This window comes from Gallinula chloropus (assembly GCF_964237585.1).
Source record: "Gallinula chloropus genome assembly, chromosome: 3".
Taxonomy (NCBI): domain Eukaryota; kingdom Metazoa; phylum Chordata; class Aves; order Gruiformes; family Rallidae; genus Gallinula; species Gallinula chloropus.
The window spans coordinates 18593887-18882244 of record NC_140087.1 but is presented as its reverse complement, the minus strand read 5'-3'; the positions used below and the strand labels follow the sequence as shown (position 1 = coordinate 18882244).

Here is a 288358-nt window from a genome sequence, read left to right as displayed (position 1 = left end):
AAATATAACCCATTATGCTTGATTTCCTGTACAAGGTTCCCTTTAACTTTTCACTGCATGACTGGTTGGAATGTACAAATTATAACCTGCAGCAGAGTATTCTGAGGGAATAATATTTGCCTTAGGAGCAGTGTGGTCACATTGCGTTTCCAAGCAGAATGCAACACTGAGCTACCTGCCCCGACAGAGTTCATTCATCACCAGGAGCTATGCTGTGGTGGAGGTCAGAGCAGTAGAAGTTCCCCATTCTGTAAGGCAGTGGTACAGTTCTTTAACTACACTTAAACAAAGTCCTGAAATTCTATTCTCAGGGTTTGTGTACTTTATCTTCAGGGGGAATTATGATGTTTAACATCTAAAGGTGGGAATTTATATTAATCCAGTTACTTGAAGGCATAAACCAAGGTCTGATTAATCAATTTGAAAAGTTCCACACAGAAAAATTGTTCCTCGTCTGTCCACTGCTTGATTTTTGTGTCTTCCTGTCAAGTTTTTCTTGTAAGCTGCTGTCAGAGATCAGTTATTAAGTCAAGTAGATGGATCAGTGGCCCTTCACACTGTAATGTTTGTAATAATTTAAGGGTATGATTCCCTTCATAAGATGTTTATGATTGGAGTTGGGTGTCAAACTTAAGCTAATTGTCTAGGCTCCTTCTGTGGTCCCTGAAGCAAAGACCCTCTGAAGGCAAATTACAACCTCCCAAAAGGCAATTCATCACCACTTGCCTTTGATATCTGTTCTGGGATAGACAGGAACACCCTCTGGAAGAACGTGTCTCTTCATTGTCTACACAGAAAGTTAAGACACAACATTTCATCTCTGATGGCCAAATTTACATAAAAGCAATCTCAGACTTAATCAATTACTAAGTATAAATCTATCACTTGAAGAAGGAAGTTCTTCACTGTAATGAATACAGAGAGTTTTTATAAGGACACTGGGTACAAGCAAGACCCAGCAGGTCTGAGAACCTTGTCAGTACTAACATATATGAAATCTGTGTTGCATATAAGTCAGTAATACCTCTTGTCTTGTAATTGATTTTTAAATTACATTGGGTATCTGCAATGCAGACAGGTACATTGTGAGATTTTTAAAAAGTACCTTTAGTCATATTAAAACCCAATGAGAAAATACTTATGTCTTCAGACTCATATATATCCTTACATAGTGATCCTTAGTTGAACAATACTATTACGAAAAAAGCAGCATCTACACTATTGATGAAGTAGTTTGCTTTAAACTGGTCTGAAAGAGTACTAATCTGTCCTCATATGTGTCCATGGGACTTCGGATTCCCTTCAATAATTGGAACACTGAACATCTGGAACCTGTTATTAGGAGAATTTGAGTACTTTATCATTATCAATTCATTCAGCATTCTCTGTAAAGTCACTAATAAATCTCCTTACAGTTCTTAGGGATCTCACTTCCATTCAAATATTCTTATGGATCTAGCTTGCCGTTCAATTGCAGTACATTTGGTTAAATGGCACCAGCTTCTGCTCAGATTTGTTTCTAGACAACAAAACCATTTTAATCTTTTTTATTTCATCTTTTTTATTTCTTTTTTATTTTGTTTAAGAATTTTGTTGGATTTTAGAGGTGTTCTTGTGTTGCTACTTTTTTAAAACTCAGCAGTTCCTAGAGTCTCTAGCCTTAACTCCAAAAACATTGTTAATAAACATTTAACATAATCTTTTTAAGGATGCCGTATGGATTCCTCTCATCTTAGCCACTTTTTTCATAAAAGTGGAAAAGAATTTGAAGGTAGGAAGCTAATTTTCAACTAAAGAGAAGTAGCATGCTTTTTTTTTATTTTAATGCCACTGACAGAATTAATTATGAGTATGTTTCATTCTTAGGAGTTTAGCATTTTCAACTGTTAGTCACTCTCAAGGTTTAAGCTTGAAGAAGGAAAAAATTTCAATGAATAACATTTTACAGGCCTCCTAAAATCTGGCATATACTACATATTTTATGCTGTCAGGAAGGTCTTCTAAAAATTTAAATTCAGAATTTTCCTTCACAGGAGATGGAACTCTCTTGAAGAAAAGAAAGAAATAACTTCCCCTCCCTCCCCACTTTCTGTGTGCTGAAAATGTAAAGGATTCAGGGACCTGTTTCAAAGCTGTTACAGTTCATTTTTTATTATTTGTGTACCGTGTTTTATATACGTAGTTCTCATTCTGGAAATTCTTTTCTTTATGAACAATCTACTTCTCTGATCTACCACTCATGCTGGAAGTTATTTAATGTGACCACAGTTGTGTAATACTGTCATATGGAAAAGAATTGGGGAAAAGACAGTGTAGGCAGAGAGGACAGGTGAGGTTCTTTTGTCTCCTTCAGCCTCTGAACCCAGCCTCTAGTCTGCTCTCACTGAAAAAAAAAACGTTTTCAGACTAAGCTAGGGTTTTTTTTTCTCATTTTGTTACATGAATTAGGCTCTACCTGGCACACTAACCACTAAGCAACTAAACTTCTAAGTCATTTTTGTGTCTACAAAACTAATTCCTTTCACCCTTACACCCACCACATGCCCACTCCTCCTGCATTAGCATACAGCCTCTTTCCTAGGCATTCCAGTGGAAATTTCAGATAACCTCACAGTTCCATCAAAAACTTTTAATAGACTGTAATTTTAAAACATAATATAGCATCCAATTTATTTTTATTTCCAAGTTGCTTAAAAGTAAAACTTTATCCACTATGGTGAAGTAACCTGGGTGTCATAAATTGAAAAGCTTGACATTCTGCAGAATATTAAGTACCTCATTATTCAGCAATGCATCCACTACCTTTGCAAAACACATCTAGTATCATAAAGTCCTATATGTTTCTATGCAGAATCTGCAGCAGACTGTCACCAAAAAGATAAGACAGTTTAGTAGCAGCAACAAAGCCTTTAAAAGTAATCAGGATATGCTTCAGGAAAAAAATATTTATTTAACTTTTACTCCACTTTAGAATGAGCCAGTGTACTTAAATATTTGTGATGTGACTGCTTATTCCTGTACATACACCAACAGTATGTTTGCGTTGTATGAGAATATACACTAGCACATACTGAAAGTGAAAATAGTGTACCGTTTGTCTTTGCAACCATCAGACCAAACACTGGCATAACCATTGTCTCAGGCAAGAACAACAACAACAAAACAGCTTAAAAAATTGATACAAAGTGTGTAAACCACATCAATGGTTGTGACTTATTGCCACAAGAGGGAGTGAATCCCAAAGACAATGATTCTACTACCCTCCTACAGCAACCCAACTTCCAGGAAATCAGCTGGACGGACAGAAAACCAGAGTATTCAAGCCACTCATAGCAACATATGTTAGATAAATGACACCTGAGATAGTCTGGTCAATGCCACTGAAGAGTTGTATATGGTCATCAACACCTACAATTGTGTTAGAAATGAAATTGGATGATAACTTCTTTGTTACCAGCTTCCTCTGCTTAAAGCACTCCGAGAAGTTATTATAATAAGGTCTGAAAATTATTCTCTACAGTGAATTATTCAACCACTAAATCCAAAAAATAAGTGGACTGTCAGATTTGTAAAAGACCCTCTACGGTGAAGAGCAGACTGCAACTATGCAATTATCTGCTCCCTTGGTTGCCTAACTGATCTATGAAATCAAATTAAACACCAATCTGCAGACTTAATATTAATAATTCAGTACTAAAGGACCTGGACCAAATCTACTGAAACAATGAGGAATACCGAAGTCCTGCTGTGGTTTGCAAATGGAAGTTAGGAAATCTTGAGTGGTTAAAATCTAGAATTTTAGCTATTGTTTTCTACAACTGAATGTTATTAACTTGTATTCTCACTGTCTCAACAAAAATCAGCCTTATTCACTCTATTCCATCTGCAGCAATAAGCAAGCAGTGGAGCATACCAAAGAGGATAGTTAATAGTTCTTTTTTTTTGTTCAACCTGGTTTGGGTTTCCTTTTCTTGTTGTTGGTGGTGGTTTTTCTTTTGGTTTTACTTTTTCTTACACTTTTTCAGCCATTTGCAGTGACAGATAGTACTGATAACTGTATCTGTCTTCTCATCACTGTATGTCTTCTCGCTCTCTCTTCCCTGCTTCTACCCATTTTCTCTTATGTATGTGTTCTACTGAGGACACTACTAACCATTTGCAACAGCAAGGTCAAGGTGAAATACTTAGGACTTCCGTGCTATTCCAGCTTTCCAAGAGTATGACAGAATGATATGCCTCCCTTGAAGACTTTTTTAGTTGAAAGGGAAAGGAGGAAAAAAGGAGTTGATTTAAGAGAATATATGATTAAGCATCTCTCCATTTATGTGTATAGTAATTCATCTACTTCCACTGTCTTTTATCAGTGTTTCCCTACTAGTGAGTTAGTAAAATGTCCCTTACTTTTCTCTCATACTCTCTTTCCTTGTCAGTACATGGCACTTACACGTTGAGAGCATTTAAGAGAAAATTTGCTCTTCCAATCATCTGGGATTTCAGCAACCCTCTTCATTAAAGAGAGGTGCCTGGAGACAGTCTTCAGTTATGATCTCTCTATGCATTCTCCAGCTGATGCTACATCACTGCTTATGCCAAGACTAGACCTAAGTCACCACCATTTCAGCTAAGTACAATCTTTTAAGCTGTGTGAGTGACAGTGAACACATGCCATGGAAAGGATGATGTGTTCTGGATTTAGCTAGACAGAAGGGGTTGTTCTACCACATTTGTAGCTTTTTAGGTGTCTCTGTGGTAAGTCTGGCAGTAATCAAGATGATAATAGAAGCTCTCTATTTCAGCTAGATGTACCTGAAGAACTGGTGTCATATTCGGGGTAGAAAGCAGCTTCAACTCTAGATACCTAATTTTGTGTGGTTACATATATACTCTGGACACAGATGCCCATGTATAAGTATATTCTGCTATTAAAATAGCAGAGTATTTGAGACATATAAAAAAAGCTGTCAGGTACAACATACAATCAGTGCAGTAGCATAGATACCAAACATATTCTATGCTTTGCTGTTTGTATGTGATGAGATTCTAGCATATAGAAACAGTTCACTGTTGACACCTATCTGAAGGCATTCAAATCTAGGTTATGTTAATTTCAAACTGAACTTCAGGCTTGACATCTGGCATGAAATGTGGATACTGTTAGACATGAACTATGGTGTACCTACTAAGAGAGAAGCATACTTGGCTTCTCATGGGATGTATTCTATGCTGAACCTCTGAAAAATGCCCTGAAACACAAATTGTATAGGTTAAATTGTAATATCTAGAAAATCCTTTATATGCTTATATTCATGACTTTTCTTAACATATCCATTTCTCTACCATCTGTAATGACAAAACTTGGTTGAGGTCTTAAAAGCTTTTGAACTAGAAACAGAAAATTTAGCTATTTTTGAGTGCTGGCAGCACAGTTCTGAGTCTTTGGACTCTTTTATCTTAAAATGAAAAGTAATATTTACCAGACATGTTAAGTATTTAGTCTGCTTCTGATTTAATTCAGTTCCATCATTAAATTGCACAAGGTGATTCCTTAAGGTTTTATTTATGGTGTTAAAATGGCCATTGGCATTTGGTCCTACCAGTAAATAAGAACTCAAGAATTTTTATACTCCATTTCACCTTGCTTCTATATGAGATCTGATACAAATACACATAACTGAAGCTTAACCATCTGAAATTTTCATTTAGAAATTATTAAATTCAGTTCCAGAGCTTGTTAGTCACCCAGATTAATGACAGCACTTGCTGAGATTATTTGTCACTAAAATATAAATTTTAATAAAAATAATCAAAACCTTTGCACAAGACCTAGTGTTTGCTGACAGAAAATGCCTATCTGCTGAAAACAAAATTGTGTACAAGATTAGTTTTGACAAATCTATTGCTTTGGATTTTTAATTGCAAAAATATCTTTTTGGTTTCAAACAAGAAATAGTATTTGTTTTGTAACTGAATATGGTTTTTTTCCAAGATGTAGACTAATTAAACTGGGGTTTTTTTTAAAGCAAGGGCTTCATTAAAAAAAAAAGGGTTTCCAACATACTGAAAATCACATGGCAGTGTTTTGTGTAGACAGGTGTTGAACTCTTTTTTTTTTTCTTTTAGAGATTTTGATGTTTGGCCCCATTTAGGTTTGTTTGTTTGTTTGTAGGGTTTTTTGGTTGGGTTAGGTTGGATTGGATTGGTTTGGGTTCGGTTTTTTTTTGTTGGGGTTTTTTTAATACATTTCCAAAGTGGTAAAGACAATTTGCCCATACAAAATAATGGAATTTATGAAAAAGTTTTCCTAGGCAATAATAATGACTGTCATTGTTGAGAAGGGGGTAGAGGGGAGGTAGAAATGGATGACTCCTCATAGATTGCACTGCACTGTTATCCCAGCATCTGTGGTATCTTAAATATATCACTCAATTTACTGAGATGCTGATCTCCATCAAAACACTGTCTGAGAAGTAAAACAAGCACATAAACATGACCTGGACTATTTACAGGAGTACCCTTTCACAAGCTCTTTTTTGAAGGCAGATTTGTACTCTGTTGTGAACAGGTCTTGCTAGGAAGAAGGTGCTTTCAACTGTGATATTAAAATATGGTTCCTTTGGTTTTAAACTTGTAGTTTCTAATGTAGGAAATAATCATACCTACAAGTGAACCAGCTACATTTGGTGTTGTTTTTCATTTGGTTTTTTTTAATATCCATTTTTCTGTGGTGTTTCTTTAGAAATTTATGTATTAAGCACTGTATGAATGAAATAACCAATGCCACAGACAGTCATTATTCGGTTCAGTTATCACTTTAACTGTGCATATTCATATAATATGAAGAGTATACATATTTCATCACAATTCTATTCCTGTTTCTTACCTGTTCTGATCTATTGTCCCTAGTAGTCACATTTATCGACAATAAGGCCATGGATTGCATGTGTCTAGGAAAGGAAAATTTTTCATAACTTATAGAAGAAATGTAACAGAACTGTTGAAATAATTTTACAGCGGACAAATCTCCCTTTCCTCTGCCCCAAATAGCATTCTTTCAAATTATACAGGTTTTCCCTATGATTTTGAGAAAATGATTTCTGCTCCTATTAAGATTATATTCTTCTGAATTTTTAACTTGATGTCAACATAGTTGGCTGTCGAACCCATTAAGACAGAACTTCCACAGTAATATGCTGCATCATTTCTTCCTTTTCCAATCTATTTGGTTACTGTAAATTACTGCTAGTCCACATCACCTCTTCTATTTGAGGTTATTTTCAGTTTTGATTGACAGATTATTCTGGAATGGTCTCCTCTGCTTTTTATTATGTGGCTTCTTAGACCTCGTGACAAATTAACAGAATCATATACCTTCAAAAGTGTGCTGTTACGTTATGTAATGTCAGTGGGAAGCTGTCTATGGCACACCTCCACATGTAGCTCTTGCACACAGAGCTTCAAAGAAAAGTGTAGTGCCTACTGCACCACACTACTAAAGCATGCCCTAGAGTTCTCTGACTTTATTTTTTTTTCCCCCTGTATTACTTATAGAAACATACAGAGTTAAAAAATAGTGTGGTATATTTACTTTTGCAACATTATATAAGTTGAAAAATACACCATTTCTTCTTAACTATCTTATTATGGTAATATTTTTTTTCTTTTCTTCTTTTTTTTTTCCAAATGAAAGCTGTTATATATGATCCATGATTACATTCAGCCACAAATCTCTGAAAATTATTTCATATATTTTAAAACTTCATAATTGCTTTGTATCTAGTGATAAAAAGAAAATAATGCTACAAACCATGATTTAAAACAAAAAACAGGACACTTCCATAAAATTGCTTTAACTATACATAAATGTAATAACTTTCACCACAATTACTCTGGGTTTAGCCTAATGCCGTAGAAAAAATGACCTTGCTAAGTGGAGCATCAAGGATCCTGGTTCCTTTCTTAATCAGAGATTGAATAATCACCAAAAGTGGCATAAACAAAGATTGTAGTAGAGAGTTAAGAGTTCTTAATAGTGTTGCTATTTTAATTGTACAGCAGAAACTAGGATAATATTTTCTGACAATATTTTTCATTTGAAAAGCAACAATCACCCCTGGAAAATTTATAGTTTATGTGAATTTCTAGAATCTTCGGTTTTATGATAAAAAAAATTACATCTTTGTATATTTCAAGGTAGACTGAAACTGCAAAAGATTTAGGACAGAAGAACACTTTCACATTCTACCAGATGACTTGGATAAGGTTATGTCAAATTTAAAGTTATAAGGGTCTGGAGGTAAAGACTTACAAGGAGAGGCTGAAGTCCCTTTTGTTTTTTTAACCTCAAGAAAAAGAGACTAAGGGGAGACCTCAGCACTGCTTATGGCTTCCTGACAAGAGCACGTGAAGGGGCAGGCACTGATCTCCGCTCTTTGGTGACCAGTGATAGAACCCAAGGGAACGGTATGAAGCTGCAATGGGAAGGTTTATGTTGGACATTAGGAAGCAGTTCTTTACTGAGAGGGTGGTTGGGCACTGGAACAGGCTCCCCATGGAAGTGGTCATATCACTGAGCTTGACTGCTTTCAAGAAGTGTCTGGTTGATACACTCAGTCACATGCTCTGAGTTTGCTGGTCCTGTGTGGAGCCAGGGGTTAGACTTGATGGGTGCCTTCCAGCTCAGGAGATTCTATGATTCTATAAGTATCTGTTGAACTTAAAGGAAAATCTTCATATTGATTTCAGATGGGCTTAGACTGCATTCTTGATGACCATTTGGACATAATACAGTCAAATTAAGATCCAGGAGACAGATTTCTCAGAAATGAGCTTTGACATAATAACAACATATTGGTTTTTTTTTTTCTATTTACAGAAGTTGGCTGCTAATATACTGCATGCATATTATATTTATATGTACACAGAGTAAAATTGTTATGTGAAATTTGGTGATGCAGTAAAAATACGTTATTAACATAAATTTGGGATAGCCAGATTACTGATGAATCTGCATCACTCATGGTTTCATAAATATAAACATGTTCAGAACAGGAAGGATTTATGGTCACTTAATATGACCTTCCACTTAACTCAAGCAATAGATTTCACATGTGTCAAACAAGAGTTATCAACTCTAGGCTTAAGGTGGAAATAGAGAATTCCACACATACCTGGATAAGTTTATTTAATTACACGATAAGAAAATCTACATATTATACATTAAAAAACCCCAAACAAACCAACAAACACCAACAAAAAACTCAGCACCCAATGACGCAAAACCAAGGAAAATCCAGTCAAAACCAAAGCCAAATCCTTTCATCAGTTTCCCACTGCATTATTTTATTTTCCTTTACGGTAAAACTGGTAATCATGAAGAATAAGTGTGAAAGGGAACCTGCTCCCTCCCTATACACATGTTGAAAATGCTGCATTATCTTATGGATTTATCTGTGATAAGTAAAGTAGGTAGTTTTTCTCACTGTAGTTTGTTTTTTTCACATTTTGAATTGTATATGATTCTGGAGAGCTCTTTACAACTTGTCAGGAACATATTTAAAATACAGCTTATCTCAAGTGGTTATCAATAAAACTTTCCTGACATTTACAGAGGCCTTTTTTTTATTTTGATGCTTTATTTTTATTTGCCACATCTGAAAAAGCCATCTACTTCTGTATAATGAGTACCATTTTCCAGCTTTTGAAAGGATAAGGAAAATTCTAAACGAAATAGAAATATTTCTTCCTTTTAATAAGAATGATGAACATCAAAGGCAGAAACCAGTTAGAATACACATACCATAAGAAATACCTTACTTCACTGTGGAAGACACTTTCAAGTTGTAATCAAACTTCTTTCATTTTAGCCAGTGAAAACTTTCTGTACCTTTTACCTGAAATCCAACATTCAACCCTAATTTTCAGGCAACTCCACATTTCTTTGTTGAGGCTTCTAACATTCCACTCAACCAAGCAGCTGCAATCATCCATCACAAAAAATAATAAAACAAAGACAGGGTAGGGCGCTAAAACACATGAAGTGATCAAAGGTGCATGATATATGAAATTTGCCACAAGGGACTTAAGTGAGCACCATGCATGTCAACACCATACATATGTTCAGCATCATAATAGTTGTATTCAGATGCATATGTCATCTCTGAAATTTAGACTCTTTTCCAAACACAAAGTTGTATGTTTATCTCCTAATTGTCCTATTCATATATAACCCAGAGTTTAAAACAAAAGTATGACTAATTTTCTCCAGATTTGTACAAACAAAGAAGCAAATTGTAAAGGCTGTGGAAGAAGGAAGGTGGTTTTTTGGTACAGAAAGAAGCTGGCATGCCTGACATGAAGGATCTGAATCTGCCATTCAGGCTGCTGTTGGGAAACCTGGTCAGAGTGAATTTGAGAACTGATAAGAAATGGAAAATACTGAATTATTTTGATTTATTTGTCATTTTTCAGAATGCAAATTACAGCACTACTTTCTAGAAACACATATAGGACTTCATGTCACAAAGCACTCCCTGAATAAGCTTTCTAACTCAGCACTAATGAATCCAGCGAATTGCATGTCCTAAGTAAATTAATGCCTACAATTCATACTTGTTGGATTCTGATGTCCCATTATACATCATTCCTCAAAAAAAAGTGCTAATGTGCAACTCAGAAATGGGAGTGCTAACTTTTTAATCAGTTCCATTTCCTTCTCTCTTATAAGGTCTCCATTTATTTTTTAATTTAAAATAAAATACCATTTATGGACAGAGATACATGACATTTTTCAGGAATCCCATTTCATTCTGAGTCTTCTAATTTGGGTGTAGAGGTCTATGGAAAAGAAGAGATAATATGAGAATATTAAGGTTTAATCCAGACAAAACACAAAAACCAAGAATATTATATGCCAGACTGATGAAATCAACATCGTTTGTGGATATCTTATTTCTCTGTATTTTTCAACATTTTGTGTTTAAAATACAAATTGCAGGGAATTAGTAGCTCTGATGGTAACTAGCTGATTGGTGTCTAAGGAGTATTGTTAGTGATGGGATATCAGCAGGAGCTGCTAAAGTTTAGTGGGAGAATAATCATGCCTGCTGATTATAGACCTATCGAGAACACTGATAAAGACATAAAAATATCAGATTACTAAAACCAGAAATTAGACAAAATTGGAAAGTAAAATTGAAAAATTTAACTAAGATACTAAACACAGAAACAGTTTTCTAGCAAAACAATGGATCAACCATGACCGTAGGCCAGTAACTTCTGACTTTGTTTAAAACAAACAAGCAGACAAGCAATATGATGTAATCCACATATCAGTTTGGCCACCACAGTAGTCTTCTTAGGCTTTGGAAGCAATGTGAATATATGTAAATACCAGGTTAATGATCTGTGAAGATAAAAGTATGTTCTGCAGGGCTCTCCATACATAAATAGAATTCTACATTTAAAATAAACAAAAAAAGTTATGATCATTCTGTGTTCTTCAAGAATTATTTGCCTTTGAGAATCAGAAAATTTGGGAATAAAGATAAATTTTTGTCCACATCCAGATGACAGGAACACAGAAACATTGTGGTCTTTTTTTCTTTTTTTAAGCATAATACAAAAATCACCTTGTACATTCATCAATTATTTTTCATCAACCACTTTGTTGGCCATTGCCAGTCTGTGATGTTTACTACTTCAGGCACCTGAGGTTTAGCTCAGGTCGGCTTAGTTTATGCTTGGCTTAGCTCAGATCGCATGGCTCCAAAGAAAAGTATATGGGTGAAAGTTACCAACTTGTGACATATCATAGATTAATATAGAAGATTTAGTGGATTTCTACAGCCTTAAATACTTCGAAGTATAAAACATAAGCTTGAACCAGCTGGCTTGTGCAGTTGCCCATATAAGTAAACTGACTTACTAGTTAAGTAGTAGCATAGCTGTGACTCCAGAGACTAGACTCATTAGATAAAATCCTTATCCCGCCTGAAACCAGTGTCCCTGTGGAAGTCAGTAAGCTTAGTTTATTATTTAAGTGAGAATCTCTCTGAGACCTATGTGGCCAGGCACTGACTATCAACAGTCCCAGCTACAATCTGTTAGAGGAGCACTCAGAGTACTTCAAGACCGAGCCTTTCACATAGCACTCAATGAACACCATCCTCAGAATTTATGGTGAAGAGTTCTTATTACTGTTGTTCTTTGCACTACACTACGTCATTATAATCTTGTATCACTTTCAGCATGCAGTACCTACCATTTCCAAATTCAGCCACCTGCCTCAAAATAAAGCACAAAGTAAATAAAAGAGGATCTCATTTCTGAATCAGAAAGTATAAGAAAGCAAAGGTTGGAAGTATCAGTGAAGAAGGGCATCATATTTAACATCTGGAGATTTTTCACTAGGAATGTTGTAATGTCAGCTTCCTCCACTGATCCCAGGGAGCTGTATCCCTTGACAAAAAGCAAATGGTATTGAAGTAACGTATTTTCAATTAATAGGGCTACAGAAGGTCATTACCTTGAACTTCATGAAGAAGCAAAACAGAGTAAGGCTTGAAAAAATCTCTGCTTCTGACCTTTACAATTGGTCTGTAAGGTGGAGAGGTAAATCATCTAGGTAACTAAGTTTTAAATAGTGCATAGAGTGGATGCACATATTCTCTCCTAGTTTTACAGGCAACAGGAGTTGATGTAGCACAAAATATAAGAAGAGATGTGAAAGAACTATGGAGAATAAGCATGAAAGTGAACAGGTCAGAGTTCTTTTGAGACAGAAATGTTTAAAGAATAGAACCTCAGTTTTCACCTCAGTGCAAACTTAAAGTCAGCACACTCACCTTGGGCTGATCCACATTTGCACTGGAGACCACAGAGGAGATCAAAACCTGGAACCAGGGATCACTGCAGTAACCCTTCACAGATGCAGTCACAGGCTGACTTCCCTTGTTACTGGGGGCACAACCTTGTCATCATGTGAAATCCATCATTTGCTCTGTAAAGAACCTCAGTTGAGTTCTTTGGCCTCTCTCCTTACCTTCACCAAGGAGTGGTTTCTACATAGGAAAAGACAAAAAAGATGAAAGGAAGAAAATCCTACAAGTTAAATAATACAAGCCCACAACTGTGCAATGCCTCTTTCACATAACTCCATTGCTTAATTTTAAAGAGGACATACTTTAAGGTTCTTTAAAAGTTGAAGTTTCTCTTTATTTTTAAAAGTCAAGATTGCACAAACATCCACTATCAAAACGCATAGCACATTTGTCATGTACATGCTTTTAATAGCGTGATAGCTATTTAATGGGCTTATGTGTATGTTTAGCTAACAAAAATCTAATTCTAAATGGTAACAAATGTGAAAAGGGGAAAAAGAAAAGAAATAAAACAAAAAACCAATTGATGTTAGCTCCTGAGAAACGTTGTAGAATTTGACCCATCAGTTATCCATTTTTGTCTAGGTAAAGGCTTCTGGTCTATTTATTTAACACAACATTCTTTTTTAATCTTTGCTTTTAAGATTGGTATGGAGTGGAACAACATATTTCAATGGTACTTTGTCTTAATGAAGGTGTGTTTCAGTTCTCTTCAGACTGCCCCCTCCTTAAAAACACCTACACACATATTCACACACTCCTTCTGAAAGAGGAAATCCTGCTTGAATACTCAAGTTGTATTTCATCCCAACAAAGGAGTAAGTGGGACTAAGAGCATTATTTCACAAGAGGAAGAAAAACCTGATTAACATTTTAGAGAAATTATTATCCTTGTTGCAAGGTTGGACAAAAAAATTGAGAGCACCAATTGTTATATTCAGGGCATTGAGAGTCTAGAGCAGCATTTTCATGGAAATATCAGAAAAAAGCAGCGAAGGCTTGGCTAAGTTGTCTACACGGAGCTATTTATTGTAATTTGAGGTACCTGCACATGGACACCTATGTTTAGATGGCTTTACAGTGAATTATATTTTATCCTTGCAAATGTCTACAGACTTGTCAGATGCTTATTGTAGACACTTAGGCCATGATTCATTTGTCTGCAATGACCACACAGGCACCTACTGTCGTTTGAGATTTCTGAGTATCTGAGACTTCTGCATAGAAGGGGCAGATGTGACACAAAACCTTTGGGAGACTAGACACCTTCTGGAAAAGTAGCTGCAGGCATCCCAAATGGTTCTGGATGCCTGTGTGTGGGCAACTGGACAACCTCCAGCGTGCAAAGTTTTTAATATCTGAGGCAGTTACTTATTCTTATTTAGCCAATTCAATACTCCTCACAAGGCTTAAAATTATATTAGGTTTGTGAACTCAATGAATGGTGTCACCAGTCATAACAATTATTAGGTTCTAGGTTCAGATGACAATGGTTTTGACATCTGCATGTGTCCAGTCCAAGGTTTACCTTTGATCACAGAGAGAGCAAGCTGAGTCAAACACAAACTCCTGATCTGAACCGAGACATTCTGAAGGTTTGGTGAACTTCTGGTTTTGATTCATGTTTACTGGTATTTTGATATCTTTTGTTCTGAAAATCAGTGTAGGTGGGTGGAGGTGTTTACACAGAGTGACACGAACCAAAGGAGAATAGCAGAGCAAACAGAGGGCAGGTCTGCACTAGGCAATGTACTGATGACACAGCACTCGCTGGCAAGCTCCGAGCTGTTTGCTTCTGGGTGGGTGCACCAGCTTGCTCAAAGACAGCACAGAAATCCTTGCACAACACTCCTCCGTGTGAGGTAGACATGCCTCTTGGGGGAAGATTTTGAGCAGATATAAATAGCTTCTGTGTACGGCTGATGAAGCCTGTATGCAAGGAATTTGGTGCTTTAAAGTGTAAAGTATTTTTTAAAAAAAACAAAATGTAGGACGCACATTACTTCTCTGCTTTTTGCTCTTTATTTTCTGCATTGTGAGGTGAAGATGAAGGAATGTATACTCAAGAAGAGGTTATGAGTAGAAATGCACATATTAATCTAGAAATCTTTCCCTGCAAATAAACTTTAGATTTGGAGATCTGGGGGGTTCATGGGTCATTAGCTTACCATATATCCTTTAAATTCTCTGCTATTGTTCTGAATTTTATATGCTTTATTTAAGGAAAAGTCTTCCACTGCAGTTTATTAAATGCACTGAAATATTTATCCCTTTATAAACATATGCACATTCTTTAAATCACAGACTCCAAATTTTCACACTTGAAAACTGGATATTAGGCATCTAAATAAAAAGAAATGGCCTGTTTCAAAGGCATTAACTACCATAAACATATTATATAGAAGGTTGAAATTTAATTTATATTTGACATAGTTAGCCTGGAAAGTTATTTACTTTTAACAGCTTCAATTATTACACAAGCTTATATTGAAAAATCATGGCTATAAATTTATGTAACTTCGGTATTTACCATCAGAATGTATCAATGTGTTAAAACTAAGACAGACCATATAAATTTTTAGGCTATTGATGAAAATTTTTACACAAAGATTAATGTTGACAATGTAAATTATTTATTCATTAGACAAATCATTTTCTTACCCACAGTACTTTATTATGGTATTGGTTCTGCCAGTAGTGGTAGGCATGCAATACTTAAGACTGAGACACTACCCACAAATATAAGTCTGTAGAGTTATTTCAGCTGACTTTCTGCTACTCTATTAATTTGGATGATAATACTCAGGGAAAACAGATAGCTTGATGACAGAAATTCACTTTCTTTTTGTGTTATTTTCCACGTGTATGGCAATGACTGATTAAGACAATGAAAGTCAGCAAGGCAACTCTTGCTGCGAAACAACTGCTAGCCGCTTCTTGTGGTTCAAAGTGAGCAGGTGTTCCTTAGGAAAGAAGCTTTAAGAAAAAATGCTATTGAAAAGTTTGGTAAGAAAGAGTGTTCAGGAGTATACAATTTATAACGTTGCTTCATTGGCCTTTGTTTTTGTTTCCTTCTCTACTAATAGATCTAGTTCCTTGAATGTTTTAAGTCTTGAAAAAGAAAAATATTAAGTCTGTATTTCTTTTTGTCAATCTTTGGGTTTGCCCTCAACTTTTGAAACTGTTTCTCAATGTATTGTTCTGACTGTCAGTCTTAGAGTCTAAAACAAATTACTGAAGAACATGGTTGGTCAATAATGTAATGAAGCTCCTTTGACTTCAGTTATTAAGTTCAAAAAATGACCCAATGTGTTGAATCTGAGCCATGGCTTTAAGTTTTCCTAAATCCAGGTTTAACGAGGAGTTTGCATTTTTTCTATTCTCTTGGCCAGAAAATATGTTACAGGTACAACTGACGGTTCAGTAAGATTCACCCTTCATTTAATTTTGCCGGAGGTCTCTTAATTAATAATTTTAACTTTACATAGTATCTTCCAGTGGTAAATCAATGCTTTTATACATCAGAGTAAAATCCAGTAATTTAACTTGAAAAAAAATATGACTTTAACTTTTTGGTCTGTAACCCTGAAATTAATTTTGATGTTTAGTGCTTTTCAATCCTATTCCACCTATACAAGACTGTGATTTATAAGTGGCTTTGTGATGTGCATAAAATAATGTTTTAGTGTTAATTAAGCATGTAAATTAAGACAAAAAATACCCACAGGCCAGTCTTAGTTGTTGTTACAGCGTGTTTTCCAAGGTGATGTGACCTTACTCTTCCCTTGAATGTTATGTATCTATTGGATTAATAGCATTAAATCCTTGCCATTTTGCATTATGGAGACTTGAAGCATTAACCTTTTTTCAATTCAGGTTTTCCTGTTTATACCAAAAAGCTAATATATTAAAGTATGTAAATTATCTATCTTAGACATTCTGTTTATCAAAATTACTGCAATATCATATCTTTAATACTTATAAGCATTCCAAAAATCCAAAGAAAAATACGTGCTAATGTAGTGACTTCTGTTTACTTTTTTATAACTTCACTGTTCTGCCCTATTTTTCCCATTTGTAAATAAAAGAATAATAAAATTCAGTTCCACTTTAAAGCATTATCTATATGGCCCAGGAATTACATTTAACAGTATATACTAACTATAATAATTTTAGAAAATCTTTTTAGCTTCCACACTTTCCTTAAATACTATTGTCAATTTTTCTTTTCCTTCTCATTTATATCAGTATTTTTATAACTATTTCAAGGTGCTGTAAATTCCAGTCCTCATATAATAAAGAGAACAAGGTATTTAAAAACTCTAAAGGCAGCATGGGCCTTTAGTAGCTTGAAAAATCGTGAGAAAGTGAGATAAACAAATCCTGAAAAGGTTTGTTCACAGCATCCTTTAAAGAAACAAGTATCTCAATTATACTACTGATGTGCAAAAGATTTTCTCCAGAAAGAGCAAAAAGTTTTCATTTCATCAATTCTCTCTGAAAACCTAGGGAGAAAATTCCTTTTTTGTTAAAAATCACCAAAATAATCTATGATAAAATACATATCAGGTATCTTACATGAACCAGATGACATTTTTTAATTGTTTTTATTATTTTCAATCACACACTGAATAAAAATAAAAGCATAAAGAAAGAAACTGAGGGTACAGCCTGCTGAATAGACAGTGCATTAATCCTGTGTAATCTCCCATTCAGGAAAGGATTTAAATTGATTACACTGATAGAGATGCTGAAAGGATATCATATAGGGTAGAGGAGGAAAAGAGGATACCAAAACATAGTAGAGGAGACTTCATATGCCGTGATGGTGAGTTAATCACTCCCTCACTGCTTTTACCCTGGCTAAATCTTATTAGCAACTTAAATTGTACATGGAATTATTCCCTGGCTTTGGAATCACACTAATATCTGATTATTTACCCTGTTACTTTTCTGAAGTTATCTCTATTGTGCTTTTGTCATGGGGCAACCAAATCTCTCAAACTCTTTCCAGGCACCTTTCAAAAGTTAGCATGGAGTGGGAACAATTGCCAAGAGACACGGGGACACTGTCTTGTCAAGCTTCATTAATCTTGTGTTAATATGGTCAGACTGTGTCCCTGGCTTTCAGGGCTACAGAAAGAGACTTGGTCATTATTTTGTTTCACAGAATCACAGAACATTAGGAGTTGGAAGGGACCTCAAAAGATCATCAAGTCCAACCCCTCTGCCAGAGCAGGATCACCTAAACTAAATCGCACAGGAAAGCATCCAGGTGAGTTTTGAATGTTCCAGAGAAGGAGACTCCACAACCTCTCTGGGCAGTCTGTTCCAGTGTTCTGTCACCCTCTCAGTGAAAAAGTACGTCCTTAAAGTTTGTCCTTTAAGAAGAAACTTTTTTTACTAATAAAACGATCATCACTGTTATGTGAAGCCCCAAATTTATTTCTCTTTTTTTACTGTATTCTAATCTGAGGAGTTATCACATTCTCCGAAAACAGCTTTGGTGGTTCTTGATTTTTCCCCCCCAAACATCACCATTTTTCTTGTATGGAGCAACAGTTTAAGGAAATCAGGAGGTTTTTTAGTAATTTTCCTTTCCTGTAATGTTTATCTTGCTGACATCTGTGTCTAGCTTTCTTAATACTAAATTGTGCTTTGGACATGGTATTCTTTCATGTATGTATCTGTCACTCTGTTATCCCTGTCACCATAGCAACTGAAAGGTGTTACAAATATTTTGTTTATGTCAAAATATACCATTTCAGGAAAATGTAGTAAGAGTTTTGATAGAGGAGTTAAAGTAATCCAATGGTGGAACGGCAGTGTGAAAACCCAATATTTGATAATTTCTCTCCACTTAAGGAAATAGTCCTTATATCATTGTGACTTTCAAGGTTCTACATGCTAATAGATTTGAAATGTTCAGACACAGTGGAAATTCACACATGTATTCACAGTATTTCAGAATAATTTATTTTTAAAATTTTTTTTTACTAACAATAGGCTATGAAAGTTTGCCTCAGGTTAAAAATTATATGTTTTGGGGGAAAAAAAAAAACAAACCAGATTGGTTATTTTTCTACATTTTTTTATTATTATTTTGTTAGACTTCCCACACACACACACACTGATTACAAATTTCTAGTAGCATAGTATTTAAAATACTGTTCTTAGGTTTGCTGCTTCTTGTTTGAAAGGAAATATCAGTTTAACCACAAGGTGTTAGAATGAGTAATCAACCTGAGCTCATGGTCAATCATTTTCAATTTTCAATTGGCTCAATATTCAAATCAAGACCAGTGATGAGTGGTGTTCCACAGCGGTTGGTACTGGGCCCAGCACTTTTTAACATCTTTGTCGAAGACATAGACAATGGGATCAAGTGCACATTAAGCAAGTTTGCTCTGCAAAGGGACCTTGATGGACTTGAGAAGCAAGCTGGTCTGGACCTTAAGATGTTCAACAAGGCCAAATGCAAGGTCCTTCACACAGGATCAAAACAATCCCAAGAACTACAAGCTTGGCAGCAAATGGGTTGAGACAAGACCTGAGAAGAAGAACTTGGGTGTGTAGGTGGATGAGAAGCTCAACATGACACAACAATGTGCACTTGCAGCCCTGAAAGCCAACTGTACTATAAGCTGCAACAGAAAGAGTGTGACCAGCAGGTCAAGGGCCTGCTCTCTACTGTGCTCTCATGATTTTATACCTGGAGTATTGTGCCTAGCACTGGGATTCCCACAACAAGGACATGGAGCTGCTGGATCAAGTCCAGAGGAGCACCACATGGAAGATCAGAGGGCTGGAGCACCTCTCCTATAAAGACAGGCTGAAAGACTTGGGCTTATTCACCCTGGGGGCCTACAGGAAAGATGAAGAGAGACCATTTACACATGTATGGAGTGATAGGACAAAGGGGAATGGCCTTAAACTAAGAGGGTAGATTTACTTTAGGTATTAGGAAGAAATTCTTTACTGAGGGTGGTGAGGCACTGGAACAGGTCTGCCCACAGAAATTGTGGACACCCCTTCTCTGGCAATGTCCAAGCTCAGGATGAATGGGGCTTTGAGCAACCTGGTCTAGTGGAGGGTGTCCATGCCCATGACATGGAGGTTGGAACTTGATGATCTTTAAGGTCCTTTCCAACACAAACCATTTCAGTATTACATGATTCTATTAAATACCTGTGAACGCTACATATGGTATATTTAATATGGTGTCTGTATGTATTTAGTTTTTGAGTATTTTGGAGTACAGAAAGAGAGGGAAAGGAAAAACATCTGACCTTCTGAAAACCTTAGGAGATCAAGCAGCTTTTTTTGGGTCCTAAAACCAATCAGCTCTCTTGGCTTCGCTCCTTCTGTCCTTGGACTGTAATTTTAACTTGCTCTCTGAGTTAAAACAAAGACTACGTTCCTATTGCATGAGGATTCTTTAGTCTAGTCATTTTTTGGCCTCTAATAATGGCAATGAATAAATTGAATTAGCAGTTCCATGGAATCTCATGAGTTCAAGTCACTATACCTGTGGAAGAGGAAAAAAATATATGGCATTAGTATATGAATGGCCCAAGACATTAGTTTAAAGATTATTACGACTCTGGGACACCTTATGCTTACATAAAATAATACAAGTCTGCAACAGTTACCAAATTCTCTGTATGCTAAAGTTTCATCATTGCTCCTTCTGAAAAGAGAATAACTTCTTGTTACCTTTACATTCATAAGGCTTTAATTTTGGCTGAAACCAGAAACTTAATCCAGTTTAGTAATGACAAGGATTCTAAAGATTTAAAAGAAAGTTTATGGAGAAGGGGAGGAAGGGAAGTAAACAGAAGGGAAGGGTAATCATAGAAGCATTTTTGCACTATACATTGTTCTAGGAGAATTTGTACATGCAAGGTCTCCACATACAATAAGCATAAAAGTTTTACACATTCTGAAAGCATTAGCTAGCACCAGGGGAAAAAAAAACAACTACTTTGATTTAAAGTGAAAATATTAGTTGGCCTATAGCAGAGTGAGTGACCTAAATCAAATCTAGTTGTATGCACTTAGAGTAGCTCGAGTCTAAATTATCTATGGTGTACTGCACCAAAAAGCTTTTAAAAAAAGAAAGGCTCAGAAGCATTTAGTTTTTTTCTCTAACATTTTAAGTCTTCAATTTGCATGTGCACCATTGCTGTGAATAATATAAGACAAATGAAGAATTGAGAAAGATCAGGATGGAAATAATACTTGGTTTCTTGTGATCTCATATGGGTATTTTTAAATTTCTCTGAAACATTACCACAGATGGCCCTCTGAAATGGCTAAAATCTGTTTTCTTATAATCCTTTTATTCGCTGTTGTAGTTGTTGTTTTATTGAGTAATAGCTCACAACCGTGGTAGGCAATTGACTGAATTTATTATCAACACAGAACAGAGGTTTTTAAGTCTAAAATGTTGTCACTAATGAGATAATCTGTTTTGTTTACTTTTGAAGATAGTGGGTTCATGTACATGAGCAATACTACCATACATTATTATTTGAACAACCAAGGCACGAAGATAATTATTAAGAAACTTTGTTGAGAAAGTACAATGTGAAATAGGCTGTGTGGCTGATTTCTAGGGGCTTCCAAAAGTCATAAGCCCTGGAACTAGGAAAGAATGTCTGTGCATTCTGTCTTTGTCATACCTAAGATTCCATTGCCTTCTTTAGTTTTTGTTTTAACTCTTTTACACACACATACTTATTTCTATAAAAATTCATAGATGCACGATTAGATGAGGTTTTTTTTTTAATCAGGAATCTGGAAACAAAACATTCACATGCATCCATGCATGTATATATAAGTGTGCATGCATCTTTATTCATCTGTGCTAAGACTTTCATATGGGGAAATGTAAAGAATCTATTCATCTCAGTATTGACTTAAGACCTTGTAGTCATCCCAAGTCAGAAATGTTCCCTTTAATTTGAATAAAATAAGAAAAGTTGCTACAATTAAATTTAAAAAGAGAGTCAGATAATAAAACTAAGTAAAAAGCATGATAAATAATATTTTTAAATTACAGTACTGTTGCAATAATACAATAAGTTGCATTTATTGCATTGCTGAATTGAATAAAAATATCCTCTTCGGTGATTAAAATAGAGGTATAACTTCTGCAGAAAAACAAAAACCATGCCTTTAATTCGGAATTTGAAGGAAGTTATTAGTTATGCTTATTGTTTTTAATAAAAGTGCTTCTGCCTAGAGAGGTTAGTAGAATGTACCCATCAGCTTTCATAATACCAATTGCATAACACATGCTATTTAATTGAGAATATTTTATATCTTGTATTAAACCCACAAAGCATCATTTAAAAAAAAAAAAAAACAACAAAGTATTTTGGAACATAATTATAGCTTTACCGACATTTGGATTTTTTAAAATGTGAATACCAAGCTGATGCAGAACTCCCACACACATCTTTTAATACATATTTTAAGTGTAAAAAAGGGGACTGTGTAGTGCTTTGTTCTCATGTTAGTTTCATCTTAATATATTTACAAAGTTCTTGTTCTAGTTTCTTTTCCATTCCTATATTCACTTTATAAGTGGAAAATATTTTTATTATGGTCTGGTAACATTATCAGGCATATTTTATGGCTTATTTCATGCTCCCATATAAAGCAGAGTCAGATTTTGGTGCTGTTGCCCTGGGCAAAACTCAAAGAGTGAAGGAGGATAGATTCATGGGCCAACAAAAATGGCCATACGAGGTGAAAGACCATGGTATGGAAGCCTATGTCTATGTGTCTCGGTAAGGTCAAATAGGAGGAAGGCCAGCAGAGATGGGAGGGAGTGTAGTTCCCATACGTCTGCCTGCTCAGAGCACTCACTCTCTGCATATGAGGAAATCTATTCCCTCCTTTTCCATCTCTCACTTGCATAAAAGCATTATAGGTATAAAATGCATTTATGTCCGGTGATACATATGCTGAGGCATATCTTCTCACATTAGTCTAATTCTTATCAGAATTAACTCTTATTCACATTTTGAGGAACCCGTGGAGCTTACGGAAGTCTTACACTACACCAGCGCAAACATCTACCCTTGCTGGAAAAGGTTATGTGTAGATATCATCTTGTTTCTTATTGAAGGTGGTTAAGATAAATTACAGGATCCAAAAATGGTAATCAATTGTCTGCTCATGATTACTTTCTCATAGAAGCAATAGATCACAAGTGTCTAACTGTTTGCATGAGGCATTCAAATTATGTAGTGAGACTGAGGCAGTAGTGAATACGGTGACTACGTTGATATCATTAATAATAATTCACACTGTGGTTGGGAATGACAGGAGTGCCAAGAAAAGTAGTTAAGTAAATAGCATTATTTGTTGGCCTGTGAAGTAATCGGATAACTTCTCAGGATTTTTAAGTAATCCACTAATGTAAGCCATTACTTAACAGGTATTTGACTCCATGTAACCACTGCATTAATTTCAGCACAACACTTAAAAGGGCAGGGAGTGCTATGCTGCCTCTGTGCCAAGTGTCAGTCTTTGTATATTTTAATCAGTACCTTTTACACCCTGGCACCAGTAATAATAAACAGTTTCAATCACCTATCTGCACAGCTGCCTTTTAGAAATCAGAAATCAGAATGCCATCTTTGCAGAGCCTTCATATATTAATGTACCCATATATGCATGTGTCCATACATAAAGAAAGATATGTGTTTATATAGGTGCATTTTTGAAGGTTTTGTTTACATATCTCTGCACAATGGAGAAATAAAAAAGGTATCTAAACCGTATTAAGGAAGCTTCCCAGTTGGGGAGGGGACAAAGAGTAGAAAAAGGAAAAAAGAAGTTAAAGTATACAGTGAAAAGATAAATATGAATTGATGAGAATAGGAAACGGTAAAGAGATAAGTCACAGTGCGTATGACTAACTAGGTTCTCACCAGTCCTGAAGCCAGACTCGCACTTCAATCAGCCTGTGTAACTGAAGGAATCGCTTCATACTGATAGCTTTTATTCAGACCAAGCCTGTTCAGAATCTTAGACTCAGTAAAATATCTGCCTTGCATCCACATTATTGTTCATAAGCAGCATTTTGTTGGGAATCAGCAATGGTTTACAAAAGGCTTTACTTTTTTTCTTAGAATTTTCTTAAGATCTTTTGCATTCTTTCTTTCAACAGGCTTCAATATGGAGAGCTAGTAGAGAAGGATTATCATAGTTTAACAAAGTGAAAAACTAATTGAATCATTAACTGACCATTCAGATTCAAATATCTTCCTCTCATTTGCACCCTTGTTTATACTTCTGCTTTACTCCTGCATATCTCTCTTTAGATTGCCTTGTTTGTAATACTCCTTAGATTGTAGATCTACCCTAAAGAGGTCATGTGAAAATGCACATCAAAATGCAAGCGAAAGTCAAGGCTTTCTCTGCTATTAGTTGTAAATTTTTTTCCAATGTGAGTCTTAGTGATTGAAAACAGAGGAAAAAAAGTGCTTGAGGTTTTACAACTCTATTAATTTATACAACTTTTCTTTTCATGCAGTTCTCAACTTCCCATTAATAACCAATGTCGCTGAACACAATGTATGATTAAGCACAATAGTGTAAGTATCAAACAAATAATGATCAGGATTCTGAAAATTTAAAATGTTCCCTTTCAGTGTAAATTAAATTCTTGTTTATCAGCTACCTTGGCTGTTGTAATGATAAAATGCAGAAAAGTTTTCTCTTTTCATTCCAAATCATCTACTAATATCAAGAATAAAAATAAAAAGAAATTACATAGAGAGTTAAGGGATATTACTGGTATAGTTCTAACATGTTTCTGCAAGGAATTGCATACATTTAAGTTTGTGACATTTTTATTTCAATTTTCAGTTCTCCTGCCTTAATACCCTGTTAACACTGTATGTACTTGTGTTGTAGTGCCTAATACCCAGTCAATTTAGTAGCATTAGTCAACACAAAGATTAAAGAGTAGGTTCTATCATTCTCAAATTTGAGATGCAAATTTGTGTAGGCTTTTCTTACTCTGGTCAAGTGATATTTTGGATTTGAAAGTGAAAATAAGCTTTAGTTCTTTAATATGACCATGGCAGAATGAATTAACGGGTGGTCAAATTTCAAGGCTGCTATTAATTCCACTTTTATAACATATAATCATGTACTTATGAGCCATAGAACATGCACCATTTTACAGTCAGCAGGGAACATCAGTATGAGGTGAATAGGTATTTGAACATACACACAAAGGCAGAAACCACAGTGCATTTCCTCTCAGAAATGCAGTGTGATATTCTTCCAGGAGTCATCACCATTACTAGGAGATCCAAATATTGAACATATCTTTGTATTTGCCTATGGACAGAATGCTTTTATATATATTTTTAATTTTGTTTTCTTAACTTGCTATGTGTAAGAGACAGAATCTATAGACATAAGAAAACTAATGCTAGAACAACACACACATTCAAACACAGGTGTGCATATTTTAATCCAGTTGGCTCATAGTTAATCATATCTGTAGCCTTTCTAGTAGATCAAAAGAAGTATAAGGTTTAAAATGCACTATGCACTCGAACAAAACTCAAAGATATTCAAGTAAACTTTCAGTCTTTCTTAGTGTAAGAAAAACTTTCTGAAAAATGGACAATATTTTTTGTTGAAATACAAGACAAATTACTTAGGTTAGAGAGATGAGAAGAGGGAAAAGCAAATCCATAATATCCACCTAGGGCTACTGTAGCCCCCTACAAATTTACTCACCTTCTGTCCAAGCCACCATGCTCTCTTCAACTCTCCTTGCAAACGTACGAAAAGTTGACTAGCTTCATGCAGTTTACACCCTTTCTGACAGCTGCCTGCTGTTCTCACTTTCCCATAGCCTCCACCACCACTGACCTTCCTCTAGAGTTCCTGCTATTTTGTTATTTTGTGTTACAAGCACCAACATGTAAGGAAAAATTTAGACAAAAAGGACTTTCATCACAGATGACGAGCAGTTTGGTCACTCCTTCCTGAGTGATAGTATCCCTTTAACATAGAACAGACCAGTATCTCACATAACATGTCATTTATGCAGATGAGGGCAGCTTGGTTCACCTCTCCCCACACTTGCCCAGAACTATGGAGTAGGGAGATCCCTCACTTGAGATCTGAGGCTGTGCTGGAACAGGATTTTTTAGTCAGTAAAATCATTAATTATTCCCAATGGGGCAGCTAAGAGTGGCTCTCTTGCCCCCATCACCTCCTGTCTTCCTCCCTCTCAGAAACACATAAACAAACTCACATTCCATCTTGCTCTTTCACACCCCCCAGGTAGATTCCAGAGGTTCCCCAACCACAGGTTGAATTTCTTCTTGTGATATAGCAACGGTGGGTCAATGTAACAGTTATGTGAAAAGGTGATGTCGATGCCCATTCTCTTGTAGTCCTTTGGTACTTAGTATAGACACTATATCCATGGAGAATTTAGCAAATTGCACACATTTTCCAGTTGCTCCTTGCTTCTGTAGTAAGATAATAACATATTACATAGTGGGGATTTTCAGAGATCAATATATTACAGATAGGTTGTTGTTTAATCCCAGGCTGCAACTAAGCGCACACAGATACTGGCTCACTACATCTGGTGTGGTGGGGGAGAGAATTGGAAGAGTAAAAGTGAGAAAACTCATGGGATGACACAAGAACAGTGTAATAATTGAAACAAATATATTAAATTAAATAATTATAATAATGATAATAGTCACACATCGAAAGGGAAATTGCAGGAGAGAGAGAAAGAAAACCCAAGAAAGTCAAGTGATGGCAACGAAAGACAACTGCTCACCAGCTAAGGCTCAGCCTGTCTTGGAATAGCAACTCCTGGCCAGCTTTCCCCCTAGTTTGTATGCTGAGCACTACATCATAGCATATGGAATTTACTTTTGGTCAGCTGGGGTCAGCTGTCCTGGCTGTGTTCCCTCCCTACTCTTTGTGCACCCCCAGCCATCCTGCAGGTGGGGTGAGGAGCAGAAAAGGCCTTGGCTCTGTGTAACCACTGCTCAGCAGTAACTACACCATCCATGTTCACCAACACAGTTTCCAGCACAAATCCAAAACACAGCCCCATACCAGCTACTATAAGAAGAAAATTAACTCTACCCCACCCAGAACCAGCACACAGGATCAGATCTATATAACAGCAATGTCTGGAAAATCCATAACTAGCCATATATACCTGTCTGTCTGTCTATCTATCTATCTATCTATCTATCTATCTATCTATCTATCTATCTATCTATTCATCCATCTGCAAGACAGATTTCAGTTTCTAAAGACAAAATTTCAGGTATAATATCCATAATTATGACTTAAAGGGGTGTTTTTTGCTATTTTTCATTTAACATTTTTTTAAGATGAACTTGTGATCCCTTAAATAAATCATAATAGATAAGAAGTAAAAAGTCAGTTTTTAATTCATGGGCTAATGAATATGATATGAATGGCAGTTAAGAGGTTCTTGTCAGCTACAGGATTTTTGAAATTCCTTATAAAATTCATCAGTATCAGCAGTAGGCAGCTACTTTAACATGACAAAAAAATGTCTTTTCCAAGTGAACAATTAATCTTAAATTAAAATTAAAAGATTGTGAAGTCTGTAACAGATTATTCATAATGTTGGTTAGTTTAAAAGTCCTTGTCACTTGATAACCTACAAGGTTTGAATTTTCAGTTACATGTTACTAAGTTGCAGTCTTGCTGACATTTACATATTGTTGTGGTTTAATACTAATGTAGCTCTTAGACTGGGAAAAGAAATTTTACAGGGAACATAATTTGCAAGTTAGTTTGAGACTGACAGCAGAACAGGTGGGAATTCTGTCTGGGCCAATGGAATTGTAAGTTACCTGTCCTCTACATGCTTCAGAGGCATTTTCATGGTAATGTAAGATTTTGTATAGCTTGATTCTCACTCACTAAATTTTGTGCTTGAGGTAGGATAAGAGCAGAGAATTTGTGAAGAGGCAGAGAGTAACAGTCAAGTTCATCTGTGTTTAACTTTGCAGCAACTTCCACATTTCCATTTAAAAGCATTGGAGCTGAAAGCAAATAAATGAAAAAATAAAAATTTCCCAGGAAATCAGTTCTTTGTGGTGTTTTGTTTTTTTTTTTTTTTACTCCAAGATGTCCTTAAGTCCAAATCTACTTTTTCATTATAGACCATCTTAAAGGGATAAGATAATGATAAAAAATATCATCCCAACTAGGAAAATTGTGTTTCAGCAATATAATAAATGTTTTTACTTTTGGCACAGCTATCACACACACACAAAAATAAATCTCTTTGCATTGCCTGAATAAACATCTGTTGCACAGACTCTGAAATCAAAGAATTTTGAAGTTTTTATTTGCATGCTAAAATTTCCTTTTTTTTCTAGTAAGTCAATGAACTTGAAAAGATGGGAAATTTATTTTAAAAGAGCCATTTTAAAAAAAATCCTGCCTAAAACCAATTCACCATTAGCCCCTCTACCACACTAACAAGTTAAAATGACAGTCTATGAATATTTCCTACTAACTAAGAGAAGAAAAAAGAATTATTTGGATCATTCTTATCGCCATCGTCTAGACCACAATAACACCTTGAGTAGCATCAAACCATTCTTCCTAACTGCATGCAAACGAGTAAAAAGGAAATTCTCCCCGCTGCAAAGAACTTGCAATCTCATTATAAGACGATAGACAGCAGATGGATGCAACAAACAGATGGAGGAAGAATAAGGTAGCAATGAGATGATTATAATCAGCATGATAAGCAGTGATGCATACCAGCAAACCGGCTGCCTAGCTATTATCTATGTGTGTGTGCATGCATGTAAAATTAACATAAATACCATTTGTGTGATATTAACTAATTCAGAATGTCTGATACTGTCAGTTTAGAACAACAAGGAATGCAGACTCAGGCAGTGAGACCCTGATGACCCTCAGGTAACATTAAGAAAAGGTATTAGAGACGCCTAATGATACTGGCTGATGAAAGGGTGGAAAGGACTTTCTGTGAGTAACTGTTTTGCTGAGATCATGCAAAGTGATCATTTCCATGTTACTGGGCATTGTATGGTGAGGAAGGGAGATCGGGTCAGGAAGATTGATCCAGCTAGGTTTTGTGTTTGTTTTCTTTCTAAATCAAAGTAAAGGAAATGAGCATTAGAGGTAGATAAATGTGCCTTGGGTAGGCGATATGCTACATGAGGAGGCAGAGTCTGAAAGGCTTTATTGCTAAACATCTGAGGCCATTTTTTTTGCAGTTAAAACAGAATTTCAGATTATTCTACTCCTAACAGCAGAATTGTTTTGGAAGAAACTGGAATAGCCTTGGGAAGTATTCAATACATGTTGGCACAAAAACAAATAAACAATCAAAAACAAATCCAAAAGATTTTTTTAAAAATTATTCTAATATTTAAGACTTGAGCTTCCACAAATATTCAGAGGGCAAATGCTCGTGGAGAAACACGGTTGAATCTCATTCTCTTTGTTGTTGCAAAGAGACATATCTAAAGGTGCAAATATAAATTAAATGCAAATTTATGTTTATGTTTATATGAAGCAGATAATTCTGCATACTCATGTGACTTCTGTGTGTTACACAAGGAATTGTCAGGAACAGTGAGCCACAGCCACTTCTGGCCTCATGACAGCTTTACTATCGCAGGGTGGCTGAGTTTCAAGAAATGTTATAAAAATGGCAAAGTTCTGGAAACTGTAGCACATACTTCTGTAATTAATTAAACAGTGAAAAACTACATCTAAAGTGCACTCCAGAAATTATTTGCAAAAGACATTCCATGCTAAAGGAGACTGTATTCATCCCAGTGTGACATTCAAGGAATGACTCAAAGGGTGTTACTTATAACTTTTTTTTTAATTCCTATACTAACATAAACAATATGCAATAATATGGATATGAACCAGATCTTCTGGTGATGAAAATATAGCATTTGCATTTCCAAGAGGGATGGTAATGAATAGAAGGGCTACTTTTAATTTTTCACGCAATTTTAATTCTGACTGCTTAAACAAGTATATATTTCTCATGGGTACTTTAGGACTCTAAGTGTTAATGTTGTTAAAATTAATTTCTTTTCTTAAATTAAGCCAGGTTTTTCATTAAAACAAAAGACTATGTGGAAATGGATTTCTAATTCATTACAAACAAATTAAAAGTAAACTTTTCAAATTGATTGTTATTAATATTCAGTTATTAATGCAATTTCTAGCCGGAAAAAGTTTAATTTTTTTCAAGAGTCTTTATTAAAAAATCATAATTTTTTTCTCTAGTACATTTCATTTTACCTGTAGATATAGGTATAACTATGATTTTAATAGCCATAAGTACAAAGAAATAATTGCTTTCAAACAAGCAGATTCTTTAAAGATGTGTCACTTTAATGAAGCCTTCACAGATGAATGTGACGGGGACATGTGAACACCTACTAAAAGCAGAAAGGTATTAAGAAAGCTTTCTTTAAAAAAAAAAAGTACATTTTTACTTCCTTTACACATGCAAATTAAAGGAACTCACTCATCCTTCCACTGTTATTTGGCTTCACTGAATTAAATAGATAATTATGCATACCCTAGCAGCTACTGATCTGAAAGAGGGCAAGCTGGAAATTACATAAGGTGGCCCAGACCTACCTGAATGTGATGAATGGCTCTTTGCCTATGACAGAATTGTGTCCATTGGTGTCTTCTGAAAATGTCCATAGTGCTTCTGTAGACATGTAGGTTAATTAAGCAGGTTCTTTAATGAAGCTTTTCTTGATTGATACATTTGCTAGATTATTATGCTTGATGTCTTTGAAATCCAGATGTCAGTCATTATTCAGGTGAAGTAGAAAGATCATCAAAAGTATTAAAAATCAAGAAGATGTTAACGTCAAAATTTTGTAATGTTCATGCAGTTTCACTAAAATGAAAATTAACTTATTTCTAATGTAGTGCTATAAAAGAATAGGCTATATTAGAAAACAGCAGATTGTCTTTTATTTCAAAAATTAAAACACTTCTACTATTCCATTGTTTTGAAATTTTGCTTTATATGTTTTCAATACTTATGTCCTCTTAAAAGAGTAAATATTAATATGACTTTTGCAAATGCCTCTTATGTTTTAAACCCAGAGAAAATGAACTAATACAACTTAATTAAAAAAAAAAAGGAAAGAAGAAAGGAAGAACTATAAACTAGAAAAGAATGTAGATAAATGACTAACAGTAAGGATGATAAAAAAAAGCCACTAGAAAGACAGGGACATGAACATTTCTGAATATTCAATTTTGTAGAAATATTGTACAAGAGACCACTGTAACGTACAGGTCTTTAATTCTAGCTGCTGCTAGGGTTTGAATATGCATTGCTGAAACAGATGATTGCCTTCTCTATGAAGAGGATACAATGCTATAAAGCATTCCACCATTTTCATATTGAAGGAGGAAGAGTATTTTTAGTTGAAGCAATATACCTTTCTACAGTTCAGGGATGTTGTAAGAAGTAGCAGGTTTTTCACCCTCCTTTACCTATGTAGTTCATGCCACCAGATGAAATAAATCCCAAGTCATTCCAGATCAAGAAACTGAAGTAGAAAGGAGCAGTGCCTTATCTCACAAGGTCTCTGGCATATCTTTATGGATGAAGATCATAGTTTAATTTCTTTGTCACTCTGAGAGACAAAGTAGAATTGTGAATGCCCTTTAGCAACCAGCACACATCCTTTCTGAAGTTATTCAGTCACAGATCCTTCATCGTTTTTCTTGTCAGGTCTTTCTTATGCCAGATTTCATAAATTAAACAAAATCACTGATTATTTCACTTATTCCCAAAAGTCTAATATCAGTGGCAGTTAATTCAAACTTGACTTTCTGTTTCAAATATCTCGAAGAATTCTTATCTTTTGTATATCTGAAGAAAGAGAAGAGATAGGTCATGAGAAAGTTATCAAGATTTTCTCATGTGCTTTCCACTTTTTAAAACTTATTTTACAGATTAATGACATTTTAGTTTTTCATCAGCTTTAACCAGCACAATTTAACTCAATTTGAAATACTTAGTAGCTTATGGTTTTGCTGACTACATTTCTTATATGTCATGATTCTGACTGTTTTACAGATATCAGATCAAATCAGACCATGAAAAGTCCTTTATTAGATGCAGAGGGAAACATAGTGACAAAGGATGAGAAAAATGCTGAAGTACTTAATGATGCCTTTGGCTCAATCTTTAATAATAAAACCAGTCCGAGTACCCAGCCCCCTGAGCTGGAAGACAAAGAAGGGGAGCAGAATGAAGTCCCCATAATCCAAGGGGAAATGATTAGTGACCTGCTATTCCACTTAGACAAATACAAGTCTCTGGGGCCAGATAGGATCCACTCCACAGTACTAAGTGAGCTGGTGGAAGCTCTCATCAAGCTAATTTCTGTCATTTGTCAGCAGTCATGGCTAACTAGGGAGGTCCTAGTTAGCTGAAGGTTAGGCAATGTGATGCTTATCTACAAGAAGGGCTGGAAGGACGATCAAGAAGACTACAGGCCTGGCAGTCTGACCTCAGTGCCAGGGACGTTTATGGAGCAGATCCTCTGGATGCATACATGGCATGTGCAGTACAACCAGGAGACCAGGCACAGTCTGGGCCAGGTTTATGAAAGTCAAGTCCTGCTTGACTAACCTGATATCCTTCTATAAGAAGGTGACCCACTTAGTGGATGAGGGAGAGGCTGTGGAAGTTGTCTACTGTGACTTCAGTAAAGCTTTTAACACTGTTTCTCCCAGCATTCTCCTGGAGAAACTGACTGCTTGTGGCTTGGATGGATGCACTCTTTGCTGGGTAAAACACTGGTTAGGTGTCCAGGCCCAAAGAGCTGTGGTGAATGGAATTAAACCCAGTTAGCAACTGGTCATGATGGGTGTTCCCTGGGGTTCAGTATTGAGACTAATTCTCTTTTAATATTTTTACCAATGATCTGGATGAGGGGATTTAGTGCACCCTCAGTAAATTTGCAGATGACACCAAGGTGTGCGGGAGTGTTGATCTCCTTGGGGGTTCAAGGCATTACAGAGTCATCTAGACAGGCTGCATCAATGGGATGAGGCCAATTGTATGAGGTTCAACAAAACCAAGTGCCAGGTCCAGCTCTGGGATCCCATCAACCCCACGCAGTGCTACATACAGGCTTGGGCATGAGTGGCTGAAAGACGAGTGGTGGAAAAGGACCTGGTGTTTCAATAGCTTGCTGCATATGAGCCAGCAGTGTGCTGTATATTCAGTTATGTTTTATATATATATTTTTTTGTTCCAAATGATATATTCACAGTCTATTAGTATTTCACACTGATATCAGAGAAATTATTTTCCTTTTTCTTCTTGAATTTGAGAGGGTATTACTTATTCCAGACTAATTTGGAGTATAAATCTAATTTGCCTATTCTAAGCAATTAGTATCACGTGTTTTCATTTTGTCTGTCAACAGTAAACATATGATTATAACAAAAAGTGGAAGAACAAGTGCACAAACAGCAAAACATAGCACATCTGTTATTATGTCTGAATATTGACAGCTTAAAAAGACCTTTGAACAGTGCTGAGAGTCATGACATTTAACAGTTAAATGTTTCAAATTTAGTTAAATCTCTCAAGTGAGGCTGTCAAGTAGCCTATATATTGGTAGGATTGTTGCTAGGTACTTAAGAATGAAACATACAGCTGATGATATGTCATACAGAGAAATGAGCAAGTAAGACAATGAGGCCACATCTATAATTCTGTTGTTGCTGGAATCTTCTGTAGCTGTAGCCTTCAGTAAGATGCCCATGGGAAACTGAAAATCCATTCTGAAAATGCAGATGTCTTCTCAGCTTAGACACTTAAATCATGTCACTGAGCAGAGCTGACTAGTGATTTTTATGGAAAAATAGTATGAGGAAAGAAGGGAGTGGTTGAATGACAACTACTGCCTGATAGTTGAGTATAGAGAAAGCCTGCTGTGAGAACAGGGAGTTGAAATATTACACGCTACTTGGCCCGAGGATGTGTGACCAGCTGCAGAAGGATGAGTTAGCATACACTGCCTAGCTCACCATACACAGTGCACTGCCTGCTAAAGCTTTTTAGTGAAGAAAGAAGGGATTATGGGAGACAGAAAGGGCATACCTCTACATCTCCTTAATCAAGACTTTTATGTCAGAGATGGGAGACCTCTCAGATTTGTCAGAAGTTTTTCACCAAAGAAACCTGAGTGTTAAAAAATGTGTCTTACCTGTACATGCTTTGCACTGCAGATATTGCTGTCCCTTCCCAGCCCCTCTCAAGGGCTCCTCCCACCCTGCCCGTGGCTCAAGATCCCATTTGAGCCATTCTGAGCCATCAGTCCCTGCCCCAGCAATGCCATAACAGGGTCCTTCTCCAGATCCCCACACCGCTGCCCTGCCCTGCCTGGCCATGTCATGCTTACGTCCCAGCTCAGCCTTGACCCATCCCTTCCTTCCAGGAGGTGCCCAGTGACTATGGCTGTGACTGCTCTGGTGCCCTCAGCTGCCCTGCTCCTGGCTGGGGTGGTAGCACAGGTCCTGGCTGGTAACCCCTGAGGAGACCTCAGCCCCCACAGGCCCCTGACAGGGAGCACATCTGGACTAGGTTATACTTTAAGTGAAACAGCTGTCAAACAGCAGCTGGGCTTGGAATGACTATAAAACTGGATATTGGTAACTTTTTCTTAAATGTCATTTTTGCACTGTGAAAGTTGAGAATTTGTAACCCTGTGTGCCAAGGAGGGGACTAACCTATTCCTCCCTCCCAGAGTAGCATGACAGCTGCTAGAAAGATACACAGAGCTGCTACACTGACATGGGTCTTCCTTCTCTTCTTTTGGTGAATTTGACCATGGCTGCTGAACTTTATACTGCTGGAGTGAATTACTCCAGGTAGCCCAGAGAGAGCTATGGGCACAAGGCTGAAGAGTTTGCAGATGTTGGCAACTTAAGTAGTTGGTGATCACCCTAGATACTTACATCAGATAAGAGACAAATACTTCAGGGCCCTGTATTGTAGCAGAATCCTAAGTGCCTAAGCAATTTTTGAGGTGAAACTATGTTCCCTGAACACGATAAGTGATGGTTTTACAGACTTAGAGATCGAAATCTTGTTTTGGATCTTGCCCTTAATTCATACCTTTAAAATGCTAAATGGTCTGTAACCAGGATAACTGTTCTTCAAGAGGCACATCACTGCTGACAACTCTAATCCTCATGTCCAGACAAAAATCTCCAAAGAGAAAACTCTCCCCTCCTAGAAAGACACAACTTTAACAGAGCTGATCAAGTTAATTACTGTAATTATTCTTCAAAAGGAGTTTACTAGAACTGCTTCCCATGGGAAAGAAAACCCATTCCTTCAACCTTCTCTATCTTATCATAAATATGCATAGTGATAATATACTTAATAAATGGTAAAAATGTTCCCACATAGTTTTATTTTTGAGAGACAGATGGTGAAACAAAGGTGATTTCTGACTTAATGCACTTATAGAAGGTTCCCAGATATTGTACTAAGTCTGTGTAATTGACAAGTAGTGTGAAACAGCTTTAATGATTTATCTGCACTGAGCAGTGATTTGAACTAAGCATATCTGGTAAACGCAGTTATATATAGCCAGATGTAAGGATGTGACCGGCAAATTGGTGGAGTTGGAATCACAGACAATGATGGGTAACCTTTCAGAAAGTTATTTGTTTCAACAACTCCCAAATCCAGTGGATGCCTTTGGAAAATTGGTAGGTCCTAGGATCATTTCAGGTGTGAATAAGGTTTGCTTTAGTCAAATTTGCCTAGGTGACAGGTGCCTAGCCTGTCAAGGCAGTGGTATAAAGCATAGAAACACAGAGAATGGAGTAGAGGGAGGAAATAAACCTCTGCAACATTTATTCCATTGAATATGATCCAAACTGTTATAGGAAATGAAACTTCAGCCCTTTCAGTACTTGTTTATTGCTGTTATTTGTGGCAGGATAGAGTCTGGAAGGAGCAGAAGAATCAGTAGAAGAAAACATTACTAGCTGAAATACTTGTTTAATTCAAAGACGCGAACATATATCTAAAATAGAATTCTCTTTTTATGTACACGCCACATAGTTTATATCTTTGCTAAAGAAGAAAGCTGAACAATATTTCCTTAAACATAACCATGCCTACTCTATCACCCTTTCAGAGAGCGCCTCAGCAACAGAAAAGTTTTCTTCTGAACCTCTTAATATATTCTTCACCCTTATTAAAAACAAAACAAAAGAAAACAAAACAAAACAAAACCAAACCACCAGGAGCTGAAATTCTTAAACAGTACACAAGGATTTTTTAATAATAATAATGTCATGTGTAAATGCAGGCTAGTGTGCAAAAAGCCCATTAAGAAGCTGAGTGCTAAGCAGATTTGTGATCGACTCCATTTACCCTTGAAGGATAGATGATTCTCCACAGAATACATTGACCCCTTCCAGGCTCCAGAAACTCATTCAACAGTCTTAAACATGTCTGTTTGGAAGTTCCTTCCCACCAATATAGCCGAGGAGCTGAGGGGAAAAGGCAAGGCATCTTTGTCTAAGGCTTCGGTGCACTTAGACTCACCACAATTATTTTCCTATTTAGTTTGTTCAGTTGTTGGATAGCTCAGTAGGTAAAGCCAAGGATTAAAAAGCAAGAAAGAAAATAAGAGGTGGTCTGAGATAGGCTGAGCTGTAGTCTAAACAAGACAAGAGTGACTGTGCATTATCTTCATGTGAATGGAGATTCCTGGGATAATGCTTATGGCTCTTAACTGCAAAAAAAAGACTTTACCAATAGCCACCCATTGTCCTGCTTTTGTCAAGACTGAAATAAGAGAAGATGGGCTTTTCAGGTCTGGTCTGTGAGGATGGCAGAGTGGAATGCAGTTGGATTCCAGCTGAGTGTTTGATGTCTTCATTTTTGAGTCCTCTTCTGAAAAAGAGCTGGCAGGAAAGTGTGGCCTTACATAGAAAAAGGGCAAGTCCTGGAGCAAGTTGCTTCCCTAGTAATGAGTAGACATCCAATTCTATTATAATAATGTGCTTTCATTGCCACAGTGGAGCTAATAGAGTTGTGGTGACTTCACACCTGCTGCAGCCTGGAAGGGAAAAAAAAAAAGAAAGCCACCATGAAATCTCCCAGAAGGCTACTGCTGTCTGCGGGCAATAGTGCAAGTGACAGATAAAGTGTCTGACAATGACATATTGCTTTAGGACTGCAGTGAAATGACTAGAATGCTGCAGTATAATCCCCAACTTCCCTGCCTCTGAAAAATAAGAAAAAAAAGCAAAGAAATGATACATGCAATTAACTGCTTCCATTTATTTTCCTGATTATCTGTGGAAGTGCTAGCACTCCATCTGAGAAGCTTAATTGAGATTTAAACTCCTCAAGATCATATATGCCTATTCAATTCTATACTTGCTTTTATTACTATTAGAAAAAAACAGTTACCGTCTTACAGTTTACATTTACTTTCAAATGAGAATTTGTTTTTAAAAATGTCAAAATCAATGGAAATGTTTCCAATGGCACAGGACTGCGTTATTGCTTTTCTCCAGATTCCACTGATAAACACGAGCTTGGTTTTCTTAAACAGCAAGATGCCATCTTTTTGACAGATACAGTATGTAGTTATGTCACAGCATTATGATAAACCTTATAGGGAAGACATAGCAGGGTCAGAGAGTTTTTACATTCCCAGCGCAGTTTCCATGAAAGGAATGTTTACATGACCCACAGCACAGAGTTTAAATATATGCAGCAGTTTTGCTGTTAACTCCATGAACTTGCTCGCTGAGCAGTCTGTGACCAGCAAAATTCTGCTCAACTTGTTACGGTGTTAACGTTAACATTTTCCTGTCTCGTCAGCTGTTTTTGGACATCTGCTGTGCTCTATGAAATGTCTGCACAGGGGTAGGCTGGGGTTTTTTGTTTGGTCTGTTTGAGTGACTGAGGAACATAAATATTAGTCTGTCTTTCTGTTTATGTTGGTTGAGGGTAGATGAGAGAAGAGAAGGAAATCTTGGATATCAAGCCAATGAAAATGAGTAAGATTCTTGCTTGACAAGTGCTGTATTTGTCTTCTGTGACTCCTTTTCAAATCTGCAACATATATGTACACAAAGCACAGGGTATGTATGACCTAATGTTTAGTTAAAGTGTGGTTTTACAGTACTGATTCAGAACTCATTTCAGTCATACAGGTTTTCATAACTACAGTTAGTATCTTTTGGCTTGGGCAGGATTGCTTTATGTATGCATCAGAAGCCTGCTGTACACTGGAGAAATTAAACTGGCTAAAATGTCTTGAATGCTTACAGAGCACTTTACATTATTCTCAACAAGACCTAATTAAAGCAATAAGGCAGAGTAGATAGGATACTAACCAGTGACCGGTTGAAATTCATGCACAGAATGTAGGCCAGACCCAACTCTATTTGTTTCTTGTGCTACAAAATCTTATTTTCCCCCTAGTTGTTCTGCTAATGTTCTATCATAGTTTATATCCGTAGCTTTTAAAGCAATTTTACAAGGGATGTTATTGTTCCTAGTCTACAAATGGCAATTATTTCTCAAGTCCGTATGGTAGAACTAAAAGAGCATTTCGAGACACTGTCTGGAGTGTTAATCACAGTAGGATCAAGTCCATATTCACTGACTGGTCTAAAACTGGTTAAGGCATTAGAAGCCACATCAACACAATGATAAGTGTGGGTTTAAAAATTGTCAATAAATCATAGCTCTGAGCTCACAATAGCTTCTTTATTGCTGTGGTTAAACTATTAGAGGTGCATGCACTACCCTGTTTAAATCTAACTTGATTATGCTTATAATATATTACCTTTGCTTTTGTGACTGATATTCCAATTACTATCCACAGAAGAATGCTGCTTCCTTAGGAACTCTAATTAGATCACAAGTTTTGAAGGTCTTTCTGAACAAATCTCAAAACTCTGCCTATCGCAGCCCTAATTTCGTGTCGTTGTTCAAAACTTTCAAAAGTATTTTTAAAAGAAAGACTGATTAAGATTGCAAATAACTGAGCCTACTTGAAGATTAAAACATTATGGCTCTGATTTATTAGAAGCATTTGACCTTGCTGAGAAGCTTTTTTTTCTTGCTTTTTATTTTTTTTAAACTTGTTAGCCTGCAGTTAAATTCAAGCTTGTTTCATGTATTTGCAAAGACTGATATGATTAGGGTTCTATTCATGGTGTGATGCCTAGTATCTTGGATATGCCTATTAAAGGAGGGTTACTTTTCAAAACATGATCTCTGTTACTTCTTTAAAATAAATTGTTTCCAAATACAAAACAAATTCTTCCCATTACACTTTCCTTTGCAAGAGTGTATTTGGCAATTATCTCAAACAACATGGGCTGTGTGTAATTTTTTTCCCCTTTTTGCACTGACTGTGGTTGAAATGTCTTTAGTAGTTGCAGAGAAACTGCAACTCTGCTATACAAACACACTCTGTTGATCTTTCTCTCCAAACATGAATTTAACTAGAATTGTCTCTTTAGTTACTGGGGGCTCCTCTCTCTATATGCATATTGTTACTTCATTGCAGACTTGAAGCCTTCAACAATTTAAAATTGATTTTAAAAATACTCTCTGTGACTCATCTTTTTAAACATTCTGTACTAAATCAGCCATATCTTAAGTGAAGAAAATTAAATAAATTTTTTTAAAAAAATTATCCATCTGCATGCAAATTCTGAATGAATGCCAATGTATACTTTCTTCCCCAGAGTAAAAATTGTAAGGTAGCAGCTCAGTCATGCAGTCAAGTTGAGATATTGACAAGACAGGCTGAAAGCTCAACGGTCAGATAGGAGGGAAATGAGGCAGAGGATAAATCTCAGCCTTACCCATGCTGCATGAATTAGCTTAGCAACAGAAGGGAGGGACTGGGTATTCTTTATGACAAAAATGTCAGAGATGGTCAAAGGAATGCTGCCAAGGAGCATTCCTATGGACAGGCGCAGCACAACAGCAGCAACACTGAGACAACTGTCTGGCCAGTTGCTAAAGGTGAACAGAAAGCACAATGGGAAAATGAATGTTTTCGCAATCACTTAAAAAAAAAAAAATCTTAAATGTTTTTCTTGCTCTGCAATATTTCCCGCCCTACACCTGTCTCAGACCTGCCAAATTACGTGGATTCACCCTGTGCTCACTTCAACTTTTTCATTTAGATCTCTGGTACTTCAGGAACTGTTAATCCTGGAAACGCAGAGGGAATCTCAGGTTTTGATCTCTCCACCCTTTCAGCATGTCCCACAGATGGATATGACAGCTGTTTGCATCTGACAGATTAAATCTGGTAACTGAACTTGCTGTGTGTGCACTCAGCCAGTCCTTGAACCAGAACCCTGGGGGTGTATAGAAAGCAGGTTTACCAAGTGAGTCAAAAGGGGGCCTTACACTAATAGCTATGCTAAGCTTCTCCCAGCTTGAAGTCAGTTATTTGCAAGTCTTACAGCAGTTCTTTGACAAGGGAGATTTTTTTTCCTGTGATGAAACAAGAATCAGAGATGATGTTAGTAAGAAGAGAGAGGCTATGCTTTACCACGCTGAAATTATATGTCTGTGCTACTGCATCAGTCTCACAGCCGTGAATGATGTCATTAGTGCCTCACCATAGAAATGTGACTTGTACCAGGACTTGAGAGGGGGAGAGTACTTGAGGGGTTCATTTTTTTCCTCCATTTAATTAAATGGACTCAGTCATTATAGAATTTTAAAACAAGACAAAAAGCTTCTGTTTCTGATAAAATCTGGTCAAGCGTGGTAGAAACCCAAACTATTCATTACAGAGGTGCAGCTCTTTGCCTTAACTGCAGCTATACCAGACCTGAGAAGAAATTACTGTTCTTAAAAAAAATAGATCCTACTGATAATTTCCCAAAAATGTCCTTTCAGGCAAGTTTCAGCATCTCTGTCAGAGCTTTAAAGGAAAATGTTTCCTCTAACCTAGGAATAAATGCCAATGTTTTGACCTAACACCTTCAGTGATGAAAGCTGTTGGGTTACCCTCCCTATCCTCATATATTACATGCTCTGAAAAGCATCTAAATTATGACTGTGTTGCTTACATTATTCCAAGAAAAGTACATACTCAACTCCAGTCAAAGCTAAATTCCTTTTTTTTTGTTTATCTTTGGTCTCACCTGACAGAGAAGCTACATCTTATTGAAAAGTAGAAAACTTTATGATTTCTCTCTGTGAGTCCTTCTGAGAGCTAATGCAAACTTAGAGTAGGCGTATGTGAACACTGTGCCTGTGGCAGCTATGAGCCTAACATCACCTTAAAAGACTTGTTCTGCCTCACCAAATCTCCAGGAACTAATTTATCCTTCTAAACAGATTGCTAGCAACTCATAAGACAGACTTCCGTGACTATTTTCATGTTTGCTACCTATAAGTTTCTTCGGGGTACAAGTTTTACGTTGCATAATGCCTAAACACTAAACTGGGGAATGGACTAAGATTTTTAATTCTTTTGGGTTTTGGTTGTGGTTAGGTTTGGTTTTAGTTTTTTGTTTAGAACTGATATATATATATACATATATAAGAAAAGCAGTAGAAAATGCAATTCTTCAAGAGTTTTATCCACATAGAACATCTATAAGGCTGATATTAGAAAACTGTGCAATTCCAGCATTCGCAGCTTTGAAAGGAGGTTAAACGTTGGAGATGAGGTATCTAAATCCATGGAAATTATTTGCAATTTAGAGGAAATATCTTACAGCGAGAGAGGTGAAGGGTTTCATGTGTTGACTTTTTGTTTTTAAATGTTTTTTTAAACTTGCAGATATCGTCATAGATGGAAAATACAGGGTACTGCGGATTTTAAAATCTAGTAAAGAAAGCCATAACAAGATTTATGGCTGCAAGAAAAAGCAGAAAAATTCAAATTAGGAATAAAGCATTTTTTAAAAACTAGTGACCATGATTAATGAATGGAACAACCCAGCAGAGAAATGAATTCTCTGTCTCTCAACATCTTCAAATCAGGAGAGGATGCCTTTTTAGAAGCTATGCTTTTACTAAATACAAGACATGTTTTAGTCAAACAGGGACTGTTGGCTTCAGTACAGGGGTAAAGGGTGAAATTTAATGTCCTATAATAAATGAGTAAGGCTAGATGATCCAATGTTCCCTCTGGCCTAAATTTTATTAATCTCTTATTCTGTTATATATGCATCCAAGGGGGAAAAAAGAAAAAAAAAAAAGGCAAGTTATGCATCTAGAAGTTGTTCTACTTTGTATTTTATTACAAGCATCTTCTTCAAGTAGATCTACATATTTTTCTGTTTTAAGTATGTACATATACTTTATTTCAGTATATGTAAAAGAATGAATCTGAGTTTTGATTTTCCCAAACCAAAAACAAATTTAGAAAATCCTGCAATTCTTTTTCCAACATGTCTTTCTATCTGCAATCTACAGGTAATTATTGCTCGCAACAATAAAGATAGTCATAACACAAGCAAGGCCAGGGTGCTTTTTTTTATTTATTTTGTGAAATCCTAGATGCTTGGTGTCCTCATTATTACATTAGTCTTCCAGTGTAGATGTACGTTCAACATCAGATCACAGTTTGAGCTACAGCTGACTTGCCACATCATTAGGTTTGCTAAACCTCTGCTGTGTTTGTAAGCACAGTCACTGTGCAGAGCATTCAAAAAGATGAAGACAAAGAATCACGGGCAGGATTTTCTAAAGTACATTATGGCATTGGTCTAACCGTGGTTTGTTTGAGATCAGTTGAAGTAGTGCTATTGATATCATAGGTAGTATCTTCAGGCTGACATCAAAAGCTTTTAATAATCTTAAGCAGCAGTTCAGCAGCCTCTTTCTTATTTTTGAACCATACTGTATTAAATGACAATAATGAATTAGAGGGAAACTATGACTAACTTCAAATGAGAACATTTATTGAATTAGAAGGAACTAGAGAGTAATGATATGATGGCAAGCACAAATGTAAACCTGTAATTCCACCCTGCCTCCCTGAGACTGAAACCACTATTACTGTAAGCACCAGAGGAGTGTCTCCTTTTACCCTGAGTTTTAAGTGGAGGAAAACTGAGAAGTTAGCACCGCTAGTTCAAAAACACCCTACCTTTTTCTCTCTTCTTCTTTGTTCCCCAATACAGTCATCAGGAAACATAATAACACGGAAACTTGTCACCATGACAAGAAATTCAAATGCTTTTAAAGACAGTTAATAACTGATTATAAAGGCAAGAGATAAACATTGTCCCATTCCTTTCAATTTAGATTACAGATAATTCTTATTAGATGCTTACCACGCCGCACAGCTATGGCTTTCACCTATTTTCTAGGCCAGGCATTTTTTCCTGTGCTCCTTTATTAATTTTCTGATGTCACAGTAAAATTATTGGAGCATTGGATTCATCATTCTTGCCAATTTTAATAAGAAGCAATTATTGCTAATGAGCAAAAATTGTTCTGTGTTCATGAACATGCTTTTTTCTGCTCTCATCTTGCTAAATGAATGCGAGCCTTTTAGATCAGTTCTGGTTGCAGGTCATCCTAATAAACATTGTGATATGAAAGTGAGAAATTTAAGATTCAGATGTAAACAGAATCTTTATCAACAATAAAAATACAACAAGAAGAAGAAAAAATTGAGCTACTTGTATCTATTTTAAAGGTGTAATGAAGGGTGACATTTTAATGCTTTACAGTTCACTTACACAGGTAAAGATGTTCTGATCAGCTGTGGCTCGATAGGGCATAAAGGCATAAAAAGAAATTACTCTGCAGAGAAATAGATAATGTGCAATCTATTTAGGAAGAGCAATCAGTTGGGTAAGGCCTCGATCATTGATTATAATTCAGCTAAAATCTAATTTAAGTATTTCATTTGAGGAGAAAAATTATTCTCTCAAGATTTTTCCGTAAAATTAAGTTTTTGGAAGTGCCCAAGTCACCTACAAGTCTAAATCTCTTGGTTTATGTTACTAAGCAGCCTGCGTGCCTCTGAAAATATTACCCAGGGTTATTAAGTAAGTACCTTTGCTGTATTTGTTATACATTTGAGTTCAGCTTCTTTTTCTTTAGTATGCCCATACTGATAGCCAAATACTGAATTTTGTAAGCCTTTTGTTATTGTGAGGGCAAATATAAGAGAGATGTAATAATACTTGAAAACCAATTTTTATATATGTAGCAGCATAAAAGAATAGATTTTTACATAAAAAGACAATATTTAAAAAAATACACATCATAATACATTATAATGAAATGTCTTCAGGGAATGATTCTTCCTTTTGATCAGTTTTTAGATCAGTCTATCTTCTGAATCACAAACAAAAATACCTGAATTGTTATCAGTGGTTTTCTTTCACTACCCTCATGGTCAAATTTAAATATTCCAACCTCCTGTCAACACCTCAACTGAACACTTCTGTTGCATCTGCAAACATCAAGGATGATAAGCATTTGCTTACGTGTCCTGTTAAGAGAAAAGAAAGTCAGACTTTCCCCTACATCTGGGGTAAGGGACACAGGGGAACTATATATACCACTTTCTGCTGATGATATTGGGTTGGGATTAATGATAAATGCTTAATGAACAATTTAGTTATGCATCAATCGGGAATGGAGTAAATACATTTGGAACAGAAAGATAGTGTAGGTGACTCCTCAAGGTTCTTTCCACATCTAACTTCTACTGTTCTATGTAAGACTTTCCTCTCTTGTTTTAGGTTTTTCTCTAAGGGCACGTCTCAATTCAAGGTCACTTCTCTAGAATGATATGCCCCATGATTAATTGCACTTAAATAACACTAAGCTGGCTAAAAAATGGAAGTAAATGGGCCAAAAAATTCAGCTACAAAGTAGTGTGTTTCTGCTCCCTTCCCTGGAGTTGCTGCAGTTCATAGCAGCTGAGGATATGGCTCCCACACTTCAACTTTCACCTCCAAAATGTAGTGAGCTCATTCGCAGTATTTCAAGTGCCAGTGTGGATGAATTCCAACACTGGAAGCACATTTGAACTGGCAAACAGTAAATGGCTGCCATCAGGCATAAGCACTTGCTATATCAAAGCTTTGGCACATTATTTATGGAAGACTTATTCTAATGAATTCCATCCACACCTACCAGATGTGCAATCCAGGATTACTCCAGCTGTTTACCAGAATACTTGATGTCCAATAATATCAGGAGCATAACATGACATTCCATTTTAATGCTGTTGAATAAGGAAACTTTGTCTTTAATATCTTTATAGAAAATTAAAAAGCAATATTCTCACATATCCTGATTTAAAATGTTAGTGAAATGTAAGCTGGTCCAGCCCTTATGCAAACACAAGAGCTTCTGTGCATAAGGCCAACCCCAATTGAATCTGCAAAAGGCTCTCTGGTACTCATAACAAATAAGCCTCATACATAAAATCTGTGGAACAATAAAACAACAAACAAATGATAAAGGAATGTGATTAGCTCAATAGCACTCACCATTATCTGTTTATTTAATAGGTATTTGCAGGAACAAAGGCCCAATTCCTAATAACATTTAATGATTTTTATTCACACTAAGAAGACTTCCTCTGCATCAGAGATCCCATTAATGTTAGTGCAGGTTTTACCAAACATGTGTGATGAGAGCAGAAATTAGGTCTACTTTTTTATTATGATATTCTTACAGAAATAGAATTTCCTTGTCTTTTTTCTCTTTTTTTAATTTTTCCTTTTTCTTCTTTCCTTTTCTTTTTCTTTTTCATGCTTTTTGTTGGTGTTTTTGTTTGTTTGTTTTGTGGTTAACAATGCACTACTTGAAATGGTATTTCATCGCAGAACATTGAAATAATTTTATATTAATCATTCTACTTCTTGGGCGGGAGCATTTAATTTTCAGGCTCATTGCTTGTAATGCATTGGCTTCATGGTCATTGTATTTACAAATACAGTAATTTACCAATTAGAAGAATTATTCATTCTTTTAAGATCTATTTATACCTGGGAAGGAAACAAAGACTTTTTGAAAGCATTATGCTTTCTGGGTTAATAAATATTTGTGATAACCTGTTTGGCTTTATAACTATGTAAGCCACTGAAATATCAAATTAAGAAGAAATAAAATTTGCTGATAAGAACCCAAGTTTGCACATATTTTAAAACTTTTTTTTTAATTGTTTGTATGTCTTATATGCCTCAAAGAAAGAGGAGTGGCAAAGCGCTGGAAGATCTTCAAGGACCCTTTCAGCAAAGCGCAAGGGCTCTTGATCTCCAGGTGTAAGAAGTCAGGCAAGGGAGGCAAGAAACTGCCATGGCTGAGTTGAGACCTGCTGGTCAAACTAAAAGGCAAGATTGAACGACACAGGCAGAAGAAGCGGGGACACATATCAGGGCAAAAGTGCAGGGATGTTGCCCGATTGTGTAGGGATAAGGTCAGGAAGGCCAAAGCATACTTGGAGCTAAACTTGGCAAAGGATGCCAAGAAAAACAAGAAAGGCTTCTACAGGTAGATGAATCAGAAAAGGAAGGTTAAAGAAAGTGTACCCCCTCTGATGAGTGACAGTGGAGAACTGGTGACAACAAATGAGGAAAAGGCTGAGGTTCCCCACAACTTTTTTGACTCAGTCCTCTCCAGTAACCTCACTCCTCACTACTCTTGAGTTCCTGCAAGATGAGGACCAGGAGACAGAGGCCCTTCTACTGTAAGTGAAGGTAAAGTTCATCTGAGGAACCTGAGCATACTAGGTCCGTAAGACCTAGTGAGATGCATCCCCGAGTCTTAAAGGAATTGGCTGATGTAGTTGCCAAGCAACTTTCCTTGATATTTGAAAAGTCTTGGCAGTCAGGTTTAGTCCCTAGTGACTGGCGGAGAGGAAAAATCACGTCCATTTTTAAAAAAATGTTGGAAGGATGACCTTGGGAACTACCACCCTGTCAACCTCAACACTGTGCCCGGGAAGATCATGGAACAGATCCTCCTAGAAGCTATGTTGAGGCTCATGGAGGACAGGGAGGTTATTTAAGACAGCCAGCTTGACTTTACCAGGGGCAAGTCCTGCCTGACCAATCCAGTGGCTTTTTACAATGGAGTGACTGCATCAGTGGACAAGGGAAGATCTACAGATATCATCTATCTGGATTTCTGCAAGGCCTTTGACAGCGTCCCCCACAACATCCTTCTCTCTAAGTTGGAGAGATGGATTTGGTGGTAGGACAGTCCAGTGGATAGGAATTGGCTGAATGGTCGTATCCAGAGGGTGGTGGTGAATTTCTCCAAGTCCAGATGGAAGACGGTGACAAGTAGAGTTCCTTGAGGGTCTGTGCTAGGACCAGTGCTGTTTAATATCTTTATTATAGAATCACAGAATTGTAGGGGTTGGAAGGGACCTGGAGAGATCATCGGGTCCAACCCCCCTGCCAAAGCAGCTCCCCAGCTCATATTGCACAGAGAGGCGTCCAGACGGGTCTTGAATATCTCCAGAGAAGGAGACTCCACCACTTCCCTGGGCAGCCTATTCCAATGCTCTGTTGCCCTCACTGTGAAGAAGTTCTTCCCCATGTTGGTGTGGAACTTCCTGTGTTCCAACTTGTAGCCATTGCCCCTTGTCCTATCCCCACAGACCACTGAAAAGAGGCTGGCCAATTCCCCCTGCATCCCATGCTTAAGATATTTATAGACATTAATTAGATCCCCCCTTAGTCTTCCCTTCTCAAGACTGAACAGCCCCAGCTTATTCAGCCTCTTCTCATAGGGGAGATGCTTCTGGCCCTTAATCAACTTCGTAGCCCTTCTCTGGACTCTCTCAAGAAGATCCCTGTCCTTTTTATACCAGGGAGCCCAGAACTGGACACAATACTCCAGGCTGGGCCTGACCAGGGCAGAGTAGAAAGGGAGGATCCCCCCCTGTGACCTGCTGGCCACACTCCTCCTGATGCCCCCCAGGATCCCATTGGCTCTCTTAGCCACCAGGGCACACTGATGGCTTATAGTCAACCTGTCATCAACCAGGACCCCCAGGTCCTTCTCCACAGAGCTCTTCTCCAGCAGGTCATCCCCCAGCCTGTACTGAAATGAATGGTTGCTCCTTCCCAGATGCAAGACTCTACACTTGCTTTTGTTGAATCTCATCCGGTTTCTCCCTGCCCAGCTCTCCAGCCTGTCCAGGTCTCTCTGGATGGCAGCGCAGTGTTCCTGCGTGTCAGCCACTCCTCCCAGCTTTGTATCATCGGCATACTTGCTGAGGGTGGATGCTATTCCCTCATCAAGGTCGTCAATGAAGATATTAAACAGAACTGGACCCAACACTGAGCCCTTGGGAACACCACTAGTCACAGGCCTTCAGTCAGATTCTGTTCCACCCTCTGAGCCTGGTCCAACAGCCAGTTCTCAACCCACCTCACTGTCCACTCATCTATCTCGTGATCTCTCAGCTTTGTTATCAGGATGTCATGGGAGACAGTATCAAAGGCCTTGCTGAAGTCAAGGTAGATGACATCCACTGCTCTCCCTCCATCTACCCAGCCGGTGATGAGATCATAGAAGGCTATGAGATTGGTTGAGCACGATCTCCCCTTGGTGAATCCATGCTGACTGCTCCTCATGACCTTCTCATCCAATTACTTGGAGATGGCATCCAGAACAAGCTGTTCCATTACCTTTCCAGGGAGAGGTGAGGCTGACTGGCCTATAGTTGCCTGGATCCTCTTTCTTGCCCTTTTTAAAGACTGGAGTGACATTGGCTATCCTCCAGTCTTCAGGCACTTCTCCTGTTCTCCAAGACCTATCGAAGAAGATAGAGAGCAGCTCAGCAATCACTTCCGCCAGCTCCCTCAGGACACCTGGATGCATCCCATCCAGGCCCATAGATTTGTGTGCATTAATCCCTTTGAGACGCTCCCGGACCTCCCCTACCTCAACCAGAGGGAAGCTCTTCATTTCCCAAACATTACTTCTTTCATCCAGTGTCTGTGGGTCCCAGGGGGCCTTTGAAATGAAGACCAAAGCAAAGAAGGCATTCAGTATCTCCACCTTCTCAGCATCCCCCATTACCAGGACACCTGCCTCGTTCAGCAGGGGACCTACATTGTCCCTGGTCATCCTCTTACTATTCACATATCTTAAAAACCCCTTTTTGTTATCCTTTATGTCCCTTGCCAGCTTCACTTCCAAGTGGGCTTTAGCCTTCCTAGTTGTGTCCCTACAGGCCCTGACAACTTTCCTGTATTCTTCCCAGGTGCTCAGACCCTTTTTCCACAGCTCATAGGCCTTCTGCTTCACTTTGAGTTTACTCATTAGCTCCTTGCTCATCCACGCAGGTCTTTCGCCTCTCTTTCCCTTACTCAAAGGGATACATCGTTCCTGTGCTTGGAAGAAGTGCTGTTTGAATGCTAGCCAGCTCTCACAGGCTCCCATTCCTTCAAACAGAGTAGCCCATGGGATAGCCCCTATTAAGTTGCAGAGGAGATCAAAGTTAGCTCTTCCAAAATTTAGGGTAGCTATCTTACTTTTTGGCTTGCTTCTTCCACCCAGGATCTTGAACTTGACCATTTCATGGTTGCTTTGTCCTAAGCTGCCCCAGACCTTCACTTCCCCAGCGAGCCCGTCTTTGTTAGTAAAAACAAGGTCCAGCACCCGCCCTCCCCTTGTAGGTTCCTGCACCTTCTGTAGCAGGAAATTGTCTTCAACATACTGCAGGAATTGTCTGGACTACATACGACTGGCCATGTTGCTTGCCCAGCAAATATCTGGGTAACTGAGCCCCCCGTAAGGACCAGCACCTGGGATCTTGAGGCTACTTCTAACTGCTTATAGAATGCACTATCAACCTGTTCCTCTTGACCAGGGGGCCTATAGTACACACCCACAACAATGTCACACATACTAGCCTGCCCCTTGAATCTTACCCACAAGCACTTGACAGATGGTTCATCCTTGCCCAGATGGAGCTCAATACATTCTAGGTGCTCTCTAACACAAAGAGCAAGTCCTCCACCTCACCTCCCTAGCCTGTCTTTCCTAAAAAGCACATAGCCATCCATGACAGCATGCCAGTCATCCAGGTTGTCCCACCATGTCTCTGTGATTACAATGAGATCGTGGCCCTGCGACTGCACAAAGAGCTCTAATTCTTCTTGTTTGTTCCCCATGCTATGTGCATTTGTATAAAGGCATTTTGGTGGGGCAGCAGATGCAGGTATCCTCAACAGACCACAGCAAGGTTTCCGATAGGGGACGGGGAAAAGTGGCTCCACTGAGGAGTCCTCAGGGTAACCCACAGAATTTTCCCTACTCTCACATGGAGCAACATCCCCAAGTCTGCCATTGTGCTGTTGCCATTTACCTTTTTCCATCATCAACTCATGTTGTGACTCCCAGAGCACTTGCCTGACCCCAGCAGCCTTTGCAATATCCCCTTCCCCCTTTCTAACTAGTTTAAAGTCCGATCAATGAGCCCTGCCATCTCCTGGGCAAGGATCTGCTTTCCTCTATGGGACAGGTGAGCCCCATCAGCAGTACTCATACCAGGAGCAGAGTACACCATCCCCTGGTCAAAAACCCCAAAGTTCTTGTGCAGGCACCAGCCTTTCAGCCACACGTTCACCTCATGGGTTCTCCTAAGCTGCTCTGAACCCCTCTTCCCACAAGTGGGGATAGATGAAAATATTATTTGGGCTCCCCCCCCTCAACAAAGTGCCCTAGGTCACGAAATTCCCTTTTGATAGTTCGAAGGCTACACTTCGTGATTGCATCCCTGCCTGCTTGAACAATCAATAGTGGATAGTAGTCAGAGGATCTTACCAGCTCTGGGAGCAGATATTGACAGTAGTATTGAGTACACCCTAGGCAAATTTGCTGATGATACCAAGCTGAGTGGTGAAGTTAATGTGCTGGAGGGATGGGATGCCATCCAGAGGGACCTGGACAGGCTCGGGAAGTGGGTCCATGTGAATCTCATGAGGTTCAACAAAGCCAAGTGCAGGGTCCTTCACCTGACTCAGGACAACCCCCATTATTCATACAGGTTAAGAGATGGTGTGCTTGAAAGCAACCCTGAGCACTTGGGAGTATTTGTGAATGAGAAGCTGGACCTGAGCCACCAATGTTCACCTGCAACCCAGAAGGCCAACTTCGTCCTAGGCTGCATCAAAAGAAGTGTGGCCAGCAGATCAAGAGAGGTGATTCCGTCCTTTTACTCTGCTTTGGTGAGACCTTACCTGGAGTACTGTGTCTGGCTTTGGAGCCCTCAACAGAAGAAGGACACGGACCTGTTCAAATGCGTCCAGAGGAGGGCCACAAAAAGATCAAAGGGCTGGAGCACCTCTTCTGTGAAGACAGGCTAAGAGAATTGGGCTTGTTCAGGCTGGAGAAGAGAAGGCTCCAGGGAGATCTTATAGTGGCCTTCCAGTACCTGAAAGGTGCCTAAAAGAAAGCTGGGGAAGAACTGTTCATAAGGGCATGTAGCAGTAGCACAAAGGGTAATGGATTTGAACTCAAACAGGGGAGATTTAGATTGGACATTAAGAAAAAATTCTTCCATATGAGGGTGGTGGGTCACTGGAACAAGTTGCCCAGAAAGGTAGTAGAGACCCCATCCCTGGAGATATTCAAGGTCAGGTTCTGAGCGATCTAATCTAGTGACTATGTCCCTGCAGACTGCAGAGGGGTTGGACTAGATGACCTCTAAAGATCCCTTCCAAACTTACACATTCTATGATTCTATGATTCTATGTTTTGGTTAATGAAAAATACAAACAATTTACATGAGAATGGTTCTCACAAAAAAAAAAACCCACCACAACAAACCAACCAAATAAACCAACACCAAAGTATGGTGTCAATTTACTGTCCTGTTTTTGTAAAACAGATTTTATTTTTAATTGGCTACAAGGTAGGCCTTTTCAAAATTCCATTTCTGTCAAAGTGATCATCAAGTTAGGACTTACTAAGTCTTTATCTTAGAAAATAGTCACACAATTAATCTTTTTGTGGTCCAAATATTGCTAAATGTGCTAGCATATCTAGGTGTTTAATTTTTTAAATTATTTACTCCTCTGAACACAGATTGTTGATGAGGAAGAGCAACTCTACTGCTGATGTAGCTGCATTGAAAATATGAGTTCGCTAGTTTGCATTCGAGCTTGCTATTCCTAGAAGTGAAGAATCAATGATGTAACAGCATAGCCATATGGTGAGTCTATGTGCATTGTGATTGTTCAAAGATAGGACATAAAGACAGTTCTAAAATATTACTTTGTTTCGTTGCCTTTTGGTGGGTTTTTTTGTAAAATAGTAGTAATACTTGCAATCTATTTTTCGAGACTTTATTTCCCCTGTGGGCCTGATTCCATATCAGATCCATAGGTTGATATCTTGAAAACAGCTTCAGATTAACATTTCTGCATTGAAGTATACCATTTCTAAGCTTTCATTTGTAAAAGCATTGTTAGAATTCCTGCATTTCAATGGTGTTTGATAGATGGACAATACTTGGCAATGCATATCAGCGCCTTTATTATGCTTCTCATTGCAAATATGCACATGGAAAAAAAGTGGGAGATCTTGGCATAAAAGATATCTTTCATTGTCAAAATACAATTTCCTCACCCCAGTCTGAATGAGCTTTATTCCTCAGTCTTTTTGCATTGTTTCACTGGCAGCCCTGGCCAAAAATTACTGAAGGAGGTTTTGAACTGGTTCCTAATGTTCCAAAGTCATGAACATATATTCAATTTTAAAATCTCATTAGAAAAAGAGTATTATATATTAAAAATATCTTGAGTGGAAAAATAGGAAAAAATGGAGATAAATGTCAATACACTTGTCTGAAAATTTGAACTACACATTATACTTCATTCTCCAGTATTACTAAGAGTAAGTACTTACTTCTACTACATATATACCTGTTTTTCAGTTACGATCTGAAATAGCTATGTATGTTCAAGATCTGCAAAGTACTTTGAAATACATCATCATCACTACTTTCAGACTTATTGGAGTGTTAAGATTTCCCTACTTTGTTTAATAAGGAGCACTGTGCATTTCCTATGGAAACATCCAAAAATATGGATGTGTGTATGGTGTTAGAATATAATTTGCACTTAACAGTGAACGCATTTTTATTGCTTGCATTTTGGTTAACATAATTGGTCTTTTAAGAACAAGATGAGTCCCAGCACAAAAAAGACTAAATAAAAAAGTGAGAGTAGGTTGAATAACATCTTGCTGGTAGACTTTGAGAATAGAAACTGAGTGAATGAAGATTGGAGGGAGGGGGAAGAATAGAAGGGAATGTGGTTTGCAAGGTATTTCCTATTACTATTATTAGTTCACCCATGTAATGAGTTCCCGATTGTCTCTATCCATTTCAGCAGGTTGCCTGGAGACAACTTAACCTGTCCTAAAGGCTTATGTATGATCTGTGTCCAAATATAAAAGCCTCAAGCTCACTTCGAATGCTCCAGGAATACTGGCAGAGAGTCCTTATTTGCTAATCATACCATATGCAGGTAAAAAGTTGCCAAGAGTCAGACCAGACCAGAAGTATCTTCCAGTCAATTTCGCAGCGCTCATTTTTAGAAGCCAAATTTTAATAAACAAATTGTTTTGCCATTTGTCCCCATTGACTTTGCTCAGTTTTAACATCACAAAAAACTATCCACTTCCTAAAATTTTATCTTTAGACACATCTCCAAACCTCTGACATATAGTAGTAACTCTTTATTCAGTCTTTTTTCTTTGGCAAGTGCATCTGCTGACAGTGGTCAGGGAGAACTAGAGCTACCTGTCCTCATAAATTTTCTCAGTGTCTGCTGAAAAGATTACATACTCTCCCATACCTAAATATTACCAATCATATCCAAGAATATAATACAAAAATAATGACTGCAACAACAAACAGGAGGAAATGTACCTTATGTGACCTTAGTTAAACAGGATTAAACAGTTGTCCTGTCTTCTTGGTGAAGGGGTTACAAGAGGCAACACAATTTAACAGGCTTGTGAGCTTTTTGCCACTTCACAGTGGAGACAAAGTTGACTTAATAGGCTACATGCATCGTTGTGCACTTTAACTAGACAAAAAATTGTTGTGATCAATAGAAAAACATCTAGCCTTTCAACAGTAATGTATATAGTGTGAACACAAATTTAGTGCACTTGAAACCGGAAAACAGGCTCACAGCTTTATGTCGTATTTATATAGATACAACAAGTACTTCTAGGAATTGTCACCGGGACACAATTTATATGTTGTTTTATCTAGCTTTTATCTCCTATTTATAATGCCTTTATCTTTGTATATACATATATGTGTGTGGTATGTGTATAGAGAAGAAGAGAGAGAAAGACCATGCTCTAAGCTTGCACGGTTACAATGAAATCTCATAATCTCGTATTGATATTTCATCTTACATCTTTTCCAAATGCCCAAATGTAGAATGTAGCTATATATATATATATATAAAAATAAAAAAGAAGGCAAGAAAGCATCAAGAAAGAAAACAGAGAGACACGCTGTGACAATTTTTATAAACTTAAGAGATGATACTGTCTTCCATAAAAATGAAACAGATTTGATGGAAAATTCATGCCTGATGATACTTAACATTTCCAGGGAAGTGTTTATTGTATAGTCACTGTGAAACAGAGACAAAACCTTAATCTGTGTATTCATTTGCTCTGTCATAAGAGTCAGCTGAGGCTTACTAAAGAAAATAAACATTCTCTGGCCATTTATTCAGATTATATTATGCCTCCTTTTTATGCAGCCTGGTCATATAAATATCATGATTCTACAGTTAAAGTGTTGCCAATAAGTTTGAATTGTGTTACCTTTAACAAAGGAGGTTAATCTTTTTCAGAAGAAGGAATATATTAAGCCCTCCATAAAGCCAGTGTTAAATACAGAGAAATCAACGTAATACACCTGAAAGTAGTTTCCTAGACATGAGACTGGATCAAGGCTAACTTGCTGCTGTTTCTAGAAATAAGCAAGGGACAAATTAACATAGATTCTTCTTCAATAAACTTTGTATTTTCTCTCACAAAGAAGGAAAGAAGTTTGCAGATTTGTAGGGGTTTTCAGGGTTACAAGTGAAGAGGATTGAGGATTTTCACTGCCATCTAACACCCTTAGTACTATTCTAACATCTTTCATTGAATGTGCAGCTGATTAGAGGAATATTTACTTGTTTTGGGAATAGACCAGTAAGGAAGTATGTATGTGTGTATTTAGACCATCAAGGAAGTATTATTTTATTTTATTTTATTTTATTTTATTTTATTTTATTTTATTTCATTTTATTTTATTTTATGTATTTGCTGGCTGATGCAACATGAAAAGGAAATAAGCCTGAAAGTGATTCAAAAGGAAAAAAAATTCTTCTGTGTGGTGAAATTTAAAGCTTAAAAAGTGTTCTTTATAATGCAGGTTGACACTCAGACCAGATACTCAGATATAATTTAAAGCGTTTCTCTTTAAGACTGGTCCTTTCCACCTGACCTGGTGGTGTGAAAATCTGGGCACCTTTGTTTTGGAAGATAAAGTTCGCAATGCATTTAAACCTAAACTCTAACATATGTTAGAAAGTAGCACCTGGTTCCCACCTAACCCCCCTTTATGATTCACAGATGGACTGAGAAAGAGCTACTCATTTGGAATTCCCAATATGTAAGATATGATCTCAGCAAGACAATGTACTCAGACAGTCTAGAGTTTTAATTAAAAGCTACAGTCAGATGAAGATTCTTACTTCAATTAATTCTGATAATATAAATGCTTACCCAGAAAGATATGGACACGGATGGATACTAGAGTATAAATGCTTACCCGGAAAGATATGGACACGGATGGATATTAGAGTTTCAGTCCTGTGAGGTGTGTCAGAGCTACATCTTCTGCAACCAGGAGAGGGACTTAAGCATCAAATAACAGTTTAGGCAGCACCAGCTTCATCTACATCTCCCTCTTGAACCTGAGCTGCTCTAGGGGAAAGACTGCAAGAATTAATGATTCAGTGAGCAAGATGGTAAGTGTGGCTGGTACTCTAACCATTAAGGCACTTGCTCCAGGGTAGGAACACCTGGACTCCAACCCATTCCCAAAGAACATTTCAGTATTTTAAAGAATGAGTGTGTAATTATTCTTGAATAGAAGTTAAATTTTAAGTCACCAGTTTATGTTCCTTACCCCACTTAGGTGGTCTCTCTAACAGTCATGTTCAGATTTATGCTTTTACTACAACACAGATGTAAGTTATTGTAAAAGGATTACTTCCTTGATTTTCTCTTCCCATGGATGGATTTGATAAGAAAATGGCAGCCACTTCTGCATTCTCTGCAGTGCAGGTTTCCTAATATAGGTGAGCAAGGGACTCAAGTGGAGAAAAAAAGTTTCTTTCTGGATTTTGATTGGGTTTAAAACATAAAGCTGCTCTGGCACGTAAAAATAGAACCTATTCTGGGAATGCAGAGGCACCTGAGGAATGCTCATTTCAAGCACTAACGTGTCTATATGCTTTGGCACTCCGACAGTCAGGTATCAGTTGAATGTGGGGTTTTAGGATCATAAATTTGGACCTAGACACACTATTCTAGTTTTATAGCTTTTTTCACATCTTACCTTGTGAAAAAGTTGTCCACAGGTGGGGGAAATATACATATCTTTCCCTGACATTTATATCGCTTTATTATTAAGAATGTTGATTAAAGTGATTCTCTAGTTTGAATTTTAAACCCTTTCTTTTACTTAATTAAACATATTTAGTCCTTTTGTTTCAAGTCATATATTGTTTCTATCTTAGATAAAAAACACATTAATTTATATGTTTATTTAAGGAAGATATTGCTGACCATGACCAGTTTTGTTATTGAACATTATTATGAAATCAAATCCAAAACCAGTTGAATTACTTGAAACAAATAGTTCAATTTAGTGTTTAATATACTATTGTGCAAATGTCTTTGATGAAAAGTGGTTTGCTTTCTCTGAAAGAAAAATGTATAATCCCAAATCTGCAATCACTGAAAATTACTACAATTCCATTTAATGCACTTAGTTCAAAGCTGAAAAAAAAAAATTTTCCTTTAGACAGGTTCTATTCTAAGTTAAAAGACTTATTCAATTTTAGAAAACATGAGCATTCCTTCAGAAGGAAAGGAATAGCTCCGAGAAAAAGCCCGACATATCATGCTATAATGCACCATTGTCTTAATACCATCAAAATAACACCAGAAGCCACTCGAGGATTCTTTGCGGAGCTGCAAAGGCTTGTTCACCAATCACTAGACATTCAAATGGAAGAAAGAAATCCCCTGTAAGACCAGCTAAAAGGCTGTGAATTATTCTTCCTTTCATCTGACAGACTTGTCTTGGACATAGAATGCAGAAATGGATCTGAAAAATAGCATCAAGCTGCACCCTTACCTTTGAAAGTTGCATATATAACCCTGTATTACGTATGTGTATGTATATATATATATATGGAAGTTGGGTCAGGTATCACACTGAACTTCCCCTCTGCCTGCCCACCCTAGTTAATGAGGTAGATTTTGGGAAACTCTAATATGCTATAACCCTTCTTGAAGATCTTGTTTGTGCAAGTGCAAAGGGGCAGAGGGAACAGATTTGTCACATCCACTGAGAGCCACTGGACTGGTACCCTCATCCCAGGCAAAACTTGATCTTTGCTGTCAACCAAGTGAGATGATGCTGAAGTCAATGTTTCAAGCAACTCAGTAAGCAGACAGAGTGCAGGCACTGGTCATCAGCTTCTTAGTCATGCCTCCCTCATTAACCCATCTGCCATTATTCTTCCTCGGCTTTGCTGGCTTTTTTCCTGTAGGCTGGGGGTAAGTGAGGTTCTAGGTGTACAGCTTGTGCTTTCCAGCCTATAAGCAGTCATATGAGGGTCAGCCTGTGAGGAAAAGCTCTGTAACTTCCTATTTCACTGGAAGCCGTGATACACAGCTATGCACGTTGCATCTTAAAAGGCAATTGTGTCACACACATTAGTAAGCATGCCTCCACAGCTCTCTTGAAAAGTTGAAAGCTGCTTGATGCCTGTAATATGGGATACCCTTTCTTCGTTATGTGTACCATTCGCCTTAATCCAGTTCCCTGCTGTTAACTTTCTTTTCCCTTCCTGACTGTTGAACAGACACATTCATAAGTCTTCTGATGGCATACTAGCTCTTACAGTGCATTTTAATGTTAAGATTAGGAATCATTGACCATAAACCACTTAAAAGTGTGATACGGGCAGAGAATGGGGACAGAACATGGGAATACTCACTCCCACAAACCTACCTGCTTGTTTAGTGTTATGAAATTGCTTTTTACATGTTTTTTTCCAAATAATTCTGTGGAGTAATATTCTTAAGTCCCTTTAGACTTAGAAATAATTGTCAGCTGTGGGGGTTTTTAATGAAGTTTAAACAGTCTAAAAGTCAATGTTCCTTTCTTTTTCTTTTCCCCAGTCACATTTTTATAAGAGTAAGAGTTAGGAGCAGTGATAGAAAAAGCTTTTATTTTTTTATGAGAAGAGGAAAAAAAGAATAAATTGAATGAATTAACTCTGCAAACATATCTCTGATTACAGTTGATGCTCTGGGACTATCACAAGTGTTAAAACCAATAAACAATTTGCTAATACTAAGCCAAGATCTAACTCTCTAGCTGCTAATTTTAGGTAGAAAAATTGTTTTCATTCTTAATACGCTTTTCTTTCACTTATGTGCTTTTGATATCCTTTGCTGAGTGAAAAGGTAAAATTGTGCTCCATTTAAGTCTAAATAGGTAATTTTACTGTATTTTTATCCTTCATTCAGTATTTATTGCCTAATTTTCACTTTAATTATCTTCTTTCATATTTGAATAAGAGAAGTAGTAAAATGAATTCCAATATTAAGATTAGAGTTATTTTATGTGATCCTAAAGGAAAAAGCTTTATTTAGATCTCACTTTTTTTTTTAAACACATGACTCTAAGTTTTTTCACTAGAAATTTCTTTTAATAAATTTTCAGTTAGTTAGGTTTTTACTATGGGGAAAAGATACTCAAAGAAACACAGTAACAACAGTCTTCAAGTTTTGGTTCCTCAATTTTTCAATGCCTCTTGTGAAAACTAAGTTATTTTTCAGACATGCTGAGCTTCCAGTAAATCAGTGACAGAGTAACCTGAGAAAACACACACATATACAAAAAAAACCCCCTTGACTTGAATGATGTGTTCTCAGTAACATAGAATGCAGTTTTGTATCTTTTGTTCTTTCCCTGTCTCTCTTCACCTTTAAAAACAAGAAAAATGAAATAAAAATAAAAAAATAGTGAAAAAAAACCCCAATTTGCAGTAACTATAAGGTATTGCTTATATTTAGAATAAGAAATAGTCCTGGACATATGTTATAGACTTTTTAATTATGTATTTACATGTATGGCAGGATGATGAGTTAGCTGATGGTTGTAAAGCTCTGTACAATTGTTGAGTGTTATCTAAATATTCAGATAAATATTCACAGAGAGCCTGCTGAATTTCTGATTTTTTAAAAAATATGAAAGATTTATTGATGAGTTAACTATCTAGCCTAACAGACAGACCAAAATGTAAACCTGTAGAAGAATGGTTTTCTGATACATTTTTAATGTACTGGGAAGGACATACCTCTAAAAGGAAACACATAGCCAGGGAAGGCATTGTGCTGGAGACAAAGCAGCACAAAATCATGAGTAATGATTCACATTACCACTGCCCCTCTGCCCTGCACTCCTACCATCATTGGTGGGAATGCCACTGTACATGATGACAGCTGCAAAAAATTGGCAAATGTGATGCTAGCCAACCAAAAGAGTCCAGGGTACGTTCCCATACAAAAGCATCCAGTACCATTTGAGAAGCCATATTTTTGCTCCTATCTGACTTCTGCACTGATGCAGGAAAGCACATGTCCAATGAATCCTATCTTAGATCTGCCAGCACATGTAAATGTTTCAATTATGAGAGTAATAGTGTAACATGTCCAATGCATTTGCATAGGCTAGCAGATATGACATGAGACCTATGGATAATTATCTTTCTGGAATGGTACTACATATTCCAACACTCCTAAAGTGCCTCCAGACACATCTGCACTTTAGCAATACTTAGGGATCTAACCTAAACTCAGCAGAATCATTCAGCTCCACTAAGTGTACTGACAAGATTTTCACTGAGTGTAATACGATCCTGTGGTCTACAGGTGATATAGAGACCTTAAGATAGTCTCCTAAATTTAGGTGTCTTAGTCTCAAACTGGATCCCACCCAATGGGATTGTATATTTAGTAGACATATACTCACACAGGTAGAAATTGTGTTTCACCTTTATTGTTGAATCATGACAAAAGAGTAAGTGCTATTATCAGAGCTACCCTATGCATTTTTTTCTCCTGCTGGCTGCAGAGCTGTCCTGCACAGCATTTTCTGTTTAGCTGACCACCTAAGGTGTCTGAGCAATCTCCAAATCTGCTGGGTAATATAGTTCTTGGCTGCCCTGTGTGAATATTTTCTTGGTTGAACACCAGGATCTCACAATGTCAAAGGATCTCACAATGGGTTCTTGGGCACTAGCCATGCTAGCTTATCTGCTCAACATAATAATTTTAGGGTTTTTTTTCTCTGTGGAAAATTATCAACTATGGAAAATTATCAACTGTAACAACCTTTAGTAACAGTGAAGTTGCTCGCAAAAATGCTGTCATATTCTCATAGTATTCTTACACGTATTAAATATATTTTCAGATGTCTGTTTTCCTCTTTTTGTCCACTGTTGTTTTGTCGGCTTTTCTGAACTTTGACTTCCCTACTGGGGCTGCTGTTTAAGTACCTATATACCTCAACCATTCAGACAATATTTTATACAAGTCTGGTTTCTAGTGAGTCTTTTTGAGGTATGCCTGAGCATGATGGCAAACTCTGGCTAATTATAAGACTATATAGCTCAATCTACTTGGGAGGATTCAGCTGCCAGAATGGATAAATCCTATATTATTCAGTCATGTCATATAATTTAAAAGACTCTCCTGGTCATCCTCCAACATTAAAAAAAGGTAACCTAATCATAAAAATTTTGTAAGCAAAGATAAATAAAGTGGATGTGAAGTGCAAAAGAAGGGTGATTCTGGAGGTCTAACGAAAGTTGTGTAGTCAGGAATATGTCTGCACTTACCTTAGAACAAACAATTTCATTCCGAGGTGCCCACACTCCTAGTCCAATATATAAATTATTTAAAAAAAATAATTTTAAAAAGTTATGTGTGATATCAAGACCCTGAATATATAAAGACTTAGACATTTTTAAATATATCTGTAATCATTTTATTAGTCTTCAGACAGTTATATAAAGTCTTATATTTGTTGTTGTGTATATGCAAATAGTAAGGAATCAATCTCATTTATTTTTGAAAATATTTCATAAACAGTAACCTTTTGTGTGCAGTAGAAGAGGGAGAAGATGTAAAGCTGAGGGACAAGATGTAAAGGTAAGGAAGAGGAATCTACCAGAAACTGAGATACAGCTAAAGAATGATGCGTAGAAAGTTAATGTAGAATTTGTGAGAAAGTCAAAGAATACAGGAAATATTTTTTATTCTCTTTTGCTAACTGAAAAAAAAAAACCACAACCAAACTCCAGTTAACTAGAAGTGAGGCAAAAATATAATAGACAAAATCTCCCAAGTTCCAAACCTGCATCTGAAAATGACTTCGCTGTAGCAGTGAGCAATTCGCTTCCCTTCTCTGAGCTTTCCCATATGTAATTTGGAGATAAGTATTTATTTGCTTTATAAGAGTTGTGTGAGGAAAATTAGCAACTATATGTGTGTAGCTTGATGTTGAAAAGAATTTTGATTTTTAAGCAGGATTTATTTTGTCTTATATGTCTCAAATGTTTTTACTAGTTGGTGTAAACACAGTTGTGGTGTCAGACATTCTGATCCAAAACCCTCCCACAGGAACTTGTAAATGAGATTTAAATTAACCAAAGGGGATCAAACATTGTCCTCTGAATGTAATAATCTCCACCTTGTAGAATTATGGAAAAGTAATTAAAAAGCTGAATATAAGGATCCCACATCATGTTTCCCAGTTCATTCTTGCATATAACATTTCAGGCAAATCAGATTATGTTGTTTGACTTAAAAATTACTGGGCCAGATTCTCAGCTGAACTGAAATCAGTGGAGTGGAGCTGATTTATACAAGCTGTGGGTCTCATCCATGAGATTTATTTAATTTATTCAGATGTCCAAACATAAAAAAACAAGAGAGAGAGAAAAAAAAAGAAAAAAAGGGGAGAACTTTCTTCCAATGTAACCTTTTTCTTCCCCCCCTTCAAAGTAAGATTAAGGCTGTGGTTCATGGTAAGCAACATTAAACTGGTGAGATCCATGCAAAACTACAAAGGCCTGGAGTTTGCCATTTGGCACAACTCTGAGTTAATATTATGCCTACTTCCACCACAACCACAGGAGACATTATAGCTCACAGACCCAATTCTTCTACTGTCTCTTTGTACATCCTAGGACTAAATAACTTATTACTGGTGAGGCTCAACACCAATACCTGTACTCCTACCGTGAGCTGGCTCAGTTATTTTGGCTAGTGAACCACTGCTGTGATTGTTCTTCCATTTCACAGAAAACATCCTGGGCTCATAAAAGGCCTATCAGGTCCAGCAGGAAAGAGCAACATATGATAATGATGCAATCTATATGCTTTGGAACTGCAGCAATGGTAAATGAACAAGTAAGTCATGGTAATTCCTCCACTTCGCCATGCTCTCATCGTATATCACTAGTTGAGCACAAGACCCAGGAATGGTGTATAAAAATCAGTTGGAAAAAGAGAATTTGATCCTGACTGTTCTTCAGCTTCTCTATGTTTTCCTGTTGTCTTTGGATTGTATTAAAAGCAAAGAATCATTATCATAAAGATTTTGGAGGGGAATAACAAATTAAGGTCAAGTTCCTTACATGTTCTTAGAATTTTAATTTCCTTTCCATTTTTTTTCATAATTACTAGGTCTTTAACTATCATAATTTAATGATAGAAGCAAGGAAATCCATATCAGTTAGGTAGGTTGCAGAGATGGATAAAAATCATGGTTTGTTTTCTAGGAAATGGATAAATTCTTCATTGGATTGATGTATTTTTAACTCACCTAAACCACCTCCGACAGGATATCTTAATTATCAAAAATCACTTTCAATAAACTGTTTGTGATCCAAGCCTATCTAAGTTTCTTTGGGGTGGGATTTTTTTTGTTTGTTTTTTTTTTTTATTTGTTTGGTTGGGTTTTTTGTTTGGTTTGGGGTTTTGTCTTGGTTTGTTTTGGTTTTGTCTGTGGGTCATCTCTTTCTCTACATTAGTTAACAGCTAGAGACTAGTTCAACAGCTGGAGTAAGCAAATTTTATTTTGTGGAACATCATGTAAGTGTTGGTTTTGCTTTTATTCTGCATAAAAGTTACATGACAATAACTCCTTTACTAAATTACAGTGACGAGTATATACATTTGTGCATTAGATGGCACTGAAAAGCAGGTGGGACAGCAAATCCATTAACTGAGAAACTGAATGCATAAAATTTACTCAGCAGCTACTCACTGTTTTGGATCCACTTAAAGGGAACACTTACAGAAGCAGATACTTGTCTCTCAGGAGCAGTGAATCCTAATGAAAAAAATACATGATGCAGAGATAGGAGTTCATAAATTCTCATCCATATTTTCTTAAGACAAATTAGAGCAAATTAGACAGGTATCTGGCCAGACCTCATTTGGAAAATATATCTTTGAAGATTCTGGGGCTTTTTGTGTGTTCCATTTACTCTGCCTTATTTGAATTACGACAACTGGAAAATCTGTTGTTCCAAATCAGTCAACATGTCCACATGCTTGCTCTACAAAATCAGCATTTCTTCATTTCATTATTGTTTGAGAACTCTTCTGGGAAGTACTTCTTATTAGTTTTACCCTGAAAAAGGAGATTGCACTGGGCAAGGAGGTCAATATATTTGAGTATGAATCTTCACATAAATCTGTTGGAATGGAGAACAATTTCATGTGCATTTTCACATTGAGAGCTATGGAGTTCACACAGCTAAATGAAATATTTCTGGAATGTATTTGTAAACAAAACCAATTTTCTTGTGGCCTGTATGTCAAGTAGTAGTTTAAATGTAATTATACTGATTGCTGTCTCTGGAGTTTATCTTCCCTGAAATATAATTTTTATTCTGCTAGAACATGAACAGAACAGATGCAGCACTCAGAAAGGATGATCTGGACTGTGTCTGAACTGGGGGACCCACAAGACCTCATGGTGCATGGTTTTTCCATGTCTCACACACACACTTTCTAAATCCTGGCTGTTTCAAGAAAAAAAAAATGGATATACAAGAACTTGGCATAGTCTAGGAAGGACCTCATGGACAGCCAGCATGATCCATCAGGAGTTTCCATGACTGTAATTTGAAGGTGAATGAAAATCTCAAGTCCACCAGACAAGGACATGGATTAGTTAGCTCTAATTGCTCAGATAGACTGTGAAACCCCAATTAAGCAATTGTAACCTCTTCACATCTACAAGTTCAATACAGAAATAATAACAGCAGAAATAACTTTCTCTCTCTCAGTTTTGTGTTTTCTCTGTATTTAAATTATTACCTTAAGGTTTCTGTATCCAGAGAAGTGTGCATGTGTGTGTGTTTGTGTGCACATACACACACATAGGGCTAGGAAAATAGTGGTGCAGCACATATTTTTAGAAATAGCAATAGACATATTTATTACTATGAGAAAGACATATTTTTTCTTTGATTGTAAAAACTGCTTTTGCACTGACTGTTGCAACTCTGGCTGCATTAGCGAGATCCAGCTGAATGTGGATTTGTTATCAAGCTGAACATGGCACAAGGTTGTGTAGTGATGTTCAATTGATCATATAGATTTCTTAAAGACTTTACAAAGATTCACCCATACATGTTTGTGGAACCATATACTCTTCTAATGGCACTATCTTTGATTTAGACGACAATAGTAGAAAAAATAATATATATTATGAAGAATGTTTATTAGCTTGCTTATCTTTGAAAACGATTTTCCTTTCATCCTCCATAGTTACACAAATAATAAATGACTGCACATTCTAGAGGTGTCTAATATAAACATTGCAGATACTTTTGCATCCTAAGTAAAATTAAGAATGAGAATTTTGGATCGTCTTGGCTAATATTTACGTACCTGGACATCTCTATTGTCAGTGAAAAGAAAAATATTCAAAACCTAAATTAAGCAAACAGCAAACAGTTTACTTTGGGAGCCCGACTTAAATATCACTCTTGTTCCTTCCATTGACTCTAGAGTCATTAGATTAGCTAAGATGAGAAGTTGATATTCACAGAAATCTGTCTTCATGATTCTTAACTGAAACATCTCTGGAAGACTGTCTACTGCCTGTGACACCTTTTGTTTCATGCATAAGGGTTTTTGAGCTTCATTTGAATTTATTTCTTAATAATCTGGTTATGGAGAGACTCTTACTAGCTGGCACGCTGACAAATGCCCAGCTCCTGAGATCTAATCTTCCCAGGCAAATCACTGGTATACACAAGAGATAGATAACAGTGTGTACATATATTTTAATATATAGTAAAGCAAAAATTGTATTAAATATAAAGTTATTTGAGTTTAAATAAAAATACTTAATATGTGTAAATGGCACTGCTATCTCTCTTCTTAATTTTGATGGTAAAAACATATAGCTCTTTTGCCCCTGTTTTTGTAGAGTGCACAATGCTGTTTGCTACTAAAAAAGAAGAGCTCTGCCGTTGATCCAGCCGTTAAATCATGTCTACAATGTATCATAAACAGCCAAAAGATATAAAGCAAGAATCTAATTGACCAGTACTTGGGTAGTGTGTGACATTATGTAGCTGTTTTAGCTGGCTTTGTAACATCACAGAAATCTATAACTTCATACTTCATGAGTCAGAATCAATAAGCCTGCCATTACAGACTCCAAAATCAATCTTGACTTACATGCTTCTCCCCTCCACCGCCACCCTTACTTCTTCCTCTTTTCCTATTACTTCCCAGCAAAATAAAACAAACTGCTGTGAGAATTTATAATGTTTTGAGCTAAGTAACACAGATGAATTAGGAACATGGATTCTAAGGGCCAAATTGCTGGTTATTTTGAAGCAAGCACTTCAGAGCCAGCATGTGCACCCAAGCTGGTATTGTGCCCGAGGACTGGGGGAAAGCAAATGTTACTCCAGTCTTCAAAAAGGACAAGAAGGAGAACCCGGGTAACTACAGACCAGTCAGCCTTAATTCCATCCCCGGAAAGGTGATTCAATGACTTCTCCTTGGTGCTGTCTCTAGGTACATGAAGGATAAGAAGGTTGTTAGGAGCAGTCAACATGGTTTTAACAAGGGGAAGTCATGTTTGACTAATCTAATAGACTTTTATGAGGATATAACTGGTAGTTTATAGAGTAGAGCAGTAGATGTGGTCTACCTTAACCTCAGTAAAGCATTTGACACTGTCTCTTACAACATCCTCATGGCTAAACTGAAGAAGTGTGGCCTGGAAGTTCAAGTAATGAGGTGGATTGAGAGCTGTTTGACGGGAAGAATCCAGCAAGTTTTGATCAATGGGATAGAGTCTAGCTGGAGGTCTGTATCTAGTAGAGTCCTTCAGGGGTTGGTAATGGGACCAGTACTATTCAATATACACATTGATGACACGGATGAGGGAATAGAGTGTACAGTCAGACAGTTTGCTGATGAGACAAAGCTGGGAGGGGTGGATGACACACCAGAGGGCTGTGCTGCCATTCAGCAAGGCTTAGACAGGATGGAGAGTTGGGCAGGGAGAAGTTTAATGAGATTTAACATGGGCAAGTGTGGGGAAGAACAACCCCAGGTGCCAGTATAGGTTGGGAACTGGCCTGCTGGAGAGCAGTGCAGGTGAGAGTGACTCAGGGGTCCTGGTGGACAGCAGGATGCCCATGAGCCAGCCCTGGTGCCCTGGTGGCTAAGGCGGCCAATGGTATCCTGGGGAGTATTAGAAGGGGTGTGGCTACTAGGTCAAGAAAGGTCCTTCTCCCTTTCCACCCTGCCCTGGTGAGAGCACACCTGGAATATTGTGTCCAGTTTGGTACCCTCAGTTCAAGAAGGACATAGAACTCCTTGAAAGAGTCCAGCACAGGGCCACCAAGATGACAAAGGGAGTAAAACACCTTCCTTATGAGGAAAGCCTGAGGGAGCTAGGCCTCTTTAGCTTGGAGGAGACTGAGATGTGACCTTATTAATGCTTTTAAATATGTAAAGGGTGAGAGTGAGAGGACATAGACAGGCTCTTGTCAGTGATGTCCAGCAATAGGACAAGGGGCAACAGGTGTGAGCTGGAGCATAGGAAGTTCCATGTAAATGTAATGAGGAACTTTTTCACTGTGAGGGTGACAGAGCACTGGAACAGACTGCTCAGAGAGGCTGTGGAGTCTCATTCTCTGGAGACATTCAAAACCCACCTGGATGAGTTCCTGTGTGATTTAGTCTAGGTAATCCTGGTCTGGCAGGGGGTTGGACTAGATGATCTTTCGAGGTCCCTTCCAACTCCTAATGTTCTGTGATTCTGTGATTCCACTACAGCCATAGTCCCTCATTCTTCTCATGTTTTTTAGCTTATTGTGACTCAACTTTAACATTATCAGCCTTAGACATATAAAGACTTCAAGTAAAATTGAGAGGCCAGGCAATGATTTATTGTGTAATGTCTGCAGTTCTTCTTTCTGGGAACTCATTTTATGGTCCCAATCATCAATACTGTGATTATGTCTTTGCCATTCTACTGTACCTTTTACTTCCCCGGTTTAGGACCCCAACCTTGTAGGCACCACACTTCATTTACTTACGTGCTTAACACTGTATCCAGATGTTGAAAAGGTTCTACCATACAGATGTCACTGATCTCCCCTAGGAATTTTTTAAGTTCAGTCATTGATAAAGCAATGGAGGGCACTGATGTCATTGTGAAAATCTTCCTGCAGCAGTTGTGTCATGAGAATCATTTGGCTAATGTCTCTTTGACCTTGTAGCATGTGCTGCATGATTTGAAATTCTTACCCTTTCAGTAAGGAGGAGTAAGCTCCTTCGGATATCCTACAGAGAAAGAGGACGTTCATGGGAAGAGCATCCCTGGATCTTTGGAAGTCCAAGAAATCACTTACCTCTGTATTCTTAAAGTTTGTCCTAGTTATCAGAGAAAAAAAGGAAAGAAAAAAAATGTGAATATCACCAACATTTACGTGACAAAAATTATGGTAAAAAGCACCCCTATGTTCCTTTCATTGGGGATTTTTTTGGTGGTGATATGATCTTTATTTATTTATATAGCATGTAATTTTAGTGTTCTTCATCAAGGCGATTCTGCTAATAGATTGAAGATTTTATCTTGCAAAATGAATGCAGAAATGGTATATTTTGTACATCATTTAGCTCCTGGCACTAACTAAACCCCAAAAATCTGAATACCAATCTCTTCTGAGTACAGATTTACAGTATTTCCACATTATTTATTTATATTTCAAAATAGCCCAGGCAGTGCTTAGTTTAATAACCCTGGCTGAGACTGTTGAGCTATTAATGCTCTTGTAGAGAGCATGTTTTAGCATTTATTTTGCTGTGTCAACCCACTGGAGCACTTAACAAAGGTTGGTAAATGAGAAGTTTGAGAAGAGAAAGACAGCAGTTAACAGGTGTTATGCATTTACAGAACTGCACTTGCTACACTGAACATGTAATCTGAGAAAGATATTGGCTTAAAATGGCAGAGAAGAATGAAAAGATTATGATGTATGGCACAATTATTTTTTCTTGGCACTTTTAAACATGTTTTTTGGCATAATTTTTGCCCATTGATAGGAAGGGCAGACCAGTTCCTCAGCACAAGATGCTGTGTCATCCTAATTGGCTTCTCTGATGTTTCTGAAAAAGGGATGTGGATTCTTTCCAAGATTAATAACCATGCATCTGTGAGCATAACAGTAAGGCACATTCATGATCAATAGACCTACACATGTATCTGAAGAGATCAGTGGCACTGAATGAATCTAATCCTGTCATTACAAAAATGGGCCATTCTAAGTCATCTGTGCCTCTGTTTTGATAGTATTTGATTCTGTTGTGATATTTTAAATGATCAATGTATCACTATTGCTTCCCTTCCCCTTCCTTTCTTGCACAGGAGAAGATAAAATACTTTTTTTCCTAATTTTGTAGCAATGAACTGCCTGTCTATGTTGGATTACAAATCTGAGCTCAGAGACAATGAAAGGAGCTTGTAGATCTCAGCATTTCTGGTTGACACAAGACATCACCAGTCGTCACCAGCCTTTCATAACTTTAGGTCTTTTCCCACTGTGTCAGGAATGTGAGAAAAAGCCTCTGTAAACACATCTCCAACCATATGTGCATGCAGTAAAGCCAATGAACCAATATGGCCAAGCAGTAAGTGTTTGGTTTCTTTCATTAAAGCTAAGTTTTACAAAAAAAATAAAATAAAAAGAAATAGTAAATTTCACTGTGCACAGAAGGAAGAGATAGTTATGCTTTTCAGTCAATGAATGCAAGAGAAACTGCATGTGTATATGACTTCTAATATTCCTTGTGAAATATTTTGGCCATGGAAAAGTGTAAATTGAGGCTCAAATGAACATGTGATGCCACTAACAGTGATTTATATACTGGAAAGAAACAATAATAAATTAGAGGTGAAAACTAAGTCTAGCTGAGCATTCTACAGCTGTTACCACTAATTAAATAATAGTATTAAGCTAGAGATATTTGTTAAATTAGAAAAAGGTAAACCTACTGACATAACACCAGAAAGAAAAGGGTCAATGAGATAAGCAAAGCTAAATTATAAGGATGTTTCTTGGGTTTTTCCCCAGTACTACACAAGAGGCTTCTCAGTAAAGGCTAATCTTTATCATCTTGTCACAACATTAGGGATCATTTATTTTTGTGCCAGCTCTACATAAAAGTTGTACCAAGGTTTGTTAAAGCTGTAACTGCTTTCAAGAACAGCAAGAATTTGGCCCCTCTGTGTTGTTTTTGTGACCATTTGTGGTCGCCTGCTTTTAACTTATAACCATAGCTCTTCAGAGCAGTGTATCAGTCACCTTGTGTTTGGGAGAGAATCCTGATGAGTTTCATCACTTGTCCGTGAGGACCTGGCTTTTTTCAAAATATAAGTTGCAATGCCTTGCACATTGTCCCTGGCAGGACATTCTCCATGCAGAATGTCAAGATTTGCAATATAAAAAACAGTTTCCCACCTATTGCAATTGCAGTGATGAAGACATGAAAAATATTTCACTTGTCACAGAAATCATATAAAGAGATTCTCTTTGCCAGGGGTAGGTTCAAATTTGTGACCATGTGAGTAACTGCTGCTGACCTTCTCTAGTCTGCTCAGGTCAGCATGGCTTTATGTGCTACACAGTAGCTGACACCTACTGAGGTAACTGTAGTGACATATTTACTTAATACCTACAATTAGTATCCCTGCGCAAATTATGAAAAGAATGGGGTCTCTTTCCAATTCTCATCTGGGAGGAGTTAATACTTTTGTTCTTCCCCCTGCATCATTTTGTCAAAAGCGAGATATGAGCTTGTTTTCACATCCCAATCCTGCCCATTTAAACAAAACCACCATGAATAGTAACTAAAGATTAATAACCCTCTCCAACTTGTCCCCTCCTTCAATTCCATAGAAATACTGCTTTTCCCATCAGCACAATAGAAATTGTAAGGAAATAGCAATACAGATGTGGATGGTATTATCTTTTGTGTGGTGTTTCTTAATTCAAGTTATTGGTTAAAGCCCAAAAAAACCTCCAACCATAAAACAAGTAAAGGTGTCCTCCCTCTCACCTTTATGGGACCACCATTGAGTCTGAATTGCAGAATCATAGAATGGTCTGGATTGGAAGGGACCCCAAGCACCACAGAGTTCCAACCCCTTGCCACAGTCATGGCCACCAACCTCCAGGCCTTGGTCTACAGAAGGTTGTCCAGGGCCCTATCCAACCTGGCCTTGAACACCTCCAGAGATGAAACATCCCCACCATGGCTCTGGGCAGCCCATTCCAGCACCTTACTACTCCCTCTGTAAAGAACTTTCCCCTAATATCTAACCAAAACCATCCCTCCTTTAGCTTTCATCCATTCCCTCTTGTCCTGCCATTGTCTACCCTTTTAAAAAGTTGATTCCACTCCTGTTTGTATGTTCCCTTCAGGTACTGGAAGACTGCAATGAGGTCCCCGCGCAGCCCTCTCTTCTCCAGGCTGAACAAGCCCAGCTCCCCCAGCCTCTCTTCGTAGGGGAGGTGCTCCAGCCCTCTAATCATCTTCGTGGCCCTCCTTTGAACCACATTTTTCTTGCATTGGGGGCTCCAGGTCTGTACAAAGTACTTCAGATGGGGCCTCAAGAGGGCAGAGAAGGACAGTCACCTCCCTGTCCCTGTTGGCCACCCCAATGGAAGCTGGGATACCGTTGGCCTTCTAAGCTGCAAGAGCAGAAGAGCTATTACAGAAGAAAACTACATATTTTTCTCCAAGGAAGCAGGTTTTGTGGGCCATATATAAGAATGAGAGACCAGGTTTTAAATCTGTTTCATTCATCCAGCCATTCTTAAACTCCAGTATTAGATATTGGTCCTCTGCAGTACTGGCTGTGGTATCCCACAACTATGCAACTAGGTCATTGTAAGAGAAATTTTATTCCAGAATATAAAGTAGACCCAGAATAGACCAAACACTTCCTGTTCCTCTGCAATGGTGAAATCAAAACTGCAAATATGTCAGTGCCTGCCTTGCTTTTCTGGAGAGCACCAAATCCAAATAAAAGTTTGAATTTGTATTACTAGTTCATTACCAAAGATCTTGTGACACTGAATTACGATTCCTCATAAACAGATGTAAGCATATTGCAATGTATTACTTTTATTTAAAGAAAAAAAACACTTTTGCTGTAAACATATATCGAAAGATTGTTATATATGTTTGGTTTTCATATATAAATATTAATTCATGTGTCATTCATCATAGAATGCTGGTTCATATCATCAGGCTCATTCTTATTGCATTGCCTGCCGCACAACTGAATTTTGACTGGATTTCTCTGCTGAAAGTTTTGAGCCGTATATACTGGGATTCCATGCGTATGTGGCAGTCTGCCAATGCACAGTGAATTGCAAATATAGGAATTTAATAAAAGCATCAGGAAATCACAGGAAATATTTCATGAAAAACGAAGTACTTTTTAAGAACCATACCTTGTCCACATTATGAAAACACATAATTTGAGCAGTTCAACTGCAAAAAGTCTATGACTTGAAAGATAGTCCTAAATTTATCAATAATATATAGATTCATGGCAAAAAAATGGAGCAAAGTTAAAGACTTTATTTTTAAGAATAGTTATCACTTCTGTCTTATTTTTTATTACAAGGTCTCCAAGTGCTTATAAACATCAATTAAATCACACTTGTCTCCTCATCTACTTCAAATGAGTGAACTGAAGTTTAGAAAGATTAAAGGGTTTCTCTATAATAAGATAGTAAATCAGTGAAAGAGCTGAAAATAGAATTCAAGAGTTTGAATGAGAAGACCATATTATGCAAAATTTTCATAATGAAATAAAAAGTGTCTAAAATATAAAAGAGATTGTTTGTTACAGATTTATAATTGGATCAAATCTAGTGAAAACAGCATTTACATACTGGTGGGAACAAAATTTATCTTTGTGATGGAAGTATTCAAATCACATTTGGGACTGTTTTCCAGTAATAACATGTCTGTTTGTGGGTGAAAATAGATTCTTCAAAATTGTTTGTATATCAAAGAACAAGCAGACTTTATGGTTTCATAGATCCATATCTATGTATGTATACAGCAGTATATTTATATATACATATAGCCAATAAAATCATGTTGATAAAGCTACAAATACAGGAAGAAAAACAGGTCTGAAAAATGTTACCAGATAGTGACAATTTTCATGCAAAACTACACAGAATTGAAAGGGCAAATTTAATCCAGCTGTAATCCTGACCATGAACCCAGAGTCAGAAACCAGTAAGATATGTTATTTGAACTGAAAACTTATTCCAATTTTCAGGTATGTGAGCGATTGCTTTGTAATAGCTATGATTTCTCTTGAGAAAGAGCATTAGTTAATGGCCAAAATTAAAGCAACAAGATATGTGTGGGATATTTATTGTTTTCTGTACTGACAACTGCAAGATCCACTGAAACCTTTGGTGAACTTAAAACTAAGGTTTCAGCATTTCACAGGGTTCATGATGTTTTTGTTCTTGGATGTTGATTTGGCTTTGTTATATCTGGCACTAGCTGGTGAACAACTAACAACATAGCACAGTGGTGACTGCACGATGCTGTCTCTGTTCTCACCGTGAGATGGGCAAAAATTCCTGTATTATGTATCTTTAACAATTTGTTCAAGCAGTGGAGAAAAAATGTACTAACCTTGTCACACACTGACAACAACAAAAATAATATTCATCAAGAAATGTTTCTGTCTTGTTAGTTTTGGAAAGTTATCTGAGAAGTTAGACGTGTAAACCAGACATCTTGGTGATTGTGTGGGCTTATCTCATAGAGGCCTCCCAGCGTCAGCTCAGCACCCAAGTGTCAATGGCCTTAGCTGCAGATACTGGGCAAGGATTTCAGTGTGTTGCATTGCAATCTCCCTTACACCTTGTCATTTCCATCTTTCACACATTTTGCTTGTTTCATATGTGAGTAAAATTTCAGCTTCCCAGGTAATTGCCAGCTGCTGCTGCTGCAATATGGCTGGCACCTTCACCCTGATTCCACCACAATCAATGAAAAGCTTTTCATTGATTTCATCACGATCTGGATCAAGGTTTTTGTGAAGAGAAAAACTTATTCGATACTGTCTTCTGTAATACTCAACAGTAAATTCCTCTGCCAGACTCTTGGTCATATAGAAAGCTTAAAATCAAATTCCTGCTTGCCAGACCCAAACAGCTGATGACAAGTAATTTCTGATCCACCTGCAGAACTCAACAGAATCAGTAGCATTACATTACCAGGATAGAAAGATGAACAGATGTGTTATTTGTTGGGTTTGTTTTTCTTTCCTGTGCCCTGCAAGTCTTTGTCTATTTAATCACCTACTTATTTCTATTGGATATTTGATAATATCCAGTGGGAAAGGTTGGTATGTTCAAGGGTCTCAGGGGAGCGTTGTTCTACATGAGGCAGGAAACATATTTATATACACACACATATATATAATACTTCCTCCGTGACAGTCCTTCAATTTTCAAAGAACAGGAAAGTAGCTTTCTTAAGAAAGTATTGAGAGTTCTTATTCTGAAATTTACTGCTGCTTTCACACATGTGGGTGGAATTCCTCTCATCTGACCTTCAGACGTTTTACAAGCTTAGCCACATCTCCTAAGGCTTATCTGTAGCCACGAGAAAGAAATGCATCCTATTCTAAAACAAGCAACTCAAGTAAGTGAATGACTCACTCTCTAATGAACCTTGTCTTCCTGCATTAATTATAGTACCTAAAAATTAATTTAGACTAGACATATGGATTCTCTGTCCCACTATTATTTTTTCCTTCTAAAGAGAAATAAGACCTCTTGTAAAGAAAAACTAGAGTAAATTTGTGAATGGGTAATTTTATGTATGTGTCTAAAAGTACATGGAAACATAAACTATATAATACATAAACACATATGTAGATGTGCAAATACCCATAAATGCACATGTACATAGATTTGTATACATTTCTACATACCTATTACACCTACACCTCCTGTGTCTATGTGTGTGTATGGTCAGGTTTTTATGTGTCTTTCTAAGCCAGTCATCCTGTTTTCCTAAATATCAATAATTTGTTCACCTCTCCTTGTGGAAAGTTTCATTACATAAATGACATCAATGATTAAGGAAGTAATACGGTCCATCTGAATTTGTTTCTTTTTTTATTTGATCTTCCTTAAAAAAACACAACTCTTGTTTTATGTAGTTGTCTATTTACTTGTCACTGTATTGTATTAAAAATATTTTACATCTTGGAAAGTTTTCCTTTCAAATATCTAATATTCAGTACATTTTCAATAAATGTGCTTCTATATGCAAGAGATGTTAACAGATAAATTATCACTAGATTCATTTTGATGACACCAGTGTTCTTAAACAGCTGTAATAAGGTCTTAAAGTTCATCTTTTGTTGAGAAAATTCTCATGACAGTGTAAGAAACAGCTCGTTAGTAGGATGATAGAGTACAACAGTAAATGCAGTGTAAAATAGCAGTCATCTTTACTTTCAAATTGATATTAATTTTGTATCAGAGAAAATTATTTAATTGAATTTTTTTAATGCAGTGGTTTTTCATTTTCAGTTATGTATTTGAGTTAGATTTGAAGCAGACAAACCAAAGAAGTGCTGAGACGCTGCAGTTAAAATATCCAGTAAATGTATTTAAATTCAAAGCGTCTTGCATCTTTTTTTGGCTTGCATTTTTTCCTCCAGATAAATGCTAACCTTTTACAAGATTGTTATCATTGCCAGTAATTGTTAACAATAATATTGTTAATACTAATTAGCAAAAAGCTCCTACACCCAGAGAAAAAAAAATAGGCATAGCTAAAAATACAGGCGAGGTGCTTGTTAGGAAACTGATCAAACAAGCTTAATTATGACCCCCAGATAAAGGGACTGCCATTAAGCCATTAAATTATCACAGATAAGACAGACTCTCAGTCACTGTCTGATGATAAATCACAGCTAACAACAGCAAGGAAATCAGAGCTTGAACTGCTAATCCTTTTGAGGTTTGTGATGAGCACCAGTTCCCCCACTGTTTTGCATCTATTTATATTGCACTCCGGACCCTCAAATGGCCTCTGCTTATCTGCAGCTCTAGATAATTTATGCCTATTGGTGTGTCACCTCACAGCAGAGGCTGTTATCAGGAAAGAGGAGTTTTAGGAAATCTGATCCCTTGAAATGCTAATCCTCTGGAGATTACTGAACATAAACGAGTTTTGTGCAGTGATTTACTTTTGTTTATTGGTAGCAGAGATTAGCACTTTACGATTGCCATTTCAGACAGCTGCTTAGTTTGGGAATAAAGTGATCAGTTAATGTGCAGGATTTTCACATGTGAAGCTGTCCTGAGTATAGCAGTCAAAAGGGAAGATAGTAATTTTTATTGATATGTCATCTCTTAAAGAGATTTGTAAATATTTTTACTACATGAAAAGCTGATCTTAAAGCCTCATTCTTTAGACCCTAATCCAGAAAAGAACCTACATTTCTATGTAATTTTAATAATGTGGATGATCACAGTATCTTTGATGGGATATTCTTGTACTTGTGTTCTAGGTGAGCTTTGCTGGATCAGACCCTCACAATGAAACGCTCTCTGGTTTCATTCGGCTACGATGGGTACTTTCTATGCTGAAACAGCTGCTGATGAGAAACCATACACGATTAGGAATTATACTAAAAAGCTTTTTCCCCATTGCAATGATGTTGAACTGCTAAGAAATCTTATCTTTTATCATTTGATGGGGTTATTTGGGTAGTAGTTAAATGTGTGTGCTTGGTGCTACAGACTCTTCCTAAATGAATAACTACCAATCCCATCAAATTCAAACATGGCTATTAGTGTAGCATAATGAAGGCAGAAACTGCAGGCTCATAATGCTGCTGAAAATAAGTGGACTAAACACAGAGTTGCTAAGAGTTTCCCATTTCCTTTTTTGTTGTTATACTCAGGTTCAATAATCAGATTGGGTGAGATCACACCAAGCCCTCTGATGATAACTGTTGGTGGCAGCTACTGAGATACAGTACTACGTGTCAGAGAGATAAGAAGAGGCAAGAAATTAAGTTGACCTTGATATTTCATTACATTTCATTACCTAATAACACCTGATATTTTTAATCTTGGTTACATTCTCCTTACCAAATCCATTCCCACTGGCAATCATGATTAAAAAAAAAAAAGAGTTTGACAACTTCTACACTGCTTTCTCCTTTGAGAATACTTCAGTATAAAGATGCATATGAGAGAAGCCGGGGGGAAAGAAATGGGGAAACTAGTGCCCCCATTTTCAAGGGTGAAAGAGGGACTTTTTTCACTACTTTAAAGTATACATTATATAATTTTGTGGGTTTTTTTGTTTGGGTTTGTTTTGTTTGGGTTTTTTTTTCCTGGGGTGATGCAGTTAGTCAGTGATTCTGTTAATCTTCTCCAAAAGCATCACAATGAGGTGTTCTCAAAATAAAAGCAAAAGATGTACACAGAGACAGGTGAGCAAGATCACATCTCTAAGTGCTTGGGGGTGTTTTTGATTTCAGAAATTTACATCTTTATACACATTAAGGATTCTGTACAGTTTCAATTCAGATATCACACAAAGGGAAAGTTTTCCTTAAAAAGTTATTTAATTCTGAACATGCCTCTAATTCCTTAGTGGACAGGCAAAGGTAAGACAACCGCATTGGCCTCTCTACATCTATTTCTGCATGTGTATTTGAATGGCTGTGTGCATCTATGGGTAGGAGGAGAAAATGGTAAACTTAGAGCAAGTTCTTTTTAGATTTTCTCAAGAATTTGTTCTAGATCTGCCTAAAGATTTATGCACAAATTTGGTGATAATTAGGATATGATAATACAGGTATCTAAATCCATATTTTTATTTTTTCTGTTCAGACATCAAAATGGATCTGCAGTTGATCATTGTACAGATAAAATATTATAAAGAATGGACTAGTATGACAATTCCTACATTTTTATTTGGTAGAGTTAACATTAGCATGTTGTACTGACTTTAGACTTAATTTGATTCACCTGTAAAAGTCTTCTCTTTTGTTGTGCTTCCTTATTGTTTCTGCAAGTTTTGCTTAAACTGTGCTTTCAACACATTAGAAAACATTACAGCACAAAGTTTTTAGCTGTTCTGTATATTTTTTACAGGCTAATTGACAAATTCTTGACAATATAAATGCAGTAAAAAAATTGTAGATCTTAAATTGCCTGAAGAAATTTCTGCCAGGTCCAGTTATCGAGATACAATTTTGAAATGGTGCTATTGTTCTGGGGATAGTTACTTCAAGGGCAGATTACAGTGAGGTTTGAAACATTCTGTCCAAATTAGTATTAATCATGGTTGACAACAGTTCATATTCTTTTTTTTTTCCCCATTTTCACTTAGGTGAGATATTTAATCAAGCATATAACCGACTCCTTGTATTTATTAGAAAGCACGCCTCCAAACTGACCATTTCAATTTGTTTTCCTTGATATTTCAGCTTTGATAAGAATTTCTGTCCACTGTTTAAAAGTTCATTTGTAATATTAAAGTAGAGAGACTTCCCTGGCTACTCAGAAAATTGCAGGCATGTGCATGCATAAGAAAGCATAAAATAAATCAAGGCCCTACATGTCAAGGAAAAGGCACTGATTTAGGCAGTTCCTTTTATTTTAATTAATTTTAAAAAAAATATATTTCTGCAGTTGGTGCAAAGTTATGGTACAGGAAAAGTTTTGATTTTTACAGAAGTAGAGAAGATTTTTTTCCTTTAAATAATCAATCATTTCTCACTTCCTAAAATCTGAGGACTTAGAGCATTGAACCCAACCCATGTTTCAATAATCTATGTATAGTTTATGTTCAAAATGCAACTAAAAAGACAGAATATTCTTGAATGAACCTGAGAACCAATGAAGGGATTCAAGAGTAAGTCCGATTGAAGGTAAGAGAAGGACTAGAGACTGTACTGAAAATGGTTCACTCCCTGCCATTTGTACTCAATATCTGTCAATTAAAAAGCAGAACCCATTTATGTTATCATCAGCAATCAAATAAAAAAAAATGAAGCAATGGGGAGTCTGGGCCAACATGTATGTATAATAAACTGAGAAAATAAGAAATTAATTATAAATGTAGGAACTAGCTTATATCAATACAGATACTTAGATGTAGATAATAGTGTTAGCAGCCATTCAGGGCTTATTAATTTTAATGCATTGCATGACAATTTGATTTGATGTTTTGTTGAGTCTCTCAATTTTTGGCTTATTAGTTCTCAAAGTTCTACTGATTCAGAGAAAGATTTACAGGCATCTGTGTTGTAATGGAACAGATGGAAATCCACAATGCTTTCTCCGGGATCATCACAAAACTCCTCTGACAGCTATTTCTCTTTTGTCACCAGCCAGCTGAGTATAGCTACAGCTTTTGAAAGAATTACTTTTATAACTACAGAATAATAAACACAATGCTACGTATTTCTGTTTTTTTATGTTTTGGGGTTTTTTTTAAATATAGGCAAGTAGAGATGTTTCTGCTAAATAAATAAGTGAATAAATAAGCACTCCATTCCTCATCTCAAATATTCAACACAACTCGGCTTGAGAAACACTAAATGTCAATCATCACCCACTTATATCGCCCACTTGTTTCCCCCACTATGTAAGAATTCTGGTATGTTATGAATACTAATAACTCATAGGGTCTACTCACCTGTCTACAATTACATACTCCTAGTATTCACAAGAGGTAATATGGGTCATGACATAATCCTTGTGTAGTCAGAGAATAGGTTTTTGAGAATTCCTATAATGCCATTTCAGTGAAGTTAAGACACAGGACCAGAAAGATTTCTTTTCATGCAAGCAAATTTAACCAATTTGCTAAGTCAGCATAAAAATTATTCTCACTGCTTTCACTGGTATTGCAACACAGACCCCAGCTTATAACTGCAATTAAACAGAAGTGGCTAAATGCAGCTTTGGGAGCTTGTACTGACAGGGTAGGTCCCCAAAATCCATTCAGTTCTTGCCTTAACCTGAAAATGCAAAATTCACTGGGACAGAGAGAAAGAGGGGGACTGGTACCTCAGCATTGTAGTTTGAGGCTAGAGCTCACTGCAGGGAGTAGTGGGATAAACAAGAGGAACAGATACTATGGGATCGACCCCGAGTCTCACCTTGCAACACCCTGCAATCTGATGAGGAAGGTAGTGTTGAGAAAGATATCAGTATCTGCATACCATGAACTTCCTTTATTTCACCCATTTGGTTTTTTCTACAGTTCACTCGTCCTGTTCCTTGCTTGGTGTGCCAGAGCTGTTGGAGGCTGTTGCTAAACACTCAGCTGTTCTCATTTGGTGTGGAGGGATATGACTAATCTGGGTTTACAGCTTCTACAAGGAGACAGGACATCTGAAAGACTAAAGGCTACCCCTAAATGCGCTTTATGGATCTAGCCCTTAGTAGTTTTTCATTCGGAACATTGTATAACCAATCTGTCAGAACCAGTAGGCAATGAGAAGGTCTACATTTTTCTTATAAGGTTTCCAATTAGCAAAACATAAATGGCAATAGCTTGAAGGCCTCCCTCCCCCATCCTGAAAGATGCAGAAATGAATTACAGCAACTGAGCACTTAAGTGTGTGCAAAGCTTCCTGGATTGAGGCATGAATTAAAACAAAGGATTTAAGCAAAAGTACTTTTATTAGTAGTAAAGGGAAATGTGATAACTTAAGAACTGTCAGATGAGAAAGTGTGATACAAAATGATTTCTAAAAGTTAAATCAGAAACTGCCTGTTAGGAACTACAAAATGATTTCACAATTCTGAATGCCAATGGCAATAAAGCGGTGATGAAATTTGATTAAAGCAGAAAGAAACGCACAAGGAAAAATACCTCTAACTATATATACACAGGCAGGGACTACAAATTAACTATTATTTGAGAAGAAAAAAAATTAATGAATTAATATTAGACAGCTCTCTGAAAACATCAAGTCAAGCACTCAGTCTCAAGTAAAAATGTGAAACAGGATATTTGAATGATTAAGAAAGAAACTGTAAACAAAATAGAAAACATATATATATATATATCACCGTATAAATACATCATACACTCTTATGTTGAATAATTCATGCAGCCCTGGTCATTCTATTTCGGAAGAAAGAAGGGCAAGACAGAGAGAGAAAGAGACAGAAGGAGAAAGTAAATTCACAGGATCTAGGACAAATTCAGACTACTAAACATAGTGCACCCCTTGATTTAGGAAGCATTGGAACTGTACATATTGGATACAGAGCCCTGAAGATGTTTGGAAGTCAACAGCTGAAGGTGCCCCTAATCTGCAGGGGTCTGTGGAGGCCTTACAACAATGGGACTGTGACCCTAACCAAGGCAGAGCACCTGTCACATACACAGGGCTATGTGGACTTGTGGTTTGAGTCAGTGCAGCTATTCATACTCTATGCACAACCAAGTGTCTTCTTGGAAAAGTCAATAGATAACAATAGGAAAAGATTGGCAGGAAAAGTATTGGTAAGGTTAAAGAAAAAAAAAAATACAGACAAAATAACTGTGGTGTCCTTTACTCTCAGGATACATTATACTACACTTTTTTTTTCCAGGCTTTTTCCTTTAACACCACATAACTACTGAGGTAGCAGGTATTAAATCCCTTCCCACATTCTACATTCAGTTCAGTGTCCAAACTAAAAAGGTAGTTTTCAGACGTTGTGCCACCTTTCCCAATTGAAATTATCTTTCTTTTTTGTTTGGTTGTTTGGTTGATTTGTTGTTGTTGTTCGTTTTGGTAGCAGAGGGTGAGAAGGTGCACATAGCAGAATCTTCTCTCAGGGCCAAAAGATAGGTACACACATCTTCCACGGCACACCTTCCTGCTATCACACGGAAGCAGGGGAAAAATTATGCAAAATCTTGAGCCTGGCTAAATACAATTAGCAGAAATGTTAACTATGTTTTGATACTGCTTTCTGCTGAGTCTATTATTGCAAAAAAGTTGCATGCAACCAAGTTAATAGGGTTCTTTCAGATATGTAAATATGGTCAGTAAAAAGTTCAGTGTTACAGGGAGGTACTATGACACTGCTTTGAGATCTCTTCTGTTTAATAACATGTGGTCTGTTACACAACTTTGAACTACATTTGATTTTAAGAGGGACTTAACCAGGGAAAATGATGTACATTAAAACCATAGCTATATGATTTAAATCTAGCATTATCGCAATATAGGTGGAGAGAGATTACTGAGGTGGGGTTGATTCTTCAAGCCCTGCTGAACATTGTGTTAACTCTCTATAGCTGGTATGTTCCTTAATAGCTGCAGTTTCTGTATTGACAGAGTCGGTCCTGTAAACCTCATTGCTAAAATGGTACCCTGAGAGTTTAATTAAGTTAAGCAAAGTTCAAATTGCAGAAAATTAAAAAAAAAAAAAAAAAAGTATTTGGCCATTGCTGCCATCTGAGAAACCAGTAAGCCACCATTTACCAAAATCTTCAAACAAATGATGGACAAACCCAACCGGTTAAGGAATTTTGGTAATATTTCAGCTATGACTTTCAATTGTGTCCTACTCACCTAGATAAATTATTTGAACCCTATCCAGAGTCACCAAGATGTTCTTAAATGAGGCCATTGTCTCCACTAGACAATACTTAAATCACTCCACTGCTAGGAGACTAAAAATGGGCATCATATTGATAAGATGTCACAACAACTAACTTGATATCACTCTGGTGTACATTCAAGATGAATGACTCATGCAAAGCTCTGTTACCCTGAAGGAGAAGAAAAATTTATCCAATGCTGTCCTCTAAAACTTATAAGAAAAAGTACAATGGGTAAGTACCTATAGTACCCTAAACATCAATACTTTGTGGCTCGAAGTACCAAGCAAAAAGTGTATATATATGCCAAATAGAATACTCCTTTACCAGCAGTAGTATCTCAACTGTCATACCAGTACATCTGCCAAGCTATAACTATGTCTAGAAATAGTTTCACTGGAAATAGAAAGATCTGAGCCTTTCCAGTGTGCTTTCTGATAAACTTTCCCAGGCAAAATGGAATAGCTGTGAGGAGGATTTAAATGGAGACATAGTCTGCAGCAAAGATGTGACTTCCTGTAAGCAGATCTAGTTAATAATTCTTAAAGAATTTGGCAAACTGCCTTTTCTCAGGGAGACATAGAAACTGGTTTTGCTCTTTGCAGCCTAATCATTAGACATGTCTGATCACCGAAGCAGAGGAGAAGGAAGTGAGGAAGAGATTAGACTGGCCACTTTGCAGCTTTCTTACTCCTGAGGAATTCTTAACTTGGAAATCAGTGTAGTTTAAAATGTCTGACTGATTGAAAATGGCAATTTTTCAGTTTCCTTCTAAAAACAACATCGATTTTCTAGAAGAAAATTAAAAAAGCCAACCCAACATAATTTAAATAATTTCAAATGGTATCAGAAAATTTAATGAAAAGTTTTTGGGGTTTTTTTCTGTATTACTGAAATGGCTGCTTTCAGCTTTAAAAGAAACTGCTCAAGTATTTTTCGTCCTTGTTTCCATTTCACTGTGAATGTCATAATTTCTGCTTCTTTCTGATCTAGAATGAAAGGACATTTTTAAAATGTCCTGGATTAGCTGGAGTATTATAATTTTACTGAGCATTTCTCAGCAAGGCCTATTTGCAAGTAGTGGCAAAGACTCCCATTGATTTGTCTGCATGAGAAAAGCTAACAGGATACTTTCTGATTGCTTGCTACCAGCAGCAGCATCAGTAGGAGTAAATCTGTATCATCCCAGTTTAAACTTCTTCCCCAGCAGGGTCTTTGGAAAATTTTTGATTTAACTGCTTCTCCTTCTCCTTTGCTCTTCTATATATATATGTTTTGTGTATAAGGGGGGAGCTAGAAAGAAGATGGGGAAGCAGGGTTATATTAGTGTGAGGAGCTTCCAGGGCAGGCTTCCAGGGCAGCTTTGCTGGCTCTTCTCTCCCTAGCAGCATCGCCATGTCCTGCTTCGCCATCCTCCTGAAATCATCACGCTCTTCAGATGTGGTCTTTCATTCTTGGCATTAGTCATAATCCTCAGTTTGTCAGATGTGTGTTCTGGCCTCTCCCATACACCTCTGTTTACTCTTCCTCATGTTGCCAGTCTGTTCCTCCCTTCTTCTCCATTCCTTTCCAAGCTTCTTTTCTACATTTCCATTCTCTAATCCCAACTACAGTCCTTATGCGCTTTAAAAAAATGCCTCATAGCGTTCACTGTGCCTCCAAACCAATCTCATGATCTTATGGTTATAACTCTTGTTTTGCTTCCCCTTTCTGCTTCCTTTGTTTCCTGCCATTATGCCATTTCTATTCAGGCTGTCATCTCTTCTGGAAAGGGATTTTTCTTGTTCTCTGTTTTGCAAAGCACCTGGCATGTTTTTGATTCTGTCAAACAAATAATAACAACAGATATGAAATTGGCAGTGCAGCAGAATCCTGATATCAGGAAGTAATAGAGGCAAATTACACTATCATTGTCATTGCCATGTATACACCACTACTCGACAAAAATTCTCATCCACTAGCTAGGTAAACATCAATAAATGCAAAGATTCCCAAGCGAACACCTCAGACATGAAGGAAATGTAGTTGTGTTTCACGTTGGATCTCAATGAGCCACAGGGTTATACTTGACAATTTCAGTATTGGAAATAAAGGAAATAAATGAGTGAGGTGTAGTTTTTCAGATGGGTGTTTGGATATAAAATTAAGGACTGGGAGAAGATGTAGGGTAACTTTTTAAAACAGAAAAGCAGGAAAAGGGTGGAATGGGTGTGTTCAATTTAAACTCTGCTTAATTAAAAAAGCATACACATGGTGGGGAGATTCTAGCATGTAAGCTAATAGACTCTAGCCTAGCTCATATTATCAGAAGCTCTCATATTGTTGAAGAAGCTTGTAAAACATTTTACTGACTTGTCTCAGTCATTACATGATATTAGGCACCACAAGACAATGTTTATGTTACTTGTGTTGCCAAAAAACCCCACAACTCAGAGTGTAAAAAAAGAAAAAGGAAAGAAAAAGATGTGGATTTTACTGTATATTTAGTGACAGGCAAGCCACATGAAATCTCTAAAACAATACAGCTTTGGGACTAATGCATATAGGCCAGGACTGGCTTGAAATTATTTTACATATGGTTAGCAATCTCTTAACTCAATTATTTCAAAATTCTTGAGAGAAAAGCAATTTATTATAAATGTTGAGACAAGCCAATGTAGCATTAATACTAAAGAAAAATAAACCAGCAGAGGAATGTCCCCCTGCCATATGAACCAATATTCTTACAGCTGATTTCTAAGCACTATCTGTCATTCCAGCACATGGATTAGATTATTTAACAGCACGAATCAAAGGGAATATACTCATTCAAGAGAAGAGCATTATTAATACATTGTAGCATGCCATACATCTCTGTCACCAAACTGGACAAAATGGGAGCAGATGTTTTATGATAAGCTGAGAAGATCTGACAATATTAATAGCCATAATGTCTGAGATTTAGTTAAAAAAAAAAAAAAAGCTAGAGGAAGCAACCTGATGGAGGGACAGAATGTTTTTTTATTTTTTCTGTCTGTATTATAGTGTCTTAGGCACTAATTTTACATGAAAGGAGGGTATTAACTAAGCTCAACCTCACTTTTATTACGTTTTTTTTTTGCACCTGTCCTTTGAAACCTTAGTAGTAGAAGGAATGCATGAGAAAAGAATGCAGCAAAATGGAACTCTGAGGAGAAACCCTTTCCAAAAGAAAGACTTTTTGACTCTGGTAGTTTCTTTTTTGCTATTTTGAAGGCAAGTAAGTCTTTGAATTGGTAAAAATGATTGACGTGAATTTAATCAAAGCTAAAGGCAAATGGTAGTCACAAGTGGAACTTAGATGCATGGGTATTTAAAACCTCAGGTTACATTTATATTGGCTCTGTCTCTAAGCACCAGGATGAAGGTCTCCAGATCAAGAGATCCATGAGATGTGTGTATACCCTGGACTATGTGTGGTTTTAGTCTGGGCTGCACCTGGTTCTCACTGCTAAGTACTGATTTCACCAGAGCAGAGACCAGGTGCAAGCAAACAAGTATGAAACATCAACAAGCGAGAGACAAAGATCCCTGTGTGACACATGGCTTCATTTCTTGGTTAGGATATCTTTATGATTGGACTTAGTACTCTGACGCACGCCAAGAACATACCTGTAGTCAAAAAGGGGACAGAACTATCGCGCACACACACAAGTTACCACACACACTGTAACTTCCACAGAAAGGAAACTTAACGAGAACTTGGTCTCAGAGGGTCTTGGGTGTGCCACCATGCAGTAAATATGGATGAGTCGTAAGGAAGCTATTTTCGGGCATTCAGAGCCCCAAACCTTCTCTGAAAGGAGATACCTAAATTCATCCTTTCATCAGGAAAGATATTTAAAAGTAGGATCGAAGGAACATAGGCATTTTATGTAACAGTTAAGTAATGGTAGAATGATATGGGAAAGGGAAGTGCCTGCAGATCAAGATATTAGCTCTTCTGGGACATGACAGACCACTCAACTTCTTCCATGAAAAATCTCAGTTTTACTCAGAACAACATAACAACATGGCACAAGCACCAATTTCAGAGTAAGAAGGAGAAGATTTCTGGAATGGAAAGGTGCTTCAGGAAAGGAAGACACTCTACAGTGCAGGAAGGAAATTTGGAGGGAATTTTGGCTCTTCCCAGGCAAGCTGCTGCAGCTCAAAATGTTTGGCAATATATGAATACCTACAGACTCTCTCCCTTCCCACACAGAGGTTGAAGCTATCACGTTGGTCTCATAATACCTTCCCACATCACAAAGCTGTAGAGTCAGTCTTACTCTTTCTATGCATATGTAAAATTCCCGTGTGTTCTCAGAAAAGAAGTGGGCCATTCATCAAATCACAAAAAAATCAGGTGGACCTCCCTGGGAAGAGAGGTAGAATGATGCTAGACAGGTGTTACATTTCCATCAGCTATGTATTTTGAACTATGGGTAGTGACAATTCAGTTGTCAATAAGCACAAGTCAGTCTGCTGGCTTGTTCTGGCATTTATGCTAGTCAAGGAGAGAAAGTGAGCTCAGTAACAGCTGGACATCACTGTTGTGAGATACCTCCTTCCTTTCAGCAATTAGTTTCTAACAATTTACATCACATTCCCATGCTTACTAATGTTCACTAACCTTAACTAACATGGGTTTCCATCATCATAATGCCTTAAATACAAACCAAATATGAATAACACAATAGAACTTATGGTTCTACAAAATATGATATTCTGTTACGCAAAAGTATGCTGTGATGACACAATGACATGAAGATGCATAGCTGTATTCTGATATGTGATTTCTGTTTCTCTGGTATCTAAAGTGAAGCACTGTCAATTTAGTCCTGAAAATTCAACTTTAAATATCATGCAACCACTTATAAGAGCATTGTGAAATACATAATGTGCAGTCCTCTAGGATTTTAAATGTAAATATCTTGACAGCATCTGATGATAAAAAAAAAGATAAATTCAGCTTTACAGAATTCTATTCTAAAATACAAGTCTAAAACCGGTATTAGCTGCTTTGAAGGCTTACTTTATAAGATTTTTGTTTCTTTTCCATAATTATTAAGATACTTTCCTATACCAAATCAAACAATATATCTAGGGGATATCTTCTTTCTTTTTCAGAAAATAATTCAGAAGCAGATAACCCAGGTAAAGCATTAGTTTCTATACGACTTTCCTTAATCCATCTATATTAATTTAATAAAATCCATATGAAATAGGTTTATAATAGTATAAAAGAATGAGGAGATACTTTTCCCACATTCTTTATGGGGCTATGGTCATGGAAGGAAACCCTTTCCTCCCACTAGCCCTGAAATTGTCTCCTCACTAGGTGTTTAGATTTCTGTCATTCAGCTCCCTCTTAAATTGTGCTGCCAACAGAAAGATTTGGATAATATACTGCATTAGCTCGTATTCTTGGTGTTCCTGGGCAGTTCACATGTAAGCCTGTCTGACAGTTCTGTGCTCAACACACCCTTCCACCATACACAGACTCTTACTTTGTGTTGACTAATGGTTTCTGCACATAAGAGTGCAAATCATGTGGAGTGATCCATAGTTTGTGGGTCACAGATAAATGATGCATTTATTGTTACTGGGGTATTAAACTTTCCTTCTTCACAGTTGTCTTCTGCTTACCCCCCAGGGAAACCCTGTTGCCATTACGTGCAGAAAAAATTTTCCCTTCTTCTCACGGATGGGGAAATATCTCCCAAAACTCAAAGGATTTCTGTACAAGAAAACATGGACATCTGCACAAGGACTCTTTACTGAGAGGGTGATTGGGCACTGGAACAGGCTCCCCAGGGAAGTGGTCACAGCACTGAGCTTGGCTGAGTTCAAGAAGCATCTGGACAATGCACCGAGTCACATATTCTGACTTGGCTGGCCCTGTGTGAAGCCAGGAGTTGGACTTGAACCTTATGGGTCCCTTCCAACACAGGATATTCCTTGATTCTATGACTTTGGTCTTGTGATACTCAAGTAACTACTGCAAGAAAGGTACCGTCTGGGAGATATCCCCAGTGTGAGGCATGCAGTTTGATGAGATAGGTGGCAGTTTGTGACTGAGATTTGCAACAGACAGCACGGTCTATCTGCTATGCTTTTGCTACCAAGAAGGAAACTTCAACTTGTCTCTTGCACAAGTTTAGGCAATGTGGGCATTGAGATAATTATTCCTCTTGAAAAGAGCACTATGAAGATATGCTTGAAAGCTTTTTTTTTTCCTTTTTCCCACCCCCCTTTCTGCTCTCAGCAGTGGATGAACTGGAGTGTGTAAGGAAGTAGGGTGCATTCTTTCTCTCCACACCAACAATCAGTCATTTTTTTCATGGTATGGAGGCCTAGTAATATTAAAGGAAAATCCTCATTAGGAAACTTTCTCAAAGCCCTCCTGGTTTAATGTCTTTCTATAGGTATATAGGATTTGAATTTAACCCTTCTTCAGCAGCCCATGAGGGTACAAACACTGGCTACTAGGGAAGAAGACATTGCTATTTTGTATAGAGGGATGAGGGCAAAGGCTCCCACCACAAAGATCTTGAAGGAGAAATACAAAGATTGCCCAAAGCCACCCACGGTACCAGCACCGCCTCTCAGCCTTTCCTTTCCCACCCATAGAGTCCCCTCACTCCACCCGACCCCATTCTCTTTTTCTGTTCTCTGCACCCATCATACTTTTCTACTGAGCCCACATTAAAAAAAAAAAAAACCAAAAAAAAAACAAGTGCTGCCAAGATGAAACGATAAAGGATTTAAGACTTGGTCTAATTCTGCAACAGAATTTGATTTTTATTTGTTTATTCTTATAAATAGATTTTGTATTCATTATCTAGCTTCAGTGGCAGGATATCTGCTACCCAACAAACTCCCTACTTTGGTAAGGGGAGCGTTTTACAGAGTGTGAAAACTGAACACACAGACTTCCCATACCAACCATTTTCTGAATGAAATCCTACCCATACCTTAGGACCTGAAATAGAATTCTGAGTGGCTTTCAGGAGCTATCTGGATGATTTTACTAAGTTTATTCCAGACAAATCACATTTCTTATGCAATTTACTATGCGCAACCTCAATGGAAGAACACTGAATTTATGACTGTGACTGAAAAGAACATCCTGTAGAGAACCAATCTGAGATTTCTGCACCTTTTTTACTCTTAAGATACACATGCATTCTTGGCATAGGCTGGTCGGTCCCTGAGGAAAGGAAATTGAAACATGTTTTCCATCAGACATCTTGAAAGATGGACATGCAGCCCTTCAGAAAAGACAGTGGAAACTGGTATAGTATGACATGTTGAATGATAGTCAAGAAATTGCCTGAGTAATGTTTCTATGGATATGAAATGCAAGGGAACAATGTGGATACAATCCATCTATCATTCTTAGTATAGCCTTTTTCAAGCCAGGTTTGGTTGTCCCAGTAAAACTACTAGGTGATTTTTATTCTCAGCGAGAAGTCATCTTTGGAGCAGGAGGTTTGTTTCTAAATGTAAGAGATAAACTCATGTTTTTCTTGGTAATTCCAAGGAAATACTCAGAAGATAATTTCTATTGCTCTTGATAGACCTTACAGACTCCTCAGCGTTCCTTTGGGTTGGGGTTTTTTTAGCATAAAAGAGGAAGTTATGGACTTGGAGCTATGATGTCCGTTTTACAACTGACTGGAAATACTCAGAAACATGGAACTCTATTGGACATTGCTATGGCTTAAGCACTGTGCTATTCAGAGTTATGTATATTCTGATTCATCAGATGACCTCCAAATTGTAGTTTTTCATTATTAGTATTAATTATTATTAGCAACACAGTTTTACAATTGGTTATTTGGTTCACTTAAACACAGAAGCCTCGGTCCATGGATGAATAGATTTTCTGTTCCTGATTTAGCTCTTCTGGCACTAGGTATTATGTCTTGTTTTGTCCAAGATTCATTTGGCTGGCTACACAAGTTTCGCATGGCTGTATTCCGTCTTTTTTCACAGTCTATCAAGACATCAACTCTTTTTTGACTTGTGGTTCTTTTTTGGTCATTCTAATTAGACATTAATTTCACCCAATTTGTATAGCATCAGTGCTAAAATCTGCTATCATTACCCTAGACTTAAGGAAAACTACTCTAAAACCTTCTGAGAGTAAATATCATCAGAGTTCATGTTTTATTTTCAGGCTTTTAATGTAAAATTCTCCTTTATGTCTCTTTCAAGTCTGCTTGAATGAGCTGTGTATTACCAGTTGCTTTCCCATCTGTCTCAATTTAGTCTCTTTGACAAATTCCAATCTGGCCTAAGGAAAAATCAGAGTACTGAAACCACTCCATATTAGATTATTAGGTATATTTTATTAACGGTCCCGCTTTACTTAAACAAAAAATCTTGACAGTCCTTAACTCCCCCGCCATCAATGTCTTGTGAAGCCCTATGACTTAAGACTCAGACATCCTGAATGGCTTCATAGGCCTTTCTTTCCATTCCCTTCCATCCTCTGACTTTTCACAGGGGAAAAAAGGTGAGTGTTTTCCTCTTTAATTTTTATCCTTTCACAATCTAGGTGGACATAATTTACACAGTCTGTAGAGCATATACATCACAATACCTTTCACATTCAAACTGCCTATCCTTTACCTACTCTGAAAGTGTACTGAGAATTTAATGCATATTATAGACAAGGTAATTTTGTCCCTTAGCCTCTCCTAACAGATTTTACTCTAAATACACGTGTTAAAACATCTAACTTAAAAATTTCAGAAAAGCAAATCCAGAGAGGAAAAAACCCCCACAAATCTAGCTTGCATTCGGCCCCTACTCTTCTGTCAGGATATTGCAGATTTTATGCCTATGGTTTAATCATTTCTATTTTTAAAATTCCTCTATAGAATGTTTTATAAAACTGGTGAGCCCAGTCATACTTTGGGTTTCACAGGTCATTTGCTGGATTGGGTTTTCCTTTCTTCTCATGGCTTTTTTTCCCAAATTTTGTAATCCCTCTACCCTCCCCAACTCTTTTCACAGGAAATTGAATTACAGAAGTGCCTATTCCCAAGTAAATAGAAGACTGATTATGCAAACAATAAAGATCTCTGCCTAAAAGTAATTGTTGGCTACATTTGACAACCCTTAAGGGAACAGGAGAGAAAATACAGGCTGCTGCCCAGAATTTCTTGTTTTACTAGAAATTAGTTTGAGGCTGACTTTTGAGTAGTCTTGCGAATCCCAAATCTACCATCTGCAAGTCCATTCCATTCCAAGTTAGTGGGAGGAAAAAACAAAAAGAAAAAGCCTGTTTCTACGTATCAGTTAATTCATCAGAAGTACAATCCTACCAGGTCCTGTACATGCAGAAGCTCTGCTGTGCTAGTTGCTCAGCAAATCACAGCACCAACTGCCTGGATAGTCGTACATCACCTGCTGCCAGAATGACTCCTAGACAAGGAATCTGTATTGTACTTTTTTCTTAAACTGGGCTCGATATCCTGTCTGGAAAGCATTCTCCTCCACAAGCACTCCAAATGTCACTTGTTCAAAATAAAATAAACAAACAAACAAACACAAACCGCCAAAACCCAAACACATACTACAAGTGTATCAATTTCTATCTGCATGAGAGGAAGTAATGCATTAAGGATGTGTTAGCTCTAATGTGACACACATAGATATTTTAAAAGGTGAAATGACCCCTCTTTTTTGGCTGAATTGGCCTTCACTCCTTGCACACAGCTGATGGACTGCTTCGCACCATTACTGGGAAACAGAATGCTGCCTGAACCCACCCTTGTGTCAGGGTGTCTCGGTATCACTTGGTATTATGACTGTAGTGACTTGATCACTGTCTCAGTAATAACTCAAAAGACACAGAATTTAAATCATTCTCAAAACCGCTACATATGAATTCTTTAGAAAGTTAAGGACAAATTATTATTTTTTTTTTATTTCAACTACTAACCAATAAATGTAAAAAAATATCAACAACAAAACAAAAATAAACCCCTTCATCCCCCACATTAAAGCAATAGATTTTTGTAACATTCAAAACAGTGGAAACTATTTACCGTATATTACTATTAGTGGAGAAAAGCAAATTTAATTTAAAATCATTTTTTCAAACTCCCTCAGTGGATGCCAGATAACTCCAGCTTAAACAAATATAAAAAACTCATTTTAAATGGAGAATAATACAGACAGAGCTCAGTTATTGAGATATTAAGGGCAACATTCAATTTGAGATACATTTAAGCATCTTTGCCTCCTGGAGATTTTTACATGACAAGGCTTTAGATAAACACGGTTTTGCGAACAGCAACTATCATATCTGATCATATAACCTCTGGACTGAAGCAGTATGTCAGCAAGTATTTTTGATTATTCCAAATAGTAAATAACTGTAATTTACTAGGCAGGTCTTCCTCAGAACAAACACAATTTTTTTTCAAGAATTAATACCCATACACAAAAAGTATTTAGATGATCTTTTACAAATCTCTGAATCAAAAAAAAAATCAACCAACCAAACAAAAAACCCACCCACCTCTCTCTGTGATAAAGCCCAGTTTAAATAGATTTTGGAACATACTAGTAGTGGAGAAGATGCAACACTCATCTTGTGGGGGAAACTGTAGCAGTCAAGGACATACAGCATAGGAATCACCTCACCTAACTTTAACTACTTAGACATAAGATACCTAATTTAAGCTAATCATCTGGGTTCCCTCTACAGGTAATGGAGATAAGCATTCCCAGAGGGAGATTCATCCTGCTTTTCTTAGGCATCTCTCTTTTAGATGCTTGTAGATAGATAAAGTCAAGAACAGTCTCACTGCTAACTGACAGCCTGATAATCTGTCTTTAATGATGCACAATTTCCAACTTCAATGAAATTAAGCCAGAACTGAGATAATTTCATTGTTTTGTCATTTAGCCTTTAATTTTCCCTCTGACCCAATTTTTTCTTCAGTTCCTCCCATGAACATCAACTTTCTCTGGCACTTTATTTTTCTTACACTGGACTATATTTTCCTGGAACCTGGAGAACTGCAACCAACGTCAATATGTTGCTGCTCTACAAATCCATTTACACACATGTATTCTAAATTGCAGTAATGTTTTGAACAGATAGATACAATAGGAGTATTGATAGCAATTGTGCTTTCTACTGTGGGTCTACTCTACCACTTCCAAATGTGTAAAAATCTGTGGCAACATTAAGGCAGTCAAGGTATATAGATGAATGCTAAAATATATTTACTATTTAAAGAAGATGGCTTAAATTAAACAAGGAAAATAAGGAAGAAATCCCATTAGGACCCTCACTTTTACGTGTGTGAGCCCAGGTCACCACACATGGTCGGAGGCCTCTGTGCTTCAGAACACTGAACAAGTCCTAAAGTTGAAGCCTGGCCTGAACTCTCTTGCATTTAGGGTTTGTGGGTTCTCAGCAATTGCTGCGTCGCACCTTCAATCACCAAGCCCTTAGAAGCAACAGCCGAGATTTATAAGGAAGCAGGTGTCTGAACTTAAAGACTCCTAAATTCATAGCTGGGCACCTAAAGCAGCAGCAAAACTGACAAGCACCCTGTGCAGTTGCCCACAGATGCTCACCACAATAGTGAGGCACTTAGCATTTGTTATAACACAAAATGGATGTTTCTTAATTAAGAGTGTTCCAATGGCTACTCGAGGTGCCTTGGCCGAGTGCTTGCGTGCACTAATTTCAATGTTGGGCATGCAGTCTAGTCTCTGTCTTACTTCTACAGCATTTCTAGAAAATTAATTTTAATAGTTAAAAAACCATCTTGAGCTGCATACATGAAAATAACTCCATTTCTACTGAATGACAATCTAATACGAAATAAGAATATTCACCTTTTTTTTCTTACTCTGCCCAAATCCAGGCAATAAATTAGGCTTCTCAGCATGACTGTAAAGTGCTGTGAATTGTATAAACAATCATATATGGACACTGAAAAATAACCCTTATGCACATTGCATTATAGTTCCAAAAATATATTTACAGTCTATTACAAAGATTACAAATGGAAGTGTCTATGTAACGGGATTATGCTAGTTAAAAGCTTTTTACAGATTTTTCTTTAACAAAGGCAGGGGGGACAAAAAATTAGTATAACCAAATGATTTTTCTAATGAAACAAAATAAATAAAATGACAAATATAACACTGTACAGTGATCTAAAAACGGGGAGAAAAAAGGAGAGGGAAAATGATGCATTTAAGTTTTTGATAACTATCTTTGGTCCTAAATGTGGGAAAACACATTATGTAGCACTGAATATACATGTTTGTTTGTGATGCTCTGGAAGTAAAATAGAAAAATATAGTGCATTTTCAATGTATTCAGAGCTCACTACACATAAATGTGTGTACAAAACAAGACAGTATAAATAAAATTTACAAGTTTTACAAAGGAACATTTACAGGGTTTTTCTTTTGTTTTTATTTTTTTTGTGTGGATGCCCACATAATCAAACAAGACCAATTTATGACTGATCCCTGGGATCTTTCTCTATCAAAATCAATAGAAGCAGCCCAATTCTCTTTGGAAGTACAGCATTTCGTTGCTGGGGTAGTTCACAATTTTCAGATTTCTATTTTTTAAAGCATTTCTCTCTGGTTCATATACATTCCTGCAACATCTGTAAAGACACCTTTTCATTATTGCTTGTGGTAGGTAAATATTTCAATCAAACAAAATTAATATGTAAATAAATGGCGTAAAAAAGATACTCCATTGAGCAACTACTCTTTCATCTGTGTTCTTGATGAGTGACTGTTGTGTTTGTGTGAGCACGCACACACGTTTGTTCAGAGCAGCAAAAGCCTGTAAAAAACTTGAAAATTTTGAACTGCCCCTTGTTTCATGCTCTACAGTTCTCATATAAAATCTATGTCCTTTTTCTGACAGCTGGACTGTGTGACAGCTTAAACTCATATAAAATATACGCCAGCTATTTCTTTCAGATTTGCTAATGCAGAGTATTGGAAAAAAAATGCGATGTGCTCAGATTAAATGGTTTAGGTAACACTGGAGAACTGCACCCGTGTTCTGAGACACTCCTACAATCACTCATCCATTCAATGCCGTGTCTCAGCAGGTTTACAGTTGTAGATCTACTTAGAATATATCTCACTTTAACTCTAGTCCATTAAAACCATCTTGCAAACAATTTGCTAAAAGTGCCTAGAACTACTTAGGGGTCATTATTGCTTTTCTTTTTTCTTTTTATTTTTTTTCTTTTATTTTCTTTTAAAAGATAGTATATGTGTAACCTTAAAAAATTCTTTAAAAAATATCAGAGCTCTTGGCAACTTGCATTTTCCTGACTCCCTGCCAATTAGCTAGCCATGTCAATACGGTGCTGATTTAACAAAAGTAAATGGCACAAAAGGATACCAAAGTTCGGACAGATATACATTGCTCGGTCATGCTTCTTAAATCTCTAGGAACTCAAATAATCCTTCAGAGGTACCCAGTGTAGTAATGTGTCATAGAATTAGCACTAAAAAGGTCCAAAGATATAAACATCATACTAAAAGAAAGTCTTTATGAAGAATAAACACAAATGATTAAAAAAAGATTCAGAAATCACAGATTTAAGGAAAATATTTTGTTGAATTCAACAATAATATCATGATTTTATCTGACAAATATATTCTTTTTTAAATTTTTATGTACATTTAAAAAGTCTATTAGATAAAAAGGAGGTTAGAGAGCTCAAGGTGTTTGTATGTTTATTCAGGTAGTACTTTGTTTATTGTCACTGCTGTTTTCCTTGCCACCACTGGTGGATCCTAATTCCCTTTTCATAAATTCTGGTGGCACTTAGGAGTTCAAGTCTGTAGGTGCTTCTTGTAGCTCTTCTATTCACTGCAGGAAGGACCCAGGAAATCAAGTGTCTTCTAGCAGCACTTCATATATACTGAAGGCCAGTGCTGTTCTCTCAGTCTGTCACCTCCCTCATAAGGGAGAAATGTCTATCACACTTGGATGCCAGTGCCGTGTAAATGTAGCATTTGTGCTCTCATAGTCTGAATGCTGCTCATGATTTTCTTTTGATGACCAACCAACGTGATCCCTAAACTCATCACATCCCTGGGGAAGATAAATGCGTACATTGTTAATTTTTCAACTTAGACTGCTATTGTATGGTATTCAACTGTGAGTCAAAGCTACGTAGTGGTCTGGGCTACAGGTTGCTAACATTGAAGCTGCACTGGAACCTCAGCTCAGTGCTGTGAAGTTCATATAGGTGCTGTTCAATTTCTCAGTGAGGAGTGCAATTACCTGGCAAAAGTCATGTAATCACACTGCACCTGTCTCCACATCTGAGAATGAGGCCAATATGTTTTGCACTATGATCATCTTTTATTGCGGCTTTCAAGGACACCCAAAGAAAGAGACACTTCTCTTGTAAATATACTTTGGGTGGCTTTCAGGGCAATGTATGTATAAAAACAAGATTTTGGGGATCACATTCCGCTTCCTAAAGAGATGCCTAGAGAAAGCCTTTGCATATTGACCCATACCCATCATGCAAATGGAAGAGTAGCAGCTATTTCAATTCCACACCTACTAGTGCTACTGGCCTAGCAGAAGCTTGTAGGCTTTGATGACAGTTCCCAAACTATAGGCTGAGACGCCTAATGATACCAGACAGGTAAGAGTAGGGTTGCAAACTTGAGAGTATTATTTAGAAACTCATTCAGAAAACTTCTGTTCTCTGTAAGAGGAATTACATGTGTTTGGCAACCACCAGGACAAGAAGTTGTTTGCAGGGTGCCAAGAAGACCTGTTTAGGATGGCAGTACCAATACAGGCCATGCTTGCCTTCAGGAAATTGTTTTGCTTCTATAGACTTTTATCCTGATGCAAAGCATTCTTGCAAGACACAGACAGCCCCCAGCCAATCAGAAGAAAATTCCACATCTTCCTACTACACATCTGGAAAAAGGTGTTAATTAGGTAGTGGAGGCAAAGCGGTTATTTTCCTATACATACATACTTTGAAATGGGCCACATTCGAGTATCCCTCATTACTAGCCCCTTGGTGTTATTTCAATTGGTCTCAAAAGGAGGGAAAAAGTGATGCCATACACAGGTAGCAGGGTATTCTCCCTGTGATGGGATGCTCTAATATACCATCATCAGCTGCTAAAATGGCTGGTTTAACCCCAAGTACCATGTATGTACTCAAGGCAAAGTTTTGGAGTTGAACATCGTGTATTATTTTACCTAGAAATTCCTAAATGCAAGTTAAACATGCCCAGTACTAACTTACTCAATAGTCATCCTGGCAACTGATTCAAGAGAGTTGTAGCCTGCTGCTGTGAAATTATCCTTATATCTTTCCATCTTAATAGCTTGTAACCATTCGCCTACGGAGCAGAAAGTGGTAAAATCGGGAGTGTTCTGGTCCAGAAGAGGGCTAATTGGTCTACGGAGAAGGAAAAAGGAAAGTAAGTTGTTTCCAAAGAGAGTAAAACATCAGGGAGTATTTAGCAAGGTGAGTGTCAAATAAGTTTGGGGTATTTAAAATGTCAAGAGTAGAAAGTAATAGGCCTTTATACACAGTTCAGATTATTCTGTGAATAGCTCTTGACTACTCTCTAGCTCACAATATGTACTTCCTAAGCTTAGTCATGTAAAAGATGAAAGGTCAGAGTGAGCAAAATCAGCCTAATGGACTATTGTTACCAATAGAAAATCAACCTTATTACCTAGCATGACAGCAGCTGCAGCTAAGGTTGCTGAGTAAAATAAAGATGCTATTCTTTTAAGCATCTTAGAAAACATAGTTGTGGCTATTCCCATTATTCAATTGGATGGGACAAAACAAAGACAAGGAAAGAGCAGAGACACAAAGTAAGTTGCTTAAGGTCACACAGCAAATCAGTCAGTGGAAGAACTGGAAGCAGAACACAGGCCAGTTGATTGATTCCCTAGTGCAGTGATCTATCTAACAGATCAAAAGATTACCATGAATAAATAATTCACCTGAAATTTTTAAAGGAGCCATTAAAAGCTACACCATGAAATACAATGAGGTGCAATCACTGAAAGGAGTTAAAGCCAGAAAATGAAAGGTAAAAATCTAGAGTGTAGCATGTCAAAGTACATTGGGTGAGCATGAGTATTATTAATTACTATTTCTACTGTAGCAGTTCCTAGGGCAAAGGATGTATCGTATAAAACTACAATAGATGATGTTCCTTGCCAGATTTCATGATTTTAAGAAACAAGGAAAACAAAGACTGCTAGTGGTGAGAGTGTGGAAAGAGTGACGAGTGGGCAGAAGTTTACTGAGAAATGCGTTAGTTCTATGGTATTTACTTTCAATGTGTTTTGGTTTGTTTTTTTAGGAAAGTCCTTTTTGACTTTGTTCAATATGGTAAAAAAGAAGGGCAAATGAGGGAAGAGAAGAACAGGGAACAGAAGGAAGGAGGAACTGAGACACATGGAGTACATGTGAACTGGAACCAGCCACCAAGCAGAACATCCAGAACCCAGCCACGTGCACTATCATAAGAACACAGACTAAAACTTTTCTTACCTGCTACAGGTTCCCAGTGGGGTTTTCAAGCTGTTTGGGTTTCTAATCATTTTGTCCAGAATACCAACTATCTGCTCAAACTTTGGCCTTTCACCGCGTTCCTTCTGCCAACAATCTAGCATCAGCTGGTGCAGTCCTGCTGGGCAATCCATGGGTGCTGGCAAACGATAGCCTTCTTCGATTGCTTTTATAACCTAGTAGCCAACATAGTTAATAATTTTTCATCAAGGGATATTTAAGAAATATCTATTGCTAACCCGTTCAAGAAATAAAAGGAAAAAAAAAAAAATCAATAAACTAGAATTTGCCATCAGTGTTGCAAAAATATGCCTGTTGTTTTGACACTAGCCTTCATGTTTTCAAATAATTTCCCCAACTTTATCTTTTGGCTTATTAAGCACATTGTTCTATATGTGCAGAACATAGCTATATTACCTAGTCAAGTGAGCAGCAGGGAACAACAATTAAATTCACCAAGGGAGCAACAGATAGATTGATAAATGGAGTTATTTCAGAAAGCATTATTACTTGCCCCAAGGCTTTTATGAAAGAGTGTGTGGTAGAAGCAACTGACTTGTAAATGGATAGAGATCTGTGCATGCACATATAAAATACAAAAAGCCTGAAGATATTATAAAAGGATCCAAGAAAAATGTTTAGCAGACAGAAATTAGTAGTGGGAAAAAAAAAAGTTATATTCTATGTCTAGCCATGTTATATTAATGATAAAGTAGCAGAAATGTGCCACATGAGAGTGGAAGACCTGTCTGAATGGTATTTTAATGTATCACCTAAACAAAAAAGATTTAATAAGAGATGCTGCTAGATGATGATATGATTGAAGGAGATCATAGATGTCTGAACCAAGAATTACACCCACCCGTTGATTTCCTTAGCCAAGTCTGTTTGTATTTAAGTAAAAATAAAAATGGGTAAAGTAAAATCACAGGAAACTGCTATAAACCTTGAGGGCAGGATAAGAAAGCACATCAGGAAGCAAGCCAGATAAGAAAGGCTTGTGAAAAAGGGCTAAATCAGTGTTCATGGGGGATTTCAAGTATACTGACATTGACTGACATAGCAGTATTAGAATTGCTAAGGAAGGGTGCTTATTCCTGAAGGGTAGTGCACAGGACTGTCTTCTCCCTCTGTTTGTACAGAAAGCAAGATCAGAAGCTGCACTGGATGTAGCCCTAGGAAGCAGATCTGGTATGATAAATAAAGTTGGTGAATATCCAGGGTTTAGCGAAAATAATAACCTCAGATAGAAAATATTCCATAGGTTGAGTGAGAAAATGCAAAAGCAGTCGACTGCAAAGTAGACAGAACTGTAAAGAATACAAAATGACCTTCAAAAAGCTGGCTGAAATCCATGATTGCATCAAAACCTTTTGCAGAAAATAAGTTCTGTGAAAAGAGGAAGCATAGCCCGGTGGTAGGGCACTTACTGCAGGTTTGTGTCACAGAATGTCCTTCTGACCTCAAGGAAGTTGCCTCATCTCCCCGTGCCTCAGCTTTCTATTGAACATTCAGAATGACAGTACTGTCCCACAACTCAAAAATGACTGAGAAATATTCAATTCCTGCAGTAACATCCACACCTTGAAGAATGTGTGCGATGACCTTTCAGAGACAGTGAATTTATCTGTCAGGGTGGGAAGAGGAGATTTCTGCAGAACAGGGAAATGGGAAGAACAGTACTATATAGGACAGAAAACATAAGAAGTAAAAGGTAAGATCTTTTAGAGCAGCATTAAGAGGAAAAACCGGCACAACAGGTACTTACGCTTAGAAGTAGCAGTGGAATAAAAATGAAAAACAAGCCACAGTGTGCACAGGACAACTGGTGTGCTTGAAAAGTAATGCCAAAATTTCTGACCTTCTAAAAGGTAAAAGGTATCAAACTCTTCATGCATACTACGTATGATTTATCACCAACAAAGCACTTGCTTAAGAGGTCACAATCAAAAAATAGGTAACAGCAAATTTCTGCAAATCAGGTAAGACTCTTAGAACTAGCAAACCATCTAGACAAAGACTGTATCCAAGAGTGTAAGGGATAGTGAAAACATGAATGGAAGTATCCTGACCAAGACTTTTCCATGTTCTTTGTGATCAGCAGAGAAACCTGAAGAAAAGTCGGAATCAAGATGATCATATTATTTTTAAAAGACTTTAGGAGCAACTGCAGAATCAGCTTCTTTGATGTGTATTCTGAGCAAGAAGAATGAAACTGGGAAACACAAAATAATGAGCTAGCTAGAGATCAATGGAATCACTGGGAATATCCAAAACATTAAATAAACATTTTAAAAAATTTATAAGTTCCTTTAAAAAAATATATATATACAAAACTCATGCACTTTGAAGGGGGTCTACAAGTGTGTAGTCTGCTGGGAAGGGTGGGGGTGGGGTCCTGAAAATCAGTACTCAGAGATAATGAGATAGATGCAGGAGATATATATATATATATATATATTTTTTTTTTTTAAATAAGCAAGGCTACAAAGAGAACACAGCTGGAGTTCTTACTAATAGAAATGATTTATATTATTTACACTTTCTGCAATTTGTTTTTCAAATTCTGCTTTTGCTGCAAAAAGAGAAAAAGGGAATACTATTAAGAGTCAAGTATGCTTTTTATCATAATCAGGCTATCTGAGAATGTAAAGCAGATTAGGAGAGGGTCAGGTCTGCATACTGTATATACCAGTTGCCAAAAAAGAAGTATTAAATATGGTAACTGGACAATGTAATGCTATTGCTCTGCTTCAGGGTATATAATAATACAAAAGAATAAACATAATCATGGTAATAAATCCAGGAGTACAGCAAGGGAAAAATACCGAAGCCTTTTTCTGAAGAACTAATCTGCTCTGGGGTCAGTAACCGAATGAAAGCACAAATTAGCAAACCCCAGCAGTCTAACAGGGAAATAGTGTAAAGTGCAGCCGTTCGAGGGCTACTGTCACCAGCAAGGATTAAGCTGAGGGGAGCACACAGCTCAGAGAAGTTGGGGGGACTCTGTGTAACATCTGTGCTCAGCCCACTGTACATCTGCAGGGAGCTTGCAGGGTGAGTGTTCTTTGGTGCACCCTAGCTCCATGTTGACGCTAAAAGAAGGGCTTTCGCTTAAAAAGAGATTGCGACACAAATTTGTGTCCTCCATCAATCTAAAACAACAATTTAAAGAACGGGTTGAAGAATTAAAGAAACACCATCTAAAGATCCAAAGTAAGGGAGACACAGATTTTACGAGATCTGATCTGGTCTATGACTACACCCACATCCACTTTCAGGCAAAATTATATATTTAAGATATACAAACTGCCTGAATTTGTATGTAAAATTGGAAGAGACACATTTAGCTGCTTTTTTTATGACAGTTAAATACTCACATTAGTAACTGTGAAGGAGAATAAGTAACAAATTATAAGACGATCCTAAATTTTTGCATCATAGATCTATCCATGGGACAGGTTGGATTTGTCTATGTTTTGGGAGGACATGACTAAAGATCACAGAAAACAACAATATTTGAAATTATTTTATCAAGCAATTGATGCATCATTTAATTATGTGCTATTGCAGACTGTCATGTAAGGTGCTAAAAAGAGATGAAACTGCGAGAAGTGGTAATTAGCTGCTTTAGGAAAAAGGTTCATTCATGAGTTTTACTTGCAGTTTTCAGTAGAGGGAATATTTTTAAAAATCCAACAAGAAGCATGAAGATAACAAAATTTCTCTCCTATTTAAAAGTTTTTCCGTATTGTTCCCTGAAAGATAGGTAAGGTTTGCCTTTGAGGCATCTTATATTCCTGTCAGACTTCTTTTATGTTTGAATCTAGTACAGAAGGAAGGTGTCAAAAGAAATGAAACTCCACTGGGTGTCTAGGGAATGTAAATATTTCTCTTTCTCTGCCCCAAGGACTTGTTTGCCCATATTTTGACAGTCCATGAAATCTTTGACACTGAGACCTGTCAAATCTTAACAACTTTTCACTGTGCCAAACTGACTCATCATTTACACTTTTATCTTCTTTTTTTCAACTTTGATGTCGATCATTCAATCAAAAAATAAAATAATAATAAAAAAAACACTTAAGCCCCCGACCTGAAGAACTTTAAATGAGACTCTTTCTGACATCTTTCTCACCTGCATAGCTTTTTCCACGTACTTTCTATATTAATATATACTACTGTCAGAAATCAAGATTAACACCCATCTGGTTCTATTACTGCTAACCTGTTGCTCTGTGTCATATTTTATGCAAACAAGGGTATTGTTAAATCAGCATAATTAACTTGAAAAAGCCAAAGTAGGTCATTAACTGCCACTCAGATTTTTAACAACTTTTTTCAACTGATTAATCATTGCTCTGAGGTCAGAGCCTCAGAATTATTTTTTTATTGGAAAAAAAATTAATTCATTCTGTGCTTAAGTGTAACAAAGTACAGTGCACATATTACTATTTTTGATGTTCCAATTTTACTTGATACTTGGGACAGATACCTACAACATCCATATGGCAGAAAAGCAATTTAGAGATTTAGGTAAAAATGAAAGCTTTGTAACTTCTTCATTTTGTGAGAACCCTACACTATTTTGGTAAATCTTATTTCTAAACCAACAATTCGTGCATGCATAGTGAAACATGTATGTGTGTGTTTATAATATTTTTGTTTGTTTTCTAACACACACACACACAGACACACACACACACACACACACTCTTTCACAAAGTATAACCTACATCTTGATTTGACATGTCCCAGTAAGGCCGCTCTCCATAAGACATTACTTCCCACATAACTATCCCGTAACTCCACACATCACTGGCTGATGTAAATTTGCGGTACTGGATGGCCTCTGGAGCTGTCCATCTCACTGGAATTTTTCCACCCTATGGAAATAAAGAAGAAAAGAGGGCAGTTTTCTTTTTTCTCCACAAAATTATCCATAGAGTCCATTCATAATTATTGCCATCAACAACAAAAACAGCATTTATACCATCTACTATAGTTGACCAACTGTGGAATTTTCAAAGGGTTCTAAGGAAGTTTAGGCTATTAAAACACTTGGACCATAGAAACTTAGACACCTGTCTAAGCTAAGTTGGATGCATTTCTCTGGAAGTGCTTATCTCCAGTGATTTTAAAAGACTGCCTAGATGTCTGATCTACACCAGTTGTATAAATCCTGTCTGGCTGAAGCTAGGTGAGGGGAATTTCATACTGCGCATATAAATCCTTTTGAATTGTCACATGGCTCCTCTGAAATCTGTGTCTGACATTTTTGAGCTGGGATCCCACTTTGGAGCCTGGTGGTAGGAGTGACAGCCGAGAACATGGGTGCAGTTGCCTGGATCCCTGCGCCTGTCGGAGCAGATTCCAGGAGCCCCTCCTTCCCTCAGCATGAGAAAATAGGTACAGTGAGGCCCCATGGGTGGGAAAGTGGAGATGGCTCAACAAAAGAATAAAGAGCATAGTGTGCCCGATGAATGCTTACTTAAGAAAAGCGTCCCACCCAAAAGCAAGGGAAAATAGAGGAGTTGAGCTGTGTCACAGTCTAGCCTCAAGCTAATCAACTTTATGGTGAGATGAAATCTAGTCTGAAAAATAGTAATAGCCTACAAATATTTTAATTGACTCATAGTAAACGAGATGATTAAATTTTTATGGCTAAAACTACTGTATTTGTTCAAACATAAAATAATGAGGAAGAGAATAATGAAGATACTCTGCAAAATATTTAGAACTTAACCAAATAAAAATATATGTTCTTACAAAAATGTCAGTCCCTAATTAGAGCCAGATTTCTGCAGAGACTCTTTTGACTGGTTACATTTCTCAAGAAATTAATTTCTCTTATCTATACTTTGTAGAAGATATGCTTCTTCTTACTAACCATATCTCAAAACTACTAAAACCCATCGATTTCTCTTACGGTAGTAGTGTAGACAGCCTCTGGATCATCTTCTATAACTCTGGAAAGGCCAAAGTCTGACACTTTACAAACAAGGTTGCTGTTGACAAGAATATTGCGCGCTGCAAGATCCCTGTGTACATATCCCATATCGGCCAAATATCTCATTCCAGCAGCAATTCCTCTCAACATTCCCACTAGCTGAATGACTGTAAATTGCCCATCATGTTTCTGGGGGAGAAGAAAGAAGCAGCAATTCTGGTTAGTATAGCTGAGAAGAGGAATAAGAATTAATTTTACAACTTTAGCTTTCTATTTACTACTTTCATGGCAATTCATCCTGGGGCAAAGAAAATTCAAACACAAGTTTTATTTTCTTCAGAGATAAAGGAGTACATTCAGTTAAGAAATGTGTGAGTAGTTAATGTACTAGAAGTAACTAAACTTGTTAATCACCATAATTTTCTGGCTAAGGCATGGAAAGTCTCTTCTAAGAAAGGTTTCCTGATACACTTCTATGCTCTTCATCTCTCAGCGTAATTATTTGTATCAAGGAAATAAGAACTATCTCATTTTGGAACACTAGATACTGATAATTTTATTCATAGCTTGGAGTTTGTCAAACAAACATAATCTTTCTGTTCTCTACTGAGTGTTCATACATCATCTTGCACTGTCTTGTTCACCTGGTAAAGAGTCAGAACTGGGCAGTTCAGGACACAGACTCAAAAAATGCTAAATTGTTGTGAACTTGCATTTCTTTCTTCCTTTGCTCTTCTTTTCAACACAACCATAGTTCATTTAGGGTTTCTTCTACGCTGATTTCCACCATGCTGACACAAAATTTCCTCCAAAAGGCAGATGATTGGCCTTCAGGTATCAATGGTTTTAACTTTAGCTGGTGGCAATAATAAAATGCATGTCTATGCCACATTAAATCACTTAAATTCCTAGAAAGTTCCCATGTGATCCTGTCTGACCCTTTCACTTCTGAACTGTTTTTGCTGGAATAACAGAGAGAGCAGCTAGTATTTATTAAGCTCCATTTCAGCCTGAAAATCATTTAAATTAAATAAATATCATGCAAATATACACATACATCTGCACATACATAAAACCATATTTTAAAAAGTGATGGTATATAAGTTAAAATACATTATATATGTTTTGATTTTGGTACTCACCCTAAGAAATGCATCTAGGGCCCCATTCTCCATGTATTCTATTACAATCATGACTGGTTTCCCTGAAAGAAAAGAAGACAGATTTTGTTTGAGAAACTGTAACACAGATGGAGTGCCTTTTTTTGACAAAACACATGTTATTCCTTTGAAGGACTGAATCATTGAGACAATGAACATTTCTGAGGCCTCCAGCACTGTTACTGATCTCTAATAAGTTCTTAAATGTCTGCATGGAACATGGTCATGATTCACAAAATTAAACCATACAAATCAAAATGTCAGTGTGTTCTCCTAACTCCTGCTGTGTGAACAGGGCTCTGGAATAATGACACTTCAGATAATATGAAAGGACATTAGAAACCTTATCTTTCTGCATGGTCTTTGAGGCTAAATGAAACTAGAAAAATAATATATTTCCAAGTAAGTACTTCATCTTTTAATTATGCGTGCATCTTAACTTTTTCCTCAGGTTGTGGTATATAGTAAGTATTGTTTTCATTAGTTACACATCAGGAGAAAGTCCATTAGGAGTGTGCAGCCTGTTTATAATTTGAATCTTTGACCATGAATAAGCTAAACTAATATTTGCCATTACGTTGTTGTTTGACTGACAGTTTGAGCTGCTGCTTACCCCTGGTAACGACCCCTTCCAAATGAACAACGTTGGGGTGGTCAAACTGTCCCATGATGCTTGCTTCACACAGGAAATCTCTCCTTTGCTTTTCAGTGTAGCCAACTTTCAGAGTTTTTATGGCTACTGCAACATCTCTCTTGCCAGGAAGCTTTAGGCGCCCGCTGCACACTTCACCAAACTCTCCTAAAATGAAGTAGATCAATGCTGAATTATTCTGAGTATAATGTCAATATTCCTTTTAGGCATTGATTCAACATGACACCTAAGTGTGTGTTTAAATTTAAGCATGTGAACGTGCATATTGAAATGGAACTCAGACAGGCACATGCTCTAAATGAATTGCTAAGTAAGTACCTTACGGAGCAAACACTTCATGTTAAGCCAATCTCCAAGTCTGTTATTTGAATCTTTTGAAAGACTTGTTAGCAACTTGTTACATTTTTTTCATAAACAGGAAATAAATATGAAGTAGCTTTTATAAGAAAATACTATTACACAAATAGTAATGGTGTTTGTAAGTGAAAATGTCATTCTGTTCTATGTGGTTTCCTTGCTATCTTTAGATCCGATTTTTTTTTTCTTTCTTTCAAAAGGCTCTTTCAGACCTGCTTTTAATTTAACATCATTATGGTGTTAAATGAAGCACTACATTATTACCTTCAAGCAGGATAATTTACTTTGCAGATTATGCAATGAAAGGTGTGACTTATAATAATTTTGTTACACTAAACAAACACAAGGAAATACTGGAAGTTTGTAAAAGCTTCTAAACTGAACAAACAGTTGGGACTTGAAGCAGCATGTGAACAAAATGGCCAAACCCCACACAACCACACACTTTAACAACCATTATTTGGGAGAAGTAATTGGACAGGAAAGAGGATGGAAGCACATGAGGTGTGGAGCTGAATGGCAAGACTTCTACTTCATTATTATTGAGACTGTGAAAGATTTAAGGATTGTCCCTGCCTTACAGGTCTGTGGCAACAGAGAGAAAGAGAGCCCCTATACTGTATCCAGGAAGAAAAATCTCTTGGAGTGTATAGGAGAAAAGGGTAGTAACATATCTTGTACTAAATAAAGAGGGATATATCTTTAGGAGAAAGATTAATCACAAAAATATTTAATAATCTGCTACTCTGCAAATTTATCTGGAGTATGTGAGATACAGATCCAAGTCCCTCGTCTAAATCAAATCAAGTCTGAAATTTATCTCTTGCACACCTGTGGAGTGCCTTAGCAATAAACTACTGAGTATACAAAAGTATGCAGACACACCTACATCCAAGATAGGTTTTAGAGTGAGTACTGGAAAAGAAATAATGAATTGAATTAAGAAAGACTAACACAGAGAGTTCGATTTGAGAATCTCTTAGGGACATAGACTTAGGTCCTGAGTAACCCACTGGGATCAGGAGTTAAGTGCACATACACACTGGCAAAGCATCTGGCTGGCAGTGGACAGAGGTATGCTTGGAAATGGGGTTGAATATCCCAGGTAGATGTTGAAGTGTCCTAATGGATGAGTTCTGAAAAATCTTGTTTAGGACACTTTGATATTCCAACGCTACTGTTCTCCTGTTATGCCCGAAAGCAGAGCTTAGAGAAGTAAAAAAAAGTGGTACCTGGGCTTCAGCTTCACCGTTCTCCAACCAGAAGGGCAGAATTTTGACCAGACCTTAGTATTTCCAGCTGATGTGTTTTGGGCAAATCTCCACTCAGCTCAACACAGCCCATTTTATCAATCCCATAGGAGATGACTGCATACAGAATTTAATTTCTCTGTCTCCCATTCTATGTTAACAGAATTTAGCTCCAAGCAACTCCATATAAGTCTGTCACCATTGTGCTGTACCTTAGCTAACTGGCCTGACAGAGTACAATTCTTCCTGCTTGCATGGCTGAGGCATTAACTTCAACCAACTGGAGCCATGGTCTGAATATCCATGCCATAGCTGTGAATACCACGAGGCATAGCTGTTACATACCTAACAACTATTTGCCCATGGCCTTACTTTGGTGCCTTAACCTCCCTCCTGCACTTCATTAGCAATATGGATGACTACTAATGAATTCACCACTCAACTCACAGCTCCGAGACACAAGAACTTACTCAAGAATAACCATTTTCTCTAAAAGTACCTTCCAAAATTGTTTTTGTTCCATGCTCAAAACAAGACACAAGTTTTTGCGTATGTGATACTTCAAAGCCAGGTAATTAGGATACTTGGCATGGAAGGCACTAAGGCTTAACTCCTTTCCAGCTCTCTGTGATCTGATTTTGATTGATTTCCAAAAGTAGATTGCTCACATTCAGGCAAACCAGGAACTTGAACTTATATGTTACGCATTTCAGACCAGGATACTAGCCAATGAACTACTTCTATTCACAAGAACATACAGTGTTCAGCTGAAATGATGCCCAAAACTGGTCCAAAAAATATGACAAGAGGAGTAGGATTGCCGTGCAGCCACAGAGCCACTAGTTCAACATGTCAACAAGGAAGAGGCTGAAACAAAGGATGTGTGGTATGAAGGTCTCAGTATAGTGGACACGATATTCTGTATGTGACAGGTGGTCACAGCGGGATACTAATGAAAATGTTGGCAAGGAAAGCACATACCCCTCATGCAAATAGAGCACAAGCATACTTGCACCCTGGTTGTCTAAGAGCTTCTCTGGGTCTTTAACATTCTGTTGTTCCTGGACTGCATTTCATTTCACTCCTGCATGCTATCTCCATCAACAGGTCAAAGCCATAGCTAAAACCCCATACACAATATGCTTTCACCATAGTACTTCTAATTAACTTTCTTCTGAATGACTACTGACACATGTTGGGATTTTTGTGATCAGTTATTCCCCTTAAAATCAAGAATAAATTAATCTGCAGTCAACAAAATTAACATTCTGAAATTAGTCTGTCATAACAGTGAAAATACATTTTAAACTGCATACTCTGCAGCTGAAGCATTTTCAGCATTTTGCTTAGGAGGCACCGTCAAAGTCCAACTGAATACATCTTTGTGCTCTGAACTGTTGCTATGCTGACAGGTTTTTAACCCAAAGCAAAAGATAAAGCTCGGTAATTTTTCTATGCTAATCTTGAATTTAAATCTGGTATATTTTGTATTTATTAGAAGAGTTTCTGCCATTCTAGCATGACAAAAATTATTAGTTAGCAAGGGTTGAATTCTTATGCTCTTACTCATCTGAAGGAATAATTTGCTCAGCAGTGTTGTTAATTTCAACTGTATTACTCCTTGATTAAGACATGATTCAACATGAATGAGGTTACTTTAGAGAGGCATTGTGTGTGAATTCTAAGTGTTTTTACATGTAAACCAGCTTATTTTAGAGATATTTCTTCTCTTTTTAAATAATACCACAGTATGTAATTTCCAGTGCATGCCAAACCACAGGGTGATTTTAAAGTTTTCTACTAATACTTTTATAAAGCAACAGGAAAGCAAAAGAACATTTCCTCCAGGAATCCAAAGTATTTGATATTTTTCTTACCCATGGAAACTTAATTTCACTACATGGAGTAGTGCAATAAAAATGTCACATATCTTATTAATGCAAACAAATGAAACTGCCTTTTTAGAGCATGAACACCATGTCTTAAGTAGGTGGCAGACAGTTCAAGAGGAAGAAAAGCAATGTAATGCTGGTGCAATTACAATCAGTCATGAGAAGTTAAACAATAACTTTTTGTATTCATAAAATATCAAAAAGAAAAATGGTAGAACAAAAAACAGCCTTGGGGAAGATTTTGTTATACAGAAATAAGAACTTCCTAGTCTCTATTTAAGATTTTGTGTTGCAGCCAGCTTTCTTTACTCACACGAACAAAAAATTCAGAGGTCAAAAAGCTCTCTTGCGAAAGGAAAGCGAGCAGAATTTGCACTCATGCCTAACACCTTCCCTCTGACAATAAATAATAGGTAGCAAAACTACCCCCTCCCCCCAATTACATATTAAACAGCAGCTACAGCATTAGAAACCCACAAGCTTTCAATGTCAAGCAAGACTCTTCATTTACTTATTTGGTTTTTTGTTAGTTTTTTCCCCGTTTGTTTTTACATTTTAGAAGCGAGTGCAGCTTCATTGCTCTTAACCACTCTGGCAAATGCAAAAAGTTCTTCTACACTTGAGATATAATTATTTGCCTGTCATTATGATGTATGAGTTTCGATCCCAGCTAAATGGAACAGTTGAATTAGGAAGCCACAGCAGCCTTACCTGCACCAATCACACGCTCAATTTTAATACAAGAGGCATCTAGCTCCTTGGCGAATTGATGGACAGCTCTATTTGGGTCCTCGTAGGTTTCAGGGTCAATGTAGGTTTTGGTGCCTGGAAATTTAACTGTAATGATGTAAGAAAGCATGACTGTGATGAAGCAAAGGCACTTATTGTGCAGTCAGCCCAGGAATTTCATTATGCAGAGTGCTCCTTGGAAGAGTGAACCTGCTTCCACACTGCCTGAGTCAGTCGCTCTCAGATGCAACCTTAGTTTTAGGCATTATCTGCAAGCATGCTGACAGAACCACACAATCCCATCTCTAAAAATTATTAACATTAGTATCTGCAACTGCACCTTGAAGTAAAAGAAGTAATAAATATTAAATCACGCTAAATGGAATAAATTCAAGGGTTGAGGGGAGTAAAAATAAAGCAGGGTAAGAGCTATAAGACCAGCAGAAGAGGTAAAACTTTCTTTTTCTGTGTAAGAACTGCTTATCCTTTCTTCCTAGGTTGCATAAACAGCATTCCTTTATGTTATCTCTGTCTTCTAGTGGGATTTGAAAGGCTCCTCCAGTTCCTTTAATTTGCTTAAATTACTGAATATAATAATATTACTTACACACTGTAGCAATACCAAGCTAAACTAGTCACAGCACTTAAAATTTATATCCTTATGTATGATTCTTGTACTAGAATATGAACCTAGAATCACTTTTAGTCGACTTGTAAAGGTATGGGAAGGGAAAGTGGGCTCTGTGGCACAATTATTCCCTCTCTGAAGCACCTAAGTCAATAATTTGCTCCTTCTTTCTCCAGTATAGCACTTAGTGCAATTCAGGCAGTGAAGCAGCCTGGCCAACATGTAGGTTTTTTTCCTTAGTTTGCTACTGATTCAGGAAAATTGTTGTTTGCTCTTCTGGTGAAAGTAGAGCAACCCTGAAAATCTATTAATCAAGCTTTTTTTTTTTAATGAAATAAATTTAGCTCACCAGGATTACAGTGCTGAGCTTTAATTAAATCAGTGAATTAAAATTCAATACAAAAATGCAAAGATGTTCCTCTGCTAGCTGATATACTGATATACAAGAATAGGGTAGAAAGTCAATACAAAACATACATAATTGATGGTTGCTTTATAATCTTTTGGGTGAACATAAAATATTTTAAACTTTAAAAGATATTGAAAATTATTAATCATGTGTGTATTTATGTTTCAGATGCTACTACTGACAAAAAAAACCCCAAACCCTCATAAGGAAAAAGCTAGAGAAATTGAGTAATTGGATGAATTTGCATCCAGATAAATTATTTGAAATGTTGCCCAGGTACTATTATCTGCCATATTATGTATGTAAATAGATGTTCTTCCAATTGTATTGATAACGCTACAAAATTTAAAAATTATGTTTATTTCTTTACATCAAAAATGACTAGAGAAAATGAAAAAAAAGCAATAGGTTGGTATCTTATAACAGTTCTTTCAGGCATGGAGATGGAGAAGGAGAAGGAGCTATCCTCTAGGGAGTGGATAAATGGCCTGGAATGGAGGTAACCTTGAGAATCACAGAATCAGACTGGTTTGGGTTGGAAGGGACCTCAAAGATCTTCTAGTTCCAAACCCCTTGGCAGACACCCTCCACTAGATCAGGTTGCCTAAAGCCCCATCCATCTGAAGTGAGTTTCCGAATCAAGTTGATCTCTGATAGTTCTTTATTCAAGCTGTCATAAGATATTTTGACAGGCCAAGGCTATCCTGGCATACCAACATGAAATAATGCTGGCCTGGATTTGAAGACATTGTTAGAAGAAAATGGTAGGAGAAAACCAAATATAATTTTTAAATACTTGACTAAACTTCTCTATTGTATCTTCAAGTATAGCACTTGAGGTCACAGAGCTTTGAATGAGATTGAAACAGAAAAAAGTACTCTATTAAATGCCATGTTTTAAAACCTGCTTTAAAAACGGTTACTCATAAGGGTTTGTTTTTTTTTGTGTGTGTTAAGTGTTTGTTGTATGTTAAACTACCTCAGCACAGGAGAAGGTTTTCTAGATGCTATGGAGCAAAAGGACACCAAACTGGTGTTCACAGCTCTGTAACCAAGCTGGAGACCACAACACTGGGTTAAGTCTCATTTGCTATCAAGTAAAATTAGACTCTATACCTTCAAACAATGAAAAACTATCGTGGAAAAAGTGACTTATATTTGGTGCTATGAGTTTAGAAAGACTGTGTATGCTAATTGGTCTGATTGATTTGCTGGATAATCAGATTTCTTGAAAGTAAAATGAGGGAAACAAACACTTATAAAGTCTCACCATTTCTGGATTAACTATTAAGTTCTAAGTAGCAGCTTTCATACTAATTCATTTACACTTTCACTGAAACAAAAATTTGCTGTTGATAATGGAGATAAAGAAATTACTTAGCTAGTATACTCCTTTTTTATATATACTGACTTCCAAGAATACATAGCTGATCTTTTCCTTCAAGGACATAGTGGGGATTTTAAAAGTGAAAGCAGTAGCTCTTCTGAAGATGTGAAAAGCTTATAATGCATCTATGAGAGGCAAATTTCAAATCCAACACTCCCAGGAGAGTAACATTTAAGTAACATCAGTTTTTTGATGAATTCTTTAAAATCAGCTGCACTGAAAAGTGCAAGTTAAATAATTCTTATCCCATTATTATTTTTCACCTTTCTTATGCAGATTATGAATTGAAAGCTGCAGCGATGTCACTACTTCCTTTAATATTCACTGTATTTAAAGGAAATGATTTAGGTAGCAACATACTCAAATTCAGGAAGCATGAACAAATTCCATCTGATCTGATTTTTTCAGGACAGAAAGATGAAACAGAAACTGCAATCTGATTTTTAGTGGTGCTTTACCTAGAACTATTCACAGAATCACTAGGTTGGAAAAGACTTTGAGAATATCAAGTCCAACCATACCAGTCCTCTACCAAACCATATCCCTGAGCACCTCATCTATTCCTCTTTTAAATACATCCAGGGTTGGTGACTCAACCATGTCGCTGGGCAGCCTGTTCCAATGCCTGATAACCCTTTCAGCGAAGAATTTTTAAAGAGAAGTGAGCACTGAGAAGATGCTACAGATTTGTGACTAGTGGCTACTTCATTCTTCATGTGGCATTACATTCTCATAATAGCTTACGATTTTAACATATAAATCTGATAGATTTAAGCTACAGCTGCCATTATTGGTAGACATCAAAGGCTACATAAAGCATAGCATGACCAAACAAGTTCTACTGATACGAAAGTCATCAGGTATGGGAGAAGACTGGAAACCCAGGCATTGTTCTGAGTCAGAATTTATATTCAGTTTAATTCTATTATGGGATTTTGCAATTTTGGATCCTCAGAATAATTTTGCAATGTATTTTTATCATACTTCCTGAGTTAATGACCGATTCTAAGAGAAATTAAAATGTTAATTTCACTTATCAAAATCATACTACAGCTGAAATGCAAGAGGGTAAAAAGTATTTAAAACAATATTTTGATAAAGCTGAAACTATTCTTGCATAATCCTTTCTCCCCCTTAAGTTTCACCCCAAAAGATGTATATTATTGAATTTTCTCAGGATTCTAGCATATGTCTGGATGGTAGCTGAGATTTTAATGAGAGAGGGCCAGTGATTCTAGAACAGAGAACAGTAATAAAGCAGCTGATTTTTTCATATTAAATATTGTATATTTAAGGACATTATATTGATATTACACTATTCACGGTAGCAGGAAAGAGTTTCTGACCAGAACAGCTTCATTGTTAGGGTGATGCAGTGACCCACACTTTCTTAATCTGAAGTTTGCCTCTGGTAAAGACCATACAGTCACTTAGCCAAAGGTCTCTCAAATACTGCACATCAGAGAGTTGATTTGGACGGTGTGAAACGTATTCAAAGAAACCAAAACTAAAGAAAAAAAAAAGCAGAATGAAAACAACAGTATAACATACACATGTGAAGAAATAAAACTCTCTGTATGAGCAATGTTGACTTAAATCTGCGTTCTTTTTGTGTAGGTCACATTTTTACAGTGTTTAACTTCCCACCTGCTACTTGCACAGCATTTTTTAATTTCTTATGGCTTTGTCTTTCATGAAGTGTTGTTCAGTATTGTCTATTCTATTGCAATTGGGAATTTTTGAAAGGAGGAAAAAAAAGCAAAACACTTACAATGAAAGTAAAGTTCTTCATCCCCTTCTTGATCAGCTTTGCTATAGCCACAATGCCTGAAAAGAAACACACCATTTTTGCTGGTAAATAATGATTTACTACCTCACATCTGAGGTCCTGACAACATCAGTTCTGCAGGCTGGGATTTTCAGGCACTGAGCACCTAACTCCAGTAGGCCCTTTGAAAGTTTCAGCTATAATTCTCTTGACAGCAGAGTTTTAAATAAATCATGAACAGTTGCAATCAAAAGGCTTTTGTATCATATACCAGTTGGGACAGGTCCTAAAGAGAAAATTCCTGGTCTGGTGAAAAGCTTCTACGGATAAAACAGAGGATTAAAGAACTTGAAAGCAGAACACTGTTTTACAGGAGGGTATTCTTAAACTTACTGCTGTGTCTCTTTTTCTTGAATGCAAAGTCATTTAAATGCTTATCAGATAAAGTGTCAGACTTCTCCACGTGAGAAAACTGAACAGAAAGAAGGACTTTCAGGAGTGCAGGTAAAGGAGCTGCTATGGGTTCCTTTTAACGGCACATTTACATAGGGCAAAAAGAACATCTTGATTTAAGCGTGTCTTGCCAAAATAAGAGGACAAACTGCATAACTGATAACAGGATTTCAATGAAAACTGCCCTAACTGAAATGACTTCTGTTTCAGTTTTGCAAATTGCTATCCAGATCAGTGTTCCTAAGAGTGGGGTGAAGAGCTACTTATGCCTACTCATGGTGCAATACCTTCGCCCGATGATGAATCCAAACACCATGAAGACCAGAATGATGGTTCCCGCCACAGCAACCACAGCTATGATAATAACAGGATTCTGTTCACTGGAAACAGCCGTGGCTACAAATGGAGCAGAGAGCAGAGACTGGTTAAAAAATATTCCTGACAGAAATGCAGAAAATGAAGTCAATCATCATGAATTACAGACTGTTAGTTCACCTTTGCCTGAAAATATTACATTGGTAAAGTTAGTCTAAAGAAGGACTTCCTTTGGAAATTCATCCAAATGCTCAATTAGTTAATGATTGTCTACAGGGAATAAAACGGAGCTACACTGCAACTGACTTGGTCAAAGTGCTGCAGGAGTTAGGTGAGAGCCAGCACTAGCACCAGCCACCTCCACTCCCTCTTACTGCTGCGCCGCCTTCTGTTTTCCTCGGTGGTTGACTCTTTGCTAAAAGGGAAGACCTGGATATCAGTGTAAGGGGGGACAGTGGGAGAATACACCCTCAAGGGCTCTCCTTCTAGCATCTCCTCTAAATCATGTTGGTATGACTGTGATGGTACCTAAGGAAACAGTGTCTTAAACATAAGAAGAATATTTGAGATGAAATACTACCCGTTAACACCAATTTCATAGTCAGCACATTTCTATCTCTTACTGCTATTAATTGTTGCAAATTGCTATTATTACTTATCATTTGTTTCTGTTAGCAACAAAAATGTGCTTCCACAAATACAAAATGGAATTCTCCATGCTTCAGAGAATTTACATGCTAAAACGTCCACACATTATCGCTCTTTTTATTCAGATATGCCAATGTCATTAATATATGCAAATGTATGCATGTCACATTAATGTAAACTGAGGATGTAAATACTTAGCCTGAGAAACCTCAAGGTTTGTTAAATACATTGCTTGCCGGGCATCTAATGAGGGTAGCCATGTACTCTCAAGTCATATTAAATGAGCACAGCTCTGCTGAACTCTGCAGCTACGCTGGTTTGTAACAGTGAGGATCTAGCCCAAGACACTGAGAATAAAGGAGGTGATATCAGGCAGTGATGCTGAGCCAGGGACTGTGTATGCGTGGCTCATCTGGAAGCCACAGAGAGATAAAAGAGGGGAAAAAAAAAAGGGAAACACAGCGGATCGTTAATTAACTAAATTGTAGACGGCATAGTTAACTGCTGATACTGGCAACTCAACAGGAATGTCTATATGAGGATTTTATGAATTCCACAGAATCAGGTTTCTCTTGCAGACTTCAGAGTTCCCCTAGAAAGAAAAAAACTGTTCTTTTCTTTGCTCTGGCTTGGGAGAAGTGAGCAGATCAACATATTTTGTCACTGACACTGACCTGTACTAGCTGCTTCCCCCATAAAACAACACCACCCTTATTATACTACACAGATATAGAATAATCTGCACTGGGGGCGTGGGGGGGAAATTAGGAAATCAGTGGTCACTGTTTCATGCAAGTGCATAGCGGTGTAAGTAGAACAACTCAGTTCCTGTAACATCACCAGGCCATAAAAGGGACAATCCCAAACAATATGAAATTTACGAAAAAACATAGTTTCCTAAACCTTTTCCATTTTCTCCTTAAATTTCATCGCAAACCTCAATTGGAAGTCAGGAAGAGGCAGTATTCTGTCACAACGGCCAGGGTGTGAAGCTGCATCCATCTAACAGAGTCCAGAAAAATACCCATGCAAGCCTGTCACCTAATCTAGAAGTCGAGTGCACAGAGGTAGATATATGTGAGTCGGTTTCTCTTTATAACTGCTCCATTGGCTACTGGAACATTCTGGAAGCAAGCTAAGGATGTTACTTGGAATCTGGAAAATGTTGGGAATTTGGTACTCTGGCCAATTGGTAGGATAGGTGGGATGCAATGTATGATGTACTGAATTCAGTGACTGCCATCCTAGGACATCTGCCTCTGTTCAGGTACCCTGTGCTGCTTCCCTCAGCCTGTTAGTGTGAGGGTGAATCAGGACCCAGCTTCTGGAATGATCGTGGTGGTTTGGAAGAAGTAAAGATGCTAGAGTGTTCCTAGAGTAATGATTTTGGGGTGCAGATAATCCTTTTAGGGTTGCATGGCATGGTTACCTGTCATTAGTGCTGTCACAATAATGGTGGCAGGAAACCACCAGCTCAAGAGGGAAGTCTGCCCTTCCTTCTGCTTACACTGTGCTCAGGCTCAGAGGGCAAGACAGGTGATACCTAATATGATGTTATGATATTTGCATATCCAAATGATGAGGCAATGCTTAATTTAAAGGAGATAAAGCCAGCATTGAAATACATGGTTGCAGGTGGGGAATGGATGTCCAAAGACCCTGTCCTAAAACAGACATCAACTGTAAGAGGTGTGCTGCTTTCCGACATCATTTTCTCATGCAAACTACCTGAAATGCATGCTTTGAAGAAAATAATTCTTGAAGAAGTCCACCAAGAAAGCTATAATGATAAATTGGATTAATGTAGGTCAAATATTGCTTTCTTAAATACTATGCTTTTTGTTTTCTACAAAAATTTTTAGTAATGATACTTCAGACATTAGGAATAAATTTTACATCTGCATTTTACTTCAGCCTCGCTTCATTTACACTGATTCATGGCAAAAGGAAAATGCAAAGTCTTCTTCATGCAACGTTGCACTGAGTCCTCACTTTAACAGTGAGCACTGTAAGAAGTGGCAAAACCCCCTTCAATTACAAAAAGCACAGGATCCTCTTTAGGTCCACTGGCAGCAAGTCATTGGACATAAATTTTAAATACTTCAGTGAATCAAAAGATAAAATTACCACTTAAGTGATATTCCCTGAATTTATATTTTCTTCCTGAAGGACCAGGACCAGTTAAAAAAAAAAATACAATGATTAAAGTACTTTGATCATGGCAAACCTTGCATAGAATAGAAATATCCTGACTTCATAAAGCATTTTTACTGAAATTTGTAGATAAATATGTATTTGCTGTCCAATAGGTACAATATGTGCAAAACCAGGTATAAAATACATACAGTTTACATATCAGATAATATATAATGGACATAGCTGCTCAAATATTGAAAAGTGGTGATGCAGTTTCTATCACAATTTGGAAAACAGAGCATAATACAAAAAATGATGGCTGGGTGTGATGGCCCCTCTATGTCTTATTACATGAATAAATAAATAATCACACACACTCGCTATATATACACATGCATATATATATTCTTAAAATACTTTGACACATTCAGAAATCCACTGGAACAACGAGAAGCCAATGCCTCTACACAGCAACCTGATATTCGTTTACTGCTCACCAGTACAGTACTTCACTTGAGTTATAGCTCCTAAAAATGATCCAAAAAAAGTCTTCCTTAAAAATGTTAATAGTTGGCCTGCAAGTTCTGAGAAAGCTATAAATCAAACGTGAGAAAAGATATTTTCGTGCAAAAAAATTACAGAAGAATATAATGGAATTTACCTATTTTTTAACAAATGTTAATTATTTCTGAAAAACATATAAAAGAAATTGTGAATGTTTATCCTTGATGGGAATTACATTCTATAATATCCTCCCCAGATAATGAAAAATATTCCAATTTTAGAAGTTTCTTTAATGAAATCACAAGGTATTTTACATGGCATGGCAAAACACAAAGGTTGGCTTGCGACACAAGAAAAATCTGCTGTGCATAGCGGCCAAGTATGTTGCTGGTTTATATGCAGTTCCTCATCACCCAAGTCAGAAAAAGAGTACATGATCATGGTCAGTGATGCACTTATCCTAGTAATCCATATGTTGACCAAACTTCAGGCAAAAATGTTTACCTCTGAAAAAATCTTTGCTAATCCTAGTGGCTTTCAGCACGCTTAAACGTATAAAATAGATAATTAATGAAAAGTTGGGGAAACATTTTGGTTTACTAATTACAAACCACTATGGACAAATAATTAACTAGTTGGCAGATACTTGTTAAAGAGTATGACAATCTTTTAATTTGTTTTCCAGAAATCTAATCAAAATAAGAAATTATTTCTGGCTCTACCTCAGGTATCCCATTCAGCAATATGGGGATTCTGCTACTGACTCTTTCTAAAGCTAAAACTCTACAGATAGGAAGTACTCTATCAGATGCATATCAGTAGTAACAGTTTATTGCTGCTTTTATGATAATTATTATTTTGATTATATATGTTAAATATTAATTATCGATAGTTTTCATATTTTGTGTGGAACCAAGGTGGCATCAAGATCTAATTTAAGAACACCTGTAAACTGTCCAGGTGACACCATGCTGCAATTAATAAAATGTAATAGTATGTATCCACACTTTAGATATACTGCAGAGTGCAGGGACCAGGTTTGGCATCCCCATCCTTTGAAACTGTCAGCTATGTATTCTCAGCTCCAAAGCTGCTGACCTGCTGCTGTCAGATAGGTCAACACCAAGCAAATGACCCAAAGCAGAGTAACCAAATTTGGGTCTGTGACAGAGCAATGAAGCTGCTAGGGGAAAGGCAGTTCCCATGGATGGGCTTGCGGCTGCCAGATCTCAGTGATGGAAGAGTTTCTTTCTGTAGAACTAAAACATGGAAGACTTTCTCTAAGCATATATTTCTCACATCTGTGAGGAAAAGAGGCATCAGTGTGATTTTCAGACAAATGAGAGTGCACAACTGGTTTCAGCTTCAAGGAAAGCGCAAACTGTCTCAAAATATTATCCCTCTGCTGAGATGTCACAGCCAGATTCTCTGGTGTACTGTACTGAGAAAACTTGTACTTCAGCTTCATACTTTCCATAGTGAGGATTTCTTTTCCATTACACAACTTACAACATAAGACATGAGCCTTAAAGAAATTTAGTATCCTTGAGAAATCTGTTTCGTTACTAAACCAAGTTGAAACTAGCCAATGAAAGTGAAAGTGACTAAGGATGGACATACAGCTTAAACAAGACGCATACACAAAGAAAAATATAAAGAGATTTTTTTTGCAGCTCCCTTTCCCTACTTTCCCCAGTTACAGAAGAATCTAGTGGAGTTATTCACTCACCACTACTCATTTCTCTTGTGAAGGGAAAGAAGTGTGTATTTAAATGAAAAAAAGAAATAAAAAAAAAGGAAAGAAATTACTTTATGTTAGAAGAACATCAGAGAAGAACTTGATAGATTACAAATCCTCTGCAGCAAATTATAAGAGTGTAACTTGTAGCTCTATGGTAAAATAAGTAATTAAAACTCGTCCTGCAAAATACAGTGACCTCCTTGCAAAACTTTATTCTTTCTAGTTTTCATAGCATTGCCTTTAACTCTTTTCCTTCTTGATTTACTTTACTTCTACTGAAAGTGTTAATTTTCTCTTAAAGTAATTGTTTACCTGTGGCTTCTTCTAGTGTGGCAACATCCAGTCTGGGGCTGTAATTTCCATAACCAGCAGCAGTAAAAGCACGAATCTGGAAAACATACACTGTTCCTGGCTTTAAGTTATTAATAGAAGCTGAAGTGGACTTGGTTTTCACCGTTGAATAGGTCCTCTCCCTTTGATCCTGGAAACAATAAGACAAAAGATTAAGTGACATTTACAGGTCAGATTTTATCATGGTTGCACATCAGCAACTGACAGTCAGCCTGAGTAATTTATTTCAATTTGTTGAATGCTTTTTTTCCCCAAACATAAAAAATAAAGCATACTCTGTGGAATATTACAAAACATAGTGAATGAGGAGCTCTAAGCATAACATAAAATTCAAATGGGATGTTCCTGTTGTTACTCATAAAACATCCAGACATAAAACAATTGCTTCTTTGGCTCTGATTACATTTTGTGAAATTCTGATGAGAAAATAGCTTGACCATAGCTTTCCAGGGGGATCTGCAGGATCTGAAAAGTTCAAGGACAGGGAAATCTGTTTTTTCATGGTCAGAGCACCTTCTTTTGTTACCTTTCAACACCTTTAAAAAATATAATACTGCCAATGTCTAACTGGATAGATTTTGCAACAAATAATGAAGTCCTTAACTCAGCTTTCATTTAGGCTTTTTTTTTTCCCCTCTGGCTTTTAGTCTCAGCTTTTGACTCTATGGCATTGAGAAGAAAAAGAGGGAAAGCAGCTTGATATGTCACTCTCCAAATCTGAAGCTGTAAGGTTACAAAGCCTTTGAGTAATAACTCACTTTCAAATATGACAAAAGCTGTATCACAGGTCATTACAGTATTCAAAGCTCTACTTATTCATCACATTTACTGATCCAGATTATCTTTCACCATAGATATGTGCAGCCCTGTTGATTTTGGGTGGCAGATGCAACCCTGATTTGAAGGGCAGAAGAGATGAATTAACCAACCATCTGAATGCACCACATGACCAGAGAAGCATGAGCTGTACGAGGCGGTGCTAATGAGATGGATACAGAGGGAAGGAATAAATCTGTAACTCATTTCAATAGCACTTAACTGGCTAAAAATGATGGAAAACCTTCCCCTTTGCAGTCAGCAAAGCAGCAAAGGCTTTTGCTGCAATACAGGGTTAAATGCAACAGATAAGATTTCTTTCCTGAGACTGAGTAATGGCTTTTCCTGGGTCTCGCCTAGTCTGTCATTTGAGCAAGCCCATTGGCTTGGCTAGCAACAATTTTTCATACATTCTCCAAGAAGATTTAAATTATCTGTAAGTGAGGACCATGGTGGAATGTATGTTGGTATGTGAGAAATAACAGGAATGCTTAAGTGATGAGAAACAAGTGTAAGAAAACTGTAAATACTCAGATTTAGGACTGTAAGCCACACTAGAATTTCAGAGTTTGAGTTTTGATGAATAAATGAGGCTTATTTGAATTGCCAACAGTTCTTGCATTCAAAATAAATAAATAACATAGAAATAAAAATAACCTGTGCTAGAAATCTCACAGGACAAGCTTACTTGGGAGATTTCAGGCAGTTTCCATTCCAGCCCTAGCCAGAAGTGAGAGGTGAAAAAAACACCAGAATATTTCAGAACCACGAAAATGTTTGGTTTAATTTGTCTGTAAAAAGGAGTTGAAAGTTCAGAAGCTGAAAGTTCGGATCTTTTCTCTTTTCTTTTTTATTAAACTAATGGAACAAAACTTATGCTGCCTCTCATTCTGAGCAAGAAACCTCTGAAGTACTTCTCAAGCCGAACAGCATTATTTTGGAAGGCAGGCAGGCATTTTAAGTATTTGTGTTAAAATTCTCTCACTGAAGTAAAGGTATACATATATAGGTATATATATATATAGTTTAGCTTATCTGTGACTGCTTGTAAGATGTGCTTCTTACTTTCTTTTCTTAATTTTGTTGTATTAAAAAAGTTTAACACCAGTTCTTGTCTTTGCAAACATAGGAAACTGGTAATGAAATTGTGATGCTTATTTAAAGTACTATGAATGCACAGGGAAAGTAATAAAAACTATAATGTAGAAGTTTTAATTTTATGAAAATCCTTGTATCTTGTCCATTTTTCTGTTTCATTTTAACAGATTAGAAACTACTTTTCATATTAAAAGGATCAAGATTTTTGTTTGTAGTTTGGGTGTCTATGTTGATTTTTTTTGTGTGCAGAGCAATTTCGCCTTCGTTAAACATGCAGACATGTAAACTGTTGGGGTTTTTGTTTTGCTTTTTGTTTTTTGGGGTTTTTTTTAATCTTTATTTTTTAGTCTTTATTTGTGTTTGAAAAATCGCCTACTAAAATTAGTAAAATTCCTTTAAAAATATTTGGTTATCTAGTAAATTTTGTTGTAGGAGTCATTAAAATGAACAACTTAAACTGGGAGTTAACACCAGTAAATATTTTATTCCCTTCCCAAATCATGCAAAAATCTTCTGATAAGTACTTTTGTGATAATTCAGTACTGAAAATTAGATGTGACACTTGATATTAGATCCAATCTGGTCTAAATTTACCTAATTCTATGTTCCACAGTAAGCTGACATGCTTACTAAGGTGCTATTACTTTGTTTGCTGAGATGAAAAGTCTTCAGAAGTAATCAAAATGGAGCTCCTTTGTTCATTTGTTTGCATCATTTTAATTCTGGCTTCTTTTTTTTTTTTTTTTCCTCCCAGAATATTTTATAAAAATTAGGAATATGTTACGTGCTGTAGCTAATTTCCCAGGGAATATGGAGGAGCCACTCTTAGTCTGAGTCCCATGACAAACATGTAGCTGAACAACCTGCCTTCCCTCTACTTTCATCCAGCTTACGGTTGCATGTGGCACTACTTATATGCTTGTCAGAGTTTTTTTATTCTGGAGTACTTCAAAGTTATCATGAGTGAAGCCCTAGACACGCTGAAATGAATGGCAAAACTCTGACTGACATCAATAAGATTGCAATTTCACTCTACCATAAACAGAGATCACTTCATCTACTATTGAAAAGCAGCCCTCGATTCATTGTGTTGAGAGAACAAGTGAAAAATAAATCTCACAATGCTAGGACTTTTTAAAAGGACAAATAAAGAATATTTATCAGCTGAAACTGCAGGATGTGTTTTGGAAGTTTTGAGACATTGAGTCAAAGCGGCCCAGTTCATAAGGAAATTCCAAATGCAGTCAAGAGTTGCATTTGATATATCATCTCAAGACTGGAATTACAAGCTGCACAGAAGGAAATGAAACAAGCTTTATTCACAATATAGAAGAGACAGGAAAACGACAAATATCATGGTAAAATATCCAAGTCCAGCTTAATAAGAAGAAAGAAGAAAAAAGGGCATGCTTGAAGCAAATATTTCTTTTTGAGGGCACCAAAATAACATACACAGGATATATGATAGCAATAATAATAGGTAGTTATGAAAAATGAGTAAAATCAGTGTGACTTTGACGAGACAGGTTAGTTGATAGCTGATGGCGTTTACATTGTTCCACAACACAGCGAGTGAACATGAAGCAAAGAGCACATTGCTGTATATTACAGATAATCTTAGCACTTACTTTCTCATAATACTTGATTTCATATTCAGTAATGACTCCATTGGGATGTTCTGGTTCCTGCCAGGAAAGCTCCACGCTCCTCTGCAGCACTCTCTCTTTCATTACTCCACTAACTTGCGAGGGAGCTGTTTGGACAAGATGTGTCAATAAATAAAAAGCAAATTTGTTGGATGCCTAAAATCAAATGTCATTACTGATCTGCCCCATGCTGAGCCACTTTCATTAAGGTAAAAGAAAGCACCTTTTCATAGCACACAATTCAAAGCTAATGAATATTCAAGCAAGACCCTATTACTGTTCATAAACTTAGAATGGAAAACGAATTAAAGTGCAAACAGCAAAAAGTGGCATTATTCAAGTTAGTGCAAAACTGAAATTGATGGGATAGGAATAACAATTAAGCAAATTAATTCTTATCAAGATAGCAAGGCAGATTTTTAGATTGATTAAGAGTCTAAATATTTATTGCATATGTTTCTGAAATGCACATAAAAAGGAAAATAATATATTAGAAACAAAATAACATTTTAGGCTGATTTCATATAACTGATTCCAATTCTGCTTTAAAAATAATCTGTTGCAGTACCCGATTACCACATGACTTGGCGATGAAAACAACTTTGTTAAGAGACTAAACCCGCTCCTTTTCATTAGTTCAAACCTTTCCAGGACATTCTCTCTTTAGAGCTGAAGTTTCCATATTTAGTCTTGGCATTTTTTGAAAGTGTGAGACAATTTAAGAAGTAGACCTTATGAAAGAAAGGGAACACTGTCTTCCTATACCTCACTCTACAGAGATACACATACGTGTACGCGTACACACATACACACAATTTCCTAATAAACATCACCCACAAACTAGCACCATTTGAACTTTAAGAAACCACAACAATGTACAAACATTACAGAGCCACTGACTCTCATTTTAAAATGTTTTAGACTTAATTTAATAAAATGTGAGACTGAAAAAGTTACTTGCTTTATCAGTTTATCTCATGTAAAAAGAAGATCAAATCAGAAAGGAGAAACAGCAAATTTTCTGCTGATGTGTGGGTCCAAAGGAGGCCCCACATCACATTTTTCCTAAAATATACATATTGCCATATAAGAAGTCTGCTTTACAGAAGTCCTGTAAAGCAATAGCTCTTTCAAAAACAGTTATGGCATTGGAACCCAACAAAGCTTGATCTTGTTCTGTTTCAATTCAATGGAAGTAACTCAAGGGTGTAACACTGCTCATGAAAAAGACAAATAAAAAAGGACCTGATCATCAGGCCTCTGCAGTTAAAAGTAAAATGACAGCTTATGTGTGCAGGAACTTGTTCATCTTTGTAGAGCAGATTCAGACAAAGGAATGTAAATGAAAATAAAAGATAAGGCTTTTTAGATCTTTTTTGAGTAGAACCTAATACTGATTCTATACTTACATGCTTGAGAAAAAAATCCTGAAAAATTTAAACCTTTTTCTAGGTAAAAAAAGAACAATCTTATTTCAAAACTGTATATAAAGCTTTCACTATGGAAAAGGATGTACAGCCTTCAGATAAAACAACAAGCAGGCGAATTTCACTTTCTCTTTTACCATTCACCTTGAATCTAATTAGAATAGTCCCCTTCCTATATTCTTTAGTAAACACACTTTCCTCTATTTAGTTTAAAGAACACAGAAATAAAATACCTAGAATGCACAATCCTGTATCATTAAGGATAAAAGTATAACAATAAACTAAAATTATATTTACAGCACAAATGAGACAATAATACTCTAAAAAACTTAAAACTTGAATGTTAACTTCTCACTTTAATCGTGAATTTTCCAGCCTTTTTATTATAACATGTATATTCATGTAGGTTTTAAAATTAAATTTATTTACATTTCATTAGAGGCTCTAAGAGTCCATGAAAATTAAGGATTGAAGCCATGCATGATAATTTTTATTATGAACTATTATGTTGTATATAATCAATATAATCAAAGTTGAAGACCCTTTAATGTAGGCTGCCTAGCTGATAAAATCCATTGAATCATGGAAGCACCATGGTTTGATATCACTCTTTTTCACTCTTGTACTCTTCTTTCTAAAAGCTGAGAGTATTTTCACTCTAATTAGTGGAATATATTCTTTTTTTGTAGCTAAGAGTCTGGAATGCAGCAAACTAATTTAGTCTGTCTAGCTTTCTTTGCTGTGATTAACTAGTTGTCGTCTTTGTCTAAATGAGTACCACAGCATCCTGGCTGAATTTCAGAGAAGTCATTATGTTTCATGTATAATGTTCTATCTCATCCAGATAAACGTTTTCAAATTGCTAATTTTACATTTTTAGATGCCCAAAACTGTTAATGTTCATACTTATCATGCAACAGTTTTATATTACCTAGTTCACTAGAGTTTGTTCTCAGCATTTGCTGCCTTTTATTTTAGTTTATCTTTTTTTCATTCTGTTGGTCATAGCACTCATTTTTTTTAAGCAGTGAAGCAGAATGAACTTGCTTCCCCTGTATTAGTTAACTCTGCATATGTAGGGAAGGAAGAGACAAGGGGAAAGATTGTAGGCGAGGAATTAAAATTGAAAGTTCCTATGCGAGATTCCTACTTAATATCTGTATAAAGTACACCACAAACAGGCATATTCCATTCTCAAGCAATTCTCATTCAAAACAAAATCTCAGTGATATGTCAACATTGCAAGATAGAGTTCAAACATTTTAAATAAATCCACTCTTAATTATATTTCCTGTGAATTAATATTCTTCTTATCCAAGAATGGTCAGATTAGAAGCCAGTCTTGGTTTTGGGTGGGGTTTGGGGGGTTTTCAGCGGTTATGTTCTGGCTTTTCCACCACAACGAAAAACATTGTGGTACTTTTCATGCATAGAAGAACCACATGAAGAAGAAAATTCCAACCATAGAAAAAACACATGAAGAAGAAAATTCCAACCCTAAAGATTTTATATGTTGGTAGTTTTGAAGCCAATTATGTTGCATATAATTCCCATAGCACATGATATTCCTAAAATGCAGTAAGTTACCTAAGCTTAATTTGCATCCCCACGTTTGTCTGGGGAAGAAGGGAATTTTCAAATCAGTTGAAGCGAGTATCATCGTCTGGCAAGGTACACCATTCTGCAAGGAAAGCTCTGTAAACTAGAGCAACCATGTAAACCAATCTATTGACATGAAAGGCTGGATGTATATGCTGTCTTTGTACTGCCTTTTGGTTTGCATTTCTTGATCTGTGCTTAATGAGAGTGTACAGGTCAGAAGCATTTTGTTCTTTATTCTAGTATAATAATTTATTCTGTATTCTCTCTCTGTATTTTCTCTGTGCCTTTCTTACAGACTATTTTGCATTAGTGTTTTCTTTGTTCTGGCTTCCTGACACCTCCTTTTAAACCTTTAGTGCGCTTCTCATTGCCTATCCATGTTAATTAATTAACAACCTATTTATGGTTTTGAAGCAGCTATGTTTGAGCAAGCTTGAAAATGAGTTAAAGCATACAATTAATCCCTAAATAAAAAAAGAAGTGTAATAAAGATAACTCTATAAAACCAAGTTAAAATATATTTTTCCCATTGATAAACAGTAACAGTAATAAAAACAATGCCATCATAAATAACAACAATAATAATAATCATCCAACTTTTTCAAGTAGTTTTTTGTTTCAGTAATCTCTTTCTTGCCACTGCATCTATAACTAAGTTGTTCATGATGAAGACACTTCTTACAGCATTTTAGACAACTTAGTACCCAGTCCTGAATGACTTGAGCATGCATAATCCCTACTGTATCACTTCAGGTTACAAAGACGCATCACTTGTCAGAGTCATTATTTCCATAATATATTACACTGGGGGATACAGGCTGTTCAAAACACCATTTGCTATCAACTTTCTTTCTGATATACCTCATCTCTTCTTTTTCTCCTTCCTGCTGACACAACATCCAATGCATCAAACACACACAGCCTCTCAGGGCTAACATGTACCTACACATGCTGCATAAGAAAGTACTTCGAGAATGACAGGCCCTCAGCACACTCATTCACCTTTTTTAAATGCTTCAAATATACCATTCAGCAAAAGGAAAAATTGATTTTTCACCAGGTTTCAACATCACAGCCACAGAGAAATATAACTCTGCTGGGCTTTACTGATAAAGCCTTCAAGTTATATAGATTTCAAGCTGGTCATCATTTTCAGATCAAGTTATAGAAGAAGTTAAAACTGAGGTGTCAAAAAAAGAGCAGGATATTCCAAGGAGAGAGAATATTGCATCTAGTAGACTGATGTGTTACATCCACTATGCTAAACCAAGCATATGGTATACTATTAATACGTGCAAGTGTTTAGGTATAGAACACTGTGGTGATTAGTTTGGAAGGCTTTGCTTTCAGTTCAGAGTCCTCTGGATCTGTTATAACTATTTCTCTATCGTTAGGTATTCTCTGGTTCTTATACCTAACATTTCCCTTGATCCACAGTGTACTTTCCAAAAGAAAAAAGACAGATGCAAAAAGTAAAAAATACTTAAAAAAAAAACAATTAAAAAACTGAAAAATGAAAACACATGAAGCTGAACTTTCACATATAAGAGCAACTAGGCATAATGCACCAATTGCATGCACAAAATCAACTGTAACACCTTTTTATTGAAAAAAGATAACTCAGCAAAACCGAACCATTTCTGCGTTTTCTTAAAGCCCTGCATCTTGAATGTGTTCCAATTCCATCAACAGCCCCAGTCATGGGTACTTTTAATTTGATACTTTTTGGAAAGTCTTTCTAGAAGCAGCATTCTGGGTATTTAACAGTTCATGTGTATAAAAATCTATTAAAAATCCTCAGAAAAAAACAGTTTCAGCCCTGCAATCCCACTTCAGGCAGAAAGTTTCAGAAATTAACAGGAGTGAATATTCCCGATGCAGGACCAAACTCTGCATCAATAACTTCCACCAAATCTATGTTTGCAACTTGTTTCATTGTTCATTATACAGGGACTAATGAATGACTGGGCTTTCAGCCTTCCTTTTGCACATTTATTTTATAATGATGATAATGTGCTTAAGAGAGTCAGAGCTTTGCTGATATCAACAGTGACACGTTCATAACACGGGACCCTTACAGCTAAGGAAACACAAAAACTCTTGGCTTTTTGTCTCTTTCATTTTGCAAAGACACGCATCAATCACTCAAAACCATGGGCTTTTCACACAGCAGCAAGGAGATCAATGTTTACATCCCTGTAAAACTGTGTCTTAGGGCCCAACGTAACTTTTACACTACATGAAGCATTAACACTATTTTTCTGCAAGAGTGTTCTGCGGCAGTAGGGGATGTTTTGAGTATTCAGCCTGAAGGGGACATGGCTAACAGATGCAAACCATGGAAAAAATGGATCCCTATGGTTATAACCTACTCTATTATTTCTTTATAAAATGTCTTTGCTGTCTTCTTTCTTGGCAGAAATCTTTAGATAACAGAGATGTTTTGACTCTACAACTATTTTAAGGGAGACTGGAATCTGGCATCTTACTGACAACAAACACATAATGAACTCGTGTATATATATTTGAAAATACTAGCAGAAAATTATACTGCTGTTAGCTCTTAATGGTTGTTCAGGAAGAGAATACAAAAGTCCCTGTACTCTATTAACAGTCCTGCACGAAGATTACCCAAATGGCTCCCTTCTGCACTGGCTTGTGTACTAATTTGCTCCCAAGGGAAAGCCTGTAAATGAAGTCATAACCTGTCGCCCCACCATGCACCAGTTTGCTCTGAAGGGAAACTTAGGTCTCAGAACTGCCGAAATTACTAAATAAGAGTGGTAGGCAAACAAATTATACACCTTGAAGAAGTGCAGCTACTGCTGTCAGGGCCCTGTGATCAGCATGTGGCACCACACTGGTTCTGATGCTGGTCTGAGGCAAGTACCTTGACATGGGTTTGCAGGCACTGGGCAAACTTTAAGAGTTTACTGTGTATATATTTTCCCATGAGTATACACAAAGCTTTGTGTGGGGAAAAAAATCAAATAAAGATATTTAAAATTTAGAGCACATGGCATGGCAGACATCCATAATAGATTCTGGGGGGAAAAAAAAGCCTACATTTCATGTTTACACTAATATATACAATAATTTTCATGTTATTTTATATGATAGTTCTTAAAAAAAACCCAAAACAAAACCAGAAGTGTGTACCATAGCTTTTAAATTGAACACTACTAAATGGATAGATGGAAATTCGTAAGACTTCCTTTTTTCGTTACAGTGCATTTCTCTCCCCTCAGTTAAGTCTCCACATGACAAAGCAGCCCATGATAAAAGGTTATTGAGTACCACTGTATTATGCCATTAGTACCCATTGCTTTGGATCAATGACAGAAAAATTCCCCACTGTGTTTACAAGCTGCAGCATTCAAAAAGAGACCCAAATAAATCAGATATTTTACACTAACAATATCCTACAGAGAAGCCATTTTAACTTCCTCTCTGACACACTTTACTTTCCGGCTCATAAATATAACACAGTGTGTGTACAATGCTCTGTGAGCCACGAGCACACACAGCTCTCTGGGCCACTTGGGGATGTCCTGAGTACATGGTAACAGGGAATGTAGTCAAGTAATACTTGACTGCATTACTCCATTACATTTTTTGCCATTGCTTTTGTGGTTGAGAAACTCTCAAATTACCTGCTGATCTACAGAGAGGAACAGAAGCAGTAGTTACCTGAATACTTTTGCGAATCAATGAATAAGTTACATTTAAAAAATGAGGAAAAATCAATAGATATATTCTGAGCTCCCGTAATAATATTAGGGAAGTTGTAAGAAAGCTTATTCCCAAATAGCATTCTCACAAAAATATGTAGCTGTTTACTAGTTGTTCATATCTTGTGTGTATATGATGCATGTACAATAGATAATAGTTTGGTAGTTCCTTCATCAAGCTCAAAACTCACCGTCTGGATCAGTTTTATACACAGTCTACTCTGGCAAAATTCTGGGGACAGAAACCAATAAAAAGACAGAAAAAGAACTTACCAGAAAGAGATGAAACAGTTTAGAAAGATCAGGGCTGACAGTTTGTCTATCATGTTTTGGGTTTTTTTCTGGTCAGAGTCTATGTCTAGACCCATACTGTGAACTCCCCTGTTTCTCCTGCCTGACATTTGGTACAAATATTATTGTCATGTCTGTATCCCATTTCTTCCAAAACTGGCAACTTGGGCATCAATCAGTGCTGAACTGATGCTGAGTTGCGTAACAAGTGACAACATTGACTCCCAAGGTATCCACAACTCTTGCTTTGTGAATAAGTTTTGACATGTTAGGCACAAACCTGATTCTTACAAATGTGTTAGAGCAACAAAACAGCATTACAAATAACAGGGAGCGGCTTTTGTTCTCCTGAAGCATTTGTTTTCCTTTGCAGAAGAAATATTACTATGTTAATTAGATTTTTCTTTTGTCCTGCCTTCTTTTGCGATTCATCTTTCATAACTCTTTTTTTTTAATTTTTTTTTTTAGCAGAAACATCTGCCACCAGCTTTGCACTAAATCTTTGGCACACAGGTATTATTCTTCATTAAAGAAAACAAAACACCACAAAACTCCCAAAGATGAGGATACTCTTTTCCCTGGTGGGCTACTCAGACACATTATGTTCTCCTCCTGTCTCCAGTCATCTCTGCTGGCAAGTGTCAATTACAAACACACATTTTAGGGAATGGAAGGATAAAGCACAATTTACAAATACTTTCCTCTGGAAGGAGACAGGTGTAATGACTGAGACTGTTTGCTGTAATTGAATTTCATGCTGTCATCTATTCACTCACAAAAAGATGTCAGCTTCAAGGATGCTACTCATGGGAAAAAAAAAAACAAAACCAAAACCCCTTAATACATTCTCACTGCTACTGTAGAGCTAATATTGTCACCCCAGTTTCACTTGTCTAAAACTAAAAGTTGCTTTTGATGGAGGATATGAGGTGATTAGAGCTGTGGCTTTGGAGGCCTATGGACTAGTGCAATTATGTTTATTTAGCGTAGCATGTCCAGGAGACAATTGACTGAATTCCAGCCCCATAACAAAGTATTTTGTTTTAGACATGGCCAACAAAAAATGTGCAAAGTGCCATGCCAAAAAAATAAGAACAGTTGATCAAATATTAACAGAAAAGCACATAAATATTCTATAAAGATGTCAGCACAAAACAATAATTATCACTGTGCCAGAGGTTTGATCAAACTGATGCTTTCAAAGACATAATTGTTCAGTGGGGAAAAAACCATTACCTTACCCACATTCCTAAAATGTGTACAACTTCTGTTCTAGCCTTCCAGATTCCTGTGAAATGCATTATAATGGCACTGCTAATTATGGGCATATTTCTGAAAGCAGCATGGGTAATATTCCCAGGGAACACAGGAAGAATTCCTTGCAAAAATGGCTCACTTGTTTTTTTCAATGTTATGAGCCTGTACTTCTCCCAAAATGCATTAAATATCTAGAATTTACAGAGGCAGAGAAATATCTGTCTGAGAATCTCTGTTACAGTGATATATATCAGAAGTAACAAGCCTGAAGTTAGTGCCTATGTTCAGGAGTGAAAGTCATGTCCGTGAGAGGAAGGTCAGGCACAGCAGTCAGCCTACGTCTCCCTTGGTCAGGGCTTGTTGAAGAAGCAGTTTACTAAGAACAGTGAGGTCACTGCTGTGGGGAACTGCCACTGTCATAAATACAATATTCAAGATGTCCCTTGAAGTACCAATACTCACATACATTCCAGTAAATGAGAAAAAAATGCATTTTGTTGATTGTCACAAATCAAATGATTTGGGGAGTATTCATGAGCTGTTAAAAATGTCATGCAAAAGCAGAAGGAAAACCCATTATCTTGGGGGGGTGTATTTTATAAAGTGATTCTAGTTGATGTATTTGAACATACAACATAAATATTAACACCTGCCTCTTAAGCAGCAACAATTAGAGATAATGCATATATTTAATAATAAAATATGCAAAATATGTATGAAAATACTTTCAATTTGTTTAATTTTTTTCTTTTTTGCAACCATTAATATTAAAACTTGTAACAACTCTATAAGATAAACTGGCATTATTTAAAAAAAAAAACAAAAAATCAACCCTATCATCTATTACACAAACAGCAAACTCTAAACATTATTTCCAAAAGACCTTAAATATTCTTGACTCTGAATAATACACACTGTTTCCTAAAAATGCCTATTTTTTTAAAATAACTTTAGATTTGGGGGCATTTTTTTTTCGCTATTTGAGAACATGCTACGGTTGAATGCTTCTCCAATGCTTGCTCACCATAAAACCTTGCACAAAGACTTGTCTGATGCAGAAACATATTAAACTGGAAAGACATCAATCATTTAACGAAAAAATTTACTACGCGGTTTTAAAAGCTGTACAGAATCATCATCTTTTTACAGACTTTCTAGAGGCTTCACTTCCCTGAATGCTATGAGGCTCTAAGGGAAACCCAAGTTCTATATCCAAAGGTTAACGTCTTGGAGATTTAGATTATGAAAATGTCAATTGCACAAATTATAAACCCATTTAGCTTTCTGATTAGTTCCACTTTTAGCATAGCATTTAGGGCTCAATTCTGACCTCTCATCAATTATGTTTTAGTTTAGCTGCATTGATTTTATCTAAGTTATCCTTGCTTTATACCAATGGAAATAAGATCAGAATCAGGTCCTAAGGGTAAAGTAATTAAAAATTTAATTACCACAACTGATCATGCAATGTAGCTACATCATTAATTGGTTACTTTTTTTTAAAAAAAGAAAAGATTAAAATTTCTTTGCCAATTTCACAGAGATAGGTTTTTACTTTTTTATTTCAGAAATAGTACTGGATGGGATCCAACTTAGGCACCTGGGTGTACCTACCCTTTAGGAGACTATAGCTCTCCTAAATTAAGAGTGTAAGTTTTCCAGAAATACTTTGCTCCATGTAATATAAAAGTAAGTGCATTGGAAAAATTCAGAAAGAGGTCCTGTTGGTTTAAACTGAGACCCATACATTTGAAAACATCTGCATTTTAAGACCTTTGAAATTCTCCCCTATACGGTGAATTTAGGCACTGATTTTAAGAAAAAACGAGACCTGGTACAACAAATAAACGTGATGCATAACATCTACATACTTTTTAGGTGAGGTAGATGTCGTCTTCCACACACTATTTAGAATTTCTTCCTATCTCCTAAATTTTCCTTGTATATTTAAGGAGGTGTACGCCTTGATCCTTAACACACCTTACAGTAATTAGTCTGGAGTCTGCTCTGACTTACCTCTCCAGGTTTCTACACACAATAGTATAAGTCTAATTGTCGATGAACTTGGAGGCGCTTTAGGAAGCTGCAACCTAATTGCTGTAAGTACTTGCACAACTTGCAAGTTCACAATTATAGGGAATCAATTTAATGCTGAAAATATTCCTAAGCAGAATTGAAGTGTGAATGAACATTTTTATAAGAAAAAAAACCCTTCAAAACAAGGCCAGAACAGCAGCTTCTGGGTCTGATTCTCTGTCAATTTTTAATGGTGTGAATAAGTAGTGACTGCACTGACTCCTTTCATCCCAATGTTGAACTTTAATCCATAACCAGGATGAAGGAGATGAAAATGGAGCTCTTTGCAGTTAACAAAAAACCATGAAACATTTAGTCAGAAAGGTTAAACTAAAAAAAAGAAATGAAAAAAAAAATATACAAAGCTGGTTCTGTTGTATTGCAGAATTACTCAATATATTGGAAAAATAAGCGAAATTGCATAAGCAACCTTGAATAGTTTATTATGGTTCTATTTATACTAAATAATAAACTTTAGATCCAGTTCTCTATTCCCTCACTCATTGTGAAGGTACTGGGAGAGTAGTCTCTCTCTCTTAGACTGCATGCAACATAGGCTGTCCTGCTACATAAAAGTAAGGAAAAAATGGTGTCTACACATCTTATGAGTCCTTCCAGGTTGTACATGATACAGCAAAAAGACAGTAAAACTGGAATGTAACAAAAGAAATTAAATTTGAGTCATAACCACAGTTCTATTCTGTGTTTTAAAGAAAATTACTGTTTTCCTATGCAGAATCTGTAGACAATTTTTCAATTACTGTTTTCCATGAGAGGCTCCAAGTCTACAGTAAAAATTATTGCTACCTATATGTACCTATAACACAAAAGTTGGTTTCACTACCATCATCAGAAGACTTAAATTTAGTGATTCCAAGGAACATCACCCAGTAGAGCAACTCAGTTTTCATGAGTGAACAGTGTACGATATGGTACACATTTAGATTAGCCAAACAATGACAACATTTAGACCAATAGTGTATTAAATATCTGATGTATAAGGTTGTGCAGCATCTAAACAGAAACAAAAATAGGACTATATCCTCTGAATATCAGTCTATTGCCTTATTAATTTGAAAAAGCTCTGGTGCAATTATTTATACTCATGAATGTATTACAATACATATATTAAGATGGATATACATCAGAATCATGAACAGCTATAATTTTCTTCCATAATACATATGGTGTAAGCACTGCTTCCCATATGAAATGGAAAAAAAAACCCAAACTGTTGGTACTGGAATTTCCCATAATAATAAATATACTGAATGTTCCCTTAAAGGTGCATGTAAAAACCCTCCCTTACAAGATAGCTATGCTAAAACACTTACAAACTCCCCTTGTGATTATTCAGTGATAAAAATACTCGATCTTCTCATTACCTAGATATGAGTTTCTGTAGGTCTTTACATGAGTCCCACTGAAAAAACCTGCATAAAAAAACCCCACCAAAATTCCCCCTTTTTTCTGATTAGCCAACGGTGGTTGAATTAGTCATAAAATAAAGCTGGCAATGATTAGGGCATGTCTTATTTTAAATCTCTACTTGAAGGGGTTTTCTTTTTTTAACCTTGTAATTTCTCTAATCCAAACTAAATTAAAGGTTTATGAAATAGGCATATAAAGTCAGATAATATAAAGACTCATGGCACTTTTATAATAACATTTGTGTCCCACAGGAACCAATCAGAGCTTCATATATGCAGTAAGTGTGCAGATTAAATAGGATAGATACCTACAAACAGACATGATTGCAAACTGATTTTAGGACTGCAGCATCCAACAGGCTTATCTTTATTCAAAGAGCATTTACTATATACTGGTGGCTGCATACATTTCTATGTTTAAGGGAGAATACAATTTATCAATAAAATTCTCCTTACCTAAAGACAAATGTCACCTTTTCCCCAAGAATGCAATAGCTGCCTGGGCTGATCCCACCTAATTTTGCACCTGAGATATTAAATACTAAACTACCTTCCTGTAAGGGCATGGCAAGTTTTTTGTAGCAGAGGGAGGCTATAGGGGTGGCTTCTGTGAAAAGGTGCCAGAAACTTCCTCCATGTCCAACAGAGCCAATGCCAACCAGCTCCAAGATGGATCTGCTCCTGGAAAAGGCTGAGACCGTCAGCGACAGTGGTAGCACGTCTGGGGTAACAGAGTTAGGAAAGGGGGAAAAAATACTGCTGTGCAACAGGCAACTGCAGTCTGAGAGAGAAGTGAGAATATGTGAGAGGAACAACACTGCAGACACCAGTGTCAGAGAAGGGGGATGAGGTGGTCTAAGCAGCAGAGTAGAGATTCCCCTGCAGCCCATGAAGAAGACCATGGTGAGGCAGGCTGTCCCCCTGCAGAAGATGATGGGGAGAAGAAATTCCACCTGTAGCCTGTGGAGGACTCCATGGTGGAGCAGGTGAATACCTGAAGGAGGCTGTGAGCCCTTGGAAAGCCTGTGCTGGAGCAGGGACCTGGCAGGACCTGTGACCTTGGGGAGAGAGAAGCCCATGCCATACCAGGGTTGCTGTAGGGACCCAATGCTGGGGCAGTTTGTGAAGAACTGCAGCCTGTGGGGAGGACTTGTGTTGGAAAATTTGTGGGAAGACTGTCTCCCATGGGAGGGACCCCACGCTGGAGCAGGGGAAGAGTGTTAGGAGTCCTCCTCCCGAGGACGGAGGAGGGGAAGAGACAACATACGATGTACTGACCAAAACCCCTATTCTCCATCCCCCTGTGCCCCTTCAGTGGAGGCAGTAGAGAAATTGGGAGTAAAGTTAAACATGGGAAGAAGGGAGGTGTGGGGGGGAAGGTGTTGTTAAGATGTAGTTTTACTTCTCATTATCCTACTACTCTGATTTGATTGGTAATAAATTATATTTTTTTGTGTAAGTTAAATTTATTTTGCCTGTGATTGTAATTGGCGAATGATCTCTCCCTGTCCTTATCTCTACCCAGGAGACTTTTGTTGTATTTTCTACCCCCTGTCCAGCTGAAGGGAAGGATAGAGCAGATTTGCTGGGTCAACCCACCACACCTCCCTTAAGATCCTTTCAGTTAATCAAGAAAAGGATCCTCCTGCTCATTTAAATCTTATGGAAAGCAAGTCTTAGGTTGGCCTTTAAGTTAGGTTTTGTCCCAGGTGTGTCCTGAGATGGAGCCTCCATTACTTGACTGCTAAGACTGGCTTTTTTCATGCTACAGCTTTTGTAAGGTTCAAGGTTCTTTTATTATTTTATTAGTATTATTCAATTTTAAATGGTTAGTCTAATGCTTGTTTCCTGTTATAGAAATAGAGAGATGCTATTTTTTTGTATTTTCCTCCAATTATTACCCATAACTGTAAACTTGTAAGACTAATTCTTGAGTGTATGCAGTAGATGCTTAATTAAAAAAGGAAATATAATCAAGGAAAAGGGCTGCCCTAAAAGGCTTCCAGAGAGATATCCTACCTGGTACAGTTCAGCCATCAGTTAGGGAGGCAGGACTTCCCTCTGTTGGACCTCAGAAGCATTTACCACTCTTCAAGAGGTAAACAAGGCATATCCTTTAAGGATTCTGCTTTACCCAGACCTTAAAATTTTTGTTACGTGATATAGAGCAAAATTTGGCAGAAGCAGTCTACCACCTACCCACCTTTCTGCTGCAGTTTATAACTTTTCTCCAATATCCCTAGAAACCACTCTCACCCCCTGGATACAAACAGACTTCTGAGTTTCTGCAGTTGATTTCCACAAGACTGCATTCTATTGAACAGATTTACATAAAAGATTCGTAGATATACTTGATATATTGGGATTGTGACTAATGTAGGTTTGTGAGGTGCAACATGCAAACAGCTAGTGAGTCAACCTACAGCACAACAGTATGTCTTAAGCGACCAAGCCTGGTACAGGATCCCCCAAAACTGTGCTCAAACCATACATTTTACTGTACAGCCAGTCTATCTTGATGACATACTTTAACATTAAGTATGTACTTCTCCTCTTTTCAATTCTGTGGTAAAAAGCTGGAAAAGAATTTAAAAAAAAAAGAAAAAAAAGATATTTCAAAATACTTAGAATATATGTATTTTTTTCATGCGTATACTTTTACATACATGTATATACTTAATAGCAAGCTAGGTCTCAAAACCCACCCCCTGAAACCCAAACAAACCAAGAAAGATAATCCAAATCTGCAGCATTTTTGCACAAGATGTACTCAATTAGTGTGAAATTATCCTATTTTCTCCTTTCCTTTAGGTTTTATACTAAAGGGATGGGATGTGGTTTTTTGCACTCAGTGCTTTCTGTATGACTGCATCTGCTTCGTTGACTTTAACATGAATAAAGAGAGATCTGCAAACGTTTCTCCCCTGCCCTGAGTGTGCAACAGCAAGTGAAATGCCATGGCTGGTCTTGAGTACTGGCTCAGTACTTCCAGAAGGTCAGGAATGCAAGCATTTGGATAGAGTTTAAAGGAAGTTTAACTGGGGGGGAGGATTGGGGGGAGTTAATGACTTAACCTGCTCTGAGACTCTGTTAAGCTGTACGCACACATACAGACAATGACAATAAAAACGTTAGACTAAAGAAATTCTCCTTACCTATAGAATATCAATGCTTATCAGAGGAACTTTATCTTGTTCTTAACAAGTTGAATCATGAAAAACAAGATCAATAAGGGAGGATGTCTTTAAAGCTCCACTGTTGCATAATGGAAATTACTTTGAAGAGCTGGCTGTGTGTTTATGGAGAGTTAGCAAACTGTCCCTGCAGGCGCTGGTGACATTAGGCAGCTTAAAATACAGTATTTTACTTGAAGCGTATCTGACTCATTCTATTGGCATAAACATCACATGTTTAGCATTAACTGCTTTTACAACCTGCTTTATAAATACATTTTGCTTCCCTTTCCAACGGCTGTCTTCTCCTTTCTTATGTTACAAATATTTTTACTTGTTACTTTTGCCTCTGACAGTTTGACGGTTATTACCTTAAGACATTGCAGGTGTTCTTTAGTTCTTTTCAAAGAATCATTTAGGTACCTAAAGCCTTCAACACATTAACAGGTGACTAATTTTTAATGGCACACCTAAAAGAATAAAGCTCAAAGGCAGAAAATACATAATGAAAATAAAATGGCGACAGAAGCAATTAATGCTTTTCAAAAACCCAGTGGTATTATTTTTAAGCTGAAATAAAAAACGGTCTAATCACCAGCACTTTAGAATATGGCACTGCAACACTCAGGTTTTCATAAATAGAACACACTCCTAATTAGGCTGTTAATCATCAGAATGAAAGGTGGATCAACAGTGTTAGCATTTGCTATAGATATCCACATTGCCACTGGTCACCCAGACAGTGGCAGGTTTGCTGGAATGCTATTTTTGCTTAAGCTATGAATGCCTGGTAAGACTGATCTGAATTCTCTTTTCTATAGACTTCCTGTATTCATTCTACCTTCTCATTTTGTCTGTATTGAACAGTAAAAACAATGACAAAGCGTTTCCAGTATTGACTCAACTATCACCTATGTAATGTTTTGTGCCCTTAAACACACTCAGAGTTTTAAAATCAAGTGTTGGACTTGGAATAACAAAATGGTAGAGCTTAATGAAACCTAAATTCTACAGAATTTCCATTATGAAATGGGGACAAAGACTTTAAGTGTCCTGGCTACAGGAGAACCAAAGAGCATGGAAAAGTCAAATGGCTTAAATACAGCAAAATAGTGTCATTGTAAGGAATGTTGTATCAAGACACTGGGTTGCCTCTCATACCCATCCTTCTAAAGTTACATATAGTTCAGAGCAACCTCAGGAAAACATAGTTTCAGGTCTCCTCTACTATAGCTACAGAAAACTTGTACTTACTATGGAAGACTTTTCTCTGCAATGTTTGCCCATGGCAGATGAAGATTACATAAACTGCACAAGTAAAATGGGTATTGAGTGGTTTAAGAGACAACTGTGTTTGAACAGAGATTGTCCAAACTGGGCTCTTTTTTACATCCAGTGATTATCTTTCATCCTTTTAATTAAAAATGGTAAATTCACTTTAAATTAATAAATAGTGACGTAAATCTAGCCAGCAGATAACATCTATACCACTAGCCTGTATCCCCAAGGGACTGGAAGGTAAGGTGGTGTGTACCACTTGAGAGAGAGGCCCCAGGAGTAGAATGCTGCCAAGGGCTGGAAAAAACAAATTACATCCTTTAATCACTGGAATCATCCAGCCTTGTGTTAAATCACAGATAAATTTAAGGGAAAAAATAAATTACGTGAATAGAATAAAAAAGAGATCTTAATGAAATTCATTTTTGTCCTCATTAGTTTTCTTCCTGACTCTCTTGTCATAGTATTCAAACACAATTTTCTTCCATATAAAACTTGTGCCTTTTTTCACTTTTTCAAATTCTCAAAAGATTCATTTTTTCAAGGTAGGTCTTTTGAAATTGCCAGCCTTAACAATAGTTTATTTAATGCACTCTGCAAAACTATTTCTCTCTTAGACATATACTTTTATTTACTGACTTGGTGTTTCATCTTTCTTTTTAACTTTCTAAGTTTATTATACAATTGCATTCTTTTACAGCCCTAAGGTAAACAAAACCCTAACCTGTGTATACCAGCATTCAGCTTTTTAACTCAAACTCTCTGCACGATGAAGGCTGTGCTATGGACTTTCATTCAAGACATATCACTGGGCACTTTTTTGTTTGGTTGGTTTATTTATTTTCTGGCCTACTTGATTTATCAGAATATCAGCCATGAATAGAAGCTAATATACCTGCTCTGCTTTAACTATTCACCAGTTAAATAATTCTGCTCACCAGAAACAATCAATACTACAAATGACTTGTGCACTAGTGACATTAAAGAAACAAAAAAGTGTTAAACTGATGACCCCCTAATTATCACACCTTTACTGAGGCAATGGCAGCATATTGATATATGCTGTTGGGCTTTATATTGCCAGGGCATTGATTTTTGCCAATTAATGAATCTCTGTATCCTGAGAGAACACTATTCTTTCTTGAACTAGACAGAGATCTCTGATTACAGAGATGTTCCTGGGAAAACATTGTAATTTTCCATTTTAATGTTCTTTTATTCATGAGAAACAGCTAATTGATTTTGCTGGGATAATTACAACCCTCAAACCCACCAAAAAAAGAAAAAAACCCACCCCAAACATAAATGTATATATCACAAAACAAACACACCAACCAGAAAAGTAATGCCAACACTAAAATAAATAACTACATTATATTTCCCTGATCAAAAAAAAAAAGTTTGAATATGCCCATGTGAAGGCAAGCTTGAGTTTTGTAATACAGATTTTATAATAAGCAGGTACAACAACAACAAGGATTAATCTACTTTAAATAGTTTCTCTCCTATAATGATCTGAATTTTCTTAGTCATAATTTCACTTAAAATATGTATTGTTTTTTAACATTTCTTAAAATACCATTTGAAATACTACTTTTGGAGCATGTTGATTAAAAAGAAAAAGCACAGGAAACAAGAAACTTTGGTACTAAAAGAAATATATCCTTCTTGGATGTTACGGATTTCCATTTAAAATGGAGATGAGGAACTGAAGTACCTTAAGCATCAGTAACAGTGGTTGAAAGGTGTCAGGGTGTCTTATTCTCTAAGGGTGACATGGGACTAGAAAAGGCAAGTTCATTCTCATGCAGTTTTAGGCACTAAGTGGCACACCAAAGTTAAAAATAAAGTCTCCAAGGCTCCTTTAAGACACATTCCAATCTAATATCCCTAAGTCTTGCTGTTGGATTTAGGACAGTTAAAAAAAAAACAAACAACAAAACCCTTTATCACCAGCATGCACACTTCTGGTTAGGTGCTAAACTGAAAAGGATTAAAACTAGGCCTGGGTCCTTATCTAGAAAGTGTATGTGACTGAACTTACATGGATATATTCTCCCATGGAAGTCCAGAAAAGCAGTTTTTTGATCAAAATATCATCTACTGTGCAATTCCAATCTCAGCTAGCCAAAGTTTGCCACAAAGGTCAGTAAAGCTAGTGTACAGGATAACACAAAGCAAAACAAAACACTTAACAACATCCTACCAAAAAGATATTTCAGTCCAGAATTAGCAGTGTTTAGGTGCTCCATTTTTTATTTCCTTACTTCTTCATTCTTAACAGTGGGAACGATGGCATCCCTTTCTTAAACAAGGTGAGAGGAGAATTCAGGGCATGCAATTCACAGTGTTGTTCCTGCTAAAAGCTTGGTCTGTTCAAGTGTAAACATCAATCTAGTGATATATGCTAACAAAATGCAGGAAAACAAGACTGTGAGCTGGCTGTACAGCTCTTCCAAATAGGTTTCTCCTCTGTATATCTAGGGCTTGGCCACAGCTCAAGGAGAAAATACTCCTGTCATTCAAAGGAAACTGTCTCAGCAACTACATTCTACCACTTACTGCTTGTATGATTTTAGATTACACAATTCTGAATAGTAAAGGCTTGGGTTTTACTTATTAATTACACCCATTTATTGTCACTGTTTCCTTTTACAGGTTAAAGAAATTTCTAAGCAAAATAATTACAAGTCCTGCATTGCAAAGAAAACTTATGACCTGTTTTAGAAACTACTGCTAATACTGCTACTACTAATTCATCAACTTTGCATTAAATACCTTTCCTTAGATCAGACATTACAATTGTCTTTATTCAAAAACACAGAAACTTGCTCTTGAGATTCAGCCACCTGATAAAGAGACATTCTGATGCAAAAGAAAAAGTGGCTGCTATAACTTAATTTTACAAGTGATGACTTATGGGATTCTTCTTCTGGCGGTGTTTTTTAGTATTTATTATTATTTTATTATTTTTTATGTTATGGAACTTTACCATTGGGATATAAGGTTAGTTTTTTGACTGACAAAAATTAATAGAGTGCCAATGAATGCTCTAATTTAATTTATATGTATATATTATGTCTGTAAATTGTTTTGATTTTCTGCACAATGACCAAAATCAAGCCCACTGTTATACAACTTCCTTGAATGATTAACTCAGGCCAGAATTTAAGTTCACATGTTCTATTACAATATGAATAAAATTTTTTAAAGCTATAATAATGTAACTTAAAACCTCTTAACCTCTTTAGAAGTTACCTCAGTGTGCTTGGTTAATAAGGGACACTTCTAATACATATTTATAGATTGAATCACTAGGATATTCTTTGAAAAAAAATTTCTGTACAAGTCAAAAGGCTAATACTAAGATTAAAAAATCAGCACTATACAAGATAAACATACAGCACTGAATATTCTAATGTACTTTTTACTGTAGTCTCTATATAACTTGGAATACATAATACATATTTATGTAATGAATAGTGTATATTTAAAATACAGGAATGAATAACCTAGTTACAAATAGATTGACAAAAACTTCTATCACTAATTTATTTATTTTATTTACTTATTAAGGGGGGCTTTACATGTCCCTCAAAAAAACCAACAAAAAGTATCTCAGAACATCCAAAGCAAGAATACTCTTCAATATTTTTGCAACATATCTATTTTCAGAAGTTTTTATTGCTATGAAAATATTTCCCTGGTAATTATTTGTACTATTTTAATATTAGAACTATTTCCAATATTAGAATCATAGAATTGTTTAAGTTTGAAAAGACCGTTAAGATCATCGAGTTTAACTATTAACCCAGCACTGCCAACTCCAATGTTAATCCATGTCCCTAAGCACCACATCTACACATGGTGGTGACTCAACAACTTCCCTGGGAGCCTATTCCAATGATTGCCAACCCTTTCAGTGAAGAAATTTTTTTTTAATATCCAATCTAAATCTCCTCTGGCACAACCAGAAGCCATTTCCTCTTGTACTACTAGTTGTTACTTGGGAGAAGAGAATGACACTAATCCGGCTACAACATACTTTCATGTAGTTGCAGAGAAGGATCAGGTCTCCCCTCACCTGCACCAGACTAAACAACCTCAGATCTCTCAACCAGTCCTTACAAGATTTTTCTCTCCAGGCCCTTCACCAGCTTTGGGAAGAGTATAGGGATACTGCCCAGTTATGTAGGGTTGAGGTCAGGAAGGCCAAGGCACAACTGAAGGTGAATTTGGCAAGGGATGCTAAGAATGACAAGAAAGGCTTCTACAGGTATGTCAACCAGAAAAGAAAGGTTAAAGAAATCGTGTTCCCTGCCCATGATGGGCAAAGCTGACAAACTGGTAAAAACAGAAAAGGAGAAGGCTGAGGTTCTCAACAACATTTTTGCCTCTGTCTTCACAGAATCACAGAATGTCAGAGGTTGGAAGAGACCTTGAAAGATCACCTAGTCCAACTCCCCTCCCAAAGCAGGATCACCTAGTTTAGGTCACACAGGAACATGTCCACATATTCATTGAACATGTTCAATGTCTCCAGAGAAGGAGACTCCACAGCCGCTCTGGGCAGTCTGTTTCAGTGCTCAGTCTGTTTCTGTTTCAGTCATCGTCACAGTGAAAAAGTTTTTTGTTATGTTCACGTGGAACCTCCTATACTCCAGCTTGCACCCATTGCCCCCTTTCTTATCACTGGACAACACTGGGAAGAGCCCGTCTCTGTCTTCCTGACACTCACCCTTGACATATTTCTAGACATTAATGAGGTCACCGATCAATCTCCTCTCCTCCAGGCTAAAGAGACCCAGCTCCCTCAGCCTTTCCTCAAAAGGAAGATGTTCCACTCCCTTAATCATCGGATACAGAGGGTAGTGCTCAATGGCCAAATATCCAGATGGAGAGGGGTGACAAGTGGTGTCCCTCAGGGATCCGTACTGGGACCAGTGTTGTGCAATACCTTTATCAATGACATAGTGGCATCAAGTGCACCCTCAGCGAGTTTGCAGATGACACCAAGCCCAGTGGTGCAGTTGACAGGCCAGTGGGACAGGATGTCATCCAGAGGGTCCTGGGCAAGCTTGAGAGGTGAGCCCTTGCAGACCTCACAAAGTTCAACAAAGACAAGTGCAAAGTCTTGCACCTGGGTTGAGACAATTCTCACTACTAATACAGGCTGGGGGAATGATGTGATAGAGAGTAGCCCTGCAGAAAAGGACTTGGAGTACTGATGGAAAAAATCTGGACATGAGTCAACAATGTGTACTCACAGCCCAAAAGGCCAATTGCATCCTGCGTTGCATCAAAATAAGTGTGGCCAGCACTCTAGCAAGACCCCACCTGGAGTATTGTATCCAGTTCTGTAGCCCTTAACACAAGAAGGCCATGGACCTCTTGGAGCAGGTCCAGAGGAGGGACATGAGGATGCAGAAAGGGCTGAAGACAGGCTGAGAGAGTTGGACTTGTTCAGCCAGGAGAAGAGAAGGCTCAGAGGAGATCTTATAGCGGCCTTCCAGTACCTGTAGGGGCCTAGCAGAAAACTGAAGAGGAACTGTTTGTGAGGGTATGTAGTGATAGGACAAGGGGCAATGGTTTCAAACTGGAGCAGGGGAGGTTTAGATTAGACATTAGGTAGTAGCTCTTCACTCTGAGGGTGGTGAGACACTGGAACAGGTTTGCCAGGAGAGGTGGTGGAAGCCCCATCCCTGGAGACATTCAAGGTCAGGCTTGATGAAGCTCTGAGCAATGTGATCTAGTTGAAGGTGTCTCTGCTTACTGCGAGGGGGTTGGACTATATGACTTTTAAAAGTCCCTTCCAACTTAACATGTCCTATGATTCTATGATTAATTGTCCTTCTTTTGACACAGTTCAGCATTTCAGTCTCTGTCTTGCAGAGAGGAGCCCAAAACTGAACACTATACTTGAAGTGCAGCCTCACCAGTGCCAAGTACAGGAAGATGATCGCTTCCCTAGTCCTACTGGCTACACTATTTCTAACGTAAACCAGGGTGCTGTTGGCCTTCTTGGTGACATGGGCACACTGCTCAGACAGCTGTTGATCAACACCCCCAGGTCCTTTTCTGCCAGACAGTTTCCTGGCCACTCTTCCTTGGCCTTAGTGTTGCATGTGGTTGTTGTGACTGAAATGCAGGACCTGGCACTTGGTCTTGTTGAACCTCATATAGTTGGACTGAGCCCCTTGATGCAGCCTGTCCAGAACCCTCTGTAGAGCTGGTCTGCCCTCAAGCAGATCAACTCTACTGTACAACTTGGTGTCACCTGCAAACTTACTGAGGGTGCACTCAATCCTCTCAACCAGATCATTATATTAAAGAGATATTTAAATATATTAAAGAGACCAGGCCCCAGTACAGAGCCCTGTGGAACACCACTAGTGACCAGCCACCAAGTGGACTTAGCTCCATTCACAACAAATCTTTGTTGTTTCTTTAAAAAAAACCCACCAAACCCCTAAGAATGGTTCCTTTAAAAAGCCACAACAATAAAAAATTACTAGCATAATGACTTGTTTAGAAAGAATCAAAAAAATCTCTGATTTTTACTGCAAAGTTTGTAACCTGAAGTGTGGTTAAATGTGGTGAGTCGAATGGATGTTAGGCATCACCAAACTGCTCTATTATTTCTTCAGCAGGACAGGGAAGGGAGAAAAGTAAGATGGAAAAAAGTTGAGGGTCAAGATAAAGGCAGTTTAATAAAGCAAAAAGCTACACACAGAAGCAAAGGAAAATCAAAAGATTTATTCTCTACTTCCCCTCAACTGGTGATGTCCAGCTACTTCCTGGGAAGCAGGGATTCTGTATGCATTATGGTTGCTCTGGAAGGCAAACATCGTAAATAATGTAAATAAAAATTACCCCCTTTCCTCTTCCTTTCTTTTAACTTTTATTGCTGAGCAGACATCATACTGTAAGGAATATCCTTTTGGTCAGTTTGGGTCAGCTGTCCCAGCTGTGTCCCCTCCCAAGATCTTGCCCACCCCCAGCCTAACAGTGAGGGGGCAAATGTTGGAGAGACAGCCCTGATGCTGTGCCAGCACTGCTCAGCAGAAGCCACAAAACTGGTGTGTTATCAGCACCTTGCCAGCTACCAGTACACAGCTCAGCACTGTGAGGGCGGCTATGGGGAAAGTTAACTCCGTCTTACCCTCTCATACAATACTTCATCAGTCTTCCACAGAAGTGATAGTTTAACTGCTCTAGATGACAAAAATGTGCTGGCTTAAACTTTTTGAAGTCCCAGAAATTTCATGTAAGACATATATCAAATCCACCTCAAACAAACCTGCAGATACTCAAGTAACTTGACTGCTTTTCCTAATCTAAAGTTCAAAAGCTGCATCATGTTTTCTCTGTCATTCCTAATAAAAAATTGTATAGCAGAGATTTAGGAGAGAAGACATAGGAAATGTGTGTTGAACCAGCAGATAAAGACTTTACACAGTGGAAAGAAATTTGAAGAATCTCTATTGTTTCCCAGACAGAACCATTGTAAATTGGCATAATAAATGAGTATGTCCTAATTGCTCAGGAAGTTCCAGAAGTTAGAATCATAAAGCTGTCCTTCAGAGTAAGGACATTTGTCTACTTCAACAAGCAGCAGGTTGGAACAAGTGGTAAACAGGGCATTAGCATTTCACCTTGTCCTTGGCAAAGCATGCCACTGTTACTTAAAGTAAAAGCTTTTTGGGTAAGAGAATGCATTTTTATATGTGTATCTAACAACTAACTGATGTAGTCAGCCTGGAGTCTGATGGGAGCCTTTCAACACTATTCTGAAAGAAGAGAAAAAACAGTATGCAAAAAAACCCTGATAATGACACTGTCTCTCAGCTAGTTTGGTAGCAAAATTTTATATGGCCCTGAAGATGACAGATAATTTTAAGTATGCTTCTAAAAATAAGGTGAAAAATCCAGTGATTCCATGGATTTAATAAGCCATGTTCACAGCAGAAAAATAACAAAATTATATCTACTTTTCCTTGCTTTATACATCACTCCTTGCCTTTCTCTTCCTTTATCAGAAATAGCTGTAAGAAACAAGATAGGCTGCCTCTATTTCCATCTTGGCTAGCAGGACTCAGTTCTGCAGAAAACTCGTAACGTTGACTTTGACATCACAAATAATGTTCAGAGTAGCAGGCCTTATCACAAGTTTTGGAGTAAAGATTTTTGAACAATAAGGCAGGAAAAGGTGAGTCACAAGCAGAAAAATATCCTGAAAAATATTAAAATGGTTCAGTGAAGGAGTTAAACAATCATTTATATCTAGTTCAAATAAAGGCATGCTTACCAAAACTCTGTACCACAAGTATGCTACGAGAATTCATATTCCATTTCTCTGAATATTTGTAATCTATGGGTAGAATTTCCTTTCTTTTCTACCACTAACAATCAATAATGTCAATGGTATATCCAGACAGTGATATTACTAGTATTGCATAGGTATTAATATTACAACAATTGTTTCCAGTAGCTCCTAAAAGGTGTTTAATATTATATCAAGAATATGAAGTGTATGGTAACATATCTGCATATTTAAATGTTTCCATTATCCTGGGATAAGGAATGTTCACTAATGTCTGCATAACAGTAACACATACTTCTACAAAGGGTGCATGGTAAAATGTGTACTGTGCAAAGACTTTTGATTATGCCAGATCAAAACTAACTTTCATCAGAATATTAAAAACAGAAAAAAACCCACCAAAACTAGATATTACTTCCTTTCCAAAATTTCAACTCACTATTCTTCATTATTTTGCTGCAAGTGTGTCTCAAAGAAATCTAGGTAAGTAATAGTAAAAAAAAACAGCATTCCACCCTTTCAGTTTTCACTTGATACAGAAGTGTAATATTTTATTTTGAAAGTCCAGTTTACTTTTCCCACAAACTACTAAAAAAGCCACAAACAAACAAACAAAGACCCCCAACAACAAAACCCAGCAATGAAAATGCCTAAGCAAATTAAATCCTAATTGACTTTGCTTTATCTCAGTTCTATCTGTATCCACATCTAGGCAAGGACTATCATGAAAGTAAACATGTTTAAGGCAGCTTCAGCTTCATAAAATCAGTTTGGCTTGGAGCTGCTTGGCACTGATCCTGCAGCAACAAGTCTTTTAAACTGTTATAATTTGAAAAGTATATACGTCCATGGTCATATTTAATCCTAACCACAACAATTAGGTATAGAAAGAAAAGTTTTCTTAGTCCAGAGTATAGAAAAAGGAAAGAAAATATTTTAAAATAAGAAATATAAAAATAAACGTCAGTTTTCATTAACTGGATTTTGTTATACTTGACAATGAGTCAAGCGTAAGTAAAATTATATAATACAATATAGAAGTCAAGTAAAAATGATAGCGTTTGTTAGCTAATGAGCTTTACTTTCAAATCTGCAGAGCTGTTCAATGGAGAGGTATTTTAGAGCAAACAAAAGTCCACCATATGGTGCAAAGAAAGATGTGCAATAATTAACCCTTAACAAGGGAAACACTGAGTGCTACTGGTTCATGAATTCTCTTCACATTAGCTAGATTTCAAATGCCAGCATTGCTTTAAACAAGAAGAAAACTGGAAATGCCCCAGCAGTCCTCTTAAGGAGCTCTGTGGCTCCAACACTTCATTGTGGATCAATGTCTCCCTCTCTCCTTCCAGGCTTTGAGGCTGGGGTGAAAGATTCAGGTTTTCACGTCTGCCAAAACTTCTGTACAAATGCTCTATTTTGACTCTATAGCATAGATGGGTGGAAAAGCGAAGTATAATGAAGAAGGGAATGCTTAATTAGCCCTTTGAGCATGCCACAGTTCAGTGGTCTGGCTGCTTCCATGTACAAAGGCGGGCAGGAAAGGAGTTGTAGATCCTGGGCTGCCAAGTGGGACATGCTCGTTTCCTCCCTTCTTCTGGCAATATACCTATTAAGGTATGTGTGCTCCTAGAGCAGAATACAGTTATTTGCAAAGGGGATTAAACAATCACTCCTATTATTTACTTACGCTATATGACATCTAAGGTAAAACAGTGGGGAAAAAAAAAAACAGTTTTTTACAATGTATTATTAAATCCTCACTGTACTTAGAGACTTCAAATATGATAAACTTTCAAGATTTTTCTGAGCTTCCAATATTACAAGCAAGACTTTAAGAACAGGAAATCTATATGTGTCAAGTAATTAAAATGAAAATATCTACAATTAATAGCATTAAATGGTAAACTTTCTTAAGTTTTACATGGCACATTCAGATTATTATTTCCAATGAAATGTCATGCCAGTAACTCTAGAAAACACTGTACAATTATTCCTATAAAAAAAAGATACTCAGTTTTTAACTAGTTTTCTTGCGTCTACCATCAGGGATATGCTTTCTGGAAAGCAGATTTATGTACTTTGACAGATGGGAAGGAGAACTCAACTTTTAAAGAGGATGAAGATGCTTTGTATTCATATGAAAATGTTGAAAACCTTTAGGTAGTTCTTAAATTTCAGCATTTTTCTGTATGAAAGTTGAAGAGGATTTTTTTAGGGTGGGAGGATCTCATTTCAAACAGTATAAACGAATGAAGTGAGAGAGAAGCTTTCTAAAGACATTGTTTTAAAGAAAACAGGACTGAAGGCACAAAGAAAGTTGAAGGGGTGCAACTATACAATATATTCTTTATCTTCCATGAAATGGTCACTGTTTTGAAGCCTTTGAGGCTTAATCACTAATGAGTGATGTGCCATATGATAACTCAAAGCTCCATCTCAGTATCTACCCACGCCAAACCTTTATTGCTCCTGAAAACTGCAACCTATTTCTCAACAGCTCACTGAATTGAACTCACATGCACTCTTCATCACCTGCTCTGGCAAGTGCAAGAGCTTTGAAGAAACCCAAAGAAAGAACTATCAGAGTACCACCCTTTATTTACAGGAGGCTTTAGAAAGAAAAGCCCTTCAAACTAAATTAGAATTAACTCACTTTGTTTTGAAGCTGATGAGAAAAAAAAAGGGGGGGGGAAATGGTAGGAAGAAGTGAAAGAGTCAATGGAAGAGGAGGAAAAGGGATGATAAAAGAGGTGAAATCTGCAAAGCTTGTAGCTGGGAAGTGCTGGCCCGCAGATTGATGTAGCCCAATCTGCAATAAATTCAGGATGTGATCTGCTCCAGCCTCAACAATGAAATTAGTTTGAATGTTACTTTATAAATCACTCAGTCATTCTTTAACAAGATGAACGTCTGGCAAGATTTTTTCCCCTCCCCGCCTCCTGGAAGAGATTACATTTTGAAAAGCTTTAATTTCTGAAAGTCTTTAATATGCTAAAGTATGGGCTGCTCCAAAAAACAGCTTTAGCTGTGTATTTCAACAAATGAATTGAGAGGGAATACACACAGGGAAGGATGATTCGCCCTCACCATTCCTCTGAGATTGGGCAAAAAAGTGAATAAACCCCAAACCACCCTTTTTTTACATAAACCTTGTTACTTTGAAATATTAATGCTAACACAAACTATCACAAAGATCGCTTGTTGAATCAGTGTTTTGCTACTCATGCTTACAGGAAGGAGCGATACTTTATAGCCAAATTCACCCTGATACAACTCTGGGTTATACTAGATTTGATTTTGAGCTACTGTGAATCAATCATTTACCCGAAATGAGTCACAAAGCCAGAGAAGGGCTTTTCTGCTTTTGATTTTTTTTTTCATTTGTCACCATTTTCTTCCTGACAGATAGCACTGCTAGAATATAAATCATATATTTAGAAGTTACTGCATTCAAAACAAATATTTTAATTTCCATTTTCTGAAATGGCTTAATCTGATGCAAGAAATAAGTAGGAGAGGTAACCATATTCCTACCCAGCCCATCTGTCAGAAAATACCTTGACAAGCTTCAGTTCTGTAAATTCTAAAAGCCCATGCTTAGAAGTTCAGCCAATTACAGTCAATGAGATTTAAGAATATGCTGACTTTTGCTTCCCTGTTTTGTTAGGAGGGGTATTTTGTCGGATCAAATCCAAACTAAATAACCCTCCCATAACCAACTACCTAAAGTTACATCTGTTCCACTACATTCCATATTCTGAATGAATGAACACAAAGTGGATATATTTGTCCTTTATCTTTTAATACTCTGAGTGTAAAGGATTAAAAATTATATTTTAACTTTATGTAATAAACATTAGGCAAATTCTCAGTTAAGTTCTTCTGTATTTATGTATGGACATCAGAGCACTTTGTGAAAATATCTGTGCCTGGTATTTCTGGGCTCTGCTACATTCTTCCTTTCAGAGTCCATTTCTTGCAGTTTGCTTCATGTCTCATCAGTTTCATACATATGACAGAGGGAACAGTATAGAGGGAAACCATCTAGAAATGGATACACCTGTTGGTATATTACCTTCAAGGTGAATTTTCATGTGGTTTGCCCTTCCCTAGGTCTCCCTTTCAAGCCTCTGGCCATGGAAGGAAGATGAGTTGGGTCTTAGAGGCATTTTTGCATACAAATACTTGGGAAGAAAGGATTAGGCCAAACCAGAAATCCTACATAGATGACTATTAACTTTTCATTAAAAAAAAAAAAAGTTACATTTAAAAATTATATTTACAGATCCTACCTAAGAAGTTGAAGATTGTGTAATTTCCTATATAACCTGGGCATGCTACTCTTATTTTGGCAAGATCTACTCTGTAGACAGTCAATTCTACAAGAATCCTATATATTATCAAGGATTCATAGATAAGAATTTATCCATTTCAGGTCTTAATATATGTCTGTAAAAGATCTTAGATGCTGCAAATTCTATATACCAGATTAGCGGCTGTTCCTGCTCTCATAGTCAGATTTTTAACTATTTTCAAAACTTCACCACTACATGTTCTCAAGGTGTCTTTAATATTTAAAGATTAAAAAAATCACCACCACCAACCAACCAAACTAAAACTGGTCTTAAACCACTGAGGCTTATAAACAGTTGTTTTGGTTTAAATCAAACCTATTTTGATTTCATTCCATCAAAGTTACACTAAGAATGTTCCTTATATAATAGCTGCAAAGATACGTACACAGGTATATAAATGCTCACCACCAGAGTATTAGTTGTAAGAACAAATGCATACCATAAAGATTTTTTGGGTTAGTCTTGTATTTTAAGCATATCTTCATGATTCCAGTGTTTACATTCCACAAACATGATCAAATGAATTATTTTTTTTAATTTCCTTTCCCTTGACTATGAGAATTTTTTTTGATGTGAAATTGCATCAAGAACAATACTTTAAATACAATTTGAAATTTACCTTTAAGAAAATGTGGAGTGTATTGCCTAAGTTCTCATAACAAACTCCCTGAGACTATGACTGGTAATTTTGAGGGTTTTTTTTTTTTTTTTTAAAAAGCTCTAATCTAACTGCATGGGCTGACCACTCTGCAATGGTGTAGCCAATAGATTCTGGAAGCATGATAATTTCTGTCCCTGACAAGATACGTGACAAAGTCTTGATATCATAAGAAGGCCTCATGATTGTTACTATTAATAATGTTTTGAGTTTAATTCAATAGTGAAAATATTGTACCCAGTTAGTTGTATTAAATCAGCACTATGAATTTTTACAATGTAAAAGTTACCCTTCTACTGTCATCGTCTTACGGGTTTTTATTCTGAGTATCTTGAAGAAACCAAAAGTCATAATTGACATTCAGACTCAGAAGGGAATAAGTACAGGCACAAGAAGATTCCTGAAGTAACATGCTGTTGTTTTATTAATTCAGTATACATGGCATGTAAGAAGACCCTGTCTAGAGATAACAGGGCTACCACCCCTGAGAACTGCTCGACTGTGTTCATTTAAAGATTCAGACCAATCTTTAAATACTCTCATCTTTCTTCTTGAGGGTAACAGAAGATATTCAAGAAGGAATTCAATTGTCAAAATCCTTTGTTCTGTGCTTCTCACAGGAAAATGCTCAACTGCTGAAATACTAGGTCTCCTCTCTCAAGATGTTTGCACACAGCAGACACGAGTATTAAGTTGAACTAACTAAACACTTACAAAGATCTGGTTATTCACTTCTAATTAGCTGTTTTTCACCCCTCCTCCTCAATGTCCCCAGAATGCTATGAGGGATGAAATAAAAATTTGCTAAATTTCTCTTGACTCCATCATTCCTTCTTTAACCTCAGGAAACAGGGATTGGATAAAGCTGCAACATCTGTAACAAGGTTTCTGATTTACAAGGGATGAAGAAGAGCCACAGAGACATTTTAAAAGCTCATACTATTGAATAGTGGAAGTGACACTCACATGTCAGCTCCCTGTGGCACCCCATGAAATGCATTAACACATTTGCAGCAAAAAGTGCATCTTCCTTGTCTTCTTCTACCAAGCTCTTCTACAAATGAAGACCATTCAGCCTTCCTTTGCATAGTGCAGGTTTAGATACTATATGAAACCAAAAATTGTTAAAGGTTTTCTGCACTATTAATTCAAGAAGCTGCACATAATGCAAATATTTGAAGAAACAATCACGTTGTTTCATCCCTTAAATTGCCACATTTTATAGGAAGTACGGATGACTGCATATCAGGAGAAAACTTCCTTATTACAGTTGGAGCCCTCTGATATTTGAGCACAATGTTCTCAGGATACTGTCGGGAACAAAGTTATTTTGCTGTGATGGCAAATAAAAATTATCTATGGAGTAAATAGACTTTAAATGAAGAAAAGAATTAGATAGCACCGAAAAAAACCTATTAAATATACTACTCTGATGTTGGGAAGGGGAGAAAAACAAGGAGCATTTAAGATCCTCCTTATAAGAATACAGATATATTGAGGTTATTTGAGTTTAGGGTTAGAAGAAATAGAATTCTTTAACAGAGGTATTCCTTAAATTTGTTTTTTTCTACGTCATACCAAATATAAATCGATGGTGTTATCTGAAGATTAAATGTACGAAAAAGTGACCCTTGAGGCATACATACTATCTTCTCTCCATGAGTCTATTTCTCCTGGCATGCCCTGATTTCCTATGCTAGCTAAGGACTGCCTATTTCACTCTGATTCCCTTCTTTATTCTCTTGAAAACTATCCAGTAAAAAGACTTATTTGATACTTATTCCTTTCTTTAGTTGTCTTCTTTCTTAAACTGACAAGAGAATCTCTCTCCATCCTAAAACTAGAGGATAAAAGAAGAAAAAAAAATGAGGAAGCTCATGTCAAGTATTGGTTTCCCATCTCTGGAATGGAAGTTGTCTGCTATTTAGGTGGGTGAGAGTAAGAATTTCAGCCGGAAAACTTAGACTGAGGAGTAACTCTGAGCCCCAAAACAGTGATAACAATTAATACTGACAAAACAAATGCAGTTATGATTATTTATGGGACAAAGTTCAACTGCAAGGGATGAAACAGTGGGGAAAAAGAAGATATCAAAGTTAAATTTCTTACAGAGGCTGGAACTTCTGTAAAGCTAAAATGCTTTTTTAAAAGATAGTAAATCAGACACAGCTTCAAAACATCCAAAACTGTATTATCTCCTGAGTGCTGCCGATACAGGACTTCAACACAAAAGGTCTTTGAGTTTCTCTACCCTCATTTCTTGAGAAATGATGCCTTATATCAGGAGCTGTTCAAAAAGAAATCTCAGAAGCTTCTGTTGAGCCAGGTAGTTTCAACCAGAAACCAGAACCAGATCTTTGGGTGATATTCTAAAAATACGGGTTTTTTACAAATTGGAATTGAAAAACATTCAGGAGACCGAGCAACAGGAACATACTGGCCTGAACATCCAAGGGCATTCAAAGTTCTCAAAGGCTGTTGTAACAGGCCCGAAGAGGAAAGAGGAGACAGCACTCCCCACCTTCCCACTGGTTGGGTGCAATTTCTAAACAAAGCTGAGAGATGTTGTACAAGATATGGGCACACAGAAATGCCACACACAAATACCATCTTAGGCTCATGACCTCTGATGTTATCTGACATCACACAGTACAAGAAAGTGAGAATCCAGACTGCCCCTCCTGAAGTGATAAGCAACAGGGTGGGGATTACATAGGGCAAGTACGGGTTTATATACCACAACCAGGTGACCAAACAAAACATCATGTCCAGTGCCTGTTTAAATAACATGATAAATACTTACCACGGCTTGCTTTTTAATGCATTTGGATCAGATCTACCATTATCCCAACCTTCTGAGCCCAAGGCTGAGTGCCAAAAAGGACTGTCATGGTTCAGCGCCAAGCAGCAGGTGAGCACCCCATGCTGCTTGCTTGCTCCTCTCCAGGATGAATGGGGAGGAGAACAGGCAGACAAGGGCAAACCACAGGGTGGGGTAAGGACAGTTTGCTGACACAGCACAGGGAGAGGGGAACAACAACAACAGAGTGAACATCATGAAACCATGATAACACTGAGCACTACATGACTGTCCTGGAGCTGTGTGGATACACCCTTCCCCTACCAGCCCCTTTTATGGGGGGCATGACATCCCATGTTGTGGAAACACCCTTGGCCAGCTCAGCTCACCTTTGCTGGCTCCTTGGGAAAGTTAACTCTGGCCTGGCCGGAACCAGGACACTTAAAAATAGATTTATTTTAACTTTTTTTTTTTTTTTTTTTTTAATGTCCTCTAAAATCCAGGCAATGTTGACATTTCTGATCAGAATGGATAAACATTTTAAGAAAACTTCAACTGAGTCAGAGCTTAATTTACATATTCTGATCTGGGAAGTTCTCCATATCTAATGTAAAGTCTAAAATAATCTGTAAATGTGTCTGCCTCACACACTTCCTAGGTCCTTCCTCTATGTGGAAATATGTTGTTCAATTTTTTTTTTTTAATTTCTTTGAATCAGTAAATAAATCCTATCTGACAAATCACTGAGCTTCTATGACTCAAAAGAGATCTCTGGGTCATGAAACTTAATGCTCTACTAACTACATTGTGGATAACATACAGTCAGGATGTCGAGATGCAAAATATCACAATGCTTGCTGCTTTTTTTGACTGGAAGATTGCTTTAGAATGAGATGCATGCATTGTTAATTATGAAGATTTTGTATCTGCCTTTCTCTTGCTAAACAAGCTAGGTATTTTCATTTCTCACTTAAATGAGGTAAAATACATATATCTAACATCCCTAAAATGCTTAGAGTGGAAACACTAAACAATCTTTTAGATAGGAGAGAAATTTGAATGAGACAGAACTGTTGCCTAGGAAGCCTGACACAGAAAGTGTTGTGAAGGGTAGGAGGTAGGAATGACAGTGGGAGGAGAAGGAAGTGAAGGAAGCAGTATAATGCAGAATCTGAACTGTCCTTTATGAAACCCAAACCCCGGTGTTATGTTATACAGTCCAAACAGAACAATTCTTGCAAAACTGCTTTTTGCACAGCCCATCCATAGATATAGTTCTGCTGAAGACAAGTTTAAAATAACATATCCCAAAGAAATGAATGCACTCTCCCTCCTTTTCCCTTCTTTGCAGCACAGGCCTTTCCAATTGCACAGAGAGGTAGCATATATCTGGGCAAATTACACTTCCTTTTTTTCTGCATAGCATCCCAACTGCAGAGCTGAAGTGACCAGGATGCTCCTGAAGTCTGTTCCAGCTCTGAAAGTTTCCCTTGGAGAATCTGCCATGTGAGTAGAACTAACATCTGCCAACAGTGCAGTGATAGAGGGGATAATGCTGTGCACGTAACTTCTTTTCTTTTCTGATCTTGGCTGCGAGGTGGCTCTTGGTCCACTATTTGAATGATAAACAAATAAGAGTATCCAGAAAAGTTGAGAAAACTGACAGAGAATAAAATAAAGAACAAAACATAGAAATAGAGATTAAGGGATTTTTGCTGAAAGAAAATGTACAGCATTTCCAGGCGTTTACCCAAAGTACATCAACCAGATCCCCTTCACATTTCTAACAGTTTAGGTGAAGGCAGTCTATGTGTTTAGTTTAACCAGACAATGCCATAAGAAAAAGTAATTACACAATAAATTAGCCACAAGGCTCACATTAAGTAGTCAGAATGATTAAATGACTATGGAAGAAAACTTGGAGTTGAGATGTTTGGATCCTTTTTGACATTCAGTCAATGATTTCCTTTCAAATTTTTAGTAGTGCTTGATATCTCTCCATCAGAAATGTCTGCTGCAACACTGGATCAGAATTCTCACCCTTCTTTTTTGATGCATATGAAGATTAGAAAATAATCAGTACATCGTATTTTCCTAGGGATTTTCCTATACTTAGGACATGAACCCTACAAGGCATATCTCTGTGAAAACATAAAGTAATTATTACATTAAACAGAAAGGTCATTGAATGACCCTACTCTGTCTATTTAATAAGAACATTTCTGCAAAGATAAGACTATTACTATTATTTGTAGTTAGCAACAGTGTGTGAGGTAGTGAGATTATCCTTGCCTCCTTATACCCACCAGCACTTTTTCCTCTCCCAGAGATGACAGCCATGAAAATTACTTGCTTTTTAATACAAGACATCCTTCTGATTTATTATTATTTAGCATTAGGGAAAAAAAAAAGCAAAAGCTATTGATTCTATCATTAATAGTAGATCATAAATACATAAATCTGAAAGCTTGAGATTTATTAAATTCATTATATTTTAACAGACTGATTTTCTAATTGCAGCAGCAGTAGATAGGAGCAGCTGGTTCCAGAATCTGCAAATGATTGAATTCATCAGGCCACTATTGGTAGATTATGAAAAGGCTGTTTACTATTACAAAAACCTTTGTTTATCAAAACAAACTATGGTAACCACGATGCAGAAGAAGCTTCCTTCATTTATTCCCCAACTTTCTCAAATAAACATTAAATTTTCATTTTATGTAGATAGATATATTTTACATTACAACTGAGTGTGCTGACTCGTACAACAGCAAGAGATACTGTGCTTGAAATTCAATCCAATAAAATTACTATGAGAAAATCATCATTCCTTAGTTTAAAGTGAATGAACAGGATGAGGAATAATGGAAGAAGACATAGGAACACCAGCTTAAAGTACCTCTAAAACAACTTATTCACTTTATACAACAAAAATAAACACAGCAAAGAAATTCCATTTTTATGTTATTGATGACTATTTCTTCTAAATAAAAGTAAATAAACAAATGGTTTTGGCAAACAGAGAGAAGTGATGAATAATGAAAAAAAAAAAAAGAAACACCTCAAAACATAACAAACTGATAATATCAAGGATCAAATTTACTACACCTATCTATGACTTTGGCTTCCCAAAACACAAGCAAACACACTGCAAACTAGCTACTGGCTTGCTTTTACAAAAGAGCCAAAACGTGGAAGCAGCCATGCACAGTAACTCCAATCTGAATTTGCCTGTGTCTCCTGAATTCAAAAGTACACAAACTTTGCTTGCTTTGAAGAAAGCAGCATATGAGGAGACAGCAGTGTCTCAAAGTTCAGGCAACAGGAGAAAAATGTGCAGTCTTTGTTTTATTGGCAACTTGTTCAGATATACATGAAGACTTTTAATTAGCAGGCTGGTTTACTTTATCCACTGACTTTCACTGTTATTTTTCCAAGTACAGCTTGTTGATGTATCATTAATGTCCCAACAGCAATGGTAAGTCAGGTGTATAAGTATACATTTGTAAAAGTAAAAGAAATTGCTATGCCTACACCAGGACTACAATGTCCCTTGCAATACTATTTTTATGTAACGCATTTTCTTCCTCAGAACACATTCATATTCACTTCTTTACGCATTGCTATATTAAATTTTAATTTTCAGCTCCTAAACATAAACAGATTATGCAAGGACTTTTATTGTTTCCCTGTTTGTAAGAGCTAAACCTTCCACCACTCCAGTCTGTTTTTCTCACTAGCAGTCCAACATTTCCATCTACCTATAGAACCCAAGAGAAATATGAGCATATTCCTAGTTCTTATTGTCTCTGTTATGTACTATTTTGAAATAGACATCAGATTTGGATACATTACTGAAAATGCTAAAACCTGCTTGCATAATGTATACAAAAACTCTCATGAAGAAAGATATGGTCCTAAATATCATATATATATATTAATCTATTTATACTATATATATGTATATTCATTACTAGTAGTTACTGCAAACTGCATACGGATTTAGTGCAGAGTGCATCTGCTAAATTTCAGTTTGATGTATGCCATGGTCTGACATGAAAAATGAAATAGATGGACCTGAGACTAAAAAGTTCCTTTTTTTTCACACCTGTCCTTAAAAAATACTGGTTTATTAAATGCTGACTTTCATTAGAGATTAAAAGCAAGAATACATCTGACTACAGTGAAATTTTAGTCAAAGTTTGTATTAATTTTATTGAAAATGTATGTATGTTACCATTTTCCCCACTGAAAAAGGAGTTTATAAAGATGAGCTTTATGTTTCTATGCTATACCCTGGGGATGAAGGCTAGTCATATTAGCTTTTTTGGAAAGGAGTGTAGCCATTAGAATACAAAGCATTTTTGTCCAAGTTCATTACACAAGGTAAGAACACAACCCTTAAATTTTCATAATAATTAGATACCATATCATATAATTTTCATAATTAGTTGTTACGAAGGCTATATATTCCTGAAAAATCAATATAAACCTCAAATTGAAAAATAATATAAAGAAAATAAGTGGGATCTCCTTTCCAGTTACCAGATTTATCTATAACACATAAATCCATATAAATGCCGATCTAAAAATACTTTTTGTCCAAAGGTTGCATACTTGCTGCAACATTTAGTGCTCTGGAACCAGTATGGTCCAACGCAATTAGTAAAGCCCTGAGAAAGCATTAAAAAACTAAAAGGTGAGATAAGAATAAGCTTACTGAGTCATGTCCCCAAAAGAATCTAGACATACCTAGGAAATAATCCCATTTGTAAGGGGTTCCACAAGTCTCTGCATACCATAGTAAGGGAACTGTATTTTCCATCCTGTGGAATTAGCAAGAGTCAAATATGTGTAACAAACCTATTGCCTTATAAAGCATCACTGCTGTTTATCTCATAAAGTACTATTGTTTCACCATCATTAAGCTCGCATAATTATAACTTCATTTTATGCTACTGGCCTGCCATTGAGTGAGTGCACTGGAGTGCATGAGTGCATATGTGCTTTAAAAAGGGACATTGCTTGCTTTTAAAAGGGACATCACCAATTTGGATGTTTGGCTAATTTTTTTCCAGGTACAGTCTATGATTGAAATACCTTTAAATGCTGCTACACAATTTTATTGTGTGCCTTCCCAACAAAGAAGAAACACAGCACCTAATTCTGTACAAGCTTGTATTTTCAAGAAGTCTGGTTTGGTGCAATGTAGGATTTAGATGCCTTTCTGGCACTTTTTCATGTTTCCCAGGCTGGACTGTGATGGAAATTGGAACAGGCCCCAGGAGATGACAGCTGAGGGGGGGCTTTCTGTATTATAGCAGACTCCAAGGATGCCCTAAGGTAAGCAGAATTGCTCAGAGTTTGCCCAGTGCCGCATGCTGTTATTTTCTTATTGAAGGCACCGTTACATTTTAGTACACTCTGCTTTCACAACCCACCGGCAAAGAGGTGACAGGCATCACTGGTCATCTAGTAAAGCAGTTTGGTTCCCTTTAGATTGTCATTTATAATGCAGCCATTTTATGTGCCTTGGAGAGATACTTTTCTCTGCTACCTGTGCAATGACAACAGACAAAGGAGTCTGCTTCAGAACATCCCATGGCAAAAAAGAGGCAGAATTTTCTTTCCACCTACAGGTTAGAAATATAAGTGAGTAAGTCTCACTTCCTGTACATTACCCCATCTGTACAGGACTGCCACTGGAACAGATCTCTACCACGTCAGCGCTATCAAATGCTGTGTATTATGGAGACAAGACAAACACAATCCCTTTTACTTTGGAGTTCAGGATGCATGTATGATATTTGGGAAAAAGCTGTGCAGGAAGAAAACTGTACTGGGAAAAATAATAAGACAGGGAAGAAAAAAATAATTATGAAGCTCTTCATCCCTTTAAAAATCTAACTCCAGAAATATTGGTGGCATCGGCTGTTCAAATTCATCCCTGATACCAACGTATGCAATATTATTGACCTAAACTGAGTAATATCCCATATCAGTGTCATAAGACTGTGGCATGGCCTGGGTCAGAGAAAAAGTACTCATATTAAGATTCTCCTAAGGAGCTTTAAGTTGAAATCCTTATTTGAAATGAAGCTTTCAGCATCTGAATCTGTCATTTTCCTTTAGACTCCCTGGCAGAGGGACTCACCCCCACTGTTTGTACAGTGCCTAGCACAATGGGACATCGAACCTCACTGTGTGCATTAGACACAACTGTAAAATCATTATCGTCTACACACGTCTGTTTTGTTTCTTTGGTTCTTCACTATTATTCATGTGCCCTTTCCTCCCTCAAACTTCCAGCTGAATGTTCTCTGTGAAACAAGAGACTAGGTTGGTAAATATGAACTATGTAGATTCCGAAATCTGCCAGCAAAGCATACATGATAATTAAACATCAGCAGATGCGTGTTATTTGCTAACAAGGCCTTAAACATCAATACGTTCTGGGTTATGTTCTGCATTCCTCAGGCTACTTATTAAAGCATAGTAATGGTAAATGTTTACCTATTTTGACATATTTTTTAATTTCAGTTTTAAATGTTTAAGTTCCCGCTGGATTAAAATTGCTCTTCTGAGGCCAAAGTACTAAAAATTAAAGAAATTTACTCCTAGTCGATCTAATGAAGTACCATCTCTGCTTCCAGTCATTCCTGCTTTTTAGCATCTTTGAGCCTGACATCAGTTTTGGATGCAGCTAAATGCCAACTATCCCGATAAACATGTACACTACCAGCTGTGGCTCCATCTGCTCAACTAAACATTTTCACACCAAATCTGCTGAGGAAAAAAAATATTGTTTTTGGAGTTGGTTTGTAACAACTGAAATATTAAAATCTTAACTCCAGGTGGCCCTTCACTTTCCTGTTCCTTTGATGAATATATATAAAAGAAAACAAACCCAGCTATTTATAGTCTACCTAGCCCCCAAAATCCAATGGAAGGAATTTGATGCAAAAAGAACAGATAAATAAAGCAGAAATACACAGCTGATAAACCTTCATTTTGTCTCTTGCAGAGCCCCTGCAAATGCCTACATGACTGTGTGACCTGACTGATGTGCGGCAGCAGCTATAAATAGGTCCCAGTCCCTCTGCCCCACCCCAGAGGCAGGCGAGGCTGGTGGGTTTAGACTTCTCCCAAAGCGTCACAGTCACAAGCCCAGAGTGGCAATTGGTATTTCAGTAAACTGGCATGATCGCTGCAGTTTTTCAGGGTCTTTTGTGAAAACAAATAATGCCCCTTTTTTTGTGAGTGTGGATACCCGTAAAAGCAGCGAAACCAACATCCTTCATTCAAAGGCCGAGTGATCTGGGGATGATTAGGCCTTGAGAAAAGAAGACTGGGAGGGGGTCTGATTAATGTTTATAAATATCTGAAGTGTGGGACACAGGGGGAAATGGCCAGCCATTTTTCAGATGTCTGTGGAGACAGGACAAGGGGCAAGGGCTTCAAGTTGGAACCAATATGTAAAACTTTTTTCACAGTAAGGGTGACAGAGCACTGGAACAGGCTGCCCAGGGGGGGTTGTGGAGTCTCCTTCTCTGGAGATATTCAAGACCCATCTGGACACCGACCTGTGAGATCTGTCCTAAGGAATATGCTTTGGTGCGGGAGTTGGACAATGACCTCTTGAGGTCCCTTCCAACCCCTACAATTCTGTGATCCTACCGGAGTCCTATATGCTCTACTAGTCTGAATTGACTTCCACGTGTACAAGGCACTCCAGAGTGATAGCTGGCTATCTTATCAGATAGAGATCTACCTCACTGCTGTTAATCTCTTCTTTTTGCATTTGAGCTTTCAGATCTTCTTGAGCAAAGAAATAAAAGTCCTCAAGACAAGGCAAAGCAACACCATTAATGTGGCTCTTCCTTAAACTGTCAAAATCATGTCACAGAATTCAGTGGGGTAATAACAGGGCAGGAGGAACAATGCCAGCCACTGTTCTAGGGCAGTAACACCAACATAACACGTCTGAAAAAGGACAGAGGTTGAAATTGCACCAAGCAAGTGCTTTTTTCACTTTCTGTTCCCCTGCTGGGGGCCCGACAGAAGGTGTGGGACAGCCCCAACTCTGTCACCATGAAAGCCGGAGCTGCTGTTGTGAAGCACAGCGGCTGAGCAGAAGGAGAGGGCTAATCCTAGCCACAAGAAGCTCAAACATGTTTTCCTGCTATGCCTTCTAGGGCCTGTAAATTGCTGCATCTGAGAGTCCTCGAGTGCACATGCCAGAGTCCTGAGATAATCTTCCACCTTCATGAACAATACTTCGAAAATAATGGATACAAGTCTATTTATCTTAAAAGACCAGCTGATTTGGAACGGCATTTTTTTGGTACGGTGTCATTTTAAAAGCAAAGAGAGAACAGCTCCCCACGCCAGTTAGGGCTTTTAAGCAGCTGCAGTTAGAAGGAAGAAAACAGCAACATAATGGACGAATAGACTTTACTGTGGTTTAAAAAAGAAATTCTAGTGGGAACTCAAGAGGGTTGAAAAGGTGTGATGCGTCTGTAATGTATGCTCATGAAAGCCAGGTATAATTTCATTGTAGCAAATAATATAATGCCAAAATTTTCATGCTGGAGAGACATCATACCTATTTAGGCCCAAAGTATTTCTTGATAACTGAATACATTTCTTGCTTATAAAAGGAAATCATATTTTGGATGTTACACCTTCTTCTATTCTGTCATATATGTTATAAAAATGAAGGAAACAAATCTTGCTACATCTCATAGTTTCATGTAATTAAGAAAATGTCACCCAGGAATATGCTTTAAGTAGATGCGACATGCAATTAACAGTTTAGACTCCACACCAGAGACTTCTGAGCCTTTTTGATACGGCTTTCTCATTATTTCATTCTGAGTTTATTTTTACTATCAAAGTCTGGTATGTAGAAAGTTTTTCCAACTGCTGAAATTAAACAATACCAATTAAAAGTCAAATTCTGCATAAAGATTTGTACATGTTGTCCTTTCCGGTTCACTCAGCAATGGCTTGTCTATCTGCATGAATACAAATGTATCAGTATAAAAGGAGCTTGGACTAGAAAAATGTATTATACTGAATACATTTATCACTTAAAAGCTCTTACTAATGATCACACTGGAAGCTAATACCTAGTGCTGTTTTATCTAACAGGTTAATACAATTAAACCATGAAAAATAAATCAGTCTGTCTTTTACTTCATGTTTTGACTCAAAAAACATTACAAAGAGACTCAGCAATAAACCAAATTGTGAGAGATGTGTTCCAGAAGCAAGCCAAATATTATGAAGTTATGTGCAGACACATGGACATAACCCACTTTACTATCCTCTATATTTCGAAGTTCTCCAAAATTAGTACTATTGGCATCAGTCCGAGAATAACTAAGAGAAGAACATGGTTTATAAAATAAAGAAAATTATTAAAAAAATAAAATCTATACCCAGAATTGTACACGAATAAATTTGTTTTCTATTGTTTGGTAGCCAGCATCTCTGGCTACTGGCTAACAGGGAGGAATAATACTAAAAATAATCAGATGTCATAGCATTTATTTCATTATTTTAGTATTTAGTTTCAGTGTAGATATTACACTGTTATCTATGTCTGTGATTTTCAACAGAAGAAAAAGTAGTCTAGCAGCTTTAGTAGAAGAAAAAAGCTCATGATCCACATAATCCAGCAAGTCCTTGTAATAATGATTTTCTATCTATAAATTAATATTCTATAATTAGGCAAATTTTCTCTGTAGTCCTTTGAACTGTACTGTTTATAAAACTAGGGATCTTTACAAACACAGAAGCATATAAATACAATATATATTTGTCATCCTTTCTTAAAGAGTACAGGAAAGGAACTAAACACTTAAGCTGGAAAGTGCCTTTTTGTTCTACTATGGCTGCTTCCATGTAACTGTATCAACATAGAGGCAAGTCCAAGAAATTTGCATCACAGAGAAATAAGGCAATATCTCGATAGTCATCAAATTCCATGGGAATTAACTTAGAGACTTTGATGCAAACTGTACTGCTGTATGCTTTCTCCTACAGATAAGCCTTACATTTACAGTGAAGAAATCTACTGGACAACTTCCAGCAGCGAAGCTATCAAGCGCTGGGGCTTGAGATAGCCTTTTAGATACCTGGGCCCAGGCCACATAGTCTTGAAGATAAGAGTGGAGACTGAAGTTAAGCCTAATACTCTGAAAAGCCAATGTAAGTCAGTTTGATGTGCTCGTGGTAGTCTGAGTTGCTGCAACCTTTTGTATTAGATAGCTTTCCCTATCCAGTAAGAGCTTTATCCTCAGGAATACTGCGTTGCTATCATCTAAGGGAGAAGCAGTAAATGCACAAATAACTGCAGCTAGTGATTAAGACTTTCTTACCCAAAGATGAGAGATGGACAGTTTTATTTACTAGATGTCACTCTGTGGCAGTTTTAGTGTCAACATAGAATACAGAGTACTCCTAAATTATGGAACGCACTGATGAAAACACAATGTATAACTTTCACCAGAAGCTATCATACTGGACCTGGAAACTCAGTGACATGTCATTTTCCTCTTACTAGTAGCATCTCTGCCTCATTTGGGTTTAGTTTCAACCAACTGTTCTTTATGTCTGTGCTATTTTCTTGCAATCAATTGCCACTACCTTGAAAGTGGAATAGTTACACATCTCAAATTACAAAAGGAAATGCATATGATCTACATATAAACCATAGGACTTGTTCACACAGTAGCTGAGTATAGGTGCCAAAAAGAGCTAGCAATAATACTGATTCTTGAAGGACACCAGAACGAAGAACAGAAAGGCGGTCTGCCATGACTACTTGTTGGCTGTATTTGTCTGGGAAGAATGCCAACCATTTGAGTGTATTAATTTGGATCCTGCTACCTCTTTCAAGCAAGAAAGTACTATCTCATGATCAACCGTGTTAAATGATTCAGATATGTCTAAAGTGATGAGAATAGATGTCTGTCCTCTCTCCACTGACAGGAGCAGCTTACCTATTACACATGCCAGTAAGGCCATTTTATGCCCTAGTTTAAATTCAGATTGTGCTGGATCTAGAATTTTATCTTAATTTAGTTAATGCAGTTGGCCTTTGGCTAGCTTCTCTATGAGTCTGCACAGAGTTATTCTGTGCCCGTATGTGGGGACAGACAAAGGAAGATGATTACAGTTAGCTCTAGGGTGAAATGTGGAAACTGTTACAGAGCACATGGAAATGCTACACAAGGGTTTGGGACAGGAAATGAATAGCTAATCCAACTGAAGCTACAGGGGGAATGACAGAGATGTGAGACATAATTATTCAAACTGGAATGTGCTCAGGATGCTGAGGTTAACACCTCTCCTCTTGCAAATTGTGCCAAGGCTACAGCTGACAAGACTTCAGGTTTTTTATTTCATTTGAAAAGCAACAAATCCATTTGCAAGGTTCTTTTTCCCACAGGGGACAATGGGTTTAGCATAACACAGTGAGAGAGAACTGTCTTCCCAATCATTCTTAGCAGGTCTTTCAACATCTGGATTCTGACTGCAGGTATCCTATTCAAGTAATAATACTCCCCAGTATACCCCTACTCTCTCTGGTAGGTGAAGAGAAACAGCTTAAAGAAGCATAGCTACAGTGACAACGAGTCAAATATTCATGTATTTAACCTTGCCAACTAACTAAAAGGCTAAATAACAACACACAGTGAAACACTGGGGGATACATACTGGAGAAATTCTCGGTTGTTACTTTAAGGTTAAACAAGAGTGGTAACTAGATGAATGCAGGTTATTAAAACCCATATAAATGTACACACTCTCACACATATAAAAGAATCAATTTTATGATGTTCAAAAGCTGTAAAAAAACCTACTAAGTCTTTGTGGGATTTTGCTGATCTTTCAAGAATGACAGATCAATCTGTTAAAGGAAGAAAAATGGATTGAAAACCCACAATGTTTTAAAAAGCAATTCCTTTCAGAGCTCTACTTTTTTGATAAATTAACTATGATCAGCAATGGAGAAATCCATTTTCTTTTCTATCTAAGCTTCGAATAATGATATATAATAAAAAAAGAGATGTGCCTAAGCAATTCATAGCAATGCCTAAATTTTTCACAAGTAGCCTCTGCTTCTCAATTCCTTTGTTTTTGTAACTCATGTCATTATTTTCAGAGATGCTAATTGCCTACAAGTCCAGTTGCACTTCAATTATGCAGTAACTACTCCTGCCAAGAAGTCTGGCAAGTGTCTGCTTTGTTGTGTCCCTGAAACCTAACCGAGCAACGTGGTGCAAGGTGAACTTGTGTCCTACCACCACATCTTCTTTACTGAGCCTTTGAAAGGAAGAGTTGCCCACAGTAATCTCTACTGAAAATCAGGCCATGGGCATTAGTCAGTAGGGATACAGAACTTGAAGCGTTCAGAGAAACGACGTTTAAAAACCTTGGTCATATTTCTACATCATCAGGCAATTATGTCATTACTTATAATCTGTAACATTAAAGACCCTCCTCCAGGGGTTTCATGCCATAGAACAAGTTAATGACCCTTTGCAAAGTACCTGCTCATAATGGGATTCAAAACTTCACTTTAGCACCTTGATTATGAATGACATGCTTCTTGTTTCACTGCCAGTAAGGTGCTGAGTCACAACATATGATAGCAGAAGCTTTTCTAATGTTAGATATGTAACATTAACAAGGATAAGATAGACACAATCTTCCAAAGAGGCCCTTAAACCTAGACACTACATTAGACTATACTCTTATTATCTGTAGCAGAAAAGACAGCATCTAGTTTTTGTGCAGTACAAAGCAAGGCAAAACTTAGCTTAAGATGATTCGTAAGAATCGGTTGCTATTAAGCATCATAAATTTGTCTTCTGGGTTTGAAACTTTGATGGTATAATTTATTTTCATTATTTTAAAATCTGATTTTAACTCATTTAACTGTAGCACCAAAATTCCTTTTAATGATTACAATATGATTTGTCCTCTCATGAATTACATAAAAAGTGTTCTGATTAAAAAATAGTGAATTCAGAATACAGCCAAATGCATTTTTAATATAAATGATGTGGAATTTACAGATCCTAAGAGGTTAAACAAATGCAACATTCATTTAAAAGTAAACAAACTGGCAATAAGTGTTTGTTCACCTTCTAAATTTATGCTATCCAATGAAACAACACTTGCTCTATGCTTTATCAGTCTTGACATCAATATTAAAGCAGCTATACGAACTGCCATAATTGTTTATACATCCCTTCCAGCCATTTCAATGTGAACAGTGTCCTCCTTGTTTCTTACCTTACATGCAGCTATTTCATCATCTCCAGTTCACATATCAATTACCAGACTTCCACAATCTCAACAAAGATTTTTCTTTTCTACGTCCAACCTCTCTTAAGCAATAAAAAATACCACCATCAAATTACAGTTGAAATGCTTCTGAGAAACCAGAGAATGTAACAAAATATATTTTTCTAATTAAGAATGTAGGAATGGAAGGGTACTTTGGGATCCCTGTGTCCAGTCACCTACCATCCCAGGCAAGTATATGATGTCATTGCTTTCAAACGAATGACCAAGCTCCATCTTAAAATCAAACTGTCTTCACTAACTGTCTTCACTAACTCCCATCAAAATGCTGCTCCAGAATCTCACTGCTCTGACGGCTAGAAAACTTATAATTTCCAGTCTAAATATGTCATACTACAAACCCAACCATTTGCTTCCATGTCAGTACTAGTCATTCCATTAAGTTGGCACTTAATTTGTGATTTTTCCCCCACGTTCCCCTACGCTGCATTTCTGAATACTAGTGAAACTTGCAGCAGCCAGGATTTTTTTTTCTGACATTTTTGTTGAATCTCTATCATGTGAAAGAAAGGCAACAGAAGAAGAAAATTAGGCACCACACATACACATGACTGTGGTCTAAAAATTAGGATGCTCCTAGACAAATGGAAAAAGCACATTTAAACTCATAAGTTAGAGAAGGGAACTGAACCTGACTCTCCCATTTCACAGGCTACAGCATAATGCTGGAGTAGCATTTCTGAGCCATAGCACCCCATTTTAAAAGAAGGCAGAGCCTGTTCTCTTATCAAAAACATCATGAATACTGGCACACTCTACTCTGTACAGGTTTTTCTGGCTCTGTGATGGAATCTACATTGTACAACTGATTTTTTTGAAACTAAATCTCAAATATAAATGGTTCCATGCCTACTATTAAAAACTGATCTGCAGACCCACTGTCATCATCCTTGTAGCCATTACCAAGCTTTTAGTTTCAAACTCCTTTTTTATTTTCTTAAAATCAGTTGAAAACATCAACACATCAACAATACAGCACCGAATGCCACAAAAGTGAAGAATTTGCTTCAACTCTTCTAGGAGTTGGAGCCTCTTCTGTTTCATTTTTTATCACCATTAATCTCTGCAGATATTACACTATATTAAATCTGTAGCACAGCCATATTTACCTCAAGCTTTTCTGTTATATGTATGTTCACGACAAAAACAAACCAACAAAAAACCAAATCAAAATTCCCCAAGATGTTTCATGTGATGAGGACATAAGAGCGGATTTCATTTAATTCACAGACAGTTATGAAAATCTAACTTCTTTCATATTTTGCAGTATGGAATTTGTCTGGTAGTACTGCAACTTTATAAACTCCAACTAAAAAGTAAATATCCAATCACTTTTTTTATTTTTACCTTTTTTTTTCTCCCCTCACTCCCTGCTCACAAAAGGGTTTTAGCACAGGCAACATAACAGGGTTATTTCATGAATAGTTAAAATATATTCTATAATGGCAATTTCTGATGTTCCTGCTATGAAATTACATTTGGGATAACTCAATGTAATAATCTATAAATCTGTATAACAGAACTGTGTCCAGATTTTCCAACACTGGTCTGCATTTCAGTGCAATCTGCAGGCAACAAAAACAGTGAGCAGTTTTCTGCCCATACTTCAGAGTACTATAAAACAATTAGTATTCTAACTCAAAATGGATACAAATTAGAAACAAAAAAAAAATTAAAACCCTCAGAGAATTCCTCTAAGAAGAAAAAAAGAAAATAAAAAGGTTTAAAAAAAGATTCTCTGTGATTTTTTCATATTTTGCATACATGCAAATAATAATTACTGATGTCTGTGAAGTCATTAATAATATTGTCAAACAAAAAACATTGTTTGTAGTTGAACAGATTTTTCTTTAAAAATTGAAAAAAATTATATCACCTACTCACTTCAAGGTTAAAAGAGTAATGAAAATTCATATGGGTCCCTGATGATCGAGGTAGGATTAACATATTTTCACCTTCTCTAATAGAACTGCTTTGGTACAAAATACATTGTTCTGCACTGTCATGATGTATGGCTCATATTTAGAAATCTGACAGTTTAGGAGTGCATTATGGCATTCCATTAAACTGAATACATTTTTGTGTTGCACAGAAAAAGATAAAGAGACCACAATTCCTGTCTTCTTTTTAAAAAATAATGGCTTTTCTCACTGCAGTAGTAAAAATTTTAGAAAATGTGGTATTTACTGGACTGGCAATTTCTATCCTCCATGTTTCAAAAACTATGAGGAAGATATAACTCCTAATTTCATATTAATCCTAACCACTTTATAAGAACATGAAGTATATTAATTGATAGAGGTGTCAGCTAAATCCCTCATTTACAACTGCAATAACAGTAATTTTGAAAACCTTCGGAATTTGACCTGTAAGTGGATTGTGATGTTTCAATTTCTGAGTGATATTAATGACCTAAATAATTGTAAAATGCCAGCAACACTGGTGATGCACCGCTATTTCATAGAGCAGTGCTGTCACTGAGAGAAGAGAGAAGGGACATGAAAAGAGGCTTGAGAAGGGAAAGGAAAGAGGACTAGAAAAGCATCAGTGAAACGTCACGTTAGGGAATATATATACAAGGAGTCCTTATTAACATGGTCACAGGACAGCACAAAGTTGTCTATAAAGCTCTGGAATGTAGACAAGGCCTTCATTTAAGAGTTTTATCTATTTTTAATACATATTTAGGCTGTACCATTATTAACCCAGGTATATCATAGTTGTTATTAGCCCATGCTCCAAATGCCTGAAATTTCCTTCACCTCAACAAGAATCTAGAATAAGCTTTTCAATCTTGTGGCCTTCTATGATGTCATGACTGGCTGGGTAGATGGAGGGAGAGCAGTAGATATCATCTACCTTGACTTCAGCTAGGCTTTTGATACTGTCTCCCATGACATCCTGATAGCAAAGCTGAGAGAGCACAGGATAAATGAGTGGACAGTGAGGTGGGTTGAGAACTGGCTGTTGGACCAGGCTCAGAGGGCCGTGATCAGTGGAGCAGAATCTGACTGGAGGCCTGTGACTAGCGGTGTTCCCCAGGGCTTGGTGTTGGGTCCAGTCCTGGTTAATATCTTCATCGACAACTTTGATGAGGGAATAGCATCCACCCTCAGCAAGTACACTGATGATACAAAGCTGGGAGGAGTGGCTGACACGCAGGAACACTGTGCTGCCATCCAGAGAGACCTGGACAGGCTGGAGAGCTGGGCAGGGAGAAACCAGATGAGATTCAACAAACGCAAGTGTAGAGTCTTGCAACCTGGGAAGGAATAACCGCTTGAATCAGTACAGGCTGTGGGATGACCTGTTGGAGAGGAGTTCTGCAGAGAAGGACCTGGGGGTCCTGGTGGATGACTGGTTGGCCATGAGCCAGCAGTGTGCCCTGGGGGCTGAGAGAGCCAATGGGATCCTGGGGTGCATCAAAAGGAGCATGGCCAGCAGGTCGAAGGAGGTGATCCTCCCCCTCTACTCTGCCCTGGTCAGACCCCACCTGGAGTATTGTGTCCAGTTCTGGGCTCCCTGGTATAAAAAATACAGGGATCTCCTGAAGAGAGTCCAGCAGAGGGCTATGAAGATGATTAAGAGCCTGGAGCATCTGCCCTACGAGGAAAGGCTGAATGAACTGGGCCTTGAGAAAAGACTAAGAGGGGGGGATCTTATTAACATTTATAAATATCTGAAGTGTGGGGCACAGGGGGAAATGGCCAGCCTCTTTTCAGTGTTATCTGGAGACAGGACAAGGGGCAATGGCCTCAAGTTGGACCACAGGAAGTTCTGCACCAATATGCATAAGAACTTTTTCACAGTAAGGGTGACAGAGCACTGGAACAAGCTGCCCTGGAGGGCTTGTGGAGTCTCCTTCTCTGGAGATATTCAAGACTCTACCTGTGCAATCCGTCCTAAGGAACATGCTTTGGTAGAGGGGTTGGACTCAATGATCTCTTGAGGTCCTTTCCATCCCCTACAATTCTGTGATTCTGTGATTTTCAAATACTTTATCACATGACATTTTTTTCTTCAGTAATACACATTTTATCTTCCGTTCAATCTTGTACCCAAAGTTCTCCAAACCATGTTGAATAAAGAAACATTTTTCTGGAGATCCCTCTTTCTCCTAGCGAGAATCATTTAAATTACTTGATAGTGAAGAAAAGCAGTAATTCTTGGCTAGAACAGAGGAAAATACCACTGAGCAGGCACCCTTTCATCACAGTACCCAGAAAGGTTGTACTCTTGAAGCTTCAGCTGAGCATTTGAGCTTCTATCTTCCCCTATGGCTGGGTCAACAAAACATGATGTGGAGCAAGAAGGTGGCAAAGTGATCACAGCACCATACTGCAAACGTACAAGGCAGGGTAGTGGCTTTGAGAAAGTGTGGAAGAGGAACCAGGAGGCCAAGGCTTGATAGTTCTGCCTTTGCTCACTATCATCAGGAGCTGTGGGAAATTGTCCTCCATGTTTGTAGCTAAAATTTACTCTGTGATTACCTCCTTATTAATGGTTTAGTGTCATTTGTTGTCCTTTACACATACTCTTGTGTGATCTTAAAAGACCATCAGATTTAAAATTGTCTATCCTGGGAGCCTTTAGAGCAGAAGCTAAAAAAACTTATGCCCATATGTCTGAACAACCTCTTGAGCTTTAATAATGTTGTAATGTGGCAGAAAGGTGACACCTGCTTTAGAACCTTTCCAATATAAACCAAACCTAAGATCTTTCCTCACAAAAGATGAAGAGTAATAGTGCTGGTCTCTATAAAATTATTCCTCTCATTTGGAATAGTGGGGTGAGAAAAAACATGAGCCATGAAAAAGCACTTTAATGTGACCAATCTTGTTATTTTAGAGTACTGGGTGAACAGCTTATTAACTGCAACAAGAACCAGATCTTCCCAGGTGCAATTAGGGAATGGAGGAATGCATCAATGTTACAGTTAGAAAACTGCTATATTAAAGACCTGCTTTTGTCCCATGGGAGACTCACCTAAAACACTGCAGAAAGATTCACAAGGGTTAGGTTGCCAAAAACATGTCACAATGATTAGTGATAAAAAGCAAAGTTTCAGCAGGAACAAACTATTTCAGAAAGGTCACAATCTCAGGATTTTTTTAATTTTTTTTTTTTTAAATAAGTGTATGTATTATTAAAATTTCCTTAAGGGTAACCCTGTTACCTGCTCAGTTGTCTGAGAATTTGGAGATTCCTGGTGAGATTTGTTTCTCTTTCATATGCAATGCTGGCACTTACCCAGTGTCTCCAGCAGAGCTGCAGGAGACCCAAACTTTCCTTAAAAAGCTGGTCATATACTGGACTAGTCTTGTTTACAATCTCTCTTGCGTTGCAGTTCTCAGTGAAAAATCAGAAGGATAAAAAAGCCTGTTAAGGGAGGTTTACAGGAATTCCAGTCAAAGAGAATTTGGCTGTTACTGAACAAAGACGACCCACAGTTCTAGATTAACATGAAAACAAGGGCTTAATTCTATTGTGCATTTTAACAAGAAAAGAAAAGAAAACCCCACAAGAAGATAACTTTAACCTATCTTAGTACTTATATTGCCACTAGCAAAACAGTATCTAAACGCCTCACAGTCACTAATGGATTTTTCTTTACAATGCTCCTTTGATGCAAGGAAGTCCTATTATGCTCATTCTTCTCATGAAGACCAGCATCAGAGAGAGATTAAGTCATTCTCCAAAGTAACACAAGATGCCTATGGGAATGACTATGCAATTTATTGTGGAACTCCGGAGCCCCAGTCCAGTGCCTGAACCAGTAGACCATTCTCTTCTGAAGAGACAAGAGCTGCTGTCCAGTACCTTAAATGACCTTTCAAAATGGCTATTTTTACATGGTCTTTTGCTCTACCACCACTCTAAAGAAAGTTGTTAAAGCAACAGACTTTGAGAAAGCCTAATTAAGCACCCTGCATCTTGTCTCAACATCAGCTGTGAAATTTGGAACCACAAATACTTTTCAGACCAAATATTACATTTCTCTTTAAAGTCAGCAGCAAAGCTAAAGCTCAGCAGCTTGGCAGCTGGCAAAGATCCTTCATGGTCTCTCTGCAAATGTCCATGCTTCAGTAGTCCTTTGCAAGCTTTTTCCTAGGCTTTTTATATTCCTATGACTGAAAACAGTTACTGTACTAGCAATATGTGAGGCTGAATATATGGCAGGAGCCATTTGCTAAGTACCAAAATATGTTCTTTGCTGGCAAAATGCAAACAAAACTTAAGAGATCGGTTTATCATTTGGTAATGCTGCTTAAAAAAAAAAAAAAAAAAAAGAAAAAAAGGAACTGGACTGCTGCTTTCTGTTTATAGTCAATGAATGGTTTCAGTTTGAATGTAATTTAAGCTGCAGGAGCATCCATGAAACTTGCAGCCTAACACTAGGTCACTATTTGTCTCTGAAGAGTCAAATGAATTTTAAAAAGCGCTGTTTATGATGATGCTTTTGAAAAAGAAAATTAACTGAGATCATAATTTAAATTCCACACAGTTCACAAGCAACTTTCATATGGTAACAATTTTTGGTCACTGCTTGGGTTGACTGAATTTGAATTGGTGACCTAAAGGTGAAAGATTCTGCATTCCAGGATCAATCTTCATGCTGCTCATTGTTCTAATTTTCTGAAGTTCAAAGTGGCAGAAGCCAGAGTTCTGTGGTTAAACACAGTTGACTCCGCTTTTCATTCAGTTTAAATATTTTCAAGTTTTTTTCCTTTAAAATTATTCTAAGTGTAAACCACAATTACACAAAATTCTCTTGTGTGTAGAGAACTTCCGGTTTGAAAAAACCAAAAGTACCCCTATTGAGTAAGACAATAATATTCTGGCAGATAATTAAATTTTGATATTAAAGAAATGCTGCAAACAGTTAGGCAAACAAATTGTTACATGTTCAATTGTGCCTTTGTAAAACAGACTGCTTATTTTAAGGATTTTTAGTTAAGGGTATCAAACAGCCTGCTTTGGTTAACTAAAAAATGATGAAAACAAATAAAAATCCTGTAGTCTTAAAATTCCATAATTTCCATCACAAATGTTCATACTCTCTTAATTCTTTTTAAAAAGGTTGTTTTCTAATCCAGTAATTCTCCTCTGTACTCAAAACATGGGGTTAACGAACATACACAGACTTTTTTATCATCTTCAGTGATAAAGTGAGTAAATATATATTCCAAGAAATGGATTTGTGAAAATTCTCAAGGAATTTTCTGCGTCAAGATGTTTCTGCAAAACCTTTGTAAAATTTAATCTGGTTTTGTTTGCGTTTTGATTTTGTTGGTGTTTTTTTTTTTTTTTTTTCCTTAGGGAATAGGACAGGAATTGAGAGGAAATAGAGAAGAAAAAATACCTTCAGAGAAATTATAAAGGAGTTTTCAAAACAGACATAGTGTCTCAAGTGTAGGCAACTGAATGAAAGATTCATGCTATGCTATTATGTATTTTTATGTACTGAGAAAGCATTTTTGTTCAGTTTTCAAAATACCTTAACTTTTCACCACATTTAATGAGACAAGAACAAGAAAAAAGAATAACCTCTCCTACAAATTTATTACCATGTTATTTAACCTGCTAGTTCAACAGTATGCTTTAAAGGCCTGTCTTTCACCCACCGAGCAATGATACACAAAACTGAATGCAATTGCAAATCTCAGATCTGATACCAGGAGGAGAGCTACTAATTTATCCCCTGAATGCTTCAGCTCTACAATGTAACGGTTTGGCACAAGGATCCATGGCTGTAAAAGCTATACAGTATTCAAGAGCAAAAATTTCTTTTAGGTAACAAATTTCACAACCTGGTTAACTAATTCTTCAGAGATTGACTCGCTTTTATGATTTGTACTATTTTAATTACTTTCCTTTTTGTAATCAGTCATCATTTTCCACCTTTGCCCTTTCTTGCGTCACATTATACAAAGCTCAGCTATGGAAACCAAAGCAACAAGACCACAACATCCTTATAGACACATTAAAAAAAAAAAAAAAAAAAGAGAAAGAAAAAGAGGGACCCAAAATTTGTTTCATGGCCTATTTGGTTTAACAACAGACCCGATGCCCATTCAAGCACATATAATTCAGAAGGCCTGCCTGCCAGCAATAAAGACTGAAATTGGATACTTCGTGAGATTAATTACCTAGATAGGGCATGATAATGCTAGTCAAATGGGAAGGTAATTAAAGTGCACCTTCCATGAAAATTATTCATTGCTGATGGATCAGGTGACAGATAAATCAAAAGGCACTTAAAAAAGCTACAGGTTAACTTGTGGACGGCCGTCCCTCCCTGGAAGTACGGTAACCGCAGCTGCCTGTTCCCATTCTAAGACAAAAGGTGGGAGGGTAACGCAGCCTCCGAGAAAGAGGAACCCGGAGAAAAGTTATCAGCATTGTGCCTCCAGACAAAGGGTCAGCTAGAGTGGAACCAGTCGGCTGGCAGCCTTCAGATTACTAGATCTCTCTGCTTGTATGCCATAAAGAGGTATTGCAACCGTAAAAGGCGGCAAGTGATGAATTAATAAGTTGACTGGTCCCCCGGGTGCAATCCTTACAGGCGGAGGACATGCTGCGGTAATCAAACGGGGTTATAAATTGTGTACATTGAATGGCACGAAATGCGTCTCACTTCATCACCGTTAAGTCAAGACTTCCTGATTTTGTCATTAACTCTTTAGCTTCAATATATTTATTTAAACAGTAAAAGTAAGAGAAAGGGCTTACAATAACAAAAGGGCAACTGATACTACCCAGCGGGATATACAGTCTAATGGAGATCACTGACTCTCACTTTCTACAGCGACAGGGGTCAAACTGCACTCCTTTTACACCAAAGCTCCCCTTGAGATGTACTGATTAAGTTAAAAACATTCAACTAAATGCATTTCTGAACACAGAAAAAAAAAGAAGATCGAGTCATTTTTTTACAGCTAGCTTATGCAAATTCATAAGCATCTACTCCTCACTAGAAAAAAAAATATCTATTTACATGGGAAAGCATTTCTCAGATCCCAGACTTTTATAGAAAATTTCAAAATTACCTTATTTTGGATGTAACATCTGATTATTAAAATGCATGAAAATGGATAGTTGAATAATTACCACCTTCTCTCAATTTTTTATAATGTGCACTAACTCTTTAGGTTGTGCTATCAGGATAACTCTGACTGTTCAGAAGTTAAATGGAAAAAAAACCTCTGTACCACCCTTTTTGTCTTTACTAATAACAAACAGGCATTTTCCAGGGCTTAGACAGCTACCAGGACTAAAGGAAAACTTATCCCTGACTGTGAATCAGAGTGTAAGTAGGCAAGAAGGTACATTTTTTAAAGTCATTTACTTAATATCTTCCCCCCCAAAATATACTTTTGAAACATGTTTTGAAACAACAGTTCTGCTTTTTTTTTAAATAACATCAAAACTACTTTCTACATCCTCTGAATGTTTTTTTCCTTTCCTTGGGCTTCACAGTAACTACAGGAAATGAAAATTTAAGTAGAGTTCTGCAGAGTGATGTAAACTTCAAAAATATAAACTCTGAACTGAAGCCCTTTCTGTGTGTGCAATGGAAACCATAACCCTTTAAAAATCAGAATTTATGACACCAGCTGGGTGTCAGCCTGTTCCCAGGCCAAGGGAGTATTCTATATTAACAAAAGTTTATACCATCATGTGAAGAAAAGAGGCATGGTACATCACCAACTTTGCTGCAGTTGGCAGTTGTGGCATTTTCCCCCAGAAAAAGGACTTGTGCTGTTTTGTTTTGTTTGGGTTTTTTTTTCATAGTTTTCTCACTTTGCAATTAGACTATTACAATCTTTTCAAAGAATTCAAATTTTATATAGTCTTCCAGATGTGTAACTATAGCTCAGTAAACTTAGTAAACTATGTTAGAATTGAGGATGACTTATGAACACGTGCTTGTCCATACCATTAATGAGTCAGCATGATTAGCTAGCTGGACACAGTTGTGGCAGTCTCAACGTGGGCATGCTGTTTGGGGAGATATTTAACTTTGTAAGTGCAAGCCCTGACATGGCAGGAACATGGGAAGGACCCTGATCCCTTTTATGTAAGGCATAGCTTTGGGAAACAGGGAACACACATAAAATTCTTTAGAGTCTCCCTGATTGCTTGCTAGTATCCAAGTGGAGCTTGAGCTATTGATTTAGATCTATAGATTGCTAAATGCGATGAGACTTGTCTGACTGAGAGAACAGCTTCCATCCTTTACCACTGCTGTAGTCAGCAGAGGTGTGAAAAGTAGTTTCCTCTTTGGCATCTAGAGATTACTCTCCAAAGCATCATGAATGTGATAATATTCTGAGAGCCTGGGGTACCTGTTAGGGCAAAGGTTGAGAAATGGCTCCCAGGAGTATGGTGAAGGAGTTCACTTGCTCTATTTATTGCTCATTGAAGGTTATCTGTTTGTAATTGTTTTGTGCTGCTGCATGGTGGAGTTAATTTATTGCTTACACAAAAGTATAAAACACTGAGGAGTGGTCATCACTGCATTATTGTAGGCAAGATAAACTGTAAGGCACCTGCAGCCCTCCTAATGGGAACTCTTAACTAGCATTAAAATAAAAAGAAAGCATAGAATATTTTTTACTCCAACACTAATGCTATAAACTACAATCAAGTGAAATATCCCTATCTTTGGACACACTTTTATATGCATAGCCTCACTAAACACCTTTAGTTAATTCATTCAGTGGTAAAAGGCTTCAAAGATTCATAATAACGTGAATTACTAATATAGCTAGCAAATTATTTTTAAGGAGTTTTAAAATCCTCAAGACAAGAAATTATTTTTTAAACTGCTTGCTTGTTTAGTATTTTCTTGCAAATAAATATAAGCATGTAAATATTTAATGTTAACATTGTGGCAGAAAATAACATTTGCATATGTGGGGATGGGAGGAAGAGGGCATTCATGTCATCAACTTCTGGCAGTTAATTTAGGTGGCTAAATAGGGAAGGTAATCTAAAGCTTCCTCTGTAATTAAGGACGAGTCAATGCATGATTCCTAAATTTGGCTCCCGTTCCAAATCACTCCCTAAAGAAACCTATCCATCTCCATGGACTACAACAATGTAAATATCCACCGAAGATTTAAGCGCTAATGTTTAATGCCAACATCAGAGCGCAGAATGTTTAGCCCTAAAATGCTTCATGTGATTAACTCTACATAATATAGACCAATGACACTTCTCCTTCTTCATTACTAGCTAAGCTGCAATACAAAAAATTAGAACTAAGGGTGAAATTTTGATCTCAGCTACACAAGGGAATATTTGGAATAATTCCACAGGAGGTCCACTGAGACAGATCATTAGACTATTGGCTCTGAAATATTAACATCCAATTCCTCATTTCACAGCCATGATTAGAGGCTCTATGAACTTAAATAGACTCTTTAGCAAAGTAAATGGCATTTCTCCACATCAGCATCAGGGTTTACTAGCTCTGAATCTCGCCTGCTGACTCAGCTGCTACTGCCTGAAAGGAGCTTGGGTGCTGTGGAAAGAAATGAGCGCTCTGTGATGCATTAGGAAATGGGTACTCAAAAAAGAGAAATCCTTAGATGACAGACAGACAGAAAAGGTCAAAAGGAGAGGTGGTAAATAGATCCATCACCAGGTATGAGATGGTAGATACAGAAACAGAAGGGTCTGCTACTGTTAATGCATACATGTGAGAGCTAACTCTGAGTTCATTAGATAATTGTGTACAAGAAGCTGTTGAAATGTAGGTAAAAGTTTAGGAGGGTCATCTTTAAAAATAAAGCTAAAAATCCCAATGGCACAGCTTCATCCCTAGAGTCTTAAACTCATTTCAGAGGAACTGAGATCTGGCTTAAAAATCCTGAAAGATAAACTAACATGCTAGAAGAAAGCAATTTTAAAAAGAGATTAAGCAGCATGTATGCATGTGTGTGTGCACATCCCTCCCTTTTCCTTTCTCTGTGCCTGTTTATGGCAGAAACCAGATGGAAGCAAAATATGAAGCATCTCATTCTCACTTCTAGGATTTCTTCCATTAAGATTAGAACAACACCGGCACTTCTGCGAACAATTTCTCTTACAATTTTCTCTGTTTCTAGGCAAGTGGCTTCTCTTGCGTCTGCTCACTCAGTAAAGCACAAGTCTTCATCGGCCTGCTGACTTCATGTAGGAATTAAAGATTTCTACCTGTCTGTCAAACAAAGTTAAAAGTGGCCAAAACACTACTGACAAGGGACAGAGGCGCTGAAAGAAAATTGTACACACTTAGCACACTCATGTAGCGTTGTATGTTTAGAAAATTGAGCTTAAAAGAACCTTTTCTTAATCAGCTTAAGTACTAAATTGGCCTGATTCATATGACTTGTGCTGCCTGCTGTGAAAAATTAAATGTAGAGATAAAAAACCAGCAAGTTAGGGAGTTTAAACTACAGCTGTCATTAAAGCCTGGTGTATTTTGTGGATTGCTATCACAAACAAACTACCTTATGGAAACACAAAATGCAGCTTGTTATAAGCTCAAAATTAGGACATTTATATTGGTCACACAGTAAGATTTCTGTGTCATTATCGTGAGCATGACTTAGTTGACTTATGTTCGCATGCTGACGCCGTTATGTAACACTTAGCTCAAACAAATGGCTCTGTTCTTGATCTTCCCTATTCTACTGTACTTAATGACCAAATATTGTTAAAAATTGGGACACTAATTATCTGATGTCGACATGTTATGGATAATTAAGAATTGTTCACTCTGAAGCCATGCTAATTGTTTTTCACAGGTCTCCTTCTCTTGTCCTTGTGTCCTCAACAAGGCAAGCAGCTACAGGTTTATGCGTACATCTCTGTCACGTACTTTGTCACAGAACATACATCATCCTTTCTGGCTCATCCCCGATTAATTTTGCTGGCTTGCAGCAATTATCTCTCCCTTTGTGCCTGACCTCCTGGTAAATGGAGTGCATGATAGCTGGGCAATTTTTTCCTGCGTATTTTACCACTTAATTGATCCTTGTTGCTGCCTACAACAGAATATACTAAACTTAAGTCATAAAATGGTGAAATTGAGAAAAAGTGGTAACCATGTTTTAGCAATTGTAGTTGACAGCTGTAAAAATCAGATCTTGATAATGTTCTCTCATTTACCCTATTACTTGGATCAGTTGGTTAAAGCTGTTAATGATCCTCTTGGATCAATGTCTTTTGCTTGTAGCTATAATTTACTGCATTGGTGGATTAGTACAGATGTTTTCATAGATAGCTCTGCATCATTCCACCAGATTGCTGTCTGCATCAAATTTGCTTCCATTCATCACTAACGAAGCAAAGAAAAAGATAATCAGCATCTCCTATCTTAACATTAACTATTGAACTCAGGATAACACTTTTATTGTTGTCAATTTGCAGCCTTCAACCATGGCTTCCTCAGTAAATTGCCCTGAGAATTTCTGCCAGAAATAGATCCAATGATATGTTTTGACTATAATGGGGAAAGACTACAGAAATGACAAACTGTACAAAACAATTCATACACTGAAGAGTAGTAGATATAGCTGTTCAATTAGGAATATGCCCTATGGAGTCAGCGCTGGTTCTATCACATGCAAAGCAGAAGAAAAAGCAACATGTCAGAGATGGCAAAAATTGTCCAGGTATCTTAATTACCTGGACTATTTCAGAACCTGAAAAATCTACTGCCATCCTCGGAGCTGTCATATTGGGCCACAAAAAATGATCAAAGGGCTGGAGCACCTCTCTGGTTTTAAATTGGAAGGGGATAGATTTAGATTGGATATTAGGAAAAAATTCTTCACTACAAAGGTGGTGAGGCACTGGAACAGGTTTCCCAAGGAGGTGGTGTATGCTGTCTCCCTGGAGGTGCTCAAGGTGAGGTTGGATGGGGCTTACGCAGCCTGGTCTAGGTGTGCCTGCCCATGGCAGGGGGGATTGGAACCTGATGAGGTCCCTTCCAACCCAAACTATTCTGATTCCTATGAAGATAGGCTGAGATAGTTGGGCTTATTCAGTTTGGAGAAGAGAAGGCTCCAGGGAGACCTTATAACACCCTTCCAGTATCTGAAAGGTACATGTAAGAAAGCTGGGGAAGAACTGTTCATGGGGGAGTGTTGCAATAGGATGAGGGGTAGTGTTTTTAAACTAGAAAAGGGGAGATTTAAGTTGGATATTAAGAAAAAGTTCTTCAATATGGGAGTGGTAAATCACTGGAAAGAGGTTGCCCAGAAAGGCAGTTGAGGCCCCATCCCTGGTGATATTCAAGGTCAGGCTTGACAGGGCTCTGAGCAACCTGATCTGGTGAAGATGTCCCTGCTTACTGCAGGGGGGGTGGACTAGATGTCCTTTAAAGGTCCCTTCCAACCTAACACATTCTATGATTCTATGATACTGGACAAGTCAGCAATGGCTACTGCTATTACGGAAGATAATTCCATATCTCCCTTTCTTATAGACCCAGTAGCATCAGAAAGATCAAGCCCAGCTTTTCACAGATTTTTATTTTACCTCGACTCCCCAACCTGTCTTGACTATCTTCACCCTTACATGCCAGAAGTCAAGAATTCCTTCGCAGGCCATTAACATTCCCTGAACTGCCAGAAGGGGAAGATTTGTATTTTTCACCTGAGGGCTCGTTTAGCCAAAACTCCACTTTTCCTTCTAAAAATGCAGACTTGTTGGCACATGAAGCAAATAAAAAAAATAAGTAGCTGAATAAAATATGATCTGTTCCAAAAAAGCAGCAGTGGAATCTATGAGTACACATATAAAACAATCTGGATATACACTATCTTAAAATGCTGGACAGATCTACATGGTATCTCTTTCTAGACAGTTAGTTATGGACTGAATTTTATCCTGAAGTGGTGTACTGAAGCTAAAGAAGCTAAGAAAGCTCCTGATTTGAAACATTCTTTGTTCCTTCCTGCAATGCATTTTTGGCATGCTAAGTACACTAGATGTGATAGACTCAACATGAAGGTCTTCCAGGTATTAAATAGGCACTAGCATGAGTAAACTCTCCTGTCCAGTAGATGCACGTGTAGCTCATCTATCATTTAAGCTTAATGGAGAAATGTCTTTACCTCTCCCTGTATAAGCTATCTTCTCTCTTTTAAAGATTTCCACAGGAGTCATTACAGTAGGCTGGCTCCATGCCATGCTGTCATCAGATGCTTCACTTTATAGCGATGTTACAGTTAAAGAATTTTTTAATTTACTACATACAGCCTCAATTAAGATTTCACATTTGGTGACTTTTATACACTTGCAATAGTGCCTTTCAGTAGTGATGCTCGTTTATCGAAAAAGCATCTGTGCACTTAGAGGGTTTTGTTTGTTCTAACGACGACATTTGAATTCTTCAAAAGGTCTGAAACAAGCCATTGCATGTTTGGAAATTCAGGGGCAAAAAAAATTAGTGTCTTACTTTGCTACAAATACAATCATACTTTTTTTCTTTTTTTAAATTTTCTTCTTTCTAGGCAAAATAACAATAAAAAGAAACACCTTAATAATAAATTACAGTATACTGAAGTAAGATCTCAGAACTCATAACAACAGTAGATTTTGGCAGTAGATTAATTCAAATAGTATGTATTATTCTGTCCTAATGACATCAGTATTTCACAATTTTATTCAATGAAGGAGTTAAAATCTGTTTTGTAAATACTGAAACACTAATCTTCCTTGTGCTTTTATGCACCCAGCTATGTGGTGTTACTATGTACAAATAAGGAACAGGAAACTCAACCAACCAAACAGAAGATGTCATTGAAAAATTCTATGGCAGATTCAGAACAGGCCTTTCAACAACCCAGTGCATGGGAAAGTTAACAGTCCTGTGACTGCCATGCTTCTCCTAGCAGGTTGCTACCAAACATTTAACATACATAGAAGCTTATTCTGACCATTTCTAATTCAGAGCTTTGGTTCTGTGAAGTTGAAACTTCACTTTGTCTTCATGTAGCTACACTGGAGTGTAACTTCCCCCTATTTTTGTTTTTAAATATTGTAAATTTCACATGGATTCTACCAGAAAAACTTACTTAATTTCTGAGCAAAAATGACTACAACTATTTCTAAAAAAGCTTCTATGATAAAATTGGACTGTCAAGAGTTCTGGGGGAAAAAATCATATTTTTAGTATAACAAAAAAAAGAATCATTAAAAAACTCAGATTACATTCAGTCACAAACTGATGTGGAAAAACCTGCTAAAGTCAGAATCAAAATGTGATATGAAATTAAAGTTTCCTTTCAGGATGACAGAGTGCCCATTGCTTTGGTTCCTGTGTGTTCTGATAGAGCATAAGGTTCAAATCCTGCTCCTATTGAAGTCAATGACAAAACTTCCATTGACTTCAGCGGTGCAGGATCAGACCCTAAGCAAAACAGCTAACATCTGCTTTCTTGCTTTCTCTTATCTTTCAATGAAAAATAGTAGAGCAAACTAGAATTAAATATTAGGAAAAAAATTTACTACCATTCGGCTATTCTGTGATAAGTTTTCTTATAAAACATAGCATTTCATTTCAAATTTTGATATATGTATTCTGTATATGTATATAAAATATTATCAAAACTGTCAAATATCATATATGCCATAACACGTTATATCCTGTATAGATGAGGCCTTTATGAATTCCTACAAGAAATTTAACATTTAGCAATCTTACAATAACACCCCAACCTAGCGATTCTACAGTATCTCTGTAACCTTGTGGATTTCACTACATTACATATGACCTGATAAAATCAGTGAATGAACACAAACTGCTTTCCCTGATCTGATGGCATTTGCCAGAGGAAGACTGGAATTCTTATCAAGTTTTTATCCATCAGTTTAATTCAGGCATAAATTCAGTTACCGCCTCCTGTAAAATATCTGTAATATTAGTCCAGGGTAATGTGATTACAGATCGATAAGCAGTTTAGCTCCACACAAATAACCCAATCCATTTTTAAATGTACTGAAAAGACATGTAAAAAACTAGAAGAATAATAACTACCACATGTACTTAATTTCTAGTCTAGCTTTACCCTTTTCAGTTGGTGGCCATGGAGTGCAGAACAATTTACAGAACTATATGGTCTATCTACTGGTCTAGAAAAAAGGTAAACCAGATTAATATGTATCTTAAATATTATTAATAACAAACATTAACATCTTTGTAGCTCCCATTAAATAAACCAAGCAAAATGGTAACCCAAAGCACAGTCATCCTAACATGTATGTTTCTAAAAATGGCAGCTTAATGAAAAGCAGTTAGGGAATATTCATTTTAAAAAGTGCCTTTTTAGATAAAAATTCTCCCAGCTTAATAGGTTTGCAAAAAGAAAAGAAAAACATTATTTTTATAATTGGAATTCTTTCTACATGAAGCATTGTATTCCAATATATATACAGGGGGAAAGCTGATCTACAGTTGAAGGTCAGAAGATGAAACACAGCTCCAAAAGTAGAATCACCAGCAGGAAGTAGCAAGTGAAACCTGAAGCTAAGGGAAGTCCACTGAAATGGGAATACATAGAAGAAGTGTTCAGTTAACACTGAAGCTATTTGTAATAAGTTGTTGCGTATCACTAGAAGTGAACACTGAATGGAAGGTGTTGATGAAGGTAGATAAAATAACTTGGGGCAGAATGGGAAGACATCAAAATGATCTGGGAAAAGGAGAGAAGTGAGAGTAGAACTAGAATGATGAGGTCAAAGCAACTGGGAAAGTCACGGGCATAAATCTTCTTGATTGTTGCCTCTGTTGGGGGACAGATTATTGCTGAAGTCAAGCTTAAGTGAGACTGACAGGAAACAGGAAACAAATAGATGGTCAATAGTGCAGAGACTGTGAAAGTGGAGACTTTAAAAAGTGTGTAGAGATAATTGAGAGCTGGGGAAAATGCTATGAGAAACAAAGAAAATAAAAATTATGAGCACTAACAACAGGAAGAGATTTTAGAGTAGGGGGAGAATGCAAAGTCACCTCTGTTTAGAAAGACTTAGGAAGTATTAATAAAGGCAGAACACATTGCACAGCTTTATGGAAGGGATGATTTGTTTCCTTTATGTACACAATCATTTCTTCTTGACATGTAAATCAATGGTACTACTGCTAATAGTCATGATTTTATAGTATGTAACAGCATGATTTTGCTGTTCAATAGCATGTTTTTTTCTGTTCAAGTGGCTGGGATAATGCAACTTTGAAAAATTGTTTCCCTTTTTTTTAAAAAATCTGTAACTTTTGGGTTCTGTTTTTTGTAGGAAAAGTTCTGAAAATTGAACTTCAGACATTAAAAAAAAAAAGGAAAAGCACATCAACATATACAAAATAAATTGTTACTAAGAAAAATGTTTTTCAAGAGTAGGACTTGATTATGGAAGTAAATCCAGGTTTTTTAACCACTTCAAGTTGTCAGTATTAAGTACATCTGAAGGCACAGCATGACCTAAGAGTGCTGTGGGGCACCTTTCTCTTGCTGTGAAGAAGCAGCGAGCATTAGTAAGTGCTCCCTGCGTACGAACAGAGAGTACATTTAGGAACAGGTATTAGCATTACATTTTAACTGGTTTTTGTCATGTTTGGTTAGGGTAATAAGGCATGATGAGTGCCTCCTTGGATATGATTTTTTTCTTTCCAAAGACTATAAAGACAACTCAAACTAGCTCATGACAGACGTTTAAATTTTCTCAAACCCTGACAAATGCTGGATTTCATCCAACCTACCCTAAATTGTCTTAAAGTGAGGCTATGTTGGGTGAATATCACCCTTTATCAGAGACCAGTCCAGTGTCCATTCAGATAAATTGCAGAGAAAAGGATGTAGAAAGAAACACACTGTATTTGCAAAAGCTGTCAACAGAGAAATTACGTTTGCTATTGAAACACTTTTTTTTTAAGTGCATAAATGCCAAAAGCTGCAAAATATTCATCTGCTGTGAAACCTACACAAGTCCACCAGTCTTTTGACACAACACACAAAACCATAAAATTTAGAAAGGAATTTGTTGGATTAAAAGGAACTACTGCTCCCACTTAAAGGTGACTGTCTTATTAGGGAAGTGGTAAATTTTATCTTTGGTAAACAACCACTGAATAAGCTTGCAAAAGTAGTGTTTGTCAGCTGATTGCCAGCTGCAGCTCTTCAGTACATTCACCTATTGTAACTGGGGCTTAGTCACATTTAAATCTGAATTCTACAAGGATGCAGGGGTTCACATAGATCAGCTTGCAATACTGGGATGACATCCTGTATTCTTTATATGACACTGGATAGGCAAGATATGAAACAAGATGGTTTATTCCTGGGGGACCTAGTGCACTTAATCTTTTACCTCTGATTCCTGCTCAGTTCTTTCATGCTTTTGTCAAAAAACAAAACAAAGCAATACAAAAAGCCTCATGGTTCTTGGCTGCAGCATAAAAAATATGCCATATGACAACTGATAGCCTAGTCACAAAGTCTTTTTAACACAAGGAATGAATAGCGATGTGTCATATGTATATATCTGTGAGCAAAGTGAAATGCTGCCTACCCACTTGCAGTCATTTTATTGTGTTATTTCCACAAATACAAATAGTTTTTTATCAACCACCTGGTTCTTTTCTGCTCTTTGTCTCATCAGAAGCTCGTTATATGTGGGTGAAGAAACACTGAATATATTCCATAACCCCATTCTTTTATCAATAATTTCCTGTTATCATTACACAATGATTTGAATTTTGCAAGTATGGCCACAAAGGATCAATTCAATTAAACTGAAACTACAAAGGGAAAATCTCACTGCAAGCCTCTGAGCAACTGGTGAACCCAGTAATTATATATAGCCACCTATTGTGCTAGCATTATAACATGTGAAGAAGGTTTAGTTAGGCACATTTACACACATAAAAAGCAATATGGGCACAGAAAAAGCCATTTTTGCCAAAAGTATAGAACAGTCACACAGTAACAAATGAGAGCTGCATGAATCCTAGTTTACTTGGCTATAAATAAATCCAACATTTTCTTTCTCTCCATGGTAAAATAAAATAGGAGCACAGAAGCATAACAGTCTCCTTTGAGCAACCAGCCTCTTTCTGTTCAATTATAGTCATCAATCTGTTCCACCTAAAATATTTTCCTCCTCGAAAAACCAAAGAAATCAGTATTAGGATCCAAAACATACTGTTGCAAAAATAATGTAAAAGAGGTGTTTCCTTTTGGTGAATGCATTTGTTCTGAACGACTGCATTTTCTTTAACATGAATTCAGTAATTTGGGTGCAAAAAAATGCTGCATTTACATGGAACTTTTAATCAGAAAATCTTGAGGAGCTCGGTAAGGAAAGGTAAGGGTTATCTTCATTTTACAGATGGTGAAAACTGCAACAAAGAGAGTTTAAAACATCTTCTTCCCCTCCCCGATATGTTTTCTATATATATTCATTTTAGATCCCCAATTGCAAGCTTTTAAATCCTTACATTCAGAAGTGCTAAACAGACAAAGCATCAGTTGTACGAGTACCCTTTCTCTCAACAGTCAGTGTCAGATTCTGTAGCACTGGGAAATGCTTGCCTGTGCATAATCCCACAGCAAACTGGAGAGCAGGGAAGGAACAGACTCAGGTCTCCTGCTTCCTCCTACATATTCTTACAAGATGTATCTAGGAAGACGGAGGTTTTTCCATTACTTGAAATCACTAGGTAAAATCTAGATGTTGTCTCTAGTATCTATGCAAGCTATAGTTCCACTAAAATCTCTAGTCTTGATGTGAGAATCATTCCATAAAATTGCACAGCTTGCATCACAGCTAAGGTGAGATAACCATATTATATCTTCTGGCTGAAAAGCCCTATAAATTTGTGACTATGAGAATACAAGAAAATAAACTGTAATGAATGATCTTTGGGGTAACAGAAGAAACTTCTGATAAAGGCCTTTTCATTTCCCTGAGATGTGATACTAGCCACCAAATTGCACTGTCTCTTTCTTTACCCTCTGGGCCACTGAACTATCAAAACACATAAAGTAAAGCCAATTTGATTTAGCTAAATGGGAAAAAGTCCAAAACTTCTTCCTCATGTGGTAGTTCTGTACAGACATCTACAGAGAGCAGAACACTGTCCACCTGTGCATGTTTGAAGAATTATAGGGAATTATTTTAAAGATGAAAAATCAAAGTGCCGAAATAATACAATCTGTGACGCAAAAATAGTTTAAGGGTAAGTCCTCTGTGCTCAAAATCTCATCATAAACCCCAAGAACTGAATGAGCACAGAGACCAATGCTTTCAGTCACACGGATGGTTCCAAAATAATATAAAATGTGCATTTGGTATCCAGGAAAGCACTATGGGAAAATTAAACAACCCATAAATATTCCTGCCTAACTTTAACAACTATACAAACCATCATAAGTTCGTGGGGAGGGTTTTGTAATACTTTTCTTTCTTCTTTTTTTTTTTTTTTTTTTTTGATATGACCATCTTTAAACTGCAAAATAGCTACAGGTTTTATTTTCTATTTGTTCATTGCTCCTGTACAGTGAGTTTGTCATCAGTTCAAAGCATTACTGTTGGGGATCATTTCTACAACACTGCAAAAGCATAGCTTGACCACAATCATTAAAATTTCCTCCAAGACCTAAGTATGAAGTCAGCTGTTCTTACAGCAAGCATCAGTTACTCACTTCATAGTTTCTTTTAAGGCATTTCTTTCAGAAGCCAGATCTTGCAATTAATGTTTGGTTTGCTATCTTTTGTTAAATATATAAAAGGCTAGTTTTACTATCCTATGTTAAAGCCCACAGAGCACTATGTAGATTCAGAGGCCTATTACTTTTTATAAACAAGCAGCTTCTCATTTCAGAAACCTAAATGAGATATTTTATTTATTTATTTACTTATGTATTTTCCCTCAGCATGCAGACAACTAAAGCCCTTTTTTCCCCTGGGGTGATATGCTAGTTTGATTTTATTTTCCCTGACATTTCACCTGTCAGATTATGGTAAGTAGAAGAAACAAAGAATAATCATCACATTCTCACTGAATCTCATAATCAAATATCTGGAAATATAAGATAAATTAGAAACATTATCCTGAGGAAAAACATTAACACTGAAAACACCATCAGATACTCAAATCATCTCCCAGTGACTCAGGAATCCCATACAGGTTTAAAAAATTGAGAAAGGAAACCTGCACAGGACTGTCACTTCAGCTTTTTTAATCTTAAAATACTAGGGAACAACCTACAATGATGTAAGGAAAAAAAAAAGTTGCAGAGTTAAGAAAATTTTTTTAATAATAAAAATACCTGTCTTCTTTAAGTCTTTCATGAACGCTTTCTGAAAGCAATCCTGAGACCAAGACACTGGAAAGTTATCATGAAACAGTATTAGCTCAACTAGTTGGTGAGGTGAAGAGATTAATGAGCCAGAACACACCAAGCATGCTCCTGATTTACTGCATCTGTAGTTTGCATGTTCCCAATTTCTCTCAGTCTCACAGTCTTGAGATTCATAAGTGATGAAAACTTACCTGCTTGACCGGTGGTAATACTGACAGCTGCAAAAAGCCTCTGGGAACGACTCAAGTCAGAAACCCCATTCACAGCTTCAACTTCAAACGTGTAGTTAGCATGAGCTAGAAGGTCCATGACAGTGACATAGTTATCTACTAATCCAGTTTGCTGGGGCATATATCCAATGTTACTCCCACAGGGAACACATTCGCCCTGCTCCCAGCTGCACCTCTTGCACAAAATGCGGTAGGTCACATCATTTCTTCCCCCGTTGTCAGCAGGAGGACTCCACTCCAAACTCACGGTAGTCTGGTTGATATTGAAAATGAGGTTCTGTGGTGCGGACGGAGGTCCTAGGTAACGCACAAAAAAGCCCAAGGTAATTGCACAGAACCACAGTGGGACATGTAGCGAGCATTTTAATTACCAAGACAGAAAATAGTTGAAGCATTTTTCTTCACATAAACATTTCATTATTTTTAGTACAAGCTGCATAAAAGCTTCCTTGAACTCACTTGGCAAGAGCTTTGTTTATTTTCCATTAAGGCATCAGAATAACAATTGTCTGTATATTTACTGCAACTGACTTTAGCTGTTTCTCTTCTGTGCAATTAAAAGGATTGGTTAATGTACCTTAAAGGTTGCCTTTTATAGTTTTCCCAAGTATGGCATTTGTTTGCTTGTTCTAAACGTACTGCACTGACTGCATCTAGTCCTTCATTATCAGCTCTGATACGATTAACAGAGATATTCAGTGTTGCTTTGGATTTAGGAGACTTCCACTATTTGAACCACCAATCTGTGTAGGCTACTTTATTTGCAGTTAGAAAGTTAAAACAGATCCAATTACAGTTCAATTGAAGCTCAGATCCACAGAGGTTACTTTTAATTTTTTGTTTTATTCATTTTGGTATTATATCATGTAAAGCACGTTGCCTGCAACAATTTTACATCCATGGGAAAACTGCGCCTGTATTCTATCTCTTACAATGAGTTACATGCTTACCCAACATGCAGTGTTTTCCAAGGTTATACCAAGCAAACATGAAAATTATATTTATGCTGATTCTATATTCAATGTCAATGTTTTTTCCCCTCTGCCTTTCAATTTCATTTACTGTTGTAAATGTACTTTTCAAATACAGGAAAAGCCAACCGAAACCGCTAGCTACAAGTGGCTGCACCTGGTTGGTTAAGCAATGTCCTTTACTATTAAATTCATGACTGACTCACTTGTGCATGCGACATATGGTGGATCAGAAGGTGCTCTATAATAGCTATCTTCACAGTCACATCTTGAAGATCCTTCCTTGTCAGAGAAGCTGTGAGTAGGGCAGCGGGAGCACTGCAGATCTTGTGAGGAGGATTTGTAGAACCCACGGCCACAAGCTAAGGTAGAACAAAACAAATTGAGCTTTAGATTTCCATGGACTGCTAATTTTCGTCTGCCATGTGAGGTACACATTCCCTTAAACCTCTAAACTACCCAATTCTGTTATGCTGGTGCAAGCAAGATCCTATGCTCACAATTTCTTTTTCTTCAATTGATGCCGTTATGATTTTGTGACATTTTCATGTGTTCAAACATAAACTACAAATACCTCAGCAGTTGGCAGCACAGTATTTTAACACAGAGGGCAACAGAAATACAACAAGCATCTGCTTTTCACCAAAGAAGAGTACAATAATGGTGTTGAACAGCTGGATGCCTGCAGTAGGCCTAAACTAGGGGAAAAGAGTCTGGAGAAGCTCTGCTCTAAAGCCACTGAAGTGTTTCTGGAATTCAAACTTGATGATTTCAAATGAATGGAGCAAAGTTTAGTCTTCCCTGATCTGAGAAACCCAAAGAAGCTGTAACCCACTGGTAAAGCCCTCACCCTGAGGAAAGAATGAGGCATGAACACTTGTTGGACAGAGGATGCTGGTAGGAACAAGCAGAAAGATGAGGAGGGCAGACAATGTAAGCTGTATAATTGTTTTTTCCAGTTTCATGGAGAGAGACAGCTAGGCTGAAATTAATTTAATATAACTTTCAAGGGAAAGTTAAAAAGTAGATAATGGCAAATACTCATATAAAATCTTTTCATATTTTGGTTTGACTGCTGTGAACACATGGAAGTATAAACATATGCTGTGTTCCAAAATATATGATATGTAAAAATACATTTTTCAGCTATTGACACAGTTCCCAAAGAGGAAACACCCATAAAACACACCTACAATGACACAAGCAGAGAACTGCAACCTAGACAGCCAGCTTAAGAATGGATAAACTATGAGAGTTGTAGGGAATGAGGAAGAGGGGAATGGGTATCAGACTGTGCAGAAACTGGGAACAGATTAAAGCTCAATTTCAGCATTGGGCAAACTTACAAACATTGTCAACATGGGAAACAGAACACAAAAGTCCTCCAGAACTTTCTAATAAAGGAGAGGCTTTTTCAGCCACATTATTTTATTCTTTTTTTCCAACTCTAACAGTCTAACCTTCTTAAGCCACCACCTGTATGCAAAGAAAACGGATGAGTGAAACTTAGTGTTAAAGCTAGTTAAATAGTCATTCTGAATTCAGAGAGGGAGAATTTACTTTGGTTATATTTGTATTTGCTTGGATATTTTCTCAGAACAGAAATGCAAAGTATCCAAAGACACTGATATTTAGAACAGTTATTTAAGTTGTCTGGTACTGCAGTGATGGAAAGAGCATGAAAACAATGAGCTTTATCCAAATCTCACTGAAGTCAATGACGACTGTCTTTGGCTACAATAGCCTTTGGACTGGACCCACAGTGTAGCTACAGCAACATGACTTTTCCTAACCTGATAATTTCATACAACCAAAAGAAAGAAAATGCTCATAAAACTTAAAACAGTGGTAGATTAAAGTTGATGAATTAGGAGAATCAACAATGGATCATAGCAGTATAAAATGATAGGAAATTCTGGCCCTCTATGTCTCTCTATCCATATACTAACTTCTAAAGGAAAATATGCCTAAAGGACAGAAATCACCATAACATTTAGAGTTTGTTATGCTGAAAAAAACAGTGGATGGAATCTAAATTACCTGGCAGAGAAAATTAGCATGCAAAGCATGTGTCCTTCGACTTTGACAAAGAGGCACGAGTTTGCATTAGAAGAAAATCTAGGACTCCTTGTAAAACACGCTATAGTTTAATTCTACTACAGCAGCTGTTATAGATGCTATTTAGAAAAGAAGACAGAAAGAATTTTGGAGAAATGCCTTGGATAAACATAACCTGTGCATTCATAGTTGTGCCAAATTTAACTCAGAGCTATCCTTTTACACCTTCATTCAAGATTGTTTCAGAATTTCCTGACCAAAGACAAAGAGCACAAAAGCTGAACTGATTTGTATGCGTGTAGGTTAAGACATATATTTAAACTTTTGTCTGCTCTTTCAGTACTTGCAATTGAAATGTAGCTAAAATTACCAAATAATAGTTTCCTGCCTTTCTTAAATAGTCATGTTCCTCTCATACCGAGCAAAACACTGGACAAATACGCTAGGTCTTCCAGCTCGCAGTCCTCTGCAAAGCAAAGAGCAACTTAAAAGGCAAAGATCCCTACTGTGTTTCCAGTCTGTCCTTCTCAGCAGGGAACATTACAAAGCAAAGACGCAGAGGCTAGAATAGAGATTTCAGACAGAAATAACAAAATGTAAACAGAAAACCCCTTTTCATTTTTTTTTTCCTGATGACTTGATCAAGACATTTATATGCTTAGTCACTTACCATTTAAAGTAAGTGTGCATTTCTTATTAGAGTTGAAAGGATCTGAATGTCTGTGACTAGTTTACATGACTGAAAGCCATTTATTCTCCCGTGCAGCATACCACAGGCGGCAGGTTCAGGCACTCATGCCATGCTACCATTCCATTAGCTTTTTTCCAATAAGAGGCTTGTGACGATATTTAATAACTATCCCTTTAACTTATACACCCCATAAATATCAGGGGCAGGAGGATATTCCAGCATTTCAACTTTTAACAGTATGAAAAAAGTGCTTTTAAAAAGGTTGTTTGGTGCAGGTTTTTTTACAGTTTTTTAGAAAGGACGGTATGCAGGGCTACACATCATAATAAAACTACTCATTGGAGTAATACATTTAAATTAGTTTCATATTTTTATTCATAAATTCAAATCTGTAAAAATAAAAATCTGGGGTTTTTTTAGCCAAGCAATAGAATACTTCTACTGCTCAAAAATCTGGGGGCTGTGAATCTTTATTTAACGTATATCATTGTCCTTGCCAAGGAAATTACAACTAAAACCTCTACCAAGACAGGCTATTGCATACACCACTTACCAAGGTGTGATGACTTGCCAGTGACCTATTACAGGTCACAGATGGGAAAGAACCATTCAAAGACACTTTTTTTACTCCCTCTTTTCCCTCTCTTGTCCTATTTTACCAAATTTTTTTACATTAAAAGTAAGTTTACCTATTTTGATTCAATTTAGATCTTTGTGTAATATTTTATGGTCACAGGAACAAGTGGTATAAAATCCCCACTGCCATTATCTACAGGAGCAACAGTAAAAAAATGCTAATTGCAAAGAAAACCCCAACATATTTTACTTGGAGCCAAATTTTACTTGGAGCTTTGTACATGTCAAGCTAAAGGTGATAAATACAGGTACTGCTCCACAAAAGGATCTCATGACAAAGCCTGAGCCAACTGAAATTGCATTTGATCACATCCATTTTAATATTTCAATTCATTAGTGCAGGAGAGCACTCAGCAGCAGCACTTCTTCCCTATAAAGGGAGTCTATATTGTAAACCAAGGTACAGAACTCAAGCGATGATGGGAGATACACAGGACGGTGTAACAGGCAAGGATAGCTTTGATATTACAGCCGTAATCCTCGTTATTGTTGATGTGAATAAAATGTGACCTCATTCGATCTTACTCAAGCAAGTTAAGATCCAGGAGCAGTTTCTCTCCTGAAGGGCTTCTGGGGTACGAGAAAAGATGGCAGGTGGGGGGAAAATGGAAGAAAGCCAGCAGAAAATAAATTTACTTCTATTCACTGTGGTGTGTCATTTACAGCTGCTAATTTAATAGAGCAGTTCTTCCCAGATGAAGCTCCTATTTTGTTCAAACAGCTGCTCCAAAGTCTTACACGTTCCAGGAAAGGGTTTCAAACCAAGAGCAGTGAACTTTACTGACAGCACAAAGACGCAGAATAACACATACCAGCCTAACCAAAACCGGTCCTCCAATAACACAAAAATTAGTTGCTAATTCTTTCCCCATATACTACAAAAATCAACAATAAACAAAGGAGAAAGCTGTGCTTCAACCAAGACACATTTCTCTGATACATATCTTATCCTCACAACAGTTAAGAACTGACCACCAGTGATACCCCAGCTGCCCAGCACCTTGGATTTATTTACTTGTCTGCAATAACCACGACTGCTCCTCAGAGCAAATCTCCTCGGCAAAGCATAGACGTTTCTCTTTCAGGGAAGCTGGCAGAGTTCTACTGTGAAATACAAAGATGACATGAGCAGCCCTCGGATGAGAGAACCTCCCTTATGCCATGGAGCTGCCGTTCAAAACTGAGCAGGGCATTGTCATTTTGTGCTTAAACTTCCTTTCCTGGAAGCCCTAGATAAAGCGGTACACTATTCTGCCTGTATACGAGGCAAGACCCCGGTGAAGACGACAGTATCTTGGCTTGGACTAAGTTGCTTTCTTCCTGTACATCCCATAGCACTCAGCCATAACAACGAGGTATTGTGACAGTAGGGTATGGTGCACAGCTGAGCAAGGTCACGGAGTCAGTTCAGTGCATGGTACTCACTCAAATATACATTTACCATATGCCACTGCGGTCAGTGCAATCACAAACGTTTTGAGCCAATGAGTTTGGTATCTTTTAACACTGTAAATAATGGAATACTGCAAAGCTGCAAGTAAATACTAAGGAATTAACACACACTGCTAAGAACTATGATGGCACATCTGTGGCACAACAAGGCATTAGCTCTCCTAAGTAGAGGTGTTAACTGACTGTAGCTTATGCAGAAAAATTGCAGCTTCTCTGCTGTGAGGTCATCACATGCCTTAGTGGCCTGGTGGAGATCAAATAATGTATATTTTTCTTTTCATATTTATAAAAGATTAAAAATTCCAAGAAACTCTGGAAGGGGGCATGAAGGCATTTGTAGACAGCAGCAAACAGCAGTCTGGAGTCCCACTTGTGGGACAGGAAGAGGGAAAAAAGCGACGTGTTAAGGACTGTTCTTTTTTATGTATCAACACTATAGAGATTCATTTTGCTTCTTGGAGAGCCAGGAAACTTGCACTGGGAGTGATGACGGAAGGACAGTAAGAGCTATGAGTGATATATGTAACAACCAGTCCTTATACAACCAAAGGAGAAAAAGCAAACAGTTGCAGGCCAGTGACATATTAATCAAGAAAATTATCTGCTGTTACAATAATACAAACAAATAAAATAAAACTAAATAAATATCTCCACTTCTAGAAGTGCAAAGCTTCCAGGTGGCATATCAGCTTAATACTGAAAGGGCAGCCAATTGTTTCAGCATGCTAGGCACTTGATTGAAGATTACTTTTGATAATAATTTTTCAGTTTATATGAAAATAATGAAACATAATGAGTTGCAAGGAGGTGTCTGCACTAATTGCTGTTTGATCCCATTATAAAAAGTAGACTGGTGTGAGGGGTGAAAAATAAAGATGACATGCTATGCTAGTGGAGCAAGAGAGCTTGTCTGTTTATTCTGGTTTGCTCACTATCTCCAGAGTTTGCCACCATGAGCAAGTTTTAGTGGTGTACATGCCATAGTTTCATGCATACTGAAGAGGATGAAACTTATATTTAAAACCCAATATTTTGTCAAAGTCAGCATCGAAGGATGGCAAAGGAGTAATCACAGAGTTTCAACGACAGCACATGACTCACAAACTTGGGATAACAGCCTGGTCCCGCTGAGAACTAGGGCAAATTGACTGCTCACCTTGGGAGAGCTCAGGTTTTCCCCTGGGTTCCACTATGACTTTATGTTAGAGTGAACCTATACATTGTATTTTTTTCCTACAGGCAGTGGTTAGAATTTGTTTTATATCATTGCGGACATAAGCCTCCATTCTTGTGATTTGTTTAGTGTTATCTTAATGAACTCTCTACGTTTCTACCCTCCCCAAGCCTGTGAACATTAAAGACAATTGAGCTAACCCCCTTTTCACAGAAATTATATATACACAAGGAGTTTGTGCAGATGTTTCCTGGATGAAGTTATGCAGCTGCAAAGACTTTATTAATTATAAAATGCAAAATGGATTGTTTTGTAATTGAAACTCTCTGGGGCTCTGATACATTTCAAAATTAACATACATATATGTATGGTCAGGACATAGATGGATGCTGTTAGACTATTTATTACAGATGGATGTTTTAGCTAATGCAGAAAAAAGGCTGGTCTTTCTCCGCTGGAGCTTTCAAATATTTGCTTCATATTAATGTCTATGGTTCCATAACTCAGGACTGAAAGCACAGCTTGCAGAAACAGTACTCCCACTGCTAGTGTTGCTGACCTCATCTACGATGGACAGATCCAGAATCTTTATTTTAATCCTATTGACAGTGCCTCAGTGGGAGTAATTATAACAGTCGGCCACAAATCCAGACCTCCTGTCACCAATATATTAGGGTTTTTCACAACGAAAATGAGCAGCAGACAAGGAGGATGAAAACAACATGGGGTAGTGATTATAGCAAGATTTGTCAACTCCCTTCTGTATTAACCTGCTACAAACATATGACAATTTGGCAAGGGAGACACCAGAAATACAGAATGTTTAATCTTCCAAGGTATTGAAAATAAAACTTTGAAAATAATTTGGGGAGCACTATTCTCTTACAAGATATTTGGCTGGTAGATCACAACATCAGCCACAGGCAATGTTTAGCCATTGTATCTGAAAAAGTTCAGATAAACTGAAAGCAGGCCATTATAAAATAATTCCCAAATGTGGATTTCTATGTGAAATATTAGACATAAGAAATCCAGAAACAAAAGGAGACTTCATAACCTCTGATCCCCTTTTCCAATAATTTGTGTACGTTCAAGTCATGACTATGTTTGAAACTGTAAATTACTTTTATAGTGAGAGATGGCATCTGTTATGCCTTCTCTGGCACCTAATATATATTGTTTTATAAGGAGCTTAGACTGTAGTATTTTATTTGTCTAACTACTATGCAATGATAAATGTCTAGCCGAAAAAGATGTTTATTTTAGCTTGATTTTTAAACTGCAATAGCATCTAAAGATTATTCATGTTTCAACCAAGGAATTATGTTGTATGGTTTAGCCAGAGTAAACTTAAGACTCTTAATGGTGCCTCAACTATAGTGTGAATGACATATCTAAATAGGGCTGTCCTGTGGCTGCATACCATCATCCAGTGAATGTTTGCTGTTGCTTGTCAGGAATCTCTCAGACCTCGTATTCATTTCCCAAGCCTAATATGCCCTTGTTGTCCTGCTAATGTCTTCTGAGAGATGTTCACATAATGCTGTTCACACAAATAAGAGACCTAGAAATAGACTGCTTGCTTAGTAATAGTAACTTGTTCAGTTTTTTTCCACCGAATGGAGTAAAACCTTTGCCTCTCTACAAATCTGCTTTAAAAAAATTACTGGGTGTGTCATCATGTGTGCTTTTTTTATCAGAGGCACAACGAAATACTCTGCTGTTTTCCTTGCTAATTCATACTCAAGGGCAAGGTAATCAGTTTGAAGAACATATCCCACAAATCAAAGAATACCCAATACTGTAACTGCAAAATTGCTTTGAATCTAATGATTCTGAATAAGTACATAAAAGACTACGCTTAAATCGCAATTAAAGAAACTAGCATAGTCTGAGCAGAATTAATTAACTGGATAATTTAAAAGATGTTCATTGAGGCTATGACATACTGTTTCTCTGCAGTTTCAAACGCTGCAAGGACTTGGGCATGTGCCCCTCGTTAACTTTTTCAGGAAGCATAATATAAAGCCACCATGAAAAGCTGTGGGGAATTAACATGTGAGACACAAAGATGCAGACAGGTGCAACTATGTTACTGAACAGAGTTCAAAAGTGAAAAAGGTAGGTTAGAGAAATGAAAAAAAAAAGAGACTCTGGCCTTCCTGTTCTTTTTCTTTCTGTTTTTTTCCTTTTTTTTTTTTTCCCCCTTTCCTTTTCTTCCATCATGCTCTTCCCTCAAGATTAGTTTTGCAAGGTGGCTGAGTAGCTTTTGCGCAGAGTTGAGTGACAGCTTGCCTGATTAGCCAGATTGGAAGCAAACACTCCACGCTTTGCAGGACATGGCGTAGGTTTGTCACAAAAAATGAATCCACGTCTGAAGTTTTGTCAGCAATGGAAATTTTATCTGACTTCCTTACTGGAGAATTAAGGGGGAAAATGTGCTCAGTTTGCTCATAGCTTCTGCATCTTTGGGTTCTGGGTTTTTTTGGTTTTCCTCTTTTATTGGCTTGATCATTTTTAATTGCAAACTTTTATTATTTATTACACCTTTTCCTAAAAAAATCAGTGACTAAGAATTCAGCAAACCTAAGATCACCAAAGAACTTGTGGAAGTTGCGATGTTCTAATAGGAAAGTTGTACGATTATCTAACTGAGTGGAATAACACATCCCTTGGATGCATCAGCAAACAGACATTGCAGCAACAAAAATTAAATTGGCTATACAAACCACAGCCTAAGTGGTGCTTCGGCTTCTAAAAAGATGCATGAAAAATTTATGCTACAATGTCACATTGTTGTATTCATGTCTTCATCATTTTTTTCTTTTTTTTTTTTTTTAATTTGTAGAGAGCCATAAGAAAAAAAATACTGGTCATTAAATTAATATAATAATTTTTCAGATTAGCTTTTTCATTAAGTTTTTTCTCCCTTGATCTTGGGGTGTTGCTTAAATAATGAAGCACCAAAAAATTCCTTATAGTCTACAATGTAGCTAGCTTGCCTTATATAGTGTTGCTACTTAAATAATAAACTGAGCTTACTGAGTTCAGTAGGCACTTTGGCGATGGTGTGACTCGGTTCCTCTGACTTCACAGAGGTTATGTACAGCCATACATTGTCTGTCCATATGCAAATAAACTCTAAATTTAATGCCCATCTGGGCTTTGTGGTCGCCAACATGTCTCAGGGAAGGTTTCCTATTGTTTGCTAAAGAGAGAAACATACATTGAAAAAGCTCCACGCAGTGAAGAAAGTAATGTAATTAGGAAGGGGGGGGGGGGTATGGTGTATTTTGGGTTTGTTTGTTTTCTAAATAAAAATGCAATAACATATGATAACTGATAAATCATTTGGAAAAAAAAATACAAGTAATTTTTAAAATAGCTTTGAATTCAGAACCAATGAGATCCCTGTGTCCTTCTTACCTGACCTTCCAATACAGGAAATGTCTTTGGGTTTAATGAAAAAAATCTTTAACCTTGAGTACTGTGCTCAGTTTTGGGCCCCTCACTACAAGAGAGACACTGAGGTGCTGGAGTGTGGTAAAAGAACAGCAGTGAAGCTGGTGAAGGGTCTAGAGAAGCAACTGGGACTGTTTAGCTTGAAGTGGAGGCTCAGGAGATGTTGGAGAGGTTGTAGAGAGGTGGGAGTTGGCTTCTTCTCCATAGTGACTAACAATAGGACAAGAGGGACAAGAGGGAATAGCCTCACGTTGTGGCAGGGGAGGTTTAGATTGGATATTAGGAAAAAGATCTTCACTGAAAGGGTTGTCAAGCATTGGAACAGGCTGCCCAGGGCAATGGCTGAGTCACCATCCTTGGAGGCGTTTAAAAGTCCTGTAGGTGTGGTGCTTGGGGATATGATTTAGTGGTGGGCTTGGCAGTGCGAGGCTAACAGTTGGACTCAATAATCTTAAAGGTCTTTTCCAACTTAAATGATTCTATGATTCAATGATATTAAAAGTAGAAAAGTACAGTGGAATTAATAGGTAAGGCCTGTTGTTTTTTTTTTTTTTTCTCTTTTACTCATTGTTTTAAGTAACTTCATTATTTTAGAATCTTTTTTTGCCTCATTATGTCAAACAAACAAATGGAAAAAAACCCAAACCTGTCTCACTCTAAATAGAAACCTCACTACACAGAGCCACTGCAACACAACTATGAGATGACAACCTTTTATACAGAGCAGTGGACATGTCCCCTGACATTAATATCTCTAATGCCTATTAAACCTTCCAAGGGCTCTCCTCTCGCCTGCTGTAGTTTCACCAGTTTGGCTCTCAGAGTTCTCTGGTCAGGAAGTCATTGTGTCTTCCACTAAACCCCACAAAAGCAGTTTTGAAATATCTGCAAAAAAACTCTCCATCCCTGGTTGCCCCTTTTCTCCCTTCCTGGGAGAAACATGAACTGGTGAAGGGAAGACTAATTAGAGCTTTTCTGGTAGAGTTGCTTCTAAATTGTCATCAGAGAGAGAATGGAAATACAAGTAAGTTTTGTTATAGATATATCAGCCAGATCTACTAGCCAAAGAGATTCAGGTATGCAGAAACTGAAATTTCCAATTTGCCTCTCACTCTTCATAGCTGTTCCTCAGCAGACATGTCCCGTCACCTTGAGGGACAGATGGCTTATGTTGCCCCAAGTAGAGTAGCTAGGCACTTCTCAGGCTGCCTATAGAGTGGATCTGCCCCTGTGACACTTAGCATGAGATTCTGTATGTTGACCTGCCCGCCTGCCACCAATCACGGGCAGGCGTAGGTGGGAGAGTTGGTGAGACCAACTCTCTGCTGGTGAGACCAGGTTAAGATTTCCTTCCCAGGAGGCCACTTATTTATGGAACCTCCTGACACACTATTGTAAAATTAACTTTGTGCTGTTAGTTTTATTGATTCCTTAATCCAGTTCACTTTATAGTCACTATATGTCTGTAAAGGCTCAGTATAGGAGCAGAGGGCTGAGAAATGGCAGATCCACTTCTTTCAGCAGCAATGTTTAATTGATGCATCGACAAAATGTAAAGTTAGTAAAAATATAACCTGAGTAGCTTCTTATACCTCTGTGGAAATAACAGTACCAAGTTCACTCATTCTATCTTTATGTTATAGATTCCCTCTTCACAGAGATGCCCCAACAACAATGCTTTATAATCATCCAGATACAATATAATGGGAGAGTTTCCTATGAAGGCCTCAGATAAGCTGAAATCCTTTCATAAAATTGTTTTTTACCCTGTGAAATAATGGAGGTCTTCTGGTGGAGTCTTAGATCATATGGTTCAAGGATAAAGTTCTAAAGGAAGTGGTGCAAATAGAAATGTTGCTGTGGACTTCCTGAAGCTTTGAGACAATCAACTTGACGTGGATGTTTAATTTAATTTAACTGTAATGGTGCTTAATAATCAGCTAGCAAGAAATAAATCCGGAGGGCTTACTCATAAAATAGAACAGAAGTGGGCAACTCAATAAGCTTTCCAATTGAAATGAAATTAAAATAACTTAATAACACATTTCTGTTTCCTTTGGACAATGACCTACCATTACCATTCCAGGCCTCAGTCCAGAAGACATTTTTCACAGGTTTCTGTAACACATTCCTCAAGGCCATCATTATACATCCAAACAAAAGACCAGCCTCTAAGAATCCACAAGAGAGAAATGACTCTACTTTCTGCACAACGGTGCTACAGAGTCTAAAAATAACCTTAGTTGCATATCTGGTCTCAGATATTCCTACATTTAATGTTGATTGTCCTACTTATTCAGAAAAATATGCTTATGCTTACCAATGCCTTGTGGTGTTTTTAGAAAAACTTTAATACAAAAAAAACCCAAACAAAATAATGTTCTTGACAGCTACATTTGGCTTGGAGTGGTGGAATGGGAAGAAATAGAAACATTTCTGTAAAAGAAATGAAAAATACCCCAGAATTTCATTGAGAAGGGATTCCCTTCCAGGTTCACTAAAGCCAACAAAATTTTTATCAGTGCATAGTCTGTGTAAGTTTTTAACTATAATCTTTTGTAATAGAAATGGATTTTACCTTTTTAGCTAAAGATTCGAGTATCTGTTTATTAAAAGACTACAAACACACATCTTCCCTTTAATGATACAATAAAAATAAAAATATAAAGGAAAAGCATTACCATAGTAATTCACTGATACGAAACTGAACTGAAATAAAACATGAAGAAACTTTTTCTGGGTTTGCTTCAATAAGTCTGTGATAAGAAAAATAGCACTGCTAACTCTGACAGATTTATCTCCTACAAGTTTTCATGAGAAAACTTCCCAGATTCACACAATGCTTTAATTCCAAATAGTATAGCATGAGTTGTGATACTGTGAAATGAAGTTGTCTTTACTAATTGCATACTCTGAGCAGAAGTGTGTTTTATAGCAGAGAGCGTATCAAATCTGCCTGGCTGATCCTTGTGATTTGGAAATGTCACTTTCTACTAAGCACAGAGAAAATAGGGAGGGGCAATAAAGCCGCTCAAAGATAGCAGCCATCCAAAAAGATAAAGAACACGCTGAGGAAAAGCAGACAACAGATTGCAGAGACAGAACAATCACAGATGGAGGCCAGGTGGGTGGGTCAAACATTTTTTTAAAAAAAGGTTTATTTTCATATTTAAACAGTACCCCGTTGTGTAAATGTTCAGCAAAGAACTGATAAGAAAATGGATTTGTAAGTGCGTTTGAACAAACAACATGTCTTATAGTCAAGAGGGGCTTAGTCGTATATAATTAAGGGATAATGTGCATGGTTGAAAAGTGTATGATACAACAAGCATTTTCTGCAAGTGATTAAACGCCACTGCAAAACAAAGGAGCTAGATACCCGAGGAAGCGTTGCGGAGCCAGCATGGAGTAATCTTAAAACATGAACTTGCTTTTTGTTAGAGAAGACAAGAGGACATTCATCTAGCCATACAAAAGATTTCTTTTCACTGAAAACATTGTGAATTTCCACATGGCATCTGCCACCTAACCAAACTCTTTAAGATTATCACCCTTTCTGTTTCAGTGTACACTACCATTACATTTAATCCTTTAAACCCCCTAAGAGAACAGCTCTGTGCACACGCAATGCCCAGGTTCACTGGAACTGTGTACAATCCTAGTTCTCTGCAAATTTCTGAAAACACAAGTGGCATTACTCAGCTGAGCAATTACAGTCCTGAGGGCTTGATCCAAAACCACTGAAGTAATGAGTGTCTTGGACAATATATGCCCTAAATCATGCAGTAACAATAAGGCAAATGAAGAAGATCAATGGTCTACCTAGACCACTGGCTTATTTGTGGCCATGACTTATGCCAGATCCTTACAAAAGGAAAGAGCAGGGCAGAGAGGACCTGAATCCAACAGCCAGGTGCTAGCAATCACGAGCTAACAACCATCACCATCTCTTTCCTTAATAATGACTTTATTTCCATAAACTACTTGAGTTCATCCAAACGATTTACCTGAACGCTAAAACATGTTTTATTTCTTATAAGAAAATATATGCAGTTCAGCACAATTCCTCATATGGCTGTAGCTTGCACAGATACAGCCACACAAACACACAATCTAGGTAATGCCAACTGTAAGGTAACAGCAGCAAACCACACTTCCAAAAGCCCCAAAAGCTGTGTAAACAACACATTACAAACACCAACCATTACAGGGGCTCTGCACAGGTGTCACTGACTACATCACTGAGTGTCACTGACTACGTCTCCAACTCAGATATGTCATTGCAGAGACTGCAATACAGACAGACACGTGGACAATCTCCATGGCATCTCACCAGCTGCCAGGTATAGTTCCAAGAATGCCAATATTCTGAGGCAAAACTTTTAAGGATTTGGAAACGTAGAATTCCTATTTGTGTTTTGCATTATCATTACTTATTTGTGTCTTGGGTTTCAACTTTTTAAATGGTTTTCCATTTGTAAAATGGAAAGGGAATAGGCAGTATGCTAATATAACATGAATGCATTCACATTAGCACTTTGGAGTACACTTTTGAAGTAATTTCCTGGTCATCCCTGCTTAGCACACTTTTGTTCACATCAGCGTAATCTCAAAGCACATGATCTGATTTGCTTTAGGAAAATAGCCAGGAGATGTGCTCCAAGAGTGAGACTAATGCACTTCAACCACAACCCCCCAAGAACCCCCAGGTATTTCTTATGTGTGCACATCAAGTCCACAGGACTTACTGTTTTGCTTTACAGATTCTTTCTTACCATTCCATGCTCCGTGCTAGTGACACCATCATGAGGGGAAAACACGAATTCTTTATTTGGAGAAGCTTTAATTGTTGGCTTTGATTGACAAATCAGTACATAAATTATCTAGCACATGTAGAACTGACTCAGCGGCCTAATTGTGAACAATTTGTAACTCAAATTACTTTTTTTTTTCTTTCTGGTGCAAGTAATTCTTCAAACAGCTCTGTGTAGCTTGTTAGAAAGACAAATTTATAGATGTTGGTTCCTCAGTGCTCAAGAAACTGCACAATTCTTTGAAAAAACGAGCAAGCTACTGAATGAGAAACAATGCAGGAATCAAGTTGTTATTGTCACAAACAAAAAAAAAATCAGAAAACTGAAAAGAAAAGCATAAAAAATATAAACTGGTTTACAGAAGTGTGAGAAGAAAAAGTAAATTTCAATATATAGTTCACTAACAGGCAACGGGGACTAGTTTGTGCTTACATAAAATGCATGCAGCTCCCAGAAGAAATACTCCATATAAGAGAAGTGTCCTCACAGCCCATGGCAGAATTTGGTTTTCTACTTAGGAAGGAATTTAAGGCTTTCAATTAGGCAGCTCTATTCAAAAATAATTCATTCACTCTCAAAAGGGTAGACTGCCAAAGAAGAAATAAAACATATCTCAAGAAGGCGTGAAAGTCATGGCAGTGGCCCAGGGGACAGCAGGTATTGTCACTGATAGAAAGCATTCTCTGATATCTCCCTGGGCTCCAATACATTCCTATCTTCAGTTCTGCTACATTACTCAAAAGCACACTAGTCCTCCAGTACCAGTGTCCTTCTTCCCCATTCTTGCAATTTTCTGTGTTAAATATTAATATTTTTTTTGAATGACAAAAACACAAACATATTTAAACTTTAATTAAAGTTAATTTTATAAGAAAAAGGAAGATGGGAAAAAATTCAAAGAGCAGAGTGGCTATGGAGGACTACTAGGAGTCAAGTAATGGGTCTGAGCAACAGGAAACAAACCAGGCATGCAGTCCTCACTCGGGGCTGAGTTCCTCCACTTCTCTTCCCAGCTTTTCCTAATTGCTCAGCCAGATGAATTTCCACTACACAAACCAGCTCCTTATCACTAGCAAGCACACTAGTCTAACAGACCTACAGATCTCAAACGGGTCTCCTCTGAGACAGTGACAGGAAAGCTACACAAAGGAAAAAGGTTGGCCAACTCTGACACTGGATTTAAATTCAAAGTTAGATCGGGACCTGGGCGTCCTTAGTCTGCCTTGAAGACTTCAACAGGAAAAAAAGGGGCTGTTGGGAGGGAAACATCAACAGAAACTGCAGCAATGTGATACAGAACAGGAATATTTTTAGAGAAGTCGTCGTCTAAATTAATCCCTTGATCTCCACTGCCTAGCTGACAACAGGCCACAGATTAAACATTCAGGATGCGATTTCTCCCAGGATTGCAATACCTAAATTTCAGTGTCAGTATATTAGTGTTTAGATATGTAATGGGTCTCTACAGAGACCCAGGGCTCAATTCTGAGCTGCCTAAACGCAGTTGCCTAGTCCAGTCTGGAAAAGGACTATCCCGTCAGTTCCCCAGGTAATCCAGGTAATCCCAGTTCTCCAGAAGCATTATCTTCTGTGACCCCTGTATCATCTCTAGCACACCAAACAGATGTCTTGCATATTATGTTCACCATCTCAAACAAGACCAGACAAACAATGTTTATGAACCAGACTCTTGCAAATGGCCAGTGAATGGTTCTCCAGGCAACGACTTCAAACTAAATCCTCTCTCAGTTACTTGCCCAGGCATGCCAATTTACAAAACATCTAGTCATAAGAATTACTAGTAATCCTCAAATGGCACCCAGCTGCATAGCCTCATAAAATATCTCCTGTTTTCATATGCAAGCAGTTTATCTAGCATCCTATGATAGGAGGGTAGTGATGAGAAATGAGAACAGTAGATTATCCACAATTCTCTATCATCAGATCTGCCTCTATCAAGTACCAAATAGATCCATACACAGTGTTGTAGAGCTTTTTATAGCTTGTCACACAAAGTCTCACTGACTGAATTGAAATGAGTAATGTATGCCTACAGGGAATGTGATATCAAGCTGAGGCTGGCATATCTGAGCCTTAAAGTAGAGAACTGGTGTACTGTAACTAGTTATCTAAATTAAAAATAAAATAGCAGTGAAGTTAATTTGTTTATGAATATCTTAGGCTACTACGACATTTATGTGGAAGATGATGAAAATTAATTTGGTATGAACGTAAATGTTAGCTGGCAATTTGACCATATTATAGCAGCAGTGAAGATAGAACACACATTTGAAGCATCTTAATTCTACATGAACAACGTGAGCTTGTCTGTGTTTGTGGGCATGTGTGTACACATGTGCGTGCTTCATGAACATTCACATTTCAATGATATAACCCTCTCTACTGATCTATTGTGCATCCAAAAATAAGTGGTAGGAGTAGTTTGGTTGAAGCCAAGAATAAATAAACATTCTCCTTTATTAGTGACTGTAGAAAGCCGAGTTACTAACAACTTTATCAAGCACACATCAATTCTTAAAAGATAAAAACCAAATCTCTATTTGTCTTTCCATATATCATATTTCTTCAAACTTTGGAACAAACTAACATATGACATCACTGAAATAGCAGATGCAAAAGCCATATATTGGGCTTTTTGCCACTATATGCATGAAGCTACACAAGCATTAATTATGGACACTTCTGTGGGTTCTGGGAATCCTTAATTAACATTCTACTTCCCACACTGCAAAGGGTGCCAACCCAGTTGCTCAGCCACTAATTTTCATGTTGAACTAATAAGGCACATTTGTGCAATTTTGTGCCCTGTTAGTTTCCTTGTCCTATCAGGCCCAGAAGTGGTCAAAACTCTATTCTGCATTTAACCTGAAGCTTCTAAGACATTTGATAATTACTGATAACTTTTTCAAAATAAACAAAATGCTGTGGAGAGCAAAGAGCTCTAAGACATAAAACAGGATGCAAAGCTCACTGGAATCTTCTTCAAATGAAGGAAGAGGTTTTAGTTACATGTACCAACACATCTGACATCAATGACTTTCTTGTACGTTTTTGCAAGAACGAATCCAAAGGTATATCACTGCCCGCACACTGGTTTTCAACTAGTAGCATTCTCAACAGGAACCTCTGGAAAGACTTAAACCAATACATCCTCCCATCTGTCCCATGCACTTAATGCTCTTCCAGTAGTACGAGAGGTTTCAACTATCCTGTACTTAGTGCTGCATTCTTACTCATCCTCCTTCAGTCCCAAACATAGCACGTATTGTGGATTAGCAATCAAAAAAACTGTTTCATCAAAGCCTGAAAATGGGAGCTAGTGGAAAAAGAAATGGAATTTAATGTGAAAATAGGTAATGCTAGGGTTGCTGTACTGATTGCTTTTTTTTTCTTTCTTTTTTTTTAAACTGAATTCATTTACAGCCTCTACTTTTTATTTGCAGTGAAGCTGCTATAAAATTTTCCGTCAGCTGTAGCTGGTTTGAAGAATTAAAGGCTACTGCTGTACAATTTAGAAATACAGATTCTTGACCTTTTCCATGATGATGTTTCTACAACATCCTTTGGCAGCAAAGCCTGTAGTCTAATCAATAGTATGGTAATTGTCCTAAAACTTAATATGAATTGTTCCTGACAGGCCTTAAGCACATAGCATTTTATTTATGTCCACTGACATATGAAAACAAAACACTCCTTTTCTCTTTGTAACACTTCGTAATAGGTTGGCAGACTTAAGATTTACACAGAAGTTCATATTTTTTGCCCTGCTTAAAAAAACCCACAGAACAACAAAACTCCCTAGACAACCACCAAAATCTCACAACCATAAGAATGAAGATAGCAAATTCCAAATTATGCTGGTAGATTAGTAGCTCCCACCATCATAAAAAGTGAAGCATCTCTTTCAGATGAGAAAATCAGAAGAGAACAGGGAATAAAGAAAAAACTTAGAATGCAAGAATATTAGGTAGGGTTTATGTGGTTTGACTTGTAAATCAAATCCAATAACACCAAACTTGAGGAAGGGATTGACTTTTGGTATTATCTCAATCTATATTGTTCAGCTAAAGATTCGACAGGTATATAGTCCATTTACATGCAGCTCTTTGCATATGCAGCAAAATTTATGTCTCCTGCTCAAGCTTTATACCTGTTCTGTTAAGCTTAGAAGATTAATTGCACTGCTACTCTCACGAAGGTCAAACAGGTGATGCAAACTTCTGCAGCTCTTAGTTCCTAAATTTCTGGAGAGTTACCTTAATACTGTCTTTTAGGTTTACTTTATTAAGGCTGTAGCCATGCCTAAATACTTCAGTGAGAAGGGAAAAGGCAATTTTTCTGCATAAAAGAATAACATAACATTTGGCAATGCATACATCTGCATTATCTCCTCAGTTTTCTCTTTGCATCAAAACCAGATTAAAAGTGCAGTAATGTTTTTTTATTCTCCTTTTCTTTGAATAGAATTGTTTTACATTTTCAATGAACTTGGGTAAATTTTCAAGTGAAGTACCTATGCTTTGAAAGATGGCCACAGTTACTTATCAGCATGATAATTCATCTTACTTATTTTAGCTTCCCATATTTATATCAGAGAATCTGCATACTGTTAATTCCAGGCTTTCCAGCACCTTGCAGCCTTGTGTTCTTCAGCCTGACATCCTGGCACTGAGTATACCAAACCTCTCTGCCAATTTTAAATAACTATTCCCTCACTAGGGTATATCATTTACTTTTTCACTTGGTCTGTCTTCATCATAGGCCCTTACTCTGAAGCAACTGAGCTGATGACAATGTATATACAGTGCCTTTATGTGGCATCATGAAAACTGTTTAAAAAGAGTTTAATTCTTTTCAGACATTGTTCCAGCTGGTTGTATATGTTTAAATACAAGAAAAACTTAAAATATTGTCTTTTCTTCAAAATTTATTTATTCAAATGTCTATAAACCTATTGTACATTTTTATATCCTTGACCTTGCAATGATAACCATCAAAGTAGAAGTAGATTTCATAGGAAGAACTGCAGAAAGGTGGATATTCTGCTCTGTTTCACCTTTCATTAGTCATTATGAGGTACCACACAGCCGCAAAATTTATTTTTTACGGTCTCTGTTCTGTTCTAAGCAGAGGTATAAAGTAGAAGTGCAAGAGGACTAAATCCACACATGGTTTTATTTCATGTTGAGATTTCATTCTTCTACTCTGCTAACTACAGTAGGCAGCTGGCCACATTCACAGGCTAAGCAGTCTTTTTCATAGAAGAAAATTATTTAGAAGTAGCATTGCTCAGTAACAAGGACACCAAGTCGAAATTTGTATTTCGGATTCACTCTCTCTATTGGCACTTAAGTGCTTTGTGACCACAGCCAACTCAATTTCTCTTGTTTTTCTCCATCTTCTCCAGTTAAATAATGAACAAAGGGGAATATGTTCCCATTCAGTTTACAGACAGTAGCACACCAGATTCAATGGATTCCTCTTCTTGAGCCCGGTCTGAACATATAGGCATTAACATACGGAACAGCAACAACAGCCTTCAGTAAAATCTGTGCAATTTCAGAAGAATTTAAACTGCTCAAAGGAAAATATCACTAGGGTAGAGAATAATTTCTAACAGCCGATAGAACTAAATGGAAGAACTGACTCTATTCTCTACACCTCCACCAAAACAAGCATGAAATGATAAAGTGGAAAAGAATCTTACTGTCTGTCAGCCGTAGGACATACCTAACAGACAGGCACATTGAAGATAAACGCTTTATTCCTGCATCTTTTTTCTTGTGCATTTTAGAAGATGGCTGTGGAGGTATGAGGGTAGATATACAAGGGGCTTTTATTGATTTTGTGTGCTATACTTGCTCTTGCTACTTATTAAGAGCTGTGGAAATTGCCCATGGCTATCTTTTTCCATGTTTTTTTTCTGTCTGCAATACTGTCACTCCTGTCTTTGTTCATGTCCTGGAAAAGCAGTTCCTCCAAGGGCCGCTGCTATAACAGCAGCGAACACCCAAGTCATATAAATGAAGACAGTAAGAGATATGTAAACACTTCACAAGATTCCAAATTCTCCTATTAATCAACACCGCAATCACTTAAAGAGGTGAAGACCTTCAATGCACAATGCCTACAGTTAAGACCATTCAAAAGCACATGATGGCAAGAGAGATCCCATAGGATCAGGCCTTGTTTTTACTGGGGGTCTTTTTTTCAACCAGAGTAAGACTCATTGAAACTTTACTTTAAGAATTTGCAATGGTGTCAACAGCGGCAGTAGAGACAGCAGCTTTCCAAGCATCTGTCGTGTCAGTGCTAGGGCCATCAGCATAAACAGATTGTGCTAGAGACAGTTGTCCCATGTGAATCAGTAAGACTCAGCCAATTCTCTCTCTCCTGCACTGATCACTGATGAAAAGGATTTTCTTTGAATTGAAGGATAAATGTTATAAATTCCTTGTATGACCAAAAAAGCCCTCAGCATGTTTTATGCCTTACTTTCCCTGAATTTCTTCTGATAAATGCACACTCCAATCTGATAAATATTCCCTGAGGACCTTCATGCAGTCTGCTTGTCCAGACACACAGGGGGAAAATAAATAAATAAATTTAAAGCATCAACCTATGGATGACTAAATATTGATGGATATGGTGTGAATTCTGAGGCAGGTTCTCCCCTCCTCTGTCTTCCACTTTCTAATTTACAGAGTCTGCAGTATTTAGAGTCACAATGTCAACCAAAGTCAGAAGAAATAGAATTCTAGAAAGCATTACAACCATCATTAGCACTCTCTATCCCGACTACTTATCAGACGCATATAAATCTTGATGCCTATGTGACTCACTATGATGAAATTAAATGAGAGCAAACAGAGCAAATGCATGTCTACTGCTTTTATCTCTAACCTAGTCAGACAGTCATCAATATCTGTGAGCTACAGCAATATATTATGTAATATTTCAGAATATTGTTATCATTTTATTAAACCAAATATCTTTAGTATTTACTCCTTGTATACCTCCATCATTTCCTAACAGATAACCCCATCCTAGCACGGAATAGATGATCCAACATTTCATACAACAGCCTCACATCCTTCCTTTTCTAAAAAACAAAAAACCCAAAACCTTACAAAAAACAGTCAAAAAAAATCTTTTCAAAAAAGAAAATTTAATTTATGCCTAACATAGTGCACAGAGAACTAAAATCATAGTGCACAAAGGCAAGGAAGAAAAGCAGAGCAGTCAGTAAGAATGTTAAAGCATGGGGTATCCCTGTTCATAATTGCATGCATTGTAAAAGCACAGAAGCTGTATGTTCACACCAAATCAATCCTCCATTTACCCTCAGACATTTTAATCTGTTTCCTTAAAAAGACAGGTGCTGATAAAGATTTGAAACAGAGACCAAATTAAGAAAATGACAGGAAAAAAGAATCCCTGCTGCTACAAAACAGCTCTCTCACCAGGACTGCATTTCTTGAATATTCTCCTTCAAGGAGAGGAGCGTATCATTTTTTTATATTTAGCCTGGGAAGGTGACAGACTGAAAGCAGAGTTGCTAAAACCAAGGCAGGTAGTGTGAAATGTAAGGCAGTACGGAATAGATAATTTAAAAAGAGGAAAGGGGTTAAAATTCTTTTTCATCTTTAGAAAATCAGCACATTATTCCAACTGAGCTAACATGCTCAACTGTACTGCAGGATTACAAGGAAGCTGAAGACAAAGGTTTCATTCACAAGTCTACCCTTTTACAAGAGATAACCTCCTGCGCAGATGTAAAGTCGAGTCACGTCTGATTAACTTCACTTCTCCTGTGACAGTGGACAACACTTTTGGAATTGAAATAGAAAGAGAAACCCTGATCCTGCATCGGTTAGTGTCCTGTACATTGTTCACATCAAAACTTAACATAGCAAAGTGGTGCATGCAGATATTTATTATAATTATTCTAAAAATCAGTAAGATGAAACTGATCATCATCTTTTTCATTTTCACCACTACCTAACAGAAGTACCAACTCTTTCTTATAACAAGTTGTGAAATATCTTTAAACATTACTGATTTTCCACTATTTATTTTCTTTTATTATAGGACATCTTCAAAATGAATCATTATCTATGTTGCTTAGAAATGTACTTCCTTTTGATGTCTGTCATAGAACAACACTTCTGCTTTATGACATCACAATTAGCTGTCATGGAAATGAATATGAGATAATAAGCAGAATACTTTGGGTCAGCTCCTGGTTGAATTGAACTAAGATTCATGTCATTCACTTCAGAAAGGCCAAATTTTTACCTTTTAAATTCCGCCAACAAAAACCCAGTGGGAATAAATGAACAGAACATGGCATCCAGTTTTTATGCAACATTTGACAAATAAATTCAGCAGGAGGTTTGGCATTCATTTAATGGAAACATGAATGAGCCTATCTCATGCAAATAAGTTGCGGGGGCAGAAAAACATGCATACATTGGAATATTTTGAAGAAAGTGCTGTTTTCCACAGAAAGCTTATGATCTTCGAACTTATTAGTTGTCCTGGTGGCCAATATAGGAGGAGTCAGTCTACAAACAGGCGGAAAAGTAATATTTTGCTTGTCCCTGAATTACATGTAATTTTGTTTTGATCTGGATTTCTATCAATGTGCTGGAAGATTACATTAGTTCTTTATGCTTACTTAGGCAGAAAGGAGGCCTATGAGACTTTTGATCATATTAGAATCTTAGAATCACAGCACAGTTTCAGTTGGAAGGAAACTTGAAGACCATCCAGTTCTCACCTTCCTGCCATGGGCAGGGACACCCTCCACTAGACCAGGCTGCCCAAAGCACCATCCAGCCTGGCCTTGGACACTGCCAGGGAAGGGGCAGCCACAGCTTCTCTGGGCAGCCTGTGCTAGGGCCTGACCAACCTTAGAACTAATCTAAATCTACCCTCTTTTAGTTTAAAAACACTTGTCTTACCACTAGACGCCCTTGATAATAATGACTCTCCTGCTCTCCTGTGAGCCCCTTTAAGCACTGAAATGCTGAAATAAAGTATCCCTGGAGCTGTCTCCTTCTCCAGGCTGGACAAGCCTAACTCTCTCAACCTGTCTTTGTAGGAGAACTGCTCCAGCTCTCAGATCATCTTTGCGGCCCTCCTCTGGACTCACTTCAATACGTCCATGTCTTTCTTGTGTTGAGAGTCCCAGAACTGGACACAGTACTGCAGGTGGGGTCACACAAGAACAGAGAGGCAGAATCATCTCCTTTGACCTGCTGGACATGCTTCTTTTGATGCAGCCAGAATATGGTTGCCTTTCTGGGATACTAGTGCACATTGCTGGCTCTTGTTGAGGCAATGTTATCTTTTCCTGTATTACTTAATTTTGTAAGTTTGTCAAAATATGTTAAGTCATTATTTCAAATTGAAAATAATAATGTAAAATTATTATACCCATATGATACACTAATTAGTATCCATCTCAGAACTGTAGCAGGAAGGGGAAAAAAGTGAAATCTAAGACAGAAAGCTGACGCTATAAATATTTTTAATGTGTTTCTGGCCTGATATGCTAATATTGGTCATTTATCACAGGAAAATAGCATGTGTGCTGACCTAGCACTGCAACTTTTTGCAAATACACAATAGCCAGCTACTAATGGCTTTGAATGCCATTAGTGCATTGTGGCAAGAATAAATGTATCAACGAGTTTTTAATGACTTTAAATGGGATGCCTCTGTGCAGCAGCAAAGACTGGCACAAATATATTACACTGTGTTTTATTAATAAAAGTGCAACCACTTTTTCCTCCATCGAGATGATCCCCTTCAGGTCTGAAGTGCACTGTAGGTGATAGCTTTGCGACAAAAATAGAAAGACATTCTCTTGTTCCTAAAAGAATAGTCCCTAAAAGGCATCGCTTTCTTCCTCTGGAGCAAGATTACTTTGGACTCTCACACAGACCCATACAAATAGCCCACACCTGAAAAACACCTCTCAACAAAAAAACTTTAGAGTCACCTGCCTAATGAACGAATGGCATACTGAAGAGTTAACAACAGTAAGTTAATCTCTACTTATTTGCACTGGAGACTTTAAAATAAAACCATTTCCATTTTCCTTTTTTTTGACTATCACTTATTACCTTATTTTAGTATCCTTAACTACACAGCATTTGTCAAACATCAGAAGTGTTTGACAGCTTACCATTTAAAAAATCCAAGAAAAGAAAACTGTAACATATTTATGCAGGAGCAGATACACTAGAGCAGCAAGTATGCATAAAGCTTGTGATAACGCTACAAGAGCTGGTAAGAGGCACTTTGAACAACGAGGCAAATTCAGACTTCTTTTATGGTCCAACATAACTTTACAGATTCCCTGCACTTTATTTTTTAGCACAGAATTAAAAGTTACCCTCTCTATTTCTCCCCAGTGCTGCAAAGTAATTAAGTGGGTATCACCAGGACACAGCATTTTAGTTAATACAGCAGAGCAGGAGTTGATCATTCCAAGAAGGTTAGATTTCATAACAAAAATGAGCAGCAGCAGCAAGGCTGTAAAATTCTAGAGCTATATACTGAGAGCACTGTGTGTTACTAAAGTGGAGTAAAAAAAATTACATGCAAAGCAGAAAATGCAGTGGAATACAGTTCTGCAATAATGAGCTTGGTATTGCATATCCAACAACTTATTCCCATTTAGCAGTCAGTGGTAAAGAGACCAGACATAGTAATTCATAGCTAAACATCTGATTTGCAAGCTGAGGATCACAGCAGTCTTCACATGCAGTTGTCCTGATTAAATCCATGCAAACAGAATCCAACTTGCTCCTCTTTAGTTTAAATCACTTTTAAACCAAGATTTCCCCTTGACTTGTTTGTTCTCCACCAACAATTCCCACTTTATTCTGCACTGTTGAGCATGGAGGAACAGGTGTGTTACTAGAAACCTTTTGCTGCTCAGTTTAGAAGGATATGTCCTTCCTTTTAACCTAATTTTTGCCCATAAAGGAACTCCAATTACATAGACATGGGAATGCAAGTCCTGTGCTCCCTGATGCGCTGCATGCAAGGAGCCAGACCTCATGTGCTCAATGTCCTCTGCAGTCTGGCCATTGAGGATATTTTACAGATGCAGGCTATTGCAAGATTTCACTCCAAAAAGGTCTCTACAAATGTTCATCTGGGAAAGAGGCAGCAGTCCATGCTTATGGTCTGTTTGGTGAATTATGCAGCAAATACAGTTTGCAGGTTTAAGGATATTTTTGCTATTCCCCATCCTTACAAACTCAGTCTTTTATTTACAGGCTTTCAAAGCTCCAAGGGACTCCCCGCTTTCCTATTCCTCATTAGTGGTAACAGTTTTTTCCACAAGTTAAATTATGTCCCCAGTTACACCTATGCAACAAATAACCATTCCTCCACACTTTGAGTCACTTTGCCTTTGATCGTTTTATACAGGTAAGAGAGACTTAAAGTCATTATGATTACACCATCATAACTTCCTAAGCAGTTCTGCCACTGGTGGATGAGATTATCTAGGACCCTTGTCTTACTCTTTCAAGATACAGTGATTTTTCAGAACTAAAAAGATGTTTTAAAAACCAGGAAAAGAATCTCAAACTAATCTAATCAAATATGAAGAAAGAACTCTGCAGTTGTTTTAACCGTGGGCTTTAATGTGGCTTTAGGAACCAAAGTATGCTTGAGAAAGTGTCAATTCATTGCTTTTTAATTCTTAATCCTGAAGCAATTGATAATCTATTTTAAATTCAAGTTCTAAGAATCACATGGTTTTGTTGTTGTTTCTGAATGATCATCTAAACTCTAACTTGAGGAAAAAAATCCTTGTAGTTGTGGAAAATAGTGTCAAGAGATGAACCAACCACATTTCAGACACTGAACTAATGCATACACAGAGATTAAAGAATTATGAAATTCCTGATTTTGTGGGGGCCCAAATAATTTCAGCTACATGACCTATGCATGCCTGTCTAAACATTAAGAAGCTAAAACAACCCACCCAGAAAATTCTCAGATTCAGAACCTTTATTCTTTTAATGAACTAATCTTTTAATTTATAGGCACATAGAAATTATGCTGAGAAAGAAAGACACATTTTAGCTTGCTCAGTGAGAAGCATAAAGCTCTATCACCTTAGATTATAAATTGAAATTCTTTTGGTTTTAAATAAAGTCATGGAATCATAGAATGCTTTGGGTTGGAAGGTACCTTAAAGATCATCTAGTTCTTACCCTCCTGCCATCAGCAGGGACACCCTCCACTAGACCAGGTTGCCTAAAGCCCCATCTAACCTGGCCTTGAACACTGCCAGGGTGGGAGCTTCTATAGCTTCTCTGGGCAACTTGTGCCAGTGCCTCACCACCCTCACAGGGAAGAATTTCTTCCTAATATCTAATCTAAATCTTCCAGTTTAAAGCTATTACAGCAGAGCCTTGTCACTACACTCCCTGATAAACAGTCCCTCTCCAGCTTTCCTATAGGTTCCTTTAGGTACTGGAAGACTGCAATAAAGTATCCCATGGGCCTTCTCTTCTCCAAGCTGAACAAGCCCAACTCTCTCAGCCTGTCTTCACAGGAGAACATAAGCGATATTACTCAGTTCTTGCCGCTCTTGTTGCATGTGAAAAAACACAGTGAAGCCTCTTCTATGGGTAATACAAAAATCTAACCTTTGTCACACCCTCTACCCTTCACATGGAGAATGAGGAGCAGCACACAGAAGGGAAGAGGAACACCACACAATATGGCCATACTTAGAATTAAGCCATTCCTTTATTTATTTTTCATTAAAATTATTTCCACAACATTTACCGTTGCTGTTTAATCAGTTTTAAATGGTTATTTTTTTGTGTGTGAAAGCACTTTGAAAACTATTATGAAAAAACTCAAAACACAACAGAAGCAGGAAGTAGGCCTTAGCTCTTATGAAAGACAATCTCCCAGCCTCTTCAAGGGGACAAGGTCAGGCCTCACCTTTATTCTCATGAATTTGCATTATTGACTTTATGAAACAAAGGCAAAGCCCTGTGTAAAGAAATCACTGTGCAAACCAAGGATGCCTGTGTGATCCTGGGCCATTAGCAATGGCAGCTCCCAGCACCACACGTTGGCAGAGACACTGGCTATTTGCACAGCATTCTGATACCACTTTGCTGTGGTGTGCAAACCACTAAATGATCGGTCTACCACAGTGATGAAAACTGCTTTACACTTGTATTCACTTGTTGACACTGCCTGGCACTCCAGAATATAAGCTAGAGACTGAGAAATACCTCCATCCTCAAGCTCAGACCCTGACCAAAACTGTGCCATCAGATTGCATCTCCTCATCTTTCCCCCACCCCTCCATCAACATACTTTCCCATTCCCTCTCTCAGAGGTTATATCCCCAGGCTGCAATTTGACAGCAGGTGCTTTAAGCAGTTTGATGCTTTGCGTAGGTGGAGTAAATTATATTACTGATTTAAAAAAAAAAAAAAAGCCAAATGGATAGCCTTGTTAGTATACAAAAGAATAAAGTGGTACATTTAAGTGAGATTTTTTTCTCCATATGGCAAATTTTGTTTGTTGTGAAATCACATATTTTATTACTGGTAGGTTATTTACAGTATTTCTGATCAGTCCAACAAAATGGTACATGGTTTAACTGTTCTCTTTGAGTTGATTCTTTATTAGTCATATAATCCATTTTTCTACTGATTAGGGCAGATGACTCAGTAGTAAATATTCTGTCTCCTCATACAATTGATTTCTTGTGCTTTTTTTTTTCTAATATTATTTTCTCCAACACAGTTTTGCTGTCTAGTCTTTATTAGTATAAATCATCTGCAGATGTGCTAGAGATTTCACACTACAGCTTCAAAGACCTTTTCTAGAAACTCTGGAGAACAAAGCAATTTTTCATACCTAATTCCATTCTTCTCTTCCCCACTGATGTAACTGTCAAAGAAAATCACAGCTATGCTGACAACACAATACAGAATGAACTCAGATCCATACAGACTATTTCTGCAGAGGCCCAGAGTCCAAAGGTGAAAATTATCTATTATTCTAAACAACAGAACTGGACAAAAACCCCTCAAAAACACAACAACAAAACAACCCTGCCGTTGAAGACCTTTCCCCTTATGGATGAGATTAATCAGGAGCAATATCAATTTAGCTCCAAGCAAGAACACCTTATTTCCAGTACCTGCGAGGACTCCTCCATGAGAGCAGCCAGACACGGTGACATTGTCACCAACAAACTAGTTGTTGCTACTACCAAGCTCATTCCTCCCTTCAGAGAGTAAGAGGGTCACCACCAGCCACCTTTCCATCACCCTGCAGCTCACAGCTGGCTGTGTCACTACCTCCCTAATGAGTCTTCTGCTGACATTTAGTCCAAAGCATCCTTTGTTTTGTACAGTTTTGTTTAAAAGAAAAAAGGACAAACACAAAAAACCAACTCACAAACAAACAGGAAACTACATTAAACCAAACACTTGCAATTTATTTTATTTTTGGATCAATTCCTCAGTAGCCTGCCCATGGAAAGCTAGTATTTTGCAAATTTTCAACTAAAATAGGAACAATATTCAATACCAACAGGATGAAATGAATCAATCTGCCCATGGCTTAATTCTCAAAGGCAAATTCTCTTTCAGTCTTATCCCACTTCTGTACTTCAGCATCCATTTCTGCTGGAGAAGAGGGAAGAATTGATCCAGTTTGGTAAGGTTTTTTTGCTATTCTACGCTTTTCATTAGATAAAGCCTGGCAAAGGGACAGACTATCAAAAGTGAGCCAGAAACAAATCAATTTACAGCAATGTAGTAAAATAAAAATGTGACTTAATCTGTTGTTACTCAACATAACTTAGAGAAGAAATAGGTCTTTGTAAAGTCTTAAACAAATTAATCTGCTTGTTTAGAAGGTTTAGGGCTTGTTGAAGGCCTACTAAGGTGCCTCATTGCTTTCAATGCTCTCTGGCTCATTGCTCTTTCCACGCTGCTTAGTAGCTGGATGTAATTCTCTGTTTCAGAGATTTTCTTTTCAGGTTATTTCAGAATGATTGCAGAATCAACTGAATATAGGATTTATGGGCAGGGGAAAAAAAAAAAAAAATCTGAGTTAATCTATCTAGACAAATTAGTCCTATCATATACCCCAAGTATAACCAGTCTAAACTAAAAGTAGCCTTTTAATAACCTGATCTATATGACTGAGCCATCATATGTCACAGCCAGCACACAAATAACTAGAAGCTGATGAAATACGGTGCTGTTCTTCAAACACAATCAATCACCGATTTCTTAAAATTTCATCCAGAAACCTACTGCATTTTTTTCTTTTTTTTTTTTTAAATCACATCTGATGTGAGTTAATATCAAGCAAAGGCATACAGAGAAATCTCTAGCTGATGAATTGCTAAGTAAATCTGTTACTACAGGAAACATGTTCACATCTTTAACAGGTACAAACAAACACAACTGATGGGAACAACACAATCAATAAAATAGTTTCCAAAAATCCTAGGACTGTTTATCTTAAAATCAGATCTGAGTGATTTCAATTAGATGCAGATCTGTTCTGTTATTGCACATCTTTGCCAGATTGTCAGATAATTGCCTCCTAAGCAACTCCCAGTGATCAGGCTTTCTCAGTTGAACCATGAACTCATTCTTTGACATATAAAAAAAAAGCAAACCTAAAAAAAACCCCACATCATTTTGAGTTCTTTTTTCAAAAGGACAGGTATGCATTGCAGCCTGAGAGGTGCTAACTCTACTGCAATCATCATTCAAACATGTTTTTAAAACCAATACTGTGGCATAATAGAGTCCTCTAGTTTTCTATTACCTGCTGCTGTGTTCTTTATAGAGAGGGGCAAAAGCATGGTTGTGCAAAGTTCATTGCTGGATGCCGCTGAAAATTTTGATTAATAATGACTACTCATCCTGCATCTGCATTTTATTACCATAAGCTCTTACGCTCATCTCTCATAATGAAAGCACACATGAATTTCAGCTAATTTACAAGAAAAAAAATTCAAATCAAACTACTTTTCTCCTCCCATGCTTGGTGCAGATCTTACGTGCTTCCTCGAATCAGAACCACAAGTCACTGGGAAATCCCACTGCACCTTAAAAAGAGCCATAGTGTGTCACCCCAGAGTTACAACAGATGTTTGCACTGGCTTTTACAAAAGAGGAATGCGGATGCATTCTGTTCGTAAAAGTCTGTGGCAGGTTTGGGGATCTCTCTGGATCAAATGCACAGTATAAATACACAGTTATCATCAGTAATCTTCTGTCTTCGATAAAACTTCTGGCAAACTGGAACCTATGAAAACTCTTTAACTTTGGGTAATTAAAACAATATTAGAATAATCATGTTTCACCATGACAAAATATTACTGGCAACAAAGGAAGACCTTAACCGTTACATGTAACATGCCTTCCAAAATGAAAACCATACCCATGAAAGCGAAAGCAATACGCTGATTTTTTTTTTACTTCTGTAATGTATTTCCTTTCGTGAAGGTATGTTGCAAAATAAATGCCATTCCTCATTGTGTTCTAAAAATGTCTGCTTTGAACTATTTAAACTATTTTAATTACTCTCTGTTTTATCAGCATAAATAAAATTTGCTCACTGACCCATATATTTCTTATCTAAGTGAACTGAGCTACTTCTCCCAGATCATTTAGTGTAGGTTAGCCAGGCTTTGTGAACAGCGTATAATGATATGCAAACTAAAACCATAACTATGTCAATTTAAGGTCAAAAAGGCCTATTTGTGGTTATTATGGAAATCAGTTTAAATGCGAGGTGGCTAAACAATGCGCCTTTGCGTACTGGCTCAGCAAAAAACCACAAACAACCTGCCAACATCTGCTTTTTGAAGTGTCAGATAACATTATTTCCAGGATGACATCAAGGGCCTTCATTGGCTATGCATAAGGTCAGTGAATATTAACTTCATTTACACTTGGCTGAGAATTGGCTGGTGCCAACAATAGAGGTTTAGATCCTCTGCTGAGCAGGGTTAAAAACTGACAGAAAGCTGCCATTGAGGAAGATGGATGATCGTACTAGCTGACCCTATTCCTCCCCAAGTGTCACAGCTTCGGCCTCTTTTCTATCTCCGCAACAAAAGACCCTCTCTGAGCTTCCCAGTGGCCTTCAGCTTTATTGGTGCTAACAGGCCCAGACATTTTCATCGATTGGATTCTCTACCTCTTAAACACAAGAGCTTGCCCTCCCTGGCTAGCCAAACCTTGGCACAGATGTCTTTTTTTGTAATTGCTTCTCTGCTGTCTGTTGGGAAGGATGCAATCGGACAGGCGAACATCATGTCAACACAGAAAATGGTTCACCATTTATCTCAGTTTCCCAATGGCATTTTAAGGAAAGTGATACGCTTTTCGCCTGGGGGGATTTAACCCTTCAATGACTCAAAGTGTCTATAAATGCAGGAAAAGAAGTTGCTGTAACATCGCTGTCCTAAATTCTAGAGCATCCATCCTACACATAGTTCACAAATGATGAATCACTTTTTCTGATCAGACTATTCAAAATAAGAACAGAAATCAGGTTAGTGTTGTTACTGTGTCTCCTTCTATGTCAGATCCTCACGGGGCTTTTTAGTCAAGTTCAAAGTATAAATTTTATAAATAAAGCTTGAATAGTTAATAATGTAAGCACCTGTAGAATTGCCAGGCTATTTAAATCTGAGGCCATAAACGTAATAAAAATCACAAAAATACATTAGGAGCTTAAACGGATTAGAACATATCTGTTGTACAGAATGAAAACAATCAGACGTCTCTTAAAATTTGAATGACACAAACACTGGAGAAAGGATATGAAGAAAATGTAACAGAGTTGTACAGAATGCTTTCAGGTTGAAGAAAAACAAAACTGATGTTCTTTTTTATCTTTTTTTTTTAAGACATCTGCTACTGGACATTGCTGGCAAAAGAGTAATAGATTTCACAAGCCACTTGTTTGATCCAATACAGCAATTCCTGTCTTTCTGCATACACCATGGAAACACCCAGCCTCCTATCATAATTTATATATTTTCCCAGATTCTGGGCTGTGCTGCATGTGCTCTATGCCAGACTGATCGTGCAAAGCCACCCTTAAAGGCATTATAGATAGCCAGAGGACTGGTCTCCCACTGAGGTGCAATCAACAGGATTATAGCAACCCTTGCTCTGCCTGACATAGGTTTATAGCCAGAAGCAAACAAGCATGGATTAAACACCCCTATTAAAACCCATGGCTCAAGTTATCAGGCAGGGACTGGCACAACTCTCAGAACTAAGGATGATCTAAAAACCATGCACATAAAAACTGATGAAACAAAAAAAAAAAAGAAAAAAAGGAGAGGGGAGAGTTTTGTAGCAAATATGCTTAAGTAATTCTCTCAAACATTAAGGTAGATATGCCAAATACAGAAGAGGTCTTAATGGTGGCGAAACAAAAGTAACCCAACCTGGAAGGCAGCCTGTGAAGGTGAGTGGAAGTATCAGGCAGTAAAACTACCTCTCTGTCATGATGTAATGTGGCAGGATGGTTCTAATTATTTCAGTTTTTAAGTAACACTTTTAGTTATAAATGTGGGAGGGGGTTGGAGGGAGTGGGGGTCATGAAGTAAAAAGGCAAACATTTTATGCTAGGGGAAAGGGAAAAAGGGCACCATTTTCAAACTAACCGCAATCAAAAAAGAAGTTTACCTCAGTCATAAAAACAGTAGAAAAGAAAACCCAGCCATAATTCACTCATAAAATGAAAGATATGCTATGAAAAAAATATGCGTGAAAGTAGCTGAAGTGATTTTTGAAAATACAGCAATACATATATTTCTTGGAATTAGATGTTCATTGCACACAGCCTACTGCAATATAAAATAACGCAATTGTGCGATTGTACACCAAGACTCATGATTATTTCTTTTTTCACACTACTGGCAGGGAATATTGCCACAGTAATGAGGAAAACACACATTTTTCATATTTGTAGTAACTCCTATTAAACAAACCGCTTTTAGCAAGGGCTGCAAGACTGGGCCCTTGCTCTTTGTGTTAATAACAGATGGTTATGACATGGGGCCAATTCCTGTTTTTCTTACTGTCACAAGTAGTCCCAAGGGACTAATTATTTTTACTCTTTTTTTTTTTTCTTAAATGAATAAAGCAAGGAGGATTTTACCCAAGGGAAAATAAGCAGTTTTGTAACAAAAAAAAATGTTTGTGGTCCCCTTTTCCACTGGGTAACAGTAGGGAGCTCTGCTTCTTTGGCACACCCTGCCAGCCCTGAAGGCAGCGTTAACTCCACTTGCAGGTACTTGGAAGGAACAGGGAGAGGGAGAGCTGTCACGTATGTATGAAATGATGACAGCTCTCAACAGATTTCCCCAATATGCTTCAGAAACCACTATCAGGGATGGAGATTGGCAAGGGATCCCCAGCAACATGCTACTTCCATCTGGACTAGGTGGAATTACAGTGTCTCCCAAAGCACATAGCTATGGGAATTTTAAAGAGGACAAGACAGTTACATTTGTTAACCTAAAGAGGCTTGCATTACAGCACAGGAAGTTTTCCCCCATGGATATTCCCTGGAAAAAGGGCTCAGAAGGGACAGAAGATACTCTCCTTTTCTATCAACTTAATGAACAAATACACACCAACCAGGATATATTTTAAGCATATTCTGAAAAATAAAATAAAGAAAAATTATGAGAAGTAAGTACCTGTGAAGCAGGTGCTTATCGTACGCTGAGGTGACCAGCCTGTTCACCTATACAGCAAAATATCATCTCTCCATATGGTCTACACCATCCATTAACTACTATAGGGTGTTTCTTTAGCTAACTACTAACACGGTAGTACAATCTGCTGCCCACCATAAGAAGCAGGAGGAGCTGAGCCTCTGTTCCCATGGGACAAAGGCTCCCCGGCCTAGGACAAGTGTAATTTCTATGTGACACAGAAAAGGTTTGTTATAATCTCCTTGAAAAGGAGGTGTGAATGTGCCACAAGCTAGGTCTTCATTTCACTGAGTGTAAATGCAATACTGACTCAGGGAACCAGAAACAACTGGTATGACCACATACATTAAAAATTCACTTCTGAAGCAATTGTAGAGATTGCAAGACTGAAAAACCTCTTCCATCTCTGCACTTCAATGTAATATAAATTAGGGATTTATTTTCTCCTAAAGAAGAAATTAAATTAGTACATATCCATTAGGTAAGTATGTATAGTACTTAATAAAGTACCATCCAAAAGTATTGTTTCATCCTGAATGCTTAAGCACCTCAGACACTCACAGCTAGAAACATCATGATGATGTTACCCATATTTACCAGACCAAACTATGCTCTTCTCTGATGACCACAACACTAGAAAGCTACGGTTTAACTTAACAAATCAATTAAATCTAGGAACATGTAAGGATATCCGCCCTTTAGAAAGAAGGACAGCCCAAGCAAAAGATCTTTTTATGTACGTGGATCTGATCTGTAATGTTTTATGTGTTCAGGTGACCCGAGCAGCCTGTTTGTGCATAGTCCCAGAACATGTCCATCAATCAACGTCAACATTCTTCCAAGCTCCACTTTGACTGGCAACTGACAGTCAGTTATCTCCTGAATGTTAATTAATAATGAATACCCTTGTCACTGCTTAAATACACAAAATGTCTTTAAATGGTGGAATTTGAAAAATGGGGTTTGTTCTCTGAGAGTTAGCAATTGTATTTTCACTCAGTCCTTGTATTAAGGAAGGAAACAAAATTCCTCATTTAAAGATTGCACATCATTTCTACTATCAACATATGCTTTATTTTCTGAAAAACACTCCTATACTTGTGTCATGCGATTTTTGAATCCTATGTTCCTGGATACACAATTTTTACAACAATAATACACGATACAGTGATTGTGTAGCTCTATATATGACATATCTTTAAGAAAAAAGATCAAAACTAGACATATCATTGTCTCCTCTGTTGCATTCACCCAGGAAAAAGAAAAGGTGTGTTTTAAAAAGATGTTATTTCTCTCCCTTGTTTACTGGAGTTATTCACTAGAAATTCCACTGACAAGACTTTTTTTTTTAATAATAGGCCAAATAGAGACTTATTTTAACTGACAAACTAAAGCAGACAGACAAGCATATGCATTGTAAAACCAAAGAGTTGCCCCTTTTAATCAGAAAGTTAAATGATATACAGCTAATGATAAGTGAAAGTGAGCAGAAAAGACAGTCACTGATCACAGATGGAATATTCCATTCAATCTGCATTGGGGGACATGATTTTCAATCCTGTCTATGATTTTAAGTACATGATATTTTCACATTTCCTAGCATCAGGGTACAGATTAAATCTGGCTGAGACTTTCATAGGTGAGATAATTAGGTGGCAATGTGGAGCCTTGGGATTTGGTAATAGCTACAACAATGTCTGTTTCTTTTAGGTATCATCTGAGGAGACTTCATCAGTAGTTTTGTTCGGGGTTTTTTTCCCCTTCTGGTTAGTGTCAATAAAACTATGTTTTGAAATATTATGCCCATATTTTGAAAGCTGTCCATTTGTCTGCATAAACACATTGTTGTGTGCTGTGTAACGACAATGTTACAATTATAACATACTTAAGAAAGAAAACAATGAATGTTAATTTTTATTGAAGACCTACTAGTACAAAACTAAACTTTTCAAAAAGATGGACAAATATGAAAATAGAGAGTTATCTAATTTATGTGTGGTGCAAATAAATTGATCAAGAAAAAAATATGTTGACATTTTGAAACATGATAAATCAAATATCCCAGACTTAGTGCTTCATTTCATGTAAGGGACTGTATCATGGACCACAAAAAATCAAATAAGAATATCCTCTCTTCAGTAGGATTCCAAAATTATCTCTATGTAGCAATTAAAAAAGAAATGCCAAAGATATTCTTAAAAAAAATTTAAAAGTCAGTTTTATGATTTTTTTTCTTTCTAATTACATTTTCTTATTTGATATTTTAGGACTTCAAACAAAACTTTACGGTCTAACAGAAACAAGAAAAAAAGATCAATATGCCTCCATTTGCTTTGACATAGAAACAAATCACCCTTATAAACAAATGAAAAAATCAGTAGAACATTTTCTCCAGTTCTATAATTCACCTCAGAATTATATGCATATATATAGTGCAAATAAATTGGTAAAGACTAAAAAAATGTTAACATTGTGAAATACAAGAGCTCAAACATCCAAGATTAAGTGTTTTATATTTTATATATGTGTATGCTTTTTATATATTATATATATATTTACACATATATATACACGCATATATATATATATATAAAAGAAAGCTCAGCAAATAAGAGACTGGAACCCATCACTTCATATGAACGTTTCTAACTGCTAGACTATGGGAAGAGCAAGTTTCAGCAGGGGCTAATAAAACCTTCTAGCGGTGACTGCATGTCGGTTAATAGGCATGCCCTATTTGAAGCAAGAGATCTGAGTTCAAACTCTCCTCAGCAAGAAAAATAATTGACCTAAGTCTGGAAAACTTGAGTTGAGTGAGATCATGTAAATATGATCAGTGATCACAGCCACATGTTGCCCACTCAGAACGTGTTCCACAGACAAATTTTTGAGCACGTAATTTGTTCCAGCAACAACAAGGCTAAGCTGTTTGGCACACAAATTGCCAAACTTTCAGGAACACAATAAACTTTACTTATGGTATCTCAGTTGCCAACATTCTTCACATAGGCATTTATGAAATGTATCATTTGTTATCAGTGTAAAAAAAAAACAAAACAGAAAAACCCAACTAAACAAAAAAAGGCAAAAAACAAGACACTATATTCAGGAAGTTCAAAGAATACTGATTACTACTCATAAATGAGCACTAGCAAGTAAACTGAGAAATGGGGGCATTTGGAGGTTTGGAGGCCATGGACAGTACTAACTTTTCAGGTGGAGTGGATCAGGTCATTGATCCAAGCTTCAGACAGCTCCTGAGTTTTTCCTTGATGGCCCTTCAGAAGCGGATGAAGAACTCTGACATCTCTCCTACACAGGAGGTTAGGCTTGTATAGTGAAACAAGTCCACCTGCACTATGTCATAAGATTAAAACAATAGCATACACATTGGTCCTTTGAGAAAAATGAACTCTATCAAGCGTCAGGGGACACTTGCAATTTAGTCACATCATGAGGACGTATCCAGTAAGGTGAAGGCAACGTACAGCAGGTCCCAGGCATATTGTTACATGAGGCCTCCATATTAGTCACCTGCCAGAAGATCTCCAAGGATCACATTGAAGGCCACCCTAGTTCAATCCACTGTGCTCAATCTGCTGGAAAAATGAACATCAGTCATCTAGGCTGGGTGATACTTCACGTTCACTTCACGTAAGGAAAGAATACTAACTAGTGATAGCCCATAGTTATGGTAGAGACTATATGTCTCATATACCATCAGAGGAATTTTTGAGTCCTGTTTATATTCCCTTCTCTGTACGCATTTATACCATAACAACACCCACAATTCAGAGAAACACCTCTAATCAAACATGCATTTAAATATGTTTCATTAATGTCAAAGTTTCAGGTTTATATACATACTTACAGTTACTTAAAAATTTAGCACTTTCCTCAGCAGGAAAATATTAGCCATGATCTTACTCTCATTGAGTTAACGGGATTCTTGACTTTATGTTCTAGGGTTGATGCCTCAGCCTGCAGTTTTCTGCATTAGGCATTACTTCCTTCAAATGGTCAGTCGTAACTACTGAAAAGTAGGAGCCCTCTTTTCAAACTTTCTACAGCATGATTATTTACAGTAACACATACTGTCAGAGCTCTACACTTACACCAGCTTCTTGAAACAGAACCCTTATTTCACAATTACAGCAAGAAATAATCTTTGCATGTATGTATATTAAATACATTGCAAAGCAATAACAGTAATTGTATTTCTTAATCATGTACTTCCTTTTTATCCATCAATCACACATATTTGAGGTATGTCAGGTGTCATAAAATGCTAATAACTGCAGTTAATTAGACTTTTATTATAAAAATGCTTGATATTATTATTGCTGAAAAGGCAATTCTTGCCAAGATTAACATATAACTAATCCAAACCATAAAAATTAAGAAGTATCAATTTACTTTGCATAAAGTCTCCTGATGTGTCTTACAGATGTGAGCAATTTTATCCTCCTTAGAACAGGCAGCAGGGCCACCCAGCTAAATAAAGCTATACAGGTAGATGCATCAAGGGGATGGAGACTCTAGAAGTATAATAATTGATCCCAATTCTTCTCTCACACAAATTTTATACTTGTGTGAGAGAAGAATTGTTTTATACTTGGTAGCCTTTGCTATTCTGAATTATTCTTATAAATTATCTCAATATTAAGCCAAAACCCTTAAAATGCATGCAGTTTCTAAGAGATGTCTTTTCCTAAAAGAAAAATCTCTTCTTAATGGAGAAAAATAGAAGTGAGGGAAAAAAATTAAATATTGAACAGTCACTCTCCAGTATGTTGACATGTTGTGTTTATTAGGGGGACTTGAAGTCAGGAGCAGTCGTTAATGTAAAAGTACAAGAACACTCCTTCACCAGAGACACTGGACACACTGCTGATATGTCTGAGATTCCCACAGAAAAGAAAGTCTCTGCTGTGAAGTGTTAAGTAGGATACTATCCACTTTCACATATAAAATACAGTTTTCATTAATATTAGGGACAAGAGAAGTTACAGTGACAGATACAGGCAACAGAATGAATAGGAAGTGTGCAGGGATAAAAGCTTTTCTAAGTAAGGAGAATAATGTTTATAAAAATGTCATAAATATATTTGCTATTGTGCTATTTTCTCAATAACACAAGGTTAGAGAGGATATTAGATATATACTCCTGTAAAGACAGGTTACTTTTTATGAAATTAAAGATGGGTGATGCTGAATTAAACAGCAAATCTGCCTTTATTTTTCCTTTCTTTTTTTCCCACTTGATGCCACAACATTGTCTGAAGACTCAGAGTAGGAAAATTTTACATCTTTTTTCCTGTCATGTGAACCATGATTGGCTTTTAATAAGCTTCCTGAACACACTTTGTTAATTCTTTTAAGGATACTCCTAAACATTTATTTTGTTCTTAACTTGGTTCAAGCCTTAAGGTTTAATTAACAACTTACAGTGTTTTGGGGAGGGGGCAGGGAAGAGAAAACCAAACATACATTCACGATGTAAATGGAATGTATGTATTGAGTTTACTTTGGAAGATCTTTTTTGTCTCTGCAGATATTAATTTGAAAATGTTTTACTCATTTTCAATTTTCAAAGTGTTAACCCACAAGCTGTGTACAGCTTGTTGTTTTTAATAACTAAATTAGTATTGCTGACAGAGCTTGCACAGTACAGGGAAAACACCAAGATTTAACACTGAGAAGTCAAGAAGGAGAAATTAATTTTTACACACTGTAGTTCAAGTGGTAATAAGCATGACACTAACTGAAAACCCAGAAGTGTCCAAAGTAAAACCAGACAGATCATTCTTAAATACGTAATGCCACTTAATATGACCTGCTGGGGAGAGGGGAAACATATTTTTATGTTAAAAGAGGAAGTTTGGGATGCAACAAGAGTCAAAAGCTAATCTACTTAAGCAAACATTTTTTTCATGTCATTTTTATTTTCTTTCAACTTCAGTACCAAAAATAGATCTCTCAGTATGTTCGCCTCACTTCTCGAATAAGAATGTCCAATTCACTCCTTTGCTTAAGGCTTTTTTTGTTTTCAGAGAACAATTTCTACTTTGAACTGCACAGTTTGCTTCAATAACTTTAAACAGCATTTCATCATCTATATAATAGATGTCTTACAGATACATAAAGTAGATCAGTTACACAATTATTTACATGTTCCTCTCTTTTCTGTGATCAGTTTTTCCATTAAACAATCTCTGCTTTCGGTTTCTCTGTGACCTACTAACTGCCCCCCCCCCCCCCCCCCTTTTTTTTTTCTTGAGTTCCTGGAACCTTGTCTTCTGGTTGGCTTTTTTTTTCCTTTTGTTTTTAAAAAGCTAACAGTCATATTTAATGGAATGCATGTACACTTGAGATTCCCTTGACAAGGATTATTTGTGTCACTTCTCCTATTTGTACTCAAAAATGTAAGAATATTTAAATTTATTTTTAGTGGCTTAATTTTCAGAGGTTAAGAAAAACCCTGGGAAAAACAAACAAACAAAAAACCCAAGATAGAATTTCCAAGCAAGCCAGTTGCTTTTTCATCTACGAATATCTTCCATACTTAGAAAATTATAAAACTATTACGTGTCTATTGAACATTTCACAAAAGCTTTCTAGATAGAAAAGTTTGTTTCAGAAGCAAGATGTATGGTTTTGGGCAACAGATGACATGATGAGATTCCATTTCTAAATACCAACTAAAGCTTCACTTCGAACGAACAGAAGATAGACTTTATGGCTAAGAAGTTAACAGCCCAGCTGTTGAGCAACCATAGCTAATTCAGCAGTGGCATCCCAGACCCGTAAAAAGACAGCTTTAGTGCTTCGTCTGTAACTAAAGGAGAAATTACTAAGATTCTGTTAGATTTCGCTGCTGGCTTTGTTTTGTTTTCAAAATCTCTACACAGCAATGACTCTGACAAAAAGAAAAAAAAAAAAGTGCAACAATTTTAGTTTAAGAAACTGATATTGACCAAAACTCTAGCAAAATGTAAAACCAAAATTAATTCCTGGAGGCAACAGTATATGAGAAGAGAAACAGAGCAGGGAAAGAAGAGAGATTGGAGAAGGGAAAGAGCTCTGTATTCAACTATTTTATCCATCAATTTCACTTCTAGGAGCTGAGCTCTTGATTCCCCACTTGCACGTGCTATTTCACTTCTGTCAGCTCTCCTGGACAAAACCAACTAGTTTATTGGAAACTAAACCAGCCTCTGGTTTAGCTTTGCAGTTAATTCATTTTAAGGATCACTATAATGGTCTTATGGATGAGAGCTAGCCTGTTTCAACTGGTTCTTGATCACTTCAACTTAACACCTTACATCTCATATATCTTAACATACACACTTGAGAGAGGCTGCTCAATAACCAAAACTATGATTGCCTGTAATCATACTAATCAAATTTATTCAGATACTTCAAGCAAGGGAACATTAAAAAAAAAAAAAAATAAATTTTGTATTTCAGAGTCAGGAGGCAATCCAGATGAGACCTAGAACTAATGCTATGAAGCATGAAGACACCAGTTTCTTCAGGCAATGACTAGCCTTGACCACTGAGCACAAAAGCTATTTTGCATAATTTAACTTGGAAACCACTCTTCAAAAAGGATGTGTTTAGCAGTAGACTCAGTTCCTTTCCCCTTCTCTTCTCTGTGATGACACATCCAAAAGTCTGAAGGACATGAAAAAAGTAGATCAAAGAAACCAGAATGACTTAGGAAGACTGACAAATACATGAAAAATGTTCTCTTTATGAACACTAGGCTGTTCTGAAAGAAAAATATAGCAAGAAAATATATCTTGCTATCATATCTCTCTAACAAGAAGGGCAGTCAGAATACTACAAGAGACTTAAGCTTCTCGAAGCTCCAAACAGGGCTGGAACTGGAAACCACAGCTCTGCATTGCATAATAGAAACACCTTCAGTATTCTTTCACCATCTAGCTAGAAGGTCTTACTTTCACCTTAAAAGTATCTGCTTTATTTTTCTGAACCCTGCTAGGATCCTTTAGTAAGATAATTATATGATTTTTTTAACACTAAAAAAATTAAATAAAATTAATCAAGTAGTTCCTATGTAGCTATATCTGACACCACATACCAGATCACATTGACATTTCTTTGAAAAGAGACAGAAAACTAGTTAATATGCTTGAGGATAAAAAAGGAAGGAGGTGGACACTCTGGTGTTGAACTTCCACAGGCTTCAGTGAAAATGGCAAGACTGACAGAGATCCTCATCCTGTGATCTCGTTCGATTGCTGAGAATAATTACATTCTCTCTCCTAGAGAAATTTTGGAGGCAAATGGAAGAAAGTCAACTCATCTTCAAAAATGTAAACATTCAGAATCTTGGTGATAAAAATGCCACTGAGAAGGTCTTCTATCATTTTGCCCCTTCTCCACAAAGCAAAACAATTAAAAACGCAGAAATGCCAACACAGGTGACTCAAGTTGCAGGTCACCCACTAGCTTTTGGGACACACTACCTGGGCTAAACACTACATTTGATTTACAATATGAGCAGTTTGGGCTTTTTAGAAGCGTGGTGACTTTTAAAATTATTATTATTGACAACCTATTTACATTCCACCCTTAATTCATTGCTGTATACTGCTAAACTTTCGGCACATCAGCTCCTAAGGGGAATAATATTAAAGAACAAAACTAAAAATCAAAACAAAAAAAACTACCACACATACTTTACCACAGATATGCCAAGCATAAGGCAAATTCTGTTTCTGGATCTGTTATCAAGTAGTATTTCACAAAGTCAAGAGATAAAAGTTTCTCTCAGTAAGAAAAAAAAAAAAAGCAGCAGATGCAGCTTGCAGTCTGGCACAGTGTACAGCACATGACAAGGTTTGGGAAGGAAAGCCTGCATCTCTTTTTTTACCTCACCAAGACAAAATGTAGAAAGAGCTAAAATCCCCTCCCCATTTTTGGGGTCAATAAACCAACTGTTAATGCATATGGTATTATAAAATGTTTAATGGTAAAATGCACCCATTTGGCTTTCCCTAGAATTCTGAGTTTTTGGACTTCGTGCCAAATCAACTATGCAATTTCTCAGTTCGGTCATACTAAGAGATGCTTCCTACCTTCTGAAATATCACTCTAGTGTTCCATTGAATAAGTCTAATTCTCTCCCTCCACAACTCCGGCTAACATGAAATGGATGGTAAATACACTAGAAGTTCCCAAAGAATTATTTTCTTCTTCAAAAACCAATCACTGATTGCAGTGTGGTCCTTACATACACAATGTATCAACTGGACTCCACTGTGAGAAGAGAAAAAAAAAAAAAAATCAAAGTTAGGTCTTTTGGGAGTCCCCTACAGTTAGAGAGAATATAATTGGGGTTTTGCAGTTGAGGGTTGGGGTTTTTTATTGCCAGAACAGGTGCAATAAATTATGTTGGAATAAATATTTCTAAGTACCTTGCTAGGTACCTTTCAAGACAATCCTTTAAAATGTACAACTTCCACACCTAAGAGCAGTGCCAGATACAAGCAGACATAAGATCAACACTGAGGAGATGGCATCCTTGCACATGAGCAAAAGAATACGCAATTCAAAGTTCAGAGGCTCATCTAGTTTTCTCATGCTTGTTCCACCCAGCTTTAAGATTTTTCTTTTAAATCACAATCGTGAGCTCTCTGGATTTTGCCTTTCCTGCTATGTGTGTTATCACAACAGATCGCTGAGGTGGCATGGACTGCTTAGCACACCTATAGTGAGAAGTAATCAGTGTATATTTAAAAAAAAAAATTGGTTTGGAAGATCAAGCACTGAAGAAGGAACACATGGCAGTTCATTTTCCAGGTTTCACTGCTCATGACTGTTCCTTCCTTATTCTTCCCAGCATTAAAGTTATGTTCATGCAACAACAACAAAAAAAATCAAACAAAAAGAAAACCCAACAAAAACAACCCCAACAAACCACCTAAAGAACAACAACAAAGAGAAATCTGGCAACACTTCCAGTGCAGAGTTGTGTATAAATCAAAATTCAATTGTTTTAGTATCTGAACTCAATAAATTTACCACACAGGAGAGAAGCTGTATGCAGAAAGAACACATTCTTCAATCACAGCCAGCCAATCAAGCCAGTGTAACACAAATGAAAACCCCCACCAAGTTAGAGGCTGAAGAGCTATTTGGAACTACAATGTGGCCATCTACTCCTACCTTTGCTACAACGCAGCCAGATAAGGTATTATTCTGTATCTTTAAAAGACCTTCCTATTGTGTTAAGTTAATTCAGCTAAGCTATAGCAAGTGTGAGAGAGGAATCACAGACTTCTGCCCATCCTGACAGAGCACAATGCTTTCTGCCATGAGTAGCCCCAAAGAAGTCACACAGCATGCCAGGTACAAAGTAGCTGCAGAAGTGAGCCCTCAGACAGGGCTATAAAAGCTCCGGGTTAAGGAAGTTAACGCCAACTTGCTTCTGCTTGATCTGTTACACAGTTTGACAGTAACAGATAGCCAGTTGCATTAGTGTCAATGTTCAGATAAGTTTCTCTCAATACCTGTCACAAGAAACAGACGCGATATCAGTGTGCCAGCTGTATTATCGGTCACTACATAGTTGATCATACTTAATAACATCCTCGAGCACAGACACGGCTAACAAGTATCACAGGCGGCAATTACTGTTGTGAGCCACAGTCACCCAGACCGTTCTGACTCAGAGCTGCCAGCGGCGCGCACTCGGCAAGCGCCTGCCTCCCACCTTTTCCCTCTCAAATACATTAACTCGCCTCAATATGGAGCCAGAGTTTGTTTTGAAACTCTTAACAGGATCACTGAAAGAAAAGAGGAAAAATACCATAAATGATCCTCTGGACTGTTTCCAGAGTAGTGTATTCTCATAGCGATTGCTTTGGCAGTAAGCCAAAAATGGGAAGTGTTCTTGCAAATGAGCACACTACTATACTCAAGCACAAGTTATCATTTAATTCTTTTGTCAACATCAGTGTGGTTAGAAATTAAGAGGCCTGTTTAATAAACAGGTTACTTGAATTCTAGTTACCCAATACTAATTTATTCTGTATCCGTCCTCTACACGCTTCACTCAGCTCCTGCACCCTACCCACTTCACCCCAACACAGACTGCTTTCTTTTCTTGAATACCTTCTCTCCTTTATTAAAAGTCAAATAAAATTAGTGTACTAAGTACATCAACCATGGTTACATCTGTAATCAAGAGCAAGTTAACTAAGAAAAGGAAATAAGTCAGTTGCTCAAAAAAAAAAGAAAAAATTGAAAATCCGAAAATAGGCTTCTATGGGACACAGAACTTAATTTTTTTAACAGAGCCTTAATACAGTCTACTGAATGCTTTCGTAGGGGCAGTTTATCACATTACAATTACACCTAATGAGATCACCCTCCGCAGTGTGTAAGTCCTCATCCCTTCCCAACAGAACAATGAAAGATTTGTGTAAGGCTACAAAGGCCTCAGATCAACTCCACTCAATTCAGCTTGTACTAAATTTCTTCAGAAAATCTTGCCAAGAACACAATCATGTTTTTCCTGAGGATAAATTATTAATAAGGAGACTCATTTATTTTGGTTTAGGGCATCCCTAATCCTCTACAGGATGTTGAAGTCCTCACGCAGACATCTCGGACTCAGTGACTGCTGCCAGCTTTGTTTTGTCTTCTCTTCAGAGATTTGTGGGGGGGGTTGTTCCTGGTTTTCGACTTACAACATTTCTCACTTATCTTAGAATAAGAATGTGGTGATATATAACTCATGTTACCTTATGATAAAAATGATACCCCTTGAGTTAAGCATACACAAAAAAAACCTGTCTTCAAACTGCCTACTCTCTTGATTTTACTGTAAGCAGAGTCAAGAAAATATCCTTTTTTCAAGTTAAGTAGAAATGTCTTATGCACGTAGCCTCAGTGTCAGCAATGCTAAGGTTAAGTATCATTCTAAGAGCACAGATAACTGAATCAGTGTGAATTACAAAGAACGACTCGGTAGTCACTGATTTGCTAGTATTCTGAACTAATCATCATGATTCCATGGCAAGCCAAAAGTTTAGTTAGTTTTATGCTGAAAAGATACTGAAGAAAGGAAAACAGACTCTATTCTGAAAACTTGATATTCTGTTTTAAAGATCTATCTTGTGTTAGAAATGCAGCATTCAAATGCTGGTTTCCATATCCAGAAGGGCCAAGTGCTTTAGATTAGCCAGTGCGACGTTTACAGTTTGAGGAACCGAAAAGCTTTAAACACAGACTCATTAGCTGGCAGAACATGACCTATAATGTATATATTATAGCAAGTTGTACATTTACTTACGTTCACACGTGTCTCCTTTTTGCTGGTATCCTGCTTTGCAGATACATTTTCCAATAGGCACTAACCATTCTCCCTCAGCGCTACAGTGCATCTTCGGCGAGTTCTCCGCTTCCTCCTCCGCACTGCTGACGCAAGTTCCTCGTACTTCAACTAAAGAGGAAAACTCTGAGCCAGTCACTGTGTCAGGAAAAATAGCTAAGTTCTCAATGATGGACCAGCACTTCTTGTAGTAGACTTTGACAGAGACCAAAGCAATACAGGCCCCTACATCCTGAAACGCAAGATAGAATCCTTTTTTGGACAAAGGTCCAATTTCTCTCACCTCTGTGTTAAGTTTCATTTTTCTCTCCCCAAGATCACCCTGGGTAAAACTTTCATCTGCTGCAATAGTGTCTATTTTTACATATTGGTTTTCTCGGATATTCCTGCCAGTGTCGTAGTCTGTTTCATAATAATACAAGTTAAAAGTTTCTTTACAAGTCCCCAGAACTCCAGGAAGACTGTTACAATCCCTCAGAGTGAATTTCAGTTCTACAAAAATCCTTTGTGCATTGCTTTTTGCAATCCAGTTAGTCCGAAGCCAGTTGTTTTGGTTTGATTCCATCACCTGGCATACCTGGTATGTTCGTATAGGAGTGTAGTTTTCATCCAGTCCACTAATTTCTTCCCACTAAAACAATAACAAATAGTTAGTAATACAAAACAAGTATAGTACCAGATGTAACTACTGTGTTTTTTAAAAGGCTTCACACAACTCAAGCCTCATGCCTTTTTAGCAGTACGGCTTCATAAAAAATAGGCTATTGTTAAAATACTCTGAAGAACCCAAATAAGTAAAATATATATATATATATATATATATATGTATAAACACAGCTGCAGGCTCTCTCTCCCTCCATGTCTTGCCCGCATATAAACAACTTCTAAAAACAATTGCCATATCATGGGCACAGATATATAGGCGAAGCTTCAGAGAAGCTGTTCAACATACCAAGTTCGGATTACACACTGGGCTCTCCCACATTTCATTAAGGTCATGACAGTTTTGGGTAAGCAAAGACCAAAAGGAGGGAGGCGGCTTTGCTTTCAGAGGAACCTAAAATCAGTGAAGTCGTAGAAACTGAAATTGCCTTAAGTTACAGTACATAAAACTTGTGTACATAAAACTTCCAGTGGAACTTTCAGTTGTACAGAAAGCATAGGACCAGGTCCTGAAACTTGGCAGACTCCTATGCAACCAAACTGTCAGAGAGGGTAAGAGAAAACAGAACTAAAAATCTGAAAGCAAGAAAACATTTTGGTTGTCTCCTTTTTGCTCCATCTGCCTCCTGTCCTACTTACAAACCAAAGAAGGTAAAGCAGGAGCCCCTCACCTCACATTTTGTTCAGTGGCTGCATCCATGTTTAAAGGACCAAACTTCATTCAGTTGGGAGGCCAAATGAAGCATGAGATTGCACGTATAATTAAGGACAACCCACATGACCCAAAGATCACTGGTTTGAAGTCTGGTTTTTGTTGTTGATCCCTCTTTAGGATAACAACTATGTTACAAACTGGTAAGCCTGTAACAGCCTGGTAGCCTCTAACAGGTTTTGGTAGCGTGGGAATTTGCACCTCCGGCAATAGCTAACCTTTCTCTGAAATCAACCAGGCGAATCTGCCCAGGTGTAACCAAAATAGTATCTGCCTCTCACCCTTCCCCCCACCCTTATTTCTTGTAGCATTTAATTCACTGCAGAAACTGCAGCTGTAGTAACTGAAGGGTGGGGTGGGGGAGGCGAGCTGTCCTCACCCAATGATGTAGGCAGCCATGACTTTTCCATATGGCACTTAGCCCTCTGGCCCAGTGTCAATAATGCACTTAAGCTCACGCTTAAGATCAATGGCAGTACTTATGAGCTTACTGGTAAGCATGTGCTTAAGTGTGTTGTGGGACTAAGACACCTCTGCAGGATGGAGCAACCACTGACATTCCTCACACCAGTAACCAAGCGTGGAAGGCACTGGTTTCCCAGACTAGGAAGCCATGCAGTATGCTGCTTTGTAAGCCTATTTGACACCAGATGAGAACATTTTAATGCTAGTGTACAGCTCCAAGAAAAAGCAGATGTGGCTGAATTGATGCTGGAAGTTACCACCACAACATATATCATGGCTGCAGATGCTGAAATGCACAGAAGTTGTAAATATCAAAGCACATTTCAAAGACCTACAGTTAATATAGATGTGGTATGTATGGCATTATTATATGCATATGGTATTAAATGATTGAAATATATTATTAAATGCTCGTGGAATTAACTGAGCAATTGCATGTGGAATTGTATTGTTCTCACAAGAGAAAAAAGTTGCTAGCTTCATAACAGATTTGTTAGATGTGAATGAGTAAGATATTCTCTCCCTCCACCCCCCGCCTCTATAAGAACTAGTACAAACAAGAAAAAGTTAAAAAATGGGCCTAGACTAAGATTTTTGGCTCTGCCACATTGAAATAGAACAAAACACACATAACAAAAAACCCCAAAGAAGCAAACACAAAACCCACACAACACCCCCTGCAAAGAAACAGCCCAAAACAAACAAAAAAAAAAAAAAGAAAAAAAAAGACAAAAATAATCCCCAACAAAATAAAACCACAAATGACAAAAAAAAAAAAAAAGCATAAAATTTTACTGATTTTTATATTCTCCGTTTCACATTAGGTGGGGTTGTGGTTTGGTTTTTGCTTGGGTTTTTTTTTTTTTTTCTTTTGTGCTGGTTTGGGTTTTTTTGTTTTTCTTTGTTTCATTTTCTATCTTGTGTAAGCAGTCCTCCCTCAAAATACCAAGCCAGATTCTGCAATGAGATATTCCACTTAGATGACGTATCATTATCTTTGAAGTGAAAGTAACTCTAATGCACAATACAACAGAATCTGACTCCTTGGGCTTTAATGCAGACTTGCTCCATCAAAACAAATCCCCATCCTCCAAAACCAGCAAACAAAAACCAGAAACCAAAGCAAGCAAACAAACAAAATATATTTAACAAAACCAAACCCGTTTTTTTTTGTTGTTTTTTTTTTTTGTAATACAACACAAATGAGGCTTCTTGGAGTCAAAAGGTTACTACATGAGGCTGGCTAGAGAATCAGAGAGATTCTGATGCTACAGTCCAGGAAAACAACGCAAAACACTAAATTCAGGTGAGGACTCCTACTTTACATTATCCCTGGCATTAAAACACTGAAGTCTATCTTTCCACATTTTCCCCAAGCCACGGAGTATGATTTTCTTAATAGATTAAGGAAATATGACTTATGATTCAATTACGTGGTCACAGAGCTATGATTTCAAGTCCGTTGGAGGTGTACCTGCTTCTCTGCAGGGGGAAAAAAAAAAGACCCATCAGTACTTCAGGATACGTTTTCACCTATGCCACCTGAGGTCACATTTCATTTAAAGTCTTTATAAGCAATCAATTCCGTGGTAAGTTTTTACAGCCAGAAAATTCAATTTTTCTTTGTCCTGCTGCAACATATGGTGATACACATGTAATTCCAGCTGAATTCGTCCTGTTCTATTGGTTCCCATGTATGGTATTTTAACTTCTTAGTTATCTTAACAATGTTTGAGATCATTGTTTGATGTAACATTTGCAGTTGAATGAGGCATTTAATGAGTGCCTGGCTGATGTATCCGGTACTGTGATGATGCAGTAATTTCTCTCAACTAGATTTTCTGTGTTTATTCCCAGGAAGTCTTTATTGCATAGTAGAAAGCTCAGTAATTAAAACTAGAAAAAGAAATATTTCCAAATTGTCATTATTAAAATACAACTTTAATGTTAATTTATAGGCAACTATTTCTGAACATTTTCACGTTAGTTTTGCTTTGCTTTTAATTCCTGAATTGAAATTGGCTTCTACCTCTGAAAGTCGCCTTTTACTATTTGTTGAATTTGGCTCTACTTTCATCTTTCAGTATGCTGACACATATAACGTGTGTTGACACGTCTTTCTTTATCTACAGGTTAGCCTGATATAATTGCCACCAAGCTAATCTTTCAAACACCTCTGGTAAAAGCTACAATCAGTGCAAAACGCTAATGCCGAGGTTATTAGCCATCATACATGTTGAGCTCACATTACATTGTTTCTGAAGTCCTTAGATTCGTTTCCAGTTTGTGCTTGTATTGATTTTACGATCTTGCTTTTAAAGAAAGACACTTTCAGATTTTCATTCCTCTTATTTAAAGGATTTGTTACACTTTTATATCCCCACTTACACTTCACGCTCCTCTGGCTCCAGATTTCTTAATACACTGAAGATTAAGGGCCTGATCCCCCCAAGTCCTTGTTCATGCAAAGAGTCGCAATGGATACAGCAAGACTGTTTCCATGAGCAAGAACTGTCCATATAATTTATGACTTGTCAGACTGAGTTAAGGTAGGACAATGTACCCGTCACATCTTTCTGAAAACGTTCTTCCTCAAAGCTTAAGGCAGAAGGGGTGCACTACCACCTTCCAGCATTCCTCGCCTTTACGTATATAATAAATGACAGTAACACCAATGTTCCTAAACTTCTCATTTTTTATAACGCTGTACTGTACAATGGCACATTTCATGGAGCACCATGAGATTAATTTGTAAGCAAGCTGGAGGTGGCCTTAGCCACATGATTCGTGCCTAGTTCCAGATATCAAGCTCCTCAAAACTTGGGGATGTTTCAAGTTTGGAATGTCATTTCAAATACATCTGCAGTATAAATGTTTTTATTTTAGAGCACTTCAATCTGTGCTATTCAATTACAAAGAAAACATCGTAAACAAATTTATGATCACCCATTATACAGAAAATTAAAAACATATTTTTAGAAAGTTTCCACACAGAAGTATATCTGCTGTAGAATAAAGGAAGAAGGAAAAAGTGATTTAAAATGCTGTGTTATAAATATATAGAGCTTTCCAGTACAGCAAAAAGGATTACACTACAAAATATAAAATTACTGAGAACATTTAGGCGAGTTTCTAAAGAGCCTCTTCCTTTTAATTAGCTTGTACATTTGTACACTGTAACCTGAGGTACGGTTCTTTCTGTTTTAAAAATGAAAAAGCCATAAACACTTGGTACAGTTACTGAGAGAAATATGAGGGGGAGCTAGTTTAAAGCAAGTCTTTCAATTGCTTTGGTAAAATAACTACTCGTCTTCAGGAACATAATTTTTGCTTGGAGTACTTACCCCATTGGGAGGAGAGGAAATCCATTCCAATTCTGTCTGTTGTGCTTTAGAGTCCAGCAGTATTACTAAAAAAAGAGAGGAAAAAAGAAATTTCCACTGTTTGTTAAATATAGTAAGTGGGAATATGAAACCACAGAATAAAGTCTGAATTTTAAAAGTAATGAAAATAATGCACGCTTTGTACAAATTACTATTTTATCTTCATTTTTTTTAAATCTGCAACAACTATGCATTTACTAGTAAATAGATGATTAAATGATTATGTATCATGTACATAATCAGCTATCCATTAATCTTAACAATTTCATTGCTTAAATCAAAGTCTATTGTTTTTCTTATTGCTCTAAAGTGTTACTAATCAGTGATTAAGATGCATGCTCCCTTCATCTCCTTTGTCATAAGAAGGACATTTCCCATATGGTGGTTATTACAATGAGCTTAAACCAAACAAATATACACCAACATTTCAACATTTTTCCAAACTGATTTAGACAGGACTAGCCTATAACTTACCAGGACTTGCACTGCAAAAGCAATGGTCTTTTTGAGTTTGAAAGAAAAAAAATATGTCTCTTAAGAGACAATGCAGTGATTCTATAAACAAATGACAACCAGGAATACAGAAAATAGAAGACTCTGCAATTACCTCACATTTTGCATACACAAAATACTACACACACAAAATCAGACTAATTCACTTTGTGGTAATAGCTTACTAAAATCTTCATGCCATTATACCCCAGTGACACTTCTATACAAAAAGACATTTATTTATTATTATTTTCAGCTTAATGTAACCCTGTCTCCAAGAGTGGTTAATCACAGCCCAATAAGCCAATTCTTATGCATTTTAGAACACATATTAGAGGTTATAATACAAGGTTCTGTTACCTCCAAACACACTTTTACACATATATATATACACACATGTATCTTTTTATTTATCTTATATTTCAATTATAGCTATAAGCTTCTTTCTTAGCACATCAATGTAAGTTTATGTAATACCTTCAAATGGTACATATGTTAATCTGACATGTAAAATAAGAAAAGTAATCTGCTGTAGTACATTCTTTCAAACGGTCAAAGCTTTAGAGTGATCAACCATATACCTGGGTTTGGTACACTTTGAAGATTCCTTCAAAGCTGGACACTTAACTTCCTACTTCCACTTGATTCAATAGAAAGAAACCTTCCTAATTTAAATCTACTTGGTATACTTTTAGCTATACAGCTACTGCTAACTTTATACACAGCGTTTAAGTACTGATATGTCAATGCATGATTTCAGGCTGTAACTTGAAGCAACTTTTGTCAGGTCTTTTGAACTGGTTGTAATCCCGGCTTCCGCCCTTTGTCCTAGTAGGATTTAACAGAAATTTTCAATTACTACAAAGATAATGTGACTTAAAAAACTATTAAAAGTAATATCTGGAAAGTCAGCTCAACACAAAATGGTAGCTTACAGGCCTGTATTTCAGTAATAAAGTGGAGCTACTCATTAAGGAAGTTTGATAGTCTCTCTTTCTGGAAAGATTATCTGCTTATTTCATTAAGCTTGGATTCAAAGGGCTTTACTTTGTAACACTTTCTATAGAAAAGCAGGTGGTGTATGTGGTGGTTTGTTAAACAAGAACATTTACAATGGTTCTGGGGGAGAAAAAAAAGGTACCACGAAAAATTTAACCATTTCAGCACCAGCACAACGTCCCATGGCTGCAATTCATTATACTTTTTTTTTAATTATTATTATTGTTATTTGGCACCAATTCTCCATCACACAGCAGCGGGCGGCCACATCCCAGGAAGAAAAGACAGCAAACAAGCACAAAGCCCTGCTCCGCAAAGCACCCCGGCAAAGGAAACGCTGCGTTTCCGTGCGGCACCGAAAGTTGCTGGGGAAGAGCTTTCCCGGCGAGCGGCTGCTGCGTGGTTCCCAGCCCGAGCTGTGAAGCGCCGGGAAGAGATGCGGGGGAAGAGGGGGGAGGCGGGCGCTGTGCTCCGCGCTCCCCGTCGACCGTCGCGCAGGGATGCGCAGCCAGCCGCGCCCTCGCGGACCCTCCGCGAGGGCGCGGCGGGCCGCGCTCTGCGCGCGGAGGGAGACGGGACGGGGGAGCGGAAAGTGGCATAAAAGCGGCGGGCGAAGTGTTGGAGAGCAACAGCCTGGAAAGGGCTCCGCGGGGTGCCGCGCAGGCGGGGAGCAGCGGCCTCTCACCTCCGCGGGGAGCCGCAGCCGCGCACCCCCTCCGGGGGCTGGGCGCAGGCGGCCGCCCCTCCGCGACGAGGAGATGGGCTTGGCGGCCGCGCAGCAGCGGAGCAGCGTTGGTACAGCTGGCACCGCAGACCGCCCCGCCACACCCCGCCCGGCTCGGCGGCCGCCGGATTCGGGAGGCGGCGCCCGGGACGGCAGCCCCGGGACGGAGCCCCGAGGACTCTTAGCCGCGGGGCGGAGGGCTGGGACCTCCCAGCGGAGGGAGCGTTCGGCAGCGCCCCCGCGTCTGCTCTCGCCGCGAAGGGACCCGGCCGCGGCGCTAGCAGAAGGCTCCGCAGGTAACTCCGTCACCCCCTCTCTCGGAGAGCCGGGCGGACCCTGCCCCGCTCCTCACCACGGCTTTTTCCGAGCTTCCGAAGGAAACTCAGAAAACTTTTCGGCCTCTCACCTCGCCCCCATCCCTCTTCTGTACCGAGCGGTGTGAAACCACGCGGGGCTGCTGCCGCCACCGGCCCTTCGGCGAGACCGAGGGTGAAGCTGCAAAGTTACTTTTTTTTTTTTCTTCTTCGCCTCCCCCCCCCCCCCCCCCTTAATTATTCCCTCGCTCTTTCTTCCGCGGGAGTTTTCTGTGCTTGCAGCAGGTAGCCGCAATCAATCCCCGTCTGCCGCTCGCCCCCTCCTGACCCTACTCTGGCTAGCTGATTTTTCCCCAAACATACACGCATTATACGCACACACTTATATGTATAAATGCATATGTATATATACACACACGTATTACGCAAACACGAGGCAGGCTACCGCCGGGAGGCACCGGCGCAGCCCCGATCGCGGCGCAATCTGCAGGGCAGAGTGGGACAGGCAGCCCGCACCCTCCCTGCCTGCTTCGCTGCCTGCCCGGCCCTGCTCCGCTCCCCACCCCACGGCCACGCGTTAGTGCTCCCCGGGGGGGGGGTCTACGCTTTACAGCCCCTCCAGATAAACTTTCCAAATGCTGCTAAGGAAAGGCTCGCTCCTCTAACCTCGCCATCGTCATCTCTTAATGGCAGAGAACATTTTCATTGAGGGATTTTATCTTTTTTTTTTTTTTTTAAAGCTCCAGTTACACTGTCGAAATGGCATTTTACTGCATGCCAAAGGTTTGGTGAAAAATATTGATGCGTGCAGATGAGTGGGGGGAAGGGGGGGGAGAGACGACACCTCCAAACGCACACATATGCATAAATACCGAAAAAGCTCCTGAGTCCCCCTTCTCTGTCGCCCACCCTCTCCTATGCCCCCCGCCCTCCCCCCTTCCCCCCCCCCCCCCCGCCCCAAGATGGAGATGGACCTTTGCCTTTGGCTGTCAAACGGGAGCACGGTGCTCCTTGAAACCATTTCGGATTTTCTCAGCGTGAGAAAACAGATTCCCAAATGGACTTTGCGAATTGATTTCATACACCTCCATCAGTCTCAGAGAGAAAACTGCCTGTTTACTCCCTGTGCGCGGGGGAAACAAATGTCCGAGGTTCGCCTTACACAGATACCAGTGTTGGATTGATGGGAATCGGGAAGCCCCGTTGCGATACAGAGATCGTGTAAAACATCCATCCCTACATCTCTTCCTTTCCAGTGATGCCGAGGAAGAGTACACACGTTGCAGAGACGTGACGCCTGGATGTATGTACCCTCTAAATGCGTGCCCATCCTGTATGGCCGGGAGGTGCAAAACTGCACCCCGATGCTCCTTCCCACGGTCTGTGCACGGCCCCGCGGGGCCGGAGAGCTGCAGGCCCCCGATGGACAGTGGTGCGGGGCTGCCCTGAAGCCTCAGCCCCGTGCCCGTGCCTTCACCGAAGCGTCCCAAGCCCTGAAACTCAGCCCCCAGCCCCTGCATCGCCCACCTAGGGAGCAGCGAGGTAACCCGCCCTCCCCGCACCTCGTCGGGAGGATTAAGGCAACCACAGAAGTGATGCTCCCCTGCACGGATCGCCGGGCCGGGGGCTGCCTCTCTAGCCCCATGCCTTTCCATCACGTGCAAATACCTCCCAAACCTCATTCCTGAAAGCAAAGGCAGTTGTCCCGGTCTCTCACACACACACCCCCCCTAAGTGATGCCTGTTTTTTTTCTCCCTCCCACCTCTATTATATATTAAAAAAAAGGGACTTTTTTTTTTGGGGGGGAGGGTTGTTTTTAAGGGTTGGGGGCTGACAAGCAAGCAGCTCGCAGTGGCAGGCAGGTCCTCCGCTAAGCCATCACACAGACTTCGTGTGCAAAAGCAATAAATAAGCCCAAACTTTTTGTTTTCCGCATCACCTTACCTTCTTTCGCAGCCTGTGCCTCCCCCGTGTGTGCAAAGCGGAACAGCCAGACGGAGCACAAAATAATCCAAGAAGGGAGCCTACTTTGGAAAACCATGGTGCAGGAGCGGGGCGATTTTATAGATTTCTAGCTATATATTTCTAGACACTGCCGCTGCCGCCGCTTGGTGGGTGCTAGAGGACGGTGGAGAATTTACTCTGCTAGTCTCTGGCTTGGCGCTCGCTCCCTCCCTCCCGGCTGCCTTTGCCTTTCTCTTTCTCCTCCTCTTTCTTTTTTCTTCTTCTTCTTCTTCTTCTCCTTCACCACCTCCTCCTCCGCGCCGCTGCCCTGCTCCCGCACCGGGCCGGCCACCCGCCAGCCCCGACTGCAGCCCGGCCGCCCGTGCCGCGCTCCGATAATATCAATCAGGGCGAGGGGGCGGGACCGCAGCGGCAGGGCGGCCCGTCCCTCAACTTGACTGACGGCCACTTCTGGCCAAACAGCAGCGACTCTCGGCGCCCAGCGGGCCGAGTCGGCTCTTGAGTCGCCGCGGCTGGGGGGGCGGGGTCGGCAGTGTCGCCCAATGAGCGTGTGGCGGTGTCGGGTTGCCGTTGGTGTTGGGGAGCCGCGGGCTGTACGCGGGGCGACGGCGGCGGGACAGAGGGGCTGAGCCGGGAGCGGGTTCTTGAGCCCGGACGGCACCCGAAGGCTGTTCTGCACACTTGGTAGGCGGCCGGACGGCCGGCTTATCTTCCGAGCGAGTGGGGCGGCCGACCCCCGACGCTCCGATTGCTTGTCCAGTGCCGCGGCTGCTGGGGTAGGGAGCGAGGGGGGGGTCCCTGCCGGGACCCGGCCCCAGCTCCAGCCCCAGCCTGAGCCATCACCGCCGGCGGGTCCCGGCGCTGCCCCCGGCGCTGTGCCCTCACATGGCCAGGCCGGGCGCGCACCTGGGCTGCTGCCACCGAAAGGGAAACTTCGGGAGGAGCTGCGGGATGGTGCCCCGAGACAGCCCTCTGCCAGAAGTCACCTCCCGCCGGGCTAACACCAGCTGGGCTCCCTCCTTCCCTTTGTCTTGCTCGGTCTTCGTCCTCCGTCTCCGATTTTTGCCCAAATACGAAGAACAGGTTAATGACGATATAGATCTTGGTTTGGGGGTGGGGGGGGAGAGGCGGTTGCTGCCCCCCATCCCCGTCGGGCGTAACCTCCTCACAACGAGGAGGCGTAATCCTCTCACAACAAGACAATTTAAATAGGAGGGGGAGGGTGGAAAGGAGGAAAAAAAACCCAAACCAACCCCCCCAAAGCGGCAAAAAACCCTAAGGAGAGAGGAACTTGCCAAACCCCTTTTGGCAGCGCTCACCTTACGGGCCCGGAGTGCTGTTCCCGGGGATCCATGATTCATTATGCCCCCACCCCTCCGTTCTCCCTTCCCCAAACCCACCTCTGCTCCTTCAGCGAGTGAAACAACAGAGCGACGCAAAAACTTACGTCCCTTCAGCGAGGCTGCAGAGCCGAGGCCGATGCGACGGGCACGGTGTCTCCGCCGGCCTCGGTGGGAGCGCTCCTCTCCCCGGTAGCAGCGGGGCAGGGACCGGGACCGCTCAGCCCCCGTGTCCGGAGGCGGCGGCCCCGGCTGCGCTCCCCGTCCCTTGCCCGGCTCCTGCCTCTAACTCTTCCCAGCGCACCTTCCTGATGCTGTACGGCTCGGAAGGGGATTTGTACGGCTCCGTTCAAAGTGCATCGCCGTGTCCTTTCGGAGGATACAGATGCGATGTAAACGGAATAAGTGATTATTGCCGTGGAAGGAAGCGAAAACCGCGAAGGGCAGGGGGTGTAATTCCAATTAGGTGGCGAGGTGATGCAAGAATCTGAAACAATCCTTGCTCAAATAGGGACGTTGATAAAGGAAATTTAAGTTGGGAGGGTGGGTTGTGTATAGGATCTCTAGGTAGACACAGAAAAATAAAATAATAATAATAACAACCGTAATAATAAATAGCAATATGCTCAGCATTGTCGGATAAGCAGCCGCCATACTCTGGGCTTTGAGCACTTTCCCCATGGTCTCCTCATTACTTCTGAGAATGGTGTGAAGGTCGCCTCAGAAATGTAATACCAAAAGTGTGTTTCTTTCACTTGCTGATCAGTTAATACTCACGGCTCAGAATATGACACTTTTTGCGTTTCATTCGGAATGCTCTTGGTACTCTGGATACCGTGATGAGTGTAGGCAGAGTACGCGCTCTTGATTCCCTCGTCCTCTCTCATCTGTCATTCCCATCCTCATACGTGTGTACTTAGAAAGGGAAGCTGTACAGAACAGTGAGTTTGCTTATCTTTTTCTAAAAAGACTATTCTGTTTTAAATGCTTATATGCAAGTATTTTGTAACTTCTTTGCAAATTTACACAGGTAAAATTATTTTTCATGTGGCATATGTTGTCACAGTGATTAAAAGATGTAGGAAGTCCTTAAGCTAGTTAGTCCTCTATGGTTTCCTGGCATAAAGTGCAGGTGTTTCACTACAGCATAGCTAATCCAAGAAGACAATTTTTAACCTAGAGAATGTGTTAAAAAAGAAGGAAAGTATTTGTTTTGAGACTGTGAGTGACTACGTTCATAAAAATGCAGGAGCTTGCTAAATGAACAAACTGACAGGAGAGAAGCCCAAATGGATATAAGGTATATCCATGTCCTGCATATAGTATTAGGCCAGACAGTTATTTTCCTCATTACCTGAGTTTATACAGTCTATATTGTACTGTATTGTACAATCTCATACTGCATGTGTATAATATGTGTATAGGGTCTGTACACATATAAGGATACTTTAAATTCTGTAAATATATATTTATGTGCACATGACTGAGTGTATAGAGACCTTAAATAAGAGCGAGGGAAAAAAAGTGTATATTATCAGCACATTTTAAATGCCCCATCTACCTGATAATGGTAAATTGAGCTACAGATGACATGTCCTGTTTCCTTAAGTGGAAATATTCAGTTATACTAAAACAATCCATATTCACTTTATATTACAATATGTGGGTTTTTTTAATTGTGCTTCTTACACTTTAAATCTTTGTGAAATTGCTTCAGAATTTGAAATCCTTTTTAGTGAATTTTATTTTTTTCCTTTTCCTCTGCTTCTTTGTAATGTTTTCTAATACTTCATTGTATTCTTTAGGATGCGCAGCCTGTATTGTGTCTCATCCAGCTGAGTGTTGGATCTTCTGCGAACAAAAACAGAAAAGAGAAATATTACAACTGAACCAAAATAGTCAAGCTAAATGGACTGAAACCCTCAGATTTTGGATGAAAATCTCTGAGGGAAGGGGGAAAAAAAAGAAAGAAAAGAAAAAGAAGCTCCTGGGAACTTCATTCAACTCAATGTGTTACAATTCAGACACCATCAAAGTAAATGGTTAAGTGGAACAGAACTATGTAATGAAAGATATTAATGTTGCTTTTTTGCTTTATTCTGTTTTGTCCTTTTTTCTTACTAAAAATCTTCAGGTCAGATTCTGCCTTTTATTTAAACTAATGCAAAGTTAGAATGACTTTCTTGATATTACCTAGCTTTTCTATGCTGATACTAACTTGATACTAACTGAGCTCCCTTATACTGAATTGCAATTGTCTGAGCAGACTTTGGAGAAATATTTAAAGAATTTTCTCATTAAAATTGGGTAACTATCTTCACCATACAACTCACTCGGAAATGGTGATACAAGAAATATGGGATTAATTCTAAACCTATACAAGTAAATGCGAAGAAATGAGCATGGTTTAAAAGTAGTTATAAAATTTTTACAAATTACCTTTTTGCAGGATTGAAACATTCTTTCTTGGCTATCTGTTCAGGGTCAGGCAAAATTTCAGAAGCTTCAAAAGGATGTTGAAGGTTAGCCTTAGAAATAGTTTATGAAAATTATATCGAGTCTTTGTTATGTCCACACAAGAATGATCCTTAAAACTGTTTTGGACCAACACCCCCCCTCCCCCTGCCCTTGAACTGTGTTTTATAGGATTAAAAGTAGAAATTAGGCTTCAATAAGAGATGAAGATTTTTTAAACCCTGAATTCGGTCATTTGTGGTCATAATCTAAGTAATCCCTAGGCAATCCTTTACCTGTGCACAAGTTTTTCTATTAAATACGCAGTACACATTTTTTTGTACATTTTTTTTGTTGAATTTTTGGGTTAAAAATCAGTGGGTTAATGAAATTTGACTTTTAAGTAATATATGCATAATAAATCATTATATTCTACTTTTCATTTAGTCTTCCAGATGTAGCGGCATTTACATTCCAAATCTGGACCTGAGATGAATTTTCTGTACTGTGTCAATTCCAGATCTTCTGGCAGGTTTATAAGTCAGAGTAGCTCTATTATAATAAAGAAGCTAATGCATTAAATAAATATTACTAGTTCATAAAGAAATTGTAGAGAACTGGGACTTTCTTTGAAAAGCATGCTCATGTAAAAAGTCCTTTCTATAGTGGAAATTTCAGTTGTTTGAGGGTTTTTTTTAAACTAGTTAGCAGAAATCAGAAATAGTGCTATAAAGCTTCACACTTTAAAGTCTTCACATACATCATAATAGTAATAACATAACAATTCACTGTAAAATTTTCTCTTGGGGGATTTAAAGTTACACACTGTGCTAAATAGATACTTAGATTCTGTTTTCCAAATGTATGAATTTTCAATACAATTGAAAAACACTGTCCAGAAATAGAGGTGAGACAGTGTGCCACCTTGCCATTTAATGGAATTGAAATACATTCTGTAGAACAATGCGAATTAAATTCATGTTAAATGTATACTTGAACATGAAATGCCTCTGCCTTTGCCGAGGAACAGTAGCAGAGAGTTGTACAGAGTCCAAAAATGTGCTGCATCTGGGTCCTGTAAGACTGCTTCCCCGATAAATCTGCATTTGAAAACTGTTTTACCGAGGAACAAGAGCCTTTGGAGAATATACTGTCTCTGCGTTGATCACTCTTCAGAGTCTGCTAGTATATCTCCTTGTGCTGTGGACCTTCCTGTGGGAAGCCCGAGCTGGCCAAGCCAGCGCCATCATCGTGCATGCAATATCATCTGGAGATATTCTGAGAGGAGATAATTTCCATTGCTCACCTATGTATTAGAGGAATGCCTTTGTGCCCTGGCGCAACAGGGTGTAACTGCACACATAAGCACATGGTTGACTTCAGTAGTCAGTGAAATTCAAAATTTTTATTTGCCTTGTCATACTAAAAGTTGCATACAGAAGAACCTGATGATAAGGGTAGCTAATCCTTATTTTAGTTAATTAGCTGTAAATAGTAGATAAACTCTAGCAATATGCTCCAGTGAGGCTAGTATCTTCCTGTTCTTCCTCAGTACAAGTGACATCTGATCGCTTCCATCTGTGACAGTCCTAGATTCTTCTTTCAGCCCAGCTGAGGTGAAAAATCAGACCCAGTAATTTCCTGTTTCCATATATTACCTCCTCTTACAGTCAGTCTCAATCTCTCAGATTCCTTATGGTTCTGTGAAAGAGCACGGAAGTACAAAAAAAAATTAAAAAGTCTCTCCTCTCAATCCTTCTTCTGTGTTAGAAGGTAGGAGGGGGAAGGATAAAAGAACAGATGCAATAACCCTTATTTAGTTCTGAAAGATAAACTACAGATTGCAATGGCAGGAGTTCCAATGCTTTCACCTCTACATCCAGGAAGCATAGTGATGTGGAGCATCACTAGTGACAGGAAAGCTGCCAACGTGTATGGGAGAAGGTGTTCTTTGAAGTAGAATAATTTAAGAATTGCATCCTTCAAGAGTAAAACCCTCTGCAGATTTCCCTCTCTGCCATCTTTCATATATTCTCATACTCCAAAGTTTCTGTGCACATATATTGCCACTTCCATCCTGGTCTGTAGATTTCACCTTACCCCAAAACTGATCTCTCATTATCCACTGCAGATAAAACAGATTTCTGACAAGTAGTAACATACCGATTTGTGGAAGTTTGTTTTGTCGTGAGATAGTGGATGCTTAGCAGATACATTAAATCTCAAGACCTTACATACCTTCTCTCCTATGTGGAAATTCATGTGATTGTTTCACAGGTAAGTAATGATTTATTTAGAACATTTTTGATTTTGGCTTGAATTTGCCAACTGGAGTTTCAGGATACGATTTCTTCAGTATTTACTTTAGAGTGAAAGAGGTTAATGGAAGTACCTAACAAACTTTCTTTATGTAGTCAACTCTGGCTTATCTAGAGCAATAGTCTTAAAATACAAATGCAGGGATGATGCAAATCCTCTGTAAAATTAAACGACATGACTGCACAATGAGGATAGAAGGTTTTGCTATAATCGACCTTAAAGGGCAAGCTAACACCTGCCTGGATCACTAAATGCAGACTGAAAAATAAACCACAGTATTGCAGCACTGCCTCTGGACCCCTCCTGTCCTTCATGCAACCAGATCTCTGTCCCCATGATAACAGGTACCACAAAATGGATAATTTCACCCCAGTAACCACTGAGTGGATTTTTAAAATTGCTATTATTTCATGTACATTTACCAAGCCGTTTCTTAGTTGTCTCATGTCTAAAGCCTCTGTTGAGATAATGTTTTCCTCTTGTAAGCGGTTCCATTGATCTAGGTGAGAGTTAGGTGCTACTCAAGCTGAATGAGAGTGACACTCTTAGGGAAACACTAAGTATATTTAAAGCTCCTTCAGACGGAAAACACTTCATTTCAAGAAATCCTTTATTTGTCCTTTTGTACATGTGTTTCTCAAGGAGGTGATTTGAACTGTAAGCAGAGTTAACTGATGTAGCGGGAAGTGCTTTTTTGTACATCAGTCTTTTACAAAACAGGAACTTTTACCTTTTTATTATTATTGGTGTAGGACTTTCTTAGGGGTGCTTGTTTTGTTTGGTTTTTATTTTTTCCCCAATGATGGCACAATAAGCAATTGTCACTGAGCTGTAGTGTTGCCGGTGATATCTAGGCCTTTCTCTTAAGTGGTTGCAATAAATTTAAAGCCCATCAATGTGATTGAATAGTTGCTTCTTTTTTTCTTCTTCTTCTCTTGTTTCTAGTGAATAACATGGCATCTGTCTACAGTAATTCATCTGTCATCGCACTGCTCAGTTGCTTAGAGGTAGGGTTTCTAATCCACTGTATAACTTTCCTTAGTCCTGGCTAATTTGAATAACCTTTTGCCATATTGCTGTCTACAACTTCCACAATAGGTAGTAAATATATTAAATTTTGATACTCATAGTACGTATCTTGGAACATCTTATCATTCGTTTGGATTTATGAGGAATCAACCATTTATTTGTTAGTGAACTTTGGGTTTCATCTCATAGCCAGGGTAATTCTTGACAGTTGTCTACCTCTCACTCTGTAATTATTTAGGTCTTAACAGTCATCTTCGGGGAGACTCAACAAACTGTCTTGTATCATTTTATTTTATCCCCCACAATAATATGATCCAAAACATTAAAATAAAAGGCAACTGTAATGCACAGATTAACAACGTCTTCTATTTCCTTTTGCTTTTTAATGTTGTCTTCATCCCATTTTCAAATATAACCAAATATTCAAATAACATTACTTGAAAGGAAATTAATTAGTACAGCTGAAAGACTGAACCTAAAAAAAAATAATTCATATTTATGTTTTATGTGGGGTAATAGGATTTTGCATTTTTTTCACGTATTTTATTAGTACACAAACTACCAGGCAAATTTCTATAATTGCTCCATTACAGTAGTAAACCCCACAGTAAGAAATCAACTTACCTAATTGAACTTCCAGTGTTAAGGAAACAAAAAAAAAAGTAATCTTCCAGACCAGAACATCTGCCAAGGACATTTCAGCAGAAATCATCTTCCTGAATTCTAGGAAAAAACCCTCTGCATTACTTTTTCCTTCTTTGGTGTTAGCATACATCTTCTTAATTATTCCATATGGATAGCAGGAGTTTGTTTTTTTCCCCAAATGGGCACAGAGTTCTCAATGAATGTTGCCACATACACACAACCCCTCAAAAAACCCCCAACAAAACCATAGTATGCCTCTTACAACTTCCTGTCAAGGGGCATGATGGGCTGAGAGAGCATTCATGTCCTTCAGACTTGGGAAACTGAAAATGTCCTCAGTGTATCTAAAAGTGCTCTGGAGGCCTGTAAAATTGTATCACCCACCTAAGGCTTGCCTGGTACACGGCAGAGCCAGTTTTAATATCTGCCTTCTGCAGCCCTGTCCCACTCTTCCTTCCCCCAGCTTGCCCCTAGCTTTGCGCTGTGCCCGTTGCCATTTTCTAACATGCCTATGCAAAGGGTTTCCTCTCTCAGACAGAATCAGTGATTTGTAGGGCTTTAATACTATTCCAGCCTCTTTGTCCCACCATATAATGTGCCTTGCATATAACCAGCTGTAGTGTAATTAAGCTAGATTTTAGGTGCTTAATCAGGCTCAGCAAAATAACATAGTTGGTCGCATTCCTTCCAGCTGAAATCAGTACACAGCTTTAAGTCTGCACTGCCTCTACTGTACCTGTGAGTAACTGCTGTCAGCTGGCAAGAGCTTCATCGGAATTCGGATTCACTAGGAGATTAAGATACTTTTCTTTCAAAACAAGTACTGTACTGTAGCTGTTCAGACTGAGACTTTTCAGTACATTTATTTGTCAGATATGCATATGTATGTGTCTACAAGCGTAATTTCTTCATAAATTAAATAGTCACAGATAAATGGAATGTAGAGATAATATAGTTTCATGCACGCAATAGTGTGTACAGAGGGCCAGTCCCTTATCTCCTGTGAATTGACATAATTGCAACAACATTATGCTAGTTGGGGATTTTTTGCAAGAATTCATGCCAGTTACATAATTCATTACAGCATATTCTAGCCTACTGAAATCTATGCATATCTTTAAGCATAGCTAGTACAGACCTAGTGATTTCTGGTTGCAAATTCCCTTTAGACATGCTCTCAGATTCTCCCTGGATACGCTCCTGTCATTGTGGCACTTTAAGAGCCACTGCTGCAGTTCTTCGATCTACACAGCTCTCGTAGAAGTCAGTGCAGGATTTAGATGCACATAGGTAATAGGGTGTTGGTCGAAGCATAGTAGATTCTGAGCTCTTCTAATAGTCCTCGGCACATGCTTCCAATTCACAAGCACTGTGAGCCTGAGCCTCACCCAATGCGAGCCCCTGGAGTTAATATTTTCATGCACCTGATAAGATTTCTGCCTTATGATGAACTGTACCATTTAAATCTTTCAAATTCTGTGTGTGTGTGTGTGTATATATATATATATATAAACCCTATAATATAGTGTCTGGGTCATACTAGGTGGGGTTTTTTTGAACAAGAATTCTGTAGGCTTTTGTGTGAATAGAGAGTGCACGCTCTCTCTCTCTCGTACTATTAATCTGCCATGTAGTTGAGCCAGTATGCTACAGTGGGATTGGAGTTGTTAGCTGCCTTCTGCACATCCTCCTTGAGATACAGGGCTGCTTGTCCTTTTGAAGCATCCTCTATCACCTGAGGGCACAGCAAATCTATGTAACACCACTTGCTCCCTGTTCTGGCTCTGTTTTAAGACTGTGCTGGAGAAACGAGATGAGTGAGATAATATGAAGAATACAGCTTGCCCCCACCTCCACTTTCCATCTGCTGAATTGAGGAGAGGGACAGCTCAAGGAGGGAGAGTACCAGGACTAGAGCCACAAACAGGGAAGGCTGCTGTGCTGTGCAGAGTGGTGTACTGGGTATTGCTGTGGATACTGTGACAGTTAACCAAACAGTTTTGTTACTGCTTGATTTAATTTCTGATGATGCTATTGAGTATAGTGTATTATCCATGCCTTAGCTTTTTTTCTTACCTTCAGTTTTGCTGAATTCCTGGAGGATTTATCCAGATCTCAGAAAGGTGTAACTTTGATTGCAAAAGGTATCTGTCTGTATCCAAATGATGGAAAGCCAGAAAAGTTCATAAGGAGGATAAAATAACAAGATTATTTAAAAAAAATCGCTTATGGTTTGAACTGTTGTGTCTCTCTAGCATGCGGATATGTGTGATAACCCCGCTTAGCTGACAGTTAGGGCACATTAATCAGGCTACTTCTGTAACTGCTTCTTTCTACCTTCCTGTCATTCTCCAAAGGAGTTCCACACAGTTATGGCCAGCTTAGAGACAGGGTTGATTCGGCAGTTCTTTGCTCAGCTGCATTAAGTTGTTTTGCTATATGGAAAGAATTTGATTAGTTCACATCAAAGCTGCGCCAGGTAAAATCGGTGTGTAGCAGGATGAGCTGAATCGATGTGAACTGATACAAAAATCTGGAATCCTAGATTTCAGTGGACTGCTTAATGCAGCTCAGAAAAGCAAATCCCGGCACAGTGTAGCATGCAAAGTGAAATAAATGAATGAAAACTGCATGATTAAATGTTTTCATCTGGAAATTTCATTGCAATATTCAGAAACTCTACAAATTCTTCTAATTCATCATACTCTTTGTTTATTACTAATAAATTAATGTGCTGATGGAAGGAATTCATTACCCTTTCTACACACTTCACTAGTTGCAGGTCATTTATTAATCTGTGTTATCTGGTAAGACTAAAACCAGCTGTAATTACATTGTTAAACATTGATTAATAAGCAGCCCACATCACTAATATACGCAGGAAGCAAGATAAAAAATCTTTTTAAAGATTTAGAGTAAAATTTTAACATTCCTTTGGGAATAAGGAAATCTGGATCTTCATCAATATTCATTTTTGTAAGATTCCATTTGCTTGTACAGCTGTATCTCGAAACACCTTTTGGAAACAGATTAACAAGCAAATTCAATTACACTAGAGTAAACGAACTGCATTCACAAAGTCGTATTAATGCACTAAATGAAACATTTAGAATGAAGCATTTTTGTTAAATAGTCTTCAGCTAACCATTCTTTTTTGTTTTGTATTTTTAGTTCAATCATGTAATTAGGCACACATCTATTTTAAATCCATTTGTATTTCACAGATTTAAAAACAATATAGCAATTTGAAATACATTATTAAAAACACTGTAGATTCTAAGACCCTGCTTTGGAGGTTTTCAGTAAAATCAGTTTGATTGAAGTGACACACAGGAAATTATTACATGTCAGAAGCTTTGATTATCATTAAGGATAAATAAGCAGAGTGTCTTTGGCACTTGACAAAAGTGGGGAACTTATTTTTACGATATAGCTCTATGGGAAATAAAGCAGATGGAAAGAAGACGCTTTTAGAAAATGTTAGATGTTTTAAGTCTGTCCTCAATTAATCACAAATGACAAATCTTATTATAGCAGCACTATTGCTAAGGGTCTGTCAGTATTTCCATTAAAAATCTGTATTTCAAAGATTTATAAATGGACCCTAAATATTAAGCCTGGGATGATATTTAGTGTTCACACGGTCCACGGCAGGATCACATTTTCCTCACAAAACTTGAAGAAAATCCCTTTTACCTGCTTGAGTCAGCAAAGGGACTAGAAGTGGGAAGTTTGGGATGACTTGTTCCTTAAGAGAACTTTGAGGAGAATCAGAACAGTGTTTTGAGACCCATAAATACTTATTCCCTACTCAAGGATGTTATTCTATGCTACCGTTCCCTACCTGTGAGACAGGACCACCCATAACGTATGTCCTCTGATAGGACAAAGGGAATGGCTTTAAAATAAAAGAGACTAGATACAAGGAAGAAAGATTCTATATCATGACTGGTGAAACACTGAAACAGGTTGTCCAGAGACGAGGTAGATGCCCCATTCCTGAAAACATTCAGGGTCATGTTGGACAAGGCTCTGAGCGACTTGGTCTAGTTGAAGATGTCCCTCTTTGTTGCCAAGGGGTTGGATTAGTTGACCTTTAAAGGTACCTGCAACCCAAACTATTGTATGATTCTATGATACAGAGAACACAATAAGGAGATCCCAGATTTCTGCGATCTATCAGGATTTTTAGCCAGTCTGGCGAAGTGTCCCTTGGTAATCTATGTCTGAGACCATTGTCTGGCACTGGTTGATAGAGGAGTTTCTGTAGCCCAGTCCTCAGATGGCTGTACCACTAATTCAGGCTGCCCATGAGAAATTGTCCCTGCCCATGCCTAGGAATAATTTAAGAAAGTGCTAGTGGTCTGTCCAGATTCTGCTCTAACAGCACAAATAATAATTGTTTTGCAACATTCCCTAATGCTGTTTTATTTACAGGCATAGACTTTGGCACCATTCAGTCTGATAGGACAGCTAGTGGTTGGTTTGGACTGAACTGAAATCTGCAATCAGGGTGAGGTTTGGTGGTACCAAATGGAACAATCCAGCTTCAGATGGCCAGACCTTCAAGTTGACGAAAGTGACGTTACCTCTAGAGCTGGTCGCCTTGTATGACCAGTGCATAGACACACACTGATATCTATGCATCATATATATATATATATAGCAAATTCCTAATATACTAACAGGCAAAGACACTGTTTCAGGAAACCCTCATTGTTTTTCTGGCTTTCCTGGGTGTGCTTTCACAAGAAAATAAGCTACTCTTTTATCCATTGCTGCTGAAGAATCGTGTTCTTTTTGCAGTAGTAGCCTTGGAATAGGCACATGCTAGAGATCACTGTCTACCAACTGCAAATGAACCTGAAAATGATCCCATAAACTACTGCGAGTGAACCCAACAGTCCTTTAAGTGACCAAGAGTACAGGCCATACAATTTACGTGCACAACAATATGGCACGTGCTTCCACTAAACAAACAACTTGCTTACTCTTAGAAGCTTGTCTGGCTGGTGAGAAATAAGAACCCTAGAGACAAAACTCAAGTTAGAAACTAGATTTGAATAGGTAGCTTAAAAAAAAATGAAAAATGTTTACAGAAGGAATCTATTAAAATATAATAACAATATTATTGCTTTGCTGAAAATCACAGATGATGTAAAGAAAAAAAATGTATGGTCATATTTTTTTACTTTATTTAAGAAGCAATATTTGTGAGAGCTAAAGATTAGGCCAGCTGAGGCATAAGGTATTGTGAACAGAATAAAAAATAAAACTTTCCATTCTGCTCAGGAGTAAGTTACTTAATATTCCAGCTTCTTTGCAAGTGGGGAGTAATTATGTTGTGGGGTTTTTTTTTCCCATTTGCTCTTTGATTTTCTTTATACAACATTGGTCATGATGAGGACAGTAGAAACTAAAATATTATATTATCATGTGAGAATATAAAAACTAGATTGAAAAGGGATGAAAGTGAATAAAATGGTAATATGGGGAAGTGACTCAAGTGAACAGACCAATAAGTATTTAATAGAATTTTCTTTACCAAGTATTCTCTTATTTTCAAGACATTTTAAAGAGTAGTATTTTATTATGAAGATAAACTTACTCAACATCTGTAAAAATTAAAATTGGAGTACAGACTTGTGTGCAGCATGCAATGGGTGTCTTCTGTGTTTTGGACAGTAACCAGAAGAGTACTTGAACATGTATTTTCATAAACACAGGGAAATGTATGCTAGCTTGTGATTGCTGATGATTTCTGAGACGGGAAGATGAGATAGGTGAAAAATGTGAAAGTTATTTGTGCAGATCATTAAAAAAGTTACATATATTTTAACAAATATAGGTGCTTTTAAACAGAGGATTATTTCCCTTAATTCTGTTATTTCAACTGTGTCTGTCATGGACTAGAATCAATACTGTATGACTTAGGTGACCAGCCATTTACTGACAATATTGACTAATAGAAACAACTTCATAACACACATATCACACACATCACTTCTGTCCTGAAAATTATTAATCCATCCAAATTTTAACAAAAGCAGTCAGTGATTCATTAGTCAAACCATACCTAAATGTTTGCGGAGTATTGTTAACCACTAGTCTAATCAGCAGAAATGAAGAGGAATTACTGAGCTATGTTCCTCCTAAGCATTGCAGCAGCTTAATGACTCACCCACAAATGTTATCAAAAAGGTCATTTGGCTCATTCTTTCACGGCACAGTTCATTTGAATATACTGCATTTGAGTTACCGTTTTTTGATTAGCCTAGGTTGACCGCAGCTTGATGTCACACAGCAGTAGCGTGAGAGTTGTCAGGGCTAGTTCAGTGCTCCATGGCTGCAGTAGTAAGTATTTGGGGGTGGAAACATAAGCACACCCAAACTATTGATGGAGAAATCACTTCTTTCTTATAGACTTAGAGAGAAAATTACAAGTCCCTGGAGATTCAGCAGACTTGACCATGTTCAACAGTGCTGTCTCCAGCCTGGTTGTATGAGTAGCTGCTGAGCTGTGTTTGAATCTTTGCCTGTGTTATTTCTCAGGCTCGCCGCCTCAAACGAAAAGCATTGATGACTGTATGTTAAAGGATTTCTTGCCTATGAATAGGACTAAAGTTAGGAGTGAAACCATAATGGAAACAGCCCTATTGTGTAGGTTGGGATGATAGGAAAGCATGATACCAGCTTGTGCGACTGTTGGCTTTCAGCTGGTTTTGATGCGTAACTAGCAGGCTGTGCTTGATTTGTCGCTCTTCTGCTGTGTGCACACTTGTGCATATCAGTGGATACGCTGCAAAAAAAGAGAGAGGGAGAAGCTCTGATGTTTCCTTTAAAGAAAATACAGAAGATTCTCTGATTGTGCCTTCTGTTCCATGTTTTGGCCAACAAAAAAAAAAAATCTTTAAATCTCCACAGCTTTTCTGTGCGTCCCACCAGCCAGGCGATGTACCTGCAAATGTTGCAGTATAAACACTGCTGGTTTGATTACTTCATGGTGTCTGATTTTCTGCTACTCTCATAGCCTGATATCTGCAACAGACCGTGGGAACTAAACACAAACATAGCTTTTGTATCTTATGGTGGTATATTGGTAGGGAATCGGGTACTTTACAGGATTTTCTGTCTCCTTAAGGCACCTGGCTGATGGTTGTGCATAAAAATGAAGCTTTAGGTTGTGCTGAATATTTCAATTTTTGTTTTCAAATACTTTCTGTAAGAAAGCTCAAAAGTAATTTTTTTTATATATATATATTTGCAGTGTTTTGATGGGTGGGACTTTGTTTTCTTTCAAAGAAAAACGAGAAAAATAAAATCAGATTTTTTCCTCTCAGAGAAATGCCTTAAGAAGGAACATTTTATCTGGTTATTTATTGATATTTATGAAGAAGTTTTTGTTTTAAAAAATCCCCTAACCCAATATAATTATATGCTGAGCATTATTATGGGGAAAATATTGCAAAAGGAATGACTAAATGTATCAAAATATTATTTAAAAAGTGAGGCAACATCACCAAACATATGTGTAATTTCTAGGTATGGCAGAAAACAAACAAAAGCTATATCCACACTAATCAGTAAAACAGGCCATGGTCTGTCCTTTACTTCTGAAATCAAGTGGCACAATATGGTTTGCATCTCTTCCCTCCTAAAAGAAGGTGTACTTGCAGGCTCCTGCAGACAGCCTCTGCCTGAGCTAGTGGTGGCCACCTGGGGCAGCCCCATCTCAGAGCCCACCCTGGCAATTAAAAGTGTCGATGGGATGGAATGTAGATGATCACAGCCCCCTGCTTAAAGCCACATCCTGGCTCTGCTTGGTTCCTGAGAAAAGATGTAGCAAAGGGACAAGCTTTCTGCTACAATTTTGATAGAAGCTTAATTTACCTGCTGGTCTTGATCCTCAGTGATTAGAGAGCTTTTCTCATGTTGGGGAGCCTCACTGCTAATGAGCAAAGCACAGGAAAGAGCCTTTGGCCTGAAACGAGCGCTCTGTTTTGAATGATCATTTTTAAATGGCGTGTGAATCACCACTGTGTCATAAAGAATATAGCAAAAATGCATGAGAAAATTCTGTCAATAGAATGCTATTTCCATGGACTATTTTGTATCATTACAAATTGCATTAGCTGTAATAAGTTACAAATGTAATTTATTATGAGTTAACATCAGGGCTGAGACAAGTCATTAAAAATGTATAATACACACAATTTTTTTTTCCCCTGATAAATGTAAAGTTTGCGAGGCTCAACTCCCCTCATTAGTATGTGACAGTGCCAGGAGACACTTTGATCCAAAAAGCTAGATATACATGCTGTATGCCATAAACACATTTGGGTTTTAATAACAATCCGAGATGTTCAGCATATTGCTTAATAAAAGATCAATGCTGTAATATGATTAACCACCCTGTGTTGCTTTCTTTCCGTTTGTGAGAAAAGATAGTTCAGGAGCTGCACGGCAGTGAATAGCAAAATGACTAATTGACAGGCAAAATGAAGGTTTCCCTGAGGGTTTTTTTCCCCCTTCCCCACCCTCGGGGCTTTCTTTGTTGGTAGAATGCTGTTAACTCTTTTGTTTAGGGTCTCTTACCTTTAAGCAGGCTTGTGGAAGAGCTTTTCATATTTTTTAGCAGTAGATTTACTTGCTGAGTAAATATAGCTGATGAAAGAAAAGCTGGTGATCCATAAAAGACCAGGCTGCAGGGATCCTCATTAATCTTCCAATAGTTTTTGCTGTCATTCCTCTTTAAAGTTCCATGCCTTCTAAAGTGTTTGTGGAAAAAGTAGGAACACTTTTGCCTTCCACTAAGCGATGATTTCCAGCCAGATCCCAACAAAAGCTCGTACTCCCTTTCAACTAGTTTTAACTTCAGACGTGTCATTGGGCAGGGTTCTCAGCTATGAAAGGGAAAACACCATGTAACTGAGTTTTAGAAAAGGACGACAAAGAAAAAGACAGAGAAAAATAGTTTTCTTGTTATCTGTTGACATGATGTGACGATGTCATTAAATTGATAAGGTAAGTGGGATACAATGATAAAATAATAATAAAAAAATGAGAACGTTCAACCTTAAATAAGAGACTGTCCTTTGGGTATCTCGACTTGTCTTACAGAAATAGTGAAGCATATGGCATGAAATTGAGAAAGTTAATATAATTAGCTGTGATGGATTATGGCAGGATCATGAGAAAATTAGGACTGAGGCCTACAGTTTAGAAGGTATTACGAATTTGGGGTTTCTGTGCTAATGGTCAGTGAGCAGGGCTCGAAGCATGGGGTGCTTCTCCTGAGGATGATTAAATTGACTTGTGTTCAGATTGCAGTTTCTATTAGCATTGTCCAGTATTTCAGTCCGTCTATCAGATATGCCACCAGTCTTTTGTCCAAGGAAGAAGTCATAGGGAATAGAATCACAGAATGGTTTGTGTTGGAAAGGACCTTAAAGATCACCAAGTTCCAAACCCCCTGCCATGGGCAGGGACACCTCTCACTAGACCAGGCTGGTCAAGGCCCCATCCAACCTGGCCTTGAACACTATCAGGGAGGGGGCAGCCACAGCCTCCCTGGGCAACTTGTTCCAGTGTCTCACCACCCTCATAATGAAGAATTTCAATAGTTCAAGCTATTTCATGGACACGAGACAAGGGAATCAAAAGGTTTTAAAAACTTCTGTGGTTCAAAAGGTAAGAAAGGGTACAAACCAACAAAATGCTACCAGTTTGCATCAGACTAAGTGATTGGGGAGCTTATATTCTTCTAGGACAATGAAGATGGTAAGAAGAAAAGACTACCAAGTGCCTTAAAGGAAATATTTTTTGCTTCTACAACAAAGTGTGTATTTGTCTCTGAAATGTGATTGTACTATAGCTGAACTAATCATCCACACTATCTATCATTATCCCCAGTGTTATAAATTAAAGGTATATAATAAACATAGAAACAGAGTCATGTGTTCAAGAGTTGCTTAATAGATTTATCTGCCTTTGACAACATATAAAATAATGATGGCTTTTCCTATTACTTGGCCTCAAAGTGATCTGTAAACTAAAACTTAACTTTTCTTATGGAAAAGGAATCAGATGAGTCAGATGCAGCAATATATTTTGCATTGTACAAGCAGGCCCTCAATGGCTACAGACATGGATCAGTGGCAGACTGACTTACTCACTGCATAGGTCAGCCTTACACAGATGGCAAGTCCCTGAGAAAGCCTTCAGCAGTGAGTTACAGGACTGCCTAGGGCAACCTCTCTTCATGGAAATGAGCTCACCTCTTCCTCCATTCCCAAACTCCTAATTCCTGGAAACACCTGTTCCTTAACCTGGGGCTACTTAGCTCGACATTTATTTCAGCTTGTTTCTTTGTAGCCTTGGCTTGGTATATATGTCTCCGCCTGTTGGTGAGAGATGGAGGAACCTCTCCATCAGGGAACAAGGCCTTTTCTCTCTGTGGTGAGGTTTGGGGCTGTTTGAAAAAACAAAACACATAAGCTCTGATTGTAATTGCAAGTTGTTCCCACAATAACAATAACATTACTCCTGTAGACGAATAAACAAAGATACTAGTGTTAACCATGATTTCAACAATTATTGTGCAGAAGGACTGCCATGATAAGGTACTGCAACTTCATACATGAAAATATGTGCATCTCATAGGCCTATAGTCTATAGTCTAGAACTAAGGAAGAGCAAATAATACCCATCAGAGTAATTGTTTTAATTTTAAATGAATGAATGTACTCAGAAAATCAAGCATTTTAACATAATCCAGTCACTAAGAAGCAGGTAATGTTTAGGAAAGACCTAACACAATCTTTATTTTTATTATAAAAGTCTCCAGTAGAATAAGCGTTTTAAATTACTTAAAGCTCTTTGAGCCTGATAAAACCCACACCAAACCAAACCAAACAAAAAAATCAAAAAAACACCCAACCAAACAAAAAAATACCCCAACCCAACTCCTTTAAAAAAACCCCAAAAGATAATGGCCTTTTTCACTGTTCGTTCTGAGGTATACTAAATAGGAGCCACAGGAAATTCAGGCTGTGTTACACCTTGTGAACAAGACTAGTGCACTCTAGAGTAAACTAGGTTTGAGCTGGGTGGATGTGAGGTACCCTGAATGACTTGACTTGGAGGTCGTGATTGCTCTCTGGGGTCTATACCTTTCAGCAAGTTAGATGTTGCCTCATTCTCTTATGGTGAAAAACGTATCACTGCCTTTGCTGGTGAATTTTGATTTAGTCTCATAATTTCTGTTTTCCTGCTTCAAAAAGACAAAGTAAAATAGATATGGGACAGTAAAAGTTGGGTGTAATAGATCTTTTAGAGGTCTGTCTTCACAAAATGTTTTCATGAGGATGAGTCAGTTCTAGTATCACAGTTTCTGCTCCAGCTTCTCATTAGCTGCTTCAGGATGTTGTATGACTGATCTGGCCAGGTCCATTTCCTTCACTGCTCTTGCTGAGGCTAGGCTGAAACATCTGGGCTGTGCCACTGCTGTTGTCATTGTGATTGCTCTCAGGATTGTAAAGCAGAAAGGAAGGAAGAAAGAAAGGACAGGCAGCAATCAATAGAACCTGAGGAAAACAAAGAAAAGTGCTGAAGGAATGAAAGAGGATGAATATCCCTTTTCTTCTGTGTTTGTAACTGTGTGGACCTCTGGTCAGGTGTCCTTAGAGTGGACATCCTGCTGATTGTGAATGCTAATGGGAGAGTCCTGATGACATTGATGCTAACAATAGTAATAACAACAACAGCAATAGTGGTTTGTGGTTTTTTTTTTCTAGTCTCACTACTGAGTCCATTTGAGAGGAAAAGATTTGCTTTTCAAAGCTTGGAGAAATGAGGTTACAGATAGAATATACTATCCCAAACTATTTAATTCAACATTTAGACCCTTTTTTTGGTGATATCTGTTTTGCTTCATTGATTTTTCAGGTTTTTTGAGGGGCTTTTTTGTATTTTATAAGCCAAATATTCACATAGGTGCTCAGTTTTTTAAAATTCCTTGCAATTTGAATATTTTTTTCCCCACTTTCATGTCATTTCCCTTAAACAGTGATTATACTGTTTTATGAATTTTTGAACATTTTGAACTACTGAATTTACCATTAGGGAATATATTTAAGCTTGGATTTTTACAATAGGAAAATAAGGAAATAATAAGGCATATTAGTCAGCATTGCAAGCAGTTGGCTCAGCAATAGCAGATGGATATTTGTAGTGTTTTGAAGGCATCAGGGAAAAGGAGTTTTGGAGAGATTTAGAGGAAGATAGTGAATTAGGATTACAGATGTTCACAGGGATACCTTTCTAAATGTGAGGTTAAAAAAAGAGGAAAAAAACCATAAAACACTGGATAGAAAAATTAAACTACTGCATTTAGCAGAATTAAAATGTGAATGTGAAAGTGGGAAGCCAGAGGTCAGTGCAAGAAAGAAGGGAAAGCCAGGAGAAAGATGCAAAGGGATGAGTGAGTTGGTCAAAGTGCCAAGCTATCAAGATCTTTACAGAACCATTTTGAATGTATTGAAAGAGAAAGATTACCTGTCTAAAGCCTGGGAGAAGAATGTTATGCTAACTGAAATGCTAAATGACAGGAAGCAGCTAAAATAGATAGAAAAGATAGAAAAGGCTGCAACCAAGAGATTTTCAAAAGATTTAGACAATCTGGAAACAACAATCTAGAACAAAGTCTAAATGACTGCTCAGCTTTAATTGTCCATATTGATGTCTGTGATGACTGGGAGATAGATCTGATTGGCAGATATGTCTTTGGTTGGTTTTTCTGCACAGAAAGTAAAAAATAGAGGAAGTCTTTTAGAGGAAGAACAAGATCCTATTTTAGGTATATGAAGTATGACCTGATGACTAAATACATTCAAGAATATATAAGAGATCAAATAGCATTTTGATTTGTACAGGAGGTGACAGGTTCGGCCAAAGTAGAACTGTCATAGCAGAGAAAGAATAAAATCAGTTTACTTCTGAAGGTAAAAGCACCTGTGGAGAGAGAATGAAAAAAAAAGAAAAAAAAGAAGGTAATCTAGAACACAGTGTGTAGATCCACCACAGTGAAGTTTATTCTTTGACAAATATACTGAAAGGACAGTTGTTCGAAGCAAGATAGGATTCAGGAAATTGTGACAGAAGCTAAGTGAGACAAGATTTAAGGAAGAGTCAGTAAAATCAAAACCAGTTGACATTTAGACAGAACAGGGCCTGGCAAAAAAGAGTAATTAGAAACTAGAGTAAGAACTTTTTAGCTGTACATAAAAGGAAAAGCTGGAGAGTAAGAGAGTTTGGGTTAGGAAAAAAAAAAGATTTTGTAAATGGTGTTCAATTAATTCAAAAGCAGAAGAAAGTGAGATTGATTTTTTTTTAGTGGAAAGATTAATGTTTTTGTCATTAAGAAAAAACAAAATGGAATTGAGAGCTTGTGATTAACAGGAAGGCACAAAAATCAACAACAGGTTTATGGTATTGGAGGGTACCTATGATTCAAAGGGTGAACAGAAGAAAGTGGCTTCTTCTGAGACAAGGTAGTGGAAAGAAAGGTAGGTAGAAGTTATTGTCTTTTATCAGATAATATTCTGTATGGATGTTAACTTAAAGTTATGCATATATTTTTTTTTTCCTTTACACACAGATTACCTTAAAATATTCTTTTGGGGTATAACAATTTTCTTGTATGGTACTATGTAGCATTTTGGAGAAATTCTACAAAAAGAGAAAAAACAAGTAAAAACACTAAACTGCTTCCCATTCACACACAGCCAGGTACTTCTTAAAAAAATAAAATATTTATTCATAGTAATGTACTAAAACATTTTTTGGAGTGTTGTGGCTGCACTGAGAATGTGTGTTACTGACACAGAAGTAGCTAGAAATACTGGAGTACATTTCTTGAAATCATCTCCTTAATTTCCATCTGTGATTTTATTGAGCTTAGATTTAAGTATTAGAAAACAGTAGAGGCACAGCAATGGTTAAGGGGATTCTGCACAAACCAGGCTTTCCCCATGAGAATCCATCTGCACACCTATATTTCTGGGTTGCATTCTGAAACACTTTTCGAGCAAAGAAAGTATAGCAAAGTGCTCCTCAGGACTGGGAATGAATCCCGCCTCACCATCTGTTATTAATTTTGGAGCTGAAGACCCCATGCATTATTAAATCACTAAGTTAAAAAAGTTGTGTTAAGCTGGTGTTAACTTAACCCACTACTGTGAGGAATGTTAAAGTTCAGACTAGATTTGAGAGAGGGTGTTAGCGGTGAATAAAGACATTCCAGGCTTTATATATAGCCTGATTTAGGTTTCTTTGGGCCAGAAAATGCTATATTTTATAAAAAATTGCCTCACACTGTTGTGACTGAGTGCTGGAGTGGTCTTGAATAGTAGTATGTTGTATTCAGTCTTTGCTGTAATACCTTAGTACAGCAAAGCAGCTAACCAGTGAAATACTGGTTAAGGGTGTGCTCTCATCTGTGTCTGATATACGGTGCTATCATCTGGGCTGTGTCCTTGTGATATGATGTCTTTAAAAGGCCATCCATTGCTTTACACAGGTCAATATTTTTTTGCCTTGCACTACAGTCTTCATCTTCTTGTAAGCACCTCAACAGGGTTTCAGAGACAAGTACTGCAGGAGACGACATTTTCAACTTTGTTTGGTCAAGTGCTCCATAGTTTGGCAATGCTCCTGAGCATTTCTTGGTACCGAGTCCTTCATTCCAAAGTTCTCTACCTTAGTATAAATGGAGGTACGCTTTCAGCCCGAGTAATTTATAGATTTATTTTCTTTCTTTGCAGGATTTCCCAGAAAAATTAATCCAGAAAGCACTGGGCTTGTTGCACCTGAGCTATACAGATGGCCTGCATGTGTGCATAAAATCAGATGCACTGACCTGCCCATATGTAGATGATATGTCTGTGCTGCTCCTCCAACTGAGCTGCTAGGCATCTGGAATTCTCAAAAGAATTTCCAAAATACTCAAAATTCCACCTGGGCACCATTTCCATGAGGAAAAAGAAGACAGGGAAAAATCTGGACATGTGGCAGCCCTAGTACAAGCAGAGTAGTTAACTGTGAAAGCAGCCCATTAAAATAAATCCTGCATTTTTTATTGTCTGTCTTGTACTGGAAAGATAACACACCTGTCGATGTGGTTTTAGGGTAATTCTTTATTGTTTACTTTATGTCTTTTATCATGGAAATTAACAAAAGACAGAGGAACATTCTCTTACAATGCAATGGGTTTGCAGGCTTCTTCGATGCTGCTGTTTTGTATAGCTATATTTTTCATGCTCTTCCCAAGGGTCATTATCACATGTAGTATCAATGCATATGCACAATAATTTAAAATAGCTATAGGGGATCTACATCTCCTACTGCAGTTACAAAGCAAGCTCGCTGAACACTTTTCCAACATCACTATCTTTTATGCTTTATATATATGGAAAGTAAAGGCTGCGTCTGTTACTTTGCGGCATTAAGGTAATGGCTCCTTTGAACATGGACACGCTGCGTTGTAACAGTAGTACAGATTGCATATTATGAACTCGCAGTACTCAGTGCAAAGCAAACATCCCAATGGCAAGTGGCTTCTGAGAGTGCGCAGTAGTTGCTTTAAAACCACAGCATCTTGCCCAATTTAAATTACTTAAACTGATTATTCTACATTCCAGGCTAATTGCCTGCAAAATTTCATTATAAAAATCACAGCTGTTTGCATGTGTGCATGGGAGTTTGTTTGTTTGTTTGCTTGCTCATTTGTTTGTTATTCATCTGAGAAAAGAGAAATATGTGTCTGAAACACAAATTTTTCTTCAGGTTTCAGGGACGCATTTATTATAAAATGTTTAACACAGAATCAGTTTAAGCCTATTAAACTTTACAGCCCAACCTTCCATCCACGTCACCTCTCTATATAGACCTTTACCAACATATTGCTATGGAATATGCACCTGTACATCAATGCCTCAAAGACACATATGGCTTCAAAGCATACCGACTCAAGCTGGGTATAATTTATCTAAAAAATGGACAATGTGTATCCTTATTTGCATATAAAGAGCAGAGACATCTTCAGATATGAATCAGAAAAATCCATTTGACATCGGTGGAAGTACATGCACTAAAACCAGCATATGGTCCACAGTTTGTGGAAAACAAGTGTTCTGCCCATACTTTTCTTACACACACACACACACACACACACACACACACACACACACACGGCCTATGGTTTTTATTTCCACCAGCTGCAAAATGTAATAAATTTTTTTAGCAAGTGTCTTTTTTAAATTCTTTATTTTAATCTGGATCCCTGCTTAGAAAGATTTAGTTGTGTTTTAACTGAGCATTCAGGGAGAATAACTACTAACATTTTGCATAGAACAAACTGCTGACAAAGAACTAAATTTACCAGAGCAAAATATGACAGATGCCTTAAAAGTCCAGTTCTGTTTCCTGTATAGACAAGGGTAAAAGTCGCTGCTTACATGAGTACCATTAGCTGCCATAGCAATAATGGTGATCATGGTATGTGAGCAAGATAAGTCTGGGAGTCGTGCCTTATATAGTAATTGCATCCAATCAATGAATCACTTATTTCTGTGCCATCTCTCCAACTGCAGGCAGTGTCAGCTCCCTCCATAAAAGGCTAAGAGAATTCACGCTGTAACTGCAGTTACTACTCACCCAGCGACCAGAGAGGGTTTTCTGGTAGACACTATTTAGTGACTTTTCAAAAACACCTGCGTGACTCAGAAGTTTGAAAGTGGCTTAGACACTTTAGGAAAGTCAATAGAAATTATGCACCTCAGGGCCAGATTTTTAAAGGCTACTATCTTCCATTGATTACAGGAATTAGGAACCTAAATACCTTTACAAATCTGGCACAAGAGGCTAAATCACATTTGAAAGTCAATAGAAATTAGACTCCTAAGTGCCTAAATCAAATGAAAAAAAGACGTGTTTTAGGAGTGAGAATCTTTATAATTGTATTCCCGCTAGTGTAACTGCAAATTATGGGTTCAATTATTCCACTTAGGCACAGCTCAGAGGAAGAAAGTGGTATGAAGTTGCAATGCCCCAGAGGAAAGCAACCATTCCTAAACTCTTTCAGAAGATGCAGCATACTGCTTCATGAATTTTTGGCTTGTGAGAGAAAGAAATCAGGGGTTTGTTTTAAGCTGTTTTCTTTGGACTGTCAGGATAAGAACTAATGATTCTATTGGCTTTTATTCCTATTTATATAATGATGCAATTTAAAACAAAACAAAACAAAACAAAAGAACCTGTTTATTATTTCTCACACTTCTGACAACTGATTAAGTACTTAAAAAAAAAACAAGAACGATTTTTTTTTTGAGTCCATGAACTTACAATGTAGGGAACAAATTGTATTATTTGAATGATTATGTGTGTGCTCCAATGAAATATAAATTAGTAGGATTGAGAACGTTTTGCTTCGTACAAGTACTGTCTATGAGCAAATATGTAAACTATGGCCATAAATAAATGGAAAAGAAAAAGACAGTGAAATAATAACAGAAAGAAATGAATGGAAGAAGAAAAAATACCAACAAGAAGGTAAAAAATATTTTTGGTAATGCCCTGAAAGACAAAGGAGTATATATCACTGGCACTAAATAATTTTGTTTATAATTTACCATAATTGCATAGGAGAGTTAGCCCACCACTACCAATAGGACAGTGATTATATGCAAAGGTCACCTCTCTTCACATTAATCAAGGAGTTAACAGTGATTGAAATGATTCAGGGAAAGGCTAGAATAAGAAGGGGGTAATTATAGAGACACGGGAAGAAAATAAACAGGAAGCATCATGTTTTTTCAAAATTGAATAAGAAGACTCTTAAATGAACACCACATTATTTTCTAGCATTATCCCATCTGGAAAAAAAAAAGAAATAAAAAAGAAAGAAAGAAAGAAAGAAAAATGTTCCATCTGATCTATCAATAATGTATGCAATAAACTAAATACTTTTTATCTCCTCATTTGGAAGACAAATTATGTGAACTGAGGATGGTATATAAAGGAATATTGAGGCCTATAAAATCACACGTGGTATAGGAAAAGCAAATCAGGAATTATTATTCATCACGTCTCACAATGCAGTGTTAAGGACAATCCAATGAAATTGCCAAGTAGCAAGTGTAGAGTAAAGGAAGATAGTTTTCCACACGAAACATTGTTATGTTGCATTAGTTTTTACTATGTAGATTTGTAGACCGGAAGCATAGGGTTGGTCAAAACGGGGTTAAGACAAGTTTATAGAGAAGTCAAGTGACTTTTTTAATCCTGTTAACATAGTTGTTACATCTGAAAATCCCTAAAAGCACTCATTGCTCCTTGAAAGGAGCACATGGGTGCTGCCCACTGATGTGATACATGGGACTGTGACGGGACAAAGAAACAGAAATAGAATTGTCCTCTTTCTCGGTGCACCTTCCTTCTCCTGGTTCCAGGAATGGCCAGAGCCAGAAGGAAGGTGATGAGGAGGTACCGGGTATGGCAGGGCCTCAAATCTCACAGGTATAAATAAAAGGAAAAAAAGAAAAATATCATATCAATAAGGGGTTCTTGAGGAGGCGGAAGTGGGTTTGCAGCTGTATTGAATGGTGTACTTTTGCACCAAGAGGTCCTCTTGCTTCAGAGAACACATGGGATGCTAAGAATTGCTTCCTGTCCTTGAACATGTCTAAATGTGGACAATTTTCCATTCATTCACAGTGAAATGTGGAGTATGCTGTCCCCACAGCAATGTCTTACCCTCATGATAGTTAACAGACCTATCAACTAATGTCTAAAGGGGCACAAAGGCAAGGAAACAGAGTGAAAGGAATATGTATATAAGGAAGTACTTTCACAGAGCAGAGACAGTGACAGAGCAGCTAGATGTCATGAGACCTGCTCCTGTAGGCTTGTGGTGTGCTCACACTTTTTGGAAAGGTGTACAAGGGCAGAAAACCAATAAGGAGACCTGTGTAGCCAAGACTCATGTGTGCCTGGAGGCCACACTCCAGAAAGGCTTGCCTGAGGGATGAAGGGATTGAGGGATTTGAGGCATCCTTCACTTTTCTGGGGCAAAGGATGAGGAACACTGTGCTTCAGATGTCAGGCAGTATAGGCTCGTGCATAGCCACTGACTGGTCCAGGGGGTTTCCAAGGTTACCAGCACCATTCTTCCATATGCCAAGGGGATCTCTGTCACCTACACATGTGGGTAAAAGGTAATATAGCAGAAGCTCAGCAAGATCCCATTCTTTGGTTGCAATTGGAAACACAGTTACTCCAAATACTGCATAGGTCTTGTTGGCATATACTTTTGGGAATGACAATGTCAGTTAGGTAAAGCTTCAGTCAAAGCCTGGCAGTCCTTTTAGTTTTGCTTAAGGTCCTCTTATCCTACTTTTATACTATAAATACAGACTCCCTTTATAACCAGTGTAGGAAGAGGCTTTTTGCAATAATTATTTTTGTTCTGGAAATGGCTGCTTTCTCTTTGAGTTAGCCTAGGCCCCTATGAGATGACTGTGTAGGAAGCAGTTACTGGCATCTCAAACTTTGAAAAAGTTCTTACTGCCTGACTTGGTACTGATCTGCTATAAGGGTGGCTTTCATAATGCAGGATCTAGCTGTCAGATTGTAGTCATAAAAATAAGTTTTCTTCTGTGTTTGGTATAAAGAAACATTTATAACCCTTTCAGGTTCCTTTTTCTTTCTTTTTTTTCTTTTTTTTTTTTTTTTACAGGTAATGGAACAAATGACAATTTAAACACTATTTCTGTTGTTCAATTAATACAATAAAGCCACCCTCTGAGAATTTCTAGTATTGCAGTACTTCCACTGCAAGTACTGCATTTCCCATACAAAATAAATCAGAAGTCATGTAATGCTGCAACAGAGTCCTGTCAATACCAGTTAAGAATACAGGAGGATTTATGAGGTGCTGGCCTTCTGATTCTGCAACACAAGGTAATTCAAATAACCCTGAGGTTTGATTTAGAAGCAGTGACCCTCGAAGTTTGCTGCTAAAATATTATAAAAACTTGCTGCTAATTATCAGGGCCATTACTGTCAACAAACCATGGCTTAGAAAACTGAACCTGAAACTGTCTACTATCCTGTTCATGTATAGAAGATTTATAGTTGTAATTCACATACTGGCAAATCCTTTCATCTGTAAAATGACAGGTGTGATTTAACTATGTCACTTATCTATTAAGTTCAGCAAAATTCCAGGGCTGAATTCCTTCACATTTCTTTTAACTAGAGAAAGACATTTCAAATAAATTCCTTTTTTTTTTCCTAGTGTAATGAGCTATCCACATTAATTGAGAAAATATTGCATGTGGATTCCACGTTGTAAATGAAAAAGTAATTAGTGTTTGAAAATCATATGGCTTCAGTCCTTGTAGTTTTAAATATTTAATTGAGTGTTGATCTTGCAAACATTTGTGTATTTGAGTACTGTGATTAAAGTTAACAATGCATCTACAGCTTGGTAGATTGGATCTTTTTGTGATATATCCAAGCATTTCCTTTTGTAGATTATGGTATACATAAAAAAAGTTAGTTTATAAAATCAATTGCTTTCAGAGCTGCTCATTAAGAGAGCTCAAGGTATAATCAGTCATGAAAGGACTTGTTTTCTTTCAGAAACTTGTAAGAGGAGATTTGTAAGTTTTATTCCTAAATCATGTAAGTATTTTTATATATTCAAATTGCTCATGGAAAGTACTGTTAAGGATCTGAATTTGCCAGTTACTAAAGATACTTATGTTTCTGATTAATATTCAATTTATAACTGTAAAAAAACCCCCATAAAATATATGAAAAATATCTTTCCTTTGGGAATTTTAACATTTCCCTCCAAATGAGCGATCACATACCACTGAAGAACTAAATTGCTTCCTATCATTCACCACATATGTTGTTTACAATTATATTTTTCTTTCTATTATTATTTTGCTTTTCTATGTAGAGCAAAGAAGATTTCAAATGGCATGGTATAATTAATCAATCCATTCTGTTAGTCTATGGTAGACCAGATTGCCATTTTATTCTAGATACATTGATGTTTCTGTCAACTTGTTTTTGTCTTCTTCTCCAGTATCATGACCTCTAAATAAATTATGTTTCTGATTGCAAAAAGTAAGAATCATAGAGATTCTAAGGGAGCTGAAGGATTTTTCAAGTACATATTTATTTACTTAGTAAATCAGATTTTTTTCCCATGGCTTTAAAAAAGTGGATGTAAAGAAATCATTCATCATTTGATAAGAAATGCAAAAATACAACCTGTTCTTGTGAGAAACTGAGTCCCTTTCTTCTCATAGAATCATTGTTTTAGTACAGATTGTTGGATTAGGCACTACCAAGAGGTAAAAATTGTTAACATCAAAGGAAAATGTGTCTTCCTTCTGTTCTTGAAATAGTTCATTTGTTTTAATACAGGAGAAGTTCAGTAACCTTCCAGCTTTGCATTAAACATGGTTCCAAAAGTATGTGGTATTTATACATGTAATTCCCTTTAGTACTAATTAAAACATGTAATTATGTGTGCAAGACTTTCCCATGTGCCACCTAGTGAACTGTCTGCGATAGCAAGTTTCCAGTCTAGGGAGAATGATATGCAGAGGACAGCGTGGAAAAAAAAAGAAAAAAAAAAAAAAGAAAGAAAGAAAAAAAAAGAGAAAAAAAAAAAGGAAAAAAGCTAATAGAAAAAAACAATGAAAGGGCTTTCTGGTTTATGAGGAGAGAGCATGGTGGGGTATGTTGTGTTTTGGGGAAGTATTCAGTAAGTATTGAAAGGAAAAAAGCAGTAGTTTTTGCCTAGTTTCTGTTGGGCAGCTCCCTGGACTCATGACAGCTCCACACCACTGACTGATCCATATCCATTTTTCTTCACTTCTCACTCAGCAATTGCACCAGCTGTGGTGTTCATCAGTGTCCATTGCAGAAAACTTGCAGAAAACTATTCCAAATAAGAAAGACTGAAAGGTAGAAAGATAGAGAGAAAAGCAGTAAAGAAGGAAGGAGGGAAAGAGAAAAATACAGTGAAAAAGGGAAGGTCCTCTGAGAGAACATTTTCCTTTACTGATTAGAGAGAGATACAAACAATTGACTAACAATAGATAACTAATTGGTAGACAGCCAAAAAAAAAAAATCAGTCTTGGTGGAATAGTGTTCAAAACATATGCAAGGTAAAAGAAGTGTGCTTACATCCCTTATGCTGCATTGCAATAGGCCACGTGATCATTTGTTATGGAGCTCCTTGTTCTATATAGTGAGGTAAAAAGATTTGTACTTGCGATGGGTGACATAGCCATGCAGAAAGATAATACATGGGCACACCGTTTGTATCCTTCTCCACATCCTGGCTTGGAAGTATCTCTGTCAAATGAAATTCTGCTCAGCTTCCTTATGCAAACTTTTTTTTTTTCCTTTGCTATGGATCATTTCAACTCCTGCACTGTTACACTGTCTCTTCCCTTTCCCATATCCCCAAAATGCACCTCAGTGGAATTTCTCATAAAATTTGGTGGATTCAGCCACCTCTCTCAAACTGCCTCTTCGCTCTGTTTATCATCTGCCCTTTCTTCTGATCCTACATGAAGCATTAATCTGTTTCTATATTGTGGATTAATTTTCCTGACACCAATCTGTTTTGTTTTGTTTTGTTTCATTTTTGTTTTTAATTTACTTTCAGTCCTCTGGATTGCTCTGCCCCTGTTCCACCTTCTTCACTGGTGATGTAAATATTTTGTCTATGTGTTTTGGCTGGAAACCTCTTTCACTATACCAGTTAATGTACATCCTCTGGGGACACTTCCAGTAGCAATGAGATTCATGGATAATACAGTTTCTAGCCCTTCTGCTGGGAATGACTGGCTTCTTCACAAAAGACACATTTCTGACTGATGGTCTCAGCATTCCCAAGCCCAGTAGAAAAGGAATTAATTTTTCCATTAACCCCACATAATGTGCCTCTTTTCTAACACCCATTGGTGTTTCCATTGACTCAAATGGCAGTTGTTCTATGTGCCAACCAAAATTTTACAGAATATTTATGCTCAGATTTCTATCTTAATCCTTAAATTTAATCCTATGTTTAGTTCTGGTTAATATGCAGAGACAGTTGAGCCACATAGTATTTACAGAATCAATTTATTTAACACAAAATTTATTAAATCTGCATACATTACAGTTTTTTAAACTCTTCCACTTGAGACTTTCTTCCAAATTTGATTAAACTGTTGCTTAGGAAAACTACTTCAATTTTTCTTCCTTTTTTTTTTTTCTGCACTTTTTTGAGGAGTAACTGGAACTGAAAATAGTACTCTAAAGTGCACTGATGTACTGCTAAGCAATGCAGCATAATTGCCTAGCTTGTTTAACATGACACTCCTAATAATACAACCCAGATAGCATTTACGGTATTTGAAATATGTCATGTTGTTGACTCATTTAATTCATCATCTGCTGAAGTACCTAGATCCTTCTCTCTAACTGTGAAGTTACTGATTCTCATATTTTATATGTGTGCATCTGGTGGCTTCTACTTCTCAGTAATGCTTTATGTAATCTCATTGAATTTGGATTTTTTTTCTTTCAGGAATTATTTCCTATTTATCATAATTATAATTATTTTTTATTATCTGTAGGACAGTAATATCCAAAATCCTCAGTCATAGTTATCGGGCTTCTGCCATACGCTACACTGATGAGGTAGACACAGGCTCTGCCATTTACATCTGTCTTGCACCACTGTGATATTTTGATTACTTTCAGCACTGTATTTATCTACAAATGCAATTAACATATTCCCAACTTTAGCCTCCAAATCATTAATGAAAATATTGAATGATATTGAAGCCAGAATAGATCCCTGAGAGACCCAGCTTAATATCCTCTGCCAAGCTGATGTTGAGTCATTAATACCAGAGTGGAAGAATAATTTGTACTGACTAATTTACTGGATGAACCTTATTTTTTCATGTTTACTGATTACTAGTGAGAAGATAATTTTAAAATGAATATTCCAGTTTTCATTAAAAAGCTACTGTAGAATTCCTTGATTACCGCTTTTCTCTCGAAATATGAGAAACTGCATCTCAATGTTTGCTTTAAGTTGTGTACACTGACAGAACTATTTAGGGCCTGTATGCACAGAAGAGTCACAGAGCAAGAATCAAGCATGGGAATAATATTTGTTCTTCATGAATTCCTACTATGGATGTACACAATGATTTCTCCATCTGGGACCAACTACTCACTATTCAAGATGGTGTAGCTACTACACACAACATTATTTGTAGTTCTCACTAATGTTGTGTTTATACTAGTGAATTATATGTGTACGAGAACACTTTTGGGCATTGAAGCCAACTGGCATCATGTTGGCCACGTCTCTGGTAGCAAACTTTCTGCTCCAGAACAGGGTGTTGTGTAAAACTGTTTATTGAAAATGAGCTAGCCTGTACAAGCTCATGAATTGTCTGTGGGCATGGTCTGGACTGTGCTAACTGGCATGAGCCGAATTAGTGCCAAGGAACATTGAAACATTTACTCATATAGACAATTGTGTTCCAGCATCTGGAAACATTCCCAGGCATGGCTGAATTTAATACTATAGATATAGTTTAAGGTCTGCACTGAATGTTTTGTGTGGCATGCTGATATGTTTTAAATTAACATCCTACTGTGCTGTTAATTATTTCTCTTAACTTCCCTAACTGTCTATGTCTAGGTACACATAGTGAAAACTTGGTTCTGTTCTCCAGGACAGCTTCCAGCATTAGTTTTACCTTGGAGTGTAGTCCTTGAGGAAGATGAAGTAGTTTGGTGGCTGACAACTCACTTCCTGCTTTTCATCCCATTTAGCTTCCTTTTCTATTGAGACCTTTTACTAGGACTGGAGATGAAAATCAGCTGTTGCTGAGAGCATATGAAACCCAGTAAGTACCCAGTATTTTCTGGCAAACAACTATGTCTTATTGTCACTGAAGAGATGGAGACTGCTCTTATCATTTCAGAGTGTTCCATGGTAGAATCCTAAAGCTGGAATAAACCCCTTCAGTGTTCTCAAAACACTGAAAAGGCTTTCCATTCTTAATCTTCATAAGAAAAACTTTCAATATTTTAACTTTGTCAACCTGACACTTTGATCCAGCAAACTGTGATAGAGTCAACCATGTTAAAATTTTGTTTCAGTATGTTCATCATATCCATATATACAGCTTGATCCTCATTCAGTTTGCATCTGTAATACTGTGTAATTTAATGTGTTAAGATCACAGGTCATTCAGCAGATAGTGGAAGCAGCAAAGCCTTCTTTCTTTTGAATTTAGTTTTGTGAATCTTCTCCTTCTTCCTGCCACTAATAGTATTTCCCTCCTCCTAAACTTCAGGTTTTTTATTACTGACTATAGGTGGTTTGATGTCATGTTTGTGATGATTGCTTGCCAATATACAGATGCTGAATGACCAGATGTCTGATTCCTCTCAAAGGAGGTAATGGGGTAAATTGTATTTGCTTTTCCCTCAAGAGAGACCATAATTTGGGGCTCTTTCCTCTATCCAAATTCCAATTATTCTATGAACTTTGAAAAGTTAAATTCTTTATTAAATGGTTGAAACTGGTGAATGACTTCAAAAATTATTTGTAAGACAGACAGCGTGGTAGCATAAGCCTTACAACATCAAGAAACCAGACTAAAATGATACATCTGGAATAGATATCAGACCTTCTGCTTATATATTCATGTTATACTTTTTATAGATTTCAACAACATTCAGCTCATACAGTACAATAATTTCCAACTAATCAACCTTAAATTTCTTGGTTTTATGTGATCTGACATACAAATCTTGTTATATGATTCTTTTAATGTTTTTCAGGATGTTTTACATTATTAGATCTTGACGAAGAAATATTTCTGTGAAGTGGCTCAAGGCCAATAATGTGCCTTTTGTTTAATAAAAATGCAGTGTGAACAGTTTAAGAGGTGTCTGTGTTTAATGGTGAATAAAACACTGGCTGTTCCTTTCTACGGCCAAGTTGCTGTCTAGCTTGAGGTGCTAAATAGCAGAGAGTAAATTTTGTGGTCTCTGCTAAGCCTGAAAGTGGAAACACCAGAGAGTTTGCAAGTGCAAGGGGTTTCAGGGCAGGACATAGAAAAAAATGCATAGTGTGTAGATGAAATAATAAGAGCAACAACCCCGAAGGATATTCGGGGTGATCAAAGGTATCATTCCCAGGAGGATTAAACTCAGGTGGCTGAAGTGTCTTGTAGGTCTTGACAGTGCCTTACCCTTTCCCTGGCGGGTGCTGTCCCCAGGGCTGGGAGAGCAGGCTCCACATGAGGCTGCTTCTGAATGGCATCATTTTACGGCTGGCTTTTTGCCTTACTATGCTAGTGGCAAACTGTCTGAGAAATAACATTAGAGTTGGACCAGCTTTCCCAGCTGCGAGTGATCTCTGCAAGAGGCAAAGTGAATAATAAGAGGAAATAGCTGCTTCAGCCAGACAAGTTTAATCTACTTGTGTTCATATGTCAATCCCAAAATGGAGCGAGGTGAGATTCAAGGTAAAATTTAAGGTGAGATGTTGACCAGTCTTCACTTTAACCTTTACCTTGCTTGAATTTTGGGAGTGCAAAGCACTTATTTGTCACAGAGAAGTAATTTTTGAATCTCTCCTTACTTACCTGTTCCAGTTTAAAAATGGCAAAGTGCAAGGTCCCACTAGCCTTAGGGAGTAGCCTTTTCCTTTTCTCAGGGATTTGCTACCACAGAAGTAATTTTTGAGGCAGTGGGACTTCTTCACCAAGCAGTGATTAGTCACTTGCACAATCTTTTCTGAGATAAGATGGTTATATATCTATATATATGTCTAGCAGAATTCGTACAATCCAAGGAGTGATCTCCCACAACAATCTGAAGTGAATTAAGTAAACATAGTATTTCTGTTCTTGCAGCATGTTCTAAATACCACTAAAATTCCTGAAATGCTTTGATGAAATGATGACAGGCTTTGAATCAGACTCTTACTAAAAAAGTCATTATTTTTTGTGTGCCTAATGCTTCACCCTCCAACCAGAAATCCCAGCTAAAGTTTTCAGGATAGTATTATGTTTTTCAAGATTTAAGATTCCAAAACAGAAAAGGAAGTAAGATTCTAATTTGATTTATGCATTTTTCCTATGCGTGCACTGTCTATACTTTCTATATTGTGCTGATATTATTCTTAACATTCAGCCTATGAAATAGGTTGGGGTTTGTTGGTTTGGTTTGGGTCTTTTTTTCAAATTAATATGAGCAACATTAGTATAGGATCACTTTTCTGATTGATTTTTTTCTTCATAATTTGTTGGGAAAAAAAGTAACATTTTTTTTGTCTTATTATGGACAAACCAAGATGCTAAGCAACTGATGCTTTTCCATTTTTCCATATCAAACATGATATGTTTTGAACACAAGATAAAATCAGGTATGCAGTTTAAGGTTACAAAAATTGGAACTGTAGAGGTTTTGGTTAAATACAGGAAAAAAGTACAACTTAAACAACTGACCAGTGTTTTGTCAGCTGGGAACTTTCTGGGGGGGGTGTGTGGGGCAGACATTCAGCCATCAGGAAAAGGCAGGGGGTAAGAAGAACGAAACACACTTCATTCCTTCTTCTCTTCAAGCATGCTTCCTCTCCAAAGCCTGCTTTGGCTGAAGGCCAGGGAAAAATGCTGGGTGGTAATGGGGGGGGTGCAACTGGGAAAGCCATCTCTGTACTTTCCACTAGGTGAGAGGGTAAAGAAAGATATTTTGGAGTGGGGCAAAAGAAATGAGAGACATGCAGGGTCTAAGACATGGGATGAATGGGTGACTATTTTCAGAAGAGGAAATACAGAGATATTAGAAGAAAGCTGATAGGACAGAAAGATTAAACTAAGGAGCACCTGTACTTTAACCAAATTGAGAACTGACAGCAGCTCTTACAGCATAGCTTCATGGTCCTCACTGCCTACCTCATGTTTTTCTGTTGGAATGTTTTTGCTACAGCATCCAGGTCTCCTTGGAGTTTTCTTTTCTTACCAGGTTTCTTTTGTAACTAATTGCAACTAAAGTGTCCTGACAAGAGCCTGTTGTTTCTGTGGGGCTGGTGGCTTGGCCAGCTATCCCCTATTTTGTGCCAGAGGAGAGAGAATTCATCTCCTTAAATCCTTCCAGCCTCCATTTCCAAAGCTGCAGTTGCACTATATGAAGAGGAACTGGAATGATGTCTGGTGCCCCTGGATATCTTTTCAGATGATATGTAAATCTGAAAAAACATTTTCTATCAAGAACTGGGATAAAGCAGATCTCAGGATCTGCATCCCTACAAACCCTCCAGTGTTATCTTTCTGAACACTTATTTATCACAGGAACAGTAGGGAGCTCTAGCTCAATGAAAGATTTTATAGCACTTGAAAGGACACTTAATCAGTGACTCATTTGTAATTTAATTTTATTATACTTAAAGATACTATAAATACAAATTTAGGGACTAAGACTGTAAGTCTTTACTCATGCAAATAGACCCATGGCACTCAGAAAGACTATTTCTGTGATTACAGAATGAGCTCTTAGATTATTGGGAAGTTACACATCTGTTAATCAGACAATATCATTTTCATAATAGTTATTCAAAAAAGGATCTATAACTGTGTCACAAGGAAGAGGTAAAAGATTTGAACAGTAGTTGCGTATGAGAAAATATAATGTAATAGGAATATTTATTTTATTATAACATCTAAACAAACTGTGGCATAACAGGGTCTGAACACCTGGGAAGAATATAGGGGTGTTGTCAGGGCCTGTACAGACATGACTAGGAAGGCTAAAGACCACTTGGAAATGAAGCTGGCAAGGGACATAAAGGATAATAAAAAGAGTTTTTTCAGATACGTGAATAGTAAGAGGATGACCAGGGATAATGTGGGTCCCTTGCTGAGTGAGGAGGGTGTCCTGGTAATGGGTGATGATGAGAAGGTGGAGATACTGAATGCCTTCTTTGCCTCGGTCTTCACTTCAAAGGCCCCTCGGGACCCACAGATCCTGGATGAAAGTTGGAGTGTTTGGGGAATGAAGACCTTCCCTCTAGTTGAGTTAGGGGTGGTCCAGGAGCGGCTCAAAAGGATTAATGCACACAAATCCACGGGCGTGGATGGGATGCATCCACGTGTGCTGAGGGAGCTGGAAGAAGTGTTTGCGGAGCCTCTATCTTCTTCAACAGTCTTGGAGAACAGGAGAAGTGCCTGAGGACTGGAGGATAGCCAATGTCACTCTGGTCTTTAAAAAGGGCAAGAAGTAGGATCCCAGCAACTATAGGCCAGTCAGCCTCACTTCTGTCCCTGGAAAGGTGATGGAACAACTTGTTCTGGACATCATCACCAAGCAACTGGAAGAGAAGAATGTCATGAGGAGCAGTCAGCATGGATTCACCAAGGGAAGATCGTGCTCAACCAATCTCATAGCCTTCTATGATCTCATCACCAGCTGGGTGAATGGAGGGAGAGCAGTGGATGTCATCTACCTTGACTTCAGCAAGGTTGGACCCAATGATCTCTTGACGTCCCTTCTAACCCCTACAATTCTATGATTCTATGATCTTAATTAGAAAGGTTGCATGACCTATTGACTTCAGAAGGATCTTTGTTGATAAAGGTAGAGTAGATGTTACTTTAATCAAAGTTCAATGAAGTAATTCCTAGGCTGAGTCCCTGGTGAAGGCAGACCATGAAGGAAGAGGAGTGTTTTCCAGCAGAAATCTCATTAGCAGAAGGCTAGGAGCTGCAGGGTAAAGATGAAGAAAATGCCAAAGGAGACATTCATGCTGCTGCGTGCTATAGAGAGACTGCAAAGTTTCGTGGGAAGCTGTGAGGCATTTGAAAGCTGAGAGGTAATTAATAGGCTTGGAGGAAATCAAAATAAGTAACTATATATGTCTAGATAATTGTATATTATTAG

At 37.6% G+C, this 288358-nt stretch overlaps 1 protein-coding gene across 6 annotated transcripts; it reads right to left on the bottom strand.

Annotated features, from left to right (window-relative positions):
• Positions 1-84149: 84149 nt before the first annotated feature.
• On the bottom strand, positions 84150-250843 carry EPHA7 (EPH receptor A7; the record flags this gene model as incomplete). 6 transcript variants are annotated; one of them, XM_084261869.1, is made up of 17 exons in its annotated part: positions 250505-250843; positions 245992-246056; positions 240769-241438; positions 194562-194717; positions 193346-193681; positions 124992-125116; positions 121411-121579; positions 116042-116150; positions 115305-115360; positions 111092-111217; positions 106843-107028; positions 106212-106273; positions 105049-105258; positions 103856-104005; positions 99102-99295; positions 97830-97985; positions 84150-84345 (listed from the first exon to the last, which is right to left on the bottom strand). In XM_084261869.1, the coding sequence occupies exons 1-17, from the start codon at positions 250599-250601 to the stop codon at positions 84150-84152; spliced, it is 3063 nt and encodes a 1020-aa protein (XP_084117995.1). In that variant the 5' UTR covers positions 250602-250843. The 6 variants fall into 6 exon arrangements, with proteins under 6 accessions (XP_084117995.1, XP_084118000.1, XP_084117996.1 ...); XM_084261870.1 differs by lacking the exon at positions 84150-84345 and adding an exon at positions 96529-96643 and having other exon boundaries at positions 116042-116192; XM_084261871.1 differs by lacking the exon at positions 84150-84345 and adding an exon at positions 96529-96643 and having other exon boundaries at positions 111092-111205; positions 116042-116192.
• Between the last annotated feature and the right edge of the window lie 37515 nt (positions 250844-288358).